Below are 288,358 nucleotides of genomic sequence, written 5' to 3'. Positions count from 1 at the left end.
AGAACTGCATTTAAAAGACAACAGTGAGGTATTTAATTAATACTTATCATTAGCACATGTAGGAATGCCTAGCAGCAAATTGCAACAACAAAGCATTCACTTGGGATAAATTAATTTAAAAAATGAGTAAATAACCCATTTGCACCAGATCTGTGAACCTTTGATGCAGTGGAACCACTCTGGAGAGTAAGTGCTATGTGAGGGTAGTACGTATCTGTGGGATGGAGCCTCTAGATTGTCAACTCTTGAGGACAAGAGCCCTGTCTTCATCTGTCTATTTATCTTTCTATCTAGGCAGCTTTATTGTGTTCATCACCACCATAGCATCTGAGCACCTACTTGTCCATAAATTACCTAGTATCCTGTGGGCACTATATATAATAATTCAATTCCTAAACCTTCAGTACACAGTTTTAAAGAATTGGCCTATAATCCACCGCCATATTGCCTCCTTCTCTCCAGCCCACAAGGACAATGTTACATAATTAGGATTAGGGTCAGAAGAACATCACTCCACAGCCAGCCTAGGAAATGTTTTGCAAAAGCATCTGATGAAGTGGGTTCTAGCCCACGAAAGCTTATGCCCAAATAAATTTGTTAGTCTGTAAGGTGCCACAAGGACTCCTTTACACGTTGCCTCTCAGTATTGTACACATACACTCGTTCCACTCTAATTGATCCATGTTGCCCCAGTGTTTTCATTTGCCACTATTCTTGATAGGGGTCCATCCAGCAAGCTGCTGTGAGACCTCACCTCCCATTCAACTCAAAGGTGGTGTAAAGGCACTCAGCGCCTCTTGTGGGAAGTGATCGGTATCGTGCGGGACAGGGCTCTAGCTGCAAAGAGGATTTTCTCCTTGGAGTTTTTTTCAACCATATTTTCGGTCAAATTAATATGGTGGTTCTTGTACCATGTGAGTTATTACAGTTGTTACCAAACCCCTCCCTGCAGCATTTCAGTCTAAGAGCCAGTGGCTGAAAGTTGAAGCCAGCATAGTTCAAACTGGAAACATGATGTCATTTCAACCACAAGTTTTTGGGCTAGATGCAGAAATCACTGTGTGGGATTCTCTGGCTGTGCTATGCAGGAGGTCAGACTAGATGACCACAATGGTCCCTTCTGGCCTTAAAATCAAATAAACTAAGAATAATATTCAGGCCCATCACATCTGATTACAACACTCAACAAATACTTAAAGATGCTAATACGCCAAGGTTATTACCAAAATCTCTGGTTTCAGAGTAGCAGCCGTGTTAGTCTGTATCCGCAAAAAGAACAGGAGGACTTGTGGCACCTTAGAGACTAACCAATTTATTTGAGCATAAGCTTTTGTGAGCTACAGCTCACTTCTGTAGCTCACGAAAGCTTATGCTCAGATAAATTTGTTAGTCTCTAAGGTGCCACAGGTCCTCCTGTTCTTTTTACCAAAATCTCTAGTATTCATTTGGTGGCTCCAGCCAAACAAACGTTACAGAAGACTGCCCTCTACTGGAAGGAAATATTTCTGCCGTCATGTAGTAGTTTGAGCTTGAGGCCTTTTCATTTTCAGCCTTGGTTAAATATCTTTAAATGATTTTCTCTGCCCATTCCTGCCACAAAATGGTTGTTTCTTCAGTATCCGACATCTGGAAGGGACACTGTGACAATGCTACTTGTTTCTAGAACCGGTTGAATAATGGGGCGAAAAATAGATGTTGGAAATATATTTGTGAATAAGTGACTTGAATGATTCATTGCTCTTTGTGTGTTTGTGCTTGTGATATTTGGATGATCACTGGTATTCATGAAAATATTTGCCCTAGAAGTTTACCGTATTCATTATAATAATTCATTGTTCAATATTGATCATCATTTTTTCCAGTTAAAAAGTTTCCACAGTCTGAAAATAATTTATCCAAACTATTAGGGGAATACTTCTATGTATCTTATATATTTATATGGCCCCTGTTACCTCAGTATCTGAGCACCTCACAACACCCCTCTGAGCCAGGGCGGTGTTATTATCCTCATTTCATAGATGGAGAACTGAGGCACAGAGATGGCAAAACAACGGGGAGTACTGAAATCTGGATCCTGTTCCTGGGTGTTTTCCTGATTTGCTATGTGATCGATGACAAATGTCTTTGGCCCATGTCAAAGGTATTTAGGCTCCTAACACCCATTGATTTTTTTTTTCCAGGGGAAGTGAGCATCCTAAATGCCCTTGAGGATCTGGATCTAAATGACTCTTCCAGGATCATACAGGAAGTCTGAGACAGGACAGAGAATTGAATCCAAATCACCCAAGTTAGCATCCTAGACATTGGACCATCGTTCCTTTTCAGTAATAAAAATGATACTTATTAATAATAACAAATTCACTGGCAGAACTGAAGAATGGTTTGCTTACACATCTCAGTTTTCTTTCCACTGATATTCTCACAGCTTTATTTGTTCACCTCTGCTACTGGTCTACCTGGGTAATTAGCGATCTTCGCTGCATTTTTTTTTCTCACCGATATGGACCAGACTTGCAAACTTTGCATTTGGATGCAAACCTGGGATACATTTGATTAAATAGGGGTTTTATACCCATCATGAAATGAACAAAGATTAAGGGCTAATTGGTTACTTGAACTATGTGCTCATGCAGGACAATAATGGGGAGAAATTCACGAGGTGCTACATTAAATTCAGTGGAGCAAAACTGGTGTTTAGATGGGCATAAATGAGAGAGGAATCTGGCTATAGCGCTCAATGGAGTTACCAGTCTGTTTAATCATGAATGGGGTAGTATTCATAGTGAATGACCAGATAACACTTTTAGTGGAAAATAACAACTTAGGGGTGAACAAATTATCAATAACGGGGGAGGGCATTAAGTGGATATTTTGATGATTTAAAGAACAAAACAATCATTCATTAGCTAATTCAGCACTTTGAGGGACAGATCTAAATCACTTACTCCATCTGATACACTGGTTTATGCCAGCTGGGCATCTAGCTCTAAATTTTTATTCCAAAGGATGTGGGGCCTGCTTCTTCACGGCACCACTCCAGTTTTATGGAGTTATTCTGGCATAAAACTGCACTAACGCAGCGGTGAATTGGCCCAGCCGTGTTTGATGCCAAATGTGTTCAAAGCCCGTTTGGCAAGGAGCTGGGCTTTGATGTGATTTTTTTCAAAGGAGCGGGCCAGAGAACCGCGCGTGATTGCGAAAGGGAGCAGGCAGACTCAGCTGTCCCTGAACTCCGCTGGAATTGCAGATCCCAGCACCTCTCCATATCAGAGGGTCAGTCAACACTTAAAACACCACACCAGCTCAGCAGTAGCGCTTCTGCGTAGACCTTCACTCCAGCGACAGGAAAACCTCGCCCGTGGCCACAGTTAATCCACCGTCCAGAGAGGCAGGAGCTAGTTCAGAATTCTCTCACCGATCTATTGCTCCCTATGCCAGGATTTAGGTCTACTTCACTACGTTGCTCCGTGGTATGGATTCTTCACATCCCTGACCGACAGAGCTGGGTTTACCTAATTTTCCAGTGTAGACCTGGTCAGAGTCTTAGGCCTGGTCTACACCTTACATTAGGTCAACCGCCATATGTTGCTCAGGGGTATGAACCATTTACACCAGTGGTGGGCAACTTGTGGCCTGCGGGCCACACGTGGCCCTTCAGGGTAATCCACTGGCGGGCCGCCAGTTTGTTTACATTTTCATGGCCACCCGCAGCTCCCAGTGGCCTTGGTTCGCCATTCCTGGCCAATGGGAGCTGCGGGAAGTGGCAGCCAGCACATCCCTGCGGCCCGCACCGCTTCCCGCAGCTTCCATTGGCTGGGAACGGCGAACCATGGCCACTGGGAGCTACGGGCAGCCGTGCAAATGTAAACAAACTGTCTGGTGGCCCACCAGCGGATTACCCTGACGGGCCACAGGTTGCCCACCACTGATTTACATCCTGCAAGACATAGTTAAGCCAACGTAAGCCCAGTGTAGACAGCACTAGGTTGACAGAAGAATTTTTCCATTAACCTAGCTACTGTCTCTCAAGGATGTGGATTAACTCCAGCGATGGAAGAATCCCTTCTGTTGCTGTAGCAAGTGTGTACACTATGGTGCTGTGTGTGCACAGCTGCAGTGCCATAACTGGGCCATTGTCGCAGCTGGAGTGTAGACATATCTCGGGGAAGACAGATGGGGAAAGTTCTCTGCATGTATTAGCCAGGCAGAGGAAGTCAGTGGGAGGCGGCCAAAGAGCTAGAAAGTAGGGATTTCAGCCCAAGCAAAGTTCTCGTATTCTCTTACAGCCTAAAAAATCCCATGTGTATTCACTTCACAGCACTTACTTTTAACCTGCCAAATGCCACCAAATCTTAAAATTAATCCTCCTACTATGGAACTTATTTTGACGTTGAAAGGGGATTTTTTTCCCCCAGTGTAATTATTCCTTTTTTTTTTTCTTTTTAGTTATACACTATTCCTCAAAATCTATGACTTGTAGAGGCAGCTGCCCAGCTCACTTACACATTGTGTTACTGTACCAATATATACGTATATAAAGTGCTATTAAAAGAGCTGAAAGTGAAATCCCTAGGCAGGGGGAAATGCCCATTTCCCATTTATTTCAGTGGGAGTTTCCCTACAAAAGAGCCTGCTGGGGGATTTGGTCAAAGGTTGCAGTGCAGCTGACAATGCAAGATTGGAAACTAAGATCACTGTCACTAGGCATTGTACCACATGCCAGATCTAAAACCAGGTGAATGCTGGTTGAATATTATTTGCCTAATAATGAAGTTCCCAAGCTTTGCCATTATTAGTTGAATGCATGGTTCAACTAACTGCACTTCAGGTAGGCCAGGTGTACACCTAAAACTTAGGTCGCACTTGCTATGTCACTCAGGGGTTTGAAAAAAATTCACACTCCTGAGAGATGTAGTTAAGTTGACCTGAGCCCTAACGGAGACCCGACTAAGTCAATGGGAGAACTCTGCCTCTCGGAGGTGTGGATTAACTACAGCAACGTAAAAGCCTCTTTCAGCACTGCAGCGAGTGTCGACACTATGGAACTCCAGCAACACAGCTGCAGCGCAGACCCTGTGCCTCTGTAATGTCTGTGGCGTAGACCTAACCTCTGGCACTGATCAGAAATTCCTTGCCTTTCACTCTGCTTGGGCAAGGAAAACAGATTAATCAGTTTCACTCATTTCTAGTTATTTCACCTTCTGGGTCTCATGCACTAGCCCAAAGCTGCAATCGCTAGGCTGCAAACTCTGCCGTGAATTGTTTAAATACACACAGCCCTCTTTACCCATTCTTCCCTGTTTTCATCCGAACTTTTACAAATAATGGGAGACACAAGGTGACTGAGGTCATATCTCGTATGGGACCAACATCTGTTGATGAACCAGACAAGGTTTCAAGAGCTTGTCTCGTTCACCAACAGAAGTCAGTCGAGTAACAGATATTATTTCACCCACCTTGTCTCTCATATCTTGGGACCTCATCCTTACATTTCCTTCACACTGATCTATCTGTTTCAGGCTTTGACATGTGTGTATTTTAAAGAATAAAGCACTGAAACACCTCTTCCGAACACTCCCTTACTTCACCAGGAGAAGGGCAGAACCTCCAGGTCTTCACCAGGAGAAGGGCAGAACTCACGCTATTGCCTCATAATTGAGCTGAGGAATGCATTCACATGACACTCATCCATCCTTTTTTAACAGGCCTCAGAGCCTTGAGCATACCAAAAGGCATGGCTCAGGCTACTTCGCTAGCTCTTTGAAGAGGATGGCGTGCCCTGAGGCTGTGCATGCAGAGTGGCCTTAGGGGCAATGCATTTGGGATGTTCTACAACACTGAAGGCTCAATTCAGGAAGGCCTTCTCCATCTGCAGGAAAGCATCCAGCACATGCTTAAGACCTACTGAAGTCAATGGGAGTTAAGCACAGCACTTGCTTTCCTAAATTGGAGCCAGAGAGCTAGGAGAAAGGGAGGCCAGACAAAGGGACAGTGTTAGGGATCCCTGCAAATTTATAAGGAAACCTTGTGTCAGTCTAGGCCTGGGGAGACAGGGGTGTGACTAGAGCATTGACCATGTTGTGCATGGACACAAACTATGTTTAGAGCCAACAATGCCTCTAACTCAGAAGGTCTCAGAGAAGACTAAAAGAAAAGGAGTACTTGTGGCACCAAGGTGCCACAAGTACTCCTTTTCTTTTTGCGAATACAGACTAATACGGCTGTTCCTCTGAAACCCCTCAGAGAAGACTGTGGTTGGTGACTAGCATTGCCACAGCTACTGTATATGGAAGCCTTATGTGAAATATCTCGACTGTTGAAACAAACTGGTTTGTTTGTATATGGTTTTCTCAATGGGAGATGTCAGTCCAGCTCAGGAATATCGGACAAGGACTGATTGTGCTGCGTTAAGGCTAGAGAACTGTGTTTTGGAAGCCGATGACCCTTTGTTGTATTTTTCCCCATGATGTACATATTCAGGTAGCTGAGGACTGTGGGAACTTTGTACATTAACTGCCATGGGTTATTAGATTTCTTAAAAATAAGATGCATTAACTAATAGGAGCGTTCTCTTGCTTCTAGTTTGGATTGAGGGGAACTGCTGAAACCTCTATAAACCAGGTCAAAAGCCAAAAGATCCATTTTCTCACTAGTGCTAAAGGTCACCCAAGATTATATTTATGAGACTTCTTCCTATCAAGAAACTGCTTAAACCCTGAGAATTAGCAAATGTGCCAGAGGGGGCCCCCCCCCCATCATTATCCCAACAAAAATATCTCAGTCAGGATGTATAGTGCCTTTGGGCGATGCACAAGCCATCTATCAAGTGAGACAGGAACGCAAAGCCCCCCCAACATGCCCACGGCAGTCACAAGACCCCAAGTGCTGTGCTCGTTTGTTTACACTTGGATACGGCAGATGGGCCCAAACAAAAGGCTCCTGCTAGTGTTTTGCCATAATCCATCTCCATTAGGTGGACTGCTAGGATGACACTTCCTAAAGCAGGGCAGGATAGGAATGGTAGAGATATCTGAGAGCTTCTTTTGACTGGTCTGCCCCTGAAATATGCACAGCACTTGCTTTTAAGTCATTTATCATAGTCTAAGAGCAGTGACAATATTTCTGACACTTGTGGAGATCACATTATTCTTGAGTAGTAGCTAGTCTACATTAATCTGCCATCACCTCCCACTGAACTGTGTTCATTTCTTCACACAGAACGACAGGTCTGGACCATGATGAGCCAGTGCTGACCGTAAGCAACAGTGTTATGCTTACCCCTACACCAGCAATGCAAGTGATTGCTTGGGCCCAAAGCTTTTGGGACGCACACTTGCAACAAACAGGCTGGCCTGCTCTCCCCTTCGATGAGCATGAGCAGATGGAGCATCCCCACCTGATCCCATTCCACTGAAGTAGCGTGGGGCCCACGAAGGGTAAGGTCAGCTGTTAAATGTATCACTTTAATTCTGCCAGTATATCAGCAGCCGCTGATGGCCATCACTAGTAGACCCCACCTTACAAAGAAAGTCTTTGTTGTAAAGAGAGACTGGATCTGTGGTTTTGGTTCTGATTTAACATCTCAGAACTTGGGAGATAATTGGATCTGGCTTAAAAGTTTGAGCTGGATCCTCTCTTTTTATAGTAGACAGAACCCAACTAGGCCTTTGAATTAACAACTGAGAAGCTGGTTTCAGAGTAGCAGCCGTGTTAGTCTGTATTTGCAAAAAGAAAAGGAGTACTAGTGGCACCTTAGAGGCTAACCAATTTATTTGAGCATAAGTTGCATCCGATGAAGTGAGCTGTAGCTCACGAAAGCTTATGCTCAAATGAATTGGTTAGTCTCTAAGGTGCCACTAGTACTCCTTTTCTTTTTAAGAAGCTGGTGTAGTCCAAGGACTTGGAAGGAAGTAGTTGGGTCCAACGGTTAGGCGTGTAAATACAGCTGGTCACAATATCAAATTTCTATTCTGTGGGAAATTCCAAAATTTAAAATTTTCTTTTAATTCTCAACTGGAAAAAAACAAACACACAATTTCAACATTTCCTGCAGCACAAGATCTTGGGGAAAAAAATTATTTTTGGTCAATCAAAACATTTTGTTTCAATTAAATTGAAATGTTTCATTCCAATTTTCATCCTGATTTTTATTGGCTGTTAATGAATACATCATATATATTTCCCAGTGAAAAGTCGTTTAGAAACAAACTTTTTCCAGATTTTTTTAAACAAAACTTCACTGAAATAGATACATTCCCATGGAAAGTTTTGATTTTGACAAACCCACATTTTCTCACAAAAACTGTTGAGTTGGAAAATGTTCAACCAGCTCTAGCCCTACATTTAAGGGAATTAGCTCGACCAGTATAAACGAGTCTATACTTTGGGCTTGTGCTGCTTTAACTATACTGGTTTTAAACTGAGCTAGTTACAGTGGTGCAGACACTGTAATGCTGTGTAGACAAGCCCTCAGAAAGTCCCGGGTCAAGGGTAAAGTAACAATCATTCATATTTTTATAGTGCTTTCTAACCTAATATAGCAAAGCATTTTACAAACGTTAGTGATTTAAGGTCAACTTCCCTGTGCGTTAGGGAAATAGAGTCATCCCTGTTCTACTAATAAGGAAACTGAGGCACAAAGAGGTGAAGTTACTAGTCCAAGGTAACCCAGAGATGCTGTAGCTACAAGTTCCTCCCAGGAGAATATTGCAGCCAGCTGGTCCTAAGCCAACATGCTTGGCAGACATTTTCCAATGGGCGCTATAAAAATGAAACAAATGTTGGAGGGAAAAATGGAAAAGAAAATCAATGGGTGTTAAGACCTGCTTTCCATCCATCTCCATGGCTTAAGCAGATGCCAGAGCAGGCAATAACAAGGGTCTATGTCTTCTTTAAAGCGTATAAAAAACAGAAAATGTGGGTGCCGAGGTGCCACCCCAAAGGGAAAAGGGAGAAACGTCCAGCGTCCCCATCCCTGATGACGTTAGACAACAGGGACAGGCTGAATCTTTTCTGTAACCGGCTCCAAGTTAAAGTCAGCACAGGTGGCAAACCCAGGGAAAGGTGGGACTAGCCGACAGTCTTCCCAGGCTCCTCTCCAGTATTTTCATTTCAAAGTTAAATAGGTGCCGAGTCCAGCTACTGACACACTGAGAAACAGTCTTCCGCAGCACAAGGCGGACCAGGCCTGGCCTGTCTTGCATTGGCGCTAACTTGGAGCAATTACAAAAACCCTAGCAGTGCACACCCTTAGTAGAGCACTTACACCAACTGAACACTAAGCTAAATCAACGTGAGCACGATTCAGCCCAGTTTAGGTGGATCTCTGTTCAGGCCAGTGGTGAGCTGGAGCCGGTTCGCGCGAACCGGTTGTTAAATTTTGAAGCCGGTTTAGAACCGGTTGTTAAAGGGGTTCTGCAAACTCCAGCCCGCAGGCCACACACGGACCACAGGACCATCCTGTCCATCCCACCTGAGCTCTCAGCTGGGGAGGCTCCCCTGAGAATTTCTACTCACCCGGCAGCCCTGCGGTCCTTCGGCGGCGGGTCCTTCAGTTGCTCTGGGTCTTCAGCGGCACTTCAGCAGCGGGCCCTTCGGTGGTGCCGAAGACCCGGAGCGACTGAAGGACGTGCCACTGAAGTGCCGCCGAAGACCCGGAGTGACTGAAGGAACCGGTTCTTCAGCTTCTGGCAGCTCATCACTGGTTAGGGCCTGGCACCAGTTTAACTAGATCAATTTTAAAATCAGCTTACTTACACTGGGGCAGGTTTTCTAGCCCTCAGGTTACCCAGTTAGCCATCAGTTGCTGCCCTTTACCATCAGTATTAGGCATCTAAATGTTTGCACTAGGCTTTGAAAAATGGAAACGATTTTAAGAGTGAAATATTAGTATTGTCTCCCAGGTGTAAAGAGGTTCTTTGTGATCCAACATGTACCTGGTAAACAGGATCCAGTGTAGAAAGGCACAATGCCAAGAGGCCGAGTGTCCATCACTTAGACCAATTTATAGATACAATCTGCTTTAAGAAACGTCATTTAAATCAAGACCAGCTGCCTTTCTCAAATACATGCTGTGTATTTGTTGGGGGGGAATTCTGTGGCCGGTGCTATACAGGAGGTCAGACTAGATGATCAGAATGGTCCCTTCTGATCTTAAATCTATGAATCAGGCCTGGGCATTGTCACCTGGAGAGAAGGTCCTTCGTTTTCAGTGTTTTTACTGATTTTTTCCAAAAGAGTCCTGAGTTTTACCAAAGCTGCTATTTGGTTTTTACAGATTTTTCTCCTGAATTTTGGACCACTCACGTACATGAAAATACTGATTCTATTAAGAAATCCCCAATACATTACAACAGACAGCCTTGCATTTACACTTACATGTGTGTGTCAATAATCAGTTAGGCTGTCTGTTACAGTAAGGCCATGTAGTAGAAGATACACATAAATGCACGTGTACGTACTGTGAATGTAGACGTCATTAAATATAACACAGCGTTAAACTGCTTTTACTTTCAATCGTCTTTGTTTTCTGTTTGTTGCTTTTACTCTGCCCTCCTGTCCTACAGTATTAACCCTGATATTTACCCAGAAAATGGTGATGTTAATTTTTTTGCACCAATTTTCACCCATTTTTAAATGTTTGTAATAAATACTGGTCAATTCCTGGGAAATGTTTAAAAAAATAAAAACGGAAAACAAAGAGCCTCGTTTGTAAATGACAAAGTCCTGCTAAAAATGGTCACGTTAGTAAATAATGGCTCTGTTAGTGACTGGGAAAATGCACTTCTAGCACCGTGGTTCAGTGACAGTGGTGCTTTTAACGGTAAAGGATTCATAGGTAATTCACCTTGACTGATTGACGCTCAGACTCCATCGCCACCAAAGAGCTCATTCTGGTGTAAATAATGCCTGGCTGCTGCTTGATCCCTGCCCACTCCAGCATCACAACTGTCTCAATTGTTGTTTACAGGAATGCCAGGGCCAGTTACGTGCATATTCGGCATTAAGTACTAGACTCTGCCCTCAGTTATGCCCATGCAGCGAGTCAGAATCAGCTGAATTGAGCAGATGTAAATCAAGAGAGTTTGGCCCCGAGAGCATGGCACTGAAGTAAAATTGCAAGTGTGTAGTAGTATAAAATGTCGAGAAGTCATTTATCTGTTAGTCTTTAAAGGGCCACTGGCCTTCTCGTTGTTTTTGTGGATACAGACTAACATGGCTACCCCTCTGATACTTAGCATAAAATGTATCCATCTCCTTCCTCCACGGCAGTTAAAATGTTCAACCTTTCCTCCCATCCCAACAGCTAAAACACTTGGCCATGCCCTGCTCAACACCTCTCTGGATTATTCTAACCTTCTCCTCTCACATGTTCCTGGCATGCCCCCCGCAACTCAAAATGCACCCTTGCATGATTTACAACGGCCCCCACAGTGGATTTTCCAACTCCAAAATGGTTTCCCACTGACTGGTAGCAATCTGGAAAGTCAATTTTCCACCACGTGATCAGGTGCCAACTCCGTGGGTGCTCCAAAATGGCGGGTGCTGAGCCACGTCAGCAGCCCCCCATCAGCTCCTCCCCAGCACACCCTGCTCTCCGGTGGGCCCTGTGGATCAGCACCTCCCCCTCCCTCCCCGCGCCTCCTGCCCGCCACGATCAGCTGTTTTGCAGCATTCAGGAGGCTCTGGGGGGAGGAGCGAGCGCATGACGCCCAGGGAGGGAGCGGAACTGGGCGGGAAGGGGCAGGGCCTTGGGGGAAGGGGTGGAGTGGGGGCAGGGCCTGAGGCACAGCCAGGGGTTGAGCACCTCCCGGCACTTTGGAAAGTCGGCACCGATGCAGCACATGCTTCTCCACTGTCAGGGCAGCTCTTATGCGGGTGTCCCTGCTCTGGAGGGCTGAGGAGAGCTCGGCACACAGAGCCAGGAACGTAGCCTGGCACATCCCAGAGTTCTGCAACCCCTGCTCGTCATCCCAAGCCTGCATTACGATGCGGTCGCCGGTCATTACCCCGGTCGTCGGCAGGCAGGATCAAACCTGGGCCTTATGGAGCTTAGTGCAAAAGCCAACTGGCCCTTAGCTCAGGCTGCAGAACAGACTCATTAATCTCTGAGTGGTCTCGGTGCCGCTAGAGGGGACAGAACACCACACTCAGGAGGTGTGTGTGTGTTACAATCTCCCCAGTCGATGCTGGTTTCTCAGGCTCCACTGTTTGCAGCTGTTATGCGAATGTCACCACCAGCCGTGACTTGGTTCTTGCTACATCCCACAGCAGACTGACCTCCAGGAAATCGTCACGTTCCTCACAGGTCTTCCAGCGGCTCTGCAAATAGCATAAGGCGTCCCGTGCCCGCAACGCTCCTGACAATAGTGCAGAGCTGGGCAGGCTCCATGCTTCTGTCAGAGATAGTGGCCCGTGACAAATCCTGCACGGGTTCATGGGATTTTCGAAATAGGAGTGAAAATTATGGGCTAGAGGTGGCATTATGGGGGCGCAGAAAGTTACAGGACGGGAACTTGACCCTGCAGTCCCAGTCACCCCTGTGCGACTCGTTTCTGCCCCACCATGCATTGCCAAAGCTTCCCAAATGTCAGTGCACTGGATGGCGGTGAGTTGCACCCTGGGATACCTACCCCATGGTGCACCATACTGTGCATCAGTACAAGCACTTCTGATGAGTACGCACTGTGCCATGCAAGGAGCCAAGTACATACACGCACAAGCGATATACTAACTGAGGGGGCTTTATGCCCATGCGACTGGCATGGGCAAAAGGTTGTCGTGTAGACATGCCCTATGTTATTCTCTTATTACTGTAATTCAGAACAAAACACTCAAATTACCGAAAGGACTAATTTTTCAATTAATTTTAACTCAAGCTAATTAATGGATTTATTTGTAAATTCCCGTACAATTAAGTAGAGTAGGGCTCTGAATCAAGAAAGCACTTCACATGTGCGGAAAGCGAAGCGTACGCTTCTAAGTGCTTTCCGGAATTGGGGTCCAAGTGCAGTAAATTGGGGGAGAATACACTATTAACAGAGAATCCCGGTTTTAGCTGCAAAACTCAACTAAATCTCATCTGGAGCCAAGACCAGGACCTCCCTAGTTCTAATCCCAAACCAATTTCACATACTCCCATGCTGACCAAAAAAAAAAATAAAATAAAATAAATCTGTCCAGCTGCCAAAGCTTCCAGCTTCCAACCTTCCAGCTTCCAATCTACAATGCACTAATACATTGTTCCTGTGAGGAGGGAGCTGGCTGATGTGATTGCAAAGCCATTGGCCATTACCTTTGAAAACTCGTGGCGATCGGGGGAGGTCCTGGACAATTGGAAAAAGGCAAATATAGTGCCCATCTTTAAAAAAGGGAAGAAGGAGAATCCGGGGAACTACAGACTCACCTCAGTCCCTGGAAAAATCATGGAGCAGGTCCTCAGGGAATCCATTTTGAAACACCTGGAGGAGAGGAAGGTGATCAGGAACAGTCAACATAGATTCACCAAGGACAAGTCATGCCTGACCAACCTGATTACCTTCTATAATGAGATAACTGGCTCTGTGGATATGGGGAAAGCAGTGGACATGATATACCTTGACTTTAGCAAAGCTTTTGATACGGTCTCCCACAGTATTCTTGCCAGCAAGTTAAAAAAGTATGGATTGGATGAAGGTGGATAGAAAGCTGGCTAGATCATCGGGCTCAATGGGAAGTGATCAATGGCTTGATGTCTAGTTGGCAGCTGGTATCAAGCAGAGTGCCCAAGGGGTTGGTCCTGGAGCCGGTTTTGTTCAACATCTTAATTTAATGATCTGGATGATGATCATTTGTCTTCCACATGGACACACACAAAACTGTAATTCCCATCATCAGGCTATGGTGACATCAAACCATGCTTGAGTTCATGAAGTTACTACAAGCCTTGGGTGCTCCATAAATTAAAATTTACCTTTTGGAGGTTGGGTTCGGCTTTTTGTTTTGTTCTGGTCATGCACGCATCCACATTTTAAGACAAAAAACCTCTCCCCAGCATCTACAGCACCTACCTTTCCTTAACGGAAACAGCTTCTCCTCTTTGGACACAGAATGGCAAGTTTCATTGTTTGGCTACCCCCTGTTATTTTCAAAGATGTGACTTATACCGCATTTGAAAGTTAGTTGCCCACATTCACGAGTGCCAAATTGCCTGCCTACCCTGTGAGCCCTTGTAATGGGGCAACTGCCCCACTCCAGTAGAACAAGGGTTAAAAGCAGCCCTGGAGAGGGCTGGGGCTGTGAAAGGCTAGGCTGATTGGGGAAGCAGCCACAGTGGGGCCACACCCCAATCAGGCCACAGCTGGCCCTATAAAAGGGCTGTAAGCCAGGTGCTGAGGAAGTCTCTCTCTAACTCTGTAGAGAGAAGAATCTAGCTGCCAGAGTGAAAAGGGCACTTGGAGCAGAGCAGAGCAGGGTTGGGGAAAGACCAGAGGAGCTGGGGAGCTCTAGCCTGGCAACTCCCCAGGCTGAGGCAAGGTGGGTTTAGAGGGTTGGAGGTTCCCCTGGAAGGGGAGACCCAGAGCGTGGGGGTACTGCTCGGGCAGAACCCTGAGGAAAAGGGCACTGGGGTCCGGGAGGGAGATGGGGCCAGCGGCAGGCAAGACACCGGCCAGAAGAAGGCGCTCCAGAACTGAAAAAGAGCTAATTCCCAAACGACCAGCAGGAGGTGCCGCACTGGTGAGTCATCACTTCGCTACAGCCCTATTACCCCAACTGCCCGTTCAGCTCCATTATTTGTGCATGCAAATGGCCAGTTAGCTGCATTACCAACTGTGACAGGTTTCAGAGGGGTAGCCGTGTTAGTCTGTGTCAGCAAAAACAAGGAGGAGTCCTTGTTGCACCTTAGAGACGAACAAATTTATTTGGGCTAAGCTTTCATGGGCTAAAACCAGTTAAATGTATTACCGACTCTGCAAGTACCCCATCTGCAGGCATTGAATGTCTGTGCATGCAAATAAGGCATGGAATTGCCTGTGGAAAAATTCACATCCTGAATTGTGACGATTAGTCCCTGGAAGTATTGTTGAAGCATCATCTGGCATCTTTTGTTCACCTAAATGGAGATCCAAGTCTCCAAAGACTCTCTATGGCTCCTTGAGCAATCTACAGGTGACAACTGGTGAGCCCTCTTTCAATTTATGATCTATTTTAAAATATGAAAAAAAAATTAGATTGCAGTGCCCTCTGGTGGACAGTTAAAGAAACTGATAAAATTCAGCATTATCAAGATATCAAAAAATGGATACAGTAGCCAGAATGCAGCAGTGATTTTACTCAGTGTACTTTGGACAACAGTTCATTTGTATTACTTATTCAAATTACAACATAACTTTTTAGGGGAAAAAAATCATTACAGCAATTTGTATTCTATCCCTTTAGGGATTTTTTTCTAGGGAAGGAAAGATACAGGATTGTAATAATTGTGTAAAGCCTTAGTTAGATAATGATTCACGTTTGTAAGGCACTTTGAAGATAAATGTGAAAGAACTTTTCCAGAAGTATTAACAGGGATAAAAGCAATATGAGTCCAGAGACTTTAAACAGGATTCTATCGAAGTTACTCTAAAAACCCTATAGAATTTGACAGACAGATCTTTTCTATAATTTTTTAAACCATTCCATAGAATTTGATAGAGAATTATATTCCAGTTACAGAATTCTATCGCTTCAGTTACAAGTTATATGGAGACGTTATATTCCTCTATTGAGTTCATTAGGACTTTCTTAGGAAGGGAAATTATCAGACAGCTTAAGCATCATTAAGTCAGCCTTGTCTTTTATATGGAACTGCCCAGGCATGGCACTATTCAGGATCAGACGAACTCTACCTATGTGTGTCTGCGCATGGCGATGGCTTCTATTCTGTCTCTTAGGGTTTTTGCCCAGTCATCTTCTCTCCTCAGTGTCGTGGACCTGGTCTCCATCGCTTTTAAAGCTTGTATATCGGGTGGAACTTCAGGAACAAGCTTCACTCGGAGCACGGCATCTGGGAACTTTGCTGCTGAGGCAGGTGCTAAGCAGCACCTGGGTCTGCTGTGAAAAGAGAGAGACCGACCTAGGATGTCGTGTACTATTAGTAGTTCTGGGGTCAGTTGGGTGTAGACCCACCCAAAATAAAGGGCCCGTCCCCTCAGCTAAAGGGGCAGAACCACCTAGCCTAGGCTCTTAGTGATTTCTGGGGACAATTAAAGAGAAAACAGGAGTGGGGTCAAAGGTTAATAATGAGGGAGCCAGAGGGGCACACTGAGGAGAGAACTCCAGACAGCGCCCACGACTCCTCAAAGGTGTCTAAGGAGTCAATGGACACTGCCCAGAGGAACTCTGGCTGGAGGTCTGATCTGAGAAGGGAACGGAAATAGGCCCCGATGTCGCAGAGCACTCCCTGGTCCAGCTTCCTCCTCCCAGTGTGGTGGATGGTCGACCTGGCCAGTGCCAGGAGGAGGTTGACAAGAAGGTCCAGCAACCCTGTGGGGCACAAATGGGGTGTGATTGGATCAGGAGGTGCAGCCACAACCTCAGTAAGAGGTTATGAAGGAGCTGGAAGAGAGGCTGCAACCTGAGGCACCCATGCAGATGTGAGCCAGGATCTCCCTCTTGCCGCAGAAAGAAGCACAAATGCTGCTCTCATAAGATCACCCGGGATGTTAGCCACTTCCTGAAAGGAATCTGGCCTTCCATTAGTAGCTTCTTACTTGCTGACATGGCAGTCCATCTGCTGATAATGGTAGTGAACAGCCACAGCTGAGTGGGGACACAACAGGTAGTGATTATCTTCCCAACAGCGTCTCATTGCTTGAACAATGTCTTCGTCAGATGCTGAACATGAGCTCAGCGCTTCAGAAAGCTGGAGAACCAAGGAGAGGGAAAAAAACAGAAACAAAACCCCCAAAAATCATAGACAAAAACCACACTAGAATTTACAGATCAATGTCAAATCATTTTTAAAAATGTATTAAAAGTTCATTCTGTGATATTACCACTTGTATGTAAAACCTTCTTATTTGTTAGTATCTTGAATGCAAGAGAGACAGGTACTTCTGTCAGACACATTGATATCATCACCAGAGTCAGTCCAGCTATATCAGTTAATAACTGCCCTTTGTTGGCGGACACAATGCAACTGACGCCGGTATTTGAGGATATAGATCCCAAACCCTGATGTTTGTGATGGGTGAAATAATACATATCTTCTACGATTTAACAAGGGCATTGCTAGTGTTTCTTTCCCATGGAGTTAAGAAACACTGAAACCATTAGTTTACTTTTCACCTTTGATTTTTCTCCCTTTCAGCCTGATGCCTGATTCACCAAAGCTCTTGCTTAAAAGGTTAAGCATGCATGTAGTCCCACAGAAATCCATACAACCACTCACAAATTTAAAGTTATGCACTTGGTTAAAAGCTTTGCTGGCTCAGGGTGTTGGACAGTGAAACTACATTGTCGGGGAGTGTTTTGGTCCTATATACAAATAATGCACACGCTACTGGAATGGGGTTTCTAGGACTACAGGGGAATGTTTAAATCCCAACAAAATGATTGCAATTTTAAAAGATACCTATGCACACAGGTTTTGTAAACACCTGTCTTCCACCACCCTACCTACAGATACCTACATTTTAGGTTTGAGATGACGTGGCATGATCCCTTCAATACACTTGCAATATTAATATTTATTCTGAAAACAGTTGATTTAAAAAAATTGTGATGGAAAAGTATTTACTGAACACACATGAAGGGACTGACCTTTCTCTGCACTTCTTCTGGGAGTGTAAGGTTTTTCGACGTGTAAAACTGTTCCATCAGAGTTTTAATCAAGCTGCCATCACAGTCCGAAAGCAGCCACAAGATTCTCTCCATATTGTAAGGTTCCTAAAAAACACACACTACACACATGAACCTCCATCCACAAAGAATCAAATTCAGAATCTGGAGCACCGGTGATCTCTAGTTGGATACTTAGTGCGGTAGATACTACTGTACCGCAAGGCTGAGTACCTCTTGTGTGCTCAATGAGAATTGGAGATACTCAGCTTCTTGCAGGATCAGGCCTTGTATATTTGTGTCAAAATAAATAGGGCTGGAAACACCCAGCTACCTGGCTCTATTCCAGGCCATTTATAAAGGTACGTCAGCACATTTGGGAGCTTTTACTGGCCTGTACATTGCTGTCACTATTGTCCTGGAATTTCTCCTCCTAGGAAACAATTCACAGCTCATTTCACATTGAGAGGGGTTGCCTGCATGAGACACTTTTCTGGTATAGCTTCAGTTTTGTCAGCCTTCACTCTCACCCCCCACAGGATTCCAGCCTCATTCCATGGCAAACAATGGAGGGTGCTCGCTGAATGAGTAGACATTCGATATTTCTCTTAATCTTCATTTGTACATGGAGAAACATAATGAAGTAGAAATAATGAGGAGTCCGTGTGGCACCTTAGAGACTAACGAATTTATTGAAAGCAACCTGCATCCTTTCATGTATTTATACCTGCTCCTGTATTTTCGCTCCATGCATCTGATGAAGTGGGTTCTAACCCACGAAAGCTTATGCCCAAATAAATTGGTTAGTCTCTAAGGTGCCACAAGGACTCCTCGTTATTTTTGCGGATACAGACTAACACGGCTGCCCCTCTGAAACCTGTCATAATGAAGTAGCCATCCAGTGGCTTATGTGGAAGAAATTCTTTAAGGGACTGGTCTCAGTCTAGTTGCTAATCAAAACCTATAAACCACACCACGAAAACCACCAGTGCCATGGGAAGTTCAAGATTAGGGCCCCCTTGTGCTCGGCGTTGTCTGGACAAAGAAAGAAGATAGTCCTGACCCGAGCGAGCTCAGAGTCTAGGGGTTTGTCTACACTTGAAACACCTCAGTGGCACAGCTGCAGCTGCGCTGCTGTAGCACTTCAGGGTAGATACTACCAATGCCGAGGGGAAGATTCTCTCCTCGGCCTCGTTAATCCACCTCCCCAAGAACTGGTAAGTAGGCTGATGAAGAATTTACTGCTGTCTACACCGAGGGCTTAGAGCTGCTTAAGTCCATTGCTCAGGGGTGTGGATTTCCACACCTCTGAGCAATGTAGCTGGGTCAACCTAATGTTTTAGAGTTAGCAGGAGGACAAAAAAGAGGAAGAGGACCCCATTATATGGCCCAGTGATGGGGTGTGCATCCTAATAGGCCCTGAAGGGGTTAATGTGGGCCTGAGAGGCAAAAGACTCAGGTGTAGCTGATCATGAAGCCTGCTGGGTAGGGGCTGGCTGGATAGTATAAAGCCAGGAAGTTGAGAGCAGAAGACAGCTGCAGGGAGATCTGCAGTCACTCCCTAGAGCGAAAGGGTGTTGGCCATGGACAAGGAGGAGATCCAGCGGGAGAGTAAACCTGGGACCCTGCCCGAGACTGGGGATTCAGGCAAGAAAGGCAAAGTAGCCATGGGGAGCAAAGGAACCGCCGGTGGTAAACCAGAGGTAGGGAGGTGGAGTAGGAGCCCTAGGAAACAGCAACAGGGTCTGAGAGCAAGAAGCCCTAGGTTGTTAGTCACAGGGTCCCTGGGCTGGAACCCAGAGTAGCAGGTGGACCAGGGCTCCCCTACCAGCCACTGGCAAAATGGCACAGGACCTGCAATTGGAAGAGAAGTTTGCCTGAGACAACATATGAACAGCTTGTCCAGCGTGACATTGTTACCCCAGAACAGGGGGATAATATAGTGACCTGGCTAGAGGTCAGGAAGAAGATTAGCAGAATTACTGACATCTTGGCAGAGACCCAGGATTTTTTCATTGCGCTCCTGGATGAAGAACATGGTCAACAACTCCACTTCTCAGGCACAATGGAACTTTCTACCACAGGGGAAAAGCTCGTCTATACAGGAGACAGAGCTGTCTCAAAGGCAGTCTGAGACTGTGGAATGACCTATCTGGAACTACCGACCATCACAAACCTCCCCATTTTCTCCAAATGCCAGGGAAACGTCTTCAGTCTGCTGTTGGTAGTATAAACACAGAGCAACACGTTAACAAAACAAAAAAATCCATAACAAAACACCACACTGCACACAGAATTCTCCCACTAGGGAGACAATCAGAGGGAGAATGAACCACACATGACATGTTAGTTACATCACTTCATGCACTACTGGAAGGCACTCAGACTCTGCAGTGACGAGTGTGGTGTAAGAACCAATGTAGAACAGAATCTGGAGAGCAAAATAATTTTAGTAGATTCATCATTCAACATAGTATATATGATCTCTCCTTCTTAAGCAGACACGTACCTGAATATCCATTGCAGAAGCTAAAGTTGGCTTAACGCTCCCCAAGAACGAGAAATCTCCATGCTGAATTGCCCTGTGCATAATGTCGTTATTATTCACCACAGCGACGAGTCGGATTGGAAGTCCCATTTTCTGGGCGATATATCCAGCTGGGAAAGAAAGCAATTACACCTGGGCTTCAACCCCGTGATGAAACGCTCAGAAAGCGCATTAACCAATGAAATCATTGCTCCTCCATTTGTGCAAATTTATCAGGAGAGGCCAAAAATTATGTTCCATAATGCAGCTCTATCTTTAATATACAAGTATAGCCCAAAGAAACTACAGCTCCCTGTATACAATGCTCCATTTGAGCAGCCTCACAGCAAGAGAGAGCACCGCATGGTTGGTCCTGGACTCTGCGGCCCCCACCATCATATTAAGAGATGTTGTGAAAAGAGGGGCCTCTGGAAGATGCTTTTCATTCAAATAGGATGTGACTTTTGAACTCTTGGCAACATGCTAATGCAGCTTCATGCAGATGCTCCTGAAATATCATGAATGCAACTTTTTACATCACCCCTTATATTGCTTTTCCAGTAGATATGATTCCCCTAAAGTTAAAAAGGTCAGAACTGTAAAGTTAGGAGAGAGCTGTTACCATGATTGCCCCTCCTGCAAAATAGTATAGAGTTCATGTGCAAATGGACATATAATAAGCCACAAGTACACACAGGCCAGATTAGTTGTACTACTACAAATGTATTCACGTCTAATTTAGAAAAATTAGATCCGCAGTATTTTCTCTCTTCAGTTTCCAACTCATTCTGTTCACGTGTATTTCTAACATGCTCATCCCCATATTATCTATATATGGCACCATAGCACTATTTGGGATTATCTGTATCACGTATGGCACCAACAATGCTGTTTGTTCTTAAATATTACTAATCATGATTTAAGTGGTTCAGAAAAAAAATACAACCTCCCTCTTTATCACAAACCAGTGTTTGGTTTTAAGACCCAAAGAATGTCTTCCCCCCCCCCCCCCCCCCACCTAACCTGTGAGGTTTCCTCCAGCCCCTGTTGGCACAACAATTTTCACAGCCGGAAGTGGAGTCATGTCCATGGATGGGGTGCATTGAAAATAAGCATAGAAGTAGTGAGCGATCTGCACCATAATCCTAGACCAGTTGATTGAGTTCAAACTCATCAGATTGTGTTGTCTGGCAAAATCTGCATCAGCGAACAATTCTTTGATCGACTCGTCAATTTCATCACTATTTCCATCAGCTGTGGAAAAAGAGGAAGGAACAATCAGGAGTATTAACTGAAGTGTTGCTGAAATTAGTGAATTAGGCATAAAATAGTTGTTTTCGCCTACCAAATAGGATTCAAGATCGATAGGTTATTCTAGCCATCGAACTGGAGCTGGGGTTTTGGTTCAGCCATCACACATATAGAGGGTCCAACAGCAATATTTGGATCCAGATGTGGGTTCCAATTCTAAATTACTCAGCATTCCCAACTTTTAAGAGTGTTTGGATCTGGGACTTTGGTTTGAGCTCATCTCTAGGTTATTCCAAGGTCATAACATGAACCATCAGCAGAGTCAAGACTTGAATGCATGTCTTATGGCTCCCAGAGTGCTGCCTGGGCCAAAGTGAGTCATGAAAGATCCTTCTAAGAAGAAAACTGACCAGAACAACTCAAACTATTTACAAGGGAGGGGAAGACTGAGCACCAAGGAGGATAAATTACCTTGGAGGGAAGGTCTCATTCTTTTAGTGCAAACCAATTATCTGTGTAAATACTATTCAGACACTGGGGAATAGTTTTAAACCTATGACTAGAAAAGAAGGAAACCTGAGCAGCTCTGAGTCAACTGGTGAACAAGTCAAGAGAGTAAAGCAACTCCAACTAGCCTCCAATTAGTCAGAGGCCTGGTGTTCTGAAAAGTGAAACATTGAAGTAACAGTCATGCTGAATAGAGAGAAGCGGGAGAGGGTAATATATTTTATTGGACCAACTTCTGTTGGTGAGAGCGACAAGCTTACAAAGAGCTCTTCTTCAGGTCTGGGAAACATACTCAGACCTGAAGAAAAGCTCTGTGTAAAAGCGAAAGCTTTTCTCTCTCACCAGCAGAGGTTGGTCCTATAAAAGGTATAACCTCACCCACCTTGTCTTTCTAATTTCTAGGGACCCACATGGCTACAAAATACTGCATACAAGTCATGGTGATTGATGGCCCAAAATGGTACATCCACAGTGGGAGCAGCGTGTAACACAATTCCCCCGAGGCTTTCTAGAATTAATGGCCTGTTCACATTGGGACTGACTTTAACATCAACCCAGCAATAGTATAAAATAGATAATCTAACAACATGCAAACCAATAAACACATGGACGTTCTCTTCGATCACCGTCGTCATCTGCAGTTCTTGTACCTGGCTGCAGAGACCTTTGGGTAATAGAACAAAGATATCCATGTTGTTTTCCCCTCGCACACTTTCAATTGCCGCACTACCGGTGTCTCCCGCAGTTCCTGTTTCACATGAAAATAATCAAGGAGAAAATAATTATATCTACTAATTAAGAGTTAATTAAAGACTGAAAGATCAGCCACATTTGTGTTTTCACACAGAAGAAGGGTGCAGTTCTCAGTCTGGGATACTTTTGGTTAGTGCCGGCTGTGTGGCATTTAATACTGGAAAATGAACACCTCCCAATAGGCAAATGTCTGCATCACAAACCACTACCACCAGTGGCACCAAAGAATGAATGGGAGGCTGAACCAGTAAAGATGCCTTCTAGGTCAAGTGAGGCATCCTGGCTGCCCTGTTCCGGAGATAACCCTGGAGACTTACATACTAGTTATCAATCCAGTTCCACTTATAAGCACTAATATGAGGCTAGAGTATATGGACCTTTGCACCATTTTGGTAGCCTCTGCACTGGCATAAATTCCAAGTACATTGCTTGCACCCATCTGTTTAGCTGTAACCTACTGTAGGGAGCCAGGGTGGCTCCCCTCTGAACCAGAGGGTAAAGAGCCACCCTCTCAGCCTGATCCCCAGAAGGGGATCAAGCTTCCGCCAATCCCCGGAAGGGGAAGGGTGGGACAGGAAGTATAAAGGGCGGGGCCCTCTGCCCAGTGAAGAGAGCATCAGGGAGGGAGACAGACACAGGCTGCTGGCTGCTCCCTCGCGATCCTGCTGCTGACCCAGGCAAAGCCCTGGGCAAGGAGGAGCCTGACCGGGAGGAAGGCCTGTGGCAACCAGGGCTGCCAGCCGCGAATACCCAGAGGACCTGGAGGGGCCTGACTGCAGCCCGGGCCAGCATGAGTCCGATACCGAGGGGGAGCGGGAGTGGCCCGCAGCGGAATACCCAGGGGAGATGGAGGGACCGGAGCTGCCCGCAGCGGAATACCCGGAGGAGATGGAGGGACCGGAGCTGCCCGCAGCGGAATACCCGGACGAGATGGAGGGACCAGAGCGGCCCGCAGCAGAATACTCGGACGAGATGGAGGGACCGGAGCTGCCCGCAGCGGAATACTCGGACGAGATGGAGGGACCGGAGCTGCCCGCAGCGGAATACCCGGAGGAGATGGAGGGACCGGAGCTGCCCGCAGCGGAATACCCGGAGGAGATGGAGGGACCGGAGCTGCCCGCAGCGGAATACTCGGACGAGATGGAGGGACCGGAGCTGCCCGCAGCGGAATACCCGGACGAGATGGAGGGACCGGAGCTGCCCGCAGCGGAATACCCGGAGGAGATGGAGGGACCGGAGCTGCCCGCAGCGGAATACCCGGACGAGATGGAGGGACCGGAGCTGCCCGCAGCGGAATACCCGGACGAGATGGAGGGACCGGAGCTGCCCGCAGCGGAAAGCCAGAGAAGATGGAGGGACAGGAGCTGCCCGCAGCGGAATACCCAGAGGAGATGGAGGGACAGGAGCTGCCCGCAGCGGAATACCCGGAGGAGATGGAGGGACCGGAGCGGCCCGCAGCGGAATACCCGGACGAGATGGAGGGACCGGAGCTGCCCGCAGCGGAATACCCGGACGAGATGGAGGGACAGGAGCTGCCCGCAGCGGAATACCCAGAGGAGATGGAGGGACAGGAGCTGCCCGCAGCGGAATACCCGGAGGAGATGGAGGGACCGGAGCGGCCCGCAGCGGAATACCCGGACGAGATGGAGGGACCGGAGCTGCCCGCAGCGGAATACCCGGACGAGATGGAGGGACCGGAGCTGCCCGCAGCGGAATACCCGGACGAGATGGAGGGACCGGAGCTGCCCGCAGCGGAAAGCCAGAGAAGATGGAGGGACAGGAGCTGCCCGCAGCGGAATACCCAGAGGAGATGGAGGGACAGGAGCTGCCCGCAGCGGAATACCCGGAGGAGATGGAGGGACCGGAGCGGCCCGCAGCGGAATACCCGGACGAGATGGAGGGACCGGAGCTGCCCGCAGCGGAATACCCGGACGAGATGGAGGGACCGGAGCTGCCCGCAGCGGAATACCCGGACGAGATGGAGGGACAGGAGCTGCCCGCAGCGGAATACCCAGAGGAGATGGAGGGACAGGAGCTGCCCGCAGCGGAATACCCGGAGGAGATGGAGGGACCGGAGCGGCCCGCAGCGGAATACCCGGACGAGATGGAGGGACAGGAGCTGCCCGCAGCGGAATACCCAGAGGAGATGGAGGGACAGGAGCTGCCCGCAGCGGAATACCCAGAGGAGATGGAGGGACAGGAGCTGCCCGCAGCGGAATACCCAGAGGAGATGGAGGGACAGGAGCTGCCCGCAGCGGAATACCCGGACGAGATGGAGGGACCGGAGCTGCCCGCAGCGGAATACCCGGACGAGATGGAGGGACCGGAGCTGCCCGCAGCGGAATACCCGGACGAGATGGAGGGACAGGAGCTGCCCGCAGCGGAATACCCAGAGGAGATGGAGGGACAGGAGCTGCCCGCAGCGGAATACCCGGACGAGATGGAGGGACAGGAGCTGCCCGCAGCGGAATACCCAGAGGAGATGGAGGGACAGGAGCTGCCCGCAGCGGAATACCCAGAGGAGATGGAGGGACAGGAGCTGCCCGCAGCGGAATACCCGGACGAGATGGAGGGACCGGAGCTGCCCGCAGCGGAATACCCGGACGAGATGGAGGGACCGGAGCTGCCCACAGCGGAATACCCGGAGGAGATGGAGGCACCGGAGCGACCCGCCAGAGAGACCGGGTAGGAAGTAGCCCAGGGGCCGAACTACACCGTGGGGTGGGTGTGTTTGGTCAGCGGGCGCGGACGGCCCCACTGACCCAGCGGTGGGACTTTCGCCTCCCGCCACTGTCAGGGCCCTGGGCTGGAACGCAGTGGAGTTGGGTGGGCCTGCGTTCCCCTACCCCGGCGCTCCCCAGCCTGAGGGGCGCGCTACTGACTCCGGCCAGCACACCTTCCCCGCTAATTCCCCAGCGCCCGGAAGGTGTGGCTGAGGCCTGCCAGGGAGACCATAGCTCTCCGTCGCCCCTAGGGGCTTGGAGGACCGACCGACACCTGTCACACCTACCAACTAGAATAGTGATGTGCTTCTTCCTTTTCTTCAGGAAGTACTGTAAAAACTGCCCTGTGCAGGACAAGGACAAGTCCTTAAAGGCATAAGTTACACCATGCCAGAGCTCCAAAACATTCAGCCCATCCTTCAGCCTGGCCAGATGCACAACGTTGTTGTGCCGGAACCTCCGGAAGGCGCTGTCAATCAGATCTGGAGGGAAGCAGTTGAAGGGGACTGTTAGAACAGGTACCAGGAACAAACCTCCAACACATCACCTGCATGATCATGGTTTGCCAAGCTCATGAGAATCTTTACTGAAAAACCAAAGACTCTCCAGTACCGCAGAGCTGAGGAAGTGATAGACAGAAGCCCAACACATTATTCTCTTACAAATTAAGAGTCTGCTCCTCAGTGTAAATTGGACAGGACCACTGACCTTAACAGAACCGTGCTGATTTATACCAACTGAGGATCTGACCCAATCAGAACTATTTGAACAATTAAAATTAAAATTAAATTAAAACAAGAATCAACCAATGTTGCAGTGAACCAGCTCAGGTGGATGGTCCCCACTGCTCTCTAATGGATGCAGTGAGGCTTTGGATAGGTGCTATAATAAAATCTAACTGTATAAACAAAACTGCGCAACTGTCTGTCAGAGGCCGTTTACAGCTGACAGCTAAGGAGATGCTGCTTTTACAGCAGGAGAATCCAAACTCTTTTCCCACTGTCGGAGAGAAATTTGAGCTTCCATGGAGTGCACCACAGTGACATTTCTGAAGCACCAAAAGGCCACTGATTTGTTACAAGTTTTCTTTACCAAAACCTACACCTGGCTTCATGTTACATGCTTGTTTTGTGATCCATTTTGCCAAGGGAAAATATAGAACCAGGAATTTCTGGTAGAAGAAGGAATCGATTTTCTACATTTGCTTTTACATCTGTTTTCAAATATGTGTTACTTAAAACAGTCTGGGCCAAATTCTGACAGGGTGCTACCCAAAGGCAGAGAAAAACCACACACACAGCAAGAGAGGAAATTTCCTCCTTAATCCTGTCTACACCAATCAAAAACCACTTAGGAATCCACAGGTCTTCTATGATAGGAGCCACAAAGGTGACAGAGCCTGCTTGTTTATCTTTTCCATGCACACCCTGGGATACACCAAAGGTCTCATCTGATACGATCCCATGTTCCTAGGAGTTTTCTACATGGAACAGCAGTGTGTGGCTGGCACTGCTGCAGCCAGCATAAAGGTGCCCAAAAGCACTGATTTTGCAGCTTTATACACACTGTATTTGCACCCACTTGCAGCAGAGATCTGCCTTCCTACAGCAACCTGGGAAACTGTATTAGCCATTTAAGAGAATGATTTTTATAGACAGAGACAGAATTTGGCCCTGTGTTTGTTTAAAGAGACTCTTCTGCTAGTCTTCAGAATAGAAGCAGATTTCCAACAATCTAGTTCAATGACAAGTGGATGTAACAATTGGGGGAGAGAAAGGACAGGGTAACATTAAAAACATTGTGCTGGAAATGGCCACCTTGATTATCATACACATTGTAAGGAGAGTGATCACTTTAGATAAGCTATTACCAGCAGGAGAGTGGGGTGGGGGGAGAGAAAACCTTTTGTAGTGGTAAACACCCATTTTTTCATGGTTTGTGTGTACAAAAACATCTTCTGTATTTTCCACAGTATGCATCCGATGAAGTGAGCTGTAGCTCACGAAAGCTTATGCTCAAATAAATTGGTTAGTCTCTAAGGGGGCACAAGTCCTCCTTTTCTTTTTATTAAAATAACTATTGAGATTCTGGCCAGTAAGGGCCTCCATAGGTCAATTGAGGATCAGGGTTATTAGACTGATGGATTAATACAGGGTCACAGTGATTCTCAAACTTTTTGTATTGGCGACCCCTTTTACACAGTAAGCCTCTGAGTGCAGCCCCTCCCCTTATAAATTAAAAACATTTTTAATATTTAACATTATTTTAAATGGTAACTTTATAACCCTGTTCTTCAAAATGGATTTACCTTTTCTCATCACTTTCACATTAAGACTAACACACATTTTTATTGAATTATTGTTATAAGCAGAAAAGAATTTTTTAAATCATTACTGTTTAGTACTGGGGTGTGAAGAAACTTTGCCAATATCACTTTTCACAGCAGATTTAGCGCCCCATCGCCACCCTTACGGCACTGCCTTCAGAGCTGGGCAGCTCATGACTCCCACATCATAACCTCACAACCCCCTGATAGGATGCGACCCCCATTTCGAGAACCGCTGTGGTAAAATAATAGTCTCATCTAAGAGCTTTGATACAAATAGTGTGACCCCTACAGCATGTTTCTGGTTTGCATTTACCATTCAGCTCTTTCCGTGGGATTAGTTCAGATGAGATGAAGAGTGAACTCAGCTCTTTCACCAGCTCTGGATAGGAGAAGGCACTCCATGTTCGCAGAGTGTTATAGTCCAGGGTAGGGATTTCCTGGGGCACAAAAAGGCCACCATCCGGTGCATAGCCAGAAAAGAGGGCTCCTTCAAAGTCAACGCTCCTGGCTTCTCCTCGAGTGCTGACGTACCTCATGTTTCCGGCGTCACTGCAAGAGACGTGACAGTTACACCGGGGGAGAAGTCTGGGGTATCGCAAGACAGGGAGACAGACTGACAGGTATTCTGTGGCTGCTGCTGTTATGCCCTTTACTGATCTGTGTCATGGAAACAAGGAACAGGACTAATTCACCAAGGCAACTAGTTCTGTGGAAGTAAAAAGGAGTATTCTCAGGCCAGGACTCTCTGAGGAGATTAGAGGTACTCTGCATATTCCATGGGGCCTGGGAAATTTATTTGGGGAAGAAGAGAATTCAATGGCTTCCGAATGCAGGGCCTGATTCCAAGAAGCGCTCAGCACCCACACCTCAGAATGAGACCCAGAGTGCAGACAGGAACTCCAAGCCCCAGTGTGTCCTGAGCCAACAAGGCAGGGGGAGCCTTACACACTTAACACTGGGAAACCAAAATTCCAGAGGATTCTCCTCTTACAACATTTAGTTCTCTGCAGCTTGAACCCCCTCCCCTCCGTACATGCCCCAAATATATTTAAATTCACTTATTTTCAAATCAGAAAAATAAACGTCTCCCCGTCTTTAAAAGGACCCAGGCAACAACAGGGCCCAGGCAACCTGCCTGGGCCAGACCCATCTCTCCACTCTCTTCCAAGACGTGCCTCTGGCAGCCACAGCTGCAGTGCAGCCTAAAGACGTACAGTTTTGGAAGCAGTACAGGACAGCCTGAGTAATGGCCCCCAAGCCTCTGGTTAGACTCTCCCTCCTGGCTGACGCAATGCTCCCAGCAACTCCCATCCAAAACATTCCCTCCCTCCCCACAGCAAATGCTTTGCAATTCAGTTTCCTTCTGTGTCCAGTTCTAAGCAGCCTCTTGGAGTCCCCTTCACAGCAGTAGGATCCCAGTTGCTGGTCGTTCTTTGAGAGGTGGCCGAGCAGTATTATTTGCTGTGCATTGGCTGTGTATTTCTGACGCTGTCAAGGCAGAAGTGGATTCAGCATCTAGCGGGCATTAGAAACACCAGGCGATTGGCTGCACGAAGGCGGCATGATTATTACTGCCACAGTCGTGTTACGCAGGAGGGCAGGGTAGATAATCATAGTGTTCCCTTCTGGCCTTGTAATCTATGTAAAAGAGCTGCATTTTCTGCACCCGTTCACTGAGCCTTTCTAGCATAACCTGAAGGGACTTTTCATTGCAAACAAAATCCCAAATTGATACAAGGGACATGATGGCCCCACCCAGAGAACTATTGACCCTGCAAGTCAGAAAACTATTTACAGGAGTTACAGTATTTCAGAATTCAGAAGAACAGCCATGTTAGTCTGTATTCGCAAAAAGAAAAGGAGTACTTGTGGCACCTTAGAGACTAACCAATTTATTTGAGCATGAGCTTTCGTGAGCCACAGCTCACTTCATCAGATGTGTACCGTGGAAACTGCAGCAGACTTTATATACACACAGAGAATATGAAACAATACCTCCTCCCACCCCACTGTCCTGCTGGTAATAGCTTATCTAAAGTGATCAGCAGGTGGGCCATTTCCAGCACAAATCCAGGTTTTCTCACCCTCCACCCCCCCACACAAATTCACTCTCCTGCTGGTGCTAGCCCATCCAAAGTGACAACTCTTTACATAATCAAGTCGGGCTATTTCCTGCATAGATCCAGGTTTTCTCACTTCCCCCCCACCCCCAAACACACACAAACTCACTCTCCTGCTGGTAATAGCTCATCTAAACTGACCACTCTCCAAGTTTAAATCCAAGTTAAACCAGAAGATCTGGGGGGGGGGGGGGGGGGTAGGAAAAAACAAGAGGAAACAGGCTACCTTGCATAATGACTTAGCCACTCCCAGTCTCTATTTAAGCCTAAATTAATAGTATCCAATTTGCAAATGAATTCCAATTCAGCAGTTTCTCGCTGGAGTCTGGATTTGAAGTTTTTTTGTTTTAAGATAGCGACCTTCATGTCTGTGATTGCGTGACCAGAGAGATTGAAGTGTTCTCCGACTGGTTTATGAATGTTAGAATTCTTGACATCTGATTTGTGTCCATTTATTCTTTTACGTAGAGACTGTCCAGTTTGACCAATGTACATGGCAGAGGGGCATTGCTGGCACATGATGGCATATGTCACATTGGTGGATGTGCAGGTGAATGAGCCTCTGATAGTGTGGCTGATGTTATTAGGCCCTGTGATGGTGTCCCCTGAATAGATATGTGGGCACAATTGGCAACGGGCTTTGTTGCAAGGATAAGTTCCTGGGTTAGTGGTTCTGTTGTGTGGTATGTGGTTGTTGGTGAGTATTTGCTTCAGGTTGCGGGGCTGTCTGTAGGCAAGGACTGGCCTGTCTCCCAAGACTTGTGAGAGTGTTGGGTCATCCTTTAGGATAGGTTGTAGATCCTTAATAATGCGTTGGAGGGGTTTTAGTTGGGGGCTGAAGGTGACCGCTAGTGGCGTTCTGTTATTTTCTTTGTTAGGCCTGTCCTGTAGTAGGTAACTTCTGGGAACTCTTCTGGCTCTATCAATCTGTTTCTTTATTTCAGAACTTCAGCAGTGCTGTTTAAAGCCAGGAATTTGTTTGGTTTTGCAGCTGTGGGAGTGATAAGAGACAGAACCTTGCTCTAGTCCTCCCTCAAGCACAGCATAAGAGCGGCTACAATGTTTGACCCATATGAGAGGCCTGGACCTGGAACATGGGCTTTGTGCCTGTCAGTTGTATGGGAAAATTCTGAGCCTGCCTCCACTGAGCCAGGCTAAAATCAATGTGTTCATCTATCAGACTTCTGGCTGAGTCACATGCGGTGTCTGTAGGTAGAACAGAATAAACCCCTTCCGGGGTACTCAGTCTTTAACTTTTCCTGGCCCTGGTATAGGGCCATAACCAAGAGCTTCCTCCCTGTCTTCCTGCAGCTCTCCCTGGGCTCAGTCCTTGCTCAGTCCCAGCAGCCAGCCCGGAGCTCCTTCCTAGCTCCCCCCCGGTCCCTGCCCACACTGGGCTGTCCAGGGATCTGCTGCTCTTTCAGCCAGGCAGGAACTCAGGCCCCTCTCTTCCAGCTCTGGGCAGCAACTGACGGACTCTGTCCCTCCTGCTCCTTTTTAAATGGCCGATTGCCAGCTCCTGCAGCTCCTCTGATTGGCTGCTTCCCCTGCAGCCACTCTAGGCTGCTTGGAGGACTTCTCTTCTGCTCCTCCCTGGGACAGGGGGTAGCAAGACCCTGAGGCCTCCAGCAGGAAGCCAAGGACTGGATGGGACTGGAGATTGAACTACTCTCTTAGGCCTATAGGGATCGCTCTAGTGCTATACCTGCTTCTCCCAAAATATAGGGCTGTCCACACCGTCACTTAGGTCGGTGTAAGTTACTTCACTTGGAGGGTGGCTTATTCACTCCCTGAGTAACATAACTTATTCTGACATGAGCAATAGTGTGTTTTAAAATTTAAAAGTGGGACAAGTTCACCTCTAGAATGTAACTTAATCTGCTTCAATGGATTACACCAAGGATTAATTTGACCCAGGGCATGTCTACACTTGGACCCCCAAGTTAAGCACCCCCCCGAGTAAAGCCCCCCACCCCAGTTAAGCATGCCACCCCTGCACTCCCCAAAGCCCTGCCCCGAGCCGTAAGCCCACTCCCACACACCCAAACTGCTGCTGCTCGTCTGGGGCTGCCCAGCTCAGGCAGTCCCTGAGCCAGCACCAGCCGCTGCAGAAGTCACGGAGGTCATGGAAAGTCACGGAATCCGTGACCTCCGTGACAGACTCTCAGCCTTAATGATAACATAATTCCACTAATGCCTCAGGAGGATGTTAAACAGCAGCTACTAAAGTTAGACATTTTAAAATCAGTGGATCCAGATAACTTTCATCCAAGAGTATAAAAGAGCTGCCTGACAAGATCACTGGCCCATGAATGTTGATTTTCGATAACTCCTAGTGCCTGGGGGAGTTCCAGAAGACTGAAAGAAAGCTAATGTTGTGCCAGTATTTAAACAAAGTAAACAGAATGACCCGGGTAATTATAGGCCTGTCAGTCTCTGACATCATCCCAGGCAAGATAATGGAGCAGCTGACACAGAAGTTAATTAATAAAGAATTGAAGAAAAGTAATATTTCTAGTGGGGTTGTGGGGTTTGACAGGGATCTGTTCTTGGCCCTACTTTATTTAATGTTTTAAACAATGGAAGAAAACATAAAATCATCATGGATAAAGTTTGCAGATGACACAAAAATGGGGAAGTGGTGAATAATAAATAGGACTGGTCACTGATCTAGAGCAATCAGGATCGCTTGGTAAACTGGGCACAAGCAAACACTATGCGTTTTATTATAGCTAACTGTAAATATATACATCTAGGAACAAAGAATGGAGGCCATACTTCCAGGATGGGGGACTCTATCCTGGGCAGCAGTGACTGAAAAAGATTTGGGGGTTGTGGTGGATAATCTGCTGAACATGATTATCATGTCATACCAGGGTGACCCTGTGGCCAAAAGAGCTAATGCGATCCTGGGATGCATAAACAGAGGAATCTAAAACAGGAGTAGAGAGGTTATTTTACCAATATATTTGACATTGGGGTGACAGCTGCTGGAATACTGTGTCCAGTTCTATGCCCACAATTCAAGAAAGATGTTGATAAATTGGAAAGGGTTCAGAAAAGAGCCACAAGTATGATTAAAGGATACAAAACATGCCTCATCAGTGATAGACTCAGAGCTCAAACTATTTAGTTTAACAAAGAGAAGATTAAGGGGTGACTTGATTTTGGCCTGTAAGTACCTTCATGGGGAACAAATATTTAATAATGGGCTCTTCTATCTAGGAGAGAACGGTGTAACACGATCCAGTGGATGGTAGCTGAAGTTAGAAAAATTCAGACAGGAAATAAGGCATACATTTTAAACAGTGAGAGTAATTAACCATGGGAACAATTTACCAAGGGTTGTGGTGGATTCTCCATCACTGGCAATTTTGAAATCAAGATTGGATGTTTTTTTCCCTAAAACCGCTGCTCTACGAATGATTTTGAGGAAGTTCTCTGGCCTGTGCTATGCAGGAGGTCAGACCAGATGAGCATAATGGTCCTTTCTGGCCTTGGAAAGTACAAATGCCTCAGAATCTCAGCTTTCATTGCAAAAATCAGATTTGAAGCCATCATGTTTGTGGATCAAAACTGGAAAATCTGAACACTAAAGGCTTAAAAACAGCAAAGAAAAAGAGCCTAAACTTATTATTTTTTTAAATCTCATGATTTTTCAGAGGCCTGAATAATGATTTTTCAATTTGGGGGGGTTACACACAGTATTAGACTGTAAGCAATTTGGTGCAGGGACCATCTTTTTGTTCCACGTCTGTACAGCACCTAACACAATGGGTTCATGACTGGGGCTCCTAGGCACACCACTGCAATACAAATAATAAATCATCATACAGCGTAGGCAAACCGTTGGCTTTCCGATTCAGGCATGCAGCATTGGAAGCAGGAGGTGTCCCCGCACCACCCAGAAAGCTCTCAGACAGAGCAGGGTGAGATTTTTCAGTTAAACTCCCCCTCCCCCACAGAAATACAGATTTGGGTTGACCAGAATGTTTCCAAATTTGTGTTGAATTCACCAGATTGGTTCAATCGGGGGAAAAAATGGACATTTTCAAAAACAAAACTATTCAATTTTTTAATTCAAAATTACATTTTATTTCAAAATCTCCTTTAATTTCATTTGAAAAAACTCTTCAAACAGCTGGAGAATACAACATGCTGCAGGGCCCCAGAATGAGCCTGGTCAGAGAGCCGAACAATCAATGAGCAACCCAGCACTTTTACGCCAGCAGGGGTCGCGCTCGCCCTTGCCATGTTTATTTGCAGCTTTGGGGCAGCGTTTTGCACCCTGTCCAAGCCAGAAGCAGCAGCCCCGCACAATCCAAAGCTTCTGCCAAGGGTAGCGTCTGCTGGCCCCAGCCACGGAAATCACACTGGCCTTCAAATCAGAGCTAGTCACCACCCGGCAACAGGGCGCTCTGCAGACACTCAAGCGCTGAGAGCCGCTGGCCCCAGGGCCCAGCAGGAGGCGGGCTGTGGGGTGCAGGAGCCCAGGCAAATACCGCCCTAGTCAGTTACCGGCTTCAGCCTCTTGGAGCTTTGGAAACTGGCAGCTGATCCAGCCCATCCCACAGAGTGTGAGTGGGGAAGGAGAGCCCAGCCCCAGCCAGTGGGCTGCAAGGATGCCCCAGCAGAAGAAAGCAATGCCCGCTCACCTCCGAGCAGGGCTCAAAGCAGCCCCATACAGCCAGCCTTGCCCTGCCCGAAGCAGCTGGGGTTTACTTGCTAATCAGCAAGGCATGAGGCATCAGCCACCCAATGCACAAGCCGACTAGACTCCGAGGTGGAAAGAAATCAGGAGTCCCCAGTCAGTGAGCTCTGCTAAGCTTTATTTACTAGCCAGTAGCAAACTGCTCTCAGCCTTTGCCTGTGTGTGAAAACAGCCCCCCACTTCAACTCAAATGTGGACTGCAGACTCCATCCGGTTGTAAGCCAAAAATCTGCATAAAGATATTTGCACTTCCATCCGTCCACGAATCTCAGGATGTTTCACAAACAATAATGAATAAAACTACACACTCCCACTGGGAGGTAGGTAAGCAACTAAAATCCATGTTATACAGATGAGGAAACTAAGGCACCGAGCAGTTATGTGACTTGCCCAAAGTCTGACAACAAGCTAGTGGCAGAGTCACTAAAACCCAACTTTCCTAGAGCCCATTCCTCTGCCTTAACCACAAGCCAATCCTTCCTCTCTTCTAGCTTCTTTTTCTTGCATCAGTTTATATAAGTTTGGTTTTACATGGCTGTATTTGGGGGAGGATGAAGAACTGGGACCTTTATTGGCTCACAGCTGGGCAAAATTTACTCCTAATGCCCCTTCTCTACTTTTGCTACATTGATGACATCTTTGTCATCTGGACACATGGAAAAGAAGCCCTTGAGGAATTCCACCATGATTTCAACAATTTCCATCCCATCATCAACCTCAGCCTGGACCAGTCCACACAAGAGATCCACTTCCTGGACACTACAGTGCTAATAAGCGATGGTCACATAAACACCACCCAATACCGGAAACCTACTGACCGCTATTCCTACCTACATGCCTCCAGCTTTCCTCCAGACCACACCACACGATCCATTGTCTACAGCCAAGCTCTACGATACAACCACATTTGCTCCAACCCCTCAGACAGAGACAAACACCTACAAGATCTCTATCAAGCATTCTTACAACTACAATACCCACCTGCTGAAGTGAAGAAACAGATTGACAGAGCCAGAAGAGTACCCAGAAGTCACCTACACCAGGACAGGCCCAACAAAGAAAATAACAGAATGCCACTAGCCATCACCTTCAGCCCCCAACTAAAACCTCTCCAACGTATCATCAAGGATCTACAACCTATCCTGAAGGATGACCCATCCCTCTCACAGATCTTGGGAGACAGGCCAGTCCTTGCTTACAAACATCCCTCTAACCTGAAGCAAATACTCACCAGCAACCACACACCGCACAACAGAACCACTAACCCAGGAACCTATCTTTGCAACAAAGCCCGTTGCCAACTGTGCCCACATATCTGTGCAGGGGACACCATCATAGGGCCTAATCACATCAGCCACACTATCAGAGACTCATTCACCTGCACATCTACCAATGTGATATATGCCATCATGTGCCAGCAATGCCCCTCTGCCATGTACATTGGCCAAACCGGACAGTCTCTATGTAAAAGAATAAATGGACACAAATCAGATGTCAAGAATTATAACATTCAAAAACCAGTCGGAGAACACTCCGGTCTCTCTATTACAGACCTAAAAGTGGCAATATTACAACAAAAAAACTTCAAAAACAGACTCCAGCGAGAGACTGCTGAATTGGAATTAATTTGCAAACTGGACACCATTAAATTAGGCTTCAATAAAGACTGGGAGTGGATGTGTCATTACACAAAGTAAAACTATTTCCCCATGTTTATTTTTTCCCCCTACTGTTCCTCAGACGTTCTTGTCAACTGCTGGAAATGGCCTACCTTGATTATCACTACAAAAGGCTTTCCCGCCCCCCCCCCCCCCATGGTGGTAGTAGCTCACCTTACCTGATCACTCTTGTTACAGTGTGTATGGTAACACCCATTGTTTCATGTTCTCTGTGTATATAAAAGCTCCCCACTGTATTTTTCACTGTATGCATCCGATGAAGTGAGCTGTAGCTCAATAAATTTGTTAGTCTCTAATGTGCCACAAGCACTCCTGTTCTTTTTGCGGATACAGACTAACACGGCTGCTACTCTGAAACCAGTAAAAACCTGGATTCAGTTTTCTTGAATGCAAAGCTATTTATTTGAAAGAATCACAAACAGGCAGCAAAATGGCTATACAATGCCTCTTCCTAATAAGTCCCCAAGCATTAACCCCGAGTAACTATGTTGGCCCTACACAGTATCCTCATTAGCAAACAAACCAAGCATAGCTACCAGTCCTAGATGAAGGCCTTTCTTTCTTCTCTTCCTCTCAAGCACTTGGTCTGTTAAATATCCCTTGGAGCAGGGTGCTGGCTACCCTGAAACCCTCTGGCTCAAAAGTCCCCACAAGTCCCTTGTAGCAGGGTGTTGGCTACCCTGTGTCCTTCATCTTACAGCATCACGGGCCTCTTCAAATGTTAATTGGGGTGAGAACTGAGCAGATGATATTCCCCGGTATTTATACCCCTTTTTCGGAGGAGTCACATGTCCCCAAAATATGCTACGTTGGCATGACATAACCTGTGTTTTCTAATGAATGTTTTCAGAAGGGACACTATGGACAGACTGAAGGCCAGCTGACATTTACTCTCTCATCAATCATTAACTCAGTAATCAATCGCTCTTTGAGGCAGCTTTGTGGTTGTGCAGGTCTTACACAGTCAGTTGACCAACGTCAGTCCGTTTTAAGTTTACCATCTATATGTGGTTTTTAGGGCTGTCGATTAATCATAGTTAACTTACGTGATTAATTCAAAAAAATTAATCGCAATTTAAAAAATTAGTCGTGATTAATCGCAGTTTTAATAGCACTATTAAACAATAGAATACCAATTGAAATTTATTAAATACTGTATTTTTGGATGTTTTTCTACATTTTCAAATATATTGATTTAAATTGTAACACAGAATACAAAGTGTACAGTGCTCACTTCATATTAGTTTTTATTACAAATATTTGCACTGTAAAAATAACAAACAAAAGAAATAGTATTTTCAGTTCACCCTATACAAGTACTGTAGTGCAATCTCTTTATTGTGAAAGTGCAACTTACAAATATAGATTTTTTTGGTTACATAACTGCACTCAAAAACAAAACAATGTAAAACAGAATCTACAAGTCCACTCAGTCCTACTTCTTGTTCAGCCAATCGCTAAGACAAACAAGTTTATTTACATTTACGGGAGCTAATGCTGCCTGCTTCTTATTTACAATGTCACCAGAAAGTGAGAACAGGTGTTCACATGGCACTTTTGTAGCCGGCGTTGCAAGGTACTTAAATGCCAGATATGCTAAACATTCATATGCCCCTTCATGTTTCAGCCACCATTCCAGAGGATATGCTTCCATGCTGATGACGCTCGTTAAAAAAAAAATTTGTTAATTCAATTTGGGACTGAACTCCTTGGGAGAGAATTGTGTCTCCTGCTCTGTTTTACCCGCATTCTGGAATATACATTTCATGTTACAGCAGTCTCAGGTGATTACCCAGCACATATGGTTCATTTTAAGAACACTGTCACTGCAGATTTGACAAAGAAGGTATCAATGTGAGATTTCTAAAGATAGCTAAAGCACTCGACCCAAGGTTTAAGAATCTGAAGTGTTTTCCAAAATCTAGGCAGGACAAGGTGTGGAGCATGCTTTCAGAAGTCTTAAAGGAGCAACACTGCAATGCGGAAACCACAGAACCCAAACTACCAAAAAAGAAAATCAACCTTATGCTGGTGGCATCTGACTCAGATGATGGAAATGAACATGCATCAATCGTTTGGATTGTTATTGAGCAGAACCTGTCATCAGCATGGACACATTCCTCTGGAATGGTGGTTGAAGCATGAAGGGACATATGAATCTTCAACGTATCTGTCATGAAAATATCTTGCGATGCCCAGCTACAACAGTGCCATGTGAACGCCTGTACTCACTTTCAGGTGATATTGTAAACAAGAAGCGGGCAGCATTATCTCCTGCAAATGTACACAAACTTGTTTGTCTGAGCAATTGGCTGAACAAGAAGTAGGATTGAGTGGACCTGTAGGCTCTAAAGTTTTACACTGTTTTATTTTTGAATGCTGAGCCCTTTGGCATTCGAGTCTGGGTCCCCTCTCAGACTGTGAGGCTGTGAAAAGCTGCAGACTGCTCCCAGTCCTGCACTCACACAGACATTTACACAGGCAGGGCGCACCCAGCTGCAGTTACATGAATGCTTCTCCTCAACCACTCATGACCTAACAATAGAAAGACTTCAGCCAATTCCCTGAAGCTCCCTAGACTTGCACTGTACCGTCCTGCCCTGGTCAAAAGCCTGACCAGTATAAGATTAATGCCTAGTCCTCAATGTGAAGAGGATATGCACCAGTTTTTGTTCACTTCAAGCAACACACTGTTTTAGGTAAAAAATGTCAAACAAATTTATTAACTACAGTAAGATAGATTTTAAGTGACTATAAGTAATAGTGTACAGATCAAAGTTAGTTGCCTAAGAAATAAACAAAATCACAATGAAAGTTCTATACCGGGGTGGCCAACCTGTGGCTCCAGAGCCACAGGCGGCTCTTCAGAAGTTAATAGGCAGCTCCTTGTATAGGCACCGACTCCAGGGCTGGAGCTACAGGTGCCAACTTTCCAGTGTGCCGGGGGGTGGGGGGGGAGTGGTGCTCACTGCTCAACTCCTGGCTCTGCCCCAGGCCCTGCCCCCACTCCACCCCTTCCCACCCCCTCCCCTGAGCCTACCATGCCCTCGCACCTTCGTCCTCCCCCTCAGAGCCTTCTGCATGCCACGAAACAGCTGATCAGGAGGGAGGGGGAGGCGCTGATTGGCGGGGCTGCCGGTGGGCAGGAGGCGCTAGAAGCAGGATGGGGGAGCTGATGGGGGGCTGCTGACATATTACTGTGGCTCTGTGGCAATGTACATTGGTAAATTCTGGTTCCTTCTCAGGCTCAGGTTGGGCACCCCGTTCTATACATTAGACATGATTTGTATTAAGCAGTGTCTCACTCTGATGGTACAAACAGTCCACCAATCTTCCATACGCATGTAGGGCTTTCTTCTTTCTTGCCTGGGACCCTCTTCCCCTGTTCAGTCATTGTTCCTAAGGTGTTTCCAGGTGCTGAGTTGCGAGGGGGCGAGAGTGAGGCCCAGTGATGATGTCACTTCCCCCTTTTATAGCTTCATGTGGAGGGAACTTCATTGTTCCAAGCAAAGTTCCCAGCACAATTTATGGAAAAATACAGAAACTAGATGGCCTCTAGAATCACATTATCTGGTCACCTGCCTTTGCATGCTTCGATGAGTCATAGCAGCCATTACCCATATATGGGCTGAAGCGTCCACAGGAAAGCTCCTCAGATGAGGATAAGCTTTTTCCATGGCCCACTGTTTTTGTTGATGGGCCCTTACCATGAATAGAACATTCACAATGTGCTGGCTAGACTGGATGTAAACTAACTTGTGGGAGTTACCTAGGAGCAAGTACATTTGAGATACCGATGCATAATCAATATTCATAACTCCAGATACCAAAATGATACATGCATACAAATAGGATAATCATACTAAGCAAACCCTAACTTTTCCATTGACACCTCACATGACATATTTTGTAAAAGGTACATCATCATAGTCATATCACTGTGGTGAATATGGGGCACAGAGTATCACATCGAGTCAACGTCCAAGTGCAATGTCAGCACTCTCAGGAAATTTCCGCATGGCATGTCTGACGATGAGAATCCTGCTCCCAGAATCCTCTAGCAAATTCAAAACTTATCAAGCTTACCACACTCATGTCAACCACAATAATTCATAATAATTCAGCACCATCCCAACAAAGGAGGTGAATTGAGAAGGGATGCCTCAGTGTTACAAAGTGAGCTGCACACTGGATATTTGGAAAAATGCACTCCCAAGCCTTACAGGACTTTTCCTATGTATGTATACACATGCAATTGAGCACCAGAAAGACACACAGAGAGGTAATTATTGACTTGCAAATTGTTCCGATTAGAGAGGAAATTATTCCACAATCTCCATCTAAAGTGCTCAGATACTACAGCAAGGTGCATGGTGCAAACATCTCCATAGATAAACCGATGTGTATAATCACCTCTCCCAGTGAACTATGTATGTGCCTGATGCAAATAGTGTGGGGCTAACTTGGCCACTGCTATCAGAAGTCCTTATACCTTAGCTGTTACCTCAGGCATCATTAGATGATAAGTACTTAGGGGCGGGGATCTTGTCTGTTTGGTCAAGTGCTCTGAACAACAATATACTTGTAACTAGGGAAATCCATGTCTTGAACAGGTAGATCATAAACTCTGCATAAGGAAATGAGTTGTGCTACACACTCTATTTATTTAGCTTATGTTCAGCTGTCATACAGGAATAACTGAGACTGGGACATCCTTCATACTTACAAAGGCAGCCCTGGATCACCCAAGATTTCACCGGAGAGACTCTCATATAGTCTATTCACAAGAGTTCATATAGTTGACTGTAGAAACCATTTTACATATAGTTGATCTTTTAGACTAAGATTATCCATTTAACATGTTATATGGCCTGTCTATGACTCTGTGCTTCCCTGATTGGTCTTCACAGATTGAATAATAGAAATTAGAGACAGAAACTAAGTTTTTCTGAGAAAAACACTGACTCTTTTCTATAGGACCAGGAATCTTTTCTCACCGTGGATAATGCCACCTTGTTGTGAGCACATCCATAGCACCTACCTTCCCTTAACTGAAACAGCTTCTCCTCTTTGGACACAGAATGGCTTCATCCTCCACATGCGGAGAGTCTTATTATTTGGCTACCCTCTGTTATTTTCAGAGATGTGACTTATTCCGCATTTAAAAGTTAGTTGCCCACATTCACAAGTGCCAAACTGCCTGCCTAGCCCGTGGGCCCTATTACCCCCAACTGCCCGTGCAGTTCCACTATTTGTGTATGCAAATGGCCAGTTAGCTGCATTACCGACTGTGCAAGTACCCCATCTGCAGGCATTGAATGTCTGTGCATGCAAATAAGGCATGGAATTGCCAGGGGAAAAATTCACATCTTGAATTGTGAAGATTAGTCCCTGGAAGTATTGTTGAAGCATCATCTGGCATTTTTTGTTCACCTAAATGGAGATCCAAGTCTCCAAAGACCCTCTAAGGCTGCTTGAACAGTATACAGGTGACAACTCCTCCTCACTCTTTCAATTTATGATCTATTTTAAAATACAGAAAAAAATTAGAAGTGCCCTCTGGTGGGCAGGTAAAGAAACTGATAAAATTCAGCATTATCAAGATATCAAAAAATGGATACAGAAGACAGAATGCAGCACTGATTTTACTTAGTGTACTTTAGACAACAGTTCATTTGTAGTACTTATTCAAATTACAACATAACTTTTTAGGGAAAAAAATCATTACAGCAATTTTGTATTATATTCCTCTACAGATTTTTTACTAGGGAAGAAAAGATATGGGCTTATAATAATTGTGTAAAGCCTTAGTCAGTTAATGATTCATGTTTGTAAGGCACTTTGAAGATAAATTTAAAAGAATTTTTCCATAAGGGTTAACAGGGATAAAATATGGGTCCAGAGACTTTAATAGGATTCTATCAAACTTACTCTAAAAACCCTATAGAATTTGACAGACAGATCCTTTCTATAATTTTTTTAGACTGTTCTATAGAATTTGATTGAGAATTATATTCCTGTTACAGAATTCTATCACTTAGGTTACACGCTATGTGGAGACGTTATAATCCTCTATTGAGTTCATTAGGACTTTCTTAGGAGGGAAATCACCAGAAAGCTTAAGCATCATTAAGTCAGCCTTGTCTTTTATATGGAACTGCCCAGGCATGGCATTATTCAGGATCAGACGAACTATGTGTGTCTGCGCATGGCGATGGCTTCTATTCTGTCTCTTAGGGTTTTTGCCCAATCATCTTCTCTCCTCAATGTTGTGGATCTGGTCTCCATTGTGTTTAAAGCTTGGATCTCAGGTGGAACTTCAGGAACAAGGTTTGCTCTGAGCACGGCATCCAGGAACTTTGCAGCTGAGGCGGGTGCTAAGCAGCACCTGGGTCTGCTGCGACAGACAGACAGACAGAGGATGTCAGTTCTGGGGTCAGTTGGGTGTAGACCCACCCAAATAAAAGGCCCGTCCCCTCAGCTAAAGGGGAAGAACCACCAAGCCTAGGCTACTAGTGATTTCTGGGGACAATTAAAGAGACACTGAGCAGAGAACTCCAGACAGCGCCCATGGCTCCTCAAAGGTGTGTAAGGAGTCAATGGACACTGCCCAGAGGAACTCTGCCTGGAGGTTTGATCTGAGAAGGGACCGGAAATAGGCCCTGGAAATAGGCCCCATGGTCACAGATCACCCCCTTGTCCAGCTTCCTCCTCCCACTGTGATGGATGGTTGACCTGGCCATTGAGGTTGACAAGAAGGTCCCGCAACCCTGTGGGGCACAGATGGGGTGTGATTGGATCAGGAGGTGCAGGCACAACCTCAGTAAGAGGTTATGAAGAAGCTGGAAGAGAGGCTGCAACCTGATGCACCCATACTGATGTGAGCCAGGATCTCCCTCTTGCCGCAGAAGGAACAGAGGGCAGGGGAGCTCATGAACCACACCAGGTACATGTCCATGCTCATGGCTCCATGAAGGAGCCGCCAGCTTCTATCCCTGGAGGGCCGTGGGAATAGAGTGGAGGTCCTGGAGTTCCTTGCCTCTTCAGGTGGCAATACGTCCCACCAGTTGGTGTCAGGGCGGGACACGAGGGCGAGGAAATAAACAGGATGGAGCACGAGTGCGTACAGATGTTTCCTGGACGCAGTTCAGAGGCAGACCAGCTGGATGCCATGCAGCCAATGAGGTTAGCCTACCCTGAGTTTTAGCAACATACACACAAGTGAGCAGCATCAATGAGGATACAGTAACTCGGCCCTGGTTTTAGAGTGTAGTTGTCCTCATGGGTGCTGCCTTCTTACATGTGTGTTGCTAAAACTCCCCTGGTTCCTTGTGCTGAAGTAAACCAAACCACTCTAGGATTCTCTCTCAGTTAATGGTGGGAGAACTTCTTTGTTAATCTGGGCACGCGGGGTGGGAGGGACTGAGGGGACGCTTTGAGGACTATCAGCACTCGAGTGGTTTAGCCTGCATCCTCACTACAAACTGTGTGGGATACCAGCCTGAGTGAAAGCAACAGCAGACTCTAGCCCATAATTCCAGCCAGGCCAGCTGGCTGAGCTCCAGCCTCAAACATGTGTGTTACACCTCTCCTTAAATACTGCCTCTCATTGAACAATTATAACCAAAATTATCCTACTGCCAACTACATGTGCATCATCAGTGTCAAACAGCCTCCTCTAAGAATTGGAAAGACTTGAGCAAAAGCAGAATGCCAAAATCTCCTACTAAAAATTAGGGCCCTTTAAGGATGCTTCTCCGCCCCCACCCCCCGGCGCCATAAAAAGCACATGTTAGCCATTTCCTGAAAGAAATCTGGCCTTCCATTAGTAGCTTCTTACCTGCTGACATGGCCGTCCAACTGCTGATAATGGTAGTGAACAGCCACAGCTGAGTGGGGACACAACAGGTAGTGATTATCTTCCCAACAGCGTCTCATTGCTTGAACAATGTCTTCGTCAGATGCTGAACATGAGCTCAGCACTTCAGAAAGCTGGAGAACCAAGAAAGGGGGGGGAGGGGAAATGGAAACAAATCCCCAAAAATCATAGACAAAAACCACACTAGAATTTACAGATCAATGTTAAATCATTTTTAAAAATGTATTAAAAGTTCATTCTGTGATGCTACCACTTGTACATAAGACCTTCTTATTTGTTAGTATCTTGAATGCAAGAGAGACGGGTACTTCTGTCAATCACATTAATATCATCACCAGAGTCAGTCCAGCTATCAGTTAATAACTGCCCTTTGTTGGTGGACACAATGTAACTGACGCTGGTATTTGAGGATATCGATCTCAAACTGTCTAAAGAACCCCCTGATGTATGTGATGGACGCATTAATACATAACTTTTATGATTTAACAAGGACTTTGCTAGTGTTTCTTTCCCATGGAGATAAACATTGAAACCATTAGTTTACTTTTCACCTTTAATTTTTCTCCTTTTTGTATTTCTCCAGCCTGGTGCCTGATTCACCAAAGCTCTTGCTTAAAAGGTTAAGCATGCATGCAGTTCCACAGAAATCCATACCACCACTCACATATTTAAAGTTACGGACTTGATTAAAAGCTTTGCTGGCTCAGGGTGTTGGACAGTGAAATTACATTGTCGGGGAGCATTTTGGTCCTATGTACAAATAATGCACATGCTACTGGACTGGGGTTTCTAGGACTGCAGGGGAATGTTTAAATCCCAACAAAATACTGTAATTGTAATTTTAAAATAAAGGCTTATTTGATAAGATACCTATGCACATAGGTTTTGTAAACACCTGTCTTCCACCAACCGACCTAAGATACCTTCATTTTAGGTTTGAGATGACGTGGCATGATCCCTTCAATGCACTTGCAATATTAATATTTATTCTGAAAACAGCTGATTTAAAAAAAATTGTGATGGAAAAGTATTTACTAAACACACATGAAGGGACTGACCTTTCTCTGCACTTCTTCTGGGAGTGTAAGGTTTTTCGACGTGTAAAACTGTTCCATCAGTGTTTTAATCAAGCTGCCATCACAGTCCGAAAGCAGCCACAAGATTCTCTCCATATTGTAAGGTTCCTATAAAAACACACACTACACACATGAACCTCCATCCACAAAGGATCAAATTCAGAATCTGGAGCACCGGTGATCTCTAGTTGGATACTTAGTGCGGTAGATACTACTGTACCGCACGGCTCAGCGCCTCTTGTGTGCTCAATGGGATTTGGAGATGCTCAGCTGCTTGCAGGATCAGGCCTTGTATATTTGTGTCAAAATAAATAGGGCTGGAAAAAGAAAGGAGGAGATACAGGTGGAGAGTAAGCCTGGGGTCCTACCCTAGACTGGGGGTTCCAGCAAGAGCCCAAGAAAGGTAAATTAGCTATAGAGAGCACAGGAACTTCCGGAGGTAAACCAGAGATAGGCAAGGAAATAGAGAGGTGGAGTAGGAACCCTGGGAAACAGCAACAGAGTCCTAGATTGAACAGATCTAGGTTGCTAGTCACAGGGTCCCTGGGCTGGAGCTAAGGAGTAGGTGAGCCGGGGCTCCCCTACCAGCCACTGGCAAAGTGACACACGTCCTGCAATTGGAAGAGAAGACTGCCTGAGGCAACATACGAACAGCTTGTCTGGGTGACGTTGTTACCCCAGAACAGGGGGATGATGTAGTGGTGACCTGGCTAGAGGTCAGGAAGAAGATTCGCAGAATTACTGACATCTTGGCAGAGACCCAGGATTTTTTAATTGCGCTCCCGGATGAAGAACATGGTTGACAACGCCACTTCTCAGGCACAATGGGACTTTCTACCAGAGGGGAAAAGCTCATCTATACAGGAGACAGAGCTGTCTCCAAGATGGTCTGAGACTGTGGAATGACCTATCTGGAACTACAGACCATCACAAACCTCTCCACCTTCTCCAAATGCCAGGGACACTTCTCCAGCCTGCCGTTGGTAGTATAAACACAGAGCAACAACACATAAACCAAACAAAAAAATCCGTAACAAAACACCACACTGCACACAGAATTCTCCCACTAGGGAGAATGAACCACACGTGGCACGTTACTCACATCACTTCATGCACTACTGGAAGGCACTCAGACTCTGCAGTAATGAGGATGGTGTCAGAACACTGTAGAACAGAATACGGACAGCAAAATAATTTTAGTAGCTGTATCAGTCCATATAGTATACGTGATCTCTCCTTCTTAAGCAGACACGTACCTGAATATCCATTGCAGAAGCTAAAGTTGGCTTAACGCTCCCAGAGAATGAGAAATCTCCATGCTGAATTGCTCTGTGGATAATGTCGTTATTATTCACCACAGCGACGAGTCGGATTGGAAGTCCCATTTTCTGGGCGATATATCCAGCTGGGAAAGAAAGCAATTACACCTGGGCTTCAGCCCTGCGATGAAACACTCATAAAACAGATTTACCAGATTTATCTGTTTAGTCAGATTTACCAATGAAATCATTGCTCCTCCATTTGTGCAAATTTATCAGGAAGGGTCAAAAATTATGTTTCATAATACGGGTATAGTGCAAAGAAACTACAGCTCCCTGTATACAATGCTCCATTTGAGCAGCCTCACAGCCAGAGAGACCACCGCATGGTTGCTCCTGGACTCTCTGCAGCCCCCACCATCCTATTAAGAGATGTTGTGAAGAGAGGGGCCTCTGGAAGATGCTTTTCATTCAAATAGGATGTGACTTTTGAACTCTTGGCAACATGCTAATGCAGCTTCAGGCAGATGCTCCTGAAATACCATGAATGCAACTTTTTACATCACCCCTTGTATTGCTTTTCCAGTAGATATGATTCCCCTAAAGTTAAAAAGGCCAGAATTGTAAAGTTAGGAGAGAGCTGTTACCATGTTTGCCCTCCCCCGCCCTCCCAAATAGGATAACGTTCATGTGCAAATGGATGTATAATGAGCCATGGGTACACACAGGCCAGATTAGTTGTACTACTACTGGTCTGAAGTAAATAGGATGAAATTCAATAAGGACAAATGCAAAATACTCCACTTAGGAAGGAACAATCAGTTGCACACATACAAAATGGGAAATGACTGCCTAGGAAGGAGTATTGCAGAAAGGGATCTGGGGATCATAGTGGATCATAAGCTAAATACAAGTCAACAGTGTAATGCTGTGGCAAAAAAAGCAAACAACATTCTGGAATGTATTAGGAGTGTTGTAAGTAAGACACGAGAAGTAATTCCTCCTCTCTACTCCATGCTGATTAGGACTGAACTGGAGTCATGTGTCCAGTTCTGGGCACCACATTTCAGGAAAGATGTGGACAAATTGGAGAAAGTCCAGAGAAGAGCAACAAAAATGATTAAAGGTCTAGAAAACATGACCGATGAGGGAAGATTGAAAAAAAAAAATGGGTTTGTTTTGGAAAAGTCTGGAAAAGAGAAGACTGAGGGGGGACGTGATAACAGTTTTCACATATGTAAAGGGTTGTTACAAGGAGGAGGGAAAAAAATTGTTCTTCTTAACCTCTGAGGATAGCACAAGAAACAAAGGGCTTAAATTGCAGCAAGGGAGGTTTAGGTTGGACATTAGGAAAAACTTCCTAACTGTCAGGGTGGTTAAGCACTGGAATAAATTGCCTAGGGAGGTTGTAGAATCTCCATCTTTGGAGATTTTTTTAAGAGCAGGTTAGACAAACACCTGTCAGAGGCGCTCTAGATAATACTTCATCCTGCCATGAGTGCAGGGGACTGGACTAGATGACCTCTTGACGTCCCTTCCAGTCCTATGAGTCTATGATTCTGTATTCGTGTCTAATTTAAATAATCAGATCCTCAGTATTTTCTCTCTTCAGTTTCCGACTCATTCTGTTCACGTGTATTTCTAACATGCTCATCCCCGTATTATCTACACATGGCACCATAGCACTGTTCTGTGTTTTGTATGGCACCAACGATGCTGTTCGTACTTAAATATTACTAATCATGATATAAGTGGTTCAGAAAAAAAAATACAACCTCCCTCTTTATCACAAACCAGTGTTTGGTTTTTTAGACCCAAAGAATGTCTTTCCCTTCCCACCTAACCTGTGATATTTCCTCCAGCCCCTGTTGGCACAACAATTTCCACAGCCGGAAGTGGAGTCATGTCCATGGATGGGGTGCATTGAAAGTAAGCATAGAAGTAGTGAGCGATCTGCACCATAATCCTAGACCAGTTGATTGAGTTCAGACTCATCAGATTGTGTTGTCTGGCAAAATCTGCATCAGCGAACAATTCTTTGATCGGCTTGTCAATTTCATCACTATTTCCATCAGCTGTGGAAAAGAGGAAGGAACAATCAGGAGTATTAACTGAAGTGTTGCTGAAATTAGTGAATTAGGCATAAAATAGTTGTTTTCGCCTACCAAAGAGGATTCAAAACTGACGGGTTATTCTAGCCATCCAACTGGAGTTGTGGGAGCTGGGGTTTTGGTTCAGCCATCGCACATACAGAGGGTCCAACAGCAATATTTGGATCCAGATGTGGGTTTCAATTCTGAATTACTCAGAATTCCCAACTTTTAAGGATGTTTGGATCTGGGATTTTGGTTTGGGCCCATCTACAGGTTATTCCAAGGTCATAAAATGAACCAGCAGCACAGTCAGTCTTGAACCAATGTCTTATGGCTCCCAGTTCTGTTCAGTAACTCAGAGCGCTGACTGGTCCAAAGTGAGTCATGGTAGGGCCCGACAAAATTCCGGGTCCATTCTGGTCAATTTCACAGATATGAAAATTGGTCAATTTCATGTTTTCAGATGTTTATATCTGTAATTTCACAGTGTTGTAACCCTGGGGATCCCGACCCAAAAGGGGTTTGTGGGAGGGTCACAAAGCTGTTGTAGGAGGGTTACGGAATTGCCACCCTCACTTCTGTGCTGCCTTCAGAGCTGGACTCTGAAGGCAGCAGCCCCAGAGCTTCCTGCAGCCACAGGAGGTCCCTGGAGGTGGACGTGGGTCTGATCTCCCACCGAGAGCAGCTGTTCAGGGGGAGAGTAAATGCCATTCCTCTCCAACCTGGCTGGGACTAGCAGCCGGATCCTGGGAAAAACCCTCAGCCCTTCCCTTCCCCCATCCCCTCCAATAGCTAGATTTCAGGGGGGAGGGCTCATTTCACAGTCCATGACATGTTATTTACAACCATGAATTTGGTAGGGCCCCTGTCACGAGAGACCCTTCGAAGAAGAAACTCATCAGAACAACTCAAACCACTTACAAGGGAGGGAAAAACTGAGCAGAAAGGAGGATAAATTCTCATTCTTTTAGTGCAAACCAACAGTCTGTGTAGCACAGCTAAATACCCATTCAGCTGCAGGGGAATGGCTTTAAAACTATCACTAGAAGAGAAGGAATCCTGGGCAGTTCTGAGTCAGCTGGTGAACAAGTCAAGAGAGTAAAGCAACTCCAACTAGCCTCCCATTAGTCAGAGGCCTGGGGTGCTGAAAAGTCAAACACTGAAGTAACAGTCATGCTGATCAGAGAGACGGGGTGGAGAGTGGGGTAATACCTTTTATTGGACCAACTTCTGTTGGTGAGAGAGACCAGCTTTCGAGCTTATGCAGAGCTCTCCTTCAGGTCTGGGAAACCTACTCAGACCTGAAGAAAAGCTCTGTGCAAACAAAAAAGCTTTTTTCTCTCCCATCAACTGAAGTTGGTCCAATAAAAAGTATTACTTCACTCACCTTGTCTCTTTAATATCCTGGGGCCCACATGGCTACAACAATACTGCACACAAGTCATGGTGATTGATGGCCCAACATGGTACACCCACAGTGGGAGCAGCGCGTAACACAATCCCCCCCAAGGCTTTCTAGAATTAATGGCCAATTCACATTGGGATTGACATTAACATCAACCCAGCAATAGTATAAAGTAGATCATTCAACAAAACGCAAACCAATAAAGACATGGACGTTCTCTTCGATCACCGTCGTCATCTGCAGTTCTTGTATCTGGCTGCAGAGACCTTTGGGTAACAGGACAAAGATGTCCATGTTGTTTTCCCCTCGCACACTTTCAATTGCCGCGCTACCGGTGTCTCCCGAAGTTCCTGTTTCACATGAAAATAATCAAAGAGAAAATAATTATATCTACTAATTAAGAGTTAATTAAAGACTGAAAGATCAGCCACATTTGTGTTTTCACACAGAAGAAGGGTGTAGTTCTCAGTCCGGGATATTTTTGGTTAGTGCTGTGTGTGTGGCATTTAATACTGGAAAATGAACACCTTCCAGTAGGCAAGTGTCTGCATCACAAACCACTACCACCAGTGGCACCAAGGAATGAATGGGAGGCTGAACCAGTAAAGATGCCCTCTAGGTCAAGTGAGGAATACTGGCTGCCCTGTTCCGGAGATATCTAGGATGTAAGCCTCCAGGGTTATCAATCCAGTTCCACTCATAAGCACGAATAGGATGGTATTATGTGTGTATATATATACATACACACACACACAACCTCTCACTGGCATAAATTCCAAGTACATTGCTTGCACCCATCTGTTTAGCTGTAACCTACCGACTAGAATAGTGATGTGCTGCTTCCTTTTCTTCAGGAAGTACTGTAAAAACTGCCCTGTGCAGGACAAGGACAAGTCCTTAAAGGCATAAGTTACACCATGCCAGAGCTCCAAAACATTCAGCCCATCCTTCAGCCTGGCCAGATGCACAACGTTGTTGTGCCGGAACCTCCGGAAGGCGCTGTCAATCAGATCTGGAGGGAAGCAGTTGAAGGGGACTGTTAGAACAGGTACCAGGAACAAACCTCCAACACATCACCTGCATGATCATGGTTTGCCAAGCTCATGAGAATCTTTACTGAAAAACCAAAGACTCTCCAGTACCGCAGAGCTGAGGAAGTGATAGACAGAAGCCCAACACATTATTCTCTTACAAATTAAGAGTCTGCTCCTCAGTGTAAATTGGACAGGACCACTGACCTTAACAGAGCCGTGCTGATTTATACCAACTGAGGATCTGACCCAATCAGAACTATTTGAACAATTAAAACAAGAATCAACCAATGTTGCAGTGAACCAGCTCAGGTGGATGGTCCCCACTGCTCTCTAATGGACGCAGTGAGGCTTTGGATAGGTGCTATAATAAAATCTAACTGTATAAACAGAACTGCGCAACTGTCTGTCAGAGGCCGTTTACAACTGACAGCTAAGGAGATGCTGCTTTTACAGCAGGAGAATCCAAACTCTTTTCCCACTGTCGGAGAGAAATTTGGGCATCCATGGAGTGCACCACAGTGACAGCTCTGAAGCACCAAGAGGCCACCGATTTGTTACAAGTTTTCTTTACCAAAACCTACACCTGGCTTCATGTTACATGCTTGTTTTGTAATCCATTTTGCAAAGGGAAAATATAGAACCAGGAACACCTGGCAGAAGGAGCAATCAATTTGCCACATTTGCTTTTACTTCTGTTTACAAATATGTGTTACTTAAAACAGTGTGGGCCAAATTCTGACAGGGTGCTACCCAAAGGCAGAGAAAAACTACACACACAGGAAGAGAGGAAATTTCCTCCTTAATCCTGTCTACACCAATCAAAAACCACTTAGGGCTTCACAGGTCTTCTATGATAGAAGCCACAAAGGTGACAGAGCCTGCTTATCTTTCCCATGTACACCCTGGGATACACCAAAGGTCTCATCTGATATGCTCCCATGTTCTACATGGAACAGCCATGTGGGCAGGGACTGCTGCAGCCAGCACAAAATAGCAACGATTCTGAAACGTTATACACACTGTATTTGCACCCACTTGCAGCAGAGATCTGCCTTCGTACAGCAACCTTGGAAACTGCATTAGCCCTCTACGAGAATGACATTTATAGACATAGACAGAATTTGGCCCTGTGTTCATTTAAAGAGAATCTTCTGCTAGTCTTCAGAAGAGAAGCAGATCTCCAACAATCTAGTTTAACAACAAGACACATCCAGTGGATGAAACAATTGGAGGAGAGAAAGAACAAGCTAACATTATAATAACCATGGAGATTCTGGCCACTAAGGGCCTTCAGAGGTCCAGTGAGGATCAGGGTTATTAGGCTGATGGGTTAATACAGGATAAAATAATAGTCATCTAAAAGCTTTGATACAAATAGAGTGAACCCTACAGCACACTGCTTGAATTGCTGTCTGGTTTGTGTTTACCATTCAGCTCTTTCCGTGGGATTAGTTCAGACGAGATGAAGAGTGAACTCAGCTCTTTCACCAGCTCTGGATAGGAGAAGGCACTCCATGTTCGCAGAGTGTTATAGTCCAGGGTAGGGATTTCCTGGGGCATGAAAAGGCCACCATCCGGTGCATAGCCAGAAAAGAGGGCTCCTTCAAAGTCAACGCTCCTGGCTTCTCCTCGAGTGCTGACGTACCTCATGTTTCCGGCGTCACTGCAAGAGATGTGACAGTTACACCAGGGTGCCCTGGGGGAGAAGTCTGGGGTATCACATGACAGGGAGACAGACAGACAGGTATTTTGTGGATGCTGCTGTTGTGCCCTTTACTGATCAGTGTCATGGAAACTGGGAACAAGATTGGCTTCAAGACTGATTCACCAAGGCAACTAGTTATCTGGAAGTGCAATGGGGTATTCTCAGGCCAGGACTCTCTGAGGTCATTAGTGGGACTCTGCACGTTCCATGGGGACTGGGAGATTTATTTGGGGAAGGAGAGAACTTATTTCACTATGGAAACACTTCTCTTGGTATTACTCCTGTCCACAGAGCACCACTCCAGCTCCTACTGAAGCCAGAGGGAGCTGTGGGGGGGGGGGGGTGTGTGTGTCAGCATTTTGAGAATTAGGCCGCTAACTTTATCCTGAGAATTTAGGCCTATATAACTTTAGCACAGCCAAAACAGAAGATGACACCACACCAGAGACCCGGCAAGGGGACTGCCCAGTAAGTAAAGTTCACAAGCCGTGGAAACCAACTGGATCAGAGAGACCCTGCTTACAGCATCCCAGGGGACCACATTAGCACTCCCAGACACTGACACACAGCTCCTTCTAAAAATGATCCTAGCACAAGGCCTAGGCCCACTGTCTGAAGTCAATGGCCAGATTCCCACTGAATGCAATAGGAAGAGAATTCAATAGCTTTTCTAAAAGATCTGCTGTAGGAATTATTTTGGGCAAGTTCCCTGACATGAGCTATGCAGGAGGTCAGACTAGATCATCACAATGGTCCCTTCTGGCCTTGGAATGTATTAGGGATGTAAAATATTAGCCGGTAAGCATTAGGCCCGCCGTCTCCAGCAGCTCCATGCCAACCGGCCAACCCCAGCCCCAGGTGCACCAGCCAGAGCAGCCCCAGTCTCGCTGGCTGAACTGAACTCCAACCCCAGCCGTGCCGGCGGGAGCAACCCCAGCCCCAGCCCTGGGCTGGCCAGAGCAGCCCCAGCCCCTCTCCCTTTAATTGGTTAACCATTTAAACAATATAATTTTAATTGTTTAAACGGTTAACTTTTTAAATGATATTTTACATCCCCTAGAATGTACAAATGCCTCGGAATCTCAGCTTTTATTGCACGCTCAAAGTTTTTAGCCCTCATGTTTGTGGAGTAACGCTGGAAAATGTGAACACTAAAGACTTTAAAAACACAGCAGATAAAAAGAGCCTAAACTCATTATTTTTTAAAAGCTCATGATTTTTCAAGAGGCCTGGATCATGATATTTCAGTGTTGGGGAGGACAACATTGCACACACACTATTAGACTGGAAGCAATTTGGTGCAGGGACCATCTTTTTGTTCCGCGTCTGTACAGAGCCTAACACAATGGGTTCATGACTGGGGCCTCTAGGCACGCCACTTCAATACAAATAATAAATCAGCATACAGCGTAGGCAAACCGATGGCTTTCCGATTCAGGCATGCAGCCTTGGAAGGAGGAGGCGTCCCCGCACCACCCGGAAAGCTCTCAGGCAGAGCGGGGTGAGATTTTTCAGTTAAACAGCCTCTCCCCCCAAAAAATACAGATTTGGGTCGACCAGAACACTTCCAAAACTGTGTTAAATTCACCAGATTGGTTCAGTCGGGGGGGGGGGGGAATACTGGCATTCGATTTTTTAATTCAAAATTACGTTTTATTTCAAAATCTCCTTCAATCTGATCTGAAAAAAACACTTCAAACAGCTGGAGAATACAACACGCTGGAGGGCCCCAGAATGAGCCTGGCCGGGGAACCGAACCATGAAAGCGCAGCCCAGCGCTGTTACGCCAGCAGGGGGCGCGCTCGCCCGTGCCATGTTTATCTGCAGCTGGGGGGGGGGGGGGGGGCGGCGTTTTGCAGCCTCTCCGAGCCAGGAGCAGGAGCCCCGCACAATCCAAAGCGGCTGCCGGCCCCAGCCGCGGAAATCAGAGCCAGTCACCACCCGGCAACAGGGCGCCCTGCAGACACCCAAGCCCTGAGAGCCGCTGGCCCCAGCAGGAGGCGGGCTGTGGGGTGCAGGGGCCCAGGCAAATACCCCCCTGGTCAGTTACCGGCTTCAGCCCCCTGGAGCTTTGGAAGCTGGCAGCTGATCCAGCCCATCCCGCGGAGTGTGAGCGGGGAAGGCGAGGCGAGCCCAGCCCCAGCCCCAGCCCCAGCCCCAGCCAGCGGGCTGCAAGGACGCCCCGGCAGCAGAAAGCAATGCCCGCTCACCTCCGAGCAGCCCCAGAGAGCCGCCCTGGCCCTGCCCAAAGCGGCTGGGCTTTACCTACTGATTAGCAAGGCGTCAGCCACCTAATGCACAAGCCGGCTAGACTCCGGAACAGAGCAAATACCAGGCGCCCCCAGCCAGCCACGGGAGCTTTGCTTTATTTACCAGCCAGTACCAACCCGCCGTCCAGGCAGCAAGCCAGGCTTTGCCTGCGTGTGCTCCCTGAAAACGCTCCCCGCGCCAACTCACACGGGGACGGCAGGTTCCGCTGTGAACAGGACTCCAGTTGTAAGTCAAAAATCTGCATAAGGAACCTTTGCACTTCGATCCGTCCGTAGATCTCTGGACTCGTTGCAGACAATAATGAATAAAGCTACACATTCCCCCGGGAGGTAGGTAAGCAATTAAAATCGACATTGTACAGATGGGGAAACCGAGGCACAGAGCGGTGATGTGACTTGCCCAAAGTCTGACAACAAGCTAGTGGCAGCGGCAGGGCTAAAACCCAGCTTTCCTAGAGCCTTAACCACAAGACAATCCTTCCTCTCTATTCTATCTTCTTTTTCTTGCATCAGTTTAAATAAGTTTGTTTTTACATGGCTTTATTTTGGGGAGAAGGTGAGTACAGAATGGATGCTTCAAAGTGAGCTTCACACTGGATATTTGGAAAAATGCACTCCCAAGTCTTCCAGGACGTTTGCTCTGTGTGTATGTATGCATGCACAGGGACCAGAGAGAGACACAGAGAAATAATTATTGACTTGCAAATTGTTACGATTACCCCAGGGAAAGTAGAGAGGAAATTATTCCACAATCTCCATGTAAAGTGCTCAGATACTACAGCAAGGTGCATGGCATAAAAATCTCCATAGATAAATAACTGTGTATAATCACATCTCCCAGTGAGTTATGAATGTGCCTGGTGCAAATAGTGTGGGACTTACTTGGCCACTGCTATCAGAAGTCCTTATACCTTAGCTGTTACCTCAGGCATCACTAGATGATCAGTACTTAGGGGCAGGGTTCTTGTCTATGTTTGGTCAAGTACTCTGAACAATAATATATTTGTAACTAAGGGAATCCATATGTCTTGAACAGGTAGATCATAAACTCTGCATAAGGAAATGAGTTGTGCTACACACACTGTTTATTTAGATTATGTTCAGCTGTCATACAGGAATAACTGAGACAGGGACATCCTTGGTACATAGACAGCTCTGGATCAACCAAGATTTCACCTGAGAGTCTCATACAGTCTATTTGCAAGAGTTCATAGAGTTGACTGTAGAAACCATTTTACGTATAGTTGACCTTTTAGGCTAAGATTCAGTTTAGGTGGCTGTGAACTCCCCCCTCCCTGAAACAGACAGCCAATTGCGACCAGACATTGTCATCACCAATGAGAACCAAAAGAAGATCGTCACGGTAGACGTCACAGTGCCCTTTGAGAACAGGACCTTGGCTTTCTCCAAAGCTCAAGCTCAAAAGGTGGAGAAATACACTCCTCTGGCTGACACTTTAAGAGCTAGGGGTTACCAGGTTGAAACTCATGCTCTGATCATTGGAGCCCTGAGCAAATAGGACCCCAGCAACAAGCGAGTGTTGCAGGAATGCAGAATTGGTCAGCGTTACACTCGGCTGATGCGGCCAATCATGTGTCGGATGCTATCAGGTAGTGAAGGGATATCTACCTAGAACACATCACCGGACATCAGCAATACCATCGGAGATGAGCTGGAGAGCTGATGAGAAGCTGAATCGGGAAAGTAACTGGAATACTTTCCTGATGGACTGTATTTTCTAGCAGACAACCTATCCTAAATTCTCAATTACCAAGAGACAATCTTCACTCATTGCTATATTTGCTTTCCACAACCAACTCTCTGTATAACTTTTCATGAGTGATGTACCCGGATATTTGTATGCTAATATCTAAATTGTATTGTTAAATTTATTAACCTTAATTTGGAATATTGCAGATTATGTACAATAAGTGTTCTATGACTTTTAAGCCAAACTTTGTACTTTTGGATAATATAAGCACTATACCCAGATGTACAGACATGCTTTCCTTAACCTGTGTGTTATATAATTTTAGCATTAGCTTTAATACAAAATTTTAAATCAGTTTAGCATGTTATATGTCCTCTGTCTGTGACTCTGTGCTTCCCTGATTGGTCTTAACAGATAGTTTCCACCTCTAATTTTATGTTTTTGAGAAAAATACTCATTCTTTTCTATAGGATCAAGAATCAGGATAATGCCACATTGCTGTGAGCAGCACATGGCTGATCAGTGTCACCATATATCAGCCCAAGCACTGCTATGGCACCTAACGGGACTTCGACCCAGAAAAATCAGATCCAAAGGTACAGAGCAATGCTGATAACAACTGCAATTGAGTCTAAAGCCTCAGTCCTGCAAACACCTATGCAAGTACTTCATTTATGCACATGAGTAAAGTCCAGCACATGCACAAAAGTTTGCAGGATTAGAGCCTAAAAGAGCATCAGGGTTCATCTAGCTGCCTTGGTCATTAGTTCTGTGATGTCACAGAATAATTAGAACTGCAAGAAAGTTCTGCTCTAACGGGTTGTCTCGTCTTTCCCCGGTACATTGTGGTAGAAATGGTTTCCTAGCTGTCATAGATCTTAAGGCCAGAGGAGCCCACTTTGATCAGCTAGCCTTGCATAACACAGAGAGAGAATTTCACCCAGGAATTCCTGCATGGTGCCCAACAATTTGTGGTTGAATGAGAGCTTCTCTTTTAGAAAGACATCAAATCCTGATTGAAAGACTCCCAAGATGTAGAGAATTTACTACATCCCTTGGTAACCCTTCCAATGATTAATTGCCCTTGATGTTAAAAACGTGTGTCTCATTTCATTATTCCTGAACCATTGTTTGGAGACGGATGTCAAGCTCAGCTTTGAATTAGTTTTATTTAGATTTATAATGCACCAAAAAGAGGCACAGTTCGCAAACTCTAGATGCTTTTGACCATCACTTAAAAGAACAGCTAAACTGTCCGGCTTAGATATGCATGTGGGCATTTTCAAGTCTACGCAGCTCCTTTAGCAGACACAACAAGCAAACATCAAGAAGCGACGAATGGGCCGCCCAGCAATGGCTGGCAAAAACCTGAGCGCACCAAGTGGGAATATCGATACTGCGTTTGTATGGGACCTTTCATCCAGCTGGATATCAATATGCTCCAGTGTAACTAAGGGCTCGTCTTCACTGCAGCGTTAGCTCAAGTTATCTCCACTTGAGTTAATTCTCCCTGAGTTAGCCAGCTCCAGTGAAAGCACTCACACGGCAAAACAACACTCCGAGCTGCACAGACTGATCCGATTCGCAGCAGAGTGTTTGCATTAGCAGCACAGAGGCGCTGCATCCCCACTGCATTCTTAGCTGGAACAGCCCCACTTGAATTCCAGCTCGTACCCCCTCACAGGCCAGCTAGCTTGAGTTTAAAGCACCACCGAACTTTTGTGTGCACACCAGAGTCAGGTGAGGGGTAACGCTTGAGCTACACCTGGATCAAACGCTGAAGGGAAGGCAAGCCTGAGCGACTGTGCAAATGATCAGCCAAATTCGACTCGTGTGTAACGCTTCTGCCAGTGAGAGTTGGTTGGCAGCAACATAGGCCGGGTGCTTATCCCCCTGCAGCCGTACTGACAACAGACCACAGGCTATTGAATGCAAAACCTGTGACAGTGCAACACTACGGGCTGGTCAACACACAGCTGTGTTGCTGCTTTAACTATAGACACCGCTATAGTTAAAGCAGAACCTCCTAGTGTGGGGATGGTTATACCTGTATAACTTACTCCCCTAAATTTTGGGAAATAAAGTTATCCTGGTCTAAACACCTTTACACTGGTGTCCCTGCATTCACAGCAGGTGTTGTACTGTTTTCACTAGTATAAAAGCAGCCCCCCTAACCGAAGTAGCTAAATCAGTACAAACACTGTGTGCAGACCAGGCCTAAAGTTGCACAATTCAGCATGCAAAAGCGAGGAACTGCAGAAGCAAGGGCTGTTCCAGGAGCTCCTCTGTGACTGTCCTTGCGCCTTTACATGATGACGGAGGTCTCTGACTATGTGATTACATACGGTTTCTCTGATAACTGTGAATAATTCACCATTCGCTACAGCCTCACATACTCCCCAAGTAATTCATATAATCAGTGTTCATGTCTTTAAAGGGTGTATCATAAAGCCTGTGCACAAAAGGAAGTGGTTTGTGCACCCAGTCATAACTTTTGCCTTTCCTGACCGTTTAGTGCTTAACCCTTCATGTTGGATTAATGTATTTGTGCACTTAATTTCCTAGGTTGTTAGGTGTTTTTCTTGATTACAAAAAAAAGTGTGGGCACATGGGTTGAGGTCGGGGGGGAAGTGCTCAGTTCTCCAGGTGTATTACCAGGCTCCCTACCAACCTCGTTAGTAAATTACAAGCTTGAACACTTAACAGCAAGATATTAGAATCGTAGAATCATAGGACTGGAAGGCACCTCGAGAGGTCATCTAGTCCAGTCCCCTGCTCTCATGGCAGGACTAAGTATTATCTAGACCGTTCCTGACAGGTGTTTGTCTAACCTGCTCTTAAAAATCTCCAGTGATGGATTCCACAATGTTGGCTAGTGTCCCAGTATTTCAGGTAGGGTTGCCAAGTTTCTAATTGCACAAAACCAACACCCTAGCCCTGCTCCTTCTCCGAGGCCCCGCCCCCTGCTCATAACATTCCCCCTCCCTCGGTGGCTCACTCTCCCCCACCCTCACTCACTTTCACTGGGCTGGGATAGGGGGTTGGGATACGGGAGGCGGTTAGGGCTTTAACTGGGGTGCAGGCTCCGAGGTGGGGCCAGAAATGAGGGGTTTGGGCTGCAGGAGGGGGTTCTGGGCTGGGGCAGGAGGTTGGAGTGGGGGGGGGTGAGGGCTCCATCTGGGGGTGCAGGCTTTGGGGTAGGCCCGGGGATGAGGGGTTTGGTGGGAGAACTCAGGGCTGGGGCAGGGGTTTGGGGCATGGGCATGGGCTTACTTCGGGTGGCTCCCAGTCAGCGGTGCAGTGGGGGTAAGGCAGGATCCCGGCCAATGGGAGTGCAGAACCAGTGCTTGGGGTGGGGATAGCACACAGAGCCCCATGCCCCCCCCCCCCCACCTAAGAGCCAGACCTGCTGGCTGCTTTTGGGGTGCAGCAAGGTGCCAGGACAGATAGGGACTAGCCTGCCTTAGACCTGCAGCGCCACTGACTGGACTTTTAACGGCCCGGTCAGTGGTGCAGCCCAGAGCCACCAGGGTCGTCGAAAACCGGACACCCGGCAACCCTGATTTCAGGCTGAGTTTGCATTTCTATTCTGGTGCCAAGTACCTGGTGCTTGCCATTAAGAGTACACAGGAGTTAAATCGATTGCAGTGCTTGCTGATTACAATCTTCTGTATGTACAGAGCACCAGTCGCAGTAGCATCTAGTCGCTGTTAGGCATCCATAGCATTTTAAATACTGCATTGGCTTTCATTAAGATGGATTTGATTTGTTCGGTCCCTCCATCCTCCAGAATCATCTAAAGGCAAAGTTAGGAAGGAAGGAGCAAGGGTGGGGAGGGCTAATGCCTGGGGACTTTCCCCTTGGAGATTTAGGGTGAGTTGAACCATAAACGCCAAGCAAACCAAAAGTGTGTCAACCCCAAAGAAAAGATGCTGCAGGGATCAAATAATGTAACCCACAAGAACCAAACCCAGCAGGACTCCATATGCTTTATTCTACCAGAGCAACATGTACTGTTCTTATTAAAGAGTAGGTGACAGCAACCTCTACTTCCACACATAGTGCCATGAGGCTCTAGCATTTTGCTATCCTGTACCTATTTTACAAATTGCAAACAATGAAATGCAAGTGCAGGGGTCCGGCCAGCTGTTCATTGTACATTGTCCCTCTAATCCTTTTGTCCCCCTGTGAGAATTATGCAGGGCGTTTCCTTGGGCAGAGGTGGTTTATTCGCCACCCTGTAAATGATAAAATTTTGGGGAGCAGGGCATGATTCTGCCCAGATTTCTCCCCCTTCCCTTTTAATTCTCTTATACCTTCAAGTTCTCTGTATTGTGCTGACCCTACCAATGATTGTTCTGTCTTTTGTATCATTTACAGAGCGCACTGGGGGTGTACAGCACTTACAGAACATGGGTGCCTGCATACACATTTAATGATCCTGCTGAGTTCTTACATAGCATTTTAGAAAGGAGGTAAGTATCATTAACCTCATTTTTACAGCTAGGGAAACTGAGGCACAGGGCAGTCACACAGCAGCACCTGCAATAAAACTAAGCTTTCCTCTTAGTCTAGGTTCCTAGCCACTAGGCCACACTGTACCAGCTTTCAACCACACACTCGGGCTTCTCAGAGATTTCTCAGGCCGGCCTCCAAATTCCCAGGCCTTTCAGAGCTCCCTGAGAGGAAGGTGAGTGGAGAAGAAGAGCACAGGAATGGATTATGAGGGCTTGATCACTAGCAGCCTGAACTTTACAGGTGGCAATGAGTTGCCTTCAGTGGGAGCTGCGAGTGCTTACCCCTCAGAATCAGGCTCGAAGCCGTGCTTTCGATGAGCCCCAAGTCCACCACCGCCGGCAGCCACACTCTCCAAACGTGCTTTGACTCTGTGCTCGGATACCATAGGCCAGATCCCCAGCTGGTGTAGTTCGTCAACAAGACTCTACTGAAGTCAGTGGAACAACACCAGTGTATGCCATCTGCAGAGCTGGCCCATGGTGTAACTCTTCACCATGCCTTATGACTGGGATTTCCCTCCTCAGGAGCTAGTTAGTTTGAAGAGAACAATCAGAACTCCTTGTTCTCTGCCTGGGTTGGAATATGCGGGTCTAGTTAGCTTTAATCTCACTTCTGAGCATGACATGGAAGGCTCCTGCACCCCCTGCTAGAGAAAGGGACATCCTGTGTGCTAACATGGGCAGGCTGATGTTTGCACACACAAGCACCTGTTGCCAGATAATGACTGCACCATCTCCGAGCTGGTCTTATGAGCGCCTCCACCCAAACTGGTTCTGGTCAAACCATTCCCAAGTTAGAGAGGCTGGGAAGGTGTCACAGCTGCACTGTGGCCATTTTCTGGCACAATCCCTCACTACTCTTGCCTCACCCTGCAGGAACCTGCCTGAACTTTGTGGGCCCCTTCCCAGGTCATTACGTGCAGTAAATGAAATGCCTTGTACCTGTCCATAATGCCCTGCAGTCATCTACAGCTGCCCTAGTGCATCCAGTGGGGGCTGGAGGGAGGTTGTAGGATGTTCACCCTATTTCTCAGAATACGCTTCTGCTCCTACAGTGATTTGCAGGTTCTCCCACAACCCCTTGTTGGGGAGCCGTGCTGGGAACTGTGGAATGGGAAACCCGCTACAGCATAGGAGTGCTGTGTACTATTTGCAGATATTAGGACAGTCGGGTCCAGGCCCACACAAAACTGAAGGCCCGCCCCCTCAACTATGGGGTAGGAACCACTAAGCCCAGGCCACAGAGTGCTGAGTGTGGACACACTGAACTGATTTACAGAGCCAGGCTAGTAATGCAAGTCCAATGGGTGCTAGAAACCCTTACTTGTAACACTTAGCCTTGGATCAGAGCCATTTTTGAGTATGGACAGGGCTGGAAGGAGCTGATGGATAGGCAAGCAGGATCCCAACAGCGGTGTCCGTCTAGGCATAACCAGCGTTACCAACTCCCCTAGGTGGGATAATTCAGACACTGACTTTTCCCCTGCTTCGATTCCTCACTCCAGTAGAGTCTGGAGACCACAAGAACTGAGAATGCAGGAGACCACTCCGCAGTGGCTTTACATACACTTGTGACTTTGCTTTAACCCAGCCTTTGTTGTCCTGTTCCTCTTTCTTGTAGCTAAGACATAAATCCAGGTCCTGACCTCCTGTGGTATTCAAGTTCCCACGGCACTTTTTCTAAAATAAGGGGTGTCACCTCCGTTATTCTGGCTAAACTCAGGTAACTACATTTTCCCTACCTCAGCTCCCTCATCGGTTTTGACTGGGAAAAGATATTCTCCACCTCCTGTCCTAATTGCTGGTGTAGTGTTGCTGGGAGGTGCAGAGCTGCTTTATTCCCTCCCCTCCCCAGAGGTGGCTGCATTTCATGGGTGGGAGAAAGCAATCCCACCAAATCCAATACCCTTTCCTGTTGTGAGATCTAACTTGGTGTTGTTTAAAACCTTCAGTTAAAGTTTCTGTAGACGTGTAAAATCAGAGGGGCCTGATTTTCAATGACGATGAGCACCTACCGCGATTCCAGCAGAAACTGCAGATCTGAGAAAATTGGGCCCATTCTTAACACAGAAGATGACAAGGTCCCTGGCCTAAAAAGCTTGCAATGTTTTCCCCTTTGTAGAGTAAAACAACTAATAACTCATCCATCAGGAGCAGAGTTAAACACAAGGCCACAGACAGAACAAGGAGTAATGGTCTCAAGTTGCAGTGGGGGAGGTTTAGGTTGGGTATTAGGAAAAAAATTTTCACTAGGAGGGTGGTGAAGCACTGGAATGGGTTACCTAGGGAGGCGGTAAATCTCCTTCCTTTGGGGATTTTAAGGTCAGGCTTGACCAAGCCCTGGCTGGGATAATTTAGTTGGGGATTGGTCCTGCTTTGAGCAGGGGGTTGGACTAGATTACCTCCTGAGGTCCCTTCCAACCCTGATATTCTATGATTCTAAGATCTTGTAGGTTAAATACTAATTTTCTGTGCAGTCATCCATCAACATAACATATTCAACTCAAGTGTCATTAGAAATCCACTTGATGGATATGTCAGAATATCCATCCATGTCAGAAACATATTTTAAGTTCTTCTACAGTTCACACATCATAAAGAAATTTGACAGGTATGCCTCAGCACAGGGACTACAAACCCCAGCCTTCCCCTCAGGTAAGTACTAGCTAGCTAGATGTTAAACCCCCAAACTAAAATCAAACAAATCTAAACAGTACATAAATAAATAGATGATTCACTGGTCTAATCCAGTATGGTATTTCCTCTGGTTCTGTCTGAGAAATAGACAGCACTGGAAGGTTCTGTGCATTTGTATCTACGTCTATAGGGAAACATTGTGTGTACAATGCCTGCCCAGGACATTAGGTAATTACTTGGACTATCTGGATTAAAGTTAGCTCAGGGATGTCTCTATGAGATGCAATCACATCCTGTGATTGCAGTGTAGATATATCCTCTGGATCATGTCACTGTGCACCTTTAATCTTCTTTTAATGCCTTTTTATTGATATATTTATATGGTGTGACAGGGTCAGGCCAGATGGCTACAGGAGAGTGATCGAAGGCAGATATATTAGCCCCAGGTTAAGCAGGTCCCCTTTCCCTGGGTAAGGTAACAGGGGCAGATCCAGAACAATCAGGAACTTGCTGGAACCAATTAAGGCAGACAAGCTAATTAGGACACCTGGAGCCAATTAAGAAGCTGCTAGAATCAATTAAGGCAGGCTAATCAGGGCACCTGGTTTAAAAAGGACCTCACTTCAGTCAGTGCGGAGCGCGCAAGGAGCTGAGAGGGAGAGGGTGTGCTGCTGGAGGACTGAGAAGTACAAATGCTATCTGGCATCAGGAGGAAGGTCCTGTGGTGAGGATACAGAAGCTGTTGGGTGGAGGCCATGGGGAAGTAGCCCAGGGAGTTGTAGCTGTCACACAGGTGTTACACGAAACACTGTGGACAGCTGTGATCCACAGGGCCCTGGGCTGGAACCCGGAGTAGAGGGCAGGCCTGGGTTCCCCCCATCCCCCCAACTCCCTATTGGATACAGGAGGAGTTGACCTGGACTGTGGGTCCCACCAGAGGGGAAGGTCCCTGGCCTGTCCCCCAACCCACTAGGTGGACCAGCAGAGACTGTGGGGATTGTTCTCCTTCCTTTTCCCCATGCTGGCCAGGGATGAGGTTAGCTAAGTGAATGGCAGGTTTAGCCACTAGCAAAAATGGCCAAACTGAGGGCTGCCGTGTATCTCTGAGGCAAGCATATCCGCCAATAAGTGCAGGACCCGCCAAGGCAGAGGAGGAACTTTGTCACAATGGATATATTAATAAATCTGCAAACAAATCAAAGTGCACAAAATTGCCCTTTTGGCATGACAAATATACATCCCCTCTTCCAGATACAGTGTGTGTTAAAGAATGACTATCATCTGACATGGGCTCAGAGATAACATTTCCACGTGGGTGATTTTTTCCCACTTCCTCCACAGTTATTCTGTATTTTGGAGGGCAATACTTAATCAGGCCAAAGATCACTGTGTGGAAAAAGACAAGCTGGCAGAATTTGAAAGAGGATTCTAGTCCTTTCATCTCAGCTTCTCACTGTAGACTCTCAATGCAGAAATGAGTTTCACAATGGGTTCCAAGGCACCACTGCATCCGATTGTGTTCAGTAGAGCAAAGTGCAAGACAGAGCTGTGGAGACAGAGGTCACAGGAAGCTTGAGGGAGAAATTGTGCAACTCTTACTCCCATCTATGGGACTATTTGAGTGGGTAAGGGTTCACCAAAGGAAGGGTTGTACAACCCAGCCCTAAAAGTCTGGCAATTACATTAAATCCAAGGGCTAAATTTTATCTCAAGAGCTGTTTTTGCATGTGAATGAAAATGAGTGAGGAATGCCTGTTGGGCCCTGTGCTCCAAACCAGAGAGAAAGGAGAGTCCAGTGGCTAGCCCAATAATCTAACACTTGGGAGACCCCAGTGCAATTCCTTGCTTTGCCACAGACTTCCCTTATGACCTTGGGCAAGTTACTTCATCTCTGTGTGTGTCATTTCCCTCCCTACAAAATGGGGACAGTAGCACTTTCCTACCTCAGAGAGGTGTTTTGAGGAGAAATAGGTTAAATAGTGTGAGGTGCTCAGATCCTAGTGATGGGGTCCACAGAGCATGGTTTGGGGTAGGAAATGAGGTGTTCCAATGCAAAGAGAGGACATGTACAAGTCATCTTTATCCATACAGCATCTTTTAGATCATGCTGTCTCCCAACTGACATCCAGAAGGAAAATAATTTGATTACTAACACTTGTACATTTAATTATAGTGATTAATAACAGTAACCACTTAATAGTAGTTAATGACTATACATATGCAAGCCTTAAAAGGGAAACTTTACATATATAGGCCCTGATTCAGGTCTGACTTGCATCAGTGCAAATGAGGAGTGACTCTGCTGCAGTTACTGTAGTTGCATTGGAGTCAAACTGGTGTAAGGGAGGTTACAATCAAGCTCATGACTTGGACTGGGCGCAGAGCTGACCCTCCTGAATTAGGGGGCAGATATAAATCAGAACCTATTATTATTTATTATATTGTGTTGTGGTAGCACCCAGGAGCCCCAGATATGGACCAGGACCCCATGGTGCTAGGTACTGTACAAACAGACAAAAAAGACGGTCCATGCTCCAAATCCAGATGCAAATGGTGGGGCTTGAGAAGATCCCTACTGATGACAGCAGTGATGCTCCCAGCACGTGAAGTCCTGGAATCACCAAGTTTCACTGAATATCAAGTAGTGCACGAGACCGTAACAGCACAGTTATCCAAGTGACATAGCAGGGAAGAGGATAAATTAGGGCTAGATCGTACATTTAGATGCACAGAGTGAGCAGGTTCTATGCTCCCCAAAGGGCAGAGATTGCACTTGTCCCTGATCCCTGCTCATAGAATTCAAGGGGTGGCAAGTCTCCTCATTCCCACACACCCTTCTGCACCCCCATTAAGGACCAGGGACAATCTGGCTCTTACTGACTGCCCATGCATCATGGTGATTCATTAACACTAATATGTTCCAGCTTCTCCAAGATCCTCTGGTGAGGGTGCTTCACAGATAAGAACTTCTCAAAAGGAAAATGCCATTGTGCCCTGTAAAATGGGCCCAGGATGATTCCACATAGAGTGTAACTCCAGATGTCAGTTCAGATTCCGCATTCGGATTAAGGCAACCCCAACAAGGGCAGGTTTTGGGGGAGCCCATCTTACTCAAACATGAGACCGTAGAATGTTTCAGTGCCTTTCCCATTGATTGGTGGAACAAAACAAGCATGCGAAGGAGTGCCACCACAAAATCATGATCTTCTCCTCCTGCAATCAGGAAAGAGCCTCCCTACGCAGTGACATCACGTCATGTCACTGCACCACAGCCCCAGCACTCCCGAAATAAAGGAAGGACTCCAACTGCAGAATAAGGGACAGCCCCAGGGAATTCAGAACTGTTCTGTGAATTTCAGGACGCCAGGCATCTCCATCCCAACAGTCAGTGACATCTCACCAGTGCAGATGCTAAAACGAGCAAGGCAAATCTACAGGACACTGGAGGGTACAAGAGAATACCCAACAACTTTGAATGCACACATCGCTCCATTGTTGTATGCAGTGCTGTTGGAGCTGTGTCGGCCCCAGGATATGAGAGGGACAAGGTGGGTGAGGGAATATCTTTTATTGGACCAACTTCTGTTGGTGAGAGAGCCCAGCTTTGGAGCTAACACAGAGCTCCTCTTCAGGTCTGGGAAATGTACTTAATGTCACAGTTCATGGGCCACTTCACCTTGAATGGTCCCTTGAAATATGTGTTAACTACTCACTCCAAACAATCTGCTCCACCTTGTGTTTAGCTGTGACACTCGGAGTACGTCTCCCAGACCTGAAGAAGAGCTCTGGGTAAGCTCGAAAGCTTGTTTCTCTCACCAACAGCAGTTGGTCCAATGACAGATATTACTTCACCCACCTTGTCACATTCATCCATTGTAAGAGGAGAGAAGATTCTCGAGGAGAACCTGCTGTTTGAGGCCACTGACTCTATACGTTCTGCTTTCAAATATGAGTGCTGGGTAAACAGAAGCTAAGAAAATAAGTTAAGATTTGGTGTGTCACACTGTTTGGGTGAAATTCAGCCCTGTTCACCGTGAGCCAGCACAACGGCTACACCCTGCATAAATCCCCTTTAAGCCTTCAAAATAGGGACCTACATGGTATGTAGGCCTGGGACTGGCCTTTTGCACAGGGGTGAAGTTTATCCCTTATGAGCATTAATCACTGAAGTAAATCATGTTGCAGCCTTCTGAACAAGCTTCTGCGCTTGCAAGGACTTATCAGGCAGCTGATAATGATGTAATCTAATCTAGGAAATATACATCAGGGACAGGCATTCGGTAATTAACATAGGGTGAAATCAAAGAAGATAGTGATACAAGAAACCCCATATTAAGAGCTTGTCTATTCCTGAATAACACCATGTGGGGAAGCCTTTTCTTACAGAATCAGACTGTTCACGCATGGAGTAATTCAGGAATACCTATTCTGCTTTAAATTCATACTCTACCTTCTTCTGGAATAACTTCCATGTGTAGTTTCAGAGTAGCAGCCATGTTAGTCTGTATCCACAAAAAAAAAAGGAGGACTTGTGGCACCGTAGAGACTAACAAATTTATTTGAGCATAAGCTTTCGTGAGCTACAGCTTACTTCATCGGATGCATGTAGTGGAAAATACAGTGGGGAGATTTTATTTACACAGAGAACATGAAACAATGGGTGTTACCATACACACTGTAACAAGAGTGATCAGGTAAGGTGAGCTATTACCAGCAGGAGAGCGGGGTGGGGACGGAAACTTTTGTAGTGATAATCAAGGTGGGCCATTGACAAGAATGTGTGAGGAACAGTTTGGGGGGGGGGGGAAGCGGGAAGAGGAAAATAAACATGGGGAAATAGTTTTACTTTGTGTAATGACACATCCACTCCCAGTCTTTATTCAAGCCTAAGTTAATTGTGTCCAGTTTGCAAATCAATTCCAATTCAGCAGTCTCTCATTGGAGTCTGTTTTTGAAGTTTTTCTGTTGAAGAATTACCACTTTTAGGTATAAAGAAAAGGAGTACTTGTGGCACCTTAGAGAGTAATCAAGTGACCAAAGAGATTGAAGTGTTCTCCGACTGGTTTTTGAATGTTATAATTACACAACAAAAACACTAAACCAGGAACCTATCCTTGCAACAAAGCCCGTTGCCAACTGTGTCCACGTATCTATTCAGGGGACACCATCACAGGGCCTAATCACATCAACCACACTATCAGAGGCTCGTTCACCTGCACATCTTCCAGTGTGATATATGCCATCATGTGCCAGCAATGCCCCTCTGCCATGTACATTGGTCAAACTGGACAGTCCCTACGTAAAAGAATAAATGGACACAAATCAGATGTCAAGAATTATAACATTCAAAAACCAGTTGGAGAACACTTCAATCTCTTTGGTCACTCGATTACAGACCTAAAAGTGGCAATTCTTCAGCAAAAAAACTTCAAAAACAGACTCCAATGAGAGACTGCTGAATTGGAATTAATTTGCAAACTGGATACAATTAACTTAGGCTTGAATAAAGACTGGGAGTGGTTGTGTCATTATGCAAAGTAAAACTATTTCCCCATGTTTATTCCCCCTTTCCGCCCCTCCCCCCTGCCCCATACTGTTCCTCTCATGTGCTTGTCAACTGCTGGAAATGGCCCACCTTGTTTATCACTACAATAAGTTTCCACACACACACCCCGCTGCTCTCCTGCTGGTAATAGCTCACCTTACCTGATTTCACCAGGTTTGGGGCTCTGCCCTTTAAATTTCTCACAAATCCACTGGTGACATCCTCTAAAACATGGGAAGGCAGTATGATCTAGTGGCCAGAGCACTGGCCTGAGACTCAGAAGCTTTGGGTTGTAATACTGGGTTTGCCACTGGCCTACTGGATAATCTTGGGCAAGTCGCTTTGCCACTCTCTGCCTCAGGTTCCCCATCTATAAAGTGGGGGAAATCATAGAAATGTAAGGCTGGAAGGGACCTTGGGAAGTCATCTTGTTCATCCCCCTGTGTTGAGTCAGGATAAAATAAACCTAGACCATCCCTGACAGGAGTTTGGCTAACCTGGTCTGCCAAAGTGCTTGCAACCTCCCCTTTCCCTAAGCCTGGTGTCATCCATTGACCCCGTAGGACCCCTCTTAACACATCCTCCCCGTGTGACAGCACACCATTGATAACTACTCTTTGAGTATGGTTTTGCAATCAGTTGTGCACCCACCTTATAGAAATTTCATCTAGACCATATTTCTTCATTTGTTTATAAGAATGTCACTAGAGACAGTATCAAAAGCCTTACTAAAGTTCAGGCATCCACTGCTTCCCCCCCATCCATTAGGCTGGTTACCCTATCAAAGAAGTAAATTAGAATGGTTTGGCATGATTTGTTCTTGACACATCCAGTGTGGTTATTACTTATCACCTTACTATCCTCCTTGTGTGAACAAACTGATGGTTTAGAACATAAGAACGACCATACTGGGTCAGACCAATGGTTCATCTAGCCCAGTATCCTGTGTTCTGACCAATGCCAGGTGCTTCAGAGGGAATAAACAAAACAAGGCACGTATCGAGTGATCCATCCCCTGTCATCCATTCCCAGCTTCTGGCAGTTAGAGGCTTGGGACACCTAGAGAATAGGGTTGCATCCCTGTTCATCTTGGCTAATAGCCATTGATGGACCTATCCTCCATGAACTTTTCAATTCTTTTTTGAACACAGTTATAATTCTGGCCTTCACAACATCCCCTGGCAGTGAGTTCCACAGGTTGACTGTGCATTGTATGAAGTAATACTTCCTTTTCTTTGTTTTAAACGTGCTGCCTATTAATTTCAATGGGTGACTCCTGATTCTTGTGTTATGTGAAGGAATGAATAACACTTCATTTTCACTTTCTTCACACCCGTCATGATTTTCTAGACCTCTACCATAGCCCTTTTAGTTGATTCTTTTTCAAGCTGAAAACTCCCATTATTTTTAAATGCTCCTCATGTGGAAGCTGTTCCATACCCTCATCATTTTTGTTGCCCTCCACTGTACCTTTTCCAATTCCAACATATCTTTTTTGAGATGGGACAATCAGAACGGAATGCAATATTCAAGGTTTGGGTGTACCAGAGATTTATATAGAGCCATTCTGATATTTTCTGTCTTATCCCTATCCCTTTCCTAATGGTTCCCAACATTCTGTTCACTCTTTTGACTACCCCTGCACACTGAGTGGATGTTTTCAGAGAACTATCCACAATGACTCCAAGATCTCTTTCTTGAGTGGTAACAGCTAATTTAAACCCCACCATTTTGTATGTATGGTTAGGATTATATTTTCTAAAGTGCGTTACTTTACATTTATCAACATTGAATTTCATCGGCCATTTTGTTTCCCAATTACCCAGTTTAGTGAGATCCCTTTGGTCTGTTTTGGACTCAGCTATCTTGAATAATTTTGTATCATCTGCAAATTTTGCTACCTCACCCTTTTTCCAGATCATTTACGAATATGTTGACCAAACTTATGGCCAAGACTTCTGTTGGTGAGAGAGACAAGCTTTCGAGCTTACTCAGAGTTCTTCTCTGGGTGACCTGAAGAAGAGCTTTGTGTGGCTCCAAAGTTTGTCTCTCTCACCACAGAAGTTGGTCCAATAAAAGATATGCCCTCACCCACCTTGTCTCTCTAATATCCTGTGACTATGTGGCTACAACTACAATATGTACAGTATTAGGTACTTTTGAAAATTTTAATCATCATCTTCAGAAAGGGGTGAGTACCCACTTTCTGAAGATCAGACCACTTTAAAGTGTCCCAAGGTGGGCACCCAAAAATGGACACTCCCAAGATCACTAGCCACTCTTGACAATCTTGGCCTATCCCTCTCTCTCTTTCTCTCTCCCCATCCCTTTCCCCACCCCTCACCCAAACTGGGAACCTGACCTTGAGATTTCAAGCTTAGGGAGGACTGAATTAATTTTAACCCAACAATCAATTATGGATCCCATAATAATGCAGCTCAGGACACCCTTTCTTGGGCTAGAGAGGTTAAACTGACCTCATTTTTTAAAATAACCCACATTGCAACAAGGAGAAGTTGGCTGACCTTTGCTATTGAGATTAAGTTTATCTCACTTGTCAGCAAGCCTATCTAGATAATAATTACCCAAGTCAAAATTCATTCAGTCAAGTCTTCTTTCTTTTCTAAAGAATGTTCTTCTGTATGGTATAACTGAGTATAATAAAAGAACCTAAAGCCCCCAAAGGATTTGCAGACAAAGGATGTAAACACTCAATAGTGGTGTTAGCATTGTGATCAATCAATTATTGTAAACCACTTACAACAAATATGAATAGGGGCTTGGGTTTGGTTTTCCAGACTCATGAACAGCAATTTATTTGAACAGCCTTGAGATAATCAGGTTAGAGTGAAATCCACTGTAGTAAATACCAAGATGAGACAAAAATGCTTCTCTAAAGCCTGGTCTACACTAGGAAAACTACCAGTTGCTGATGATGGGGCCTACACTGGGGAAATTTCCCCCAAATTCTAACTGCTTTAAATCTGGTTCAACTCACCTGATTTTACACTGCCCTGCACTGGAGGTGCTTGTAGAGTATGTCAAGCTACATACCGCAGTGAAAAGCCTGCTGCGTCCACACTATGGAGTGTAGCTACACGGGGCAGTGAAAGGCTCTGGCAGGGGAAGACAGCAAGGAAAAGCTTCAGCAGCTCCCTGCTGCCGGAGTCTTTTCCTACTGCCGGAGTCTTTCCCTGCAGCGGGCAAGGGTCCAGGAAAAGACTCTGGCAATAGGGAGAGGGTGGGGAAAAGCTGAGCCATGCCACCACATCTTCACAGCTATTGCTGGATTAAAGTTAACACAGGTATGCGTACCCAGCCCCCACATGACAATCACCACTTAACTTTGCAGTGAAGACACACTCATAAGCAGGCCTTGGGTGTCAGGGCTGAATGAAATTGAAATGGGGATGGACACATCGTAGTTCAAGCAGAGGCGCTGGAAGACTTTTTACAGTGGGGGTGCTGAAAGCCAGGGATCCCCAAATGTTTTACTTCACACCCACCCCTACCCCTGTCTGTGCCCTCTCCCCAGAGCTGGGGCCAAGACCAGGCCATGGCTCCGGGGGTTGGGGAGGACATGGACAGGGGTAAAGGGGCTGAGGCTGGGACCACAGCTGGGATGGGAGCAGAACTCTGGGCGTGGGTCCTGCAGCCGGGACTCCGGGTGCAGGGCCAGGAACAGAGCCCCAGGCGTGGGGCCGGCAGCCAGGACCCCGCACAAAACCTGCACACCTAGTTCCCACGCCTATGAGTGCAAGACTAGAGCAGGCTTTAACCATGGTTTCAGAAATCTGTCCTAGTCTACACTTGAAGTTCGACTGATTCACTAGGATTTGTACCTGTCACAATTTAAAACACTATCTGTCAGATCCTGGTGTTTTTACATGGCCCTTTCTCAAGCAGAAAAGGTTTGGGCCATTGGCTTCATTTGGCCCCGCTCTGCTGTCTCACTGGGATCTGCCCATTGGGTAATGAAGCCAAATCTCCCAGGGAGTGGCACACGCATGCAAGGTCCCTGAGTGCAGGATGTTGTAAATGGATCTCAAATTGGCTGAGAGGCTCGTTAAAACTCCTGCGGCCTGGCAAAGCCCTGGTGACTCAAAATCCACATTTTGTCCTCCACCGACGGGCAGAAGTGGGTGGGAGTTTGGTGTCAAAATCAGAGGCCGGGCCTAGTCAAACACCATAGGTCCTGGAATACTAGTCTTTCCACCAAGAGTGAGTAATAAATTACACCCAGGAGACAGCCTGTTTCTGATAACAGTCTACCAACAACACATGCAGGCAGGGCTGCAACCTCTTGCTTCAGAGTCCATTTGGGGGATCCTCTCTCACAAAGAAGACAGGCATGCATAAATATTAGCAGCATTTCTTATCTACCAAGCACTCTTGGTGTTCTCACCCCTGCTCAGTGCAACATGTCCCCTGCCCAGAGGGGCTCATTACTTGAATTACGCAGAGGGCCAGATGCCCTGAAGCTGGCTGGAGGAGGTGAAATGGGTCCTGGTCATGAGTGGGTGGGATCGAACCTGAGACCTCTGAAGCTAAATCCATGAGCCTCTACTGCGTGAGCTAAAAACCATGCAGCTCTTAGCTAAGGCTGTAGAGCAGACTCATTAATGTCTCTGTAAGTGGTCTCGGTCGCACTAGATGGGACAGAACACAAACAAAGGCACCCGTGAGAGAAGCGGGTTCTGTGGCTATTGTTTTGTGCAGGTTTGTGTGTGTGAGAGAAAAAGAAGAAAGACCAGAGAAGCTGAGAGAGAAGGCAGCAAGGAAGCAACAGACAAAGCCTGAACAAGAACTGGGAGCATGGGCTTGAGAAAAGCCGAGAGAGACCGAGCTTTTGGGGCTGAGAGCTGGCTGAAAGAGGTTTGGAGCTGTGAGAAAAACAGCTGGTTCCCGTGGTTTGATTCGTCCTGTGTTCAGGGAAACAGGACTTTGTACATAAATAGGATTGCATCAAAGATACCTGTCCCCATCATCAATTTCCTATTGTAACTGGAACAGCCTGCAAGAGTCCAGGTTTTTAACTAACTGCTTGGGTCAAAAGGGCTAACACAAAGTTTACCCCAGCAGATGCTAACTGGATTAATATAGCCCAGACAATGCCGCTCAGACACACGCTGTGATAAACCAGCTGAACAAAGAAAGGTCTTGTCGCAGACAGTGAAGAGTTATGGATTTATTTAGCAGGTCATCCCTGAAAGGCTTAATGGAAGCTGTGAGGTTTAAGGAGGGGTTCAGATGAAGCGAATTTGGTCAGTAGGGCTGGTTGGAAAATGGGGTTGTTTTCTGTGCAAATGTGTGACTTTTCATTGAAAAATTGAAAATTTTTGGCTGAAAATCACAAAATTGGGGTTTTTGTTTTTTTGATTTTCGGACAAAAAAAATTAGAGGGAAGCAAAAACTTACTGCACAAATGTACATTGAGTCAACCCTTCAATTTTCCATAGAGAAAAGTTTTGATAGAAAATTTTTCCTAGCCCTAATGGTCATCTAGTAAACAAGGAGACTCTTCTCAGCGTAAGGAGCAACAGGGGTGAGAATGGAAGATGGAAAAAGCAGAGAGTAATTAGGCTGGTGGCTTAGGGAGAATGACAGAAATCCTCAGGGGCCATAGGAAGAGATGAGATCAGAGATGGAGTAAGGAGCAGAGCTGGGCAGAGCTCTAAGGGTGACAAATGGAAGCCTGGATTTGATGCACAAACCAGGCAGAGACCAGCCAAGGGAGGATGATTCCAAGCAGTGAGGAGGATTTTGACAGCAGCATTTTGGATGGATGGATCATGCAACAGTTCAGCATGGAGGTTGCTGCTCATCTCACAAATTATGCAGCTTTTTAGAGAGACTAATATGCAGATCTGGCAGTGGAAGGGGGCAGGGGGCGGGGAGAGAAGGGGGAGTCTACGGATGGCTTGTTCCTGTTTCTTTCCCCTTGCATGTAGGTAGCACATGGCATTATCACCTCCGCTGCCATCACTGTTTTAGTGGCAACTAGCTCTTTTGTTCATAAGCTCAGCCTGGATATGGAGACAAAGGCCAGTGATCAAGCTTGGATCTGAAACAACATTTTTCCAAGTTGGATCTGGGGTGTTGGTTCAGACTCATCTGTATCTTCGTTGACCTATTGGAGGACGGTCACATTTTTTTAATACTATTGTGAGATCCAGGGATAGCCCTGGATTGCAACACAAGTTGCAGTTACACTGATGCTGCCAAGCATTACAACCGGGTGATATGTGTAGCTGCTGGACCACAACCATTGCTCTTTGTGCCAATATGTTGGGAAGAAGAAATGAAAATCCCAGCGTCTCACACAGCACCACACTCAGGTGTCAAAATATCTTCCCAGCTGCCCTACTCTCTCTAACGTGTTTCCAGAGCTCTAGTCCAGGGGTTCTCAAACTTCATTGCACTGCGAACCCCTTCTGGCAACAAAAATTACTGCATGACCCCAGAGGGGACTGGAGCCTGAGCCCACCCAAGCCCTGCCGTCCCGGGTGGGGGGGCCAAAGCCAAAGCCTGAACCCCGCCACCCTGGGTGGGAGGGGTCAAGTTGAAGCCAAAGGGCTTCAGCCCCAGGTGGGGGGGGGCCTATAGCCTGAGTCCCTGGGTGGGAGGGGCCAAAGCTGAAGCCAAAGGGCTTCAGCCCCAGGTCGGGGGGCCTGTAGCCTGAGCCTTGCTGCTCAGGGCCGAAGCCAAAGCCAGAGCCCTGCCACCCAGGGCTGAAGCCCTTGGGTTTCAGCCCCGGGCAGTGGGACTTGGGCTTCAGCTTTGGTACCGGGCGGTGGGGCTCGGGCTTTGGCCCCAGGCCCCAGCAAGTCTAAAGCCAGCCCTGGTGACCCCATTAAAATGGGCTCATGACCCACTTTAGGGTCCTGATCTGCAGTTTGAGAACCACTGCTCTAGCTGGTTTGAATCATTTGGGTTTTTTTTCTGACAATCAGCAGGCAAGATCTCTCTGCATTTTTTTTCATTTCTTTGGTTTACAGATGCTGCTTTGTATTTTGTTACATCTGTAATTCTGTGTCTTTATCAAAAATAACCTACCTCCACTTTGTAAACCTAGGTCAGCAGCTGAGGGCAGTTTATCACTGACCATTGCTCAGTCATATGTTAATGTTTGAGCAAGGCCATAAAAGAATTACATCATATTACCTCTGACCAACTTTCAAGGCAATGAATCTTTACAAAGCCCAAGTGCTGGTTATTGACAAGCTACATTCTCTGCTGACAGGGCCACAGAGAACATCTCCATCATGAGCTTCAATGGAAAGTTTGAACTCCAGTCCCATGAAAATTTTGAGCCTTTCATGAAAGCCCTTGGTAAGTATTAGATAAATGTAACTACGTTTAGTGTGTGTTGCCTCTGTCTATATGTAGTGTCCAACATTGGTTAAAATTAGTCTATTGCTTGCAGGCATTCAGGATTTAGATGAAAATAATTTTAATTTCTAATATTGAATGTTACTGTCCTTAATTTTTACACATTAATATGTTTTAAAAATACATAATAGTATACATGTGATCTTGTGCATTCGTGAAAAGAACACATAATAGAATGAGTCTCTCTCTATGATTGATATGTAGGAAACACTGCATAAAATTCTCTGCCCTGTATTATGCAGGAGATCAGTCTAAAATACCATAATGGTCCCTTCTGCCCTAAGAGTCTGCGGGCCAGATCCTCCTCTACTGCAGACCGGTGTGAATTTCCCCCTAAGTCAGTGGAGGTATGCCAATTTACACTGGCTGAGGAGCTGGTCCTAGGAATCTATTAAATGAATCTCTGTTGATTTTGCCTTGACTCTGCTAATCTGTCACTGTGTTCGTTTTGTATGGAAGCTCTGATTCAATTGCTTGCCAAGAACTAGATAAAATGGGCCACTTATTTAGGTGCCTGAAGGTAGATTTAGGTGCCTACTTTTAGACACTCAAGTTTGAAAAATGTTGGCTTACATTTTCAATCACTTTCTAACCAGGGATTGTATTTTCTCCAGTCTCATTAGGTATTCATCAGTGATTTGCTGTATCATTTCTTCCGTGTATTTTGATATTCTTTTTACCTTTCATATGTACAATTGGCTTAAGGATTTTGAGGGATCCCAACCAGGATATTCTTGGGGTCCCTATTCCTCCCACATCTCCCACAAAAACTCCTGTCTTCTCCTCTCCTCCATCCACTTTCTTCTGCTTGATCTTTTCTTTCCCCTTAGATTTTCAAGGTGGGGGCGGGGATTGCATTTCTTCTCTTTCTAACCAGCCATGTAGGACAGGGGACAAATCCTTGGGTTGGAAACTTTCCCCAGACTCGACTATGAATGACATTGTTCATTGCACTCAAACAGCAGCCAACCGCATGGTCCTATGTTAATGTAGGAAGTGTTCCTCAGAGTGTGTACCAGTCAAGGAGCCCTCTCAGCCGTGGATTTAACAGCCCTGAAAGCTGGCTTTGTTTGTGTGGCTTCCCCATCTGCCCCAGAAATAGCGCTTCTCAGAACGCTCGCTAAGCCTAGTCTTTTATTTTTGGCCAGGTCTTTCTGATGAATTGATCGAAAAGGGCAAGGACCTCAAGAGCATCTCAGAAATTGTGCAGAATGGCAAAAAGTTCAAGGTCACCGTGACAACTGGCAGCAAAGTGCTGACCAATGAGTTCACTATTGGAGAGGAGGCCGAGCTGGAGACCCCCACTGGAGAGAAGGTCAAGGTAGATGCCTGGTCCTCCCTTCGTGTAGGGCTGTGGGTTGCTGAGCATCTCCTGTGGGGTGCTGAGTGCCCTGAGAGTGCTCAGTCCCTTGGAAGGGGCCTTCCACAACTTGCAGGATCCTGCCCTGACGCCGCATCCCAGCTACACTATCCCACAGAAAGGGCTGAACTGACATTGCTCCCAGTACACGGCAGTTGATTTCTAGTGGACTTGTAGCACTTTCTTTCCCTTTCATCTAACCCAGAGGTGCCCCAGATTTGCTCAACTAATAGCCACACCATCAGCTTGCCTGCAGATCTGCAAGATGCATCAAAGCCCATAACTGCTGCTGGGCTACATTCTCTGCTCATGTAAACGGGGGCAGCTCTTCTAACTTCAGTGGGATTGCACCCATTTACACTGGCAAAGAATTTGGCCCCTGGTGTGTAATAGGGATGAGTGGCCCTCAACGATTAGAGCTCCCAGCATACACATGGATCAAAATGGAGCACTGCATGCTGGGAGCTGTAATTGCTGTGGCTTGAGTCCCAGATAGTAAAGTTTAGGTGGCCATGGATTGTAGTGTGTAACTTCATGGCTTGATCCTGGCTCACAGCTTGGCCATGTGTGATTTATTGTAGTGGAGGGGAAGTAAAGCTCCACACAGTAGCCGAGGGAAGCATTGCACAATGGAGAGGACGTCTGGCCACTTGGGGGCCATGCCGTGCTCTGCTTTAGACAGGACGTCAGCAAGTCTCTTACGCAGCCCGTGGCAGTGAGCCTCTGAGCCCAGGTCACCACACTCAGGCTCACTTGGCTCAGTCACACCAAAGCGCTAAAACCAGCTGTGTAGACGATGCAGCTCGGGCTGGTGCTCAGGCTCTGAAACCTAGGGATGGGTTGGGCTTTAGAACCCAAACTGCAGCTTAAGGGCGCCATCTACCACAGCTATTTTTAGCTCTGTGGCATGAGCCCGAGTCTGTCGTCCTGGGTACGGCGCTCACTGCCGCGGGCTGCCATTGGCTGTGTGTCAGCAAAGTTTCAAAAGTGACCTCGAATGTTGGGTGCCTCTGTTTCTAGTGCCCTATTTTAGAGCCCCAGGGCTTAATTCTCAGAGGTGCTAAGCACTTTCTATTGACTTCAGTTGGATGTGTGGCTGCTCACTGTTACTAGATTCCGACTTAAACTCATCACTTGGCACCTCTGAGAATCAGGCCTTGGAGTTCTAAAGTTAGATGCCCAAAACTATAGGCCGCCCCTGAAAATGCGGGCGGTAGCCTCTCTTTGCCTCAGTTTCCCCGTGTAACATGTTCGAGAGCCACAGATGAACAATTCTGTAAAAGTGCTAAATACTGTACTTTCAGACTAGCCAGCTGAATCGGGTTTGACTTCATGTGGTCTGTTGCATTACAAAAGAGACATGGAGTTCTGTTTTATTTTTAAAAAAGGGGATGATGAAATGTGGGAGGAGATGTACAGTCATAAAACAAAAACCTTCCCTCTTAAAGAAGGAACATGCACAGGCTCTTTGGCAGCTCTGACTGCTCCTTCCTCTGCCCTTGTTTGCATTTGGTGGGTGATTGTGGAATTGGGGTTCATAGCTCTTAAAACTGGATGGTTCCTGTTCCTGGAAGGAAAGGGACAGATCCAGTGGTTCATTTAAAACCCCAGTATTGGCAAATCCTGCCCCTCACCTTATTTATCTCATCAGCAGGTAGCTTTCTAGATCTTCTGAAGACTGGAGGAATTTCTCTGTCACCTGAAATAGCACTGCAAGGCTACACACCTAGAGGTCACTGATATCCCACACGTGTTGCACTAGGGATAGCATCATGAACTTCTGGAGCAAACCACAGGCCACCAGCACTTGAGCTAAAGGAGAATTCTCTGCAAGTGTGGCTATAAGAGTTTTACCTTCTATATAATAGCCACTAGGGAGCATGTAGGTTGATACTATTTGTATTATCATACTGCCTAGGAGCCACAGCCATGGACCAGGACCCCACTGTGCTAGGCACTATACAAACGTGGAACAAAAGGTCATTCCCTGCCCCAAAGAGTACAAATCTAAGGAGGTAGACAGATAAATAATGTTTTCCTATTGAAGGGGTTTACTTGTGTAATTTCAGTTAGCAGTAATGTTAAACCACTTAGGACTTGTCTACACGGGGACACCTGGGAAAGTTAGTCTGCAAGAACTAAAGGTGTGAATTTGAAATGGATTAGTTACACCGCATTAAACCCCCATGTGAACACCCTCATTCAAAATGATAGTGGCCTTAACTTGATTTAGTTTACTTCCAAAGTGAATTAAACTAAATGGAATTAAGGCCACTTTTAATTCTGAATAACAGCATCCACACAGGGATTTAATGTGATTTAACTAATCCACTTCAAATTCACACCTTTAGTTAATTTGGAGTCTTACACTTGCCTAATGTATCTAGTAATTAGACACGTGAGCGTGCAAACTGGTCTTTATTCCACAGGCAATAATGTTCATGTCTCTCTTCCCCCCGCACCCCCTCTCTTTAAGGCTGTTGTTCAAATGGACGGTGACAATAAACTGGTCACGAACTTGAGCAAAATCAAATCTGTCACTGAAATAAAGGGAGACATAGTCACCAATGTAAGTACATGAGGTTCTATATAACATTAGAAAAATGTCATCACTTATAGCATGAGACCACAGTGGGAGTTTTTAATGGAGACCAGCAAGAGCAAGTAGCTATCAGCATAGACCCACTGACCCAAAGTACTGATTTATACATTGGGCCAGAACCTCTGCAGGTATCAGTCAGCATAGTTCTACTGATTTCAGTTGAGCTATGCCGAATCACACCAGCTAAGGATCTGGCCTATTATGTAGTAATCTGTGAGAATCAGTTATTTTAAATATATCCTGTACAAGCATGTGCGTAATTTGGCCTTTTGGTAATGACCAACGTCTACCCCAGGTGCTTAAGTTTGGCTGGTCAATCAAGTGGCCATTTAAGGCCATTTTCAATGAGAACGTGCAGTACGCTACATGCTGTACACCCTTAATTATCCAATGAAAAGTGTTAATAATTAAGATTTCAGGTAAGTGAAGAATGTTTTCACTCTCATTATAATGAAGTGAGCTGTAGCTCACGAAAGCTCGTGCTCAAATAAATTGGTTAGTCTCTAAGGTGCCACAAGTACTCCTTTTCTTTTTGCGAATACAGACTAACACGGCTGTTACTCTGAAACACTCTCATTATAGTAGAAGTTGTGGGGCATGACTCGGTGTCGGAAAAAAGGGAGGGTTAGCTGACTGGTTTCAAATAAGCAAGGTCACACTGGACGCACACGTTTTAGAGTATTTATTAATATCGTTAAAGGATTAGCAGTGCAATTTAAATGAGATAAATTTCAATTTAAATGGTTGGACTTGGGCCCCACCCTGAAGTGTGGGTCTCTGGTCTGTGGGATCAGGGCCTTGATATGTGTGATATTTGCAGACTACTTCAGTGAAAGACTTAACACTTTGTGCTTTTTGTGTGGTTTTTAGACAATGACCATGGGAGACATCAGCTACACGCGAATCAGCAAGAGAATCTAGCTAGCCTGTGCATTTCCTATACTGTGTAAAGTGTGCCCAATAAAGTACAGTTTGTATTAAAGCCCCTTTGTTGTTATGCATTATTATTATTATTATTAGCATCCTCCTTGTCATTTGGTGGCAATGCTGTGATTCGCAGATGCCTGTTGTAAGAGCGGTATTGGCCGTGGTTTCTATCCATTTTCCTAGTGAACAACTGTCCATATCACAAAAGCCACCACCACAATTGGCACAAACTGGCGAGCAAGTTCAACACAGAGGACTCAGTATGAATGGTCTATAGAGACTGAATTACCCTCTGTTCCACAGAAGTGGTTCCTCCGGGTCAGCGTTGAGGCCCATTGCTGTGGCCCAGGCTGTATTTGTTCTGTTGCTAAACACAGTCATCGCATTGTTGGTTCATATTCAATTTGTGAGCCACCAGAATCCCCAGACACTGCAGTACTACGACCTAGCCAGATAGTCCCATTCTGTAGCTGTGCTGCTGATTTATTTCCTTCCTAAGAATTTCTCTTTATTGAATTTTATCTGGTTGATTGCAGACCAATTCTCCCATTCATTTAGGTCATTTTGAATGTTAAGCCTGTCCTCCAACGTGCTTGCAAAACCGCTCCCAGCTTAGGTGTCATCTACAAATTTTATAAGTGTCCTCCCCACGGCATCAGCCAAGCCATTAAGGAAAATATTGAATAATACCAGACCCAAGCCAGACCTCCCTGTAGGACCTTCCTAGATCCATCCTCCCAGTTTGTTAGTGAACCACTGATAACTACTCTTTGACCATCTTTTTTTCAACCAGTTGTGCACCTACCTTGGAGTAATTTCCTCTAGACCTCACGGCCCTAGCTTGCTTATCAGAATGTCATGTGGGACTGTGTCAAAAGCCTTACTAAAATCAAGATATATCATGTCTGCTACGCCACCAACCCACTAGGCCAATAACCCTGTCAAAGAAGGCAGTTAGGCTGGTTTGGTATCATTTGATATGGACAAATCCATGTTGGCTATTACTTATCACGCTATTATCCTTTAGGTGCTTACAAACTAGTTGTTGAATAATTTGTTCCAGTATCTTTTCAGGTATCAAATGTCCCATTAAGATGATGTTTCCAAACATTTATACAGCTGAACACAGCTTCAGGAAGATGAAACCAATCTCACACACACACACCCTTGAACCTCACTGGGTTGTTAAAGGCCTGACCCATCTTAATGTACACATCTTCCACAACCCTCTCCCCTCACTAATCCTTTGCACCCGCCAGCGGGGCATGCCCCATACTTTGGGAAACACTACGGTAGATCTTCATAATACAATCTTCCCTCTTCCTGCCTTACATGTGATGGGCGTTCAAACAGTGAACAGTTTGGGGATTTAAAGTGTCTCCATTGGCCTCTGAGTTTACACCCATTGACATGAATTCAGCCATTCAGAACCATAGTTTCAGACTCTCTGCTGGAGAGTCCAGAATTTATTTTTAAACCTTAATTACCTTGCAGAGGAATTTTCTCCAATTTACTTGCAAGTGTCAGGTTGGGGATTCCCAGGGTTGGGGAAGGGGTCCGAGCCCCATGCACACGCGAACCCTCCCTCCTAGGTGCATCAGAGTTAAGCTTCTGGGGAAAGTACCACGCTTAATGATAGAACACCACCTTCCCTTATGCCAGGCAAACCCAGTAGCAAACCCAGGGGAAGACCTCTAGGTGGTGTTACAGACTGCTTTGCCCCCAGTATACCATAAAGAATCAGCCCAGGGACAGATCTCTGGCAGAGGTTCCACAGAGTCCCTTGCCCCGGTACACCACACAGCACACTGCCCCCAGACTTAGCTAGCGTGCACCATGCTCTCAGAACGATGAGTCCTGCTGCATGGTCTCAGCTGTCCAGGTGGCTGTTTGGTGCCTGCCTGCCCCTTCTGTGCTGCTGGTTCTGCTCCTCCAGGGACAGCTGCTCCTTCTTTCTTCTCCTCCTTCCAAATTTCCCAGGCTTGCGACCCTGCCGCCCCTTCCCCAATCTCTTATTAGCTCAAACCCTCCCAGACGGCTGCCAGATAGCAGGGGTGACAAATCAGGATAGAGGGTGGGAGGTAATAGGTGCCTACATAAGAGAGAGCCTCAAATATGAGGATTGTCCCCATAAAATCAGGACATCTGGTCATCCTAAGTGGCACACCCCCCAGCCAATCAGGTTTGAAGGGAGGGGCTCTACTCAGACAAGATTCATCTCTTCTCTGGTCCATCTTTTTGATTTCTAGTGTCCATTGTCAGCTCCTTTGTCTAACTGATTCATCTACTCCTGACACTAGCTCACCGCAGCTGTAGCTCTGATGACCCCCGCCCACAGAAGTTGGGTTGTTTTTTTCCTCTCTCTCTTTTGTTCTGTTCCTTCATAGACGACTTAGCGCTTTTAATCCTCAGCATCTTGTACAGATATTACCTGGCCAATCCTCAAGATTCCCTAATCCAGTTGTGAATATCATGTCCCTTGCACAGATAAAGCAGTGGTGAGTGATTTGACCAAGGCAGCAAACTGTGGTAGACCCAGGATTTGAAATCAGGAGTTCCTGGCCCCTAGTTTTGGGATCAGGGGTATTAGTTCATGCCTCTAGCTCAAAGCTGTGCCTGATTCATCTTTCATATGTGCTTTCAAACAAATGGAGAATCATTTCTTTCACCTCCCTTTTGCCATGGGGAAAAATCATGATGCATGTTTGATGAAATGTGAGTTTTTGCTGATTCTGCTGGTGGGCAGAATTTGTTCCCACAGCCCTCACAACAATACCAGTTAGGTTCAGAGAAATTCTTGTGATCTCCCATGCCAATTGAGACAGGTGCTTGTATCTGTCAGCCCATCAACATAAGAACACAAGAACGGTCATACTGGGTCAAATCAAAGGTCCATCTAGCCCAGTATCCTGTCTTCCAACAGTGGCCAATGCCAGAGGGAATGAACAGAGCAGGTAATCATCAAATGATCCATCCCCAGTCGCCCATTCCCAGCTTCTGGCAAACAGAGGCTAGGGACACCATCCTTACTCATCCTGACTAATAGTCTTTGATGGACCTATCCCCCATGAACTTATCTAGCTCTTTTTTGAACCCTGTTATAGTCTTGGCCTTCACAACATCCTCTGGCAAAGAGTTCCACAGGTTGAGTGTGCATTGTGTGAAAAAATACTTCCTTTTTTTTTTGTTTTAAACCTGCTGCCTATTAATTTCATTTGGCGACTTGTGTTATGAGAAGTAGTAAACAACACTTCCTTATTTACTTTCTCCACACCACTCATGATTTTATAGACTTCAATCATATCTCTCCTTCGTCATCTCTTTTCCAAGCTGAACAGTCCCAGTCTTATTAATCTTTCCTCCTACAGCCGTTCCATACCCCTCACCATTTTTGTTGCCCTTTTCTGAACCTTTTCCAATTCCAACATATCTTTTTTGAGATGTGGCAACCACATCTGCATGCAGTATTCAAGATGTGGGTGTACCATGGAGGCAGAGCAATCCCTAGGGTATGGCAAAATGGGGCGACAGCCCTGGGCCCCGTGCTTTGGAGGGCCCCGTGCTTCATGAGAAGGCTGGCGGGGAGGTGAGGCGGGGCACCAGCGGGTGAGGCGGTGCCCCTCTACCAACCTCCTCCTCCCCCCAGTGCCTTCTGCCCACCAGCTGGCCCCACCAATCAGCGCCTCCCACTCCCTCCCAGTGCTTACCACCGATCAGCTGTGTCGCAGTGTCTGGAGGCACTGGGGGGAGGAGGGAAGAGCGAGGGTGCAGCACAGTCAGGGGAGGGGGCGGAACTGGGCAGGAAAGAGGTAGGGCGGGGGCAGGAAGAGGTGGGGTGGGGGTGGGGCCTTGGGGGAAGGGGTGGGGTGGGGTCGGGGCCTGGACGGAGCCAGGGGGAGCACACAGGAAACTCAGCGCCTATGTCCTGGGCCCCCTAGGGACGACCCTGCATGGAGGTATATAGAGGCAATATGATATTATTATCTATCCCTTTATCTATCTTATTATCTATCCCTTTCTTAATGATTCCCAACATTCTGTTCATCCAGCTATGTGGGGATAAAGAATGATATGTAACGAGCAATCAGTGGAGACGTGTGCAGACAGAGACCCGGGTCATCAACCAATGGCAGGCACTAAAGAAGCGGAAAAAGTTACCACGGTCAGTCATAAAACTCGGAAGTAACACTGTCAGCTCGTCCAGTATGCTGAATACCGACGAGGTGTGATATCCAGGCCAGCAGAGGGCAGTAGAACACAGGAACACAACCTAAACCATCCCATATGGATGGGCAGCTTTGGGCTAAAAGGAAACACTTAGGCATGCCCATTACAGTTGACCATGTGCCGAACAAGATGGTTTCCAAAGTGGTAAGTTGTCCCCCTACCTCTATCCAGTATTATGGCCCCAATATGAGTGAGGTTCTCAAACTTTTATACTGGTGACCCCTTTCACAGAGGAAGCCTCTGAGCGCGACCACCCCACCCCATATACATTAAAAACACTTTTTTTTATATTTAACACTATTATAAGTGCTGGAGGTGAAACAGGGTTTAGGATGGAGGCTGACAGCTTGTGACCCCTCATGTAATAACCTCGCGACCCCCTAAGGGGTCACGACCTCCCAGTTTGAGAACCCCTGCGGTATAACTATATCTAGGGTGACCAGATGTCCCAATTTTATAGGTGCAGTCCCGACTTTTGGGTCTTTTTCTTATATAGGCTCCTATTACTCCTCACCCCCATCCCAATTTTTCACATTTGCTGTCCGATCACCCAAACTATATCGCTCGGGGTGTGAAAAATCCACACCTAATGGGTGACGTAGTTATACTGACCTAAACTATGCAGAAAGCACTGTGTTGACAGGAGAGCTTCTCCCACCAGCAGACCTACTGCTTCTTGCAGAGGTGGATTAACTATGCCGACAGGAGAGCTCTCTCCCGTCAGCTTAGAGCATCTTTACTAAAGTGCTACAACCTCGCAGCCGCGCCAGGGCAGCATTTTAAGTGTAGACTTGCTCTGTGTTTCCCAGACCTGAAGAAGAGCGCTGTGTAACGCTTGAAAGCTTGTCTCTCTCACCAGCAGAAGTTGGTCCAATAAAAGATATTAACTCACCCACCTTGTCTCCCTAAATAGTTTTATGACTTTTAATAACATCAGCAGCTGTGGACAATAGCAACAGGTAGGAAATTCTCATGCTTAAAGATGTGAAGTGTTCACTGTAGGGCTCAAGAACGAATTTCACCCCCTGAATCCTCAGGGATTGGCCAGGCTGGAGTCCAGATTCCACACACACAATGGACTAATGTAAAGTGGGCCCTATGGGACAGATTCTCATCTGCATTACACCCATTTTAATTTAGAGTAACTGCAGCAAAGTCAATGGATAATATGAGATAAGAACCTGGCCTTATTTCACTGGCCTATCTGGTCAGGAGTAATGAGAAACTTCTTGAATATGCCATTAATTTTATCTGCTACTCACCACTGAAGATTTGGAGAATTTGATTTCTGAAATACAGACAGACAGAAAACACCTTTTTGTTTAAAAATGCTGTTTCTAATGTATTTCCTTTTTAACATAAAACCGAAAGCCTCAGTGACATAACCTGCTAATGGCACTGTACAGAACCCAAACCAGTCCCAAGGATGATGTTAGCAGCATGGTCACGGTCTAGCATTCATTAACAGCGGATGAGAATTGTTTTGTAGGTGCATCTGTTGTAGAGCCTGAGTTACAGGAAGTTTTAAAGAGACACTGTGTTAATACACGCTGGGGCAAAGCTGGTTGTCAGATTGCTGTGCATCTTCCACAGCAGTGAAAATCAACACCACTTAACACCCTGCAAACATTATCTAATTGATCTTCCCAGCACTCCTGTGAGATGGGACTGGTATCCAATCAGACTCCAGGAGTTCAGTCTGTTTAGCAAAAAGAAAAGGAGTACTTGTGGCACCTTAGAGACTAACCAATTTATCTGAGCATGAGCTTTCGTGAGCTACAGCTCACTTCATCAGTTTAGCTTCATCAAGAGGAGGGTAAGTGGTGACTTGATCACAACCTGTGAGTACCTGCGTGGGCACTTCAATCTAGCAGACAAAGGTAGAACAAGGTTCACTGGCTGGAAGTTAAAGTTAGACAAATTCAGGCTATGAATTTGAGAGTAATTAACAGTTGGAACAACCAACCAAGGGTTTGGGGTGGATTCTCCATCAGTGGCAATTTTAAAATTAAGACTGGACATTTTTCTAAGAGACATGATCTAATTCAAACAGGAATTAATTCAGGGGAATCCTCTGCTTGTGCTATACAGGGGGTCAGACTAGATGAGCACAATGGTTCCTTTTGGCCTGGGAATCTATGAACCTACACTTTACAGATGGTGAACAAAAGAACATAAGAACGGCCATATTGGGTCAGTCCAATGTTCCATCTACCTCACAAGTACTCCTTGTCTTCTGATAGTGGCCAATGCCAGGTGCTTCAGAGGGAATGACCAGAACAGGGCAATCATCAAGTGATTCATCCCTTGTCGCTCATTCCCAGCTTCTGGCAGAGACTTAGGGACCCCCAGAGCATGGGGTTGCATTCCTGACTATCTTGGCTAATTGTCATTGATGGACCTATCCCCCATGAACTTATCTAATTCTCTTTTGAATCCAGTTATGGTTTTGGCCTGCACAACATCCCCTGGCAATGAGTTCCACAGGTTGACTGTGCGTTGTGTGAAGAATATTTCCTTTTGTTTGTTTTAAACCTGCTGCCTATTAAATGGTGGCACAGAAAGTCAAATACAAAGGTGAATCTAAACTGATGTAATCTAGATTTCTTTCCAGCTTCACCAGAGTTCACATTTTTTTAGCTGAAATTTAGACTCAACTCTGAACTTGGCTAGAGAGAGTAATTGACTTTACCAAAGTCAATGACAGAGGCGAGATTGGAACACAGATGATGCTGGCTCCCTTGCCCATTACACTAGACCATATTCCTTACCACCAGATAAGTCCAAGCTGAACTTGACATTTCTTGAATCAAAGCAAGTACGCAGGAAAGATATTGGCAACGACATCTGTCGTTCTCTTCCTAAAAGAATTGTCCTTCTACCCACTCCCCGCCCATCAGGGTTCAGTTCCTATGGCACATGAGCCTTAAAGCCACCCCCTGGCTATATACTACATTAGATCCATCTGTGGTACTCACTGCAGGACCCAGTTACACATACCTCATAAATTAACTTACACACCAGGCTTAAGCATGATTTAAATGCTCTTGTGTTGAAACAGGGTAAGCACGACACAGTTTGGTCGGCCAGCATGAAGGGGTCCAAAGCACATTAGAACACCGACGTTGCTCCAGCCCAGGTTGGGACTGGGAACTAAAGGAAGTAGGAGCAGTGAGGAGGACAACTCCCCATCCTCCACATCACTCCAGATGGGAGTTCCCACACTGTTGCCAAGGGAAGCAGTGTTTCCCCGCCACACCCTGCCCCATTGGTTGGTGTGATGGAAGCTCCCAATTCTCTTTCAATCTGCTTTGACCACTGGTTTGGACCAACACCAGAGCTCTATTTCTGATCAATGTTCTAACCTGCTTTAGAGACTAACCAATTTATTTGAGCGTAAGCTTTCGTGAGCTACAGCTCAGCATCCGATGAAGTGAGCTGTAGCTCACGAAAGCTTATGCTCAAATAAATTGGTTAGTCTCTAAGGTGCCACAAGTACTCCTTTTCTTTTTGCGAATACAGTCTAACACGGCTGTTACTCTGAAACCTAACCTGCTTTGACTTCATTCATGCTGAGATTTAAACCATTGTCTATGCACTTTTTACTTGGCAGGGCAATGTCAGCTGAGCCATTGTCACCCTAGTTTATATGGCCCTAATGGTACCTAAATTCTTCTACCGAAGGTAGGATCTCTAATTAATCTGCATACTGGTCACAGTACTGCCTAAAGTCTGCTCCATTCGGCAGGTTAGTTCCTACACTACAGAATCGTTTTTGAACTATAGAAAAATGGCAGGAAAAGTGTCTTTACTTAAAACTTCCTCAGTGCTAAATCCTAACAGCTTTCCTCAGTTTTCACTCAGTCCTCACACAGAAAAGACTCCCTTTGGGTCAAACACTGTCATCCATCCTCATTTTTACTGGGGTCTATCCCCATCCTCACTTGGGCAAGCACCTGCTGACTCCAGTGGATGTTTCGCTTGAGAAAGAACTGATTGAAAGTCTAAGTGAGGGACTTCAGGATTTGGCCTTATATGAAGAGAACTAGACCTAAAATGAATTATTGTGGAAGCGAAGCTATAATGACCTTTTTATTATTTGTGGAAACAAGATCTATTTCCTGTGAAATATTTCTTAGCTGATGCCCTGAGCTCCTGGAAGAATACTTGTCTCAGGAGATATAAGTGTTCTTAATTAGATAGCACGGTGCTTATTACAAATAACCTCTTCAGATTTGGAAGAAAAGGGTGGATGTTCTACCAGATGTGCAGGAATACAGATAACTGGAAGCTTTGGGGTTACTGTTTCGTGTGGAAGAGGCCCGATGAAGCTTCATTGGTGGGCTCAGGCATAACTTGGATCTTCTGGTTTTTCAGGGCTGCTTCTCTCATTTTGTAATACATGAACTCGTTCTGTTGGAACATGCGCAGCTCCATCTCCGACTGGACACGCATGACCTGCAGGGATGAAGGGCAGGCCAAGTGGTGAAAACTCTACAATATCTCTCAAAGTAAAGAAATAAAGTACCTTCTAAGGTAGGATAGTGGCCTCCTGCTCCCCAGTTCTGTTAGATGGCTGAACATCGGTGCCATCTAATGAGTATTCAGTGGCCCATGTGACAAGGGAGGATGACATCAGTCCAGTTCCATAACCTGTCCCTCATCCAGGAGGCCAAAGGCTGCCTAGACATAGAGACTCAGCTGCTCTCCCAAACCCAGTCATGGTCCCTCCTAGACCAGGCTGATTAGTGGTGAGGCAGTGTGGGGTAGATTGCACTGCCTGTCTGCTGTGGTTCTTCTGCAGACAAATACAGGTTCCCATTCCCAAAGTTGTCAACCCAGAGTTCTTCATGAGCACAAATTCACTGCCAGCGCTAGATTACAGGGCTGCCTCTGTGCCTGCACAGGCAGAGAAGGGGTGCTAAGGATTCCCTTTACACCCTTCTGCAGGCTAGCTGGCCTTGGATCCAGGCACACAAGGGTAAGTGGGTGCTGTGAGCCCACTGCTCTCCTCCTGGAGAAGCTCGGCAGGGAACAACAGGGAACGGGCAGAGCCTTGACTCCATCCTCCAGTACACCAGACAACTGAGCTAAGTCAGTGCGGGCAGGAAGAAAGGAGGCCTGTAATTTGCTGCTTCTGTAGGCCAGCAACAAATTACTATCCCGGGAGCAAAGGGAGAGCATATGTAACCCACACACCTCCTGGGTGTGGGGTTCTGTCCCATTGAGTGGCACCAAGACCACTTAGAGAGAGAGAGAAAATAAGCCTGCTCTACAGCCTTAGCTAAGGAGCCTATGGCTTTTGGGTCATGCAGTAGAGGTTCATGCACTAAGCTCCAGAGGTCCCAGGTTCGATCCCGCCCACCGAAGACTGGGGCCCGTCAGCGTTACAATGGAATGAAGTGGGTCACTAAAGGACAATTCTTTTCCTGGGAGAGCACAGCAACGCACTGCCCCTTATTATGGGCCGAGGAAATAAAATGCACATTTGGCAGTGGCTTTAGCCCTATACTACTGGGGCAGTTGCATAAAGACCTATGCATGTCTCTCTCTCTCTCTCACACACACACACATCCCTGACCTAGCAGTCACAGTGCCACCAGCCAAGTTCAGGTGAGGACATAGCTGGCAGGAGAACATGTCACTTCTCCAAAGGCACAGCAAAGCTTACATCCCGCTCTGTGGCTAATATAGAGGTAAGCGAAACAACTTCATCGGAAAATGTCACATTTTTCAGTTTCTCAACGCTGCATTTGGAAGTGAAACACTTTGTTTTGAATTGACAATTTTTTACTTAAAAATGTCAACTTTTAGTCCAAATGTCTGTTAGATATGAACATTTCGTTTCAAATCGACATTCCAAAATGAAATATTTCATTTCGAATCAACATCTTGTTTCAACATTTCCAATTTTTTATCGCTTTTCATTCCATGAAGGTTTTCAATACTGTATTTTGACTTATTCTCCCCATTTGGGATGAAAACCAATGTTAAAACGTTGGAATGTCCCAGAGGATAGGAATTCCATTTTCTAACCAGCTCCAGTATAATCTAATGGAAAACATATTAACATCACACTGCACGAAGCAAGCTTTATATGATCAGTTCCCAGCTTTTTAGGCATCTACTTCTACTGTTTATTTAAATTTAACTTTTCATATACAATGACAACAAACCAGATTACACAGACACATGTCAACGTAGGAACTGTCCAAGAGACGCTGGCCACCTACCTCCAGGTCTTTGGTGATTGGGTGGGTAGGTCCATGGGTCACCAGAAGAATAGCATAGGCTTTGCAGATCATGCCATGCCCTGCTTCAATGAGACTGGCATGCCAATGGGTCACTCCTGCCCGCATCACTGCCATCCCTAACTGCGCATTGTTGGGATGGTATATTTTCCTGGGAAAACATTGAGAAATTTCATTGTGGGGAGCGTCTAACTTTCCAAATAATACCTGAAAACACTGTTTACTGAGGGCCAGATTCTGTCACGCTTACTCACACTGAGCGGTACCTCAATCCATGAGTAGCCCCACTGAAATCAGTCGAACTGCTGGAAGTGGGAGCTACTACACGGTGTGGCAGAACCTGGCTGGGCAGGAACAACATGCTGACAGGGTCTGATACAGGCTCCGAAGGTTTGTAACACCACATTCCATCGATATAACTGCAATCAGGATCCGACGCTATGCCCCTAACATTGCAGTTCCAGCACAGTGAGCAATTGCTTGAAATTACGTTTAAACCTAACGCTTAGCTCTTATGTAACATTTTTCATTTGTGGATCACAAAGCACTTTGCAAAGGAAGGAAAGTATCATTGTCCCCATTTTACAGATGGGGACTCTGACTCACAGCAAGGTGAAATGACTTTCCCCATGTCACCTAGCAGATCAGCGGCAGAGACAGGACTTGAATGCAGGTTCTACTTCCAGGCTTATGACCCTTCCCCTGGACCACGCTGCCTCTCATCAAACAACAGTGGTGAAAGGCATTAAAATGAAACTGGACAAAATGGCAAACAGCACACTCCTGGGAACAATTCTTCTTTGAAGGGAGGATGAATTAGGTGATGCAATAGGCCTTTTCCACTTCTAATGTCTATGATTTTAAAACCTGTGATTTCTAAGAATCTGTGCTCACTTTATCATTTGAGCTACACTTAGCATGAGGGAGGAAAAACAGAAATTGGAGCGCCTTAGCCTGAACAGAATAAAACCCAATCCATAGCTTTCCTGGCTTTGCAGTAGAAACTTGGTTTACTCAGTAAAGAAGTAGCTACAGAGTGTGCAAAGGAGACAGCAATTTCCATCATGTATGATTGGGCTGTCCAAAAGGAGATCACATTAAAATTATCACAACATGGGGGAAGCGCCTGGATAAGATGCTGCTGGGCTGCTAAGATGGAAGGAAATTCTAGACGGTTTGAGGCTCTTTCTAGACCAACTGGGTGTTTCTGGCCAATCACCTCTTGATGGCCAACTGTTGGAAGGAAGGCAAGCAGCTTCCAGGTGGAGATGCCCCAGCAAAGCAAGAGACTATTTCACAATGGAAAATGTCAACAGCCAAAACAAAGTTGAATATATATTATTTCCAAAATGCCTGTCCCCTACCCCCGTCACTTGACTCCTTTAAAATGGGACTGGGCCAAGCCAGCTGCAGGGGGTCAGGAAGGGATTCTCCTCCTCCTCCCCCAGTGTATTCTGGGAGGGTTTTTTTTATCTTCTTCCTCTGAAGCTTCAAGGATGCCACAGGGGACACTGGGCGAGTTGGGCCAGGGCTCTGGGGTAGCATCAAGCATTTGCTCTCTCAAGTGCTTGGCTGACTGGTTCTTGCCGTCACGCACAGAGTCTAACTGATCACCATGTGTGTGGTCAGGAAGGAATTTTCTCCCAGGTTGGATTGGCAGGGACCTTGGGGATGTTGTGCCTTCCTCTGCAGCTGGGGATGCAGGTGACTTGCCAGGATTATCTGGGTGTATCTCATTTAATTATTTCCCTGCCATTGTGGGGGCCTTGGGCATGGGTGCACCTCAGTCCCTCCTGTTCTCTGCCTGTCGCACATAATACTCTAGTCTTCCATGGGTTTCATTTACTTTGGTCTGACTTCAGCTGTTGGGTTTAGTGTGCGAGTCCTGGGTGGGTGTTGGTGGTCTGTGCCATACAGGAGGTCACACTGGATGATCTAGTGGTCCCTTCTGGCCTTAAACACTGACTGTGACACTCAGGGATAAACTGCAAGGAACAGTTACTAGCAGGAGCAAGGCCTAGATGTGACCTGAAGTGTAAAGTAAAAGGGCAAGACAAAAATTTGCATTTGGGGACATCTGTGCAATCCACCAGCAGTTTTCTTATCACAGTAGCATCTCTTTACCAGTCAGAGATCACATTACAGGAGCACAGTGTGTTCTTTACATAATGATAGGTTTTCTCCATGTCTGCTTTCTCTGACACCATCTAAGCAGCTCTGGGCAGCTTCTCAGACAAAAGAGATGGGTTAATTAAACCTGTCCAGTTGCCCTCTGAAGTTATATGTAGACAAATTGAAAAATGATCCTGTTTTGGAGCTTCCCATTCACAAAGTGAGCAAAACTCTCTCTCTCTCTTTGGTGATAAAAGCAGGGCCTGATTCTGAGCTCAGTTATATAGGTTTTACACCAGTGTTGCTCCACTGACCTTAGTGGACTTACTCCTGTTTTACACCACTGTAAAGTGAGAGCAGAGTCAGGTCCAGATTCTTTGTAGAAATGTCTTAATTAAATTATTGAGTCAAAAAGAGCCACCATGAAAACGGGTGACTTGATCACATACATGTAACCATCAACCATCCTCTTCGCATAGCCTGCTGCTTCCTCGAACATCTGGAGGTAGGAGAGCACTTCCGAAGCGATGCTCAGGATCCTGAGCAGGTAGATGTTAGTGTCTCCCAGCACAGGCTCTTGTTTCTTCAGACACTCACGACAGAGCTTCACAACCTAGGCACCCATGAAAGGCAAATGAGTTCAAGAGAACGTCACAGCACCACCTGCCCTAGAATTGCACATCCGCCATGACAGAGCGCTGTATCTTGTATGGTTCACGTTTATCCTATTTGCTCAGTAGCTGCTCGCCAACTAGAGAGAGTCAGTCATAAACAAGCGAGGAAAGTAAGAGTGAAGGGTGCAAATGTAACCCACTGGTGAGTGAGTCACAGGTTTCCCCTTTGTCCCCATCTGCAAAGGACATGAGATTATTGCAGCCTCACCGAGGGAGTCTTGGCTCTTAGTTCATGCTTTTAGTTCTGGAGATCCCTAGTGTGTTGGCAAAGATGGCTGCCATCACACTAACTTCCCCACCTCACTAAAGGGCATCAGCAGAGAGATGGGACCAGATTGACACCAGCTCTGAACCTCTCACATGCTGGTGAAGGGTGGATCCAGTGTCATCCCTGGAGGTTCAGGCTCATCCTCTGTGAGATGGATCTGAGGAGAAGGACTGGATCTGATTCCCTTGGACTCTGGGGGAGTTTGGATCCACCCCAGAACCCTTGTGACTTGGTCCCATCCCTATTTTATTGCCATGGAGAGAGAAAAAGAGCACTCCAGTGAGATAGGCAGCCCCGGTGGAAGGATCACCCACTGCCAGGCTGTGGATAGAGAGGTGGAGGAGGCCAAGACGGGCAGAGGAGAATGAATGAGCCAGGGAGGAAGGAAGTGAACACTGGTGAATTAATTTCAGTGTATTCATTCGTTGTCTGCCCCATAAACACTGACATCAGCAAACTGACCCGTCAGCTTGAGTGTGCAACTAGTGCCCCTGTCTGCAGGACTGTTTCATTAATATGACAACACAAAGGCTGACTGAGTCTGCCCAGTGGCTTGGTGAGATCAGCTGCCTGCTTCCTTCCCCTGAAGTTCCACAGCAACGAGAGACCAAAGACACCGTGACTTACTTCGTGGTAGACCCCCTCGGATCGGGCCTTGCTGATCTTCTCCAGGGTGTCCTTGGAGAACTGGAGAACTTCCTTCACTACGTCTTGGGAGGGCTGGGGACAGCATTGGAAAGCTATTGAAACGAATTCACTTCTGAAGTTACACCCATGCTCCCCGGAATAAAACCAGCTGCCACACTGAGGTCCTGAAGCTTGCTACCATTGAACTCAATAGTAAAACTTCCACTGATTTCAATGGGAGCAGGATCAGCCCCTACCTGTACTAATCTACAGTGTCACTCAGTGCTGCTACTGAATAGATATGACCTGATTGTGCTCTCGCTGGGACGAGGGTGTAGCAGGGTAGGGGGACAGGAAGGGACCTGAGTGGTTTGGGTGGCTTGGTTTGGTTTGTTTGTTCCTGCAAAATGTCAGAAGTTAGTGACTGGCAATTGGGAGACTCTTGCAAACCTCACGGGGGAATGGAAGAGACTGAGCATGGGAGACAGAGAAGAGGCCGCCCTCAGTGGGGTTCCACGGAGCCAGGTACTGCATGTGCACAGCGTATGGCAGGATTGGGGCCATCGACTGAGACTTCCACAGAGTTCTACCAGGGAGGAATTTAACCCTTTATTTAATTTACATACTTGAAAAAATGTCAGCATTTGGGCCAAAACATGACTTCCCACCTGGCCTTAAAAGCTGGCCCCTTCCAGCTCTCCATGCTGGAATGACAGCTGCAAGCATTCCAAAACCACAAGTCAGGCCCCCAAAATATTGAGATTGTCATGAGATTTAAAAACTAATTAATGTTGGATTCTTTTTCTTTGCCTTCTGGTTTTTGAGTTTCTGGGGTTCCCACTTCTTTGAAATAAGAACATAAGAATGGCCATACTGGTCAGACCAAAGATGCATCTAGCCCAGTATCCTGTCTTCTGACAGTGACCAATGCCAGGTGCCCTAGAGGGGATGAACAGAACAGGGAATCATCAAGTGATCCATTCCCTGTTGTTCATTCCCAGCTTCTGGCAGACAGAGGCTCAGGACACCATCCATGCCCGTCCTGGCTAATAGCCATTGATGGACCTAGCCTCCATTAACTTATCTAGCTCTTTTTTGAACCCTGTTATAGTCTTGGCCTTCACAACATCCTCTGGCAAAGAGTTCCACAGGTTGACTGTGCGTTGTGTGAAGAAATACTTCCTTTTGTTTGTTTTAAACCTGCTGCCTATTAATTTCATTTGGTGACCCCTAGTTCTTGTGTTATTTACTCCTTCTCATAACACTTCCTTATTTACTTTCTCCACACCAGTCATGATTTTATAGACCTCTATCATATCGCTCCTTAGTCGTCTCTTTTCCAAGCTGAAAAGTGCTAGTCTTATTAATTTCTTCTCATATGGAAGCTGTTCCATACCCCTAATCATTTTTGTTGCCCTTTTCTGAACCTTTTCCAATTCCAACATATCTTTTTTGAGATGGGGAGACTACATCTGCACACATTATTCAAGATGTCGGTGTACCATGGATTTATATGGCAGCAATATAATATTTTCTGTCTTATTATTTATCCCTTTATTAAAGATTCCCAATATTCTGTTAGCTTTTTTTACTGCTGTTACACATAGAGTGGATGTTTTCAGAGAAACTATCCACAATGACTCAAAGATCTCTTTTTTGAGTGGTAAAACAGCTAATTTAGACTCCATCATTTTATACGTATAGTTGGGATTATGTTTTCCAGTGTGCATTATTTTGCATTTATCAACATTGAATTTCATCTGCCATTTTGTTGCCCAGTCACCCAGTTTTGAGAGATCCTTTTGTAGTCTTCGCAGTCTGCCTGGGACTTAACTATCTTGAGTAGTTTTGTATCATCTGAAAATTTTGCCACCTCACTGTTTACCCCTTTTCCCAGATCATTTATGAATATGTTGAATAGGACTGGGCCCAGTACAGGCCCCCTGGGGGACATGACTATTTACCTCTCTACATTCTGAAAACTGACCATTTATTCCTACCCTTTGTTTCCTATCTTTTAACCAGTTACCAGTCCATGAGAGGACCTTCCCTCTTACCCCACGACAGCTTACTCTGCTTAAGAGCCTTGTCAAAGACGGACCTTGTCAAAGGCTTTCTGAAAATCTAAGTACACTATATCCAATGGATTCCCTTTGTCCACATGCTTGTTGACCCCCTCAAAGAATTCTAGTAGATTGGTGAGGCATGATTTCCCTTTACAAAAACCATGTTGACTCTTCCTCAACAAACTATGTTCATCCATGTGTCTGACAATTTTGTACTTAATGATAGTTTCAGCCAGTTTGCCTGGTACTGAAGTCAGGCTTACTGGCCTGTAATTGCTGGGATCACCTCTGGAGCTCGTTTTAAAAATTGGCGTCACATTAGCTATCCTCCAGTCATTTGGTACAGAAGCTGATTTAAATGATAGGTTACAGACTACAGTTAGTAGTTCTGCAATTTCACATTTGAGTTCCTTGAGAACTCTTGGGTGAATACCATCTGGTCCTGGTGATTTATTACTGTTTAGTTTATCAATTTGTTCCAAAACCTCTTCTAATGACACCTCAATCTGGGACAGTTCCTCAGATCTGTCACCTAAAAAGAATGGCTCAGGTTTGGGAATCTCCCTCACATCCTCAGCCATGAAGACCGATATAAAGAATTCATTTAGTTTCTCCTCAATGGCCTTATCGTCCTTGAGTGCTCCTTTAGCATCTCGTTCATCCACTGGCCCCACTGGTTGTTTAGCAGGCTTCCTGAGTCTGATGTACTTTAAAAAAATTGCTATTACTTTTTGAGTCTTTAGCTAGCTGTTCTTCAAATTCTTTTTTGCCCTTCCTAATTATATTTTTACACTTCATTTCCCAAAGTTTATGCTCCTTTCTATTTTCCTCACTAGGATTTAACTTCCACTTTTTAAAGGATGCCTTTTTGCCTCTCACTGCTTCTTTTACTTTGTTGTTTAGCCACGGGGGCACTTTTTTGGTTCTCTTACTATGTTTTTTAATTTGGGGTATACATTTAAGTTGAGCCTCTATTATGGTGTCTTTAAAAAGTTTCCATGCACCTTGCAAGGATTTTACTTTCTGCACTGTACATTTTAATTTCTGTTTCACTTACTTCCTCATTTTTGTGTAGTCCTCCTTTCTGAAATTAAATGCTACAGTTTTCCCCACAATCACAAGGGCTAGAAATCTACTTTTTTTTTGTTTCTAAGGAAAGCTGAAGTTGTTTTATAATCACATGGTGCCCTGAGGTGGGGCTTAAAAAAAAACCAACCACCCTTTATTGTGAAATTCATGATAAAATTGACAACACTGTTATATGACCAAGAACCAAAGCAGTAATCCTGGGTTTGGACCTGAGGAATAGATTTTGATCCCTCCTGAAAGAGGAAGGGGTTTGGATTCAGTGCTCTAGGTTTGTCCTGTTGTTTGCTTTTAACATCTGGACTGTGGGAGGCTTGGGGAATCTTTGTGTTAGATTTTGCTAAATTTGTGAAGAAAGCCACCTGTGATCCTAATGACAGCCAGGCTAGAAAGGGCCCTGAAAGTTTACAATACAAGGAACAAGAATGGTCTTTTACTTGGAGCCTATATACAGAGTTATAGCTTAAAAGACTGAAATTACTGAAGGAAACCAGGTTTTAATATTTTAACCAGGGTTTAAGCCTGAATAGTGCTTTTGGGATAGGTCTACACTGCAGGTGAGAGCATGCCTCCCAGCCCAGGTAGACAGGCACATGCTAGCTCTGCTCAAACTCACACTAAAAACAACAGTATGGACATTGTGACACGGGCTAGCCACCGGAGTGTGGTCAGGGGGCCCAGGCAGGCTTGGACTCAGCCAGCCAGCTCATGCCACTACCTGTGCCTCAACAACCCACATGGCTATTTTTAGCATGCTAATTCAAGCAGAGCTAGCGTATGTCCTTTCTAGCCCAGTTGGGAATCACACCTCCCAGCTGCTGTGTAGACCTATTGGGGTCCTATCCTGTCCTGCAGACTTTGTTCAAAAAGAATTTTGATGTCAATGCAAGTTGTTTTGTCTGAGTAAGGGCACTGTCCTATATTGAGCACTTGAAATGTCACTTAAACAGTAGCAGCACATGCATGCGGGGCGGGGGGAAAGAGGGGTTATCCCATTTGCCTACATGAATTGTCAAATGAAAGCTGTTTCCTGCCTTCACTAAGAGCCTAATCCCGGTCCCACTGAAATCAATGGAAGCTTTGTCACTAATCTGAAGGGGTGAAGGATCAGAGAACGGAACGGCTGTCAAGTATGTAAACTGTCATTCCAGCATACATTCAGAGGGCATTTTCCATGCAGCTGTGAGGGCTGCTACTAACCGGGGACTGAGCCTGAATTCGGAGAATGTAGACAAGCTGGGCAGCAAGCAGGCACTGTCTCCTGTTAAGGTCAATACCAAGATTTATTACCTATGTATGGAGTGTATTTTTAATATGTAAAATCCCAGGCCTTGCATAGATACAGGGAGATTTTTCCATGAGGGCACTAAAAGATATGGAAAATATTCACCCTGAAAGTGACACACACTGACTGTGTGTACAGCAGATCCCCACTCATACACACACACAGAGACACACAAGCCCTCGCTGCTCACTAAGGCTCTGTCTACACTATGAGCAGCCGCAGAGGCCAGGCTGAGTATGAGCCCACCTGAAAACCAGTGGGTAGGTATTCAGTACAGCTAAACTGCGCCTCCACTCCTGTGTCAGTGTTTCCATGACTACAATGCTATTTTTACACATGCTACCTGGATAAGAACTAACAAGAGTATATGTACATGAGCAGGGGAATCGCATCCCCTCACTCCTTGTATCGATGTAGCCTAAAGGTTTAACAGCAGGTGCTGTAGAAAGATCTTATATTTCTGAAGACATTGCTGGAAGTGGTCCGACGCCACGGTGATAAGTGTGGTACAAGTGGCCACAGATACAGAATAAAGAGAGGTAACTTACTAGTACACGATGAATTACTATAGCAAATAATAGAAACTAAGCAACAGTTTAATTTGCAGTGGTCTCCCAGAAGTTAGTAGGAGTTACGGGCTGCATGCAGCCCTTACTCATGTGAGTAGTTCCTGTTTGTACAAGTAGTCCCTTGACTTCAATTAGGGCCTGATCCTGTAAACCTTTACTTGTGGGAGTAGTCCTAACAAAATCGAGTGCAAGACTCACATTGCAGGATCAAGCTTTTACTGATTCCAGGGATACTACTTGCATGAGTGCAAAGTTGCAGGACTAGGTCCTTAACGTAGTTCAGCTGTGATTTGATTTAGAGAGGAGCTGATCATTGTGTGAATAAAGCTAGCTCAGAAAGAGAACAGCAATCAAGGGAAAAAATTCCCACTTACATGTAATCAGGAGCTATCAGCACCGTCTCAAAGTAAAACAGCCTGTCAAGGAAAACAGCTTAATACCTACAAGACACCCCACAAAGTTGCCATGCTATCATAATCCATTCTTCCAAGAACTCGTGTGAAGCTGAATAATAAACAAATACAAGTCACTATGCTTCTGCACAAAAGATAAATAGCCTGTCGTGTGAACTCCCCACAGAGAATTGACCCAATGCGGTCACCCACAAAGACCTATCCAGAGGTTCTCACAACAATTTTTTTGGTGGCCTCAAAGTGCGGCCACCAACTCTTGCTGGTGGTCACTCAGACAATTTTTCCTAAAATACTTAATTAACTTTATGAAAAACAAATAAATATGCACATATACATGTCCAAATCATAGCAACTTATTTATTTACATTCAGAATAAGAAGCAATGGTCTCAAGTTGCAGTGGGGGAGGTCTAGGTTGGATATTAGGAAACACTATTTCACAAGGAGGGTGGTGAAGCACTGGAATGGATTACCTAGGGTGGTGGTGGAATCTCCATCCTTAGAGGTTTTTAAAGCCCAGTTTGACAGAGCCCTGGCTGGGATGATTTAGTTGGGGTTGGTCCTGCTTTGAGCAGGGGATTGGACTAGATGACCTCCTGAGGTCTCTTCCAACCCTAATATTCTATGATTCGATGTAGGGGTTTTTTGCAGACTCAATAATAAAAATAATGTAAGTTGTCTCTATTCTTTACTGGACCTAAACAGAATAGAAACACAAATATAGGGGCTTTACATGTTCTTGTTCTTTTTTTTAATTATTGTTTCTTTTGCTTATTTTGGTTGCTTTTTTTAGACTTACTAGCTAGTAAGTCTGCTTCTGTGAAAAGTGATATTTGTACGTTTGTTAATATCACTTTTCACAGCAGCAGACTTGTTAGCTAGCAGGGAGGCAGTGAAAGTGATATTGACAAATATTCAAATATCACTTTTCACAGCAGACTTACTCAGCCCTGGCAAGCTGGGGCACAAATTAAGCCTTGGATGAGGAGGTGAGTAGGGAGGCAGCAGGGGCGATGAGGGGGGTGATAAGCTTGGGGATAGAGTCTTGCAGCCGGGGGATGGAGCCCGCCGCAGTGCAGCCAAAGCCTGGAGCTCAAAGCCCCACAGTCAGAGCAAGTGGCAGGAGCCCACTGCTGCGGAGCTGGACCCTGCCATCCGCCACCCCAGCGCTGAAGCCAGAAGCCTGAGTCCCACCTCCCCCGGGAAGGTGGGGAATTCACACTGGCTGTCTGCTCCTCCAATGCTTGTGGCTCCAGAGGAGGCCAGGGCCCATCCCCTCCTGGCAGCCCCAGAGGAGGGACTGCTGCTTTGCCCCTTCCCCCAGTCACTACCCAAGAAAAGCCCCTGGCAGCCGAAACGCTGACCTAGACCCCGTGTTTGTAACCAGGGAAACTTCCTTTTAACCTGCTTGGGATAGCTCTGGCCTACCCTGTCTCCTATTGCCTGGGCGGTAGCCCCTCTTGTCTGCTGCAATACAAATAGTAAAGAAGAAGCATCGCCCCATGACTGAGAGCAGCTAACAAAGTCAGTGAAGTACCTTGTTTTCACCTTCTTTTACAGCCAGCATCAGATCATCTTTGATCCCTTTCTGGCAGTGCTCACACGTGCAGCGAAAATAGTACTGCTTCTGGAGCTGCTGCCTCCGCTCTTCGCTGACGTTGAGGAAATCAACATAGGAGACAGTCAGCTCTTCCCCCGGTGAGACTTTGCCCAGCGCACGCAGCTCGATTCTGGTGTCAGACAAGAAGAGATGTGGAATTAGACAGTGACATCTCAAGTCCAGGACACTGTTTGTAAAACTGAAAGGGACAATTTCCACTAAAGATCCTGCCTCCGGTAGGCAAACTGTTGTCTTAAAGAACCACTTGAACCCTTCGAATGCTGAAGAAAATACACAGCTGTGCAGCACTTCAGCTATTCTAACGCCCACTACAAAACGCCTCGTCCAAACCCTTCGCCACCTCTTGCCCCTCCCTCTGTCCCAACCAGAAGTTCACTTGAAAGTAGTAAATGAACTGTGATCTTCAGATCTGGATCTGCTTATATAGTTTGGGGCTGAATCTAAGATACAAACTTTTATTATGTTTAAGGGGAGCTGGATGTGGGTCTTTGGTTCCGGGCCATTGATGTGTCCCAGTTTACTGATGAATCTCCTCAGATGAAGGCACCGATGCTTGATAGTACACGGCTACCACTGAAATTAGCCTTTCTGATCCTGTCTGCCCCATGTGAATATTCACAAAGCATTGACTAAACTGCCTCCCCACCCCACCCCACCCTGGCCAAACTGGACTCAGTGTAAAACTTGGGGTGGATCCCTGAAAGGTGGGAGACTCTTTGTTTTTTCCAAAGCCCTGGATCAGGAATCTGAAAGTGACTTCTCCACGTCGCTTCACCCATCTCTACTCAAAGATTTGGCAAACCCTTCAGTGAAGATGGCCATGCTTCAAATGTACAGTGAGGCCAATCCCGCATGCGCTTCAGGTTTCCTAACAAAACTGTCCCATGTCTCTAACTGCCAGCGTGTTACTATTGTCTTCACTGACCATTCAGAAAATACCAATTGCTACTACAGTACTGTGGTGAAAGCTGTGGGATGATGCCAGACCACCCCCTTAAAGAGCCAGTACTTTGCATCATCATTTCATCCCCTACCATGTGTTTAAAAGACCCGGGATACTCAAAAGTCCACCATAGTTTGTTTCACTGGAGCAGGCCAAATTCTCTTCTGCTTTACACTGGTACAAACCCCACTGAAGTTAACAGGCTGCATTGGTGTGAGTGAGAGGAGAATTTAGCCCAGCTGTGGGGTTACTATCTAAGGTGGGGAAAGCTCCACCAAGTGACTGTAAATAAGGCCCTTGGAGATGGTTAAAAGTACTAGGTTGTTTTTATATATATATATCTCCTTTATTCTACCCTTTTTGACCCTTCTCCCCATCCACCTATTAGCAACTCTGGCCATCCTTAGCACTAGATCACTACATTTTTGGGAACAGAGCCCCAGTTAGCAAGCAAAATGTATTTGTGCATAGCTAAGCATGCTTACATATCAGCAAGATGGAGCTAGTCCAGTGACCGGATCTACAGTACATTTTACCCTGTTTTAATCTATCGCCATGCTCCCAATCCTGCTCTGACTCAGCTGGTTAGTTGCATGACCCATCAAGGGCTGCGTACCTCTCTACGAGGCCTGGGGATCTGTAGCGAATGAAGTCTATTCTTCAGCAAATCATGTCCAGAGAACCCCCAGCTGCCAGAGCAGGATAAAGCACTATCGGGAGTGTTCACTGCCTTGAGAGCAGCCGTAATTAAATTAGTTTGTAAACGGCAGAGCTAAATGGAGCAGCACACCAAACCTGAGCGGGAGGAAGGTGGGGCCGTGGGAACTGAAACAATTCAAACAATTATCCTCTTTTAGTAAAGATTTGAGCCTGCTCCTATTGAAGTCAATAGCAAAATTCCCACTGACTTCAGTAGAACAGGGTAGGTCATATGAGAACTCCTCGCTTTCATTTAAACAGTGGCACCTAAGGCAAATACAGCCAAAAGCATACCTGGAGAATTTTCAAGGGATGGAGCAAATCTACTTCAGTGATTTTCATTACTGCATTTTTCCAAGAAGATGAAGATTTGCAGAGGATAACTATGTTTGACCATAACTATGCAGGGATTGCCATCTTGAATCTCTCAGCCATAAAATTCTAGGGCTGCTACCTAAGTTACTCATCCTGTGAAGCTGGCCCTGACCACCTGTTGGCATTAGATTATATCAGCAGGCTCCTTCAGACTAGACTCACCACTGAACATGCCGTCAAAAAGGACAGCTATTAGTTATGTCACGAGAAAGTACTACATATACATAGAGTAAGATGCAACCAGCTGTGAGTCTAAGGAGAAAAATGCATCAGGTACAGTATCCATGGTGAAGGTTTACATATATGCACATCCCTTTTCAGACTTAGTGGGGCCTTATCTAGGGCCTTTCATAAACTTAGAGAAACAAAATCAAGCTTTTGAACTCTGATGGTGCTTTGGTAGCCCAAGCACAGTAGAGGTTTAGATATTTTTAACCAGCCAGCCGTACCATAGAAGGAACTGGCAACATTTTAGGGGAAAAAAGAAATACAAGGAATTGTTTGGAACTATACAGTTACAGGGACACTCTCTGCTTGATAAGGGCTCAAAACAAGGTTTTTACAAGACTTTAAGATCAACAAAACTGCTCCCATGACCTTCCCTTCTTCCGCCAAAATTCCAATGAACTTGCAGTGTTTATACCTGGAGCATTGCCCCAGTGTGCTGACACAAAACAGCCAGAAAGTGAAGTTGACCAGATATAATGTCTGTAAACAAACATGAAACTCACTAGTCTATTTTCATGGAAATACATTGAGGACACAAACAACATTAATGGTGAAAATCATTTTAAAATATTTCAGTTCTAATTTATGACAATGCATTGCCTGCTTGTTTTGCATGCAGATCCTATTGAATCCAATGGAGCTATGCTGGTTTACATATGTTGAGACTCTGGATCCTATATGTTAAGACCAAGGCTTTGGAGCAGAGCCCGCGGAGCAGCTCCAGAGCAGTGGAGCTGCAGGTTTTTGCCTGGAGCTGGAGCGGAGCCGGAGCACAGCTCCAAAGCCCTGGTTAAGACAACAGTGTCCCTTTAAACTAAACAGATTGCAATATATCAAGTGCAATGAGGTAACCAGAGAATTTAAAAAACGAAATACACCTTTAAAAATCCTTTTAAAACACCACACAGAAAAATATTTTGAACAGCTAACAGTGGCATCATAAAAAGGCATAACAAGAACAACTGTAAAGGTAAAAATGGATGACATCTAAATCTCAGTGTGTTGCCACTGTAATCAGTGCATCCAGAGGGAACTCTTTGTTACAAAGAAACACAGAGTATTTAGTTTGTCAGTAATGCAATCACTTCTCATCTCATAATAAACCAGGTTTTATTGCAATTATTTGGGGCTGGGCAAGGTTAGCGAGGCCTTGTTGGACTTTCATGCCCTTGCTGTAGTTGAGAGAACAGGAGTGAAGAGTGCAGAAGGCAAATACAGAAGGAGGGCAGGGGAAGGAAGGAATGAGGAGACAGAGAGGGCATTAACAAGTGGCAGGTCTAAGCATACTGAATAATGTCAGCTTTTATTTTAATCTACTACAAAATGCAGAGGTTACAAAGCGAGGCTTCGGGTTTAGTGGGGCTTTACACATGGGGGTGAAAAAACATTTACATTCCGACAGTGGGAAGAGTGAAACTATTCACAAACGGAGGCAACTTCAAGCCTCATCATTGTCACTTATGGCTTTTAGTTAACACAGGGTCAGAGGGGAAGGTCAAAGGGGAAGGATTATGCTTACAACACCAACCCACCTCATCTGTGTGTGGAACATTGATCTTACAGCCTCATGACTGAAAGACAAAACAAACATCTGCAGTTTACACAGGTACACGTACGACACAAGCAAAATGGAATCAGCACATACAGTATATGGCACATTCGTTGCTCACAGTCCGGGGGACATACAGAGGCCCCAGAGACAGACAGTTGCAGGGTGGAGTCTGAAGTGATGTAGCTCTCTGCTGTCACTATACAGCAGCTGTAACCAAATCGGCCATCGGTGGCCCGGGTAGGTTGACCGGACGTCAGGACTGTCCTGATTTTTAGTTCTTTGTCTCGCGTCCCGACTGATGCAAGGTCGGGACGCCATTTGTCCCGATATTGCGGCTTTGGCTGCTCCAGCTGCCTTTTTTTTTTTTTTTTTTTTTGCTCCCCCCATGCGTCTCTATATTTTGTCCATTTCATCTGGTCACCCTAGGCCCAGGGCAATTTCAGCTGGCAGCTGTCCTGGCACTGTGACTTAAGGAGCATTCTGCACAAGAGTGCATGTGAGTGTCAAGGGGAAATCAGCTCTGTTTGCAGTTAGTTTAGCCACCGACAGGTGTTATCTGCAAGGAACTGGGCATATATGGATAACCTGGATGAGAGAGACTCATGTTTTGCTACATTATGAAAAGAATGGATCTGATTTTTTTTCCATAAATCATGAATCACTCCATTGACACCAATAGATATGCACTGGCTTAAAACCACCGTGAAAGGAAAATTAGCCCCAGCTATTAGAAACATAGAAATGATCATATCTGATCAGCCTCATTAAAAATAATGGCAAAATACCCATTGACTTTCATGGGAGCAGGCCCCATTACCTATTTCGGGTTTCAGAGGAAGACAAGAAACTGCCATAATGCACCTGGCCAATTGCAAGAGGGGTGGAGAGTGTCTTTCCTGACTCCCGCAAGTGGTCAGCAGATGTCCTGAACATGATATTTGTTCACTTGTTTACCCACTTTGCAAGTCTTGGTAAATTCATTGCGGGGGGAAACTGTGCATAGAGATCTGGAGAATACCAGTGTCTGGGACATTTTCTTTGAGAGGGGATTTGGGAGAGCAGTAACTAACCAGATAATATATCATCTGGAAAGTCATGATTTAAACCATCTTAAATGTATGACTTTTCATGGAGAAAAACCCTCCACATTTTCCAGGGAAGTTAATTCTGAAACTCAGCTGAAGCTGCCAGCTGTAGTGCCCCTTGGTTTGCCATATGAACACTGGTTTCCTAAGCACTGAACTGAGACCTCCAACTCACTCCACACAGGGCCCTGGACATTTAGAACTAAAATAGTAATAGGCCTCAGGACACATGAGAAACAGCAATGTTCAAAGCAAAGGAGCAGATTCTAAGCTCAGACATGTGGTGGGCGTTGATGTGTGTGTCTATGTAACGGATTGCCAGTGTGCTCGCACATTTTGGAGCAACTCCTTCCTCAGCACAGCCCAGAGTATGGGAGCCCAGGAGACCTTGTCTGCGGCAGAACCTCACTTATGCCACAATACAGAGGGGCAGGCTCTGGTGAGCCCATGGGGCAAGTGCACTTCCCCTGTGCCTTGCAGAGGCCAGCTCCAGAAGGAGTCCTTGCCCATGGCTGCACAGTCAGCATTTTGGATCAGGGTGAGGGGATCAGTTGTCACATGAATTCTTGGGCTATCCCTCTGAATGGAGAGGGATGTATGGAAGCTGGTCCTACACCTGTGGCTGGAGTAGCAAGCGTAGAGACGCTCCACTGCCATCCTGGGGGCAGAGAGGAAAAGTTCCTGCAGCCCAGACCCTAGGTAGATCTGCAGCGTGCAGCCCAGGTCTCTGCAGCTGTGTCATGTGGCAATGGCATATAATCACAGAAGGAGTCACTTTCTTGAACAAGGACATTTATTAGGAGCAGGGAAACAGTGTTGTCCTGAAATCTACTCTTTCTTTGTTTCCCTGGAGAGTGTCTGCCTCAGAACATCCCCAGCCCTCTTCCTGCCACAGATTTAAGAAACAATGCATGTACCCTCATTCATGGGGGAGTATGTGGGGTATATGCACAATAGTGGAGTCCTAAAGAAATAAGCCAGTGTTTGCCACACATATGAGATGAGAATGCAGCTCAAAATGGTCTCCATCTTTTGAAGGCAAACACTTGACATGACAGATAGCACTGTAAGTAACCCAGGCCTGGTGTGCAGTGCCTATTGAAAGTGAACTGAAATGCCTTTTTAAAAAAATAACCAAATGGTTTAAATTCAGTAACAGAATGTGTCTACGGGCATACCAACTTAAAATAAACATACTGCCAAATAAACAAAACTATCAATAACTCCCCTACATAGCTGCCAAAGAGCCAAGATCAGATGTGAGAGCTGTTGACCTCACTACTTCACTATCTATCTAGGTTCTTATACAGTCCCATCGCCATGACATAGGTCTGATCCAAAGCCCTCTGAAATCAATTAAAAGACTCCCATTGACATGAGAGTCTTTGGATCAGGCCCTATCTCCCCAAATCTAACAGTTACAAAGCAGTTTCCTGCTCTTTTCTCATTCCCCACTGATGGGCGTAGAAGCTTGAATGGTCGGTAGATGCTGCGAGGGTTTCAATCCGATTCCTGGCACCCCTTAAGCTCCCTGTTTTGGTGCATGAGGAAGATAATTAAGAGGACACTGTTGGGTTGATTTAGGCCCAACATTTAGTTTTTGTGAGAACAAGATGTGACAAACCCTACAAACGATACAGATGTTCTGAGGTTTTCTTATTTTAATTAAAGTGACAGCAGTTTTTGCTCAGATTTATACACTGTGTACCAGATCCCCAGCTAGTGTAACTTAGCATAAGTCAGTGTAAGTCAGTGGAGCAATGCCCATTCACACCAGCTGAGGATCTGGCCTTCCTTGTATGTTAAAATCTGCGGGCATGATCCCAAGAGGTTTCTGAACACACACACACACACACCCCTTTGACTTGGCTGGACAAATGTTCTGGCAGCTGGCAACCTACCAGCCCTGTCCAACTGGTCTGCTGGTGCTGTTTTCCACTGTAACTTGCACAATCCCTTTCAGCCTCAGCTGTTATCTTTAAGTAACCTCAGGAGGAATTGTGGGTGCTCAGCACCATATTTGCATGGGGGTCTCAGCTCACATACGTCAGTCACAATTTATATTAAGGTTCCATTTATAAATGGTTTATTAAGGGTTAATAAATGATTACTAGATATTATAAGCATGCCAGCCACATGAGTATGCTGTGTTATAGATGGTTGTAAACTCATCAAGGTATTATAAGTGGTTACAAGCCACAGTTCTAAGCAACCTATTGACCTGGACTCTTATAACAATTACTTTACCATAATCATCCATTAACTGTAAATTATTTCTAAGTGGAACCTTACTCCAGCGAGAAACTGCTGAATTGGAATTCATTTGCAAATTGGATACTATTAATTTAGGCTTAAATAGAGACTGGGAGTGGCTAAGTCATTATGCAAGGTAGCCTGTTTCCTCTTGTTTTTTCCTACCCCCCCCCCCCCAGATGTTCTGGTTTAACTTAGATTTAAACTTGGAGAGTGGTCAGTTTAGATGAGCTATTACCAGCAGGAGAGTGAGTTTGTGTGTGTATGGGGGTGGGGGGGATGTGAGAAAACCTGGATCTATGCAGGAAATAGCCCGACTTGATTATGTAAAGAGTTGTCACTTTGGATGGGCTATCACCAGCAGGAGAGTGAATTTGTGTGGGGGGGTGGAGGGTGAGAAAACCTGGATTTGTGCTGGAAATGGCCCACCTGTTGATCACTTTAGATAAGCTATTACCAGCAGGACAGTGGGGTGGGAGGAGGTATTGTTTCATATTCTCTGTGTGTATATAAAGTCTGCTGCAGTTTCCACGGTATGCATCCGATGAAGTGAGCTGTAGCTCACGAAAGCTTATGCTCAAATAAATTGGTTAGTCTCTAAGGTGCCACAAGTCCTCCTTTTCTTTTTGCGAATACAGACTAACACGGCTGTTCCTCTGAAACCTGTTAATATAAAGTGTAACCCATATGTCTTGTTACTATTTTACTCCATTTGAGTGTTATGAGCCTGATCCAAAGCCCACTAAAATCAATTGAAACACTGGCTTCAATGGGTTTGGACCAAGCCTTCTAGGTGTCTTTTGCGTATTTGTTTTGTGCACCAAAAAACAATAAGAACAAGAACAACAACAACAAAAGACAGAAAAAGCAGCAGCTCGCCACTAAGGGGTTTGGCTTTCCTGCGTCTAATATTTTGTTTTCCACAAACAAGCCAGAAAAAGAGGAAACCAAGGGACTTTCTCCCTAGGTGCACAATGCGAGGCTTGGAACCAACTCTGGGAAATGAGTCAAGCATTGGGGCCGACGTCTCCCCCCTGTCCCTTAGATTGGAAATGTACTCACTTGCCGTTGTTGAATATGACAGTGCAATTAGGCCAGCAGTCATGGTTCACCAGGCAGAGATTGGGGAAGACGCCCACGCCAACAGCCTGCAGTCCCCTTTGGTCACTCAGGGTGAAGCCATTGCAGTTTATCTAGGCCGCAAAACATAGGCAAAAAAAGTGTTAGTGGAGGAGAATAATGGTGAAATCTTGGCCTTATTGAATTCAACGGGTGTTTTGCCATTGACTTCACTGAGGCCCAGATAGCACCCTAGATTTTAGAATACTTTCCACTGATTCTTCATAAAATGTATATTTTCTGTGCTCTAGGCATAGGGGCGTGGTCTTCAAATTTTGGGAACAAGGGAGAGATACACACATGGAGTGCTAGAAACAGCATCCTTTAGCCTGGACAAAGCAAGAGAAAGTTCACAATGCAGAACTCTAGCAGATAGACTGCATGATCTAATGAGCAGAGCAGAGCAAATATTGCAAAACACTGTCTGCTAACATTTATTCCCATTTTTAAATGTTGTTGCTTTGAGCGTGTTCAAGCCCCTTTTGTGTTCACTTTTTGCAAATATTCCAGCAAACAAGTCTCATGGGGAAAGGGACTTTTAAGCAATTTGTGCAGAATAGTCACAGGAAGCAAATTCCAAATTTGTGAGAGTATCTGTGTCAACCTAATTCTACATGCCACCCTCACCCAATCTGAGAACACGTGACCTATGCATCCAAATAAAAATAACACCATTTGTAATGGCTTTCGCCTATCGCATCCTGGCAACTCCCAAATGACCAACAAACTGAGAACTATTTGCAGTCATTATTCAGGGACTAATTTCAGTAACAAAAAACATAGACGTTCCTGTCAACTGCTAGAAATGGCCCACCTTGATTATCACTACAAAAGGTTTTCTTCCCCGTGTCCCCCCACTCCCCCACTCCCGCTCTCTTGCCGGTATTAGCTCATCTTAAGTGATCACTCTCCTTACAGTGTGTATGATAACACCCATTGTTTCATGTTCTCTGTGTATATAAATCTCCCCACTGTATTTTCCACTGAATGCATCTGACGAAGTGAGCTGTAGCGAATACAGACTAACACGGCCGCTACTCTGAAACCAAAAAAAACATAAGGTGTTCTCAGACAATTCAGAGACAGAAAAGGAGCGGAAATCTGTCAAATGAACTGTTCACTAGGAAATAATTCACTCAACTACAATCTGTTTTATTTCCTTTCCTGGCCTCCCTGACCCTATCCTCCAGCCAAGGACTAGCAGAGCATAGTCTAGCAGTTAGCAGAGGTGAGAGCGAGTCTGGACTCTGTAATTCCTGGCTCTGCCACTGACCCATTGGACACGTTCCCTCTGCTGGAGCAGCACAGAGGGAGCAGAGACTGGCTGCATCCCCCTAGCTGGGGATTCCCCCAGCAGGCTGAGAGTCAGCATAGCCAATTCCTATGCAACCCTCCCATCAGCCCCTGGTGCAGGGAGAAGGAATCACTGGAGCACACTCTATGCATCTAGCCTCAGCTGGCGATGGTTCTTTGGGACTGTTGCCCACTGGTGTATGTTACAGCATCCTCATGTCAACTCTCACCAGTAGCAGGGCCAGACAGAGAATCAGAGCCATAACTGGTTCACTGAGGCCCACAGGCACCGACTTTCTCATTTCCACGGGTCTGCTCGACCCCTGCTCCGCCCCAGGTCCTGCCCCCACTCCAACCCTTCCCCCAAGGCCCCACCCCGCCCCGCCTCTTCCTGTCCCTACCCCACTGCCACCCCGCCTCTTCCCACCCCTGATAGGTCCCCAGCCCACCCTGCCTCTTCCCACCCCCACTCTGCCACCACCCCACCCCCTTCTGCCTTGGAGTGCGCTCCTCCCTTGCTCTGCCCCCTCCCTCCCAGTGCCTCCTGCCCGCTGCTGAACAACTGATCCGTGGCAGGTGGGAGGTGCTGGCAGGGAGGGAGAGGAGTTGATCGACAGGGCCACCGGTGGGTGCTGAGCACCCACTGTTTTTTTTCCTTGGGTGATCCAGCCCCGGAGCACCCACAGTGTCAGCACCTATGCTGAGGCCTCCCTCTCTGCTACACCAAGCAGAGCACAGTTTACCACTGGGCAAGTCACTTGGACTCTCTGCGCCTCAATTCCCCATTTACGAATGAGGAACTGAGGCAAAGAGAGACTAAATGACTTGCTCCAGGTCACATAGGAATTCTGGTATTGGGGGAAGCTCCTCACTGTTTGTAAAGGGTCTGGAGAGCCTCTGGTAAAAAGAGCAAACTACTTTACTGGGAAATGGTGTTCTGACCACACCTAACAGCTTATGCATATGCATGAGGGTTTCAACCCTCTTTTCCTTATCTATACATCCACACCCTGTGAATACTGGGGTGGCCCGTTTTACATAGGTTGTTTCTTAGTTCCTCTTATTCTCATAGCAGCTACACATAACATGGACTCTGCAGTCAGGACAGGACATTCCATGATATTACAATCAGGTGTCTCATGATCTTGGTCAACAACTTGCAGTTTATTGCCATCTAGGTTTCCATAATGTTAACTATTGGCACATCTTTTTCAGTAATCTTGTGACCTTACTGACATAGGATTATTCCTAGGTCATCCACTCATGTCAAGTGTTCTTAAGTCTATGGCCTAGTTTGGCTAAACAAAAATCTTACAGGCCTCAACCTGTAGGCCTTGCATTCCAGCCATGCTTTACTTATGTATCTAATACACACTCATCACTCCTAAATACTTGTCAACCTTATACTTCTATAATACTACAATTTAAATCTATTTAACATACACTGATTATATATGCAATAGCATATGCATTGACCAGAGCACCACATAGCACAATGATAAATGGATGATAAAATGAACTAATTGGTTACAGGAGTCAATGGCAGAAGGCTCATTTTCAACCTTCTTTGTGAACTCAGCATAGCCCTTGTCCTTGAGCATTATAAATAGCTCTCACTTTGTTCTCCCGGGAGGCTGACATACCACTCCGAATATATGAGAGATGTACTGCATGCCAAACTGCTGACTCTGTGGGGGCCAGAAGTTGAGGAAACTCTCCACGTCGGCCCTCAGCTCTTTCTTCTCCTCTTCTCCAAAGTTCTCCACATGGTTTTGCAAGTCGTCGATGGAGACCAAGCAGCCCTCCGTAAGGCCACCTCCCTCTCTCTCTATCCTCCACATGATGCGGGCTGCCAGCCTGGCCAATACAGAAGCATGTTAGGAAACTCCAATGTGCTTGTGCAATCCACAGACAATCAAACCCAGGCCCAGCAAGGCGGCAGGAGGCATCACACTGCACTAGGGCAAAGCAGGGGTAGGATTTGGCCTTGATGATTCTCATCTGGAATTAGTTCAATCAATGGCTCCTGGCTCCCTTCGCAGGTAGCTACCAATATAACTGAACATGGCCTTCAAAGCACCGAAGGAAAACAATGCAGAGTCTTAAAGCAGAACAGTGATGAAACTTTTCTGTTATTCATGTCCTCTCTCTAGTTGTGTAAAGCACGAAACTTTTAAACCAGGGAGTTCAGTAATTTTTTCATTTTTAAAATATGGTATGAAATGTATCAACTTGTGACTATAGTTACTGTGCTCACCTGGCCCTCATCACCTGGGTATCTGAGCACCTCACACTGTTTAATGTATACATCCTCCAAGGGTAGGGAGTGGGTGCTACTACCCCCATTTTACAGATGGGGAACTGAAACAGACAAAGTGACTTGTCCAAGATCACAGAGAAAGTCCAGGGCAGAGCAAGGAATTGAACCTGGGTCGCCAGCTCTCACTCTAACCATTAGTCAATCCTTCCTCTACAGAGTCATTAAGCTGAGAAATGGCACCTTCTTATTCACCACACCCACTCTCCACTCTATGTGTATCCTCTGGGACTCCAGCACCACCCCGGCAGCATGGAAGGCCTGACAGAACTCTCACAGCTAGTGGCTGCCTAGTGGACCCCCCATGAAGGGGAATCCCCCTGTGGAGTGGAGCCATCGAAGGATAATACACCCTAAGCTCCACAGGCCCCGTGGGTGGACGATGTGCAGAGTGCAACTGTTAACAAGTTAGTTTAAAAGTGGCAATGCAGTCTCCATCCTTCCTCTGCTTGTCCTGCAGGCTGAACACCCACACTGGTGGTTGGCAACACACACTCCAATGCCAGCGCCGTCTGAGTGATTGCTAACCCCTGGAGCTATGTTTGCCACTAGCTAACAATACCTTTCAGTCTCATGTATCACAAAGGTTTATTTTTATACAGAGGCTATTAATAGCTAGCCTGATAAGTGAAGAAACTCTACAGTGAGGCAAAGACTAAACGCAGGGAAAGCAGGTGGCAATTCCATGTCCTAGCAAAAGCCAACCTGCCTTTTAACTTCATATTTTAAGGGGAGATTAACTTCCTTCATTGTAGAGATGTTTGTTATTTTCTGGATGGTGAGAGCTGTCAACTTTGCTGTTGGAAGGAACGGCTTTTAGACATACCTTCCTTAGGGCTACCAGCAGATTCCCCAATTTATTTGGAGTGGGCAAGTGAAAGGCCAAAGCTATTCCCAGATCCCCTCACCGCTCTAAGCTGTCTGTCCCCCCAGCTCCAAATATTCAGTAGCTTCCCAAGCAATGAATGGATTTTCCTCTCCTCTGCTGTGTTATTTATACAGGGCTGGAAGCATACACAGCACTGTTCAGTAGGTGTTTGGGGTTGGACAAATAACAGTTCCTTGCCCCAAAGAGCATGTATGGGTACAACAGTGTGACACAATACAAAACAAACACAGAGTGGCATACGGTCAGGGTCAGATGGTACTACAGGTCCATCTCCCAAGAGGCCCTAGGCCTCAGAGGCCCCCAAAACCCTTCCAAGCAACGGCAGATCACACGCAGAGTCCAGGGCCCAACAGAACTTCAAGCCCCAGTTCCATCGCGGGAGGCCCGACTGCTGGAGAAAAGTGAGGACAGGGATTCAGTTGGGGTCAGGCTGGACTCAGCTGCCCAGTGTTTGAATACAGTGTGCTTCTGTGACAGCCACCCTCTTAGCCAACACACCGGGGGCCTCCACAGCTTCAAGCACGAACTGATACAGTTTGAGCTAGAGCCCAGCTCCCAAGCTGGGGGCTGTAACAACTCATATCCTCCTTGAATTAGTGGGTTATACTACAGCGCTACGTTACCTGAGGCACTCTGTAAGGCCCAGCATGTTTACGTGCTGAATTCAAACACCCAGGGCAGCAAATGGCAGGTGGGCAGTGCATGGGGCAAGCCAAGAACTGAGTCACAGCAGAGGTGTTTCCAACTTCAGCGGGGAAGGGAGAAAAGGGACTCTCCCCATACTATCCCTCTGGGTGATGCAGTACACAGAGCATAACCCCTTCCCAGAGCATCTTCAGAAACCCCTTCTGGTGGTGAAACACTGGAATGCGTTACCTAGGGAGGTGGTAGAATCTCCTTCCTTAGAAGTTTTTAAGGTCAGGCTTGACAAAGCCCTGGCTGGGATGATTTAACTGGGAATTGGTCCTGCTTCGAGCAGGGGGTTGGACTAGATGACCTTCTGGGGTCCCTTCCAACCCTGATATTCTATGGTTCTGTCTCCTTTCCTTGGTGGCCCTCGCCTGCTGGCTGAAATACTGTGTGCGGTCAGTACAGCATGATGCAATGCAAAGCACACTCAGCCATGTGCATCTCTGAGGGCCCAACTCCTTCTAGGGACGAGTGAGGAAATGGTCTGAGAGGGGAAGGAGGCTGACTAATTCTTTGTTTTGCATTCTCCTCCGCTGTGTATTGTAGACGGACCTTTAGCTGCCAATGATCCTCACCATGCTGCATGCCACAGCCATTCAGACCTTCACAGAGAGAGCAGGGATGGAGATTGTAAGTCCCTTGGGGCAGGGACGGTCTATGTTTGTACAGTGCCTAGCACAATGGGGTTCTGGTCCAGGATGAGGGCTTCTAGGTGCTCGCACGATACAAATAATAAATAATAATAACTCTGATCTGCCTGCTCCAAAAATCACAGGCCCCTATCACTTGAGCTAAAAGGGAATTTCCTATTGCTCTATCTAGTGTAGAATCTAGGACACACAAGTGAGCAGTTCTGATTCCATACATTAGAGCAGTGCTCACCAACTGGTCGACTGGTCAATCCTCGAGACTCTCCCAGTAGATCGCAATCTCCAGTGGTGCAGCGGGGCTGCCCACTGCCGCTAAGGCAAGTTCCCTGCCTGCCCTGGCCCCACGCCCCCTCAGCCCCAGGGAGCAGGGGTCTCCGCACACTGTCCTGCCTGCAAGCACAGCCCCTGCAGCTCCCATTGGCGGGAATGGGGAACTGTGCAGGGGTGGTGCCTGCAGAGAGGGGCAGTGCGCAGAGCCACGTGCCCCCTGCCCGCCCGCCCGCCCACCCAGGGACTGCAGGGGCGCGTTGGCCCTTCCAGGAGCAGCATGGAGCCAAGGCAGGCATGGAGCCTGCCTTAGCCTTGCTGCACCTCCGCCCGGGAGCCACCCGAGGTAAGTGCCGCCTGGCGGGAGGCCGCACCCCAAACCCCCAGCCCTGAGCCCCCTCCCAGAGCCAGCACCCCAAACCCCCTCCTGAACCCCAACCCCCTGCCCCAGCCCTAACCCCCTTCCAGAGCCCACACCCCAAACCCCCTCCTGAACCCCAACACTCTGCCGCAGCCCAGAGCCCCCTCCTACACCCCAACTCCCTGCCCCAGGCTCTGCCCAGAGCCCCCTCCCACACTGCGAACGCCTCGGCCACAGCCCAGAGCTCACACCCCCTCCTGAACCCCAACCCTCTGCCCCAGCCCGGTGAAAGTGAGTGAGGGTGGTGGAGAGTGAGAGATGGGGTGGGGGGTGGAGTGAGCGGGGTGCAGCTTTGGGGAAGGGGTGGAACCTCAGGGAAGGGAGCAGGGTAGATCCTGGGTTACCCTTAAATTCAAAAAGTGATCTTGGGTAAAAAGGTTGGAGACCACTGCTCTAAAGGGCAGTGGTGCACACACTCACCAATTCACAGCCATATTTTATATACTACATTACGCTATTTCCCCTAGTCTTTGAAACGTTCTTGTGGCTTCCCGTCACCCAGGACTTTCACAAATAAATCACTGACCTTGGGATTTGGCCTCCAGGATTCAGACAGGAATCAAAATCAGTGTGTCCAGTTGGACACAAGTGAAATTTCTGCTTGGATCTCTCTCCACATTTCCTCACCTGACCAAACCATTCAGGCTGGGTTTGGCTTGGTAGGCTCTGCTAAGAGAGATGCTTTGGGAGCAGATGCAGCCTATCCTGCTGACCAATCTTGTCTCACTGTTTCCTTGCGCTCTCCAGTTGGTCTGCCTGTATCTCCCTGTTGTTCCTTGCCTCATACTTCGATTGTAAGCTCTTAGGGGTGGGGTCCTGGTCCGTGACTAAGGGTGCTAGGAACCACAGTGATACAAATAATAGCAAGACACAGAAAGGTAGGGACTTGGTAGGCAGAGGATGGAGTGACACCCTGTAAGTCTGTTTTAACCTTTTGTGGGCTTGGCACCAAACATATTTGAGGGCCCCCATGGAGTGGGAAGGGGCTCAGTCCCTTTAGTGAGGCAGGGGCTGGGAGCAAGCACTGTGGGACAGAAGGAGGGGTCTGTCCCCAGAATGAGGAAGGGGCCGGGGACATGCATAGCAGGGCTGGGAGGGGGGGAGAGACAGGATCCCCCCAGAGTGGCGCAGAGCCGGTACCGACTTCTCTCCACCAGAGCCGGGTTCTTGGGAGCCAATTCTCTCTCTCCAGCTGAGCTGCAGCTCCTCCAAGCAGCAGCAGCTGCTCTTCCTGCCCTCCTGGCGGGGAGGCTGATTGAGGCTGATTGTGGTTACTCCTGTAACCGAACTTTTAGTGTCCAGTCAGCACTGCTGACTGGACGCTACCAGGTCTGCTTTTTGACTGGACTTTCCAGTCGAAAACCGGACACCTGGCAACAGGGGCGCTGGAACAGGGGCATCAGGGGTCACCTTTAAAAGTGGGAAGCAATGCCCTCCCACTTTTTCCCTACCTTAAGGGCAAGCGACAGATAGGGAAGGGTGGAGAGGAGCGAGCGGCAAGCAGGGCCTCGGGGAAGAGGCAGAATGGGAGTGGGAAGAGGCGGAGCAAAGGCAGGGCCTTGGGAAGAGGCTGAATGGGGATGAGGCCTTGGAGCGAAGCACAGGCAGGGCCTTGGGGGGAAGGGTGGAGCCGGTGGGGGGGCAGGGTCACAGTCCAGGCACCGGTGCCCCCACACACACACACTTCTAGGGAGCTTCCAGCACTGCTGCCTGGCAAACATATGAGTGTGGGCCCAGCACGATGGAGCCATTGTTGCCATTGTAAACCTGGTACTGGTTTTGGCCTAGGGCTATGATCCTTGGGCTCTTCCTAGCTCTTTGTCACCAGCTCTTTGTGGAGGCATCACTCCTGCCTAGATCTGATTTAGGCTCTATCTTGATTTCCAAACCATAGAAGGGAAGGCCCCTCTCAAGCCTACATTCTTCAGGCCTACTCAAGAACCAGACCAAAATCAACACTCTCGCCCTCTCACCTGATGTTTTCATTGGGCGCTTTCCCATGCGCCTTGATGGCAGAGCACTCATGTTTGTGGTTCAGCCACGCATCCCTCTGGCAGGTTCGATCACAGTAGTGGGCAAACTTACACTGACCACAGCGGTGGAGCTTCTCCTGCCTTTTAAAGCAGGTGTGGCAGACCAGGTGAGTAAGGCTAAAAAGACAAAAGGAGATGGCAGTCAGCACCCAGGAAAAGTCCATCGGATCCCAATCCAAACTTCCCAGCTGGTCCCTGGCTCCATGAAGATGTTCCCTGGGAGGATAGCCTAGGTCCCAACTGTGACGTTGCAGTCCATATGTTTTATGGAAATATGCTTATGAGTGTGAATATGATGTAACTGGAATATGCTTTATGCAAAAGGTCTCTTTTAAGGTATAATTATAAAGCTTATAACCTACTGAATATATTCATCCTATTTGTATGAATGTATCATTCTTGTATCTGAAACTAGGAATATGAAATATAACTCTGAGGTCCTATTGTAATTATGCAAAGGGTGGACCATTAATGGTGGTTTAGAATCTTGATGGCTCCCATTGACTAGGACAATTGGTTGTAAATGGTTTATTTACCTGCAAGCCTTCCTGTGTATGTGTGGGCCAGCCCATGGGTAATGAAGAATGAGGTTTTACAGTGACATGTGACCATGTCACATGACACCGGAATCCATCTTAAATCTGGTACTTTTCCATTTAGAAGGAGGGGTGGGGACCGAGAGAGACAAAAGATTCCCGCCTTGTGCCAAAGCTATTAAAGGGGGTGGAGCAGGACAAAGAATCCCAGTCATTAGAAAACCCCTGTTTACCACCTAAGATGTCTGCTGGAACTAACAAGTACTGGGGAAAGGATTGGGCCCTGACTAGGAAGGAGTCTAGTCTGTGAAATAAGCTTATTGGAACATCTCTGAGGGTGAGATATTACCTGAAATCAGTTTCTTAATGTATTAGGCTTAGACTTGCATGTTTTGTTTTATTTTGCTTGGTGACTTACTTTGTTCTGTCTGTTATTACTTGAAACCACTTAAATCCTACTTTTTATACTTAATAAAATCACTTTTGTTTATTAATATACCCAGAGTAATATTATATATATATATATATATATATATATATAAAATATACAGTATATAATACCTGAGGAAGCAAAAAACTGTGCATCTCTCTCTATCAGTGTTATAGAGGGCGGACAATTTATGAGTCTACCCTGTATAAGCTTTATACAGAGTAAAACAGATTTATTTGGGTTTTGGATCCCACTGGGAGCTGGGTGTCCGGGTGCTGGAGGTAGGTAACATGAGGAGCTGATTTTAGTTAAAGTCTGCAGCTTTGGGAGCATGGTCCAGACCCTGAGTCTGTGCTGCAGCAGGTTTGCATGTCTGGCTCAACAAGGCAGGGCTCTGGAGTCCCAAGCTGGCAGGGAAAACGGGCTCAGAGTAATTTCAGCACATCAGGTGACAGTTCCAAGGGGGTCTCTGTGACCGAACCCATCACACCAACCCCATGAGGTCATCACACCCAATAAACTGAATAATACTGAGCAATATATTCCACATGCCTATCGGGAAGGAAGGATAAACATTTCAAGCAAAGTGCAGTTATTATCAATGTCTTTGCCAAGTGCTGTTGCCTCTTTCCTGGGCTATAAGTATGAAAGAGCTTTTTGTTTAAAAGAGGGAACAAATGGATGCATTCCCCAGTCCTCCAATCTTCCTGTCTTCAGCATATGCACTCCTGGTTCGTATCATCATTGCTAAAGGGACACTGTTTTCCCGGTAGGCTCTTGTTAAAACATTAGCTGCCTGTCCACTGAGAATTTCCTTCTAAAAATTCATTTAGTGAGTCTTTAGAGGGGTAGCCATGTTAGTCTGTATCAGCAAAAACAACGAGGAGTCCTTGTGGCACTTTAGAGATTAACAAATTTATTTGGGCATCGGCTATAGTCCATGAAAGCTTATGCCCAAATAAATTTGTTAATCTCTAAAGTGCCACAAGGACTCCTCGTTGTTTTAGTGAGTCTGTCACTCAGCAGAACCTCTTTACACTGGTGTAACTCAAGAGTAACTCCTTTGAATTCAACAGATTACACTGATTTCAAACCTGCGTGAGAACCCAGGTGCCAAGCTCTCTGTGGCTCCATGGGGGACATTTCTCACAGGCAAGAGAGAAGCCCTAATTTTCACCCCCTCTAGCCCCCATGCAATGGCAGGGGTGGGACAGGCAGGCCTAAATCCCTCAGTGCACTGGGAACAAAGAGGAGTGGGAGGCAGGAGGTGAGAACTCCCCCCTTCACCCTCTCCAACTCTCTCTGGAAGCAGGTAAAGACACTCACACACTCACCAATGTTCCCAAATTATTTTCCCCTGTGTGTCGAATGAAAAGCAGCCAAGCTGAGGGTTTAAAACCTAGGAGTGCTGCCCCAGCCAGTCCCCACCCCCCACTTATTTTCTCTCTCTTATTCCCTCTCCTTCCTCCCTCCCCACTGATTCACCCTCCCTCAGCCATGAATTCATGAAAGTGATTACTATGATTCTACAAGTCTCCCATAAGGGGCTGCTGCTAGCAAATCCATCTTGATAGACAGGAGTGCTTGCTCTGTCCACTGGGACATTTCTGCCACCTTCACACACCCCAGCAATACGTATCATGGGGCTCCCTGGCTCCCTCTCCAAAAGATAGTACCCAAAGGCCCCAGCCAGAGCTGTTCTGTCTCCCACAATAGTTGGGAGGGTCCTGATTTTCAGCACCCCCTTGGGGATACCAGTTTCTATCTCCCATTTTAATTGAGAGGTACGGTTGCCACCTCCAGTGCCTAATTTCTAATGAAAGAGGTACCTGGGCTCAAGCAGTTTTTTTACTTTCATAACTGACACGGGAAGCGCAGAGGAGCCAGGACTATGAGCTGCCAAGCCTAGAGGTGCCAGGGCTCAGCCCTGGCAAGCCCCAGCATAAATTAAGAACTGGTCACCTCTGAGGTACAAAAAAGGGGGACATCTGGGATGATCCTGGGACCATAAAATGGGACAGTGTTTACTGAGCATCCTCACAGATTTCTGAGGAGAGCTACCTCCAAAAAGGGGACAATACTGGGAAAAACCTGAACAGGTGGCAACTCTACTGGATGGGCTGAGACAGAGAACTTGCCTAGGGCATAAGCCGTCCGTAACCCACCCACCACCATAGACACATGGCAACAGCACTGGATAGCAATAAATCACCTAGAGATATTTGTAACTAGACGGCTAGTGTTGATATGCGCCACTGCCTTCTAATGGATGGCTACAGCTCTGCTTCACTGGTTAGGTATGTAAGCTGTCTCACAGAAATCAAAGGGGCCACTCATATGCTTAAAGTTAGCTCATGTACCTTGCTGAATTGGGGCCTGTCCGAGTAAAGTGCACACTCTTAGGACAATCCATGGGAACGGTACAGCTTGTTACCATATGACTGACTACCATTGTTTACAAAGCATTTACCATGTTCTCTCTGCAATTAATCCTTGTCACAATTGTAGCTCCCTCCATCTACCTGGCTAATGTTTACCGCGTCAATTTCCTTTCCCCTAAGAGCCTGTCTAACTCCTGGAAAAACAGGTTTGTGACTGTTAGGGTGCATTGCAGACATGATCCTTTGCATAAAGAAATATTAGGAGCCTGAGAGTTTCCAGCACACAGGTCGGATTGGGAAACAAGGAAAATGTCATAGAAACCTTACCGACTGTTCCACCTGAAACACAGCATATAACTTATGGTGTAGGAATAAGAAAAACAAATGCACTTTTTTAATCCAGTTCACCCTCGGTCTGGCAGGAACTGAAAACATGAAAGCACTAATTAAAAAAAAGTCTGTAATGTGAAGTAGGTATGGCACCAAATGGGTAAAACAGTAATGGCCTCTCTGCCATGATGCTGACAATAGGTAGAAATAGACATTGACCACAAGCTTAGGGACAGCTGGAGGAATGATCCAGTGGTTCAGGTCCTAGCCTGGGACTTTAGAGTTATGGGTTCAGTTCTCTGTCCTACGTGACCCTGGGTGAATCATCTAGGGTACATCTACGCTGCAGCCAGGTGCGTGATGGGCAATTACCTGCACTAGCTTCCATCTCGCTAGCTTGCTAAAAATAGCAGTGAGCATGCTGCAGCGTGAGCTGCACAAGCGAGCACATGTCTGGAGGAAGAGGAGGAGGGGGAGGATCAGCAGCTCACACCGCTGTGTCCTCACTACTACTTTCAGTGAGCTACTAGATTAAAGAAGTGTGGGTACCTGTATCCAAGCTGCTATTCACTGCCCTGGCTGCAGTGTAGATGTACCCTAAGAAGAGGTCTACACGGTAATCAGAGCACGCATGAACCGACCTGAGCTTGTTTTGATCTAGCTGCCAAACGACAATAGCAGGGAAGCTGCGGGTGTAGTGCCCTGCATCAAAGAGGTACTGTGAGGACAAATAAAGATATTAAAGGTTGTGAGGCACTCTCATTCTCCCACCCAGACAAAGAGGACTTTATGATGAAAAGTCACTTACACCAAAAATCACACCACATCAGGTTGCTCCCAGTCCCAAGAGATTGGTTACTTACCCTAGATCAATTGGTACTCCAGATTTTACACCAAAGATCTTACACTGGCAGCCAATTCTATAGTAAAACTAACTAAAGGTCTATTAGCTAAGGAAGTGAGAGTTATTGAGAGGTTATATTCACAGGTGAGTCATGGTTTGTCATTTCAAATGGTGGCAGTGATGTAATAAACTGCCAGTTTCCCAAATGTCTTTCGGGGTACCCCGATTATCTGTGGGGATCTCCAGTTTGCATCTAGTACATTTCTCTGTAAGAGTCTGAACAGTCCAGAGATCCTGCTTTGAATCCATACTTATAGTGTCTTCTCACAGAAAACAAGCTGACAGTGTCACTACCCACATGGGCTTTTCCTTTGAGGACAGAGAGTGAGGAACTCATTTAGAGTCTTTGACCTCCGATCAGGGCCGGTGCAACCACTAGGTGAACTAGGTGGTCGCCTAGGGCGCCAAGTGGTTGGGGGCGGCCAAAAGCACGCTCTGGGGAGGCGGTGGAGCAGAGGTGAGCTGGGGCAGGGGGGCGCAGGGAGGGCCACCTGCAGGAAGTAATGGGGGGGGGCGGCGCACAGGAGAACCGCTCCCGCCCCAGCTCACCTCTGCTCTGCCTCCTCCCCTGCGCACACCGCCCCGCTCTGCTTCTCTCCCTCCCAGGCTTGCGTGCCAAACAGCTGATTGGCGCCGCAAGCCTGGGAGACAGGAGAAGCGACGGTGTGCTCGGGGAGGAGGCGGAGCAGAGGTGAGCTGGGGCAGGGAGTTGCTGCACACGGCTCCCCGGGCCGAGGGAGGGGGCGGCAAGGAGCTGCCGCACGGCTCCCTGGGCCAAGGGGAGGGAGGGAGAGAGGGGGCAGCAGGGAGTTGCCATACGGCTCCCTGGGCCGAGGGGAGGGAGGCAGGGAGGGGGCGGCGGGGAGCTGCTGCAGGGGGGGTGCCTCAAGGCGGGGGCGGGGCAGGGAGCTGCCGCAGGGCTGGGGGGCGGCGGGCGCAAGGTCGAAGTTTCACCTAGGGCACAAAAGATCCTTACACCGGTCCTGCCTCCGATCATTACACACAATGACCTCTTGCTTTGAAATTAGCACTTTTCTGTTAAATTTCACCATTTGTATTCCACAAGGCCTCTTCCTGTTTGATGGGTTATTTCGTTATGGGATATGCACAATGTAAACGTTTGCTAGTATAGTGTAACAGGATACAGATAAGTGAAAACAACGCAACTAACATCCCATTAGTTTTCATGAAGTTTAAACACCAAATGCACTCTTCTACATTTAACAGTTACTTTGATCTATACTAACACACAAGTGAATTAACCCAGGGCTTCGGCATGAGCTGGCACCTGGTCCTCCATCATCACAAGTGGTACTCAGGGTAAGGATAGGCAGGATCAGGTCCTACATATGTAATGATTGAAATGTTGCCTCACACTGACTTGACTGTGCTCCCAGTGAAATCACTGGAAGTTTGTCCATTGGTTCAATGGCAGCAAAATCAGGCACTAAAAAAGGAGCTAACTTTGCTTTCTCCTGAATAAAACCATATATACACATAGGAATCTGTTTACCTATCACTGAAGTGGGATCCAATGTGTCAGCTGTCTAGCAGTATACACGCAACATTAAATCATAGCTGAGGCCAGGAAATAAAGACAGGTTTCAGAGTAACAGCCGTGTTAGTCTGTATTCGCAAAAAGAAAAGGAGTACTTGTGGCACCTTAGAGACTAACCAATTTACTGTATGCATCCGATGAAGTGAGCTGTAGCTCACGAAAGCTTATGCTCAAATAAATTGGTTAGTCTCTAAGGTGCAACAAGTACTCCTTTTCTTTTAGGAAATAAAGAAGAATTCTAAAAAACTGCAAAATTACTGACCGCAGGTAGGATTTTAGGTGACAGACTGTAATATTAGCCAAATGCAGCCAGGCGATTAGCATTAACAACCATGATAGGATGTTAGTAATGAATCAAGTGCACTTTGGCAAATTGAAAGGTTAGCAATTTAGAACTTGACACTGATGTCTTCATAGGCTCATCACCAGCCTACTATTAAACCTACAAGGTAACGAGTAACCTCTCTAGGTTATGTGCCACACATTTCAAGAGGATTTTATACCCTTGTGTTTGCTCTTTAGAACACCTTCCTCTTTCATGCAGACTGGCTGGCGATGGCAGGTTTCTCAGAAGAACCAGCTGTCCCCAGAAAGTTCACTTGAAATGCAAGGGACATTTATATCCAGAGGACACAACAGGTGCAGCCAGCTGGCTCTGTAGTTTACTAGCTTACAGTTTACACTTCAAAGGGTGAGATTTAGACTTTCCTCTCCAAGTGCATAAGGGCTTCACTTGTGTCTCTCATAAAACACATTGGAAGTGCCAGTAGCACACTATCCTTTCTTTGATTGTGCCCAATGTCAGATACTTCAGAGGGAGGCAGAAGCCCACCCATAATGCACCTAACTCTACAACTTTCATCCATATAGCTGCCTCTCCTGGTCACTTGCTTTGTTTGGAAAAAAGGGGAAGCCACTTCTCTCCTCTGCCGTAAGCCCCAGAACCTTCAGGATCCTTCCACCCCAGTCTCTGATACAGTTATACCATGAATGAACTGGAAACTTAGGATATGTCTATGTGCACAGGCTAGCCTGCCTATGCTAGCTTGAACCTGGTTAGCACTGGTAACAAAGGCAATGAATACAGCACAGCCTTGGCTAGCAAACTGAGTACGTTTGGAGCAGCAGGAGAGTGAGTTTGTGTGTGTGTGTGTGTGTGTGTCCGGGGGCGGGGGGAAGGGGGGGAGTGAGAGAGCCTGGATTTGTGCTGGACATGGCCCACCTTGATTACCATGCACATTGTAGGGAGAGTGGTCACTTTGGATGAGCTATTACCAGCAGGAGAGTGAGTTTATGTGTGTATGAGGGTGTGGGGGTGAGAAAACCTGGATTTGTGCTGGAAATGGCCCACCTTGATTATCATGCACATTGTAGGGAGAGTGGTCACTTTGGATGAGCTTTTACCAGCAGGAGAGTGAGTTTGTGTGTGTGGTTTTTGGAGGGGGGTGAGGGGGTGAGAGAACCTGGATTTGTGCAGGAAATGGCCCACCTTGATTATCATGCACATTGTGAAGGGAGTTGTCACTTTGGATGGGCTATTACCAGCAGGAGAGTGAGTTTGTGTGTAGGGGGGTGGAGGGTGAGAAAACCTGGATTTGTGCTGGAAATGGCCCAACTTGATGATCACTTTAGATAAGCTATTACCAGCAGGACAATTACCAGCAGGGAGGAGGTATTGTTTCATGATCTCTGTGTGTATATAAAGTCTGCTGCAGTTTCCACGGTATGCATCTGATGAAGTGAGCTGTAGCTCACGAAAGCTCATGCTCAAATAAATTGGTTAGTCTCTAAGGTGCCAAGTCCTCCTTTTCTTTTTGCGAATACAGACTAACACGGCTGTTACTCTGAAACCTGAGTACGTACTGACGGGCCATGTCGAGCTTGTACTGCTCACACTGAAGCTCACACTGAGCCTTCTTCAATGCTGTTGTTACCTGCACCAGCTGGGTTCAAACTAGTTCAGGTAGGCTAGCCTGTGCACAGATTTTGCTTAGACAGTGGTCAGTGGGTGTAAAGAAGTCTAAGAGTGTCTTATTGAGTACAAGAGAATCCAAATAAGCGTAACAAGGTCTAACCTACCAGCCAAAGGCCTCAAGCAATGCATTATTGTGCTAGGTAGGCACAGCGATGCACCTAGAAGGGAGAATCCTTGCTCCAAAGAGCTCACAATCTAAATAGACAGGACAGGCAAAGGAGGCATTATTTATTAGTGCCGCCATGAGTGCAGGGCTCTAGACTAGATGACCTCTCCAGGTCCCTTCCAGTCCTATGATTATCACCTACCTTTTGCAAATGGAAAACCGAGGCTGAGAGAAACTATGCATGGGAGGTTTCAGAGTAACAGCCGTGTTAATCTGTATTTGCAAAAAGAAAAGGAGTACTTGTGGCACCTTAGAGACTAACCAATTTATCCAATGAAGTGAGCTGTAGCTCACGAAAGCTTATGCTCAAATAAATTGGTTAGTCTCTAAGGTGCCATATGCATGGGAGCTCTGTGCCAGAGATGGGACTTCAACCCAGAGCTTCAGAGGCCTCGTCCAGTGCCCACACAGCCATCCTTCCTCGCTACTTAAAAGGGAAAGGCCAGCCCAGTTCTAATTCGTCTAGCATTGCTACCTGCGCTGCTAACGACATACGCCTTGCTCCCTCCCTTCACCCAAGGTTTTGCAACACAAACAGAGCTTTATTAAGCGACAATTACAAACAAGATTATAGGCAGAGTGTAAAGTCCCATGTTAAACTGTGGCTTGTAGGATGACAATGATCAGGCATGCTGGAATGCTAACAATAGGCAGGCTGGCCAGCAGGTTCCATGCTAATAGCAGGAGCAGTGGCCTGCTCTCTTGAGTCAAACGGCAGAACTGGGTGCTGGTCAGAAATGCAAGACTGTGTTCTGTCAGCTGTCAAGTCATGGGGGCAGAAAGGTGCAGCAGAGATTACGCTCCTTGTAAGGCAGCAAAGAGCCACAGGACTGATAAAAACACACAAGTGTACTGTACTGGGAAGCAAGGAGAAAGATAATGCCTGGGAATGGAGGAGTCCTCCCCACTGTCGTTAAGGGGAGCCATCTTGCTGCACACATGTAGACAGCAGCTGAAAAAGGTTTGTAAACAATGTACCCGTCAAAGCAAAGGAAGGTTTTCTGGAGGATGTGCTGCAGCAGAACCGCTGACCCCCCCCCCATGAGAGCAGGAAGAAAGAGGAAGTTACTCACCTTGTGCAGTAACGATGGTTCTTCGAGATGTGTGTCCCTATGGGTGCTCCACTTTAGGTATCTGTATGCCCCTGCACCTCTAATCGGAGACTTTCGGTAGCAGTGTCCCATTGAGCCCTCACATGTGCTCTCCCTCCCTTGTGGTCTGCCTTGAGTCTATTTAGCACTGCATGGGTGAACCCCCCTCACTTCCTTCTCTACCACAGAGCCCTATAGAGAACTCCGAAGTAGAGGGGAGGAGGGTGGGTTGTGGAGCACCCATAGGGACACACATCTCGAAGAACCATTGTTACTGCACAAGGTGAGTAACTTCCTCTTCTTCTTCGAGTAGTGTCCCTATGGGTGCTCCACTTTAGGTGACTCCAGAGTAGTACGTACCACTGAAGGCTGGGACTTCGGAGCGGAGTCTTTCACTACAGAGAGTACTGTGGAATCGAAGATGGTGTCAGCGGCCAAATCTGCAGTGATCGCATAATGTTCTGTGAAAGTATGGACAGAGGCCCCAATCATTGCTCTATAGATTGGGGAGATAGGGGTATCCCTATGGAATGTGACTGAGGTAGGAACTGATCTCATGGAGTGCATATGGACGGAAGCAAGCTGTGCCCTTGCTAAGTGATTAATGCAACTAAAGTCCCGTTTGGATAGTCTTTGAGGAGATATCAAGAGCTTTTGGATCTTTCTGTGGACGAAAGGAAGAGTTTAGGGGATTTCCTGAAGTCCTTAGTCCTGTCCAAGTAGAATGCTAATGTCCTTCTAATATCTTTTATATGCACAATTGTCTCCCAGTTGTCACAATGTGGTTTTGGGGAAAAACAGGGAGATGGATCTGTTGATTCATATGGAAAGTGCAAAAAAGTAGGGAGAAACTTGGGATATGGCCTTAGAGTTGTTATTTTTTATTTTATTTATTTATTTATTTTAAAGACAAAGGCCATGAATGATGGGTGTGCCATCAGGGCCGCTATTTCTCCTATGAGCCTAGCTGAGGTGATGGGCAATTAGAAATGCTGTCGTCATGGACAGGTGTAAGAGAGAAAAAGTTGCCCTGGATTCAAAGGGAGGTCTATTCCAAGCCCTGAGAACTAGATTAAAGTCCCAGGCTGGAGCGGGTGGTGTCACATGAGGGAAGAGAGTCCCAATGCCCTTAAAGAGTCTACGCATTAGTTGTTGAGCAAACTCCAAGTGGGAAGCCATGTTTGCCATGAGATGTACCTTAAGGGAGCTGAGTGAGAGTTTAAAATGTAATGCAAAATCACAGGGAGGAAAGATGAGGTTGGGTCTGTCCGTTGGGAATGGTACAAACTTGGGAGTCGTTCCCATTTTGAAGATAGGTATGTGGAGGGGTCAACTTGTGGTTGTGTTGCAACATTTGTTTCAGCTTGTCAGAGCATTCTGCTTCTAAGCCTTGGAACAAAGAAAGATCCATGCCTGGAGGCAGAGGACCCATGGGTTGGGGTGAAGGGTCAGCCCATTGTTTTGAGAGAGCGGGTGAGGAATGGGCTGATGTCAGAGGAACAGGAGGGCATATTGCCATCTGCATCAGGTAAGGGAGCCAGACTTGTCATAGTCAAGAGGGGCAATCACAATAACTCTTGCTTTGTTTCATTGAATTTTCAACAGAATCTTGGATAGGGTAGGAAACTGGGAAAAGACATACAAGTGGGCCCTGTCCGCTGAGAAGATGAGGGCAACTGCCAGTGAATGTTTCCCCAAAGGGTGGCTATATCTTGAAGCACCTGTGAATTCAGTATACACTCATTGTCGTGAGAAAATTCCAACTGAGACTGTTGGTTATTCCGTTCTGTATCCCTTGTAGACAAACAGCTGAGATGAGCACATTGTGATGAGTGCATCAATTCCAAAGTTTGAATGCTGTCTTGCAGAGGGAGGGAGATCTGGCAGCTCCTTGGCAGTTTATACAAAACATACAGGTCACATTAAGTCCATCATAACCTTTGTGTGTTGTTTTTGATGAAAGGCAGAGTTTGTGCACAGGCACTCCTGACAGCCCCTAACCTCAGAAGAGTGATATGGAAGGTCATTTCTGTGGAAGGCCATCTGTCCTGAACCTTGTTGTTGTGCATGTGAGCTCCCCAGCATATTAGAGAGACATGTGTCTCCGGGTGGTGAATGTGAGCAGTGAGAGGAGTGATCTCACTTGTACTGCATCAGGTTGGTGCTGATAAAGTCCAGTCACTGTACCGGGGTTAGTATGCCTCTACAATAAAGTGAACCTTGGAGACTACCCTGTGTGGAGCAGTCTGTACCTATATGATCCTGCCTCAAAGGTAAGCAGTAGGAAATCTCCTGTACGATGGTTGTATTGAGATATGGAAATAGGCACCCTGTAAGTTCAGGGCTAGAAATCAATCTCTTTGCTCTAGAGCTGGTCCTAACTGCTGTGAAGTAAGGTAAGGTGACTTTTGAGTGCCGTGACAGGTGTATAGATGGCAGCTGATGCTGTACAGTATCATTGTTCAGGCCCCCGACCAGCTCATCAAAGTGCTTATAAGAGGCAGTTTGAGAGGTCATGGACTGGGGTGCAGACTGTTCTCACTTTTGAGCCCTGGGCCTCTTACACTGTGGCTCATAACAGCACAGAGACGGTGAGTATTGAGAAGATTGTGATCTGTGGTGTGGTTGAGAGGTATATCTTCTCTTCTGTTCCACAGTGTAGATTCCTAAGGAATGTGGTGCAGTCTGAGAATCCTTCAGGATGTGGAGAGAAAAATCTGTCTTCTCCGCAAAGAGTTTGATCCTTCAAATTGGAAGTCTGTAGCTCTTTGGGCAATCTAGAGAGGTGTAGAAAACAAAAAAAAAAACACCACAACCCACCTCAGTACCACTGTCATGGAGACTTGGCGGGCAGCTGTAACAGCTACATCCAGTGGTGTCTCTAGGACCGGTCTGGCTATTAACTGACCTTCTCTAAGAATGGTCTGAATCTGTTCTTTTTGTGTTTCCAGTAATGTTTCAGAAACATCCTGGGTTTCCCAAGATTAACAAAATTGTTTTGGCCATGACAGTTTGGTAATTTATGACTCTAAACAGTAAAGTTGTTGATGAATACGCCATCCTGTGAAGCCTGATCATATGGAGTTGACTTGGCATTATGTTGCTTGCTTCATGCATTAACCACATCCACTATGAGGGAGTTGGGTTGCGGATTTTGAAAACAAAGTCTGCCTCTTTGGGTAGAGATGTAGGGTTGTTTTTGTTTACACTCTGTTGCTGGTTGGTGCGATAGAGGCTGACTCTGCCAGATGATTTTGGTAGGATCTAGAATTAGCTCATTAATTGGGAGGACAGTTCTAGATGAGAAGGTAGTGTGCAGAATTTCCACCAACTTGTGATGTGTATCTGCCACCTCCTGTAAGGGAATCTGCAGCTCGTCTGCCACCCTCTTGGTAAGATCCAGAAAGTTCTTAAATCTTCACCTAGTGATGAGGGGTGGGCAGCACAGTCTCATCTGGGAGAGATGAGGAGAAGTGTGCTGAAGAGGTAGCTTCCTCTTCAGGTGTGGTTTTTTTGTTTTTGTTTGTTTGTTTGTTTTTCCCCTTCCCCCTTCTTTCCTGTTCTCAAAAAGCTTTCTCCTGCCCTGGCTCAGGTGCCAGGCTGTAGCAAACCATCTGGTGGACTCTCCCTGAGAGACACCGGAGACTGTCACACCATGTGTGTGTATCTACCCGAAGAGTTACAATATGGCCTTGGGAGGGAGAGGTAGGAAGACAGGCACAGGTGGTTGGCGTGATGGAATTGGGGATGACCCTTGTAGTGTGGTGGTGGGCCACCTTGAGGGGCCAGGGAATGATATTCTCTTGGCCAGCGTCAGATTGGTCAGTGGGTAACGGTGCCGCTGACTGGGGTATTGGCAGTATACAGTCCAGTGCTAAGAGCGATTCTGGGTGCTGGGATGTGCTCGATACCGGGGTCCTGGTACCAAGTAATGGGGATTGTGGTTCTTCCTCAATCATCAAGCTTCCAGGGTACCAGAGCTAATGCAGTACCATGGGTTCATTTGGTACCACAGAGGAGGGTCCATGGTACGTTGTCAGTACCAATATTTGGGCAGAGCACTCCCTAAATGAGAGTCGGTATCAATGGTTGGGAAGGTGCAGAACACTTCCTAGATGGGAGTTTTGTTGCACCTGGTACCAAAGGGTTTCTCTATGCCGCTCTTTTAGAGATGGGTTTCAGAGTAACAGCCATGTTAGTCTGTATTCGCAAAAAGAAAAGGAGTACTTGTGGCACCTTAGAGACTAACCAATTTATTTGAGCATAAGCTTTCATGAGCTACAGCTCACTTCATTGGATGCATACTGTGGAAAGTACAGAAGATCTTTTTATACACACAAACCATGAAAAAATGGGTGTTTACCACTACAAAAGGTTTTCTCTCCCCCCACCCCACTCTCCTGCTGGTAATAGCTTATCTAAAGTGATCACTCTCCTTACAATGTGTATGATAATCAAGGTGGGCCATTTCCAGCACAAATCCAGGGTTTAACAAGAACGTCTGAGGAGGGGATGAGAGATGGTACGGTAACTGTCCCCTCTCCTTAGGGGACGAGAGATGGTACGGTAACTGTCCCCTCTCCTTAGGGGACGGTACCAGTACCGTTGCCTCAGAGCATGACGGTGGAAGCCTCTGGTGTCTCAGTGCGAAGCAGAACTGACAGCAGGGCTTCTCTGTGGCACTCTTTTAGAGATGGTACGGTAACTGTGCCCTCTCAGTGCAGTAGTTGACCAGAATAGAGCTCAGAGCAGCACAGAGCTCACAGAAGCCCCATGTCGGTACAGAGAGCAGAGCTCAGAGCAGGGCAGAGTTCACGGCAGGAAGCCCCTTCTCAGGTTTCAGCTTCCAGAGCTTGGGTGCCGAACAAGCTCACAGCAGGAGGTTCCTCTGCTGGTATTGGCTGCACTGGGGAACACCCCTCTGGCTGGCCAGTTGCTTGGGGGTCGGTGCCGAGATGGCCGCACTGGGGAACACCCCTCTGGCTGGCCAGTTGCTCCAGGATCAGTGCCGAGATGGCACAGCCTCCCCTAACCGGCCCTCCATACAATTTCAGAAACCGGATGCGGCCCTCAGGCCAAAAAGTTTGCCCGCCCCCGCCTTACACGCTGCTTCCACACATAAGCCTGCAAAGCTCCGTATATTGGTCCCGATCCCCAGCTGGCATACACAGACATAGGTTATGGCAATTTACACCATGTGGGGATGTGGCTTGCTGTGTTCAGTAGACAGAACAATGTAGAATAAATGGACCATTGATAGGATAATACCTACCTTGACAAGGCGCTGCGCAAATTAATGAGGGCTTGTGAAGATCTTTGAGATCCTTAGCTGTAAAGAGACCAAGCAGCCTTTTCTTGTCAAAGAACACAATCTAAGGGCCTGACCTCAGCCGGTGTAAAGTGGAGTATCTCTGCTGTAGTCAAAGGGGCTCATCATAGAGATAAGGATCTGTATGCAAAGAGCCGACTGAAGAAGATCTAGGCCTTTAACATGAGCATAACTGGCTCCCAAGAACAGTACTCCAAGAACAGTGTATAATCATAACCATCCATTTCTAGAGGAGTCTGCAAGGCAGCTACAATCTTTAAGACTCGTCTCAATGGGCAGTGTCCATTTACTAGGAACATATTTTAAAAAAAAAAAACCCTAACTAAATAAAACCATTTTATTTTAAAGATATTTTAAAGATAGAACATTCTGTGCAAGCTACTGCTGTCTCTGCCTGAGACAAAACATTCTTCCAGATATTTTAATTAGCCTGCTGCTTATTTTTTTTAAAAAAGTTCATTATAAGGATCCATCAGATCCAGCCTAGTTCAGCTTTGGCTAGAATGATTAACTGGCATCAAACGACCATGCTTAGGAACAAATCACTATAAAATCACCTCTTAATCCTATCTTGCTTCCATTTTTCCACTGAGTTCAATAGGCCAGATACTGCCACCCCAACTCTTAGTGAGTACTACCTGTCCCACAATTAGATCCACTGATTCCAGTGGGACTAATTGCAGAGTAAGTTACTCAATGGGCCTGGCCGAGCGCCCACTGAAGTCAGTGGAAAGAGCCCTATTGACTTTGATGGGATCTGGATCAGGGCCAATGTAACGGGGGGCAGAATCTGGCCTAGTCACAGGAGCAGAATTTGGGCCCATAGTCTGTCAGTCTAATCTATTTGGGCATTTATATAGCACTACCCACTGTGGTATTTAGGCATAATTCAAGTACAGTTGTGTTTGTGTAACCCACACACCGCCTGGGTGTGGTGTTCTGTCCCATCTACTGGCACCGAGACCACTTAGAGAGAGATTAATGAGTCTGCTCTACAGCCTTAGCTAAGGGCTATGTAGCTTTTAGCTCATGCAGTAGAGGCTCATGCATTTAGCTTCAGAGGTCCCAGGTTCGCTCTCACCCGCCGACAGCCGGGGTCTGTCGGTGTTACATTTGCAGTTACATTTTAAAACAGCAGCTCTTGCAATGACATGTTAAAATGCAAAATAAAACCTAGGGACTAAATCCACAAAGGGATACGGTATCGCAATGCGCAGTGTTGCGGCATCTAACTTTGAGACGTCTTGCCACCCAGTGGAATCCACAGTCCTGAGTTAGACTCCCAGACTTTCTATACAATGAATGGGGAGAGATAGGTGCGTAAGAATGAAATCCACAACAACCAGCATGCTGAGCAGAGCTAACCAATAGCAGATGCCAAGGAGAGGGTATGGCCTAAGCCCCGCCTCTCTCAGGGAATTAGCGCCTAAATCCTTTTGTGGATCTGGGCCTCAACCTCTACGTTGTCGTTGTGCTAGGTTCACAGACATGTTCTCCCCCTGATACTGCAAAGGCAGGGAAAGAAGGAGTGAAAAGATGCAAACACAAACAACTCCACACATTTCTTTTCTACTCTTTCCATTCAATACCTAATTTTCATGTCAGGTGACATGAAGCTGCCAAGCAAATTCACTTCAAGTGAGTGATTTAAAATATCCCAGATGACGAGAGTTAAAAAGCACAGTGAAAGGTTAGATGCTACCCGTGACCTCATTCAAAGAAACCATTTGTTCGTGGAAGGCTTTAATAGGAAAGATCACATCCTACCTTTATTTCATGTGCAGAACCCCCACTGAAATGAATGGCAGTTTTGAGCAAAATTCAATCCCAGAATTCATTTTTGTGCTGCATTTAAGGAAAGTTTAGACTCTTCCTAAGTGCAGAATGAAAAACAGCAGCTGAAGGTTAGTTTCATATTTAAGAACTTTGGGCCAAATGCTGCTCTCAGTTACACCAATACAAATGTGGAGTAATTTCACTGATGTCAAATCCAGAGTAACTCTATTATCTCATATTCATGGGGCCAGAGAAAGAGTGAGAATGACTCTGCTGGCCAGTGTTTAGGGCACTCACCTGGGAGAACCAGCTTCCAGTTCCTGCCCTGCTGAGTATTTAAGGATTTCATAGTGGAACAGCTTCACCAGGAGAGACTGAGAAACCCCCAGGCCAGAATGACCTTTAGCCCAAGGCTTACGGCACTCACATGGGAATTGGAGACATGGGTGCAAGTCCTTGCAAAGGGGATTTGAACCTAAGCCTCCCACATCTCAACTAACCCCTGGCCCACTGCATCTGATCTGCTGTGCTCTTAGGCAGCATCTGAAAATGCCCATGGACCAGACCCCACAGGCCACATAGGCAGGAGAAATGCCTAGTTTGAGGATCCCACTGGGGCTTAAGCACCAGCTAGACACTTGGTGCCAGGAATCAGGAAGCTTTTTGCATGGCCACTGGTGGGAATGTAGGTGCCTAAGGGACTTTAGCAGCAAAAATTGGAACCTACTGTGGGAGGCGGCATCTGAGCAGTGGTTGTGAGGATCTACATTTTGGACTTAGGTGCCTAACATGGCAGTTAGGTGCCTATATCCCTTTGCAGATCTAGCCCTCAATGTCCACATCCGCAAGAGAAGTTGATCAAATATTATTCATGTAAAAATAAGAAGCGCACGACAAGTGACATCACTGGAAAATGCATCTTCATCAGGATTCACTTTCGGGTTTCATCAATATCACAGGAAAGTTACAGAAATCTGATCTCTTCTCTCAAAGATGACTGCACCAGCCCAGCCCATTAATTCATCCACTGACAGGTATAACACCATTTTAAAGCAGACCAAATGCTGCCAAATTCCATGTATTAGGCTATTTGTTTGGGGGCAATGGGTTTTAAAGGGGCACAGGATAAAGGAATCTCAAGTTACCACAAACTATCAGTGGCATGAATGTATCTACTGACTTTCAGCATTAGTGCCCTCTCTATGTATATAGTCAAAGGGGTTATACGTGAAAACAAAGCACAATGGCATATTGTACCCGCATCATATAGTATATAGTGGAAGCCTCCTATAGCAAAGTCAGTTAGAGGCTCATTGTAACTAGAATCGCAGCTTGCACACTGCAATCCACTTGAATAATTCGCTGGGGACCAATCTTGAGAGGCGCTGAGCTCCCTCCACTCCCTCTGCTCTCAATGGAAGCTAAAGGTGCTGAGCACCTTCCAAGATCATGTCCCAGAAGCAGGCACACTGTATTTAAAACAGGCAAGCAGACTGACTATCCCATCATAGCAAGAGGACAGCCGCTGTGAGCTGCATCTCCACAGAATGACTCACAGTGGAGCGCTGCTGACTGCGATTCTCAGCCTTTCTTGATGCTATCCAGACTCTAAGGAAGCCTTCACCGACCGCAGCCAGATCAGGCTTCACAAGAAGCACAGATTGGCTTTTTGCTGTGTAATAACTTCTCTCTTACCTGTCAAAAACTACTGCGGCGTAGGCTGGCTCCGCAAAGATGACATCTCCAGCCCAGAATTCCTTGGCTGCCTTCAACCCCCTGCCTTTGCCTTCCGAAGTGAACACTTCCACCATCTCCATCTCCCTAGGTGTCATGTCAGGGAAACTGGGCTTGCAACGCAGGTGTCCCACTGTGAGCCAGGTCCCTTGTCACTCCTGCTTTTTCAGCACCTTTGGGTTGCCACAGGACCAATCCTAGAAATAGATGGTCCCCATCACACCCACCTACATGAGGCTGTACTATTTTCCACTTGTGGGGGGAGCTTTTTACTTAATATAGTTGTAAGCCCGGAAATCAAAGGGGCTGGTCCCGTGTGACCAGCACTGTTTGCTTCATTAGGATACGCCTGTCTGAAAAACACGTTGGAATTATTTCCCCAAGCTGAAAGCATTTGTATATGTTATGGCCACAGCGTCTAATTAACCCTCTCCCATTGGAAAGAGCACATATTTTCTTTAGGAGGGTATTTTTAGAAACCACATGCTTCTGTCTGTCAGGAGCCAACAGCTGAGACAGTGGTAAGTGGTGGGCTGGTGTGTATCCTTTGCGCTGTCATCTGGTCTCTTTCAGTAAGGAAACAATGCTGCTTTCTTTTCCCCCCTCAGTGAGATTTACAGTAGGAGAGAGGAGGCCATAGTCAAATACTTGCCCCGAGTGCTGCTGGAGAAGACAGGCCTGGAAAAGACGCTTTTCAAATGCCAGCCAAGTGGCTTGTAGAAGCATGGGGAATATGCTGGAAGGACTGCAGAAACCTGGCATCTCTTTCAGCGCAGGCTTGCCATGTCAGCTATTCCCTCTGGTGTTTAATAGGCTAAGCTCAATGAAGTAACATGTCAGAGGATTAAATTCACCCAAGTTCCTCTCCACTGAATTGGATGGATGAATTGGGGCCACAGAGCACAAGAGAAAGAGAATATTACCTGTGAGTTCAATTAAATTGCAAAAATGGGGACCAGTTTCTGCTCTCCCCTTACAGCAACTGTAGTAACACGGTCATCAAGGGGTTAATTGGGTTACTCAGAGTTTTAGGGGGTGGAGCCATGCTCAACCCCTACCCATCATTGGTTAGTTAGTGGGAGTTTTCCCCAGCTGTGTTAGGGGGCGTGTATTTAATAAAGCAGCAAGTTCCTAGCCTGCAGTCCTGAGAGTAGGCTTGTTTTTGCTGCATTGAGTGGTGCCTTTACAAACCCAGTCAGTGTAAATCCAGAACAACTTCACTGAGGTTGGTGGGGTTGCTCCACATTCACACTGCTGTAGCTGAGGTGAAGAATGTGGCCCTGGACTCTCAATCAACTAAATATTGCTATTTAGCATCTTATAGTTCTTCAATGAGACTTTGCACTTTTAAAGTTCATGGTAACCTCACATGCCCATCACACTGGTATCTGACCCCATTTCATCCCAGGGTCTCAAAGTGCTTTATAAACACTCATGAATTTAGCTTCCCCGTTTCCCTCAGAGGCAAGTAAGGATTATACACTTTAACTGATGGGGAAACAAAGGCAACTTCATGAAAAAACTCATACAGATACAGACAGACATCATCTTCCTTTCCAAATGCAAACAGATGGACATCGCACCAAAAGGACTGAAGGTAAAAAATCCATTACAATCTACATACCATACAGACTATGCTGACAGCTTGTGCCACATGCTCTCAGAGAAACTGTGGAACCACCTGATCAACATCCTCTACAGCAAACAGGGAAAGATTAGGAATGAGCTCTCAAAACTGGATACTCACATAAAAAACCAACCTTCCACACAAACTTCCTCGTGGCTGGACTTTACAAAAACTAGACAAGCCATTTACAACACACACTTTGCTTCTCTACAAAAGAAAAAGGACACTAAACTATCTAAACTACTACATGCCACAAAAGGCCATAGCAATGGTTCCCTTAACCCACCCAGCAATATTGTTAATCTATCCAACTATACTCTTAGCCCAGCAGAAGAATCTGTCCTATCTCGGGGCCTCTCCTTCTGCCCCTCCACCCCCACGAACATGATACTGTGCTGTGGTGACCTAGAATCCTATTTTCGACGTCTCCGACTCAAGGAATATTTCCAACACGCCTCTGAACAACATACTAATCCACAGAGACCTTCCTACCAACACTACAAAAAGAATAATTCTAGGCGGACTCCTCCTGGAGGTCGAAACAACAGACTGGACTTCTACATAGAGTGCTTCCGCTGACGTGCACGGGCTGAAATTGTGGAAAAGCAGCATCACTTGCCCCATAACCTCAGCCATGCAGAACACAATGCCATCCACAGCCTCAGAAACAACTCTGACATCATAATCAAAAAGGCTGACAAAGGAGGTGCTGTCGTCATCATGAATAGGTCGGAATATGAACAAGAGGCTGCTAGGCAGCTCTCCAACACCACTTTCTACAAGCCATTACCCTCTGATCCCACTGAGGGTTACCAAAAAAACTACAGCATTTGCTCAAGAAACTCCCTGAAAAAGCACAAGAACAAATCCGCACAGACACACCCCTGGAACCCCGACCTGGGGCATTCTATCTACTACCCAAGATCCATAAACCTGGAAATCCTGGGCGCCCCATCATCTCAGGCATTGGCACCCTGACAGCAGGATTGTCTGGCTATGTAGACTCCCTCCTCAGGCCCTACGCTACCAGCACTCCCAGCTATCTTCGAGACACCACTGACTTCCTGAGGAAACTACAATCCATCGATGATCTTTCTGAAAACACCATCCTGGCCACTATGGATGTAGAAGCCCTCTACACCAACATTCCACACAAAGATGGACTACAAGCCATCAGGAACAATATCCCCGATAATGTAACATCAAACCTGGTGGCTGAACTTTGTGACTGTCCTCACCCATAACTATTTCACATTTGGGGACAATGTATACCTTCAAATCAGTGGCACCTCTATGGGTACCCGCATGGCCCCACAGTATGCCAACATTTTTATGGCTGACTTAGAACAACGCTTCCTCAGCTCTTGTCCCCTAATGCCCCTACTCTACTTGCACTACACTGATGACATCTTCATCATCTGGACCCGTGGAAAAGAAGCCGTTGAGGAATTCCACCATGATTTCAACAATTTCCATCCCAATATCAACCTCAGCCTGGTCCAGTCCACACAAGAGATCCACTTCCTGGACACTACAGTGCTAATAAGCGATGGTCACATAAACACCACCCTATACCGGAAACCTACTGACCATTATTCCTACCTACATACCTCCAGCTTTCACCCAGACCACACCACACGATCCATCGTCTACAACCAAGCTCTACGATACAACCGCATTTGCTCCAACCCCTCAGACAGAGACAAACACCTACAAGATCTCTATCAAGCATTCTTACAACTACAATACCCACCTGCTGAAGTGAAGAAACAGATTGACAGAGCCAGGAGAGTACCCAGAAGTCACCTGCTACAGGACAGGCCCAACAAAGATAATAACAGAACGCCACTAGCCATCACCTTCAGCCCCCAACTAAAACCTCTCCAACGCATCATCAAGGATCTACAACCTATCCTGAAGGACGACCCATCACTCTCACAAATCTTGGGAGACAGGCCAGTCCTTGCCTACAGACAGCCCCCTAACCTGAAGCAAATACTCACCAGCAACAACACACCACACAACAGAACCACTAACCCAGGAACCTATCCTTGCAACAAAGCCCATTGCCAACTATGCCCACATATCTATGCAGGGGACACCATCATAGGGCCTAATCACGTCAGCCACACTATCAGAGGCTCGTTTACCTGCACATCTACCAATGTGATATATGCCATCATGTGCCAGCAATGCCCCTCTGCCATGTACATTGGTCAAACTGGACAGTCTCTACGTAAAAGAATAAATGGACACAAATCAGATGTCAAGAATTATAACATTCATAAACCAGTCGGAGAACACTTCAATCTCACTGGTCACTCGATTTCAGACCTAAAGGTTGCAATATTAGAACAAAAAGACTTCAAAAACAGACTCCAACGAGAGACTGCTGAATTGGAATTAATTTGCAGACTGAATACAATTAACTTAGGCTTGAATAGAGACTGGGAGTGGATGTGTCATTACACAAAGTAAAACTATTTCCCCATGTTTATTTCCCCCACCGCTCCTCGGACATTCCTGTTAACTGCTGGAAATGGCCCACCTTGATTATCACTACAAAAGGTTTTCTCTCCCCCCTCGCCCCTGCTCTCCTGCTGGTAATAGTTCATCTTAAGTGATCACTCTCCTTACAGTGTGTACGATAACACCCATTTTTTCATGTTCTGTGTGTATATAAATCTCCTCACTGTATTTTCCACTGAATGCATTCGATGAAGTGAGCTGTAGCTCACGAAAGCTTATGCTCAAATAAATTGGTTAGTCTCTAAGGTGCCACTAGTACTCCTTTTCTTTCTGCGAATACAGACTAACACGGCTGCTACTCTGAAGAAAGGCACAGAGAGATGACGTGGTTAATTCCTTTGAGTAGAGTGACCAGATGTCCCGATTTTATAGGGACAGTCCCGATTTTTGGGTCTTTTTCTTATCTAGGCTCCTATTACCCCCACCCCCGTCCCGATTTTTCACATTTGCTGTCTGGTCACCCTACCGCTGAGTGACCCCCAGCCACTTGAGGATGAACTCTGTCTAACTAGGGTTGTATGAGCCAGGGAGAGAGAGCGTATGTACACACCCCTGCCATCTTCTGGACAATCCCAGAACTGCTCAGTTGTGCATCATAGGCTCAGGCCCAAGTCTAGAGACCTGCATGTGCCCAGTGTTCCTATTCTGCATTGACATGTGAGTGTATCCATCTCCAAGTAGTTCTTGGGGAGGTTCCTGTGGTGATCTGGATTTGTGTGAGGGACCTGCCAAAACCACTCAACTCCCCACCACACTCCTAACCTCTGCTTACAGTAGAAATCCTGCCCTTGGGAAGCAATGAATGGAAACAATTCTTTAATAGACAAAAATCACTTTATTTCTCATATTTTTTAATATGGTATCAACACATCAATAAAACTTGGGGTTTTATCAGTAACTATCTACCTGAGGCAGTAGGGCACACAAGAGCTTGGCTGGATTGAAAAATAAATAACTTCCCTTTGGAATGCAGACAGGAGCTGCTACATGAAGGACCCACTTACTAGCTAGGGAGTTATGAAGATCTCTGCTGGACAGTGTGCGGCACTTCTTGTGTCATCCCACCATCTTGTGCACCTATGAAAGGACCGGGCACAATATGACCCTTCTGTTTTGCTATTGCAATGCATAATATGGGGGCCTTTGTCTGCTAGTGCCCCCTTGTAGCACGATAGAGACCTACTGTGACACTCTATTCCTTGGGGGACTGCTCTGTAACCCCCATATTCCTCATTTATATATAATTGTGATCTTGCGTATAAAGCATGCCATGTAAAGTATCAGGAAAGATTAGGATCTGCTGAAAGTCACTGTTCTATCTAAATATGTATATCATTAGTGCATATGAAGTTATGAAATTGTGTTGTATGGTTGGGTGACTGGGCAACAAAATGGCAGATGAAATTCAATGTTGATAAATGCAAAGTAATGCACATTGGAAAACATAATCCCAACTATACATATAAAATGATGGGGTCTAAATTAGCTATTACCACTCAAGAAAGAGATCTTGGAGTCATTGTGGATAGTTCTCTGAAAACATCCACTCAATGTATAGCGGCAATCAAAAAAGCGAATAAAATGTTGGGAATCATTATGAAAGGAATAGACAATAACACAGAAAATATTATATTGCCTCTACATAAATCCATGGTACACCCACATCTTGAATACTGTGTGTAGTTCTGGTCGCCCCATCTCAAAAAAGATATATTGGAATTGGAAAAGATTGAGAAAAGGGCAACAAAAATGGTTAGGGATATGGAACGGCTTCCATATGAGGAGAGATTAATAAGCCTGGGACTTTTCAGCTTGGAAAAGAGACAACTAAGGGGGGATATGATCGAAGTCTATAAAAGCATGACTGGTGTGGAGAAAGTAAATAAGGAAGTGTTATTTACTCCTTCTCAGAACATAAGAACTAAGGATCACCAAATGAAATTAATGGGCAGCAGGTTTAAAACAAACAAAAGGAAGTATTTTTTCACATAACGCACAGTCAACCTGTGGAACTCTTTGCCAGAAGACGTTGTGAAGGCTGTGTTGCGGAGGCTGGGGGGGATTTGGGGTCTAAAAGCCAGTCAGGCAGCTCAATCTGGAGCTGGTGAGCCAGGAAGCAGGACATACCTGGGAGCTCTCAGGAGGGACCAGAGTCGAGCCAGTATCGAGACGGTAAGCGAAGGGAGCCACAGCACCCATTGGAGGAGACAAGGACCAAAAGCCTGAAGGCGACATCCTCCAGAGTCCGGAAGCAGCCAGATGGGAGGTGGACTGGAGCACAAAGTGACCCAGGGAAGCTGACAGGAAGCTGCACATCACACGAACACAGGTGAGCAGCTGAGTCAGCCTCACAGGGCCATGGATTGGAATCCGGTGGAGAAAGGCAGGCCTGGGCTCCCCTGCTCCCACCCAAACGGCAGCCACAAGGCGGGACTGCCACCACCTTGAACTAGTGCCACTAGGCGGGACTGATGCCTCCTTGGACTACCGCTACTAGGCATAACGGCCACTGTAGTGAACTGTGACCACTAGGCAGGAGAACCCTGCAGCACCCCCAATCACACTTCTATTCATGTTCTTATACCATGCCCATCACTGTGGTTTCAGAGGGCCTGGGAGAAACACAAGTTTGTAGTAACGGAGCCACATTTTGCTTTCACTTAAGACACATGCAACCCCTCTGACTCCATTTCAAAAGCATCCTCTACTTGGTCACTGCATGACTTATTATATCAATCAGTAATAAACTACAATATTCATTAACACATGAAAAAGAGTGACTCGGGAACCAAGCAAGGACTTGCCAGGATTTACAGAAAGCATAAGACCTGATCCTGTGTGAAACTGAACATCCTCCATTCCCATTGCAGTTAATGGAGATAAAGACAGAAAACCCCCTCACTTTAGGATTCCTTGAAAGTTTTTCTCTCTCTCTCTAGAAGTGCTGTAAAAGTTCTTTAGAAATTGTACTGGGTCATCTACTTCAGACATACTGATAAAAGCCCAAATGAGGTGGGAAGCCTACTGTGATTACTCAGGTTCACTAATAGCTTGTGTAAGAGCTACTGCCAAGTTACTATTATAACATACAAAAAGATACTGGAGATTTTTTAAGTAACAGTAAACAATTTACTTACCTAGTCAAACCATACAGCTACCTGCCTGGCTCCAAGTGCCTTAGCCACATGCTTCTGCTAATAATGCTCACTACGATTCCGCCCCCAACAACACTGTGGGTAACTTTGGTTCCTACTCCAAAGTTCCTAATATCGTTACATCTTCCTTTATTTTTAAATAAAAACATACAATTTAACTGAACTTCAACTTTTTTACTTAAATATATCAATTTAATTTAGCATCCATAACTCTACTCTGAATCCTTAAAGAGTCTGCTGCAGTTTCCACGGTATGCATCCGAAGAAGTGAGCTGTAGCTCACGAAAGCTCATGCTCAAATAAATTGGTTAGTCTCTAAGGTGCCACAAGTACTCCTTTTCTTTTTGCGAATACAGACTAACACGGCTGTTACTCTGAAATTTATCTAGCAGGTTTTCCTATCACTCTGCATTTAGAGATAATAGTATCAGTGTGTTTCCTCCCCCCCTTTTTTTTCTTCTTCCTGAATTTGATCTGACCACTTGAGACTCAGAGATTCAGTAAACTGGTCTGGCATTCCTTGCATTTCTGAGTTGGATGTTGACACAGTTTCTATTTGTTCCATGTTTCCATTCCCTTTCTGCACGTTTCTTTTATTTCTTTTAGTGCTCATCAAATCCTTTCTGTTTTTCCTACAGAGATCTCCTTCCTTTGTCTCAACAAGATCTTGGAGCAGTGTGTTGGTCTGTCACCTTTGCTGGTTTCCATGCTCCTTTATGCCAAATACAAACAGTCTCTGGATTTTCCACTGGTGATAAAGGCTTTGCACCTTTATCAAAGAAATAGCTTTGCTTGTCTCAATTTTAGGCTAGTTTGTGTGTCTCCTTGAATCCGCTTAGGTTGCAACAACTATGATGAAGTCTGCAATCTGGCTTTTAGACATCTTCTCATGAGGAGTTGGGCAGATGATAGCATATCTCCCATCAGTGTATTCCGATAGTCCAACAGGCTAAAATAGGCATCTGTGTTATCCAAACTAGATTTTTTAAGACTCCTTTTAAAGAGAACCCAGTGTAGCTGTTATTGGGTTAAAGCTTTCGCAGAGCACAGATAATCTAGAGTTTTGTGATCAGTGAACACCTGAACTGGGTGGCCGGCTCCTTCAAGATAATACCTCCAGGTCTCAAAAGCCACTTTGATGGCAAGTAGCTCCTTGTCTGAAATTTCATAATTGTACTTGGCAGGAGTGAGCTTGCGGGAATATGCACAGGGATGAACTTCTTTGTTGAGGCCCTGATTTTGGGACTGCACTACCCTAATGGCGATGGTGGAAGTATTGGTTTCCAGGATAAACAGCTGACTTGGGTCAGGATGCGTGAGGATGGGCGTGAAGGCGAACCCTGCCTTTAGATGAGTGAAGGCTTCTTGTGTCCAAGAGACTTGGGCGGGTTTTCCCACAGAGAAGTTATAAGGGCCAGGATTTGGGGGTAGTCTCATATACAGAGTTTATAGAAATTCGCAAACCCAATGAAGCGCTGAATTTCCCAACTGCTTCATGGTGTTGCCCACTTTCAAACCGCTTCTACCTTCTGCAGATTCATAAAGACTCCCTCGGCAGAGAGAATGTAACCTAAGAATTTCCACAGTGGGCTGACTGTAGATGCATTTCTCCGGCTTAGCACAGAGACTTTGTTGGCAGAGCCTTTTTGGACCTCGTGCGCATGCTGGTTGTGCATAGGCTGGTCTTCAGAGTAAATTTGGATGTCACCTAAGCAGGCAACCAGGTAGTGGTCTATCATATCTCAAAAGACATCTTTAATTACATGCTGAAAGGTCATGGGTGCATTAGTAAGTCCTAAGGCATCATAAGATATTTTAAGTGTCCCTATTGAGTGCAAAAAGCAGTTTTCTATTCATCCCCTGACCAGATTCTGATTAGGCTGAATGCCCTTCTGAGGTCTAACTTGGTAAATATCCAGCTGCTCTTACCTGATCCAGGAACTCTGGGATCAGGGTAGAGAGTATGAGTTCCACACGGTGATCTTGTTTAGAACACAATAGTCCACACAGAGTCTTAGGGAGCCATCTTTCTTTTTTACAGGGGATGTAGCCTCATGGATGTAGTCCTTAAGGGTGGCTCATTTGGGTTCTGATACGGAATATATTCCGCCAAACAGAATTGTTGCCCAGACTGTAAGTTGATCAGGCAGTCATATTCCCAGTGAGGGGACAGTGTGTCCATGTTTCACCTTTTGAATACATCTGAAAACTCTTGGTATTTTGTTGGGGGTGTGATAGCTGACCCTAGTAGCAAGGAGGCCTGCTCTGTTGCCCAGGCATTTCTCCCTATTTCCAAAGCCTGGGCAAGGCTACTGTGACTATATTTCCAAATTATACGCATAAAGCATATAAAATAGAAGAAAAGGGTAAAAGAGGAAGTGACTTCTAGAGTTGGAATTCCAGTTCTGTGGGAAATTCTAACATTTCGAAAATGATTTTGTTCCACTTCAAACTGATCTCCTCAAAACTGTGGTCTTTTTCCACTCCTGCCTCTGATGCTCGGGACCTCTCACCCTCAACACAGTGTGTACTAGAGTGTTTGTGCCACCACTTGTGGCACCATTTCCTTGGTCACGGAAAGTAAACAGCAGTCTGTTAGCCTTTTTGGGTCCTCAGATAGCAAGCATGAATTCTGAATAGCTTTAGAAAGATCTGCTCTTGAGTTTGTGGGAGCAGCGAGATTTCTCTGCTGCTCATCAGAGGTTGCACAAGTTTACCACTCAGTGAACTTGTAGGCCATGATACTGTAGTACCACAATATATAATTAAAATTCCAATATTAATAATAAGATACCTATGTAAGATTCAGCTTTTCTGAAGCTTCAGATAGCTCTGACCTTATACCTGGGAAATTGTTTCCCATTCCAAAATGAAATGAAAGCAAACATTTCATATTTCCAGTGGAAAACAAATAAAAAAAAATCATTTCAGGTTGATTGAAACATTTTGCTTTGATAAAATCAAAATGTTTCATTCCAATTTCAACTTTTTCATTTTATATTACATACTATAATTTTTTTTACAAATTGACACAAAAAGTTATTTTGAAATGGAAAATCAGAAAACATTCCATTACAAAAAGGTTGAAATGAAAGATTTGAAATGCTTTATTTCAGTTTTTCTTTCTAAATGAACTTTTGGCAAAATCAACATGTTTCCATTGAAACATTTTGCTTTCAACTAACTGGCATGTTCTGATGGAAAATTTCCTCCATCTCTTGCCCTTATAACAATAAAACAAATAGCACTATCTGCTGTCCATAATTTCATGAACTACATGCTAGTAGCTCACCAACATAACAGCTGAATCCTCAATGTTTAAGTGGCTCATAGAATTTATAATTAACTTATAATTAATTATGGAATTTGATTCTCTAATTATGAGCGAACAAATGGCAAAGAATAATCTCAGGGGCCTCATTACAACAGCCCTGAAACTCTTTGAATCTCACAGAGGCAACATGTCCTAGAGCAGGGGTTCTCAAAATGATGGTCGTGACTCTTATTCCGTCATCAGCCTCCACCCCCAATCCCCACTTTGCCTCCAGCTTTTATAATAGTGTTAAAAATTTTAAAATGTGTTTTTAATTTATAGGAAGAAAAGGAGTACTTGTGGCACCTTAGAGACTAACCAATTTATTTGAGCATGAGCTTTCGTGAGCTACAGCTCACTTCATCAGATGTTTACCGTGGAAACTGCAGCAGACTTTATATACACACAGAGAATATGAAACAATACCTCCTCCCACCCCACTGTCCTGCTGGTAATAGCTTATCTAAAGTGATCAACAGGTGGGCTATTACCAGCAGGACAGTGGGGTGGGAGGAGGTATTGTTTCATATTCTCTGTGTGTATATAAAGTCTGCTGCAGTTTCCACGGTAAACATCTGATGAAGTGAGCTGTAGCTCACGAAAGCTCATGCTCAAATAAATTGGTTAGTCTCTAAGGTGCCACAAGTACTCCTTTTCTTATTGCGAATACAGACTAACACGGCTGTTCCTCTGAAACCTTTTAATTTATAGGGAGGGTTTACCCTTAGGGGTTTGCTGTCTGAAAGAGGTCACCAACGCAAAAGTTTGACAACCACTGTCCTAGAGGAAAGCGGACAGGCTGGGAGTGAGGAATCCAAATCCGTATCCTGGTCCACATTTGAGGCTGATCACCTATCTCTGTCAGGAACCCAGCCAAAACCCTTGACCTTTGTAGTGTTCAAAATCCAGACCCAAGCATAGGTCTCCATTTTGTAGGTCAGACCCATCTCTCGTACAGACCTCACCTTAAATATAATTTAATCTGAAGCCATTTTTAATTTCCTTCATCTTCCAGAATCCTCACTGCCGGACGGGCCTGATGGCCTGTTTCAGTCAGCGGCAGTGCAACCCGGCATGCCGGTGGCACTCGTGATATTTGCGCACTTGGGGTTTGCAATACTGCAGCTCTGGCATGCACCCATCTATCAAGAGGCAAGTTGGATGGAGAGTCCTGGGGGCCCTCCATGTCACCAAGAGACCACCAAAGACCTCACAGAGCAGCCCGAGGCCACCTGTGATGCCCTGAGGCAGACCCCAGAGCTCCACAGCACGGTCTGCAACCACCACTCTCCCGTCTGCCAGCAGGGGCTGGGGGGACCCAGAGCGTGAGCTTGAGCCCAGTGGCCCGCAGGATGGCGCCGCTGCCTGGCACGCTGGGGCCTGCCGGCCCTGGGGCCAGGGTGCAGCCGCAGACGGGCTATTACGGCATGGCACCTGTAACTGCCATGTGCTCCAGGATTTAAGGAGGACCAGCCCTTTGAAGGGGACAGGGCGCTGGTTCAGGTGGCCTGGTCCCCCTTAAGGGGGCGGGGCGGGGCTGAGCGCTGGTCCAGGTGGCCCAGGCTCCCCTGGAGGGGCCCAGGCTCTGTTGAGGCGGGCGGATCCGGCTCCCGTTAAGCGGGCCGGGCGCGGGCGGAGGTTCGTTTTTTAAGGTGGCCTGGCGGGGAAGCCGCGCGAGCTCGAGGCCCCGCCCGCCGGCGGGTCTCTGGGCTTGGCGCAGGCGCGCTCGCTGTAAGATGGCCGGGCGGGGCGCCGCCATCCCTGCGCAGCTAGAGGGGAGCGCCCGCCCCACGGGCTCCCCCATGGCGGCGGCCCCCGTGGGGGGGGAGGCGGGGGGGAGGGACGGGGCCCCGCGCCCCGTGCCCAGTGTCCAGAGAGAAGGTGAGTGAGTGAGTGAGGGGCCGGGCGGGCGCCCCTCCCCCGCTCCCCACAGGGCGGGGCCGGAGCCTGGCGGGGAGCAGCCGGGCTAGGCAGAGCGGGGACGGGGAGCCGGGCCCGGGGCTGAGGCGTGGTGGGGCCCGGACGTGAGAAAGGGAGAGGGGGCGGGGTGTGGGGTTCACGGGGGGGCTGCACTGGGAGGGGGAAGAGGAGACGGGGAAGGGGCTCACTGGGAAGAGGGTGAGGAGGAAAGAGGGAGTGGGCGGCTGCAGGGGACCTGGGGGGGGCTGCACTGGGGGAAGGAAGAGGAGACGGGGGGGGCTCACTGGGGAGGGGGTGGGGGGGCCGCAGGGGAGCTGGGGGGGGCTACACTTGGGGCAGTCTATGGGGCTGACGCTCCTGGATCCTGCAGTAATACCAGGAATAAGAGGAGTAATAATGAAGTGGTGGGGGTGCTGGGCTAGGGAAGGAGCTGGCAGAGGGCAGGGGAAAGGAGGAGGGATCAACACCCCTGCCCCAGCCTCCCCTTGAACATAAGAACAGCCGGACAGGGTCCCACCAATGGTCTCTCTGGCCGTCTTCTGACAGCGGCTGGTTCCAGAGGCTTCAGAGGGAGTGAACCGAACCTGGCAGTGTACAGTGATCTGTCGTCCCCTATTGTCCACCCGGAGGCTAGGGACACCCAGCGTATGGGGTTGTGTCCCTCGGACCATCTTAGCTAAAACCCATTCGTGGACCCATCTTCCATCAACTTATCTCAATCTTTTTTTTTTTTAATCCAGTTATAGTTCTGGCCTTCACAACATGCTGTGGTGATGAGTTCCACAGGTTCGCTGTGTGTTTTCTGAAGAAGTACTTCCTTATATTTGTTTTAAACGGGCTGCCTGTTAACTTGTGTTATGTGAAGGGGTAAATAACACTTCCCTATTCACTTTCTCCACACCGGTCATGATTTTTATAGACCGCTATCATGTCCTCCCTTTAGTAGTCTCTTTTCTAAGCTGAACAGTCCCAGTCTTTTTAACCTCTCATATGGATGCTGTTCCATACCCCTCATCATTTTTGTTGCCCTCCTCTGTACTTCTTCCAATTCTAATATATCTCTTTTGAGATGGGATGACCAGAACGGCATGTAGTATTCAAAGTGTGGGCATAGCATGCATTTATTTAGTGGCATTATGATACATTGAACAGATGTTTTCAGACAACTATCTACAGTGACTCCAAGATCTCTTTTGTGAGTGGTAATAGCTAATTTACACCCATCATTTTGTAAGGATAGTTGGGGTTATGTTTTCTAATGTGCATTACTTTGCATTCATCAACATTGATTTTCATCTGCCATTTTGTTGTCCAGTCACCCAGTTTAGTGAGATCCTTTTGTAACTCTTCAGTCTGTTTTGGACTCACCATCTTGAATAATTTTGTATCATGTGCAGAGTTTGCCACATCACTGTTTACCCCTTTTGCTGGATCATTTATGGATACATTCAAGAGCACTGGTCCCAATACAGATCCTTGGAGGACCCCACTATTTACTCTCTCCACTGTGAAAACTGACTATTGTTATCCTTTGTTTCCTATCTTTTAACCAGTTACTGATCCATGAGAGGAGCTTCCCTCTTATCCCATAACTATTTATTTTGCTTAAGAATCTTGTGAGCAGCCCTGTCAAAAGTTTTCTTAATGTCCAAGTATACTATATGCACTAGCTAACCCTTGTCCACTTGTTTGTTGACACCCATTATGAGAGGCATAATTTCCCTTTATAAAAGTTGTATTGACTCTTTCCCAACATATTGTGTTCATCTGTGTGTCTGATAATTCTGTTCTTTACTGTAGTTTCAACCAATTTGCCTGGTATTGAAATTAGGCTTACTGGCCTGTAATTGCCAGGATCACCTCTGCAGTCTTTTTTTTTTAAATCAACATCACATTTGTATCCATTAGTCATCTAATACAGAGGCTGATTTAAGCAGTGTTACGTGCTGCAGTTAGTGGTTCTGCAGTTTCATATTTGAGTTCCTTCAGAACTCTTGAGTGAATCCCATCTGATTCTGGTGACTTATTACTGTTTAATTTACCAGTTTGTTCCAACACCTACTCTATTGATCTCTCAATCTGGGACAATTAATCAGATTTGTCACCTAAAATGAATGTCTCAGGTGTGGGAATCTCCCTCACATCCTCTGCAGTGAAGACCCATGCAAAGAACTCATTTGACTTGTCTTGTCCACAACAGCCTTGTCTTCCTGGAGGGCTCCTTCAGCACCTTGATTGTCCAGTGACCCCACTGATTGACAGGCTTCCTGCTTCTGATGTACTTTGCAAAAAAAAAAAAAAAAAAAAGTTGCTGTTAGTTTTTGGGTTGGGAGAGGGGCGGGGTGGAAAGGGAGAGGGAAGGTAGGGAGTGTTGTGGGAAGGAAGAGGTGGCTGGGGGTGGGAGGTGTTGGGAGCGGTAGTGGGAGAGGCTGGTGGGCAGTGTTAAAGGGAAGGTGTAGGGGTTGGAGGGAGGAAGAGGCTGGTTGGGGATGGGTGTTAGAGGGGACACGGGATAGCCATGGGAGTAGTAGCTGGAACTACTAAGCAGAGGCTGAAGGGCTGGGGGCTCTCAGACTCTCCTGTGGGGAGACAGTAACTACACCTAACAATGGTATACCAGGCCTCTTGGGCTGCGAGAATTTAAATGAGGGAGATTTCAGAAAATAATGCGTGAGATTTTAAATCTCAGTGAAACATGCACAGCAAAACCCTGTGTCACAGGAGAGAGAAATTTCAAACACCGCCTTGAAATCCATTCCTTTTAACCTGGGTGTCTCCCTCCCTCCCACGTGCGCAAGTCTTGGCAACGGGTGTGCTTTTTGGCTCTGGAGCATAGCGAACCTGTAGTGCAGCTAGTGTGTATGTAAATATATACCCTGTCAGGCCTGCCAAGTCTCATTCATTGGGGTAAGGGTGACTCTCTTCTCTGTGATGCATTTTAAGCCAGAGTTTGAAGTCTCCCTTTTGTGAGGCTGGATTTTGCTGTATGTTTCAGTGAGACATTTAAAATCTCACTCATTCAAATTCTCACAGTTCGAGACTCATATCTATATTTTATATACTTTTTGGTGATGCCTAATCTGTCTTGCAGTGAGATCTACATACTGATCCTGATGCACCCTGTGCATTTGCCTCCCTGTAGACAATTTTCCCATACATGCTATGATATCCATTGCCACACATGGGGGTGAAAAAAAATCTTACTAAGATTAAGAAAATGGCAGGAATGTGGCAGTGCAGTTCCCCCTGTGAAATAAAATGTTTTCCACCCTGACAGTGTCTAAAAGCAAGTAGCATTAAAAACCTAAGGGAGAAACTAATAACAAACAAGATGTGAACAGGAGGCTGACTTGCATATGTTTTGCTGTAAGTGGAAAGATGCTGTCCTTTCTTGAAGCAGCACTGAAGAACAGGTATGCTATGGAAAGAGATCCAAATTACTTGACCTTGAGTTCTTAAAAATGACAGAAGGGAGACTACGTACCAGGTGTAGAGAGTTAGTGACATGCGCTGCTTGACGGTCCTAAATCTTCTGGAATTTTCTTTAAATCTCAACAACAAATATGAACCAAATTTTATACATCAGACCTGTGATGTTGTGGTTGTGGCTCAGGGTGAAAACAGTAAGTGTAAAAAAAAAAAAAAATCTTCACCTCCTCTTATCATGTGATCGTGGAGAGAGTCTCCTGTAGAGAGCATCATGTGTGGTAAAATGTAGCTAATCACACATAACTTACTACCTCATCTTGCCAGAAGTTCAGTAGCAGAGATAGTAAATAAGCCTGCCATCTTAGAATTCATTTACGTATTTATCTACAAAATACTTGGTAGGACACTGAGTACTACAAATTAAAATGGAATTAAGTTAGTGGTCTATAATTGTTTTATTATTTCTGAAACTTGTATTTGTGATTAAATTAACAACGGATCACCCCATTGCTAGTGCAAATTAGTACAGGTCTGCTGCAATGATGAACAGAAATAATAGTGACAAAATGATTCCTTATGAGTAACAGAACTGCTTAAAGTATGGGTGGTAAACTGACACTAAGCCTTTTTTAACAATCAAATTCTTGAAGATGAAGTAAGTTTGGGAAAAGTGGTACAAAGTCTTGTTTTCTCACATTTTTAGATTTTTTGGTAACCACACAACTTCAATTGAAACTTGGCATTTTATAAACTCATTAACACCAAAGCTCTCAGGGTGAAACTGTGTATTGAAGGTAGTTCTCATTTGCAATAGCCTTCTGCTCCAGCTACTATAAGAAGTATTTTTAAATTGCTAGCGGTTACTTCTCTGGTGAAAGAGAACTCATTCATATGAACTAGGGAGTAGAGTGTTTAAGGGCCCTCAATTCACTAATGTCCCATTAAGATGTTAATTTTGCAAACAATACATTCTCACACCATTAAAATATCTCCGTTAGCTGGTAACAATAAGAACTAGATTCATGACATACATAACTATCTGTTCTTGTCAGCATATATAGTAGAGGCTGCTAGTTATGTGTTTGGACATGAACTAGCCTGAAGGGCGAATGTTAATAGTAGAGCTGTGAAGCGATGAAAAAAATCATACAGTTAAACAATAATAGAATACCATTTATTTCAATAGTTTTGGATGTTTTCTACATGTTCAAATATATTTTAATTAACACAATACAAAGTGTACAGTGTTCACTTTATATTTTTGATTACAAATATTTGCACTGTAAAAAAACAAAAGAAATAGTGTATTTCAATTCACCTAATGCAAGTACTATAGTGCAGTCTCTTTACCATGAAAGTTGAACTTACAAATATAGAATTATATACAAAAAACTGCATTCAAAAATAAAACAGTGTAAAATTTTACAGCCTGCAAGTCCACTCTGTCCTACTTCTTCAGCCAATCACTCAGACAAACAAGTTTGTCTACTTTTGCAGGAGATAATGCTGCTTGCTTCTTGTTTACAATGTCCCCTGAAAGTGAGAACAGGCGTTCGCATGGCACCGTTGTAGCCGGCATTGCAAGAGATTTACATGCCACATGCACTAAAAGAGTCATATGTCCCTTCATGCTTCAACCACCATTCCAGGGGACATTTGTCCATGCTGATGACGGGATCTGCTCAATAACAATCGAAAGCAATGTGGACCAACGCATGTTCATTTTAATTATCTGAGTCAGATACCACCAGCATAAGGTTAATTTTCTTTTTTGGTGGTTTGGGTTCTGTATTTTCCACATCAGAGTGTTGCTCTTTTAAGACTTCTGAAAGCATGCTCCACACCTTGTCCCTCTCAGATTTTGGAAGACACTTAGGATTCTTAAACCTTGGATCGAAAGCTATAGCTATCTTTAGAAATCTCACATTGGTACCTTCTTTGTGTTTTATCAAATCTGCAGTGAAATTGTTCTTAAAATGAACAACATGTGCCAAGACTGCTATAACATAAAATATATGGCAGAATGCAGGTAAAACAGAGCAGAGCACATACAATTCTCCCCCAAGGAGTTCAATCACAAATTTAATAAACGCATTATTTTTTTAATAAGCATCATCAACATGGAAGCATGTCCTCTGGATGGTGGCTGAAGCATGAAGGGGCATACAAATGTTTAGCATATCTGGCACATAAATACCTTGCAATGCCGGCTACAAAAGTGCCATGCAAATGCCTGTTATCACTTTCTAGTGACATTGTAAATAAGAAGAGGGCAGCATTATCGCCTGTAAATGTAAACAAACTTGTTTCTTAGCGATTGGCTGAACAAGAAGTAGGACTGAGTGGACTTGTAGGCTCTGAAGTTTTACACTGTATTGGTTTTTTTGAGTGCAGTTGTGTAACAAAAATCTACATTTCTAAATTGCACTTTCACGACAGAGATTGCACTACAGTACTTGTGTGAGGTGAATTGAAAAATACTAATTTGTTGTTTTCACAGTGCAAATATTTAGAATAAAAAATAATATACACTTTGATTGCAATTACAACACAATACATTATATATGAAAATGTAGAAAAATCCAAAATATTTAATAAATTTCAATTGGTATTCTATTGCTTATCAGTGCAATTAAAACTGAGATTAATCGTGATTAATTTTTTTAATCACAATTTTTTTGAGTTAATTGCATGAGTTAACTGTGATTAATTGACAGCCCTAATTAATAGCTATGTCAAAGTAAATGTATACAACTGTATGTATGAATGTCACTTGTGATGACACAATTTATTTGTATAGGAAAAGGGTTCTTCGTGTGTATTTTATTTATTTATTTTTAAATTAACAGCAGTTGTTAGCTTTGGGGACCTATTCTGGCATCTGTTCTTGCACAGCCTAAGCCTGAGGTCTTTCATGGCATTTTAAGGTTCCAGACCATACTGTTAGTTGCTAATTAAACAAAACATAATGAACTCTAAACAGCTTACCTTTTCTGGGATCACAACCATGACCCCTGTACAGAGAGAGAATGTGTGACTTACGTCAGTATATTAATGTCTTTTCTCTGAACAATTCATCTCCCCTCCTTCCACCAAAACATGTAATGGGCATAAAATGAGAGCTATTACGCAGTGTTTTACAAGCCAGTCTTCAAGGAGCACTGAGTATAATGCTAGTGAATACAATATCAATCATCTTACAGGAATTCTTACATGCCAGAAGAGCAGAAAACTATCTAACAACATGCACATTGACTTTCATCTTTGTTAAATGTTTGATATGAACAGGAGATACTCCATGTTTGTTTTTCTAGTATTGTCATACCTTCTTAGGATATGAGAACCACAAAGCAAAATGGTTCTGCCATCCAAAGAAAATAAAGTGACACTTTCAGCAAGAGAAGTAACATGGTCTATTATCCTGCAATTTTTTAAACACTGATCTGTGCTGTTGATTCTTTAAACCTGTTTTGGGCAGCCTCATGTGCAATGCTAGGATATAACATTTAGAGTTCAATGTTCCTTTAAGAAGTTAATTTTTGCTGGGATGAACCATGCTATATGTCCCATTTACCAGAAACTGCATAAATATTTGCTAGGCAGATGTCCAAGAGACTTTGTATGATTCCTGTGATCCTGAGCAGTGTGTTACAGTGGAAGTGGCTAGAAGCTGACAAGACCTAGAAATTTCATTGCTGTGCCAACTTCAAAAAAAAAAAAAATCTTGTTCATTTCAATTTGCTTCAGCTGTAATGCACTGATCAAGATGTCATTGGTTTCATAGAATATAATGAGCAGAGCTCACTGTGACTTGGAACAGTGTGCACAAGAGCTAGAGAAATGGAAACAAAAGAACATGGATTGAAATGATGAGACTAAGGAAAATAGAGGAAGAGAAATGGAAACTGCAGTGTCAATCAGAATAACTTTGTGGGTAAGAGTAGACTACTTCATTTTGTGGGCTTTCATCTTAATTTTCTTTAAAATCCAATATTGAACTTTTTGTGTCTAAGTTGTGCATCACTTACAAACATTTCAAAGGTGGGTATGGAGGAGAAGAGGCTTATTGATGCACACCCTGTCTAGGACAAGTCTTGCCAAAAGCCTGTCCTTTATATGTTAAGTCAAGTATAATACCTTTTCACTGCTCTGTGTATTAAGTGAACAGGTCTTAGGCCCACCTTCAGCCACGAGTTATAACAGGGTTTGTGCAGTCAAGACCAAACCATGTTATGATCTAGGTTGGCCAGCACCAATTCTAACAATCCCCACTGAACTCTTGTTTTATCAGTATATAGCGGATTTTAGGCCCTTAACCTGCAAATGCTTATACTTAACTTGTACATGTAGTCCCATTAAAGTCAACGAAACTATGCCTAGGAGTCAAGTTAAGCACATGCAAAAGTGTTTGCAGGATTGGGCCTAATTTTGTGCAGCATCCTATCTACACAACTACCACAAAAGATTTCTCTGTGGTTCACTTTGAAAATATAGAATGGGATTTTTCAGAAGCACTCTGCATTGGCCTAAGTCTGCTCCTATTGAAGTCAACTGAATCTTTACCATTGACTTCAGTGGAAGCAGACAGGCCAGTGCTGAGGTCTGTTGAAACTCTCAGCTGAATTATCTCATAGCTTTGAAAATGAAGGCAACTTACTGAAATTTCAAGTATAGCCATTTCAGTTTTATACTATGCTTTTCCAAGCGACAAAGTACAGTTGTAACATTCCACTTTTTTATAATCTCTTGGGTTTTGACAAACTTCCACTGACTACATTATTTAAGAAAACTGAAATATATTAACAGTTTCAGATTTTTCCTCATGGGGGCACATCCTTTCATCAGCCAGCTGCTGAAGCCCACATCTGTCTAGTTCTGATTTGTCTTGTCTGTGTTTTCTTTTGTCTTGTCACAGTTTTCTCTTTGACTCCACACTTGAGCTTGCAGCCATCTTTCAAATTGGTCACCAGAATGAGACCTTAAAAATTGAGGTCCTCTCTGCTCTCCATGGTTTACAAATAAATAAAATAAACCTTTGGCATTTTTCACATGAATAGGGCATTTGTCCTGATGTGCCTTTAAGAGTTCCCTTTTAACCAGCTGTGCTGTGGCTTGTGTGTATGTTTGGCTGCTCCATTGCATCCCAGTGGTGGCGGTATTTCTGTAGTGTTGTATGCCTGTAGTTTGGAATGAAAGGTGTTAAGAAAACATAATTTGATTTTTCTAGCACTTCTAGTGAATGTGTTTTTATGTATGGCTGTGATTGCTTTCCCTTCTGCCTCCCCAAAAACAATTAGCAAGAAAGAGACTGCTTGCCAAAGAGTTTGTTTTCCAGTATTTTCTACAATAGCACCTCTGCCTTTCGTTCTTGCAGTTACTATGAGGCTGCAAACAGAAAATCCTTTAAAAATGCTTGTGAAATAAGAAAATCACTTTTGGGGTCAACATCTGCTCTATATATTTGTTGAAGTCAATGTGTATATATGTTAATGTTGTGTTCCTGACTTTTAATGCTATACCTGTCTCCGTGGTATTTGAGGGAAGAATTTGATGGTATCGTGTTTTATTGGTGCCTTCAAACTGAAACCCCATTGCCCCCTCCTTCCCAAGGGCTGTATTTGGCCCAGGATTTTTCTTTGCACTCTTCTAGATTTCTGTACTCTTGCAAGTTATCCTTGAGAATCAGGGAAGAAGAGCTGTTAGAAATAGTGAGGTTGAGCACACTTCCTTTTCCTTAAAAGAAAAGGAGTACTTGTGGCACCTTAGAGACTAACACATTTATTTGAGCATAAGCTTTCGTGAGCTACAGCTCACTTCATCGGATGCATGCAGTAGAAAATACAGTAGGGGGATATTATATACACAGAGAACATGAAACAATGGGTGTTACCATACACACTGTAACGAGAGGGATCAGGTAAGGTGAGCTATTGCCAGCAGGACAGAAAAAAAACCTTTTGTAGTGATAATCAAGGTGGGCCTTTTCCTTGACCCGCTGATCAAAAAGCATCTGCATAAAACTATAGCATGTCTACAATATCACTTTTCTAATGTTTTAACAACATACTCTCCTACCACCTTTAATCTTACACTTCTTAGAGGTTGAAGACTGAGGGCAGGTCTACACTACCGCGGGGATCAATGCTCAGATCGATCCACTGGCGGTCGTTTTAGCGGGTCTAGTAAAGACCTGCCAAATTGACCCCTGTATTCTACCCTTGACGAGAAGAGTAAGGTAAGTCGATGGGAGATTTTTCTCCCTTCGACCCCCCCACGGTGTAGACCCTGTGGTAACTTGACCTAAGGTAAGACGACTCCCGCTACGTTATTCACATAGCTGGAGTTGTGTAGCGTAGGTCAGCTTACCGCAGTAGTGTAGACATAGCCTGAAGGGAGTGGAAATAGACTGTGTGCAAAGAGAAATTTTAAAATCATCTTGAAAATGCTTATTAAATGACACAATCAGAACTTTCATGGGGATCACCAAAAGTTTTCTCTAAATTTTAACCTCCAGTATCTGTCCCTACACTTTTGTAAGGACAAAGTTAAGAGAAAATGTCTGAGAACTTCTAGCATGTAGCAAAAATAAATTAGTACAGTAATATTTCATAAAGTGCTTTAATTGCTGTATCAAAGCACTGTGCCAAAGGAGGAACAGACAAATAGTTACAAAGCTAAAACAAATGCAGCAAAGCATGCTCCTACAGTGGGGTAGCTAAGAACAGAGTGTCAGGAATTGAATCCTTGTCTCTTAATTCTGTTGCAGACTTAGTGTGCAGCAATAGACTACTCAACTGGGTCCAAACTTTCAAAACTGTCCATTTGGTTTTTTGGGGGGGAAGTGGTGGAGATGCCCAATTTAAGCTTCCCTGGTCCTGATTTTAGAAGATGGTGAGGACCTCCAGCTTCCATTGTTTTCTAAAATGTCTAAATTTGGACAATGGAAAATGGAGGCACCTAAAATTACTCTGCTCATGAAAATGTGGGCCTTAACATCTCCTCACCTCTTACCCTCCCTGTATGATACAGGTGGTGATAAAGCTAAATCAAAAAGCATTGGGAGTTCTGTAGATGAAAAGCAGTATATAAATGCTGAGTCTATGAGTACATTAGTGTGAATTCCTCTTCTTCTGGATGTTGCATTCCCACCGTCATTGAGTGTCTCCATTCTGGTACTAATTGATGTTCTCCATTATGATTCCACGACGTCTCATCACTAGTAGTTGTCAGATTACTTTTTAATCCACTTCATATTAACCTTTAGAGTCTTCTGCACTGTTTCTAAATGCCCTCAAAGAGCTACAGTCAAGTGGCTTAAGCTGCCTTTAAATTGTTATAATTTACTAGGTTCTACACCAAAGCTGCTTTGTATTGCCAGTTTTGGCTGTTGAGCAGTTAACATACAGGACTCCTGCACTGCTCATGTTGAATCTACTGGGTGCAGTTTAAGAACATGAATAAAAATAGAACAAGGAAGTAAATTAAATGGTTATTTCAAGCAGTCATAACAGGATATTTGCTTAGTTGGACAAAGACGTTTATTTTAAAACTTAAGAATGCTATTTTCAGACAGTGGAAAAGTAAAAACAAATTTAAATGATAAAAATGTGTCGATTATGGCCTTATAAAGAGGCACCGGTGATATTTGTACTTGGTATTACAATCAGATAGAAAATTTCTTCTTTTTTTAACTGATCATTTTGAAAAATTAAGACACTTCTTATGGAGGTTCCCCCAAAAAGTGTTGTTTGCTCTGCTGGCTGACCGTCTGCCATTAACTAGTGTACCTCATTGATCGCCCTGGGCACAGTGCTGCTGGTGTATGTACAAGAGCTACTGCTCCCAAGAATGATTGGTTTATATGAGTATGTATCTGTTCAGGTACAATTGGGTCTCTCTTTTTCATCTGAATTTGTTTCTCACATGATGATTGATATGATATGAGTCAGCAGTGTGCCCTTGTTGCCAAGAAGGCCAATGGCATTTTGGGATGTATAAGTAGGGGCATAGCGAGCAGATCGAGGGACGTGATCGTTCCCCTCTATTCGACATTGGTGAGGCCTCATCTGGAGTACTGTGTCCAGTTTTGGGCCCCACACTACAAGAAGGATGTGGAAAAATTGGAGAGAGTCCAGCGAAGGGCAACAAAAATGATTAGGGGTCTAGAACACATGACTTATGAGGAGAGGCAGAGGGAGCTGGGATTGTTTAGTCTGCAGAAGAGAAGAATGAGGGGGGATTTGATAGCTGCTTTCAACTACCTGAAAGGGGGTTCCAAAGAGGATGGCTCTAGACTGTTCTCAATGGTAGCAGATGACAGAACGAGGAGTAATGGTCTCAAGTTGCAGTGGGGGAGGTTTAGATTGGATATTAGGAAAAACTTTTTCAGTATGAGGGTGGTGAAACACTGGAATGCGTTACCTAGGGAGGTGGTAGAATCTCCTTCCTTAGAGGTTTTTAAGGTCAGGCTTGACAAAGCCCTGGCTGGGATGATTTAACTGGGAATTGGTCCTGCTTCGAGCAGGGGGTTGGACGAGATGACCTTCTGGGGTCTCTTCCAACCCTGATATTCTATGATTCTATGATTTGTTTGTGATACCACACTTAGCTGTGGTTAATAATTATACTACCGCAAACTAAGGATAATAGATTCAAGTGGTGAATAATAGATCGTTGCTTGCTGTGGAATGGGCTTTCTATAAAGATAAAATAAACATTAGGAGATGAATGGTTATTTAAAGACTTTCATAGTGAATGTCTTTTAATAAAGAACAATGCTTAGAATTTTGGCAAATAAATTAATTACATTTATGCTGGGTCTTTAATATGGTAAAGCATAAGGATAAGATAGCAATAAATATAGTAGAGCTTTCATATAGTCATATTTTTTTAAATCCAAGCTCATCTGGGATATGGATGTGCAGTCACCTTTATAAGGATCAGAGAACAATCACTGATGTAAGCATAGGTAAAGAGTTTAGGAAGCCTGTTTTTGCTGTAAAAGGAATCTTCAAAAAGCTTCCAAAATGCTTTAGTAATTAAGTTAATAAATTTTCAGCAGCTCTGTAATGATTATCAAAGCATAAGATTTGGCTCAGAGCAAATTTAGAATGTGAATACTTTGTGTCCCAGTCCTGGGTTCAGATTATTAGACTTACCTTCTGAGCCTAACTCAGAGAGAGAAGACCATAAATGCAAATAAAGGGAAACAATAGACTCCAAGGTAGTACAGAGAGGTTCTGCACCAGAGAGCAGAAGAGCACTGAATTAGGGGGTGGTGTTTTGTTCAATAGATACAAAGAGAATGTATCTTGATATTCTTTCAAGATTACAGTTCTTGGGAAGTGGTATTAAGAAGAAGAGTGTGTGTTTTTATTTTTTCCACATTGCTCACTTCTTTTCTTTGCAAACTCCAGCCTTGTAAATTTGCTTAATTTTACCTCAGCTGCCATTCATTATCAATTATCCCTAACTGTGCATCAAGTAAAAACTATATTGACTTTGTACCTTCTGTTCTGGGAATATCTCTTTGCTAGCGAAAACTCAGACTATTTTAATTGATTTTAAGGGATGTACTAAATAAGCAAATGATCTTGCTAAGCATATGACAAGTGCTGGACATATTTCCCTGTTTTAGAGATGTGGCCCACTGAGTTTAAAAGTTCCAGCATAGGATACTGATGAGGTTCAACAAGGACAAGTGCAGAGTCCTGCACTTAGAACAGAAGAATCCCATGCACTGCTACGCACTAGGAATCAAATGGCGGGGCAGCAGTCCTGCAGAAAAGGACCGAGAGGTTACAGTGGACGAGAAGCTGGATATGAGTCAACAGTGTGCCCTTGTTGCCAACAAGGCTAACGGCATTTTGGGCTGTATAAGTAGGGGCTTTGCCAGCAGATCGAGGGACGTGTTCATTCCCCCTCTATTCGACATTGGTGAGGCCTCATCTGGACTACTGTGTCCAATTTTGGGCCCCACATTACAAGAAGGATGTGGAAAAATTGGAAAGTGTCCAGCAGAGGGCAACAAAAATGATTGGAGGAGTGGAACACATGACTTATGAGGAGATGCTGAGGGAACTGGGATTGTTTAGTCTGCGGAAGAGAAGAATGAGGGGGGATTTGATAGCTGCTTTCAACTACTTGAAAGAGGGTTCCAAAGAGGATGGATCTAGACTGTTCTCAGTGGTAGCAGATGACAGAACAAGGAGTAATGGTCTCAAGTTGCAGTGGGGGAGGTTTAGGTTCGATATTAGGACAAACTTTTTCACTAGGAGGGTGGTGAAGCACTGGAATGCGTTACCTAGGGAGGTGGTGGAATCTCCTTCCTTAGACGTTTTTAAGGTCAGGCTTGACAAAGCCCTGGCTGGGATGGTTTAGTTGGGGATTGGTCCTGCTTTGAGCAGGGGGTTGGACTAGATGACCTCCTGCGATCCCTTCCAGCCCTGATAGTCTATGATACTCCTTGTTGATCCAAGTGGCCTTTGCTTGTGTCAAACTAGAGCATTGCATGATGGAACTTGTAGTCTCCACAGGCCACAGCCCATATTAAAGATGAGGATGGCTACAATCTGCTGTATTTCATGCCAATAAATCTGCCAGTGTGGTCATCATTTGTACATGAGACACTTCATTGCCAATAGCACATCCAGCACATTTTTAAAAAATCATCTGTAATTTTAAAAAAAAAGCTGTTTTTTAAAAGTATCAAATATATAAGGGCTCATGTGGATGCTCTCTGATCTTTCTGAAAAGTTTGGTTTTAGTCCATTTCCTAGCAGAGAAGTGTCCATCTTCTCACAACCAACAGGGAAGTCAAATAGGCATCTTTATGTGTAGGTCTCTAAACCAGCTGAGTTTCATCTCATGAGTTCTTAGTCTGGAAGAAATGGAGCTTTCAGTTCTTTCACTTATGTATTGACATTCTTGAGTTGTCAAGCAGTGCTAGTATGCAACAACTGGTATGTATATTTGAATTTGGAAGAGATTACAGAACACTTCTGATCTTCAAAACACTTACTCATTGGTTTTTAAGACGAAGGCATTTAATCAGTGAGAATGTTAAGATTTGGACTAAGAATAATGCAAGGAATTTGAGTTACATTCACTCCGAAAACTAGGATAATTATTTTCTCTTAGCATTCATCTGGTTGAAGATCTCAAAGAAATCTTTCAAATTAATATGAATTAGTCTGATATCACCCTCATGAGGTAGGTAACTATTTTCCTCATAGTACAGATGAGGAAACACATTTTTAAGCTTAAAGTGAGGCACCTAAATATAGTATGAATTTAGATAAAATTAGTTGCATTTGAAAAGCTTTGCCCAGATAAAGGTGATTCACCCAAGGTAACAAGTTTCAGAGTAGCAGCTATGTTAGTCTGTATCCACAAAAAGAAAAGGAGGACTTGTGGCACCTTAGAGACTAACAAATTTATTTGAGCATAAGCTTTTGTGAGCTACAGCTCACTTCATCGGATGCTCAAATAAATTTGTTAGTCTCTAAGGTGCCACAAGTCCTCCTTTTCTTTTTCCAAGGTAACAAGCGTATTGTGGAGCTTAGACTAGAACCAAGTTGTCCTGATGAAAGTCCTGTGGTTTAACCACAAGACAATTGTTTCTCCTTTTTAAATACAACTGAGTTCTGGTTTAATTTACCCTGTTGTGTCCTCTTTTGCATATGTATTGTATAGTATATCACACTCAGGTGTGAAATCTCTTGCTTTTATTCTGTTGTCACTAATGTGCAGAACAGCATTAACACACTAAAATTTCTGTTTAAACACTATCCACTAACATATACTGATGTTTATACACACATTCAGTAATCCATTATTAATACAGTTAGTAGTCACTGTAGTAATTTGGATGGTGTGATTGGTAATGAAATCTGGAGCATTTCACCTCCAGATCATAGTTCAAAATATGGTCAGAATGGACAAAAATCTCTTCAGTTGAGGACTGTTCAGAGGCCTGTGTGAAATGAGTTGTTTATGGTCCACAATTACTCTGGTCTCAGTACCAGGAGTTTACATTGTAACAGGTACTGTTTGTTAGCATTCTCAGCAGAGAGAAGTCACGCACTAAAGAGACCTAATAGTGACTCACAGCCCACGTGCCTAATGGTGGACCCTGTAACATAAAATGGCAGGACTGTATAGGGAAATTATAGTGTCTGTGTATCTTCTGCTGATCAATAGAGGACTCTGCTTTCCTGAGCTGCCTCTTTGGTATCTATCACAAGTGCTTAAAAGTTTTCAAAATGTAAACTGCCCATAGAATATATGCTTCAAAGCAGCATACTTTTACAGCTGGCCCCGGTAAGGTCCAGTTAAACTCGCTTCACTGCAAGCTTTGTCTTAGGAAGCACAGCAGGGTTTGGCCCAATGGGTTCTCCTTATTAATGCAGAGTTGCATTTTTCAGAGTAATAAATAACTGTCTTGCATGCCAAAATTCTGAGCCTGGGACTATATATTAATTGAGCCATGGCAGCACTGTGTTTCTCTGGAATCATCACAAGTACCACTGTGGCGTGTCAGCCTTTTAAGAGCACTTTCTTGCGCTTAGCGTTAAGATGTTCATATCTACCATTATTACACTATCGGTGCAAGTCTTTTCCCATAACTGATCATAAGAGGGAAAGGTGTTGTTATTGTCTGTGGGTGTTATGGCCAAATACAATGACCTGAATTGAAACCTGATTCACACGGATGCCTGGTAAACTTCAATAATAAGGGTGTAAAAAGGCAGTAAATATTTCTGGTGAATAGGCAATGTCTATAGTTATATCTACATTAGAAGCACAGCAATGTGTGTACTCAGGAACGTTGCTGTACATAAATGGCATGCAGGGCATGATGCCAAAGGCAGTGATCAATCAAGTAGTGCTGAGGTTCAGGATGTGATTAAATTGTCCTCATTCAGGAGTTCTAATACTTTTTCATAGCGTGGAGCACAGTCACATCTTAATAGGCTTTAGGAACATGAACGCTCCCATTCCCTGTCACCTAAACCACATCCTCTCCCATTTGCAATTGCACATCATCACTGTGGCAAGTACAGCAATTAATTATATGCATAAGTAGTGTTACAAAAATATTATGTGTAACTTAGTTGCCTTTAATGTGATGTAGCACCTGGAAACTATGGAGGAAGGTTAGCAATGTGCAGTTAGCCAGTTCTCTGGGGCCCATTGCCAAGTGGTCACTGTTGGAGGACAGCTGTTCTGTTCCTTCCCTTCTCCTATGGTTCTGTTTCTCTGCTGGGCCCATTTTTAAAGGGCTTTATTAATGTATCTGTTCTGTGGATTATTCAACAATAACAGGGAAATACAGAGCAGACTTTCAGTAATAATGAATTGTAACAAGCTGGCTCGATCCTGTGCTCCTGGATTGCTTGACTTCGCTGTCCCTACTCTTTGGGGTGGTGGGGTTGCGTGCTTTTCCCCTGCTATTTCCACCTTCTGGAACAGCTTTCTCACTGCTCTGCCTCTTCTGAATCCATCTCTAGATTCAGCTCTTTTCTCTGCTTTAGGGCCCCAACCCTCTGTAATAACTTATTTGGAGGACTTGGTGTTTGAATTTATAACATTTGATTAGTTTCCGCTGTTCTGCTGAAATGCACAAATATCCAACAATTAGTCTTTACATAATTGAACCAATACTTGGATATTTTTTCTTCCTGCGTGTGAATTTCAATTCTTTTGACACAGCTATATTCATTTTGATATATAAAATAATATGAGTGAGCACCCATCTAGTGCTTTAGATCTCCTTATGATGAATTCAAATGCATAACAGCAAAAGCAGTCACTAGATAGGTTTGGGCAATCTATCTAAATCTATTTGCATAAAGCAAGAGAATCAAAACTCTCAATTATTCCCTCATTTCTCCCACCAGCCACCACTTCCAGCAAAACGGGTAGATTCTGTAATTACTGCCCAATTGAAGTGTTCTATATCAACAGAACGGGTATGGCATGGCTAAGAGCAGGGAAGGCTTCCTTCCCCCTACTGCTCTGGGCTCTGAAACCCAGCAAAGTGGGTGGTCTCAGAGCCTGGGCTCCAGTACAAGCCCAAATGTCTACAATGCTATTTTTAGCCCAGTAGCACAAGCCCAAGTCCGTTGACCCAGACTCTGAATCTCGCTGCCGGTGGGAATGTAGACCCACAGTTACCTTATGCAATCTTGTGTTCTGTAACGGTCACCTTTGTCTTCATGCCCCTTCCATTGTGTTGTACACCGTGAGGTGTGTTTTAAACAGGAGAAAGGACTATTTCTTTTGTTTGTACAGTACCCTGCACAAAGAGGCTGTAATCTTGGTTGGTGTCACTAGGATTGCTGTAATACAAATCACACACTGGATTGTTAACTCTGCCTTTGTGTGTGCACATTTATTGAGGCAGTCAAAACTTTTTCTCAGGCATTAGCCAAAGAGGCTCATCTAAACATCTTTTCTGAAGCCCCTAAATACTGTCATTCTAACCTGACACTCCAGATCCTGTGACTTCTAGTGGCAATGGTGACTGATCTTACCAGCTGTAACTGCAGTGTCAGGAAATATTTGTTCAGCTACATATTCAGGAGTTACAGTGAAGTTATACAGATATACTTCTGATTCATTTGTGAAGGGACATTATTGGAGATAGGCTGAGTTCTGTAGTGACCAAATATAGTAAGCCCTGAAATCACAGGCAAGAATTATTGCTTTGTCTCCTAAGACTACTGCACAATATCACTAAGATCAGAACAAAATCAATGGTCTGTATTTCCCAAGGGTACTGAGGATAAATTGGTTAATGACCATGAGAATCTCCAAATCTACTCATTAAATATCACATATAAACACATGGAGTGAAATTCTAGCTCCATTGAAGTCAATGGCAAAACTCCCACTGATTTCAGCAGGGTCAGGATATCACCCTGGGATAGGAAGATGATGATTGGGAGAAACTTACCCTTCTTTATTTTGTTCCTTACTCCCAATATTTCTGATCATTAATATTTCCACTTCTATAGCACTTCCTTTGTGAGCATCTCAGTGGACTTTACAAAACACTGAGTCTCACAGCCCCTGTTTGAGGGATAGATGAGTAAACATTACAATCTCCATTTTACAGATGGTGAAACCGAGGCAGAAACTTAAATGACCTATCCAAGGTCACATGACAAGTCAGTAACAGAGCAGATAGGAAGTGCTGTGCCAGATCAGGCCAACTGTCCCGCTAGCCCAGTGTCCTGCTTCTAACAATGGCGAGTGCTTCAGAGAAATGTGTAAGAAACTTTATAATGGACCATTATGGAATAACCTATCCAGAGGGAAGTTTCTTTGTAACCCCAGTCACCTACTGATTGACTTGTGCCCGAAGGTAGGAGGATTTATATCACTCCTACACTTTTTTTTCATCCTATCTAATGTAAATCTGGATGTTCTCATTATCAATATAAATGTCCAATAAATGAGGACCAATCGCTTTGCAGGAAAAAATCATTTGTCTATTTTGTGAGGGTGAATCTTCTTTAAATGATAAAATGTTAGTTCAGAGCGATCTGAGCCCATGCCCTGGAATGCTTCACAAAGTTTTTGTAGTCATGGACAAAATACTGAGTTCAAAATGGCAATCATGCAAGACTGCCACTTTGAATTCAGTATCTCTGTAATGTTTCTCCTTAACGGTGCTGTTGGATTCAAAGGTGGGCAGTTTGGGTTTTTTAAAGTATATTTAGTTGTCATAAAAGATGCTGTCTTTGAGACAGAAGTCCTCTGTGTACTCTCAGGTTCATCATAGGCAGTGGCAAGGCATGGTTCCCCATTCTGCTGCCACAGTGCGTCAGTAGCCTTCTTGCGGGATTGCTGAAAGGAGATGAGGGTAAATTCAGTCTCCAGTTCTTGCCATTTCTGCTGGGAATGCCAAAACGAATGACAGTGCATTGGCTTTGTGATGTGCACACTTGCCCACAAAGAACTGGACTCAGATTGCATAGGCCACCCTGAAGAGCCTTCGTGATGTACTGGCTGGATTAGATTTCAATAGGAGCTGCATCCATGCCTGAATTTTGGTCTGTATGTTTCTATTGCATGATCATGTTACACACTGGATAATGGGGTGTATTACTGGGTAAATATTTTGCTTTAAAATCTGTGTTGACACAAAGGTAAGATATATTTCACATGCCTAAAGCCAAAACTTTCAGATTTAAGTTCCTAAAGTCAAGCGCCAGGAAACGGCTCAATGTTTTTCCAGACGTGATGAGCATCTACAGCTCTGACTGGCTTCAGTAGGAGCTGCAGGTGCTCAGTACCTTTGAAAATCAGGCCACTTAAGGCCTTGCCTGGGTTAGGAAAAGTGGGTACGGTTATGTTGGGCTTAGCTATCACATTTCCTAATGTAGACACATGTTAATGCCTTCAACTCAATTTCAGCAGGTCAGGTTACTAAGCTAAAAGTGTTTCTGTGTATCTACAGTGTGTATGGGGGAGGGGGGGCAGTTGAGTTTGTCAGACTTAGCAAACTCATACCAGCTAAGTTGGACCTAAACTTAACCTTTCCTCTCCAGACAAAGCTTATTTAGGAGCCAAACTTTAGGCAACTAGGTTAAAAAAAAAAAAAGTTGTTGGCCTAATTCTACTAAACAGTCAAACTGTTCAGCTCTCTGGCAACATGAGCATGACAATTTGCCAGCCTGATTTGCAAACCTACTCACCCAGATTTACCATATAGATAATACTAAAAAAAATCCCATTAAAAATATTACTTGCAACTTTGCATGCTATATATCCCCCTTTCCTCGTGTTTTGTTTTTAAATTCCTGCCTTTTTGCCATGCTTCACATATCAGAAGCTTGTAGAGGGATGATGATGACTAGTGCTATTCAGTTTCTTTTTGTAACAGAATGCAAAATTGCTGATCATGGGAATTTGACAAATGCAAGGTCATGCGCATGGGAAAGCATCATTTGAACTACCTATGTACATGGCTGCGTTCTAAATTAACTATGACTAGTCAAAAACAAGACCTCTTTGTCACTGTGGGCAACTCAGTATAAATCTCTGCTCACTGTGCAGCAGCAGTCAAAAGAGTAAAGAGTAAACAAATGTTGCCAGTTCTTATGATTGTCACTCATCATATTAAGTGTCTCTCCAAAAGCCTTGGTTCCTTGTCACGTTATTAGTTGAAAATCTCAACTTCCATGGGGGGGCGAGGGGGGAGGGAGTTTCTAGCCGTCATGGTGTGAAGAATGTGAACCCTAAAGGCTCCAAAAAACAACAATCTTGAATTAATTATTTTTTTTTTTAATTAATATTTATATCAGTCTCTTTGAGCTCAACTCTTTTTTGGACTCTTGGGGTTGGCAATACTACAAATGTTAATATGTGCAAATAACAGAATAGAAAATAATGCAGAGAACATTATACCACTTCCTCAATGTATTCTCACCTGGATTCTGATTACCCTATTAGAGAAAAGATAGAGCTAAAACAGGAGATGGAGGAGATGTCTGGAGAGCAAAGACAAAATTGATCAAAAGTATGGAAGCTTCTACGGAGAGATTGGAAAGATAGGAACTACTAAGAAAGGAGGGATCTAAGATGTGACATGATAGAGGTATAGAAAATAAAAAATGGTATTGTCTAAGTGAATCATGTCCTACTATTTATCCTTTTGTATAATAAAAGAACCGGGGGACACTCATTGAAAATGAAAGGCAACATTTAAAACTAGTAAGATTTTTTCTTTTTTAATTCAAGGCAGTTAACCAGAGGAAGTCATTACCACGAGATGTCATTGAGGACAAGAGCATAGCAGGATTCAGAAAAGGATTATAAATGGTCTAAGAGAAAACATAGGAATTACAATGCCAGATCAGACCAGTGGTTTCTCTAATCCAGTATTTATTTCTGACAATGGCTGGTACTAGCTGCATTAGAGGAAGATGCAAGAAACTCTGCAATGAGCAGTTGTGGTATAACCTACCCGTATAGAAAGCTTCCTGATCTTCATTAGTTTATGGGATTTTTTTTGTCCTGAAACACACAAACCCTCGGGCTTCAGGGATAAACAAGTGACTAGAGCTAGAAAAAATCTTCTATGGTAGGTTATTTCGTAATTGGCCATTACAATGTTTCTTGCACCTTCCTCTGAGGTATCTGGTTTGGCCACTGTCAGAAACAGGGTACCAGACTAGATCGACCACTATTCTGATCTGATATGGCAATTCCTGTGTCCTAGTCATTTTTTTCTTGAAACAATATCCGAGTTTAATGAAGAGGGGAAGCTGACTAGTCCAGTCTGTGTCCTTTTGGAAGTTTGACACGGTTTGACACTGCTACAGAGAAAAACTGAGTAGGTTTAGTCAGTTTCTCTTTGCAGCATTTTAATAGCAAAGTGAAATTAACAACACATCATAATAGCACATCATTGCTTGTTGTGTGCATACAGCTGAGTGGTAGGGTGACTAGCAAGAAGCATCAGTAAATTGTGTTGACCCCTCCCAAGCCGCTCTTAAAGGGGAATGAACTAGATCAATTAATAGCCCTCCTCCACCTTTAATTTTTGTTGTTATCTGTGAGATAAGGGCTGCAAATGGACCTGTCTAAATGCTGACTTTGATTTGCAGCACTCCATTCATTCTCTAATAAATAAAAAGTACATGTGTTTAAGAATGCCATTTATAGTGCAACAGTTCTTGGCAATCACCAGAGGGAAATGTTCATCTGCTGTTCCCCAGAGTGCTTATAATGTAAAATTAAAGTTGCTTGACCCAGAGTAGCCAGCCAGCAGGTGTTAGCTGTTTGCCAGCACAAAAAGTGGGAAGCATACAGTGTACCTGATATGCAGTTACTTTTCTCAGGTGACCCTTAGGTTATGTCTACGCTACAGCAACACAGCTATCGTCTTTCCATTGGTGTAGATAATCCACCCTTGTGAGAGAAAGTAGCTAAGCTGATGGAAGAATTTTTCTGTCAGCCTAGCTGTGTCTACACCATGGCTTAGGCTGACTTAACTACATTACACGGGTATGAATTTTTCATACCCCTGAATGACGTAGCTAGGTCAACCTAAAGTTTAGGTGTAAACCTGTCTTCCGTGTGATTATTTTTAGGACCGAGAAGCTTAAAAATCATACACTCATTTCTGTGTTTAGCTGGAAAGGACAATCTAGGAATAAGCAGAGCCATAGAAATTATAAATGGAAAAATACCAATAGTTCAAACTCTAGTTTCTTGAAACATGACTACGATAGTCTTTTGCACATAAAAAAATCATACCTCACTGATCTCCAATCTTTATGATAAGGGTGGCTGTCATCTTATGCTCCCAGAGGAATGGAGAGAAAAAATCCATGTTAGTGTCATGTAATAATGTCCATTAATTTTGTGCAGCACTTAGATATCATGACTGTAGGCATACCATAAAAATCTAACAGATACATTGAGTTTGATGTACTGATAAAGACTTTTACAAGATCGTTGAATTGCTCATAAACTCTGGATTGAAGTTTAGAACTCAAGCAGAAGTCCTTTTGACTTTTTTATCCCACGGAAGTCAATTGAAGCTGCTGGGCACTCAGCGCTCTTGGAAAAACAGGCCATTTATTCTCGAATGTGGATATGGGAACTTCAGCATCCATTTTTGGAAAATTTTGGCTAGTCTTTTTTAGGTGTTCTTACTATACTAATGATGGCTCACAGTCAGACCTTGTTATGTAGTCGGTGTGCTTTGAAATGATAGGAAAAAATGAGACTCTAGAATAAGAAAAGCTATGGTAACAAAATTCTACTTTTACACAGACCCCACCCCGAATTGCATTGACAAGAAATAAAAAATGCCCACTGTACACCAGCATCTGTTCGGTTCAGGTGATGCATAGTTTAAGTACTATGGTTAAGATTTTCAAAGCAGCCTAGGGGATTTAGACAAATTTTCCACTAAAAGTTGTGGAAGATTTGTGTCCCAATCCCTTGCACTGACTTGAGAATCTAAACACATATCTTTAAGAAGTGACTGCCTATTAATAGTGCAACTTCTTGTTGGACTGGAAGTTCAGGAGACCTGCTATTCCTTATAAAACCAAATATCAAATCGGTGTCTGTTTTCTGTAGGCATACAATGATAAAACATAACTTTATGGCATCCAGTTAGTTGTTTCAACTCAGTTCCTTGAAACCACCAGATCCATATTCCCTGCTGCTAACGCTATAACTTCTTTTTGCTTTCGCATTCAATGTCAGGATTCTTAGGTGTGCTATAGAAATGTCTGACCGCCCATACTTTTTCCTCTGCTAAGAAAGCTGTGCAATGTGGATCTACGGGCAGGAGACCATATTTACAATTAATGTTCTTGGTACAGGAAAGATTGTCCGAGTTTCCCTGTTCAAAACAAAGAAATATTACAAACATTTTCCAATGGTAAATAAGGCAGCCATTGCCCATGGTAATATTATCACATGTATTCACTTACATTCCAATTCAGTTTTTTTAAAAAAGAGATCTCCTTCATGTATATTTCCCTAGTGTAGACATCCCCTTGCTGTTCAGTGCTCTTGCTAATTATGCAGGATGAGGGGCCTTCCTTTAAGCAAACTGATCCAGTTTTGTAGAAAATTCGTAACTTTTGGAAACTTAGGTAGGCTTGTACTAAAGCACAGAGCTGAGAATCATGAAATCTTGGCTCTCTTCCCAGCTCTGAGATGGACTTCTTGTGTGGCTCAGAGCAAGTCATTTTACTCTCTCCATTTGACAGGGATGAGACTAAATACATCATGAATCTCCGATTGTTTTACAGTTATTGGATGGATAGTGCTAGAGAAATGAAAAGCATGATTAGAATTAAGCATCTGGCCAATGTAACTCATGAAAAGTGTTTGAAAATAAAGTTTGCATTTGGAAATAATATTTTTGAGCCAGTGACTGGCGGTGGACATCTTGCTGAAAAACAACATTTGTCACACAATCAATGTGGGAACCCAACACAGAAGACTGTAAGGACCACATTTTTAAATGTCTCTGCTTATGAATTGCAGTTATAGATCAACCAGTAGTTATGTGCAAGTCAGGACTGTACATATGCATAGATACAATAATAAAGATTTGTGCGTCTGCAAATCCCCACGTTGTGCAAGTGCATCAAGACTGTGGTAGAAGCTTTTCTTTGGATTGTTAAACTGATATGAAAGCAACATGCAAAGTGGTTTTATAGTCCCATGCTTCAGGCTTCCATTCTGTAGGAGCCACAAATGGTGTCCCTTTTCAGTGAGATGATTGCAACTGTGTCAGTTCATTCCTAGGTTGTACTGCTTGTATTAAATGCATGCTTGATTAGTAGAAGTGTTTGAGTATGTCTAAAAACACTCCTTTATAACAGGGGTATTTTGACGTCACTGATAAGCTGATGACTGTGTTCTCCCTAGTGTTAGCAGAGGAAATATAATTCAGAGCAGGGGTGGGCAAACTTTTTGGCCTGAGGGCCACATCGGGGTTGCGAAACGGTATGGAGGGCTGGGTAGGGAAGGCTGTGCCTCCGCAAACAGCCTGGCCCCCTCCCACTTCCCGCCCCCTGACTGCCCCCCTCAGAACTCCTGACCCATCCAACCCCTCCTGCTCCTTGTCCCCTGACCGCCCCCTCCTGGGACCCCCGTCCCTAACTGCAACCCCCCGGACCCCACCCCCTATCCAACCCACCCTGCTCCCTGTCTGCCCCCCAGGACCTCCTTCCCCTTATCCAACCCCCACCCCCTCCCCTTACCTTGCCACTCAGAGCGGCAGGACAGGCTTATTGGAAAGCCTGGGAGGTGAGCGGGTGCAAGCTGCACTGCCCGTGCGGCAGCGTGGCTGCGGTGGAAGGGGAACAGCGGGAGAGGGGCTGGGGGCAAGCCTCCTCTGCAGGGAGCTCAGGGGCTGAGCAGGATGGTCCCACGGGATGGATGTGGCCCATTGGCCGTAATTTGCCCACCTCTGATTCAGAGCAATAAAACATTGGTAGCCAGGGGGTCCCAAACTTTTTCATAGTGTGGACCACCACTTAACAGAGAGCATCTCATAGACCTGACACCTCCCCTATAATTTGTGGTCATACAGGCCATCTGGCTACCCACATGGTCCTTTTCATCCCCTGTGCTCCTGGACATATTACCTGGCGCATTCCTTTCTCATGCTCCCCTGGATGTTCCTTTCCTGTTCCTGAATGGGAGCTGCAGTTCCACTGGTGAATCCAATCGCCAAGGGCCGTTTCCTCCTCCAACCTTTATAAGAGCCCCCCTTAGTGGAGACATTAAAACTTGCTCTTCTTCTTTGCTTCAGTCTCCTCACCGGGATCTTCAAGGCCCTGCCAGTTCAGTGCCTGGCTGTGTTTCCTCTCGTTTTCTCCTCTCCTCTTCCCAAACATCTCTCCTAACTACACTTCCACTTCCATGCTGCCCTTTAAGGGCTTGTTGACACAAGAAAGTTGCCTGGGTTTAAATTGAGGTGTGAATTTAAGACCATTTAGTTAAACCAATGCACACCCCTATGTGGACGCTCTTCCTTTATTTTAAGAGTGGCTTTTTTGGGGTTAGTTTAAGAATTTATCTACACTTGAAAATTAATTCGGATTAAGCGAAAGTGTGAATTTAAAGCACAGTCAACCTTGGATTAAGCTAAGTGGGAATAAAATGCTCTTATTCTGGGACAAGAGTGTCCACACATGGACCAGCTACTGTGCTTTAAATTCATACCATACCTTGATCCAAGTTTACTTTCAAGTGTAGGCCATCCTAAATCAACCAGGAGCAGAGTTAAACTAAACCAGAGCAAACCACTCTTAAACTGAAAAAAGCCTTCACATAGGGGTTTGCTCCAGTTTAAGTAAATCCATTTAAAAACCAGTTTAAGGTAAACGCGTGCAACTTTTTTTGACGAGACTTCAGTGCCTTCCTCTTAGTTGTATCTAGCAACTTTCTCATCTTCCTTCAAATCTGTCCTTTAAAACGCACTTCTTTTGCCAAGCCTTCCCACGCTCATGGTGAAATTCACTCCTATGCAGAGGACTAGCACAGGACTTGTGTACTACTTCAGTCCTATTTAAGGGCCTGTTCCCATCCCATTCCTTTCAAACAGTTTCCAATCCATCTGAACTGGACTCTAAGTCCTTGGGGCAGAATCTTTGCTGTCTCTTTATTTTTATAAGGGCCAGGTACACTTATGGTTTTCTATAACTAATACCTTGATGATTCACTAGAGCAGCAGTTTTGTGGGTGAGATGGTTTAGGTAGCTTTGCAATAGTCCTTTGAAAACATAACCAGGCTCTATGTGATTTCTTGCTTTAATACATCACAATTCAGTGAATGGACCTTTGTTTCATCCTATTGCATTGGATGTAAATATGTGAACATCAACAGCAGCTGGTATGTCTCTTAAGTAAAGAAATGAAAATCTTTCTTGTCCTAGCTACTGACTGTTCCTCTCTTTAACCTTTGATTTTAGATGGTACGTTGGACGAGGCGACGAGAAAAGATCTTTTCACAGACACCTTCTGTAAAGTGTGCGGGGCTGTGCTGCAGTTCGAGTCGCAAAGAATTTCACATTACGAGGTAAGCCATAAGGGTATGTCAGTATCCTCCTACATAATGCTACCTGTTTTTTTTTCCAATGACAATTGCATTGTATATGGGTCACTTATGGCTTTTTGTAGTGACTTATCCAAGACTCCTCATGATGGTTGGATGGTGACCAGAGTTGCATACTATGACTACCAGGATCAGTTACAGTTACCGCAGCTGAAGGGTTGTACACATGTTCTAAGTCAGTGGTTCTCAAACTTTTGTACTGGTGACCTCTTTCACATAGCAAGCCTCTGAGTGTGACCCCCCCCTTATAAATTTAAAAACACTTTTTAATATATTTAACACCATTATAAATGCTGGAGGCAAAGCGGGGTTTGGGGTGGAGGCTGACAGCTCACACCCCCTCCCCCCCACGACCCGCAAAGGGTCCCAACCCCCAGTTTGAGAATCCCTGTTCTAAGTAGATTACATAGGACACAGTGAACTATAAATCATGCTGAAGGCTTTTAGTCTTGGAACTAATAAATATCTTGGGTGAATACTTTTTTGTTAAAGTGTACTTTGCCTTTACATGGGATCCTTTGTCTGTACAGAGGTTCCCAGGCACTAGTCTTTCTTCCAGTTTCAGCCAAAGCAATATAATCTCTTCACTCTCAATCTTCACAAGTCAAAGAAGTTCAGAATGTCTACTACCTTGGGAGTTCATTATTGTTATCTACAGTAGAAACTGAGGACTTGCTCCAGCAAGGTGCTGAGTGCCCTTAACTCTTGTTCACTTCAGTTGGAGTCAAAGACACTCAGTATCTCATAGGGATCAGGCTTCAGCATGAGTTTCTCTCTTTTGGGATATGTCTTCACTGGAAAAAAAAAAAAAGGTGCGTTCTTAACTCAGGTTAGCTAACTTGGGTTAAAATAGCAATGAAGACATGGCAAGTCAGCTTTTCACTTGAGTTAGCAACTCAACTTAAAGCCTTTAGGGGAGCTTGAGGTTGAACTTGAGCTACTAACCTGAGTTAAAAACAGAGTTGCTGTGTCTTCACTGTTGTTTTAACCCAGATAGTTAACCTGAGCTAAGATCACACCATTTTGTTTTTTGCGGTGCAGACATACCCTTTGTTGAATCTGACCTCAACTGAGGATGCAGATAATATCCTAATGACTTCACCATTACAGGGGGAAAGGCTATTTTCCATACTGGTAGTGTTTTCTGAGTCAATGTTTTAGCCAGCATCAAACTCGTGTGTAGCAGGATCTCGTTCTCTTTGGTGGCTTTGTATGGGCAGCCTGGGATTGCTCCTCTGAAGCCATGGCATCTGTTTGGATAGTATCCGCTCAGAGCAGGCAAATGACATGTTGGCCAACAGGTGACTACCATATCCTGGAACATATGTGCAGCTGTGTTTTACCAGGATAGGGTGTGGTATGAGATGGCACCTCCAGAATTAAAAAGGAACTGAAAAATGTAGGATCCTTCCTACTGGGAGGCAGAATGGCCTTGTGGTTAAGGCACAAGAGTGGGAAGCAGGAGAGCTGGGTTCTCGTCTTCATTCTGCAATAGACTTTCTCTGAGATCTTGTGTATGTTTCTTAGCCTGTCCAGGCTTCAGTGTCTCCATCTGTTAGAGAGAGATGGAAGGGATGGTTGTTTCACTAAGGTGAGGATTAACTCGTGACTGTAAAGACTGCTTTTAGATCCTTGAACAGAAACCCCTATAAAAGCACTACATATTAGCATTATTGATTAACTTAACTTCTGTACCCAGAAAGATAATGGAGCAAATAATTAAGCAATCAATTTGCAAGCATCTAGAAGAAAGTAAGGTGATAAGTAACAGTCGACATGGATTTGTCAAGAATAAATAGTGTCAAACCACCCTGATAGCTCTCTTTGACAGGGTAACAAGCCTTGTGGATGGGGGGGGGAGCGGTAGATGTTGTATATCTTGAGTTTAGATACTGTCTCACATGACTTTCTCATAAACAAACTAGGGAAATGCAACCCTGATGGAGCTACTATAAGGTGGGTGCAAAACTGGTTGGAAAACTGCTCCCAGAGAGTAGTTATCAGTGGTTCACAGTCAAGCTGGAAGTGCATAACAAGTGGGGTCCCGCAGGGATCAGTTGTGGGTCTGGTTCTGTTCAATATCTTTATCAATTATTTAGATAATGGCATAGAGAGTACATTTATAAAGTTTGCGGATGATACCAAGCTGGGAGGGGTTGCAAGTAATTTGAAGGATAGGATTAAAATTCAAAATGATCTGGACAAACTGGAGACATGGTCTGAAATAAATAGGATGAAATTCAATAAGGACAAATGCAAAGTACTCCATTTAAGAAGAAACAATCAGTTGCACACATAGAAGATGGGAAATGACTGCCTAGGAAAGAGTACTGCGGAAAGGGATCTGGAGATCATAGTGGGCCATAAGCCAAATATGAGTCAACAGTGTTACACTGTGGCAAAAAAAGAAAACATCATTCTGGGATGTATTAGCAGGAGTGTTGTAAGCAAGACACGAGAAGTAATTCTTACACTCTATTCTGTGCTGATTAGGCCTCTGCTGGAGTATTGTGTCCAGTTCTGGGCACCACATTTCAGGAAAGATGTGGACAAATTGGAGAAAGTCCAGAGAAGATCAACAGAAATTATTAAAGGTCTAGAAAACATGACCTATGAGGGAGGATTGAAAAAATTGGGTTTGTTTAGTCTGAAAAAGAGAAGACTGAGAGGGGACTTGATAACAGTTTTCAAGTACCTAAAAGGTTGTTACAAGGAGGAGGAAGAAAAAATGTTCTTCTTAACCTCTGAGGATAGGACAAGAAGCAATGGGCTTTAAATTGCAGCAAGGGTGGTTTAGGTTGGACATTAGGAAAAACTTCCTAACTGTCAGGGTGGTTAAGCACTGGAATAAATTGCCTAGGGAGGTTGTGGAATCTCCATCATTGGAGATTTTTAAGAGCAGGTGTCATAAATATAAAGAGAAGGGTAAACGCCTTTAAAATCCCTCCTGGCCAGAGGAAAAACCCTTTCACCTGTAAAGGGTTAAGAAGCTAGGATAACCTCGCTGGCACCTGACCAAAATGACCAATGAGGAGACAAGATACTTTCAAAAGCTGGGGGGAGGGAGAAACAAAGCCTCCCTCTCTCTCTCTGTCTGTGTGATGCTTTTGCCGGAGACAGAACAGGAATGGAGTTTTAGAACTTAGTAAGTAGTCTAGCTAGATATGCGTTAGATTCTGATTCCTTTAAATGGCTGAGAAAATAAGCTGTGCTGAATGGAATGTAGATTCCTGTTTTTGTGTCTTTTTGTAATTTAAGGTTTTGCCTAAAGGGATTCTCTGTGTTTTGAATCTGATTACCCTGTAAGGTATTTACCATCCTGATTTTACAGAGGTGATTCTTTTTACTTCTGTTAAAATTCTTCTTTTAAGAATCTGAATGCTTTTTCATTGTTCTTAAGATCCAAGGGTTTGGGTCTGTGTTCACCTATGCAAATTGGTGAGGATTTTTATCAAGCCTTCCCCAGGAAAGGGGGTGTAAAGGTAAGGGAGGATTTTGAGGGGAAAGATGTTTCCAAATGGGCTCTTTCCCAGTAATATACCGGTTAGACGTTTGGTGGTAGCAGCGATAAAGTCCAAGGGCAAAAGGTAAAATAGTTTGTACCTTGGGGAAGTTTTAAGCTAAGCTGGTAAAAGTAAGCTTAGGAGGTTTTCGTGCAGGTCCCCACATCTGTACCCTAGAGTTCAGAGTGGGGAAGGAACCTTGACAGCAGGTTAGGCAAACACCTGTCAGGGATGGTCTAGATCAGTAGTTCTCAAAGCCAGTCCGCCGCTTATTCAGGGAAAGCCCCTGGCAGGCCGGGCCGGTTTGTTTACCGGCCACGTCAGCAGGTTCGGCCGATCGTGGCTCCCACTGGCTGTGGTTCGCCACTCTAGGCCAATGGGGGCTGTGGGAAGTGACGCGGGCCGAGGGATGTGCTGGCTGCCCTTCCCGCAGCCCCCGTTGGCCTGGAGTGGCGAACCGCTGCCAGTGGGAGCTGCAGTCAGCCAAACCTGCTGATGTGGCAGGTAAACAAACCGGCCCGGCCCGCCAGGGGCTTTCCCTGAACAAGCGGCGGACCGGCTTTGAGAACCTCTGGTCTAGATAATACTTGTTCCCTGCACTCATGGCAGGACTAGGACTACATGACCTCTTGAGGTCCCTTCCAGTCCTATGATTCTATGATTAATAAATATTATTATACAGTCTTTATACAGTTGTGGCTCTCTTGCTATATCAATACAATCTGTAAGTATGAAAGTAGCTTTTCATAGTTTCATAGAGTTTAAGGCCAGAAAGGACCATTAGATCATCTAGTCTGACTCCTATATTGAGCCCAATAACTTGGTTTAGACCAAAGCATTTCAGTCCTCAGGAGACTAAACAGTTATGTGCCCTAAGCAGAGAACAGGAGAGACTGAGGTGACATGACCAATGCAATAACGGAATTGATTAGTTGCGATATGCCCAGAAGATCCTATCAGGAGAACCAGGCCCCATGATGCAGAAGAAGGTAAAAACCCACAAAGGTCCCTGCCAGTCTACCTGGGGAAAAAATCCTTCTCAACCACAGACAGATTCATAGATTACAAAGTCTGGAGGGACCACTGTGACCATCTAGCCTGACTTCCTGTATAACACACCCCATAAACTTCCTTAAAATAATTCCTAGAGCAGATCTTTTAGAAAAACATCCAATCTTGATTTAAAAACTGCCAGTGGTGGATAATCCACCACAACTCTTGATAAATTGTTCCAATGGTTAATTACCCTCACTGTTAAAAATTTATTTTCAGTCTTAATTTGTCTAGCTTCAACTTCCAGCCAATGGATCATGTTATACTTTTCTCTGCTAGATTGAAGAGCAAATTGTCAAATATTTGTTCCCCATGTAGATACTTCTAGACAGTGATCAAGTCACCCCTTAAACTTCTCTCTGTTAGACACAAGGAGCTTATGATATTTAGCTTATCACTGTAAGGCATGTTATCTAATCCTTTAATCATTCTCATGGCTCTTCTCTGAACTCTACAATTTATCACTATTCTTCTTGAATTGTGAACCCAGCAGCAGATACAGTATTTCAGCTGTGATTGCACCCGTGCCAGTACAGAGGTAAAACAACATCTCTGCTCCTACTTTAGGGTCCCCTGTTTATGCATCCAAGGATCATGTCAGCCTTTTTGGCCACAGCATCACACTGGGACTCGCATTCATCTGATTATCCACCATGATCCCCAAGTCTTTTTCAGAGTCACTGCTTCCCAGGATAGTCCCCCATCCTATAAGTATGGCCTGCATTCTTTGTTCTTAAATGTATACATTTACATTTGTCAGATTAAAATGCATATTGTTTTCTTGCATCCACTTTACCAAGCAATCCAGATTGCTCTATTTCAGTGACCTGTTCTCTTCTTCATTCACCGCTCACCAAATCGTTGTGTCATCTGCAAATTTTATCAGCAGTTATTTTATGTTCTCTTCCGGATCATTGATAAAAATATTAAATAGCATGAATCAGCGAACCAATGCCTGTATGTTGATGCCTCACTTACAATTACATGTTGAGACCTATCAGTTAGCTAGCTTTTAACCTATTTAATAAGTGCCATGTTAATTTTATATTCTAGTTTTTTAATCAAAATGTTGTAGAAGTCTATCAACATTATTATCTTTATCAGCCAAATTTGTAATCTCATCTAAAAAAGTTAGTTAGTTTTACAGTATGTACTTTCCATAACACTATGTTGGTTGGCATTAATTATTTACCCTCTGGTAATTCTTTATTAATAGAGTCCCATATGAGTAGCTCCATTATCTTGCCAGGGATCAGTGTCAGATTGACCGGCCTGTAATTACCCAGGTTATCGCATTTTCTCTTTTTAAATATTGACCCAGTATTTGCTTTCTTCTGGAACTTCTTCCTCAGTGTTCCAAGAATTATTAAAAATCAACACTAACAGTTCAGTGAGCTCCTCAGCGAGCTCTTTTAAAACTCTTAGATGCAAGGTATCTGAGCCTGCTGATTTAAAAATGTCTGGCTTTAGAAGCTGCTGTTAGACATCCTCCTGAGATACTAGTGGAATGGAACAAGTGTTATTGTATGATATGACTACATCATCTGTTTTTTCCCAAATATGGAACCGATATTTATGGGATGTTTCAGTCTTTTCTGCATCATTATTGATAATTCTACCATTTCCATCTAGTAATGGACCAGTACGTTTATTACGATTATCTGACAGATCTGGCAACCAGTTTGATCCTGAGCGTGTGAACAAGACCTACCCGCCAAACATCTAAGGGGATTATCTGAACCACCTCAGAGTATCGGTGTCTTGTCTCCAGCTGTGGCCCATCCCTCATGCTTCAGAGGAACACAAAACAAACAAAAAAAGCCCCCAACCCAGAATACATCTGGCCAATTGTGATACAGGGATGAAGGGGAGGAGGATTCCTTCCTGACCCCTTCAGGTAACCAGCTGAAGCCTAGAAGCATGAGATTTAGATTATAGTCATTGTCTTAATGCAGAGCTGCAAGTGTTATGAGTGTGCTGAGGGCAGTGTAGAGCTTCCTGTTCTCTCTGTGTACCATGAAGGAAGGGAATGAACAGGGGGATTCTCAGATTTTGACAAAGCAAATCTTAATTTCTGGGTAAATCAACACATGGGTCCTTGTTAATGGAGTAGGAATAATTTTTCTCTTTCCAGGGCAAAAAGCATGCTCAGAAAGTTCGCCTTTATTTCCAAATGCACAGTGAACAAGATGACGGACAAGAGCCTGGCAAACAGAAGAGACCAGATCATGTGAACTTTCAGGTAACATTTCCTCTTCAGATCTCTGGCTAAGATGTTAAATGAGCTCTTTGTTGTTGAACCCTTGTAACTGAGCTTGTCTTTGGTTTCAGGTGGATGGGAGTGGAGTAGTGGACAAAAACAAATATTGCAATCTTTGCAACATGATTTTTACTTCTCCAGTTGTTGCTCAGTCTCATTACCTGGGAAAAATACATGCCAAAAAGCTGAAGCAATTATCAGGAGACCAACCTCAAGTGCCTGCACAGAACACTCAACCACAAACAGGTGAGAACTAAATGGGCTTTGTGTCCTACGTGGTGCATGTATTTTATTGTCACTTCTCTGAAACAGATAAAGTGAAGCATTGACCATCTTCCCAGCACTACTACTTCACTGTGCTTTTATTGAAGTGTGGCAGAAGGTATGACAACTCAAGATGCAACCATCAAGTGAAAGAATGAAGACACTGTTGCTTAATCAGAGTCAGCAAGTCCATAGCAAAGGACTGGGAGTCAGGGACCCTTGCGTTATAATCCCTCCTCTACCACTGACTGTGGCTGTAAGCAAATGTCTCCATTTTTCCATCTGAAATGCAACTAACACCACTTCTACTCTTGGGGTATTGTGAGGGTTGATTGCAGCCCTTAGCAGGCATGATACTAATTGCTAAATTAGTATTACTAATTATTAAGAAAATCACACAACTGAGACTAGCATCTTGTACAAGTCCTAGGGTTGAAACCTAAAGTATCTTTCGTGTTCTCGTGCCACGCACTCAGTATACCTGCAGGAGCTGGAAGAAGGTGACTTGGTGGTGACAGAAGCTCACGTGCCTGGTGAGCCCATTCTCCTCTGTGAGATGAGAGAGACTGAGGATTATTTTGTCTCTTGAACAGTGTTGTCTGGAGGCCCCAGGGTTGCCATTCTGCTGCTCTCCCTTTTCAACTCCAGTAGTTCAATACTTGGTTCTAAAGAACTGTTCCAGACTTTGCTTTGTTGTGCTGTTAACAGGTTCCCCCGCTGGGCCTTCTACATCTCTGGCACTCCAGCAGCCCTCAGCTGAGAAGCTCCCCCAGGAGCTGAATGTTGAAGAGTCCACGTCATCCTCTAGCGTTGCTTTGGATTTAAATGATCCAGACAAGTACTGCAAGCTCTGCTCAGCGCCCTTCAATAATCCACTGATGGCCCATCAACATTATGTGGGCAAGAAGCACAAAAGGAACGAAGCACGGAAGAAGATGATGGCGGAGATGGGAGAGGAAGCTGTTCCTGCGGAATCCAGTGCAAATGGTAAGTGAGCTATGGGGAATTATTCCAGGGTCTTCACTGATTATAGCTGGGTGTTGGATGGTGCCTGATTTGTGCAAGGAAGTGAGGGCTCATTCTTCTGTTTTGGACTCAGTTTGTTTTCACCTTTCCCTTTGCACTGTCACTGTTAGATTTTATGGTCTCTGAACACCTTTGCTTTGGAAAATATTTCCAGATGGCCCTGAGATCCAAATCCAGTTCTCATTGAACTTTGGCAGCAAAACTCTCATTGACTTTAATGGGAACCGGATCTGGCCCTCAGTGAACTGCCAACCCTTCCTATACTAGAACTCAAGATCTGGATCTGACTCCGTATTCAAATGTTGCTGTTTATATATTTCAGATCTCATTAGACGAATCAGGCTGTTGATCATAAATAAACTCGAGGAATACACTTTGATGCCAAACAATAGCCTGTTGGGATTGGGTGTATTTGCTGAATTTGTCTGATAGATAAGGTTGTTCGCTTTTGAGGTGGGGCATTTATTTACTGATTTTGCTATGTTTGGAAATATTGATGCTTCAGCTTCTAAAGGGCGGTGCGGGGAGGGAATGACGTGACTTAGTAAAGCACAAGCCTTTCCTTCTCAGACCTTACCATGAATTCACTTGAGGCTACATGTGTTACATCCATTATGTACCATGTTGAAATTTCTCTAGGCATCATCCAGCATTCTCTACTCAGGAGATGCCCTTGTCTAAGCTAATACTACTGTATTTAGACTGGATGGTCCGGTTTATATTGTGAATGCTTTATACTTTATCCACACTGTGTATTTACAGTAATACTTCAATTTCCAGCACAGTTATCCTTCTTGTCAGCACTTGGGTACCAAGGTAATAGACCCTCTAGAAATATCATAGACGGAGAGCTCATTATCAATGTCCATAAATAATAATCTCATTATTTAGATCATGCCCATAATATACTATATGCTTTAAGGTTTACTATCACAGACCCAAATTCTCATGTGACTAGAACAAAACAAAATCTGTTTACTGCAGAAACTTTGCATCTGTCTGTAGAAGATTTTAGGAGGACGCTGTCTCTATAAAATGGCAGTTGCTTAAGGGAGTAGACAAAATGTGCTTTGTGTTTTGCTGTTTGTTTGCAATCTCTTTAACCTGCAACTCTCTGTTCTTTCAGCAGTTGGAGTTGGTAACTACATATGTCCTATATGTAACATCACTCTTACGTCTATAGAAATGTACCAGTCCCATATGCAAGGAAATAAACATCAGATTAAGTAAGTCTTTTGTCACTGGGGCAACTTGCATTGGCCACTGTCAGAAGACAGGAGACTGGGCTAGCTGGACCTTTGGTCTGACCCAGTATGGCCGTTTTTATGTTTTTACTGTACATCTCTGGCTGCACTGCTGGTTCAAGTTTCTGTTAAAGAGTAGAAGGATTGGAGGGGGTGCCCATCTTGTGCCGCAGCCTCTGGTGGCTGCTCTGTTAATTGGCTTTGACGTTGCACGTTTATTCTGCTGACTTAAATAGACACCAACAATTTAAAAATCACACTCAGATCAAAAATGTGTCTACCACTGGATGATAACATCATCTCCCTCCCTTCCCCACTCCCCAGATCAGCTCACGGAGCTTTCTCTCTCACACACACACTCAATTCTGGATGTTCCTTGCCTGCGGAAAAGGCCTGCACAGTTTTTTTCCTTACTAATTTTGCCAGATGGAGGCAGCACCACATACTTCAGTATGGAGCCTTCTGTGCTCAATCACCGTTGGAGGGAATGGCCTGTAGGTTACCATTGCCGTGGCGATTTAGGACCTGATCCCAAACAGTGTGGAGAGCCTGCAACTCTCATTGGCCTCCATGAAAGTTGCTGCACACCCAACACCTGTTGGAAACAGACCCTGTTAATATTAAACAACCTATATAAATAATATAGTAAACTAGTTTATTTACAATCTAGATAGAGGAAAGTCTTTAAATCTCTGTGTCCAGCTAGTTTAACAGTTTGTGGCTTTAATCTCTCTCTACATTCACAAATGGTATAATACTTTACTATCTGGATTCTGTACCACAGAAAGCTGGGAAGACAGGATGTTTTTTTTCCCCCTTCTCTCCCGCCTTCCCCCCCACACACCTTTTTTTCCTTTCCTTTCCCCTAGTCGCATCTTTTTAAAAAACAAGACAAAACTGCTGGTCATAATAATACTTAGCACTTATGTGTGCTTTTCAAGGCATCTTCTCCGCTTAGGTGTAAATGTACTATGTAACATGCCACATCTAAACCAGGAAGACATAAAAGTCTTTACCTGACATTCTACCATAGTTCAAAAAGGAAACAGCCCAAAAAGTAGATTCGTTTTAGTAACTAAGATTTTATATCTGATTCTTGCAGAGAAACCATGGTTGTCAACCTCATAAAGAATTCAAAGAAAACATATGACTCCTTTCAAGATGAATTAGAAGATTACATTAAAGTGCAAAAAGCTAGAGGACTGGAACCAAAAACATATTTCAGAAAAGCAGAGGAGGAAGAGTTTGTAAACTATGAGTTAGAAGCTGTAAATGATTCTGATAATATTGTATCTGCCAATGTTACATTTGAACAAGGACAGCATTCCATCCTCTTCTCAGAAACATACATGTCATCACATGCTGTTGAAAACAGATCTCTGTGCTGGTCACCAGCTCATGAGAATAGGCTAAGACTAGAAAACATGGCTAAATGTCATGACAGCAAGGAATATTATTCAGAAATGCAAACATCTCAGGTGACCTCTTTCAAAGATGACAGCTATGGCGTATCATCTGCAGAATCCAGTGACTGCTACAAACACATCTCTTCTGATAATAGCACCCGCTCCTATAGGAAAGGCCGAAAGCTTCGAAGGAAGCATGAAGAGGGGGAAAGACACACTGGGGAAGGAGAAGAGAAACACAACAAAGAAGCCACAAAGCAGAAGAGAAAGGAAAACAGTGAAGACACAGATTCTGGAAAGGACAGAGAAATGCAAAAGCGAAGAAAGATTGATCTAGATTCAACTCATGAGAAAAAATCAAAGCACAGTAAAGACAAAAGAATTAAAGAAATACCCACTGAGAAAGAGAGTAGAAAGCACAAAAAGGATAAAAGGAAACTACAGCCTGATGGCAAAACAGAAGAAGAGATACTTTGGGATGAATCTATCCTGGGATTCTAATAGAGGTTTTGATTAACTTTATGAAGTCGGTATTTTTTGTAGTCTCTCTTAACCATGGTGTACTATGTTATGACTCAATAATTTTTGTCCCACTCTGTGGAAGCAAGAAAAAGCCTGACTTCTGAAAGTATTGGGTAGTAGGTATGAATCAGCTTTTAATAATCTCATACACACAACAGTCCTACAACAACATGAATTGAAAGCCTATAATCTGTTCTGGAATGTACTTCAAATATGGGTCAGTAGCTATACCATTCCTTTTGGAGTTTTATCACAATGAATTGTCTCTTCCAAATCATATTACTGGCATTAATGTGGAGAATTTGATTATTCTTCCATTAGTATACAGAATCTTGTAAAATAAATAAGTACACAGTATTCCCAACCCTCCCTGTTCCAGTTTCACTAAAGGCTTTTAAGGGGAATGTGAAAAATATTTAGGTTTTTTGGTTCCAATTATTTACAACTGTTATTTTTCCCTCAGTTCTGAGTGAAAAGAGAGTCTATTAAACATGTAACTGATTGTCAGACATATGTTGTCCAGTATATTTTTCTCATAGCTGTGATCCAAATTTTTAGTTTAGAAAATACTGATAAAGTACCATATGCAAAATCAATTTCAGTTGGTAATTGCCACTCTGATTCAAGATAATTTACTTAAAATCTGCAACTATCAGTGGTGGAATAGAGCTTGATTTGAAAAACAAACAAACAATGCTTGAAAAATAAAAGAACAACTTTGTTGGGGGGAGGGTTAGAAATAAAATTTTACTAGCTCTTCATTCACAATATGAAACTAGATCCTTTTGATAGAGAACTAATGTAATATTTGGTGTCCTATAGTACATGAAATGAGTTGGTGTTCTCAGGCTGCCTTTGTGCTACTCTCAGGTCCTGGGCTTAATGGGCCATTGAGACTGGAACTACCTTTGCACCCTTACAGATGGTCCTTCTATGGCAGGGTTGAGTCACATTAGCAAAGGAGTTGGGGGAATAATGCACAGTGCCTGCATATGGCAGTGGTTTTCAATCTGTGGTCCACGGACCCCTGGGGGTCTGCAGGCTATGTCTAAGATTTCCAAAGGGGTCCGCACCTTCAATTGACATTTTTAGGGATCCATACAACAACAAAGAAAGGTTGAAAACCACTGGCCTAAGGTCAGATGTCTAAGGTCTTTGGCTAAAGGAGGATAGGAGTTTCCCTTGCTGTCATTCTTTCACCTTAGGAGTGTTAAATTGACTCTAAAATGCTGTTCTACTCACCAAAAGAGTGATTGGTCTGTCATGTAAATGCTGCACATGCTATTTATCAAACGTTCTCATCCAGCATATGTGATATGGACCTCTATTTTATATTGAGAGGTTATAATTTTCTAGCCATTCATATTATATAAATAATGTGGTTCATATTTTTTTCCAAATATTTATTTGCCTGTATTTGCAAATTTGTGTCAATAGGTATTTATACGACAGTCCATTTTTAAAACACTTACCAAGCCCATTTAAAAAAAATACTTACCATGTATTGCGAGTACATGTTTACTATATATACTGTTTTTAACTGTCAACTATCATACACTTTTTTCCTCCCTAGTTGCAAAAGCATCTAGATACTGTTGATAACTAAAGGAAAGTGTGCCAATTTTAGGTTATTAATCTAATTGAAACCACAGAAGCATGGGAATTTTGAGTTGAGGCACAGATGAAGGCCCCGATTCTACAATCAGATCTGCATGGATGGACAATGACATCTGCATGGAGACCTATTCAAGTCTGTGGTGCTCCATGCAGGCTCAAGGCTCTATCTGCAAGATGCGATTGCAGAATCGGGGACTTAATCTGTAACACGTTCTTTTCTAAATTTGTATATTGTGAGGGTCTTTAAACAGACAACTGCTGTATATCAGCACAATAAGAATGAGCTATGGGCAGATTTTCAGTCTTAACTGTGAACTTCATTGTTGCATTAAGACTGCTTGAATGTAGTCTCAATGTGAGACAGGATAATCTAACGGTTAGAATGAGGGACTGGGAATCAGGACTCCTGGACTCCATTCCCAGTTCTTCCACTGGCTTGCCACATGACCTTGCCGAAGTCACTTCACCTTGTGCTTCAGTTTCTCCATCCGTAAATTAGGTATAATAATAATCTAAGAGAGGGATTGTAAGCTATACTGTTTGTAAAGAGTGTGGTGATCTTCAGCTAAAATGTGCTGTGTGAGTGCAACGAGTGTGTATCTGAAGGGAGGATTTTAGAATTTCCTGTGCCCACCTGTCTTTTTCTCCCTGGTATGTGGTATATTAAAATATCCGTTGTGATATCCATTACAGATATGTTTGAAAAAAGTTATGACTAAATAGGACCTTTCTCCTGCACTTTCAAAAGCAGGAGAAAAGTCTGGTTGACTGTGAAATAGAATATGTAGCCGAATGATGTCATCTGAAAGCTGTACAGGGTACAGTTTTTAAAGATAAATGTGAACTTCTGAATATACCCTATATGCCCCCAGCTCAGCAAGGTACATTGTGACTATTCACATCTTAAACGTAGTCATGCACTTAACCTACCTTGCTGAGTCTGGATTTAGGCCTTTAAAATCTCTCCTAGCAGCATCTCTGTAAAGTGAAGATTAAGAGGTATTCTATTTTAAATGTAGTATATGGTCTGAATACAATGCCCTTCAACTAGCTCCTGTAACTGTAGTTCAAATTTATTATAAAAGTACAATATATTATTTTTATTTCTGGGTTAGTGTAATTGCATAGGGATATTACCATAGATATAAAAATATATCAGGTGAACAAATGTTCAGAGTGTTTTAAATATTGGAATAAGACATTAATTTGATAATTAAGCATTCCTAAAATTCTTGTAAGTAGCATTTGTGCTATTACTCATGTTACTGTGGTAAAATGCTTAGCAGTATTTTTAAAAATGGGACCAAATTGCAGTGAAGTAGCTAAATGATCGTTGTCAATTAGTTTAGGGTTTTCTCTATATCTCATTTATTTTATGCCCTGTTGCTTTTTATAATACCTCTTTAGAATGGGGAGCGTATCATTCTAAATGTCCTGAACCTCTGAGTCATGAAATGGAGCCCACCATCTGTATTCGGATCCCTCTAAAAGTTAGTGACTGTTGGTTTAAAAAATGTGTTTATCCATCAGATACTGAGGTGAAAGCATCCGGCTGTGATTCAAGAGATCTGTTATCTTCCCAGCTGTTCCACAGACTTCCTGTATGACCTTGGGCAACTCTCTTAATTTCTCTGTGCCTTAGTTTCCCCATTTGTAAAAATGGGCTGATAATAGTTTCATGGTGTTGTGAGGATTAATCCATTAATTTTTGTGAGGCGTGCAGATACTATAGTGTTAGGCTTATAAAAATGCCTATAAATAAAGATATAAATGTACAGTGATGACCAAAAATGAGCATAAATGCCACAATTTTTTCACTTTCTACAGAAAGTCTTAAAAACAAACAGAACTATTCCTTCTAAAGAGGGTTCAACCTTCAAAAGAAAAATGAACTCATTTTAGCAATCACTCTTGTCAGATCAAAAGTTGGGCCTAAACACCATATGATATATTTTCAATAAATGCAGAGTGTCTTAATTTCAGAAGGCTACAGGAAAAGCACATAAGGCTGCTGTTTCATGCATGATGAGCTGCATGTGAGAAATTGGAGCAGCAATTTAGGCCTAAATTCTCGACTTGTGATTTTGGGGTGTCAAACTTAGAGATCTCCTAAAGGGCCCCCTGATTTTCAGAAAATGCTGAGGACTTGCTCTCTCAAAATTAAGCTCTGTTAAGGTGTCTCAAGTTGGCCACCCAGAATCACTACTCGCTTTTGGAAAACGTAGGGCTTCGTGCGCCAACTCTTTCACCTCTGGAGATGTGGGCTCCCCTACTTGTGTCCCAAGTCAAAGTGAACTTGCTGATCTGATCTTAGAATGTGAAATTCTCTGCTGCACAAACAGGCCGCCTTCTCTAAAGAGGGAAAAGAGGGAGTATTGCGTGTCCGGACTGAAGTAATTGCCAGACCCATGACGTGAAACTTGTACCATGCCTTTCTGCGAATGCATAGTGCTTTCCTGTGCTTGCTTAGCCCGCTTTCAACTTCAACACTATTTTTAACCATTATGCTTAACAAGTCACCTGATACACGATCCCCTCCACATACGGCCAAACTGGTTGTGGCTTCATTCACATTATCTCATTAAGGCCCCACTCCCACAAGGTGCTGAGTGACTACAATTCTGCCTGAAGTCTTCACCCGAGTACAGGACTATTCCAACGAGAGGTAAGGTTGCTCAGCACCTTGAAAGATTAGGCCCTTATACCCAACCCTGCTCCCTTTGAAGTCAATAGAAGTTTTGCTGAGTTCACCTGGATTAGGATCAGGCCCTAAATATTTAAGGGATAGGGATGCATAATCTTTGCATGTCTCTCTCTTGGTGTAATATGCCATACAAGGCCAAATCAGGAATAAAGATCCATGCATTAGTCTGTGAAATCCATATCCATTATTCACTGTCATGCAGTTTTATGAACTAGAGCATTCAGTACAGTTCTGAATTATTAGATGAAAACTCTTGGGCATGATTCTCATTTACGCTAAGGCCCCTTTATGCACTCTGGCATGGTATGTAGGTAATATGCCTTAAAGCGGGCATAGTTTACATGTATATCATTTTAAGGTGCTTTGACTCCCAGAGTGATGTAAAAGTGCTCTATTGTAAATGAGATTCAGGCTCTCAAATCTGAGGGAGAATGTCACCCTAGATCTTTAACTGGCTGCTCTATGTTTTTTGTCTCTGCCTCTCTCTTTTTTAGATTAGCAGATGAAAGAAAACAATCTCTCATCCTAAGGAAAGAGGAGAGCTCTGGGCAGACCACACACATCAACCACACTCCTCTCTCTCTGCTGTCTCAGCCGTTCATGTGGCGAAAGTGTTATGTAGGCTAACACGTGCAAAGCCATGCACACAGTGTGCAGCTTGGCTGTAAGCAGTGGGTGCTGGCACAGCATCAGGTACGTACAGTATTGGGTGCAGAAGTAGTCACGATGCCATAACCCCTCCTGCTCTTCCCTTTCACATTGTCCTGCTTCTCTTCATATGTGACAAAACAGGAAAGCTAATGTCAGTGGGGAATAAGAAATCCAGATATACTTTTGTGCTGATGTCCAGTCTCTATCTTCTTTATGATGACTGTTTGGTCTGCTGTAGCTTTTATCCTAAGCTATTATTGTACTCTAATATCTGTGATGATTTAGTAGCAGGGACTGCTTCTAGCCTTGCCCGTATCCCACTGGCAACTGGATTGAAACCACTAGTTCTGTTTTCTGGAAGGGCACAAAAGATGGCAGGATGGAGGCATATATATTTAACAATATAATATGTTCTACCAGTGGTAGCATAACTGTAACAAACATCTTTTTATAAAGCTGTATACAGTAACCCTGTTGCATACAAAGAGTAACTGTTACACAGGTAAATGACTTACATGTCTTTGCTCACATTGTGGGGGCTCTGGTGTTATCGCAGTTCCCACAAGTGCAGAGCTAGGGTAGTTCAATGTGATCACAACAGCAAGATGTATGCATCTCAAGTATGATCCAGAATGTGCCTGTGTTACATTTGATGGATCACAGGAGAAATATAACCTGAGCCCCAAATGTTCTAACCCTTGTGTTTAAATAATAATAATAAGTAAAAATTTAAGCGCCTAAATCAGTGTCTTGGTTTTCAGAAGTGCTGATCATGTGCAGCTCCAGTTGACTTCACTGGAAATTGTGGATGCTCAGCACTTCTGAAAATCAAAGGCCACCTATTTAGGTGCCTAAAAATGAATTTGAAAAAATTTGAACATTCTGATCTTAATAAAACCAAGGATAGTTGTGAAATGCTGCAAACATGACTTCTTAAACTCACTCATTCTTTCCTATGCGTGTTTATTTGTCTAGTGGGCCCACGAAAATGAGCTTCCCACCACTTGCTGTGCTATGCTAGCTGGCTTGTCTTGTCACATTCACCATTGAATAATGCTGGTGCCTGCCTACAGAGGTAAGGTAAGTCTGTTGATTTTCCCCCTCTCCTCCCACCCCATATTGTGTGGTGGTTGCAGGTCTCTGATAATGTTTGTTTTAATCTGATACACACAGAGAAGTGTATTTGTATTAGGTTTTGGTGACTAGCTGTATAAAGTACATAACTCTTCCTGTTGTTCTGATACACAGTACAAATGATGGCTCATACAGTCATATATAATCAGACTGATTCTATTACCATTCTAATCTGTATGTGTGTCCTTTGAATGCATTTACAAGGGGCTAATGCTCTGCACGAGCATTTAAAAAATAAACGCAAAAGAAACCTGTTAAATTAACATTACAGTTCTGAGTGAATATAGCCAAAGTCAAGGATATTCAGAATGAAGGCTTCCTCCCTATCTCTCCACATCCTGCTGATATCAGCCACAACCTTCATCGTGGTTGCAGAAGCAGTGCTGGAGAGGCCTTCATCCATGCTTTAATCTTAGAATGCCTGGTATATTTACAGTAGACAGATGACTCCATCCTCGATTCACACTCCTGTGAATATTGGTGACCACAGATTGGCCCCGATCCTGCAGTCTGATTCACATGGACTGATGTCCATAGGATACTGCACAAGTGTGAGATCTGCCAGCATGGATCAGATTGGCGGATCAGGGCCACTCTATGTAAGATTAGTGCCTGATCTCAAATCTCTGTGTAGGCTGGACTCAAGAGAGTAAGGTGCAAACATCACTTACCTCCCCCCAGCCCTGTTGATTTATGTTTAATCCTGTCATTATTGCAAGGAATGCTGCAAATATAAGGTAATTTAAAAAAATATTTTAAAATCTCTGTATTACCAGCCTGGTAAACTCAGTTTTCATATTGAAATCTAATTACCTTGCTACCAATTGTACTCTCTTTATGCTTCATTCAGCTTGGACAGGAAGAGTGGCTTTGTTGATTTCACTTTCTGCTTCTAGTTCATTGTGGCTTTTGTGCACCAGTAAGTTCCTGTTGGAGTTGAGTGCCCATCACTGTAGGGGGAATACCTAATATTTTTATTCAGTTTTTTAACTGAAAATAATTTTGTTCATGTTAGGCTCTGCAAGACCCTTGACTATGCGTCTAAACAACTTGGCAGTGTCCCTTTAAACACATTTTAAGGTGGTTCTAATTTTTATTTTTTCAGGGTTTAGAATAGGAAATATATGAACCCATAAGAGGTCACTGGGTCCCCATCTTAAAATATAATTCCAGTCATTCAGCTCCCCAGTAAAAACAAATGCAATGTGTTTCAATACTTTACAGAGGGAAGGGTTCTCGTTTTCTCAGTATCGACCCTGAACCCATCTACCCTTCCTCATTCTGCCCTGTGGAGTAGCTCATATGTCAACCTTCATGTTGATTCAAAAAGATTTCAGACACTTCGATGGATTTCAAAAGCCTCTCTTGTGTTTTACAGGTATACAGAGCAGAGAAACAACACAGGCGAGAGGCTATCTCAGCATCCCAGATGAGTTGCCCAACTTTCTGCCTAATTCTTCTGAGAACATTAATCCAGATGATCTCTTTGGTCCACCAAGCAACAACCCTTTTTGCAGCCCCTAGCTGAGACTCACTTCTTCAGTTGTGCCCTCAAGAAATGAGCAAACAATTATACCTACACTACTCCTGGGGGAATTCTGTGCCAAAAAACCAAAAATTCTGCAACAAAAAATTAAAAATTCTGTGCACAATATTTTAAAATTCTTCAAAATTCTGCATATTTTATTTGTCAAACTAGCACAATATAATCACACCAGTTTCAATTATTTTTGGTCATTTATTTCAAAATACCAGTCAGCAAGTATGTCTGTAACAATACAGACAACAAAAAAGATTCAGGAAATGTTTTTTGACAAATTGATTCCTAACTAGGCATATTAATACAGAATTCTGAGTAATAATTCATTTAAACTACAATACAGAACTGTATTTCCCGTACCTCCCAGAAGCAGTGCAAAGGCTTTGGGGAGTCAGGGGTAACAGCGGAGCTGAGGGAGAGTGAAGTAAATTGCTGGGAAGGAGCCTGGGTGTGAACGTGGAGGGTATGGTTGGATATGGGTGGGAAACATATGGAACCATTTTTTTGGTGGCGCATGAAGGGATTTTTAGGGAGCTTCCCCCCTGCAGACCCTGGCTGACCCCTCGCCTCTGCCATTCAGTCAAGCACTTCTGCCCCGTCCCCATGTGTTCCTGCACCCCAAAGTGTCCTTGCACCTCTCCCCCCTGTCCATGTGTGTCCCTCCACCCCCACTCAGATGCCCACTCCTCCATCCCCATGTGGCCCTGCACCCCTCCCCCATTCCTTTGTGGCTCTGTACCTCAACCCCACGTGTCTCTGTGCCCCCACCTGGCCACTCCCCTGTCCCTGTGTCCCTGTACTCCCTCCCCTGTCCCCATGTGTCTGTGTCCCCACTCAGCCACCCCCTGTCCCTATGTAGCTCAGCAGCCCCTCCCCCATCACCATGTGGCCTTGCACCTCTCTCCCCCCTGTGGCCCTGTGCCTCCACTCCCATTCAGCCCCTGCCCCAGTCTGTCCTCCCCCACTAACCTTATGAGCCCCTGTCTGACGCTCCGCAGCACTGGACGCTGTCTGTCTCCCCATACCCCATGTATCTTGATATGGCTTGACAGGCGCTGCGAAGAAGGCAGGCTCTTTCTCTTCCCTATCTGGCTGGGAGCTGCTGCTGTTCTTGTGCCACATCGCCCTCCGGTGGACAAAAGGTGGAACTGCAGCAACTTTTAGGCAGAAGCTTTTATCATCATGATTATTTATTTTATAGAATGCCTTAAATGTGCACTGCTTTACAAAATGTGTAAGGACAAAAGGTTCCTGGCTCAAGTTATAATCTAACCCAGACAAATATAAAATGCTGGGCAGTTCAGGCCTAGAAAGGCAAAGAGACCTTGTCCTTGTGGGGGTGGAAGCATAGGAAGGTCCTCACCAAAGCAATGACTTTTGGGCAGTGGAAGATTTGAAGGAGGAGATTAAGTTGTTTTGGCATGTGGGATGCAGAAGGCTGGTTCAGGCATAGGGGCCTGTTTAAAAAAAGGCATAAAGTTAAGAATGGGAGAAGTAGATAAAAGGATCCATGAGGAGAAAGGAAAGAGAAGAGCCTAAGGATCTAGAGAGGATGAAAAATGTGAGAGCTCTTGCAAAGCCTTGAAGTTTGAGGATGAGAAATTCAAACAGGAAGTGAAATCAGTCTAAAGGTTTCAAGGTGAACTGGAAGGCTGAGCTCAAAGTGATGGCAGAGAAGAAACCAAGCAACCACATCAGCAAAAGAATCCCCTATTCAAATGTTTTCTTGATACTAAAAATTATCTTCAACGATGTAGAAAATTCATTGAAATTACTTGTTTAAAATCAGTGGTGGTAGTGTTTCTGTTACTCACCTGCTGACGGACCTTGACCCAGGTTAGTTTATCCTAGTGGAGGTTAAGACTAGAGATGGCTGGAGGGTGATAATTGCATTTTGTGGCAACTTTTAAGCATTTAGAATTTATCTTTGTTCCCCATTAGAACAAAACCAAAACTTTTCGGAATGATTTCGTGAAAACAGAATTGTGTCCAAATGTCCATTTTCAATTAAAACCCTGAGCTTTTTGATCCTAGAAGGTGTGTGACACATTCTATAGCGTGGTGGGGAGGACCTGGGATGAGGGAGACTACCATTCAAGTCTCTGCTCTGATTGACAGAAGAGATTTTCATCCCAGATCTCTCTGAGTCAGGCAGGGAAGAGACTTGAACCCGGACCTCCTACATCCCAGTGACCTCACCACCGGGCTATAGAGGTGCGATAGATAGATAGAAAGATAGATAGGAGATAGATAGAAAGAAAGAATGAATCTCTCAAAATGTCATTTAAATTTCATTTAGTCCAAAATGTTCCAGTCAGCTCTAGTTAAGTGACTTGATCATGGTGTACAAGTACATATGTGGGGAAGAGATTTGTGACTGTAAACACCTCTTTAATCTAGCAGAAGGTGGCATGACAAGATCTAGTAGTTGGAAGCTGAAGTAGACAAATTTAGACTAAAAATAAGACGCAGTTTTTTAAGAGTGAGAGTAGGTCACTATTGGAACAACTTATTTAGAGGTGTGATGGATCCTCCATGACTTGAAGTCTTTAAATCAAGCCTGGTTTTCTTTCGAAAAGGTATGCTATAGCTCAGACATGCTATGGGCTTGATGCACAAACTACTGGGTGAGTTCGCTGGCCTGTTATGCGGGCGGTCAGACTAGATGATCATAACTGGTCATTTCTGTCCCCTTGAATTTTTCCAATCTGTAAAACTGAGATATGGATACGTACCTGCCTTTCGAATGCACTTTTGAGATCTACAGATGACAAGTGCTGTATAAGAGCCAAATATAACTACTAACATTCATTGTACATTAAAGTGTTAAAAAGTTGCTTAGAAACATTTGTCTGGTATCCTGAATATTTTTATTATAATGTAATGCACACTGTAAAAATCAATCCCAATTATACATACAAAATGATAGATTCTAAATTAGCTGTTACCACTCAAGAAAGATCTTGGCGATGTCATGGATAATTCTCTGAAAACATCTGCTCAGTGTGCAGCAGCCATCAAAAAAACTAACAGAATATTAGGAACCATTAGGAAAGGGATAGGTAATCAGACAGAAAATATCATAATGCCACCATATAAATACATAGTAGACTCAAATCTTTAGTACTGCGTGCAGTTCTGGTCACCCCATCTCAAAAAAGATATATTAGACTTGGCAAAGGTACAGAGAAGGGCAACAAAAATGAGTAAGGGTATGGAACAGCTTCCCTATGAGGAGAGATTAAAAATACTGGCACCGTTGATCTTAGAAAAGAGATGACCAAGGGGTGGGATATGAAGGAGGTCTATTAAATCATGCCTGGTGTGGAGAAAGTGAATGGGGAAGTGTTATCTACCCCTTCACATAACAAAAGAACCAGAGGTCACCCATTGAAATTAATAGGCACCAGGTTTAAAACAAACATAAGGAAGTATTTCTTCACACAATGCAGTCAACCTGTGGAACTCGTTGCCAGGGGATGTTGTGAAGGCCAAAAGTATAACTGGATGCAGAAAAGAATTAGATAAGTTCCTGGAGGATAGGTCCATCAATCGCTATTAGCCAAGATGGTCAGGAATGCAACCCAATGCTCTGGCTATCCCTAAACCTCCGACTGCCAGAAGCTGGGGCTGGTGGACAGGGGATGGATCACTCGATTAAATTGCCCTGTTCTGTTCATTCCCTCTGAAGCACCTGGCACTGGTCACTGTCAGAAGACAGGATACTGGGGTAGATGGACCATTGCTCTGACCCAGTATGGCTTATGTTCTTATGATTGTATCTCCTTTGAGTCTCTGTCTCTTAATTAACAATGAGTTAATTGGGCCCAGTCTTTCAAACACTTGAGAAAATTTAGTTGTGTGCAGAAGTGTTTGCAGGATTGGGCACCCTTTTTTCCTTGGCTAGACCACCATTGTAAATGAGAACTTGTTCTCCAGTGGATTTTCCTGGGTTCAGTAAAGTTTTTATTCCTGTTTTTAAACAATAATTGCAATGCTGTGGTTTTCAATATGATTGATTTTTGCCTTGTTTATTAAATTAAATCAGATTTCATAAACTTTAATAAATGTTATGATTATATTTATAGATGTTTTTAATCTACAAATAAACATTTTATTTTCTTTGGACTGTTTGGGTGCTAAGTGACTGTTTTACTGTTCCTGAAATTGGTATACAAGTCCATGTTGCATTCTGTGAAGGGGTGTACCAGGTCCTACCATACCCTGCCCCAGGAGAGGAGCAATAAAGGTGGGTCCTCCAGCACCGCCTAGAAAGGCTGCAAGGAAGCAGCCAATCAGAGCATAACAGACTCAGATAAAAGGAGCTACAGGATCTGAGCAGGTCTGTTCCTGGCTGGAACCAGAAGGGTGATGTAGGGCTGGAAGACTGAAACTCTCCTGGCAAGGAATACTGGGCGAAACCATGCTCAAGCAGGGATAGGACAGAGAAACTCTCCAGGCGTGGAAGCTTGGGAGAGACTCTGCTCAAACGGAACAGAAAGCGAGAACCCAAGGACTGTAACCCTAAGGTAATGGGTGAAGGTGATGGGACCCCTGAAAGGGGGTTCCAAAGAGGATGGATCTAGACTATACTCAGTGGTAACAGATGACAGAACGAGGAGTAATGGTCTCAAGTTGCAGTGGTGGAGGTTTAGGTTGGATATTAGGAAAAACTTTTTCACTAGGAGGGTGGTGAAGCACTGGAATGCGTTACCTAGGGAGGTGGTAGAATCTCCTTCCTTTGAAGTTTTTAAGGTCAGGCTTGACAAAGCCCTGGCTGGGATGATTTAGTTGGGGACTGGTCCTGCTTTGAGCAGGGGCTTGGACTAGATGGCCTGAGGTCCCTTCCAACCCTGATATTCTATGACCAAGAGGGAAGCAGCCCTGGGAATGCAGCAACAAATATTAAGGGAAGTAGTCCAGGGCTGCTGTTTACAAGGTTTACAAGTAGTGGAGTGGGCCAGGGTCTGCTCCGACCTGGCCAGTGAGGAGATGCCCTAAATCCCAAAGAGGTGACAAGACTCTTTACTAAAAACCCAAGAAAAGGGGCTAGATTTAAAGGAGCCCAAGAGGGGCTGAAGAGAGAAGGCACCTTCAGGCAGGAGGGGCTGAGTCCAGTTTGAGCCAGGGAATTGGAAGGTCTTTGTGTTTTGTTTTGAACTTGAGTACCCCCAGAAGGGGTTCATTCATGTCTACTGTCTGTGTGTGACTTGGACGGAGGGCTGAGCCACTGAAGACCCGCCGAGTCAGGTCGGCAGTCTATAGGTGGTGCCAGGAGAAAAAGAAGATCGCAGCACCACACCCAGCTGACAGGAGGTGCTCATGAGATGAGTGCTCTGTCACACATTCATACACTGGCAAACACCTGTGGTATTTATCATTTGTGGTGATGATGTTCATCAATAATTCAGGGCCCTTAGATACTCTAGGACCTGGACTTGAATATCCGAAGTGGAGATCTCCCCATTAAGAAGCCGGCCTAGGTTTTCATACCCTTTAAGAGTTATCCAGTGCCAAATACCATTAATTATTTATACAGTGCTATTAATGATGCCTGGCATTAGACCAAGTGTGAATGTGCTGGATAAAGAAGAGGCCCTACCCCTTATAGCGTATAGTCTGGCCCCATAAGCGGGCGTGATACAGAGCAATATGCAACTCTCTGAGTGCAGAAGGGCTTCTATAGCCTGAGTGCCTCATAGAACAAGTGGGTCTTTAGGAATCCCTTGGGAGCAGGGAGAGAAGGGGAAGCAAAGCTAGATCTATTCAATATAGCTGCTAGTTGCTCACCCGAACATTGGCAAGGAGTCATTTCCATGAAGCTTAGAACAGTATGTTAGTATCAGGCTTCTGGTGATCTAGGAGGTAGCAGAACACAGAAGATACCTCACAGGTCCCATCCAGCTGTATGAAGAATATGCAGGAACAGCCAATAAACTGCTAAGTAGTAGAGGTCTTTTTGTCTCTTTTTATGGTGATAAGGTCTTCTACACTAACTATATAAGTGAATAGCTGAATGCTGTTGTAACTAGCCAAACTAGGATCTCTTCTCCGCATGGGCTGTGCATTAAGCTCCTATTAAGTCTGATTTACGCAGGTACACTTTATATAGCATAGGCTCCCTAAGCAAAATTACTGATTTTGTAACCATTAAAAAATAAGTTTTCTGTCCCTGGCTATTTAATTCATTCAGCAGGCTATAGGAACACGGCACATGGTCCCTCTCCAAAGAGGTGCCATGGAAGCCTATTCATACATTATTCTGCCCCATTCAAACCAATGGCTCTTCACTGAAGCAGCTTAACTCCTGAATGCAAGCTACAGTTAGAGGACTTGTCTACATGCATCCAGAAAGTTAATCTGAATTAACTAAAGGTGTGAATTTGAAGCGGATTAGTGAAACCACATTAAATCTTGGTGTGAACATCCTCATTCAGAATTAAAATGGCCTTAGTTTGGTTTATCTTAATTAACTTCCAAAGTGAATTATACTAAACTGAATTATGTCCTCTTTAATTGTGAATAACAGCATCCTCACAGAGATTTAGTGCAGGTTAAATAATCCACTTCAAATTCACTCCTTTAGTTAATTTGGATTAATTTTCCTGGATTTCCCAGTGTAGACAAGACCTTTAGAATTCAAAGGGTTAATACAGAACTTTGTTTCTAAACTAATTTCTTCAATTCTTTTCCACCTACTGTAGTTTTTAGTAACTGTGGCCAGAACTAGAACAATGCATACTGCTGGGCTATGAATATTAGTGCCAAAGGGAACTAAACTTGGCCGGTTGGACCTAACTGCTTAACTACCCTGAGTATTTTCTGTGGGTATTTTACATGGTTAAATGGGGAGGGGAACTGGTGCATTGCAGACTGCTTAGGGTTTTGGTAATGGGGCCTCTTACATGCAGCCTGCTGACTTGTCTGGTCTGGCCTGGTCAGTGGTCACAGAAAGTTTTTGCCATCTGTTGGGTCTTCAGGGGCCTAAAGAAAATGGGTTGACGGGCTCACTCCAGTTCCTAGTGGGCAGATGTTCACATCACAAACCCCAACAACTGGCAGTCTTGTTTGGCTACCTTAGCAAAAAGAGCAAGGAATGTGTGTGTCAGAGGAATTGAATTATCCTCTCATCCCTACAAATAGTCCCTCTAGGTCAGGTTTGAAGCTGGAGTGAAACAATATGAGGAAAGCTTATACTTCCACTGCCTGCTTTCCAGATCAATAGAGGATTCCAACCTCCAGAGCTGTTAGCCTTCCACCTTTTGCCAGCACTAAATTCACTTAAAATACAAGCTAGTAAACTGCATACAGTCCCTTACTACGTATGATATAGCCTCATTGCTTCTATGATGACAGGTTTCAGAGTAACAGCCGTGTTAGTCTGTATTCACAAAAAGAAAAGGAGTACTTGTGGCACCTTAGAGACTAACCAATTTATTTGAGCATGAGCTTTCGTGAGCTACAGCTCACTTCATTGGATGCATACCGTGGAAACTGCAGCAGACTTTATATACATACAGAGATCATAAAACAATACCTCCTCCCACCCCGCTGTCCTGCTGGTAATAGCTTATCTAAAGTGATCATCAAGTTGGGCCATTTCCAGCACAAATCCAGGTTTTCTCACCCTCCACCCCCCCACACACAAACTCACTATCCTGCTGGTAATAGCTCATCCAAAGTGACCACTCTCCCTACAATGTGCATGATAATCACACTGTAGGGAGAGTGGTTACTTTGGATGAGCTATTACCAGCAGGATAGTGAGTTTGTATGTGTGTTTTTTGGAGGGGGGTGAGGGGGTGAGAGAACCTGGATTTGTGCAGGAAATGGCCCACCTTGATTATCATGCACATTGTGTAGAGAGTTGTCACTTTGGATGGGCTATTACCAGCAGGAGAGTGAGTTTGTGTGTGGGGGGGTGGAGGGTGAGAAAACCTGGATTTGTGCTGGAAATGGCCCAACTTGATGATCACTTTAGATAAGCTATTACCAGCAGGACAGCGGGGTGGGAGGAGGTATTGTTTTATGATCTCTGTATGTATATAAAGTCTGCTGCAGTTTCCACGGTATGCATCCAATGAAATGAGCTGTAGCTCACGAAAGCTTATGCTCAAATAAATTGGTTAGTCTCTAAGGTGCCACAAGTACTCCTTTTCTTATTGCTTCTATGGGATTTCCAAATCTATGTGCACTACTGGTTTTGACCTATAGATGGCAGCAGCCATTTGCAGTTGCAGAGCGGTGCTTTCATTGTATGCTATCTGCTAGTTAGTTTCAATAGGTTTAGCTACACCAGGAAATTATACTGATACTGTAAGTGTGATCCAAACCTTGGGATTTAGGAACTCGAGATCGCCTTCCTCTGTCTCTGCTTAGCCTAATACAAGCATAACTTTGTCACTGACTACCTGCAAGAGCTTGAGGCTGCCCATCTGTAAAATGGGAATAATAGGATGTTCTGAGGCTTAGTTTAAAGATGTAAATGCACTGCATAAAGGGATAAATATTCATAGAGTAAAAAGTTTGTAATTATATTTATGCAACAGGTTTCAGCACCGTTCAGTTTGTTTTATTATTTTCTCAAGTGAACTATAAATCAATCTACTTCAAATTACATTTAAAAACCCATCAATTAGGCCTTTTTTTCCCTGTGCATTTTATTTTCTATAGATACTATGCAATTTTTTATTATTATTTCCTTGGTTAATTTTATGTGTAATTTTTATTGCCTTAATTATTACTTCTCATGAAGTGTCATATTTCTGCTCCTTAAAGAGTAATGTATTTACTAAAAACACTATATTAAAGATTTCCATTTTTTAAAGCCTTCTGCTTGTGTACATCCTGTAAAGGTTGCACTTTATTTGTACTTCCTAGACGCATGTTAGTAAAACAAGTTATTTGAGATCATTTGAAGAAAAATAAATTTTAAAATGGAGCAAGCCTGGTAGGGGCGAACCCTTGCTTTTCAGTCACTACGGTTCATTATTCCTGTGCATTCCATCCCCCTGTCTTCTGGAGCTGTCCGGTTCAGTTGCGGTGAGGGTGTTTATACCAAAGCCAACCCCCAGCAACAATCTGGTCAGCTGTCCATCCGTGTAGCTCAAATGCCCAAGAGTTTCTTTGTCACCAAGGTGAAAATGACCAATGAAACCTTGCAAAAGAGTCATTCTGGTATCCTGTGCGTTGGTGGCAACAGTGATGGCTCGTGATGGTACCAGTGATGGATATAAAGTGAATATGCAAGCAAACGACTTTACGCACCTTGCCAGAGATTGATCCACTTGGAATTTTCTAGGATGATGCCATCACTGTCTCCTACCCAGATGAGTAACGTATTTAGAGCAGGGACCTCTTTTTCTCCGCAAGGTCCATAAAGCAGCGCATGAATTGCAGGTACTTTCCCAGGAGTAACCAGCATCATCATTATGCTTTATTTACTACTCAGATACTGCTCTAGATGTGCATGGCAGCACAAATACAGACTGATTCCCTGCCTGCGGAGTTGACGCTCTAAGGCCCCGGTCGTGCAGCTGGCTGTGCGGACAGACCCCGGTACCCACATGCACAGAAGTCATTGGGGCTTTGACCGGATGTAGGGGACTAACATAGTCTCAGCTGGGTGAACTGACGTAGCTCTGCTAAAGTTGGTGGAAATATGCCGATTTGTACCAGGTGAGGATTTGGACCACAGAGTCAATGTCTGGATCAGGGCCTAAGTTGAAACAAGAACAGCAGGTGGAGGTGATAAGATTAGAAAAACAAGAAGTAAGGCAGAGCGAATGCAGCCACATGGGAAGCTAATGCTCTGGGATAGAGGGTCACACAAACAACTTTTGTTATATTTATGGGGTTTTATTTATGGTAAATTTAATTTTAATGGGGCTGGGAGCAGTGTAGGCTTAGATGTATAGGAGTCCCTAATTAATAAGGTGCCTCAAAGTACCAATTGAAATTTGTGCCCAAAATAGCCAAGTTACTTTAAAACAGAAGGTGGAAAACAATTTTAAAACCCTTATCTTTGATCCACATGGCAGATCTCAATTCCACTGTTCCGCTCTCTCGCATCATAGAGCTCCTCAAAGTTCCACCTACTACATAACATGTCAACCCCTGGGAGTCCTGTGCAAGTAGTCAGACCCAGAACACCAGCTCTGAGATCTACTCTGTGGAATAAAATGGAGAATTTTCAGTCTTGCTGAATGCTTTGCAAAAATGCAATTGGATGACACTGACTCTTCTGAAAGCCACATCTGTCCTTGCTAGGATATTTTTTCTCTCTCTCTCTAAAGTAATTTTAAAATGGTAATTGCTTTCCCCCTGCAAGTATCAATTGCACCCTAAATAACACTAGTTGCATTATCATTTTTAAGCATACTCATTTTAACAGCTGTTCTTCAAACTAAGGTCACAGGCAGTGCACCGGATTTCATCATGCAGCTTTCTATCTCTGCAGTCCTTGCACCTGTCACCTGTAATAAACACTGAGACTCTGAAGTGCTATTGTGTAAATCCCCAGTGTGTATCTCACATGTTTGATCCTATTGGTAAAGAAATCTGCTTGCCAGTTTTCTAGTAGATCTCAGTAAATTTCACATCATTTTCACTTGTGATGCTTGTCAATTTTTGACTTGTTACATATCTTTGACACATACCAGATTTTCTGATGCTAGCCTGCATCTTTTAGGGTGCAGTTTTGACCTACGATTATCTTTGCCTGAAATTTAGCATTACTTAGCTGTGTAAGTCCTTCATGTACAATGACCTAAATTTTCAGTACAAAACTGCACCTGCATAAACAAAAACAAAAATTTGTCTCTAAAACCACATTTCAGCTCAGAGCAGCATAAAAGAAAAAGTTATTTGCTTTTTTTCCCCCTGTAAAAAAGAATCACAAATGTCATTCATAAATATATGTCATATTAAAATAGCAGCCAACAAATTTTTGATTCCTGTCCTCTTTGATAAAAAACCCTAAAGTTTTAGACACTACCTTTTATGGCAATACTTCACTTTAAAAGTAAAATGTGAAGCTTTTAAACAGAGGAATTTTCCACTGAAATATTTTTCAACAGACAATGCAGTTTCTGTAAAACGATTATTTTTTATTGTTCCTTTGGAAAAATTGAAACATTTTAGTTTGTTAAATCAAATAGAAATATTGTTTTCCAGTTCAGTTTGACATTTGCTTGAGCTGTTGTAATGCCCCATGTGAGTTGTAATTTGGATGTCTTGTGCCCCTATTGTTCTCAATGGGCTGGGCTGCCTGGCTTGACTACATCTCCCATAACGCACTTTAGTATCTCCACTGGTTGAACTGACAGTGTGCATCATGGGAGTCACGTGTCTGTTTCAGGCAATTTGGGACAAAACCAAATGTCAAAATATCAGAACGGAAATTATGGAAATTCCAGTGTTCAGCTACCTCTACTTATAAATTATTTTTAGTTATAAATAATCTAATGAAAGGGATCAGCTACTTAGACTGCGGGCTGATCGGTTTCTTTCAGGTAATGTTCATTAAAATGTAGCTTCATTTTTGGTTAAAGAATTATGTTGAACTAATCCTGATGGTTGTGAATGTGTTCATGACTCCTAAGGATTTGCTGAAGCAGTCTATAAATAACTTCCAATCTCATTGGTTCTTTTCTTTGAATGTTCTTTGAATGTTGAATGGTCACGGAGGTCACCTGGCATTTGGGATACCGTGGGGTTGCTCTTTAATAATTATTAATATTGTATCTGGGTCTGTCACTAGTGTGGTGTGTTTGTACCATATAATGAAATGATATTTCACCCAAAGGGGGTCTATTTATCCTAAGGGAAGAGCACCCAACAGCATATAGTTAAGGATCGTTAAGAGACAATGCCAGAGCAAGAAGCCTTAATGGCGTTAGCCCACTCTCATAGACTCATAGACTTCGGGCATGTCTACACTGCAATTAAAAAACAGGGGCTGGTCCAAGTCAGCTGACGTGGTCTCCTGGGGCTCAGGCTAAGGGGCTGTTTAACTGCAATGTAGACGTTTGGGCTAGACCTGGAGCCTAAGCCCTGGGACTCCACAGACGGGGGAAGGGCCCCAGAGCAGAGCCCAAACGTCTATACCACAATTAAACAGCCCGATAAGCCCAAGTCTGCTGACCCAGGCCAACCACAGGAGTCTAATTGTAGTGTAGACATACCCATAAAGGCCAGAAGGGACCATCATGATCATCTAGTCTGATCTGCTGCATATTCGGGCCAGCCACTCTCATAATAAGACCATAACCTCTGGCTGAATTATTGAAGTCCTCAGCTCTTTATTTATAGACTTCAAGTTACAGAGAATCCACCATGGACTCTAGTTCAATCCAGCAAGTGACCCATGCTGCACACTGCAGAAGAAGGTGAAAAAACCCTTAGGGGTCTCTGCCAATCTGACCTGGAAAAAAATTCCTTCCCAACCCCAGTCATGGTGATCAGTTAGACCCTGAGCATGTGGGCAAGACCTGCCAGCCAGACACCTGGCAAACCATTCACTGTACTAACTCCAAGCCCTCCCCCTCTAGGGTCTCATCTCTGGCCATGGAGCTATTTGCTAATAGCAGATGTGGATGGGTCATGTGCCATTGTAGGCAACATCATTATAACATCCCCTCCATAAACTTATCAAGCTCATAAATCAGGTTTTTTGCCCCCACTACTTCCCTGTTCCAGAACATCAGTCCTTTGATGGTTAGAAATCTTCATCTAATTTCAAGCCTAAATTTAATGATGGCCAGTTTATACCCATTTGTTCTTGTGCCAACATTGGCCCTTAACTTAAATAACTCCTCTCCCTCCGTGGTGTTTAATCCCACTGATGTCTTCCCCCTCAGCCTTCATTTTGTTAGGCTAAACAAGCCTGTAGCTTGCACCAAAACCAAACCAAACCAAACCAAACCCTGTAGCTAAGCTATTCTGTATGAGGGGGAGAAGAGCCAGCTCTTTGAGGCAAGGATTCTGCTGGCACTAAGGGCTCCTGATTGGAGTAGGGGCCTCTAGGGGTTACTGCAACACTAACAATAAATAATAGTAACACCTTCCTGCATTCAAATATGGCCTATCTGAAAAAATTGTGGGGGTGGGGGGGAGCTTAACCCTTTCACTGCTGCTTTTACATGGATATCCCAGCGGACATACCTCAGTTCAGTTTGTAGGAGAATTAATTCAGAATGTCTTCTTTGTTTAAAAGAAAAGGAAAAGCTACAGGAGATTGAAGATCTCACACAAGCAGGAGAAAGGAAAACAAATTTCACCGTAACACATGGGCTCAATCCCATTGGTGGCATCCAATGAAGTGAGCTGTAGCTCACGAAAGCTCATGCTCAAATAAATTGGTTAGTCTCTAAGGTGCCACAAGTACTCCTTTTCTTTTTGTGAATACAGACTAACACGGCTGTTACGCTGAAACCTTCTTTGTTTAAGAGATTTAACTCACTCTTCCCTTTTATTGTACCATGGCTTAGGTGTATCTAAGTCCCTTCATTGTTGCAACAGTTGCATAAGCCCCCGTGACATTATTCTGTGATTTGCATAGAAAAGGCTTTCACTTCATTGAAATTCATTCATTTTAGGGCCAGAAGGGACAAGAATGATCTAACCTGATCTCCTGCATAACACAGATGAGAGAATTTCACCCAATGATTCCTGCTTCTAGGCCAATAACTAGATTGTGTTCTTGCCTTTTAATACCATGTCTGCAATTTGCTAATGCAACTAGCCTGAACTAAGTTTAGTTTCCAAACCACCTTGGTGAACTGATCACAAGGACACTTGGAGGGGAAAAAGGGCTTCAGGATTACAAATCTCCCCAACAGTCGATGGTGGGGAAGAAGAGACCTTGGGCTTCCTCACCTGGCTCATTTCAGTACTAAAGAGCTCATTTCCATAAGTGAGGCTGACCACAGGTCTGCCCTGAGTTCTTGGAGGTGCCCACGCTGACATGGCAACTGCATGTGTAAATATAGCACGTCCCTCCCTTTCCGGGCTGTGGTGAGGTTTTGAGGTGTTCAGATACAATGGAAACGGGTGGGCCAAAATTCCCTCAGCTAGCTGTAGCTGTTCACAAGCACTGCAGCCTTTACCTCTTGTATGGGTTCCATTTGCCATGCCACCAAAAGCAAAACGTTGCCGGCAGATATTTAGTCTCAGATTCTTGTAGCCACCCTGACTGAACTGCTCAGGGGGCGGGGGCGAAGCTGCAAGAGCATGACAGGAAGTTCTGAGAGAGCTGACAGGGTTATTGTCGCTAAAGAAACCATTTCCTTCAATAGCCATGTGTTCTTTGTACCTCTCTGTTCATCGCAGGCCCTGAGAGTCATGTCACTGGTTGAATGAAAAATGGATATTGCAAATGGCAGTCATGAGACAGTGCATGCAGTTTCAGATCTCATGTCATGTCCTTCTCCCCTAACCCCCGAAATCCAGGCTGTCACTTAGTTCTGGGGCTTTTTCCTCCATAATATCATTAGACTCCATCCTTTCCTCTACTTCCCTATTATATACGTACCTTAGTCATCTTTTGCTTTAAGTATGGCAACCTCTCCGTCTCTGGCTTTCTTGTATTTCTTCTCTATAAAACCACTGTTAAGATCATCCTCTTCTTCCTTCATCCTCTAAATCGCTGGACTTTGCATCTTCTCACTTGAATCCTGTCTCCTACCAAGAAGAAAATTCTCTTGTGACAATGCACTGAACTGGGGTCCCAAGAGATTTGGGGTCAGTCAGTCCCACTATCACAGACTTGCTGTGTGACTCTGGGCGAGTCACTTGGTCTCTCTGGGCCTCAGTTCTCCATCTGTAAAATGGAGATCACATTCCTTCCCCACACACTCTCTTTGGCTGGCTGTAGACTGTAAGCTCTTTGGGGCAGAACCCATCACTTACCATATGTTTGTATGGTGCCTAGCACAATGGGGCCCAGATCTTGGTTGGGGCTTCCAGGCACTACTGTAATACAAATAATATGTAATAATCTTACTACATCAAATTCAAGGTCAATTGTGCACAATTTCACATCAACGATCATATCTACCTCTTCTCATCAGTAGATCGCATAACCCCCTTTTACAGATGGGGAAAGCAACTTACCCAAGGTCATCCAACAGCAGATCAGGGACTAGAACCCAGCTCCCGTAAGTCCCAGTCCAGTGCACTAGCCTTCCCTATCGTGCCTCTCCCTACCCACCTATTTCCTTCCCTTCCTTCATCCTAACTCTAAATTCTCCTTTCACCTGCTACTCCAACTCCCAGCTGTAGACCTTGTTTGCCTGGAAGAGCAATCCACTTGGTAAGCACCAAGAATGTTTGATTGCTAGGTTTTAAAACTACTTTTATATAACCTTTCCATGCGGATCTTACTGCCACAGCTTTCCCCTTGCCAATTAGGGCATGAATTATCTTATATATCATATTTTCTTATCTGAATTAAAGCATAAAGTCCTTGGACAAGGGATCTTGTCTTAGGTATGTTTAAAGTGCCATGTGTGATAGAGGTTAAGTAATAAATCGTCCCCAGTGTATCACTTGGAAAGGGAAAAGAGACACTCTCTCACTTACAGCAGGTTTACAATCATGTCACTGCACTGATGACAGTGGAAACGCTCTCGATTTCACAGTGTGGTAGGAGAGTCAAAAATTGGTGTCTTTGCTGCTGCTGCGATATCCCACGTAATGTCACGCCCCTCTTTAAATAAAATCTCAGATGTGCAATTGTATTAGATATTGTTACAAATATCTCTTGATAAATTCATCCCGGGGTCAATCCTGTAATGGTAATATGTTATTTGAAGCAGAGCTTAATTTGTGCCAGGACTTGCCATCACTGAGCCCCTGCACCTCTAGGCTGGGCAGTTCATAGCCCCAGCCTCGCTGGGCTTGCTGTGTCAGTTATGAAAGTAAAAAAATTGCTTGAGCCCTGGCACCTAATGGCTTGAGCACCAGCATCTCTGTCATTACACATTAAGCACTGATTCTAAGACATCCAGAGGGTGGTTGTGTGGGTAGTTGTGTGTGTGGGGGGTGGGGGTGGGGCACGTGTAAATACACTGGATAAAATTTTCAAAAATGCCTCCGTGACTTAAGACTCTACCTAAGGGTATGTCTACACTACGGAATAAGGTCGAATTTATAGAAGTCGGTTTTTTAGAAATCGGTTTTATAAATTCGAGTGTGTGTGTCCCCACAGTAAATGCTCTAAGTGCATTAAGTGCATTAACTCGGCGGAGCGCTTCCACAGTACCGAGGCAAGCGTCGACTTCCGGAGCGTTGCACTGTGGGTAGCTATCCCACAGTTCCCGCAGTCTCCGCTGCCCATTGGAATTCTGGGTTGAGATCCCAATGCCTGATGGGGCTAAAACATTGTCGCGGGTGGTTCTGGGTACATATCGTCAGCCTCCCGTTCCCTCCCTCCCCCCGTGAAAGCAAGGGCAGACAATCATTTCGCGCCTTTTTTCCTGAGTTACCTGTGCAGACGCCATACCATGGCAAGCATGGAGCCCGCTCAGGTAACCGTCACCCTATGTCTCCTGGGTGCTGGCAGACGCGGTACGGCATTGCTACACAGTAGCAGCAACCCCTTGCCTTGTGGCAGCAGACGGTACAGTACGACTGGTAGCCGTCATCGTCATGTCTGAGGTGCTCCTGGTCGCCTCTGTGAGGTCGATCAGGAGCGCCTGGGCAGACATGGGCACAGGGACTAAATTTGGAGTGACTTGACCAGGTCATTCTCTTTAGTCCTGCAGTCAGTCCTATTGAACCGTCTTATGGTGAGCGGGCAGGCGATACGGACTGCTAGCAGTCGTGCTGTACCATCTTCTGCCGAGCAGTCATGAGATGTGGATGGCATGCAGTCCGTCTGCTGCCAGCCAAAGATGTAAAAGATAGATGGAGTGGGTCAAAACAAGAAATAGACCAGATTTGTTTTGTACTCATTTGCTTCCCCCCCCTCCCCTGTCTAGGGGACTCATTCTTCTAGATCACACTGCAGTCAAGGTGCAGCGAGGTAAATCTAGCCATGTATCAATCAGAGGCCAGGCTAACCTTCTTGCTCCAATAAGGACAATAACTTAGGTGCACCATTTCTTATTGGAACCCTCTGTGAAGTCCTGCCTGAAATACTCCTTGATGTAAAGCCACCCCCTTTGTTGATTTTAGCTCCCTGAAGCCAACCCTGTAAGCGCCCCTCCCAGCGTCAGAGCAATGGCAAACAATCGGGCATCTGAGAGTGCTGTCCAGAGCAGTCACAATGGAGCGCTCTGATGGGGCTAAAACATTGTCGCGGGTGGTTCTGGGTACGTGTCGTCAGGCCCCCGTTCCCTCCCTCCCTCCGTGAAAGCAAGGGCAGACAATCATTTCGCGCCTTTTTTCCTGAGTTACCTGTGCAGACGCCATACCACAGCAAGCATGGAGCCCGCTCAGGTAACCGTCACCCTATGTCTCCTGGGTGCTGGCAGACGCGGTACGGCTTTGCTGCACAGTAGCAGCAACCCCTTGCCTTCTGGCAGCAGACGGTGCAATACGACTGGTAGTCGTCCTCATCGTGTCCGAGGTGCTCCTGGCCGCGTCGGCTGGGAGCGCCTGGGCAGACATGGGCGCAGGGACTAAATTTGGAGTGACTTGACCAGGTCATTCTCTTTAGTCCTGCAGTCAGTCCTATTGAACCGTCTTATGGTGAGCAGGCAGGCGATACGGACTGCTAGCAGTCGTACTGTACCATCTTCTGCCAGGCAGGCAAGAGATGAGGATTGCTAGCAGTCGTATTGCACCATCTTCTGCCAGGCAGGCAAGAGATGGGGATGGCTAGCAGGCGTACTGTACCATCTTCTGCCAAGCAGCCATGAGATGTGGATGGCATGCAGTCCTTCTGCACCGTCTGCTGCCAGCCAAAGATGTAAAAGATAGATGGAGTGGGTCAAAACAAGAAATAGACCAGATTTGTTTTGTACTCATTTGCCTCCTCCCCTGTCTAGGGGACTCATTCCTCTAGGTCACACTGCAGTCACTCACAGAGAAGGTGCAGCGAGGTAAATCTAGCCATGTATCAATCAGAGGCCAGGCTAACCTCCTTGTTCCAATAACAACGATAACTTAGGTGCACCATTTCTTATTGGAACCCTCCGTGCAGTCCTGCCTGAAATACTCCTTGATGTACAGGCACCCCCTTTGTTGATTTTAGCTCCCTGAAGCCAACCCTGTAAGCCGTGTCGTCAGTCGCCCCTCCCTCCGTCAGAGCAACGGCAGACAATCGTTCCGCGCCTTTTTTCTGTGCGGACGCCATACCACGGCAAGCATGGAGCCCGCTCAGCTCACTTTGGCAATTAGGAGCACATTAACCACCACACGCATTATTCAGCAGTATATGCAGCACCAGAACATGGCAACGCGATACCGGGCGAGGAGGCGACGTCAGCGCGGTCCCGTGAGTGATCAGGACATGGACACAGATTTCTCTGAAAGCATGGGCCCTGCCAATGCATGCATCATGGTGCTAATGGGGCAGGTTCATGCTGTGGAACGCCGATTCTGGGCTCGGGAAACAAGCACAGACTGGTGGGACCGCATAGTGTTGCAGGTCTGGGACGATTCCCAGTGGCTACGAAACTTTCGCATGCGTAAGGGCACTTTCATGGAACTTTGTGACTTGCTTTCCCCTGTCCTGAAGCGCATGAATACCAAGATGAGAGCAGCCCTCACAGTTGAGAAGCGAGTGGCGATAGCCCTGTGGAAGCTTGCAACGCCAGACAGCTACCGGTCAGTTGGGAATCAATTTGGAGTGGGCAAATCTACTGTGGGGGCTGCTGTGATGCAAGTAGCCCACGCAATCAAAGATCTGCTGATATCAAGGGTAGTGACCCTGGGAAATGTGCAGGTCATAGTGGATGGCTTTGCTGCAATGGGATTCCCTAACTGTGGTGGGGCTATAGACGGAACCCATATCCCTATCTTGGCACCGGAGCACCAAGCCGCCGAGTACATAAACCGCAAGGGGTACTTTTCAATAGTGCTGCAAGCTCTGGTGGATCACAAGGGACGTTTCACCAACATCAACGTGGGATGGCCGGGAAAGGTGCATGATGCTCGCATCTTCAGGAACTCTGGTCTGTTTCAAAAGCTGCAGGAAGGGACTTTATTCCCAGACCAGAAAATAACTGTTGGGGATGTTGAAATGCCTATAGTTATCCTTGGGGACCCAGCCTACCCCTTAATGCCATGGCTCATGAAGCCGTACACAGGCAGCCTGGACAGTAGTCAGGAGCTGTTCAACTACAGGCTGAGCAAGTGCAGAATGGTGGTAGAATGTGCATTTGGACGTTTAAAGGCGCGCTGGCGCAGTTTATTGACTCGCTTAGACCTCAGCGAAACCAATATTCCCACTGTTATTACTGCTTGCTGTGTGCTCCACAATATCTGTGAGAGTAAGGGGGAGACGTTTATGGCGGGGTGGGAGGTTGAGGCAAATCGCCTGGCTGCTGGTTACGCGCAGCCAGACACCAGGGCGGTTAGAAGAGCACAGGAGGGCGCGGTACGCATCAGAGAAGCTTTGAAAAACAGTTTCATGACTGGCCAGGCTACGGTGTAAAAGTTCTGTTTGTTTCTCCTTGATGAACCCCCCCGCCCCTTGGTTCACTCTACTTCCCTGTAAGCTAACCACCCTCCCCTCCTCCCTTTAATCATTGCTTGCAGAGCCAATAAAGTCATTGCTGCTTCACAGTCATGCATTCGTTATTCATTCATCACACAAATAGGGGGATGACTACCAAGGTATCCCAGGAGGGGTGGTGGAGGAGGGAAGGAAAATGCCACACAGCACTTTAAGCACAGCACTTTAAAAGTTTACAACTTTAAAATTTATTGAATGACAGCCTTCTTTTTTTTGGGCAATCCTCTGTGGGGGAGTGGCTGGTTGGCCGGAGGCCTCCCCACCGTGTTCTTGGGCGTCTGGGTGTGGAGGCTATGGAACTTGGGGAGGAGGGCGGTTGGTTACAGAGGGGCTGCAGTGGCAGTCTGTGCTCCAGCTGCCTTTGCTGCAGCTCAACCATACACTGGAGCATACTGGTTTGGTCCTGCAGCAGCCTCAGCATTGAATCCTGCCTCCTCTCATCACGCTGCCGCCACCTTTGAGCTTCAGCCCTGTCTTCAGCCCGCCACTTACTCTCTTCAGCCCGCCACTTACTCTCTTCAGCCCTCCACCTCTCCTCCCGGTCATTTTGTGCTTTCCTGCACTCTGACATTATTTGCCTCCACGCATTCGTCTGTGCTCTGTCAGTGTGGGAGGACAGCATGAGCTCGGAGAACATTTCATCGCGAGTGCGTTTTTTTTTCTTTCTAAGCTTCACTAGCCTCTGGGAAGGAGAAGATCCTGTGATCATTGAAACACATGCAGCTGGTGGAGAAAAAAAAAGGGACAGCGGTATTTAAAAAGACACATTTTATAAAACAGTGGCTACACTCTTTCAGGGTAAACCTTGAAAGTTAACATTACATACATAGCACATGTGCTTTCGTTACAAGGTCGCATTTTGCCTCCTCCCACCGCGTGAACGGATTTTGGTTGAATGCCAGCAAACATACACTGCAATGCTTTGTTCTACAGTGATTCCCCAGTACGTGTTGCTGGCCTGGAGTGGTAAAGTGTCCTACCATGAAGGACGAAATAAGGCTGCCCTCCCCAGAAACCTTTTGCAAAGGCAGAACCGCAAATGCCAGGGCAAAGTAATCCTTTCACATGCTTGCTTTTAAACCATGTATAGCATTTTAAAAGGTACACTCACCAGAGGTCCCTTCTCCGCCTGCTGAGTCCAGGAGGCAGCCTTGGGTGGGTTCGGGGGGTACTGGCTCCAGGTCTAGGGTGAGAAACAGTTCCTGGCTGTCGGGAAAACCGGTTTCTCCGCTTGCTTGCTGTGAGCTATCTACAACCTCCTCCTCATCATCTTCTTCGTCCCCAAAACCTACTTCTGTATTGCCTCCATCTCCATTGAAGGAGTCAAACAACACGGCTGGGGTAGTGGTGGCTGAACCCCCTAAAATGGCATGCAGCTCATCATAGAAGCGGCATGTTTGGGGCTCTGACCCAGAGCGGCCGTTCGCCTCTCTGGTTTTCTGGTAGGCTTGCCTCAGCTCCTTCAGTTTCACGCGGCACTGCTTCGGGTCCCTGTTATGGCCTCTGTCCTTCATGCCCTGGGAGATTTTCAGAAAGGTTTTGGCATTTCGAAAACTGGAACGGAGTTCTGATAGCACGGATTCCTCTCCCCAAACAGCGATCAGATCCCGTACCTCCCGTTCAGTCCATGCTGGAGCTCTTTTGCGATTCTGGGACTCCATCATGGTCACCTCTGCTGATGAGCTCTGCATGGTCACCTGCAGCTTGCCACGCTGGCCAAACAGGAAATGAGATTCAAAAGTTCGCGGTTCTTTTCCTGTCTACCTGGCCAGTGCATCTGAGTTGAGAGCGCTGTCCAGAGCGGTCAGAATGGAGCACTCTGGGATAGCTCCCGGAGGCCAATACCATCGAATTGTGTCCACAGTACCCCAAATTCGAGCCGGCAACGTCGATTTAAGCGCTAATCCACTTGTCAGGGGTGGAGTAAGGAAATCGATTTTAAGAGCCCTTTAAGTCGAAATAAAGGGCTTCATTGTGTGGACGGGTGCAGGTTTAAATCGATTTAACGCTGCTAAATTCGATCTAAAGTCCTAGTGTAGACCAGGGCTTAGTCCCATTGAAAACACTTAGACACTTTTGAACATTTCACCCCTTCACACAATGAAGTTCTGAATGCTTGAGTTGAGCCTGGCTAGAAAAATGCTTGGATTTCAGCTTCACAAACAAATTAAAAAATTTGGAAGGCCACCAGTCCTCTACAAGTTCTGAGAAATGCACTTATAATCAGGTGGAATCCTTCATTATAGGAATGTTATTAACGTCACCCAAATTCTGCAGAAGTGCCCAGGAGATACCATTCTTTTCAAATAAGCCTCTGTGCAGAGTGTATTCATAGGGGGAATATCCCAACGGAAGAAATACCATTCTACCATTAACAGAGAAGGGAAACAAACAAATAGAATTTTTAAAGGGCATGCTCCCCCGTACAGCTGAAATTCAGACAAAGAAACAACTTAACTCAAAAGATATTGAACTGTGTGAAAATAGCCAGACAAAGTGGGTGAGGTAATATATTTTATTGGATCAACTTCTGTTGGTGAGAGAGACAAGCTTTTGAGCTTATATAGAGCTCTTCTTCAGGTCTGGCAAATGTACTCAGTGTCGCAGCTAAATACTGTTCCACCTTAGTGTTGTAGCAACCAGGCAAGGTACTAACAAACTTCAACAGGATTTTATTTTTAAAGTGGAAACCTCTTTACCAAGCAGCTGCTGCACCCTTGGTAGCTCTCACTCCACCTCCTCAACTTCCCCCCCCCCCGCACACACACACACACTTCCTGTTTCCTGTCCTTTCAGATTCCCAAAAGCCAGGGCTCCCAATTCCAAAAATTACAAGCAGCATCTAAACACCACATTCCCTCCTCTCTTAAGAAACTCTCCCAATTAAAATAAACATTGTTGTTCTAACCACAGGAACAAATATGAAACAAGACACTATATTGTTGGCAGAAATATTACACTGAAAACACTGTAGATACTACATAACATAGTCTCTAGTCCAGACAGGTGGTCGTCTGAGTCTGACAGGCCATCTCTCAAGCCCCAGTTCCAGCGCAATGTCTTGTTGTGTTGATACTATGGTGAAGTCATCCAATGCAGACTGGGTGTTGGCATAATCTCCTCTTGGTGCATAGGCAGGTGCAAGATAAGAAGCATTCCGTACCCTCCCATCAGAAAGTCGATAGGTGTAAGGTCCCTTCTTCTCTATGATTTTAAGAGGAGCTGTGAATTTATGGTCCCCTTTGCATAAAATTCCAGGTTTTCGTATTCTAACGAAGGAACCACACTCAAACTTTGGTTCCTTAGCACCCCGACGCTTGTCTGTGAAAGCCTTCTACTTTGCTTGGTTCTGTTCAACTGTTTTTCTCACATCATCCTCGACTGGGGCATCAGGTCATGCCTTTAACAATTCAGCAATGTTCAGTTTAGTATTCATCTGTTTCCCATGCAGTAACTCTGTGGGTGATCTTTGTGTTGTGGCATGTCGTGTAGCCTGGTATGCTTGCAAGAAATCAGTAGTGAAAGTTATCCACAATCGCCCTTCCAGTTTAGCCGTTTGCAAATTCGTTTTCAAACTTCTGTTAAACCGTTCGATTTCCCCATTGGCTTGAGGGTAATATAGGGATGACCTTCTGTGTAAAATGTTCCTCTCTGCTAGAAAAGTTTCAAACTCCAGAGAAGTAAATTGACTACCATTATCTGAAACCAGTTCTTTGGGGTTACCTTCCCTGCTAAAAACTGAGGAGAGGAACTTAAGTACTGTAGCAGAAGAGATTTGCGATGTAAACGCTACCTCAGGCCATTAACTGAAATAGTCTATTACAGTGATGGCATAATGGCAGTCACTTGGAGCAGTATCAAAGAGTCCTACAATGTCAATTGCCACTTTTTCCCATGCAGATTCAGGAAGAGGAACAGGCTGTAATGGAGGGGTACATGTAACTGCTGTCTTATCATGCATTTGGCAAGTGACACAGGATTTTATGAGTGCTTCAGTTTGAGAGTCCATCCCTGGCCACCAATACAGATCCAGTAGTCGTTGTTTGGTTCTGACAGTTCCTTGATGAGTATCGTGTGCCAGGTGTATGAGTTTTGGCTGTAATTCTTCTGGCACAAGTAGCTGGTGTGTATCTCGTAGCACACAGCCATCAAGCAAAGAAAGTTCATCCCGAACTCTAAAATAAGGCAGCAAAACTGGGTCAAGATTTTTAGTGTTACCGGGCCATCTCTTTGTCAGAAATTCCCATAGTTTTTGTTGAATTGGACATGTTGAACAAGCAGCTTGAAATTGTTCTCTTGTAACTGCAGTAAGAGTGCTTGTAATAAGCGCAACCACTACATCCTCATCCTCCGGTGGACCATCTGGTGAAGGCAGAGGCAGGCGAGAAAGGCAATCAGCGACCACATTTTGGTTTCCAGGCTTATATTCCAGTTCATAATTGAAAGAGAGTAGTCTTGCAGACCATCTAGCAATACGATATCCTGCTCTTCCCAGTCCTTTTGTGGTGAGCAACGTTGTCAAAGGGCTGTGGTCTGTGTGCAACTTGAACGTGCGACCCCACAGGTAAGTTCTCCAGTTTTCAGTAGCCCAGACACAAGCAAGTGCTTCTTTTTCGACTACAGAATATTTCCTCTCAGCATTACTTAGTGTCCTTAAGCAAATGCAACAGTCCTCTCTATGTTTTCCTCATGCAGTTGTGTGAGGACAGCCCCAAGTCCATAATCAGAAGCATCAGTAGTTACAATTGTGGGCAATGCAGGACTGAATAGTGCAAGTACTGGACTATGTACAGTCAAGTCTTTCACTGTTTCAAAACTAGCTTGTGCATCCATTGTCCACACTAAGGTTGAACTTCTCCATAGTAATTCTTGTAACAGTTCAATGACAGAAGCATAACTGGGAAAGAATTTTGCATACCAGGAGGTAAGACCCAAGAAGGAACGTATGGTTTGCAAATCTGTTGGAGGAGGAGCATTTGAAATTGCCAGGATATGATCTGGATCAGGTTTTAGTCCAGCCTGTGAAATTGTATGCCCCAGAAAGGAGAGTTCAGTTTGTCTAAATTTGTATTTGGACCTATTGAGCTTGAGGCCTGCTTTGCTGATGCAGTTTAATACAGACTGCAGGTTATTGTCATGCTCCTCAGAAGTATTTCCAAACACGATAATATCATCCAGATAACACTGAACTCCATGTTGATTCTTCAGAATCAATGACACCATTTTTTGGAAGGCACTTGGGGCAGATGCAAGACCGTATGGAACACGTTTAAAACGAAATAGTCCCTCGTGTAATAAATGCTGTGAGGTCTCTGCTATCTTCATGCAACATAACCTGGTAGTATGCGGTCTGCAAATCAAGAGTAGAAAACATCTTTGCTCCATGGAGTTCTGCAAATACTTCTTCTGTGTGAGGAAGAGGATGGCTGTCAGTCACAATAGCTTTATTTGGCTCCCATAAGTCCACACAAAGGCGAATGCCTCCACCCTTCTTCTGCGTCACTGCTTTGGTGAAACCCATTCTCAGGAGTCAATCTCTTCAATAATGTCCTTTTGAACAAGTTTTCTAAGTTCCTCTGAAACAGCTTCCCTGACTGAAAATGGTAAGCGCGGTAACTTCTGTCGTACAGGCATCACATTATTCCGCATTTTAACTTTATGCAGAAACCCATAGGCACAGCCGAGTTTCTCCTCAACCTGGTGTTGGGTCCCAGCTGAAACTGGTGTGTGTACCGCAAGAGTGCTTTGCTGAGGAAGATCAATTCATCCATTAACTACCCTGAGATTTAAAGTAGCCAATAAATTTCTGCCAAGGATAGGAGTGCCTTTCTGGACAATGTAGAACTCTGCAGTTACACAGCAATCACCAAAAGTCACTAATTACTGGCAGGCAGCCACGTACTGGAATATGGTTTTTCAAATAGGACACCAAGTGAAGTTTGGGTTCAGTAAGAGGCACGTCTTTAAAGTAATGCAAATAGATGGAATCAGGTAGTATAGATACTGCTGAGCCAGTGTCCAACATTAGCTGAATAGAATGTGATTTGCCTGAGGGTATGGTGGAACCGTTTACAGTGCACTTTATCTGTTCTGGAATATGTGCAGTAGTGATTTTGTCCACACTCAGGACAGTAACATCTGGTATTGTAACTGCATGCACCCGTTGATTGAACTGGCTGCTGCGACATACTTTAGCAAAATGCCCAATCTTTTTGCAATGATTGCACTGAGCTACTTTTGCCGGACATCCTGTGTAGCTTGCAAGGTGTTGTGGGGATCCACAGTGAAAGCATGCTTTTACTGTATTTTGAAGTTGCTGATTCAGTGGTTTTTCATTAGTTTTCCTCTTGTAATCGTTTGTCTGCAGCGATAGTGAACTTTTCTGCAAAGGAGTCACAGCCTGGACTGTGCCTCCTATATCCATGCTCATTATTTTGGCTTCAGCTGTAGCTGACTCAATCTGCGTAGTAATGGTTATTGCTTTTTCTAGTGTAAGTTGTGGTTCTAGAAGTAAACGTTCTCTTACACAAAACATGGTTGTTTTCTCAATGAGCTGGTCTCTAATCATCTCATCTGCCATATTCTCAAAGTCACAAGTTACAATCAGACTCCTCAGGGAAGCAATATAGTCTCCCCTGTTTTCTGCTCATGCTGGCGAAATCTGTAACGATTAGCTACTACATTCACCTTTGGCACAAAAAAGTTCTTTAATGCAGTGAGTGCAGTCTCATATTTATCATCTGCAAGGAGAAAAGTGTAAAATATACGCTGCCCTTCTGCTCCAAGGTAATGGATTAGTAGAGCAAGCTTTCTTACTTCAGAAATCTCTGTAATTGCAATTGTAAGTGATTGCAAGCAGATAAGTCTCAAACATATGGATCCAGGCAGTAAAAGCAATTGGAGGCTCACCTGGGCTTTGCAGAAAGGGTGCAGGTGGGTTCAGAGGCAGAAGATCCATCCTCATTGCCAAAATGTTGTAGCAACCAGGCAAGATACTAACAAACTTCAACAGGACTTTATTTTTAAAGTGGAAACCTCTTTACCAAGCAGCGGCTGCACCCTCAGTAGCTCTCACTCTGCCTCCTCAACTTCCCCCCTGCCTTCCTGTTTCCTGTCCTTTCAGACTCCCAGCAGCCAGTGCTCCCAGTTCTAATAATTACAAGCAGCATCTAAACACCACACTTATATTTAACTGTGACACTCTCAATACGCTTCCCAGAGCAAAAGAAGAGCTCCATGTAAGCTCCAAAGCTTGTCTCTTACCAACAGAAGTTGGTCCAGTAAAATATATTACCTCACGCACCTTGTCTCTCTACTATCCTGGATCTGACACGGCTACAACACTGCATATAACAATGAAAATAGCCATAAGATATAGGGCCAGGTCCTCAGCTGATACAATTTAGCATAGCTACATGAAGTCAATGGAACTACACTGATTTACAGCAACTGAGAATCTGGCATTTGGTGTATTGGGAAGCAAGGCTGTTGATGTTACTCAGTGCTTTTCCTACACGTTGGCTCAGATCTCCAAGTTGGTTCTGAAAGCATATTTAGTTCTGCAGCTAGTATTTTTGCCACAAATTCGAAAAGTAACTACTTCTTAGAAAACCAAACCAGCACAAGTAGGAAAGTACTAGCATAAAAAACAGCCTTAGACTAGCTTTTTGTGATCACTGTAGGGGAACTCAAATGTTCTGTTAAGAGCACAATATACTAAAAGGATTCATTTGATAAAACTAGATCTCTCTAGCATTGCAACTGATTCAATAAAGAGTTCAGCAAAATGAGGTTGCAAGCCAAGGAAATTAATCTTTAAGAATCCTTAAATCCCCTCTATTGACTCTCCACGTACAGGCTGCAGAATCGATAACTGTATAACATTCACTCATAGATTAAACAACGTCATTGAAAACAGGTCTTGTTAATGTTTAGAGTGCTGAAATATTTCATTCAATTTTTGTTTTCATCGTAGCAAAAAACTGAGGAACTTTGTAATTCTGACACTAAATTTCTTGGGATAGCACATGTCAAGAAATCATGGCAAAGATTCCTTCTTCTCGTGTTTCCAGGTGGTTCAGGATTTCTCAAGGTGCAAAAGTAGTGTCACAGAAACCCAACTGTGACGCTGGCAGACCAGGTACCAGCTCATGCTCAGATCCCCATGTCTCCACCGAACACGGACAAATATGCGGCTGGAACCAGTCTGGCTCAGCTGTGTGTTAGTATTGTTAAAATAGGTATTAGAATTATAATTTCTGCCTTAATTTCAGTCATAAACTCTGTATCCCACACTGTAAAATCATGTTTGAGCATTTGCATTGTAAGCCTTTGTAACTGTGTAAATCACCAGACAGGAGAGAGACATTAGTTAGAGTGAAATGCTAGCGTCCAACAGAAGGTGGTATGTCCTGCCCAAAAAGGAAGACCCATTGACATCAGACAGACTAGAGTGGAAGACTGAAAGGGACCAACGACTTTGTTGTTTACTCTTCCACCCATGAAGATGAGACTTGCAAGTGAAGACTTTGTTGTTTACTAGAGTGAAACATTCACAAGCACAAAAGACATTGTTGTTTATGCTCTCTCCCACCACCACCATGAAGATGAGACTTGCACGTAAATTCCTCCCATCAGCTGAGTTTGCAACTCAAAGCAGAAGATGGGAAGGGAATAAAAACCCTTTACAAGGAGGAACTGGATCTGGATGCTGCTTGGATTCTGGAGGGCAAGGATTACTGGACATAAGCAAAAGATCCCCAGTGCTTAGCCTGGGTTAGCCCTAAAGGATGGATAGCATTTGCTTATCATAAAAGGATCTATTACTTTTGAAACTTAAGATAGGAACTTAATTGTGTGTATCTACGTTTACCTACTTTACCCTTGTAAATAACTATCATTTCCATTTCCTATATAATAAATCTTTAGATAGTTTATTATAAGGTTGGCTACAAGCATTATCTTTGGTTTGAGATCTAAAGTGCAATTGAGCTGGGGTAAGTGATTAGTCTTTTGGAACTGAGAGTAACCTGAATATTACTGTGATACTTGGTGTAAAGACCCATCATTCACAAATGCAGGCTTACTAGGTTGGTAAAACAGATTGGAATATCCAAGGGGATTGTCTGTGACTCCATGTTTAGGCTATTATAGTGCCTGAGGAGTTTACACTTGATAATTGGTTGATGAAATCTAAGTATAGAACTCACAGCCAATGTGGGGTTTGTGCCCTGATTCCTAAGGCTGGTACTTACGCTCTTGACGCACTGCAGGACAGGAGAATAATACCATTTTCATCCATCACTTCACGTTGCAGATTAGCGTGGAGGACTGTAAGACTCATTGCAGTATAGCTGGTTGAATTTTTCATACTACATTTCTTCCTCAAAAAAAATGGCATGTTTTCAATAAGCAAAACTTTTTCTGAAAAAGTGTCCACATTATAGAAACTTTCCATTATTCTTTTTATCAAAATTTTCCAATTTCCATTCATATCAAAAATTTTAAGAAAATATTTAACACAATTGTTTCAATACTTGTTAGTTACCAAAAATCCAGTTTTATTTTCAAAAATATTTCAACAAATTTTTTTTTAAATTTCATGGAAAAGGAAGTATTGGCTGAATCTATGAAAGTGAAGTATGTTTTGAACCCAGAAAATAAAAACAGCTTTGAATTTTTTTGTAAAAGCATTTCCCCATTTTGCTGCCAGCTCTAAGAAGGAGCTTTCTCAGCCCCCAGTAGAAGGGATAGAAATGGGAGTTGTACAAATAAAATTATTATGACTAGTTTTACTTTTTTGTAAACATGTGAACAGAAATTTGATGGTTACTGCTGAACTCCCCCGCCAACTCCCATGTAAAACAGTGAATTCATCTGGAGACATTTCATTATTAAAAGCATAAATATTGAATGATACAAACCTAGCAAAGCCAAAATTTCAGAGCATCTCTTATGCTTTAATATTACAGCGCATAAGCCATGGAGTGGCATGCATAGCAACACCCAGACACAGTGAGGTGAGCGTTAGCAGAATTTCCTTACTTTTGTGGGTTTGTCAGCCACTAAATGTGTTTGAGGTTTCTTGCTCTTGTTCTCAAAACTTCCTGTAATTCTTTTAATGCCTCTGGTATCTGGATAATGGAGAGTAAGCTTCACTTTCAGCATTATCCAGGTCCAGAAAAAATACCCATTGTAGAAAATTAAAAGGCTATTGTTACCTCATACCAAAGCTTGAGTAGGTAGATTCTCCTTGTGAATCATACAGCTCGTCAAATTTTTTATTCTTTTTTAAAATGAAAAATGGCAATAAATGTTTCGTTTATTTAAAAATTAAACCCTGAAAATCCAACATCTTTTGACACTGAAAACCCCAAGCTGGTTTTTCATTTATTGTTTTCTTTTCAGTGGCAAAACAGAAAAGGGGGGGGGAAAAAGAGAGAGAAAAGGGGCGGGAGAGAACCATAATTGAAAAAACAAAAACATCTCAGTTTTTGGATTTTTACTTCAAAAACTTGGATATTTTCTTAATCGAAAAAATTTGAGAAAATGGGAAATTTTTCACAAAACATTTTTTGACCCGTCCTATTGCGAGCACGAGGTTAAAAGAATGAACAGTCTATTCATACAAAGCCCAATCCAAAGCCTGCTGAAGTTGACAAGTCTCCCCCTGACTTCAATGGGCTTTGAACTGGGCCCACAGTGCTTAAGAAAAACAAGCTGTTACGGGGAAAAGATCTGTGACCAGGGCTTAATTTGTAATGAAAGAGATGCCGGGGCTCAAGGAATTTTTCTACTATCATAACTGACACGGCAAGCCCAGAGGTGCCAGGGCTATGAACTACCAAACCTAGAGGTGCCGGAGCTCAGCCCTGACAAGCCCCAGCACAAATTAAGCACTGTCTGTGACCAACAGCTCGGTAGGATTCTGTGGGATTTTCTGGAGGCATGGTTTGGTCCTTTATTGTCAGGCAAGCTCTGTGCAAGGCCTGGAGAGAGGCTCACCATCTTTCCATCTGGACCCCTCCTTTGTTCTAACTCTTCTGCCAGCCATCTGGAAGTTGCTTCTGGGGACTCACCAAGGAAGGTACCACCAGATGATTAGTCATCCGCCCCCTTCCGATTAAAACCTCTGACCAATTCTTGTCTCACAGGTATCAGAAGGTTTGCGGTGTGAAAGAGGGAGTGGGCAAGCCCAGCACTGGAGATGGAGCAGGGGCCAGAGTGCAAGAAGGATATCTCTAGCTCCATGATGCTATAACACAGAGTTTAATTCTGATCTCATTTATAGCCGTGGAATGCCACTGATGTCAGTGAGTTGCTACAGAATTCCCTGGTACGGCAAGAGACCCTACTGCCAATAGGTTGTAGTGTTAAGAGCTGGAGCACGTAAATGTGGGGAGAGGGGGCTGATGGGTGAGACACTTTGCATGCCAAAGAAAGTGCCATATATGCAAATCCATGTGGAAATAGCATTAGACTTCATGTTCCCATACTGAAGAGACATCCACTGTCCAGGTCATTGTCCAAACACAGGACGGGTGAGATGTGTCTGCTTCCCACTCCCAGGCGGGTTATATACAACTTACACGTCTTAATGGAGCGAACAAATAACTCAATTAACCATGTGTCCCTCATCATCCCCTCCCTGCTGCCTTGCTAATGAGAAGCAGCTCATACATAGGCTTTGGGTTCTGTCACACAGCCCGCCCCCACCACTCCCCCTGCTTCAGCAGACTCAGAAGCCCTCTTGTTCCAGGCTGAAACTCACAAGCTCTCAGGTGCCCTCGGGTCCGAGATGGAGTGGCCTTGGCTCTTTCTCTACCTCTCTCTACACATCACAGGTAACAGAGGAACACGGCGAAGCCTTTGTATGGTGTTAACTAGAGCTGAACCCGAAGTGCAGGAGACTGTGAGGATGCAAAGTGCTGTAGTAACTTTGTAACCTCCTCCCCTCCATCGTGTTATATCACAGCTACAGATTGGGATGTTAATAATGCAGATAAAGTACAGTAGGTTATAGATTTAATATATTTTATGTTACATATGTATATATGATATTACATATCTACTGTATAATATTCTAGACATCATTTGGGATTATTTTATTTCAGAGCTATTAGGGTTGCTATATTATAGGGTGTTATCGGTTTAGAATATAGTATATTCAAGAATCATCCGGTTAAATGCTGTAGTCAGCTAAATCAGCATATAGCTTCAGGCGTTGAGATACTGTGGTCATGGAAGGCTACATAAGATTAGATTTACACCAGTGTAACCGTTGGATTGTCCCCCTAGAATCACAGAAACTATTGATGTACGATGTCATGTTTTATTATAGATATAGCATAGGGTGTGTTGATTAAATATTCGCTATATTATAGTCATAGGATATTACAGCTACAGGATAGCATACATTTTATCAGAGAACCTCTGATATAGTCTGACCTCCAATATTACATTATAGTATTATTTATAGGTACTTTGTGTACTGCATAAAATGCTTTATTGTTGGTTTATCATAAGGATACAGATGTTGAGTACAGCATAAACTTGCAGATTATGTCACCAGTTTTTTTCAGATCAGGCATCACAAACCATTTTATTTATTCTTTCCAGGAACAGAGACAGGGCAAAATTCTCCCCTGACTTTATTCTACAGCCTCTGCGATCCCATTGATTACAATGAGGTCGCAACGGATGTAAAGCAGGACAGCATGTGGGGAGTCAATGAAAGGAATGATTAATACATTATGAGATGACAGAAACAAGTTACGAATGGAATCTGGTCACATGCGCATCTTGAGAAATTCCAAACAATCGGTGTACACATTAGAAACTGCTAAATACTTCTAACGTGGAGGAGGAAAATGGACTGGTTTTTATTATGAACTTTGACTGCAAATGAATATTTATAAAGAGAAGTGCGCCATTATAATCTACTCCAGAGGGGATTTTCAAATGCACTCAGCATTGTTCTAACTCTGCTCTCATTCAAGTCAATGTGAGTTTTACCATTGACTTCAATGGGAGCAGAGATAGGTTAATGCTAAGTGGTTTTGAAAAATCCCATCCTCAATATGAAATGGGCCTTTTCTTTTTATGAATGTTGGGGTGACCACATAACTCAGAAGGACAGAACAACCAGGAGTAGAGAAGTCTATAAGTATCTACATGGTGAAAAAATATTTAATAATGGGCTCTTCAATCTAACAGAGAAAGGTATAATATGATCCAAGGGCTGAAAGTTGAAGCTAGACAAATTCAGACTAGAAATAAGGTGTAGATTTTTAATAGGGTAATTAACCACTGGAACAATGTACCAAGGGTTGTGGTGGATTCTCCATCACTGAAATTTCTGAAATTGAGATTTGAAGTTTTTCTAAAAGCTCTGCTCTAGGAATTATTTTGGGGAAGCTCCATGGGTTGTGTTAAACAGGAGGTCAGACTATATCAGAGGTTCTCAAACTTCACTGCACTGTGTCCCCCTTCTGAGAACAAAAATTACTACATGACCCATGAGAGGGGACCAAATCTTGAGCCCCGCTGCCCCGGAGGGGCAAAGCCAAAGCCTGAACCACACCGTGCAGGGCAGGGAAGCCGAAACCCCAGGGGTTCAGCCCCAGGCAGGGGGCCTGTAACCTGAGCCCTGCCACCCAGGTTGGCTTTGGCCCTGGGCAGCGGGGCTTGGGCTTTGGCTTCGGCCCTGGGCCCCAGAAAGTCTAATGCCAGCCCTGGCATGCCCAATAAAGTAGGGTCACGACCCACTTTGGGGTCCCGACCCACAGTTTGAGAACCGCCGGACTAGATGATCACAATGGTCCTTTATGGCCTTGGAATCTATGACTGAGATGGTTACCCAGCAAGCAGTCTGTGGGACAGATCCTGAAAACCTTTATGCAAGTAGTCCCATAGACTTTGCGGCACAAGGAAGCGTCTGCCAGAATAAGGGTTTGCAAGGTTGGGCTTCAATACATGAAAATATAATAGACTGTTCACCATCATGTTCTATTTACAGCACAGCTTCCCTTCCCTTCAGTTTTATTTCATCAATGTCAGAGATTTTTGAGAGAGAGAGAGAACGGGAACCATACTACAAAGTCACAGACCACATCTTTATTATAGGCTAAATCCTGCTTGCCTTGCTCAGTGTATAGACATCAATGGGACTATTAACACGAGGAAGGCAAGAAAGATTTCCTATGCTAGTAAATATTGCCCTTACTCAGCAAGCCTTTCTCAGGTGAAATGTCCAGTGACACAATGGAAATTTTTGCTTGAATAAGAACAACCAGCTTTGGCTTTTTGTTTGTCCTAAGAATAGTTTTAGTGCTCCTCCCAGATGCATTCATAGATCAAGCAAGCATATCGCTAAGCCAATGCTGGCTTAAGACACCCAGACGATAGAGAATCGAAAATTAAAATGTTAACTACCAGCAGTCTTTACTGAGGTCAAATTCCTCAGTACAGCGTATCAAATACAGAGCTGGTTTAATGTCAATGGACTTGCAGCCACTTATACCAGTTTTAAAACTGGCTGGCTCCCAATATTTGTAAACCATTAGGAAGGTCAAAAGTCCTGTATCAAAGTCAAGACACAGATCCTGCAAGCTGACCCAAGCAGGCAGCCTGCTTCATCCGCATGGAGCCCCACATTAATGAGGTTCCACTTGGAGACCTACTGAGATCCGTCGGGCGCCATTTAGGTGCACGTGTGTGCATTAGTGTGCGGGATAGGGGCCTAAGTATTATTATTACCCAAAGTGACTGTAAATAAGCCCAGGATTTTAAAGGAACATGAGCACTTTAAAGTAAAGAGGCAAGAAATATGAGACAAGACTACAAAGGGCAGGCCCTTAGAACATGCACAGGAAATAAGTGGCTCTTGGTTGTTCAGTGTTGTTTTTACTCTGTTGCATCATCTCCAGAGTTTGTTGTTTTGTTTGCTGAAAACCTGAGTCCCTCTATTATTCTCGCCTAAGCCTGTACACACACACATCAGCACACCAAGGCAGAAAATTGTAACGGAGGTAATATTTTCCAAAGGCTGAGTTCAGTATTGCCAGCCCTAAGCATTCAAAAACCATGAGTCAAGCCCTGAAAATCGCAAAGTTGATATAAAGCTCACTAATGAGATAGTGAAAATGGCTTCCTTTTTATTTTCCTGCTTGTTTTTGAGTCTGTGGAGTGACATTTTCCAGCTTTCCTCAGCAATCATGAAGGCTAAAAACATTACTTTTGTAATGAAAGCTGAGAGTCTCACATAATCTCCTCGCTCCAGGCACCGGGGCTCTATGAAAAACACTAAATATCGTGAGACTCACAATAAAATCATGAGAGTTGGCAATGGTATGTTAACATTATTATTCAGTATCCTATCCCACTGTGGCTCATGTTTCCAGCTATGAAGATTCACGACATGGAATCATTTGTTTGTTTCAAAAATAAATTCTAAGAACAGTAAGTAAAAAGGCCAGAGTAGGATACTTTTACTCAAGGAGAGTAGCACCTTTCTCCACAAATATTCCTATTGAAGTCACTGGGCAAGCCTGCAAACCAATAATCCCACTAAGTAGCACCTTACTCCTCAAATAGTTCCACTGAGCTCAGTGGGAGTCATTGAGCCGTAAGGTACAACTCCATGTACATGAGAGTATTACTGAATCTGTCTCTAAGAGACAATTCACAGTGTACGATGCTACTCAATGTGAGTGAGGAGATCAACATCTGGCCCTTGTTTATTATCTCTTTTTATTTTAATTCTGTGACTATCCAAGCTCCAGGTACTTGCAAAACTCCAAATCCACACAGTGTATCGAATGCAAGAGGTGAGAGAATAAGCAAAATAACTGCCCCTCTCAACCACCAAGTCTCTGGTTGTATTCATCCATGATTAAATAACAGAAGCAGTCTGGAGAAATCATCAACTGGTATAAATTGGCAGAGCTCCACTCATGTCAATAGAGCTACGCTGTTTTGACACCAGCTGAGGATCTGGCCCATTGTAGGATTGTCAGTATGAGTAAATGTATATTAATGTATAAAAACCCATACGGGGTTGGATCCTCTGGGGAGCCAAGTGCCTTCAGCTCCCATTGACTTCAGTATATTATCTATTTTTATGTGTGTTGCTTGCTGCATTTATCGCTTGAGTGAGCTGTAATTCTTGTTTTGATACCTTATCTGGAGTCATCTTCAGCCTCTTTGCTGCCTTTCCAGGCAGAGAAAATCCAGCGAACAAGCTAGAAAAGAACTGTCAAAAGAAATTGAAACATGCCCAAAGAATGACAAAGCACCGAAGACAAGGAAAGGCAAAAAAAAAAAAAAAACTTTCCCTTACTAAGATGTGAAAGACCCATTGGTTGGGATTTTTAAAAGTGGGCTGGACAACATACTAGAAATAGAGCTAGCTAGCTATGATCTTTTACGGCTACCCATAGAGCCAGGTAGAGAGCACCAGCCACTGTAGTATCTAGGCACTGGTTACAAAATGTTGGGATGGCGAGAAGATTAATAGGGAACAATCCACCACTGGCATGAAATAGGAGCTAGATTTCCTAATAGGTCTGTTATACCCCTAATTTGTGTGACCCCCATAATTCCATGAACAGAAAAACTACGAAGCTCATGAAGAAATCCTTTATTTAATATGTGTAGGAAAAAAATCTTGACCACAAACATGTTATTTACTTCCTTGTAGGTTGCCAGAAAACCCCAGCTTTATTTCAGACTCCACCACGTATTGTAGCTCTGAACAACAGTACGAAGGAAATGGTCTGTGCAATGAAAAGTGAACAGTTTTCCCATTTAGGGATCTACTGGTACCGATGGAGCAAGGAGAGCCAAGAATTCCAGTATATACTATTTTCAAACGTTTTGCACAAACACACTCTGGGTGACGACATCGACAAAGAAAGGTTTAATGTGAGTAAAGGAAGCTTTCGGCAGTCGTACACGCTGAAGATCAGCAGGCTTCAGCCTTTGGACGCCGGCACATATTACTGCGCTGTCTCCCAATACTCGGAGCTGCTCTTTGGCAATGGAACAGAGCTTAGCGTGGGTAAGTGCTGTTTCAGACAACCACATGCACTCCAAAATCTCACAAGGCTTGGCCGAGATGCTGCTGCAATAGAAAGGTTAGAATAATAAAAATAACCCTGATAGAAAAGGTAACTGGGCACAAATCGGTGCCTAAATCCTGCCCGCCTTTCTCATTGCTTTCATTGAGACTATCCGCATGAGCAAGGCATGAAAGGTTTGGACCCTGGAATGTGCTGGAAGAGATCTTAGAGACTATATGAGCCAGAAAACCTGGCAGGAAAAGGTATAGCAATAACCGCTGGCTTGAATACGAGGCTAGACAAATTCAGACTGGAAGTAAGGCACGAGATTTCAAAAGGGAGGGAAATTAACCACTGGAACAACTTACCTAGGGTTGTGGTGGATTCTCCATCACTGGCAATTGTTAAATCAAGACTGGATGTTTTTCTAAAAGATCTGCTCGAGTTCACACAGGTATTATTTCAGGGAGGTTCCATGGCCTGTGTTACGCACGAGGTCAGACTAGATAATCACAGGTCCCTTCTGGCCTTAGAATCTATGACTCTGTGAAATGTAGGGAAATGGCTTCCAGTGTTATAAGGCTGCTAATAAGTTGTAATTTTTCACCACTGTCTGTTTCTCAGTCCTGATCACAGCATGAGCACTGCTGTGCTCTGATAATTGTTGTGTAAAGGAGCCTTTCAAAGGAACGCTACTAGACCTGGAAGATTCACGTTTATTATCCTTCTCTAATTCCAGTGCTGTTTTTGCTCTTAACTTGGATTATTTCCCCACTTGAGTTCACAGCTCATTCTCACGCACTGATTCTGTTTCTCACTTGGCATTTACCGATATCCTAACACCCCCATTAAATCATGGGGGGCTGATCATCTAGCTCAGAGGGTTGGTGACAGGATACTGAGCCTTTCATACCCAGTTCTCCCCTGGCAAGTCCTGACAGGCTGATAACAGCTGACAGCTCTCACCATCCAGGGACTGGTTAGGACCCTGTGTGAAATGGGTCTCAATCCAGTTCCTACTCCATCACAACTGGCACACCCTGGCAACGTGGTTGGCAATCTCGGCAGGGACAGCAGCTCAGGACTGATGAGGCCATGGAGACTGAACTACCTTCTGATTCCTAGAGCTGGTCCCGCTAGGTCAGAGCTGAGGCACATTGATGTACCTGTGTGGGGAAGCTGGCACTGCTGATTCCTGCAATCTGATCCAGCAGGACCCTGGTGCCGGGCTGATGGAATCTGGGGCACTCCTTAGAAGCACAGGGTCCACCCGCATGGCTCCGACTGCTGGTTTGGCAATGCTGCCCGTGCCTGTTCTGTGCGTAAACAGAGAATTTCAGTCCCAGGGCTGTCAGACCAAAACCTTTTGTGAGCTCTACACTGAAACCAGTGGGACTTTATGTGGGCTTAAGGATCTGAGCTATAGGATCCTATTGTAGGGCCTTAGCGAACCTCTTTGAAATTCTCAGGCATTCAGCAATACTTTCCAATCCACAGCTTCTCCACTATGTAGCAAAGGGTAGAAAAAGCACTGCACTTTGATCACAGGACATGATCATGTGCTTAAAACCCTTCCTCATGGCTTCACTTTGGAGCTATGTATGTCCTAAGGTGATAAAAACCTTCAATCTAAAGTGTATGTTTAACACAGATATAATTACAGGTTTCAGAGGAACAGCCGTGTTAGTCTGTATTCGCAAAAAGAAAAGGAGTACTTGTGGCACCTTAGAGACTAACCAATTTATTTGAGCATGAGCTTTCGTGAGCTACAGCTCACTTCATCAGATGTTTACCGTGGAAACTGCAGCAGCAGTTTCCACGGTAAACATCTGATGAAGTGAGCTGTAGCTCACGAAAGCTCATGCTCAAATAAATTGGTTAGTCTCTAAGGTGCCACAAGTACTCCTTTTCTTTTTACAGATATAATTATGGTCATTGGCTTTAAAATGTTCACAGTCTCCCTCCTTGAAGAATCCCCAGTCCTTTGTTTGTGGCAAATAAATACGCTGGCATTTACTGCCATTGTGTTGGCTAAGTGTGTCCCTTTTCAATCCTTGCTTACTTGAAAGAAAAGCTCTTTGAAGACAGAGGAGAATTATCTGAGCAGCTATTCGAAAACAGTGGTTTCGAAAACATGCTGCTGTTATCCAGTCAGAATGAAAACATTGAGATTTAAAGCTGGCCCCAATATATTGAGTTAAAGAAACAGGGGTTCCCCACTCATATGTAAGCAAAATCACGCTTCACTGGGAGTTTTTTTCTTTTTTCCTTTGGCATCCGTGACAAAATACTCTTTGATTTCATTTTTTAATGTCTGTTGTTAAGTAGTTTAACAAAAATAGGAAAGAAGTTACCCAGGTAAATCCCAATGATACAGATGTCTCATGGGACATCTGACACTTTTGGCGTGTCCGTGTCATTACAATAAATTGTGGTTTCTATATGAATTTCAGTTCCAGAGGGAAAGAAATGAATTTTGGATAGCCCAGACTTTTGGTTACCTGGTGTTTGAATGATCTGATTTTATCTGTAATTGTATAATAGAGGGGGGTTTTGTTTGGCTGATTGGTTGTTTTTTGTCATTAGAGATTTTTCTGGCCTGACTTCTTAGAGAGCTAAATATGTTAAATTATAACTCATATAGTCAATAATAAGCCACAGGCCTTATTTAATCACTGTTATAGTCAGCAAAAAAACTACTCCAAGCAAAGCTTTCTATATTCTGACAAGGGACCAGAGTCAGAGATGTTTTGATACCCCTTGGGATGTTGCTGTTGCTATCAGTTTGATGTGATATGCACGCGGATCCTACCATGATGGATATCAGGCCAAAACCTTATGATAGACATGTGGAAAATATTCAGTCTATATTAGACTGAAGACAATGTGAGCTGAAGGTAGATTAGAGAATTTTGCAGGATCAAGCCCCAATATAGGGTTTTGTGCAGAAATATCTTTCTGGTAGCCCCCCCACACTTTCTCAACTATCATGGACAATAATAACCTGTGATACTGTAAAATACAAGATATGGTTTGGAAATATAGCAGAAAATATGTTAACCCAATCTTAGGGACAGATCCTGTAAACACTTAGCCCACATCTTGTAATATGTCCAGTGGTAAGTACTATTCCTGGTAGGAAGTGTTACAGCACAGGAGATAGCTACCAATATGCTTTTTCCACCAGTACAGCGTGATATCACTGCCCTTGTTCATTCAATATACTGTAATACTGGGCATTTATTGGCTAGATCAGGGGTCTCAAACTCAAATGACCACGAGGGCCACATATGGATTAGTACATTGACCCGAGGGCCGCACCACTGACCACCGCCCCCCCCCCACTGCCCTGGCCCTGCCCCCACTCCATCCCTTCCGTGAGGCCCCTTCCCTGCCCCGCCTCTTCCTGCCCCTTCCCTGCCCCCATTCCAACCCCTTCCCTGAAAGCCGGGAAGCTCCCATTGGCCAGGAATGGGGAACCGCGGCCAATGGGAGCTTCAGGGGAGGTACCTGGAGGAGTGGCCAGAGCAACACACAGACCCCTGTGTCCCCCTCCTCCCCCCAGGTCCCAGTCGCTTCCCGGAGCAGCGCAGGGGCAGGGCAGGCAGGCAGGGAGCCTGCCCTGCCGCTGGTGTGCGCCGGGCCCGAGCCACTCTACGTAAATGCTGGGAGCGGGGGGCTGCGGGGAGCTGGCAGGCCGCAGAAAATAACCCCTCAGGCTGCGTGTTTGAGACCCCTGGGCTAGATTTTGCTTTCTTTACTAACACTGAGTAGTACCTTACTCATTGAAATCTGGGGTCCTGTATAATTACAAATTCACCTACCAGATATGGGATAATTGCTTGTATTTTGGGCAGAATTTGAGGTCATTGAAATTCTTTGGAAGCTTAATGACTAGTAATTACGGTGTTTAGAAAAATAATTGGCATGAAAGGGCCAAATTCTGCAGCCACACAGCAAAACTCCCATTGAACTGAATGGGAACAGGATCGGGACCCTTCACACTAGTTATTTTCCTAAATATTTAGAGGCTGTTTAAAAAAACCAACACCCCCCCCCCCCACACACACACACACATACATTCTAAGGCCAGGATCTTCAAAAGCACCTAGTGATTTAGGGTGCCCTACATCAAGACTCACCCCACCTTATCCCCACCCTACCTATCATCTCTCATTCAGTATTGAAAAGTCAGCTCCTGTCGCTGATCAGCCCGCATTGCCCAGCCTCTATCACCCACTTGTTAAATTTTCAAACAAATACTTTCACGTTTTCACCAGTGTTTCCTGGCAGGCTTGGGATTTGCTCCCTGTAAACTTCCACAAAACCACTTCATTAGCCTCCTTCAAAACCCTCCTTAAAACTATCTTTTGTCATGAAGCCTCCAAGAAACTTGACAAAGCTTAGATTGCTGGGGTTCTGTGACCAGAGCCTGCCAACCAGGATTGTCTCTGCTGCCTTGTACGCCTCAATCAACCTGTCTGTATCCATGTGGCGATGCTTGTTTTGGACTTACATTATAAGCTCTATGGGTCAGCAGCCGTCTTTTTCTTCTGTGTTTGTACAACCCCTAACACAACATGATCCTGGTCCGTGACTGGGGCTCCAAGGTACAAATGCTAATAGTTATCTATGAGACACATTAAAGGGCCTGGCTGTTCAGAGAGTAAATTCTTAGTATTATTTTGAAAATCAGGATCCTTTAAGGTATCTCAATCTGGACACCCAAAATCAGAGGTCACTTTTGAAAATCTTGGCCTAAATGTCAAAACTCCTTGTCCCATATTATGACCTAACCACTTGCCAAGCATCAACCTTTTCTATACAAAGTTATTTAGAGATACAAGAGTGCAACACGTCCATTCATTTGGGATTTTACAATAATTCCATTCATTGGGGGGATGGGGGGTTCTTTTTAGCCCTAAAGATTGTCAAAGATTTTTCCTCATTACTCTTAACGTGTTGTTTAAATGTCTTCCGTGCTATGTCACATTAATCCTATTTTCATCATTTCAGTCAACTCTTTGCCTTCCACTGAAAAACCTACAGAGAAAACGCTGCCCCCAAAGAAACCTTTGAGGTGCAAACCCTCCGGCATAACTCCTGCTAAAATGAAAGGTAGGGCACTGCCTTTTGCTAGGCATCTTTGCAAAATGTAGCGTGGGCCAAACTGATCCTGAGTGCAATTCAGTTTAAATCAACGGAGTCACACTAGGAATGAAGCTGCCTCAATATATTCCATTTTCTTAGCTGCCCCGATGTAACTCTGGGGTGACTCCACTGAAGTGGAGGACACTCTCTGGGCCCTGGCATAGAGTCATGAAACACTTCACTGAAACATGCAAGGTACATAAAAACACAGGGATCTGGTCTCTCCCCTTGATGCATGCACATGACGCCCACTGATGCTAATAGCAGTTATGGTCATGTCTGTACCAGAGCCTCAGTACCTGGCACTGCCCCCGGCCCTAGGGACCTGCTTCAAAGGGGGATCCTCCACCCCAGAGGGGATTCTAAGGAAAAGAGAATACAGCTCAGGGCTACCCCTACCCTGGCCTGTCCACTTCTCCGCACACCCCACCCAGTCCCTGCCCAACCCACCACCCCCAGATCCATGGAGAAGTGGAGGGGCCCCGTGGGGGTGGAGGGGAAGGGCAGGACTGTATCCCTGAGGAAGCTGAGCCCCCTTCTGCGTGAAAGGGGACAGATCTGTGTGTAGATCTGGAGACACAATGCCCCCTCCCATGCCCCAGGAGCATTTCTGTCAAAGGTATTGTGTGTAGCCGGCACAGTCTGCCAGCTGCTGTTGTTTTCTGTAATACTCACTGTATGTTTCTTTTGGTTTCTAGGTTCTTCCTGCAGCGGCTTCATCTGGGCCCCATTAGCAACATGTGCTGTTATTTTACTGCTGTCTCTGGTTATTGCCATCCGTCGCTTTCAGCGTAAGTGCTGGGCACAGCAAATGGGTTGCGCTGCTCCCGGAGCTTTTCACTCTTCTGAGGGGGATTTCTCCATGTGTGGAATTCACCTCTCCTGCTCAGAAGGGGGCACTCTCCCCTGCCCCAGCACCCTGCAGAGAGCCTCTGGTGGGTCCAAAGATCCATTTGGGAAGGAAGCAGAGGATGGGGGAGACAGGTCTCACAGGAAACCCGTCATCCACCCCAAATCCCACAGGGACCCCCCCAAAAATGCATGCAGCCTAGGGCTGTGTGCACACAAATCCCAGTGTTACAGGTGTTACAGGTCCCCTCTCTCCGCTGATCCCCGGAGGATATGCATCTGTTACAACCCCCAGCTACGGCACTTCAACTGCTCACGTTTTTAGCTCTAGAGGTCCCCAGTTCAATCCCAGGTGCATCAGCCAAGATGGCGGGCCTCACACATTTCTGCTCCTCATCCCAGCATAGAGGAGCATCCGCACCCTTCAGACAGGGCCTCAAGGAGCAGCTGCAGGCTGGGAAACCCTGGCAGGACAGCTCCAGTGGGGGAAAGGGGCGGGGGTCTTGAGGAGGCAGAGATGTCTGGGAGTGGGAGCAGGGAATATCAGGAGTTCAGGAGAGAGCTTTGTGGGGTGGGAGTGCTAGAAGCCAAGGAACTGTTCTCCTGAGTTATTGCCTGTCTCCTTTCAGGCCTGCGCAGGAGACTGCGGCTTCACTTCAGCAAACAGTAAGTGCTCTTGGTTGTGTTCTGCAGCCCTGTACACTGCAAAAAATGCAGCTTTGCTTTTCTCATGCGTGAGTTAGTGCTAACGAAAATGAATGTGGGGGAACAATCCCACGAGGTGCTGAGCACCTCCTGTATGCTGCTGCGTGTCCTCAAGTGCCCTCAGCTCCTGGTAAAGTAAGTGGGAATTGAGGACTCTCAGCACCTCGCAGGAAGCACTCAGCACCGTACAGAATTGAGTGTGTCTGTGCAACTCCTTCGACTCTGATAATGAAGGCATCCCATAGGAAAGAGAAGCAGTCTGTCTGTTTTCCCCTCCTGCAGGGTGGGGTAGTTTTCACCCCATTATTGCTAGGTCCAGAAAAGGCATTTTCTCCCCAAGTGTTGGCTGTTTCATGTGCCAAAAGCTTAAGCATGGGCCTGTTATCACACGAGATGGGCTGAAAGCAAACTCTCAGGCCAGAACTCCCTTCCCCACACCCTCGCCACAGCTTCGGGCATCTGGACAGAATATTACAGCTAGATCCTCAAATACTCCCAAGCTCGGAGGGGCTCAGATCTCAATCAGAACTTTCAACTCAGGCCCATCTGCAGATAGCACTAAATGGTTCATAGAGACATAGGACATGTCACATGACAACAGACCAGTTCCCAAGTTATGCCACTGGTAAACAAGATCCAGCCTGCACAAACTTCCTTGGATTCTCTCTATGCCTTGGCCACATTTTAAATCCTCCCCGAGCAGCTGGATATTCTGAGAGCTGCTTTGGATGTGGTTTCTTCCCCTGTATGTGACAGGAAGTGAGGAGTGGCATGCGGGCAAAACTCAGCACGGTTTATCCACCCAAAAATGATGTTAATCTACAGCTGGTCCCCTTCTCAACCAGCAAGGGATTACTGACTGCGAAGGAGGCATGTCTGGCAGCCACTGAATGAAAGTCAAAAAGGAAGAGCTGGCCTGTGTGTTCAAAGATGCCTCCTGCCTGGGAGATCAGTTAAGCTGAGGAATGGTCTCCGAAGGGAGGGGGAAAGGAAGCCCCAGAAATCTGGCCATTTAATGCTACCCTTGATAGGCCTGGAATAACGGAGAGTGGCGGGGGAGAGGGGGGAGCTAGAATGATGAACTACAGTGACAATCTTTCCGTGACAGCAGAGCTATGTGAAGATGTTCCCATGGGCCCTTGGTGAACCTTGACAGAGGTTGTTCACAGGGCAGAAAAAAATCCATGAATTTCCTCCTGAAAGTAGGACTCTCACTCCAGCTCGAAGAGCCACATCTAGCCCCACTGAGCTCCAGAGACCTGTGCACCTTCTCTGCCCTGCCCTGCTAGCCTGTCCCCTTGCCTGCTTTGCTCAAATGGCCCCCTGCCCCAGACATCAGGACTGCATTCCAGGTGGCTGCCTCCCTTCTTTCAATTCTTCCTGTCCCCCAGTCCATAGGAGTCTGCTGGGTGGACAGGGTACACATGCCATTCCAGTAGGGCAGCGACAGAAGGAACACCATCTCCCATTCCTATGACTGCTAGACTTAGCTCAGGAGCTGGTAGTGCCCCAGAACATGCTCCCCAGACCTCGCTGCTTGGGAGAATGTCCCCCCCACACACACACTCCCTCTGTTATTGGGTGGGGAGGGCTGAGTGCATTCTGCTCCACGCCCACGCTGCCACTTATGGATTGGGATGCTTGTCCATCCCTTGTTGATGTGGATCAGCACATACCATTGTTGACTGTTGTTCTGGGTCACAAATTACTTGCTAGCTTAGCACCATCATGTCTGATTTTTCATTCTTCTCAGTTTCCCCTTTGCCAGGCTGTTTTTAGTTCATTATTACTAGGACTCTAGTAATGCATAGTCTGAAAAGGGCAGTATTTTCTATTTTGTTCCTGGACTTTGGCCCAGACCCTCAAAGTATTTAGGCATGTAAATCCCACTAGAACCAATGAGAGTCAGGCACCCAAATACCTGGAGGATCTGGACCTTTGCGCTTTGCAGCATGTACTCTTTGCCAAGAGGATTAACATCTTTGTATCTCCCAATACTTTAGGGTTCTTAAGTAAGACGAATGCCTGGAGGATTTGTCTATGTTGCACGTCAGATGGCTACTGTAAATGCCACACGAGATCAACACCTGGAACACATGAACCAGGAGGAATGTTATGGAAAACAATCTGAGACTTGAAATGCAGAGTAGATGTTTGTTCTCTGGGATTTACCTGTCATGTACCACAGCTGTGTTAGTATTCTCTCACTTACTACAGCTTACAAATTGTAGGGTCAGGTCCTGCAAAGTACCAACTCCCTCCTGCTGCATGCCTTCAATTCCTTCTAAAGTCATTGGGGTTTGAGGCTGCTCAGCACCTTACAGGAATAACCGCTGATTTGCTGTATGTATTGTCATGTCAATATTGTGTAAATAGTGTTTTTGTACAATGTACTGAAAAATTCTTCTGAAGAGCTTCATGGCACTCTAGACATTCAATTCCACCTAATAAAATAATTTTTGAGTGGATTTTAGATTCTTTTTTTTTCTCTTAAAGCCAATTGATTCGAATTTTATTGAATGTACAGGTCACTTTCAGAACAGCCTTTTGAAGGATCGATAATTCACTTATCTAGGAGGTTGAGTGGCTTTCAATATATGTATAGAGCTCTGCAAAATTTTATGGATGAATAGTTTTATTCACTGAAAAATGCAGCTTCAGGTCAACCAAAACTATTCACGAATGTGGATCAAATTTGGCAAACAGTTTCAAGAGGGGAAAAAATGTTTTTTACAGTCCAAAGGTTTCATTTTGATATTTTCAAAATGAAACGTTTTGAGTTTCTGTTTGGAACGATTTCATTTAGAACGTTAGGTAGATTTATCTGAAAAAGAAAAAAACAAGAGGGTTTTAAAAAAACTGAAATATGAAACAAAATGAAAAAAAATTGCAGGTCAAACAAAAAGTTCAACCCAAAATGAAATGTAATTTTTTTCAAGGTTTTCATTTCAGCTGCCGAACTAAAAAAAAAAAAAAATTATTTGCTGAGTTCTATGTACTTCATGACCAAGAGTGTTGTTATAAAAAGTCTTTACCAATCTAGGACTAGGACCATCTTTCACCTGATGTTGCTCAGAGAATAAATTCCTATTGGTATTACTGTAGCACCACGTGCCCCAAGCGGAGATTGGGGTCCCAGGCTATTTGACACTATAAAAATATAGCAAGAGCTTGTCTAAACACAGTTTTCTACCATTTTAATTAGATAAGGTCCAAACTGGTCTAGTTAAAGTGGTCCAACCCCTTAGTGTGGACGCAATGATACTGGCAGGAAGGTGCTTATACCGGTACAGAGTACCCCTGTAAATGCAGGGTATTTACTCTCTCTGTCACAAATCACATCCCTAAATGAGAAATTTAAAGTAGAATAAAAATGGTGTAGACCAGGCTTAAGACAGAATCCCTGCCCTGAAGAGCTTACAGTCTAATAGACAAGACAGACACAGAGGGCAGGTCACACTGAAGGTTAATAGCAGAGCCCAAAATAGAACCCATGTTTTCTGCCTGCTAGTTTAGTGCCCTCCTGTTTACTAAGCTACACTGCCTCCCTCCGGAAATGGTCTCTAGTTTCACATGTGCCCGTGGATTCTACTCTCCAAACCTGTTAGCAATACTCTTCTGGCCTATTAGAACTTGGTGGTTCTCTCCTCCACACACCATCAACACCAACCGCCTCCTCAATGAAGTAAGCACAATAACTTCCATACTTACTTCTTACACATAGTGGGTGGGTTGTTTTTTTCAGGAAGTAATCCCCAGAGCTGTGCATAGGGTAATTCTTCTTCAATGCAGGCAGTAGCCTCCGATGTTTTAACTTGCATTTAGTCAAACAGAAAGTGAGCCAGTAAACCTCATTTCCACATTGTGGGTGGAAAGGAAAGACTCATACTTGTATTGTTGGTAGGGAAAAACCTACGTAAGATATTTCACTTTCTTCTGAGTGTATTGGATAGACCTAGCCATCATCTCACTAGCTCAGGGATTCCCATAGTGCTGATCACCATAGTATGTGAGCACCAGTTCTGTGTTAAATAAATGCCAATTTGCCAAAGAGCATATTTACTGAAGCTGAATAACTCATCACAGTATCGCTAAAAGCCCAATAAATGTTTGACATAATTAACTGGCATTGTATTTATTCTTCTTTTTAAAGCACCACAATAGGTTACTTTACAGCCAAGGCTTAAAAGAAAAGTCCCTGGGACTTTACAATCTAAGGGACTGATCCTGAAAACCACTAACTGCCACCTTTCCTGCTTCCTACCATGAGTTAGCCCATTGGAAATACATGCACTAGTAAACCCTGTATCCATGCTGTGTTTGGGATCAGGCCCTAATACTTCGCAATATTTTTTTATTGACTCAGAAGGGTTGCAGCTAGTTGCAGTTGTTATGGACGATATTGAAATAGGAGCCACTGCTGAGGGATTGCAGTGTCAAAGCTCTGCAATAGGTATCTTTTAGCAGGGTGACGAGCAGTATTTAAATACATTACGACAGGTTTCAGAGTAACAGCCGTGTTAGTCTGTATTCGCAAAAAGAAAAGGAGGACTTGTGGCACCTTAGAGACTAACCAATTTATTTGAGCATAAGCTTTCACGAAAGCTTATGCTCAAATAAATTGGTTAGTCTCTAAGGTGCCACAAGTACTCCTTTTTTTTAAATACATTAGTATTTAGTTAACATAAACAGTCCTACTTTTACATCCAATTTAAGGTGGAGACTTTCTAAAGAGCCCAGTGATTTTGGGTGCCCAACCTGAGACACCTTAAGGGGCCCTGATTATTATAAAGTGCAGAGAATCCACCCTCTGTAAATTAGGCTCTTTTAAGGCATTGCAAGTCAGACATCCAAAAAATTCCTAGTCACTTTGAAAAGCTTGGCCTAAATCTTTATTGACAAGCTTCATCGGAAGCACAGCAGGACGGCCGAGAAAGCCGCTGAGGCACCGGTCTCGCTAACTGACACTGCTAAAGGGTCTGTTAACGGATGGGTCTGTCCCTGGGAAGCGCTGAAGTTGAAGGAAGGCAATGTAATGCAGGTGGTGCACAGCACGTCACAGGCCCTCAACACCTGAGGCTGAGCTGGAGGGCGGTTCACGGGCAAACGGCAGCGCAGTCCCACTGCATTGTTGCAGCAGGGTCTGAGAAGAGAACTGGCTCCGACAAGCCAGCTCCCAGGCCACGTCTACACGGAGACAACTGCAGAGGAGCAGCTATACCGGTCCCGCTGTGCCACTGCAGCATGTCTACACAAACGCTTGTGTCAGTGTAACGCGTGTCACTCCGGGGGGGGGGGGGGTTAGTCACACCCCTGAGCGACATAATTTATGGCAACATAGGCTGCAGTGCCGGCATAGCCTGAGTCAAATTAGAACCTCCTGATGCTGTTTAAAATCCGACACAGTTTTTCAGCGTTTTCTCCAAGGAGACTCACTAACTACTCAGATGACTCACCACTAACCAGGCAGGGTATTTTCCCATCATTGCTACCTGGGCTGCCTGCATTCCTCAAGCACGGCTGGTAGTTTCAGGGCGAGGTCAGCAGCGCCGGCTCAGTGGCTTCTTGTTCATGCCATAAGCAAGCAGATGCTGCACAGAGTGCAGCAGCTCCTGGATCACAGCCAGGTGCATGGAGACCTCCTGTCAGGACTGCTTTTTTTTTTTTAACATAAACATTAGGCTAAATCCTGATGATGGTGCGGAGCACCTGTAGTTCCCATGGACTCGGACGCACGTTGTGACTGAGCACGTCCCAGGATCTGGCCATTTTTGCTGAATGCCAGCTTGATTTGTAGTGGCATCTACAAAATGCCTTGAAAAGTATCGTTTTCAGGTATCACTCAGAAATCGAAACACTTAGGGCCTGATCCTGCCAGGGGCTGGGCATCTCCTGGAGATTTTCTGCAGCTCACAGGACTGAGCCCTTGAATAATAAAACGAAAAGAGGAACAGCATCCATCAGTGGCATGGGAAATCAATGGGAGTTTTGCCATTGATTTCAAAGGCAGCAGAACTGCCCTGCTCCCTTTTTAAGGGAGTAAATACAAAACTTTTTATGTGAGCAGAGATTGTAGGTTCCCAAATCTGATCTGGCACCATTTAGAACAGGCCCAATTCAGTCTAGTTTCTCCTCTCTGCAACACTTCTCCTCACAAAGTGTTATCTAAAGAAGAAAGCTCAGAATCAATCTCCCTTATGCAGGAGTATCACTATTTGTCTTCCATTTGAAGCACTCCATCTTCTTGCAGCCTTTATGTTGAGGAATTGGAAGCCACAGGAGGTGATGGAGTACAGGCATGATAGGCTCCATCTGTGATTTCACACACTCCCCCTTTACCTGGCCCTTGTAATTGTTTTAGCAATAACATCCAGTAGAACGTCACTGTCCCATTTCACGCCACTGCACGCGTCCTATTCCCCAGGTGAACCCCTTCTACCTCCCAGCCATGCTTCAACAGCAGATGTTGATGTGAGGTTTCATACTACTAGGCTTTCATTATATTTATGCTACCATATGTTCAGCTAGTGCATTATGAAGAGTTATTATACTAAACTATTGTTGGGTTTGATCCAAGCCACATTGAAGCCAATGGGAGCCAGCGGATTTTAGATCAGGCCCTGAATGAACAAAGCATTTTGTGATACATTGTCCTTTTGTATTGCACATGTACACTTTAACAATAGTTTGCAACATTAAGTCATTCACAGTTGGTCTCCCCACTAACCGTGTGAATTAGTGAGTTTCTAACAATTAAGCTTGCTCTCCCCCGCTCTCTCAACATTTGCTGCATAGGAATGCACACCCACAAAAACCCACCAAGCTAAAGTGCGGGGCACAAGAAGATGCTATTACACACAGCATGTAGTTCTGACAACCGTCACTTGAAACCCAAAGAAATTGCAAAAAATATTTTGAGGAACAAAGTTCTCTGACACAGCGCAACAAAGATCTGGGTCCATGAACACCAGATGCTCCCCACATTAAAGACCATTTATTGCTTCATTCAAAATATTCTCTTCCATTTCATCTTGATGGAGAAATTCACACCTAACTATTCACAGTTGCCACTCCATAGGCCAAATGGAGTTGTTGAGGACCCCAGGGCATGGCCACTAGTTAAGTCGAGGGGATGGAAGGCCATAAGGGTCGAGGAAGTCTCCCTGCTCTAGGCCTAAGGGCTTCTTTTCAACCCCCCTTAATGGAACTCAGGCCTGGCTGGTTTGAGTAAGCTCTTTTGCTCTTAAAACAATGTTGCAGCCGCAGATAATGCCTTACAGTGTAAGGTTTGCTGACGCCATGTTAAAGATAACAGGAGAAGACATCTTTAAGGCCAGACAGAATGTGCTGGTTGTTTAAGTTGCTAGGAATGCTTGTTAGAGGTTGCAGGAAATAAACATTGTTGTAACCCATATAAAGAAGGCAAAGTATTTGTGCAAAGCTTTGATTGGCTGATGTGTAGTGCAGTAGCATTAAGGAATATAAAAGTGTGTGTAATGACCTGCTCTGATGTGCAGGATTTGAGATTTCTCTCCCTGTACCTTTCTTTGGAATTCCAAATAAACTTTTCTACTTCTCCACCCCGTTGTGATTATGGGTGACGAATACCGGGCAACGAACCCCTGCTGTTGCTCGCCTCAGGCACACTGTGCCAGCAACAGAGTGGTTCATGGGACCTTAAAATATAGGGCTCAACCCTGCCTTGAAATACACGGCCCAAGTCCTTATTTAAGCAAAACTCTCATTCGTTTCAATTGGAATTTTGCCTAAGGACTTCAGGGTCAGGTCCATACACTCTGTGTTTGCCATCCAAAGCACCACGCAATAACCGACTGAACTAGCTATGTTCTCCAGCTAAGAAAGTTACATAACTGATCCATTTGTTTTCTCCAAGTGGGGTTACAGTGTACGAAGAGCCATTCTCCTTTCCTTCAGTAACACTGGGTTTTGTTGATACTGTTGTGCTCAGTGTCTCTTGGGTTTAGAATTCACTTGACTTTCTCAAATCCTCCATTTTGCTCTGCTGCGATCACAAAGGAACCACAGTCTAACCACAGACATCTACCACGCGTGCCTGGGGCTTTTCTGACAGTTAATGGCTGCATCGGTGCAACAGGTGAGTCGTTTATACAGACAGGGACCAAATCTAAAGAATAACAAATACAATTTTTTTTTCAGCTACCGTACAGCAATACTTACCTTTGAAGGACTTGCACCGGGAAGGGCTTCTCGGGGTAAGCTGGTAACCAGTTATGCCTTTCCAGCTATTACCTACAATATCAGTGTGTGCTGCACACCTGCCTTTATATTTTAATGTGGTCAACACTATGTAGGACACACCACACAGCAGCTGCTGCTACATCTGAATCTGCCACTTCTTGCGTTCTTAGAAACTGTCTCTTCTATTATGTTGGTTCGGTGCAAGGGAGCTGCCTCCAAAATGTGTTTAAAGGCAGCTGATGAAAGGATTTTGGTTTGCTAAGCTCTATAAGAAAACAACACTAATCATGTCACTTTATCCACTGCCCAGCCCTGCCCCTGTGACTGCCCAGCCAGAGCCGTTTTATTTTTGAAATTACATTAGCAAAAGTACATTAAAATAACATTATTGAGGTTTCAAAGTTGTTAAGGAAAAGTTAGCACATGTGACTCCATTTTGGTTTGAGGCCCACCATTGTTTAAATGCCAGCACATCATACACCAGGAGGAGTAATCCTTAAATGCTGAATCCCTGTGAAAATCCTCCTCCTTGTCTCCAGCCTGCCTTGACTCCCAGTATCTGGTTTTTGTCAGTCTCTAACTCCCTGTCTCTTGGCCTTGATGTGAGGCCTCCCATCCTGATAATAAAAGTTACTGATGCATGGCTTTAGGACCATGCTGTGTAATTAACATACTGGTATAGCACGAGGCATGCACCAAGCAGGGATAGGTAGTAGCTAAGACAAGGGTTTGTTTATTGGCTAAGGTTTCCGATGCACGAGGGCAACATGCTTTGCTAAAAGGTATATAACCTTTGTATAATCTGCATTCAGGGTCCCCTCCTGGCTAGCAGGGGGGCACCACGCTCGAGCGTAATAAATTTAGTGTTTTTTGGGAACTCTGCAGTTGTGGACTTTTTTTCTGTGCCTCAGCCTAGATTCGAACTGTGTGTGTCCTACCAGGTATAATTCGCAGCATTGGTGTGCGTGTCCTATCAGGTATAATTCGCAGCACTGGTGTGCGTGTCCTACAAGGTGTAATTCGCAGCACTTGTGTGCGTGTCCTACAAGGTGTAATTCGCAGCACTTGTGTGCGTGTCCTACAAGGTGTAATTCGCAGCAGAGTCAAGCTTTAAAATGCCCAAATTAGGAAATGCCCAAATTAAGATTGGCTGCACAACCATAATTCTCTCCCCTTGGACATGTGCATGATGATACAGACATTAATTACATGATCACAATGGTTTTTCATAAGACCCCTGCCACTTTCAGTGAATGGGTCATTTTTATTATTTCTTTCTCTCTCCTCATTCAGTGTGAGGTCCAGGGCTGTCAAGGTTCCTCCCCCACTCTGAACTCTAGGGTACAGATGTGGGGACCTGCATGAAAAACCTCCTAAGCTTATCTTTACCAGCTTAGGTCAAAACTTCCCCAAGGTACAAAATATTCCACCCGTTGTCCTTGGACTGGCCGCTACCACCACCAAACTAATACTGGTTACTGGGGAAGAGCTGTTTGGACGCGTCTTTCCCCCCAAAATACTTCCCAAAACCCTGCACCCCACTTCCTGGACAAGGTTTGGTAAAAAGCCTCACCAATTTGCCTAGGTGACTACAGACCCAGACCCTTGGATCTTAAGAACAATGAACAATCCTCCCAACACTTGCACCCCCCCTTTCCTGGGAAATGTTGGATAAAAAGCCTCATCAATTTGCATAGGTGACCACAGACCCAAACCCTTGGATCTGAGAACAATGAAAAAACATTCAGTTTCTTACAAGAAGACTTTTAATAAAAATAGAAGTAAATAGAAATGAAGAAATCCCCCCTGTAAAATCAGGATGGTAGATATCTTACAGGGTAATTAGATTCAAAAACATAGAGAACCCCTCTAGGCAAAACCTTAAGTTACAAAAAAGATACACAGACAGAAATAGTTATTCTATTCAGCACAATTCTTTTCTCAGCCATTTAAAGAAATCATAATCTAACACATACCTAGCTAGATTACTTACTAAAAGTTCTAAGACTCCATTCCTGGTCTATCCCCAGCAAAGACCCAGCATACAGACAGACACAGACCCTTTGTTTCTCTCCCTCCTCCCAGCTTTTGAAAGTATCTTGTCTCCTCATTGGTCATTTTGGTCAGGTGCCAGCGAGGTTACCTTTAGCTTCTTAACCCTTTACAGGTGAGAGGAGCTTTCCCCTGGCCAGGAGGGATTTCAAAGGGGTTTACCCTTCCCTTTATATTTATGACAAGGGCTAATTGACTGCCATACCATCCGAAGGCTGCTCTGAATGCAAAATTATTAATTTGCTCCAAGGCATTTTGTTGGTGCTCTTGTCGTAGTACCTTAGTGCTTCACAAAGACTGTGAATTTTTTCCGCACCACACCCCTGTGAGCAGAGATAGTGTTATTAATTCCATTTTACAGTGGGGAAACTGGACAGGGAGCGAGTAAGGTTAAAATTGTCAAAGCCTCCACTAATTTTGGGTGCCCAATTTGAGATGACCTAAGACCTGATTTTCCAGAGTATGTAGCAATTTAATAGTACGGTACATGTTCAAAGCACAGCTCCAGTTGACTTCACTTGCAGACACGAGCACTCAGCGCGTCTGCAAATCAGATCTCCGGTGTCTCAAAGCAGGCAGCCAGAAGAACACATAATTAGTTGCCAGCTGTGAACATTTTGTTTTAAGTGGCTTGCCCAGCATCACATGGGCACTCTATTGCAGAGGCAGGGATAGAATCCAGTTCTCCAGGGCAGCATCCAACTTCCTTAATTATGAGACTATCCTTTCACTTCCTGCAGTGTCGTGCCTCATTTACTTCACACCTTCCCCCTTCTGCAATACTCAAAAATGAGGCAGGGGTCCTACAGACAACAGCCACCTTCCCTACATAACTCTGATTCATCCCCAGGTGAGGTCCATCCTGTGCATTGAATGAACCAGAGGTACTGTGGAAAAGCTAGTATGTGATCATAGAATCATAGAAGATAAGGGTTGGAAGAGACCTCAGGAGGTCATCTCATCCAATCCCCTGCTCAAAGCAGGACCAACACCAACTAAATCATCCCAGCCAGGGCTTTGATCATATACTTAAAGTCTAAAAGTATGCGACTATAAACATAAATACACAAGGGGGCTGAATTAAGGTTGCAAAGCAACTCTACATCTGGTATTTCTTAACTTTTGAGTATTTGACTCAGCAACTTGAATACATTTATTTAACATAATTTTTGGTATGTAAAATCCTTGGTTTTATTTTCAAAAGAAACAAGATCTATGGTCTGTAACTATCAGTCTCCTCATCATCAAGAGGTTTTGATCTATGGACCTTCTGCATTTCCGTTCAGACTTCTAGCACTAGAGCTACAAGACTAATTAAATAAAACAAGCTGCACACTATTAACATCCTTTCATGCCTAATGGAATTAGCCCAACTGCTATAGACATTTTCAGTTTCTTTTCTTGTAATCAGCTCTCCAAAGCAGCAGCCACAATAACAACTGCATGCTACCTCAAAGGTCAAAGATGCTCTTTTCCCAGCATGAACTGGAAAATGGGTGTCTGATCATAATGTCAAACGGAAAAAATGCCTCTCATGTAACTATGGCCTGAGATCTGTCAACGTTCAAGGAAATGGAAACCAATAACAGCCAAGAAAATGAACTATGTTGAAAATCAGTGTCCTTTAGGTCTTGGGGACTGTTGCTGAGCAACACAAGACATCCCAGAATTTCATCCTCTCCCTCTGAGTAATAAGCCAGGTGCAGAAAGCCAAAGACTTGTACATAACAGTAGGTTCTCTGCTCCTATTTTGGAGGATGGAAACCAGTTATTAAGAGAAGAAAAACCACAAGATTTACAAAACTATCAGTAGGGTCATGGGACTTTCTCAGTGGATTTCATAACACAGGTCATCAGTCCTGGATAATACAGCTTTTGCAAAGAGCTTGCCAGCATAGGATCATATCGCGGGATGCACGGATGAAACCAATACCGGTAACATCGTGGGTCAACTCAGCAAGATTGCCGTTGTTCATCCACACTGCCTTTGAGGACATGCAATACCGAGAGAAGCTGACCAGACTCATTTCCTTTGTGTTTTTTCAGTATGTTTTCTCGTGACTATTAAACCATGGCACTGTTTCCTTTTAGAACACTAACTAGTATTGGAAATTTAGGATGCCTAGCATGGACATCTATCCAAATGGAGGAACCAAAAATCAGAACAAACACAGCAGATTCTGCCCCAGTATAATCATTTGAGCTACTCTGGGTACACACCAGTGTAATTGTAATCAGAATCTGGCCCAATGCACTTTGCTTTCCAAAGCTGGTGTCAATACTACATCATTTTTAGTTGATAAGTGTGGGCATAACCTAAACTTTCACCCAGTTATGCCTGGTCACTTTCCTCTCCTCCCTCCACATTCCCAGTAGGAGTTCAGGGACTTTGCTGCTCTTTGGATCCTTGCGGGGGTCCCAGCTGGGAGAAGCCATGGAGAAGTGAGGGGGGAGAGCTGCCCATGTGGGCTCTCTGTATCTCATCCCTATTTCATGGATGTGGGGCTGAGGATAAATTTACTAATGTTTGTAAGGCTCAGGTACTATGGTGATGAGCAACATAGAAAATTTCATTATCCCTTATTCTGTCCAGAGTTTGATGGCATGCAGTAAATAAGGTCTGGGGCCACACACTGAATGAGGAGGTTAAAAAGAAATATTGGACAGTTCCTCGTCCCCTGAACATTGTCCATCCCTTGCACTGAATGAGGCGGGGGTCCCGTGGAAAAAATAATAAATGATCATGTAATTAAAGATAACTGTAACATACACACACAAGGGGGCCAGATTAAGATTCCATAGTCATCTGTATCTGTTAGATGTAAATTAAACTTGTTGAAATTTTTTGCATTAAACACCTTTTTGTCAAAAAAAAGCAGATGTTTAAAACAATATGTTTCACGGAAAACTGTCACCATTATCTACATTTTCCATTTTATGCAAAAAAATTCATTTGATTTTTAGACCAAATTTTTTATTGAAATCATTAGCCACTTTTTTTGTTTACTGACAACATGGTTTTCAACAAGACAACACAGTGTTTGGTAAATGAAATATTTTGCAGGCAAAGTATTCATACATGATTCAATTCATAAAGAGCTAAAGGATAGGAATATAATTAATGCCAGTCACCTGGTTTTATTGAAAATGGGTCTTGTCAGACAAACCCAATTTCATTCTTTGATGAGAATACAAGTTTGGTTGATAAAGGTAACTTCACAGCTGTAATATACTTAGACTTTTGTAAGGCACTTAGTACCTCTCGATATTCTGATTAAAATGTTAGCACTATACAATATTAAATGAACACGTTAAATAAGAACTGACTAAATGACAGATCTCAAAAAGTAGTCATCAGTGGGGAATCGTCACTGAAGCAGGCCTTTCACTAGGGATTGGTCCTAGGCCCAACACTATTCAACATTTCCATAAATGACATTAAAGTAAATATAAACTCACTGCTGATAAAATTTGCAGATAACACAAAGATTAGTGGAGTGGTAAATAATGATGAAGACAGGGCAACCATACAGAGGTGATCTGGACCACTTGGTAAACTGGGCACATTCAAACAAAATGCAATTTAATATATCTAGGAAGAAGAAATGCCAGGGGACCGTATCCTGGAAAGGATTCAGGGGCCAAAGTGGACACACAACTCAACATGTTTCAGAGTAACAGCCGTGTTAGTCTGTATTCGCAAAAAGAAAAGGAGTACTTGTAGCACCTTAGAGACTAACCAATTTATTTGAGCATGAGCTTTCGTGAGCTACAGCTCACTTCATCAGATGTATACCGTGGAAACTGCAGCAGACTTTATATACACACAGAGATCATGAAACAATACCTCCTCCCACCCCACTGTCCTGCTGGTAATAGCTTATCTAAAGTGATCATCAAGTTGGGCCATTTGCAGCACAAATCCAGGTTTTCTCACCCTCCACCCCCCCACACAAATTCACTCTCCTGCTGGTGCTAGCCCATCCAAAGTGACAACTCTTTACATAATCAAGTCGGGCTATTTCCTGCATAAATCCAGGTTTTCTCACATACCCCCCCACCCCCATACACACACAAACTCACTCTCCTGCTGGTAATAGCTCATCTAAACTGACCACTCTCCAAGTTTAAATCCAAGTTAAACCAGAACATCTGGGGGGGGGGGGGGGGTAGGAAAAAACAAGAGGAAACAGGCTACCTTGCATAATGACTTAGCCACTCCCAGTCTCTATTTAAGCCTAAATTAATAGTATCCAATTTGCAAATGAATTCCAATTCAGCAGTTTCTCGCTGGAGTCTGGATTTGAAGTTTTTTTGTTTTAAGATAGCGACCTTCATGTCTGTGATTGCGTGACCAGAGAGATTGAAGTGTTCTCCGACTGGTTTATGAATGTTATAATTCTTGACATCTGATCTGTGTCCATTTATTCTTTTACGTAGAGACTGTCCAGTTTGACCAATGTACATGGCAGAGGGGCATTGCTGGCACATGATGGCATATATCACATTGGTGGATGTGCAGGTGAACGAGCCTCTGATAGTGTGGCTGATGTTATTAGGCCCTGTGATGGTGTCCCCTGAATAGATATGTGGGCACAATTGGCAATGGGCTTTGTTGCAAGGATAAGTTCCTGGGTTAGTGGTTCTGTTGTGTGGTATGTGGTTGTTGGTGAGTATTTGCTTCAGGTTGCGGGGCTGTCTGTAGGCAAGGACTGGCCTGTCTCCCAAGACTTGTGAGAGTGTTGGGTCATCCTTTAGGATAGGTTGTAGATCCTTAATAATGCGTTGGAGGGGTTTTAGTCGGGGGCTGAAGGTGACCGCTAGTGGCGTTCTGTTATTTTCTTTGTTAGGCCTGTCCTGTAGTAGGTAACTTCTGGGAACTCTTCTGGCTCTATCAATCTGTTTCTTTACTTCTGCAGGTGGGTACTGTAGTTGTAAGAAAGCTTGACAGAGATCTTGTAGGTGTTTGTCTCTGTCTGAGGGGTTGGAGCAAATGCGGTTGTATCGCAGAGCTTGGCTGTAGACGATGGATCGTGTGGTGTGGTCAGGGTGAAAGCTGGAGGCATGCAGGTAGGAATAGCGGTCAGTAGGTTTCCGGTATAGGGTGGTGTTTATGTGGCCATTGTTTATTAGCACTGTAGTGTCCAGGAAGTGGATCTCTTGTGTGGACTGGACCAGGCTGAGGTTGGTGGTGGGATGGAAATTGTTGAAATCATGGTGGAATTCCTCAAGGGCTTCTTTTCCATGGGTCCAGATGATGAAGATGTCATCAATATAGCGCAAGTAGAGTAGGGGCTTTAGGGGACGAGAGCTGAGGAAGCGTTGTTCTAAATCAGCCATAAAAATGTTGGCATACTGTGGGGCCATGCGGGTACCCATAGCAGTGCCGCTGATTTGAAGGTATACATTGTCCCCAAATGTGAAACAGTTATGGGTAAGGACAAAGTCACAAAGTTCAGCCACCAGGTTAGCCGTAACATTATCGGGGATAGTGTTCTTGACGGCTTGTAGTCCATCTTTGTGTGGAATGTTGGTGTAGAGGGCTTCTACATGAGCTCTCAGTACGATGCTGTAGTGAACAGAGTCACTGTGAGCACAGAATGAAGTAGTTTCCTTACAGTGCTGAATAAATATAACATTATACAAAACAAGTGTTTGATCCTGAAAATATTACTCACATAAGTAATTGTTCTTCTCATTGACTTCATTGGAACTGCTCACGTGAGTGAGGACTATTTGTATGCACAAGATTTGCTGCAAAATCTGGGCCCAAAGCAAAAGTAACTGGCTGATCCAAACCTAAACCAAGTCGGAGCTCAAGTCAAAGACTATGAGTGTCTGAGCTAATACCAGCAGGGTGCTGTTGCAGTTTCTTATTTCCTGAACAATGAATCTCTGTAATATGTTTAACTGGTTTGGTTTTTTTTTTCTTTTTAATTCAGGAATCCAGGAGAAGATTCAAATCTAAGAAGCTGAGAACTCTGTTCTTCAACCAACTTGTTGAACAGTAAATCATATTGCATACCATAAAAGTACTTTAATTAATGCATAGGCAATAGCAACACTAAACCTGTAGTAGACATATAATACAGCTAAATATGTAATAGATAGTTTTACTGCATGTGAATTAAAACTGATGTCTTCATTACATGTATTTTTTTAAACCCAAATTTTGGAAGGCGTTATTTGTAGGGAAAGAGAAACCATGGAAGAACGGGAGAACACACACCCATCTAGATTCAAAACCATCTGAATGGATTTCATTCAAACTTTCCCATCATTCATTTTTGGGCTCAGACCAAAAACTGGGAAGTTCCCAGCCAGAAAGAATATTTCTGAGAACATTCTAAGCATTTGCAAAGCGAGTGAAAGTACCTTTTTATATATTTTTTGCAAGCTTAGAGGCCGAGGCCTTTAAAGCCTTACTCACATGACTACTCCCGTTGACCTCAATGAGAAAACTGATGCCAATAAGTAGTGTCAGGCTCAGACTCTGGACAAAACAGCTGGAGCAGTGAAAAGCTGCTCTAAAAACTCTAGATCCAGCCAGAGGAGACTTCCCCTTGCACAGGAAGTGAGGAGCTCTTTACAGGCCCCAGCATAGGGGGCATGGTGGGGTGGGGCTGGGAGCAGAGGAAGTGATATTTCCAAGGTTATGAAAGCAGGGAGTACCCTCCACTCCCACTGAGGCCAGAGGCCCCTTTATCTTTGTTAGCAATAAGGATAGTGTTAGCAGTCAGACGGCTCACCCAGCTAGCTGAGTACCCGACATGTGTGTGCAAACAGGTACTTCAATGTCTACATGGTCCAAGCTGCCCCCCGGTAGACTAAGCTTTGTAATATTGGGTCTGCAAGCAAACAGATCAGGCAAGTGTTATTACAAAGAGCAAGCCAGCAGGTGTTTGTTCTGTTTTAAATGGGTGATCTTCGTGATCTTATCCAGGTAACAAACATAAACGAAGAGCTCCCTTTCGTGTGATTCTCTTTATGTCATGGGGTTCATTCACTGCTAGGCACCGCCTCCTCCTGGCTGCTCTAGGGATTAGCTCCATTCAGGTCTGATGCCCCCTTCTGTGGTTTCTCACCCTATGGTCTCGCATTGTCTCTGGAGTCAGGTTACTCCCGCTTCATCATTCAGGCAACTCCCTCCTTATGATTCAGCCCTCTGGCTAGGTCACTACCTAGCCCGCCCCTGCTGGGGTACCAAAGTCCCACTGGACAATCTGTCTCAGGCAGACTCCCATTCCACTGCCCAGCCTGTGCCACTTTCCCAGTGACTGGAAAGGGAACCCGGGCCCACCCACTACTCTGAATTCCAGCCCAGGGACCCTACAACCAGCCACCAAGGTCTGCACTATCCAAAACCTTGCTGCTGTTTCCCTAGGCTACTTCCCACTTTGGCTCCATCTTCTCCACCCTCCTCTGGGTACACCCTTCCTTCAAGGCCAGGCTACCAAGGCTTCTATTCTCCCCCTGGTTTCTACCTGTCCCCCACTCAGCCCAGCAAGTGACTGCAGACCTTCACATATTGCCATCTCCTGCACATCACTTCCTGGTTATCTATCGGCCCAGCCTGCACCTGCCCAGCTGGGCATCATCATCAGTTGGAACTTATCAGGCCTGACTCTCCTCCAGGGGCAGCCTGCCACGGGGTTCGTTACCTGGCCATTTTGACTTCCTCAGGCTTTGTGTGAGGTAAACCCCCCATCACACTTTGACTAAACACAGGGTTTGTACCAGTTGATTTCTTATAGAAGTGACCAGAGATGACAGGGCAAGACATAACGTATTTCAGAAAATAAGGATAAAAACACAAAAGGCATCTGCAGAGCTCTCTGTGCTGACAGGCAGGGTGTGCAGCATTCAGAAAGAACCATTTAAAGGGTACGCTGCTCCTAGATCGTATCTTCTGAGGACTTTGTACAGCAACGAGCACAATGGGCCCCCAGTCTTGACTGCAGCCTTTGCGCACGACTGTAACATAATAATATCTATTCTCAAGTATTTGCACTGAGAGAGAGAAAGCATCTGTGATCAAACACCTACTAGGGCAGATCTCTGAACTACTATCTACTCTACTGCTGGCCCGAGAAAAGAATATTGAGCCTTTATTTCACTAGCAAATGTTCAGAGCACTTTGCAAATGTCAATGACTTCTCAGAGCACCCTGGGTGAGGGGTAAATCAATATCATTAGCGCCATTTTATAGATGGAGAAAATAACGCCGAGTTTAAAAAATGTGTCCAAGGCCACAGAGAACATTTGTCAACAAACGGTTTCGAACGCAGATGCCTAGCTCCCAGCACTCTTGCTGTTAAGAAGTTCCATATGTTCGTGGCATACAGATCTGTATTCATCTCAGCTCGATCCTGTAAATATGTACTACTGGGGTAGTGGATGCTACCGTGGTTCCTCTGACTTCAGCTCCTGAAAGGAGCTGAGCATCCTCAGTTCCCATTGACTTTGATGCCAGTAGTATGGCCTGTAGTCAGAGTTTACAGGATTGGGCCCTATTACCGTTATTCCATTCCCTAACAACGATAAAGGGGCTTGATCCTGCAAGGTGCTGAGTGCCCCTGGTTTCAATGAGAGTTGAGGGTGCTCATCGCCTTCCAGGAGGTGGTCAGCACAGGATCACACCCTTTGTACCAACCAGGGCATTGTCATTGTGCCAAATCTTGACAGGGGCTGAGCACCGGCAGGTTGCATTGAGCCAAGTCTAGAGTTCCTGTCTTAAGCCAAGGAAATTTACTTCTGTGTTGACTGAAGGAAAGCTGAGTTGGTACCTCAGGGTTTGACTTATTGACCTTTGTGAGAGTTTCAGGTGCTCAGCACCTCTGTTGGCCCAATACTGTGAAGTCATGATTCTCCTCATCTCTCAGTGACTTCCACAGGAGCTAAGTGCACTCAACAGTTCCCTTCAGGATCAGGCCATACTACAGGTATATTACTTCTGAAAAGTTGCTACACTTGTCAATCACTCCCATAAAAACACGTCCTCCCTCATTCCTCTGGGTGGGGAAAGTCTGTAGGGTAGGGATATTAAATGATATTTCATTGAAGTCTTCATCGAGCAACTGCCTTGATGTCAGAAGATTACGGGTCGGTTTTAAAATGAAGTTGATTTGTTAAATGAAAAGGGCAAACACCAGCAGGGACACTTGGTATTTTCCTTTTAGGGAACACTATAGTTCTTGCTGCTTCATCCTTTAGTCTATTCAGGTTCTTATGCTGTGCCCATCACCATGGTATCTGAATATTGAAGCAACCATTTGACTTGGCACGGCCTCACATTTCGAGCTTTCAATCACTGGAACATCGACTAGTCCAGAATGCAGTTATTTAAGGGCTGAATTGCCATGCATTTACTTCTCTGCCATCTTCCAAACTGATGCCGATCTAGTGTAGTAACAAGGGGCACTATGTTAACAAACTTGCCCGAATAATATAATGTTGCTTCGTTGTGATTTTTAGAAAAAGGGTTTTCATCTCCGTTCAGTACAATGGCCGTAGTGCTGGCTGAGCTGGACAACAAAACTCCAGAACCCTACATCTAGTCTGGAGACACGCGTGTATGTATCTTAGTAGCAATTACGAATGTTTGAGTGCTGATAACACGCGTAACCGTTACTTTTTATCAATGCAGCGCATTGTCTTTAAATATTGCAAACATCTGGACTTTGGCAGCAAGTTTCACCTTCTTTCTCATAGACTCTTCCTGGGAAACACACAAATAAGGAAACCACCCACACAGGACGTTTGATGAAACTAGCCTTGTGCCCAGATATTTTCCGTTTCTTTTCTCAGACCCAGCTCAAAGTAGCAACCTCAAGAACCATCCCATTGAAAGTCCGAGGTGTCATGTTTCCAGTACGAACAGGAAAAGGGTACTTTGCTCACATAGTCTAATGGAACACCTGTCATGGGACTCTGCTGGGAGTACTATGCACATAGTAAATATCAAAATAAGATAGATGGCTAAGAGTGACGACGTCACTAGACCTCATGCCATGCTGCACATGACATTGTGTTGGATGTGATGTTGTATCCTAAACCCTTTGCCTTCTTCAGCATGACATACCCCCTTCCACCAGCTGATCATTAATAGTAAGATTCCCCTTATCTAGGGAGGGAAGCTAATGGGTTTGGGTGGATAGCCCAGAACTCTTAAAGCAATGACTAATAAGTAGCAGCACCCTTAGAAGTGATAAAAAACCACAGCTAAAAGTATAAAAAAATATCAAATAGAATATTGAGAGAGCAGTGTTTAAAAAATGTGCAGAGAGAATTGTTGAGGAAAAACGGACATTCATAAATTTATATATGAACTAAAATACCCCACTGCATTTTCGCACGTGAATCTGGAGAGAAAAGTCGCAGGTATTTATAGTGATATGGCATAATAATCTGAGTTATATATTTGTTATGAGGTGTATATTTTTATTAAACATTTTTGTTAGAAAATTTAATTTTAATTTAAAAACAAACTGAATTGCTGATAGCACATGTAATTTCCTTAAAAAGTATTAAAAGAGAGGAAAAAGAAAAGGAGTCCTTGTGGCACCTTAGAGACTAACCAATTTATTTGAGCATAAGCTTTCATAAATGCATCCGATGAAGTGAGCTGTAGTTCACGAAAGCTCATGCTCAAATAAATTGGTTAGTCTCTAAGGTGCCACAAGTCCTCCTTTTCTTTTTGCAAATACAGACTAACACGGCTGCTACTCTGAAAAGAGAGGAAGTAAGTGTAAAAGGCAAGGAAATACAGCAGAGCAGAGACATTATAAATTATATTTGCAGCAGGTATTTATATTGTTTTTGTAAAGTGCTTAAAAAAATCAGTTCATCCCTTTTGGCCCATATTCCCCCCCAAATAGCTCAACTGTTAATCTAATACAGGCAGTAAATCGCTCCATTTTTCTTAATTCTTTTATTCATATTCATTATTCAATCCCATTTCCATGGATGATTTTTTTATTTTTGCAACCAAAGAGACAAGATGCAGTCACAAACATTCCAAACTGGCATCTCTCCTTACTTACCATCCACACAGCAGGATGTGTGCCTAGCACCATGGCCGCAGGTACTGCGGGATGTGGCCCTTCAAATAACTCTTACGTGTATTTTCTAATGTCCTCACAGAAGCCATATCTGATTTTAAAGCCACGCAGAAAATATGTGCAAGCTCATAAACGTATGCCTTTTTGGTAGATTAGTAAAAGTGAATGGGAAAAGCACTTGTAATGTTCCTAGAACTTACATTATTAAAACTGATAGTCAAGCAAGTGGGACAAAAATTGAGAAAAAAAAATCTATTCTCAAGGTAGATGGAATTGGGTAAAATGTCCACGTTTTCACATAGTGCAGTCTAACTTACTTATAAACCCATGAACACACGCAGAGAGGCAAACACTCTGACATATATTCAAGTTTCTTTTAAAATTCTTTCAGCAGCAAAGCATATAACACAAACAACCCCGCAACACCTCATCTGTAGCACACACCCAACGGAACCAGTTTATAGATGCTATTTTATAGATAAACTTCTTTAAGCCTACTTACAAACTAACTTGTATATTTACAGCTGTGTCACCAACAGACACATACATTGAAAAATTAGAAAAACATCATCTTGGTTGTGCTGCCTAACAAATTAACAATAGAACTGCAAGCAGCAGATGTTAAGCCGTCCCAAACTCCTAAGAAAAGTTCCTTGACGAAAAAGTTGGTTTCTGTCTGACCTTCAGGGCAGCAGTGTTGGTTCACAAGGCTCCAGCCCTCTTCATAACACAGGAACCTAGTTTGTATAAAACACAAAGGAAAGGTGCTAATTACACTCTGCAGCCAGACCTGCAAGGACTCGCTACTCCATCATGGTCACTTTCCTTCTCCCCGTCTCTGACAGGCTTAATGCTTCGCAGTAATGGGGAACAGTGCAGGGCAGTCTCTGTGCAAAAGTTAATGTGTATACAGATTTTACATAACAGACAGGCTTTACCAATTTTAGCTCCCCTCCAACACAGTAATATTTCAGTATTTTAGAAAAATATATCCACACGGGCTACATCTGAACGCCAAATGCAATCAGTACAGATACACATAAATAGAAACAACATACACATGTAAAAAGAAAAGGAGTACTTGTGGCACCTTAGAGACTAACCAATTTATTTGAGCATGAGCTTTCGTGAGCTACAGCTCACTTCATCGCCTGCATACCGTGGAAACTGCAGAAGATATTATATACACACAGAGACCATGAAACAATACCTCCTCCCACCCCACTCTCCTGCTGGTAATAGCTTATCTAAAGTGATCATCAAGTTGGGCCATTTCCAGCACAAATCCAGGTTTTCTCACCCTCCGCCCCCCCACACACAAACTCACTCTCCTGCTGGTAATAGCCCATCCAAAGTGACCACTCTCTTCACAATGTGTATGGGCCATTTCCTGCACAAATCCAGGTTCTCTCACTCCCTCACCCCCCTCCAAAAACCACATGTAGAGGAACACTGTCAGACACCCAGGGCACTGCCTATACCCAGGGATTGATAACAATTTCAGAGAAAACCAGGCTCTCTCACATACAAAGGCTATATAGATTATCCTGTGTGAATCCAGTACCTGCATAGCTCAACCCCAAAGTACACAAACTCAGTCATCCTTTTTTAGCAATATTTTATAGAAAACACACAGCCTAGTTTAAAAGAAATGTGTGTTAGAAATATACAAAACCACATTTGTATTATCTGGTAAGTTGCTATCAAAGCTACAAATGATCTAACCTTTGAGTAAAGTTAACTACTACATTAGTTGTTCTCTCTTGGTCAGACTATTCTATGTAAAGGAGTTGAGCACATTTTTGATTTTCTTGCCACAGATTATGCCCTTTTGGTACATTAAACCTGTAACTCTTTCAGAATTTAAGGTACACAGGAGTATAGGCAGGTACTCTATTTTCTGTGCTTTTAAATAATGGAATGTCAATGTATGAAAATGGTCACCTTTTTATTTAATAAATAAAATGTAAATTGCCTTGAAACATTAGGCAAAGCTACAGCTGTGCTTTACAGTAATCAAAACCAAATTGTTTTCCTTACGATTCACCATATCTTAAGTGCTTTAGCAGTAAACATTTAGCAAAATACAGATCTGTATACATATCTATATCATGCAACCCACACACAGACACACACAAAGAAAATACAGTGGCTGATGGTTAACCTAAAAAGAAGACCTGCAAATACCAGATGGTAAAATGCTCCCAAGCTGTCACTTCAGAAAGAGCTGGTTGTCCATCTCTCTTCCTCTGTGTTGTCACACGACCTGAGAGTAAAAACTGCCTCTAGTTTTTGTGATACTTTTTGCCTACTGACAATGAGTCAGAGAGACAGTTTTGGCGCCCAAGCTGTCAGCAAGGTACACATGTTTTGCAGCGCAATCTTCCTTCCCTCCCCCGCTTCTCTTTACACAAACTCTGACAGGATTAACACTTCACAAACCAAAGGGGAAACAAGAGGGCAGGCTTACTGTCAAAGTTATTGCATATACAGTGTTGTGTATTGAGGCCTGTGGGAACTGGAAGCTACCACTACTTACAGGTGTTGGGACTCTGTACCAACGTGTGGGAGTCCATCTGGAAAGAGCCAGCTAAAAGCAAGGTGGGGTGAGTTGTGCCTCACTGCCTTAGGGAGCAGTCTGCTTTTCCTCTCTCTGTTTTGGGGCTCTTGTGTGTTACTGTTCAGAATTGTAAGAAATGAAGTTACACTGCAGCCTTCCAGCAAGAGTACTTGATGTTTCTATCTAACTCTTGGTGTGTATGCCATGAATGTAATATATAGATTATAGGTAAAATACAGATTTTACCAGACAAAGACTTTTGCAACCTCCAACAAAATAAAGTTTCAGTGTATAGAAAACAACACGCACAGGGTACATATGGACACCCAATTGTTAACAAGGGCTCCCCAAACCTATAGTAGCAGGATCCTTCAAGCTGGACCCAATTAAAGTAGCAGGCCCTAACCGATGGGGTGATCTTCTCTTAGCATAAGCAGGTGGTGAAAATGTTCCTTGGGGAGACTGAGCCCACCCCACACTCACCCTGCAGGAGCAGCTCCTGTCCCACAGGGCTGGGCCTGACTCCCCGCTCTAGCCCGTTGGTTCTCACTGCTGGCAGATTGGGAGGAGCCTGCCACAGAATCACTTGATGCACAGGTCCATGCATAGGTGACACCCTCCCACCACCCTCTTCCTGGCCCTGGATCCCCCCCTCTCCACCTGCGACTCCTGCCCCCACCCAACCCTTCAAGATCACCCTTCTCTCCCCAGGGCTCTGCTTCCCCCCCAATCCTCTCAACATCTCCTCCCCTCCCCGCAATCTCTTCAAGATCCTTCCCCCCAGGACTCCTCCCCTTCCCAGTCCTCTGTGGATCTCCCCCTTCCCCTAGGACCCTCTCCAGTCCCAGACATCCTCCCCTGGTAGCACCACTCAGGAGCCAGCACCTCCCTGTATGGACTGAAGAATCTAGTTCTATCTACAGGAAATCCAGTGCGCAGGCAGGGCCTTCCCCCAGTGACACCCTGACCCCATTCCTGCTCCGGCGCCACCAAACATGGAGCTCTGCTTGCTGACCTGGCCATGCGCAAAGTGTGATGGGGGGCTCCCAAAATAGACTGGGGTGGTCTGTCCCCACTCTCGCCCTAGCCACCCACCGCCCATGTCTTTTAGTGAAACCTCCAGTAAATGAATCACTCATGTCTCCTTTAAAAAACACCTGCCATAAACCAATAATATCCAGCACACTTCACATGGTCCCAGATGGGGAACTGTCCATATATCTACAAGAGCCAACCCTACAGACACACACACAGACGGACAGACCCTGTACTTTTGTTTTGTTCAAATGTCCCTCCACCCAATCCCCACCAGGTCTATCATGGAACATAAATATAAAACTAGCTGTGCAAATGTCTTGTTGGAAAGAATCCTACTCCTTAAACATGCTGACTCCACGGGTGCCCACATCAGGCAAGAAAGGGAAAAAAACCAACCAATGGCCTGAGAGCCAACAAACTAGGAGGTGCAATGTACACAGCCTGAGAATCCTGTGCAGACAAATGGAGAATTATTATTATTATAAATGGAGAATTATTAGACCTCGCTTTGCTTGACCAATTAGTTGTATCTAATGAACAATTAAAGACCTGAACACAAAAAGGAAAACATCTTGGTTTTGTATGGTATCGCCACCCTTACTTCTGTGCTGCTGATGGCGGGATGCTGCCTTTGGAGCTGGGCGTCCGACCAACAGCCGCCACTCTCCAGCCACCCCACTCTGAAGTCAGCACAGATGTAAGGGTGGCAATACTGCAACCCCCCTAAAATAACCTTGTGATGCCCCTGCAACTCCCGTTTGGGTCAATTTAAGAAATGCTGGTCTCCCCCATGAAATCTGCATAGTATAGGGTAAAAGCACAAAAAAGACCAGATTTGACGGTTTGTGATGCATTTTTCATGGCCATGAATTTGGTAGGGTCCTAAATTATGGTGCATTGGTAGCATCACCAGATTTCAGTCACATTACACAGTTCAGTTTAACAGGAGCTTTAAATCTTTCTTTTGTAAAGATCTCAATGAAACAGCAAGAACCAAACCACAGTATATAAACTGAGCCCAGTGTGAATTTCTCAGGGTGATTGTTGAAAAATGAATTGACACAGAGAGAATAAGAGTTCAGAAAATCAGCCCTTTTGGTCATTTCTCACTGGACTGTCTCACGTTTCTTTGTACCGCTTTTGCAAGAAATCTACAACACTCTGGGATCAGCCCTTTGGCCAAACTGTTGCTGCTCATAAACTGATTCCTAAGATATTAGTGATACATCAGGAATGTTTGTCGATAGAGCGTTTCCTACTATTTTAGACATAAAAGAAAACATGTGCACCAAGGTAAACCCACCAAATAATCAGCTGCGGCACAACTGCCATCACCCACTTCTGGGACAGGGAAACAACTCATCAAATACCTGTTCCTCAGGGAAAGTTCCCTCCGCTGGGAAAAAGGAGACCTTAACAGTGACCTCAGAAGGGGTAAGGCAGAATAATTTCCCAGAGACATGGAATGTGTGACAAGAGGCTGTGCTGATCTGTAGATATAATTGATATAAAAGCATACGAGCTCACTGTTAACGTCTGCAGTAGAGTGCAACTTCTAAGCAGCTTCCTACCCAAATACACTTCACCCAGTAATGCTGAATCTGAACAGCGATGGCCTCCAGCCAAGAAAGTTACATAACTGATCCATTTTTTCCAAGTGGGGTTACAGTGTACGAAGAGCCGTTCTCCTTTCCGTCAGTAACACTGGGTTTTGTTGATACCGTTGTGCCGAGTGTCTCCTGGGTTTAGAATTCACTTGACTTTCTCAAATCCTCCATTTTGCTCTGCTGCGATCACAGAGGAACCACAATCTAACCACAGACATCTACCACGCGTGCCTGGGGCTTTTGTGACAGTTAATGGCTGCATCGGTGCAACAGATGAGACTATTATACAGCCAAGGACCAAAACTAAACAATAATGAATTAAAAAAGGAAATTTCAGCTGCATTACAGAAGTTCTTAGCTTTGAAGGACTTGCACCAGAAAGGGCTCCTGGGGGTTACTTATAACTTGACCAGTTATGCCTTGCCAGCTATTACCTACGATATCAGTGTGCACTGTTCACCTGACTGCATGCTTTAATGTGGTCAACATTATGTAGGACACACCGCACAGCAGCTGCTGCTACATCTGAATCTGCCACTTCTTGGGTTCTTAGAAACTGACTCTTCTATTATCTTGGTTCGGTGCAAGCGAGCTGTCTCCAAAATGTGTTTAAAGGCAGCTGATGAAAGGATTTGGTTTGCTAAGCTCTGTAGAAAAACAACAATAATCATGTCACTTTATCCACTGCATGTCCCTGCCCCTGTGACTGCCCAGCCAGAGCCGTTTTATTTTAATAAGAGACAAAATAAATGCATTTTTCATCACAGATTGTCATTCATCCCAGTGAGTGAAAATATCCCATACAGCCCACAGCATTGTACTCAGCTATTCAAATTCCACTGTATAGTAACTGTGTTTGTCATAGAAAACATCCCTGCTAGGGCTAAGTGGTATCATTGGTCTGGCAAGTACCGCAACGATTTAAGAATAACAAAAGGTAAGGATTATTCGGTTATTTTATGTTAGTAGTAGCACCATAGCACCTAGGATTCCTAAGCATAGCCCGGGACCCCCAAGTGCTAGACGCTGTACAAACACAAAACAGTCCCTACCCCAAGGCGCCTACAATCTGTGCATAAAACAAGAGACAACAGACAGAGCTGGACAGACGGGGAGTACAAAGGAGACAACACTGGTCAGCATGACGGGCAGTGATCTCAGCACACCAGCTGCCTAACTGTACTCCCTGGACTACAAAGGATGGGAACATTGTTCATGGCAAACAGAAGCAGAGGAATTGTTCCCAGTACGCCGGTGTCCACCGCACAATAGCTACCACTGTCACGACAATAGCTATCGCCACAGCTGGTCAGATAATGCCGAACAAATTTTCGCAGAAATGTTTCAACATTTTCCATGAACGTTTCTCTTCCTGATTTTGAATTTTTGAAGAACGTTGGCCACATCATACACCGGTCAGGACACGGCGAACCTTATCTGCAGGGGGAAAAATCTAAACTGTGAGAAGCATTCAGAGCCAGCTCTGATAATAACTAATAATGGGAACCAGATTTTCCCTCACCCTTACACTGTTGCATAGCTTGGACAGTGAATAAGGAGCCTTCCTTTTCTCATATGACTGCTCCGAATCACAGCCCCAGCAGACCAGGGACTGCTATTGCGATGCTCCCACCAGACAGGGAGAAGGAACTAGGGGAGGTTGCTTGGCAAGTGAAGCCCTGGGCTTATCCCGGGAGTAAATTACAAGTCAGCAGGAGTAACGGTGGCAGAATCTAGCGCTAGCTAATCAATTTCCTGCCCTGTGCATTAGGAAAGTAAATATCAGTATCCCCACTGTGCAAATGGATTCCGAGAGGTGAAGTGCCTTCCCCAAGGCCACAACAGAAGTTAGCACCAGAGCCAGAATTAGAACAGAGAAGTTCCTGGTTCCCAAGCTTGTGCAATAGACAGGCATTTCCACACACATTGGTGGGATGAGCACAGAAGACAAGGACTGCGTGGGACACAGACACTGCCCCTGTTATCGTAGGGCTGGTGCATCCAGGTCAGAGTCAGTCGTGGATTAGCCACTCAGCCAACAGGGCCCATGCCCAGGGGCCCCAGGCAACTGGGGGGCCCTGGAAAAAATCTGCCACTGGGCAGCAGAAGCCCAGAGCCCCTGGCAGGGGGAGCCCCCATGGCCCGACCCCACTCCCCGGCAGCAGCTGTGGGGCAGTGCGGGAAGCCCCTGCACCCCGTGACTCCATTCCCGGCAGAAGTCATGGAGCAGTGGGGGAAGCCCCCAGCATCCCGACCCTGTCAGAAGAGCCAGGAGGTGGGGCGGGAGAAGCCCTAGTGACCCGACCCTGGTCCCCCACAGAAGCACAGGGGGTGGGAGGGGAAGCCCCAGCACCCAGATCCCTGCTGCAGCCCCAGGCCTAAAGGAGCTCTCACTACCTGCCACGGCCTCAGGGCTGGGGGAGTTCTCACTCCCTGCAGGCTGTGGTCCCGGGGCAGGGGCTGTGGTCCCGGGGTAGGGGGAGAGAGCTTCTCTGGTCCTGGGGCATCAGTGGGGTGGGGGGAGAAAGCAAGCAGGTTGCGAGGCCACAGTGTGGGAGTGGAATGGGGGAGACCCTGTGGGGAACAGGGGCGGGCCCCAGGAAAGGGGCAGAAAGGTGTGGGGCTAAGGGCGGGGCCACAGGCAAAAGGATCAGGGAGGGGCCCAGGGCCCCAGGAAACCTTAATCTGCCTCTGATCAGAGTTGAAGCACGCTGGCAGGGCTATGGGGGGAAGCTTGTACTGCCAGTTCCCATGCTGGACCCTTTCTGTAAATAGGCAAGACTTCAGTCTCCCTGGCTCTCTGTATAGCTCCTTGCCCAGGCACTAAAAATTCATACCTTTTTTTAAAAGTCAGACTAGAAGGTCCAAGGCACGGCCTAGCACACGCTGACCACTCGCCCAATGGATGGATTAGCTTTCCCCAGCCACTCTTCTTTCCTAAGAACTAAATTCTGTGAGCCTCCTGGATGCTACGGAAAAATGCAAACCAGAAGTGCTGTAGGTCTGCTCTGCTACAAGGAAACAAGTAGGACCCGAAGGCTACCCCTCTGGGTGTGATCCCCAGCGAAGGAGCCATAGGACATACAAAATTAAATCAGTTTAATGTTTAAATAAAAGAGGTTTGAAGGAAGGAATCAAGCTGGATAAAATATGTCACCAGCCAGCAGCCAAGTAGGCTGGTGCTGATGATGTGCTGTGTCCAGTAGGAGTCTTGAGTCTTATCATGACTCTTTGGGCGAGTAAGGACTGCAAGCTCTGCAGCCAGCTCACTCTGCTCTGAGGAAGGAGAGCTAGCAGAACAGAGTTGCTTCCAGTTAGGGAAGGGGCAGCACACATAGACTTTGAGGGGAGTCTTGCCCAATTTCCCTCCTTCTGCTGAAAGGATGGTGGCTGTGACATAGGGCCTTAAGGGTATGTCTACACTGCACTCTAAGCCCAGGCTCTGACTGAGGTTTGAGCCCAAGCCCCCCTTCCGTCCACACACAAATCAGTTGGACTCTGGTCAGCAAGCAGAGGCCCCATCCCAGGACTCTCTTTTCATTTCATTGAAATGAAACAAAACCCAAATTTTTTTCAACATTTCAATTTACCAAAAACTTTGAAAATTTGTTTTCGGTCCAACCCAATGCAAATATTTTTCAACATTTCAAAGTAGCCAGCAAACTGAGCAGTCCATTGTTCACCTAGCTCCAGCCTATACCACCAGATGGGCCAGGTCCTGAAGCAGCTTCCAATAGCCAACCTTGAAAAACATTCAGGTTACACATACAGACAGTCCAGAGAATCCAAACACCCTTGTGCTTTGCTGAGAGTTCAAAATCCAGACCCAAACCTAGACCCAAATTTTGCATCTCAGTTATATCTTGAGTAACATGGACCCACCAGCCGGTGCCAGCCTGGTGGGTCCATTTTGTAATGGTTATTGCTGCTCATTCCTGAATCTAGCAGGTTCCAGAATGAACTTCAACAACTGTTGTTAAAATGCCATGTCCCACAAGACAGCACCGTGCAGCACAATCACATTGCTGAATGGTTTTCAAAACCCTCCCTTTACCTTGTTTTTGCCCTATCAGGAACTGGCTAGAATGTTGTTGGGGACTCAGCATAGTCCCTGCTTTTGGACAACACCTTCACCGGCGTTATACGCTGGAAGGGAACTAGAAAGGTTGGGATTATAGCCTGCAAAAAATGCTGGACAGAGAATGTAAAACATGCTCCAGCCACAATGCAGCCCTGGCAGACTCCCTTGGCACTCCCAAAGTTGACCTGTAACCCCAGAACTTGACCAAACTCCAGTCAGCCATTTTGTGTGTCCAGCTACAGCTAGCTGAAAGCCAAATACCACAGAGCTAGAAATAATCATTAGGGCTTTGAGAGGCAAGGCCAAACAGCTGCATGATTGAAGTTTTGCTAATCAGAATGGGAGGATGGGACAGAGAGTGAATGTACCATGAGAACGGAAGAAATGTTTGGACCACCAGATGGGTTTAAGTGCCCCTGACGTATAAGTTTTATTGTTGTTATGACTAGAAATACTAGAAATGCTCTGATGATAAGAGATCATAAGCAATTTGTTGAAACTAGAAGAATTGTAGACCAAGCAGGAGTTGTAGACCAAGCTGGATGAGCAAGCATCTCAGAGAGGTGATTAAGAAAAAGCAGAAAGCATACAGGGAGTGGAAGATGGGAGGGATCAGCAAGGAAAGCTACCTTATTGAGGTCAGAACATGTAGGGATAAAGTGAGACAGGCTAAAAGTCAAGTACAGTTGGACCTTGCAAAGGGAATTAAAACCAATAGTAAAAGGTTCTATAGCCATATAAATAAGAAGAAAACAAAGAAAGAAGAAGTGGGACTGCTAAACACTGAGGATGGAGTGGAGGTTAAGGATAATCTAGGCATGGCCCAATATCTAAACAAATACTTTGCCTCAGTCTTTAATAAGGCTAAAGAGGATCTTAGGGATAATGGTAGCATGACAAATGGGAATGAGGATATGGAGGTAGATATTACCATATCTGAGGTAGAAGCGAAACTCAGACAGCTTAATGGGACTAAATTGGGGGGCCCAGATAATCTTCATCCAAGAATATTAAAGGAATTGGCGTCCGAAATTGCAAGCCCATTAGCAAGAATTTTTAATGAATCTGTAAATTCAGGAGTTGTACCGTATGATTGGAGAATTGCTAACATAGTTCCTATTTTTAAGAAAGGGAAAAAAAGTGATCCGGGTAACTACAGGCCTGTTAGTTTGACATCTGTAGTATGCAAGGTCTTGGAAAAAATTTTGAAGGAGAAAGTAGTTAAGGACATTGAAGTCAATGGTAATGGGACAAAATACAACATGGTTTTACAAAAGGTAGATCGTGCCAAACCAACCTGATCTCCTTCTTTGAGAAAGTAACAGATTTTTTAGACAAAGGAAACGCAGTGGATCTAATTTACCTAGATTTCAGTAAGGCGTTTGATACCGTGCCACATGGGGAATTATTAGCTAAATTGGAAAAGATGGGGATCAATATGAACACTGAAAGGTGGATAAGGAATTGCTTAAAGGGAAGACTACAACGGGTCCTACTGAAAGGTGAACTGTCAGGCTGGAGGGAGGTTACCAGAGGAGTTCCTCAAGGATCAGTTTTGGGACCAATCTTATTTAATCTTTTTATTACTGACCTCGGCACAAAAAGTGGGAGTGTGCTAATAAAGTTTGCAGATGATACAAAGCTGGGAGGTATTGCCAGTTTAGAGAAGGACCGGGATATCATACAGGAGGATCTGGATGACCTTGTATACTGGAGTAATAGTAATAGGATGAAATTTAATAGTGAGAAGTGTAAGGTTATGACAGGTTAAGATTAATAACAAGAATTTTAGTTATAAGCTGGGGATGCATCAATTAGAAGTAACGGAGGAGGAGAAGGACCTTGGAGTATTGGTTGATTATAGGATGACTATGAGCCGCCAATGTGATATGGCCGTGAAAAAAGCTAATGTGGTCTTGGGATGCATCAGGAGAAGTATTTCCAGTAGGGATAAGGAAGTTTTAGTACCATTATACAAGGCGCTGGTGAGACCTCACCTGGAATACTGTGTGCAGTTCTGGTCTCCCATGTTTAAGAAGGATGAATTCAAACTGGAACAGGTACAGAGAAGGGCTACTAGGATGATCCGAGGAATGGAAAACTTGTCTTATGAAAGGAGACTCAAGGAGCTTGGCTTGTTTAGCCTAACTAAAAGAAGGTTGAGGGGAGATATGATTGCTCTCTATAAATATATCAGAGGGATAAATACTGCAGAGGGAGAGGAATTATTTAAGCTCAGTACCAATGTGGACACAAGAACAAATGGATATAAACTGGCCACTGGGAAGTTTAGATTTGAAATTAGACGAAGGTTTCTAACCATCAGAGGAGTGAAGTTTTGGAATAGCCTTCCAAGGGAAACAGTGGGGGCAAAAGATCTATCTGGCTTTAAGATTAAACTCGATAAGTTTATGGAGGAGATGGTACAATGGGATAACATGATTTTGGTAATTAATTGATCTTTAAATATTCATGGTAAATAGGCCTAATGGCCTGTGATGGGATGTTAGATGGGGTGGAATCTGAGTTACCCAGGAAAGAATTTTCTGTAGTATCTGACTGGTGAATCTTGCCCATATGCTCAGGGTTTAGCTGATCGCCATATTTGGGGTCGGGAAGGAATTTTCCTCCAGGGCAGATTGGAAGAGGCCCTGGAGGTTTTTCACCTTCTTCTGTAGCATGGGGCACGGGTCACTTGCAGGAGGATTCTCTGCTCCTTGAAGTCTTTAAACCATGATTTGAGGACTTCAATACCTCAGGCATAGGTGAGAGGTTTTTCGCAGGAGTGGGTGGGTGAGATTCTGTGGCCTGTGTTGTGCAGGAGGTCAGACTAGATGATCATAATGGTCCCTTCTGACCTTAGTGTCTATGAATCTATGGTGACCCACTAGGCGTCACTATGAGTTATGTGCTTTGTTTAAGTTAGCTATAAAGATAAAGCAAAAGAATACATTTTGGAGCCGTCAGCAGGAGCTTTTCTTTGGGCAAGGAGCTGACACCTAATCTCACCTTGAAGCCCAGCTGGTGATCACTTGAAACCATCTCAGACTTTGGGTAACTATAATGTTTGGGGTGCTCTGACCCCATTGCTACAGCATGTGTGTGTGTGTGTGCTTGAGACCTAATAAAAGAGTAGTTTTAGGTACAGGCACTCTGGTTTGTATCAATCATTTATCAGACGGAGGAGCTGGGTCCCCACTGGTTTCTTCCTGACACCACCTGGAGAAAACCAGTTGTTACTGCTGCTTAGCATTCTGAAAACCCCAGGTAACAGCCCAAGGCAGACTCTTTCCCTAAGTTTTCCTATAATACAGCTGCATCTTCCACTGGCAGGTTTTCAGGGCAGGAAAGAGTAGATAGTGTCCACTTCTCAATCAGGTACTTCATGATCCTTACCTGCTGCTGCCAACTGGCTTTGATAATTCACTTTCACATGTCAACATCACTTACCCTGTTTTAGAGACCACCAGACTCAGTGTTTTGGCAGAAGTGATCTGGAGGATTCCATTGCGGGAGACCATAAAAGCAGTTGCAATGAACAGTGGGTCAGACTCATGGCTGATGTAATGCTATCGACTGTAATGCAGTAAGCAAAACCAGGAATTACTTTGGCCCTGAATCTCCCACCATCAGAAACAAATCAAAATTGCAAGAGATTCCTTGCTAAAATAGAACATTTCCTCACCCAGTTCCCAAAAGTATCCTGGGGTGCTGGAAATTCTATATTCCACCAGCAATAACAGGAGACAGAAAGAAACTGAGGAAAAATCCATTGAAATAGAGAGAGAAGTTGCAAAGCTATTGAGAACATTTATCCTTCATCAGATAAAGCATTTCTTAAATATCTGATTAGTACCTCTTGTCTGGCCTGTTGTCAGGAGAAAATAGTTTTGTGCCTTCAAAAATAATTTCCCTGGACACTGATCTGTCTTCTCCCCGCATTTTGTTTTCTGATTCCATGACCAACAATTCAGGTTTGAAAACCGCATACCATCCAAGTGATGCTAAGCAGGTACTGCATACAGAACATGTAAAGACCCAGGAAGTGGTTTCTTTCTCTAAGCAACAGAAACCACATTAAAGGATTAGGAACATTTCCTTTCTCTGTCATTTTTTGTTCAGCTTTTGTGGTTCGGAGGATGGAGAATCAGATGGTGGAGTAACCTGGAAAGATTTCAAGATTAATTCTGTGACAGGGATATTTCTTTGTGTCCAATCAACAACCAGAGTTTCATTGCAGTACATTATAGCGAGATGTAATCTGAACATGTCAACTCAAAAATAAATAGTCTTTCAAAATATTCTCACTTACTATAGAGAATGGAAGTGGAGTTTTTCAATGAACTGTTTGTTCAAGATTATCATTGTAATAAAAATCTTACGTTATGTATCATCTTTTAAGCTGGGTGATCTCAAAGCAATTCTGAATGTCTGAGGGTCTGCATGTATTTATATATATTAGACAATGTTTGTAAGAATCTTTTAAAATATAAAGCACTATACAAGTACTATGTGTGATGATATTGATGACTATGATGCTCATAGTTATTATAGGTGGAGGGATATCAAAAATAGTAGTAATCAAACTTTTCTCTAAAACATTGCCATGGGGGGCACACAGAATATATGATGGGGTGGTATAAAGATTTTAGTGTGTGTGTGTGTGTGTGTGTGTGTGTGTGTGTGAAAGAAAGAGAGAGAGAGAGAGGAATGGAGGGGGAGAAGCATGCAGGTCATCACAAACTAATATTAATAAATTTCATCCTAATGCCATGTATTTTCGGGGGACAATATTTTAGAAATTTCTCAGAGTTTTCAATGTTCAATTTGTACTAGTCCCCAATTCCCACCACCTGCCCTGATATCATGAGTTCAACAGTACAGGTCTCAGAGAAAGAAAAAAATAACTAAAATATTTTATAAACCTCTAAAACTTATGTATAATAATTTTTCCATGCATAATGTTCTTGTTATTGAAAGGTTTGGTAACCTTTGGACACCCCAGATTTAGAAGTACCTGCTGGGTATCCCATTGGAAAACTAGGAATCTCTCCTTTGCAATGATATCAACCTCACGTTTGTAGCCGAGCAGCATTATACAACTTGTCACTAGTAGTGATCATCCTCGGCCTTGGGCCAATGTAATTTCAAGGGAGATATTCCGCATTTGAGGCAAAGAAGCAAATGTTTTACTGGCTGGTTGGGGGTTTGTCTGATTTTTTTCTTGTTTTTGAATAGCAGCTTTCTGTGTGCGCATCTTCACTGGAGACTTAACTCCGGTTCAACTAGATGTTTTTCTCCTTAACACACTCTGTGTCCCTACCTCCACATGCCTCAGCCGTGTCGTAGTGACGCCATACAGTGATGCAGCCACCATGCTTTCTGAATGAGCTTATCCTGCACGTTGCTAACTGCAATGAAAACACATGACCACAGCCAAATCACAGCAATAGATAGAGGTTGGTCCACCAATCCCTTCCCACAAGCGTCCTGGTTATGCCTTCCTGTGTGCTATCTTGCCATTTACATGTGCTCTGATCTCTAACCAGACATGGCCTACCTTTATAGGCCTCCGCTCAGCATCCTCAGTCCCATACTGCTTGTAGTTTCTCTAATTTTGGTCATCTCCAATCTTCAATACAGCAGCAAGAAGAATATCCGGGAAGACCCAGACCTCATGGAGACCTGAGGACAGGAGAGACCATGCCCCCAGAACTCACCATCCAAGGACACCAAGAGACGCTGCAGTTTGGCATGATCCAGTCCCTGAATTTCCCCCTGATTCTCAGTGTCACCTGACTGGTTCTCCACAACCCCCATATCATCTGGCAGGAACAAAAAAATCAGTTTCCCTCTGAATTTCTGCCAGCAGAGCTACCTGCAGCGACCAGCAGCCGGTCTTCAGACCCGGCAGACCCTTCCAGTATAAGGCAACACCAACCTTAAAGGTATCCTGATGTAAGCAGAGTCAGGATGAGCTCCACCCTGACATCTGGTGGTGAGTTGTGGCAAGTTGTGGAAAAGAACTTCAGGGGCTGATCTCATTTGCCTAGGCACACCCACCCCACCTAGCATGAGCCCATAGCTGCCCAAATCACCACTTCGGCTGCTGTGGGATCCCCAGTGTCTCTGTTATTGGAGCAGGAAGAATAAATTGTTATGATCCTGATTATGTGAATCAAGGACAGTGGAACTGTACTTGGCCTTTTGTTATGATGGAGGGACTCGCCATCAACTAAGTAGCACTCGCTAGGCAAGGGACATGGGTTCCAAAACTCAGTGAATGGAGAGAAAACTTTTTGTAGGTATAGAGTGCTGGCTGGAAAGGTACTTTTGGAACAACAACAACAACAACGCGGCGGCGGCGGCGGCGGCGGCGGCGGCGGCGGCGGCGGCGGCGGCGGCGGCGGCGGAAAAGTCTCCTGCTGATTTATTCCTACTGTATTCAGGCAAACAGGACTTTATGGACATCCTTTATAAATATACAAGATTACATTAAATACCTAGCTCTGTCATCAATTTCTCCTTCTAGAGGAAACAACCCTCGAGGTCCCAAACTTTGACTAGTCACTCAGGTCAAAAAGGGAAACAATAGATGTGTGTTTGTGGGTGTAGAGATTACTCCCATAGTATTCTTGCCAGCAAGTTAAAGAAGTACGGGCTGGATGAATGAACTATAAGGTGGGTAGAAAGTTGGCTAGATTGTCGGGCTCAACGAGCAGTGATCAATGGCTCCATGTCTAGTTGGCAGCCGGTATCAAGTGGAGTGCCCCAAAGGTCGGTCCTCGGACCGGTTTTGTTCAATATCTTCATAAATGATCTGGAGGATGGTGTGGATTGCACCTTCAGCAAGTTTGCAGATGACACTAAACAGGGAGGAGAGGTAGATACACTGGAGGGGAGGGATAGGATACAGAGGGACCTAGACAAATTGGAGGATTGGGCCAAAAGAAATCTGATGAGGTTCAACAAGGACAAGTGCAGAGTCCTGCACTTAGGATGGAAGAATCCCATGCACCGTTACAGACTAGGGACTGAATGGCTCGGCAGCAGTTCTGCAGAAGAGGACCTAGGGGTTACAGTGGACGAGAAGCTGGATATGAGTCAGCAGTGTGCCCTTGTTGCCAAGAAGGCCAATGGCATTTTGGGATGTATAGGTAGGGGCATTGCCAGCAGATCGAGGGACGTGATCGTTCCGCTCTATTCGACATTGGTGAGGCCTCATCTGGAGTACTGTGTCCAGTTTTGGGCCCCACACTACAAGAAGAATGTGGAAAAATTGGAAAGAGTCCAGCGGAGGGCAACAAAAATGATTACGGGACTGGAACAGATGACTTATGAGGAGAGGCTGAGGGAAGTGGGATTGTTTAGTCTGCGGAAGAGAAGAATGAGGGGGGATTTGATAGCTGCTTTCAACTACCTGAAAGGGGGTTTCAAAGAGGATGGATCTAGACTGTTCTCAGTGGTAGCTGATGACAGAACAAGGAGTAATGGTCTCAAGTTGCAGTGGGGGAGGTTTAGGTTGGATATTAGGAAAAACTTTTTCACTAGGAGGGTGGTGAAACACTGGAATGCGTTACCTATGGAGGTGGTGGAATCTCCTTCCTTAGAGATTGTTAAGGTCAGGCTTGACAAAGCCCTGGCTGGGATGATTTAGCTGGGGATTGGTCCTGCTTTGAGCAGGGGGTTGGACTAGATGACCTCCTGAGGTCCCTTCCAACCCTGATAGTCTATGATTCTATGATTCCACTAGATTTAGGTCTTTATTCAGCTGAGGTTTTCTTACCTTTAAGGATTGAGATTCCACCACCTCCCTAGGTAACCCATTCCATTGCTTCACCGCACTCCTTGTGAAACAGTTTTTCCTAATATCCAACCTAGACCTCCCCCACTGCAATTTGAGACCATTGCTCCTTGTTCTGTCATCTGCCATCACTGAGAACAGCCTAGCTCCATCCTCTTTGAAACCCCCCTTCAGATAGTTGAAGGCTGCTCAAATCCCCCCTCATTCTTCTCTTCTGCAGACTTAATAAGCTCAGTTCCCTCAGCCTCTCCTCATAAGTCATGTGCCCCAGCCCCCTAATCATTTTCGTTGCCCTCTGCTGGATTCTCTCCAATTTGTCCACATCCTTTCTGTAGTGGGAGCCCAAGACTGGATGCAATTCTTCAGATGTGGCCTCACCAGTGCCGAATACAGGGGAATAACCACTTCCCTCCATCTGCTGGAAATGCTCCTACTAATGCAGACCAATATGGTGTTAGCCTTCTTGGCAACAAGGGCACATGGTTGACTCATATCCAGCTTCTCATCCACTGTAATCCCCAGGTCCTTTTCTGCAGAACGGCTGCTTAGCCAATCAGTCTCCAGCCTGTAGCAGTGCCTGGGATTCCTCCATCCTAAGTGTAGGACTCTGCACTTGTCCTTGTTGAACCTCATCCGATTTCTTTCGGCCCAATCCTCCAATTTGTCTAAGTCACTCTGGACCCTATCCCTACCCTTCAGTGTATCTACCTGTCCCCCCAGCTTAGTGTCGTCCACAAACTTGCTGGGGGTGCAGCCCATCCCATCATCCAGATCATTAATGAAGATGTTGAACAAAACCGGCCCCAGAAGAATATTATTATTATTGAGATAATTCTAAACGTTTTCTTCATGAGAATGTGAAAAGAGGATGGAATAGCACAATTCCACAAGTCAGTCTGAAGTCACTAATAATACTGGAAAAGAGATGGGTCTAGTGATACAGAGCAGCACACTGGTATAAGTACTGGAAACACATTAGCAATTACTTAGTTCAAGCTCCTGCATGCACTTTTTTATCTTTCATACCAGTTCCCCTAGAAATCATGAACCTGTCTAAACTCAAAGCAGCCTCTCAAATCCTCACTAACAATAGTTGAAGGTCATATCAACCCCTCTCCCCTCATGGAAAAATAAACACACCCAATCCACAAAGGGATCCAAAAACTCCATAGGGTCACCTTCCAGAGTTTCCTTCTAAAGCTCTTTGAGGTAAAATTTATGGGATCCATCAAGGGAATGTGGGACTCCAAACCTGTAGAGACTGAAGAACTCAGCTCCTAACTCTGTGAGGATAATGTGCACTGTTTCTTTAAATCTGTCACAATGAGCCAGGCTTAAGGGGGCTGGGGAAGGTTCTATGTGAAAGCTTTACAGGGCACTAGAGAGTAGATTGACAGATAATGCTTTTTCCCTTCTTCTAAATAAGGTCCTTGTTCAGTGTGAGAAGAAAGTCACTCTTCAGGTGATTCTTTACAGAGTCCAAAGTAACCAATGCCCCCTAGAGGATGAAGGCTGAAAAGCATCTACCTTCACATTGCGTCACTCCATCTCTGCTGGCAGTCCCTTGCTTTCAGTATTAAAAACCCACCACTGCCAAAAAGACTGGCTAGTTAGCAAATCGCTACGCAGTCTGCTGATTTTCAGCTCTGCCATATTGATAATTAAGGGTGAAATTCACCTCTGCGCAGAGAGCCAGCAGGAAGCCTGTGCACAGGGATGAATTTCACCTTTACTGCATATCTTTCTCCTCACTGAAATTAACCAGCTGGGCTAGCTAGATGCATTAGGACAAATGAGCTGTGATCTAGTGATCAGGTGACAGGACTAAGCAGTGGGTGGGAGAGTGGGAGTGTTTGTGGTTAGTAACCCGTGTCATAATATTACAGAAATCTATAGGGTACTTTACTGGACACGTGAAGTTACAATGGAAGGAGACTCCCTGGGAGTCTCCATCTCACCGAATCACTTTCAGTGCTTCCCGGGAGACAGAATATTTTCTTCTGATGTATTTTAAAGATCAACAGAAGGACAATAAGCACTGGACCTTAACCATATGTCATTCCAAAGAAAACCTTACCTTATCGAGTGATCAAAGCAAGGGAGCAGTGTCCAGTTCCCAGCCTGTTCTGATAGTGACTACTGTGTGACCTTGGACAAGTCACTTAGCACAAACGTTTCAAACTCGGCTGCCTAGAGGTAGGCACCTAAATAAAAGTGACCTACTTTTCAGAGCTGCTGAGTACAACGAAGACAAAGGAAGCTGCAGGTGCCTAACGTTAGACACGCAAGTTTTAAAGTTTTAGCTGAAGGGCTATGTTCAGAAAGGAAACTTGGGCACGCTAACTCCTAGGAGTCCTGCCACCCAGTGGAATCTGCAGCTCTATGCATTGGATAGGGCAAGTTAGGCACCTAAGAAAGGGAGTCTCAGTAGCCAGCATGCTGATCAGGGAGCCACCTATGCTAGCCAGCCGTGAAATGCAGAGGAAACAAGGCATGGGACCGAGATCCACAAAACAAGGCATGGGACCCAGATCCATTGTTCTGGTCCATAGGCACATTCTGGCATGGGGATCTCTCAGACTCTCCTGTTGAAGCTGTTCCACTTTGTACTAAATAATTAAATATGCATTGGGCCAGAGAGAGAGAAACAATGGGAGTCTGAGTCTATAGCCTGCTGATGCAGCCACTCGCCTGGGATGTGGGACACCCAAATTCAATCCCTGCTCCAAATCAGGCAGAGGAGGGATTTAAATCTGGGTCTGTCCCATAGGTGAGTGCCATAATCACTGGCCTACTGGGTATGGTGGGACACACACAAATTTCTGGCTGCCTTTGTGCAGGTTAGGCATGCTCAGCACCTGCCTACCAGACTGGGCCCTATGGGCAAGACAAGACCTAGATTGAGAATCCCACAGGGGTTAGCTGTGAACAAGGGCTCCAAGCAGCTCGCTACCTGTAGGGTGGGGTCAGGACTGAGGTGGCTTCATGCTCGCCCACTTGGGGTTAGGTGACAGATGAGGAGTGGCTGTATGAATGTCAAGGCACCTAAATGTTGGACTTATTATTTCTATTACTGTATACCTAGGAGCCCTACTCACAGACCACGACCCCATTGCGCTAGGCCCTATACAAACAACCTAAGTCCCTTTGTGAATCCAGCCCGACGTTCCTTGTCCAAGACAAGTCAGTAACACATTGTAAGCTTAGAACTCAAGAGTCTTTGGCTCCTGGGCTAGTGATTAGCAGTTCAGACCACACAGCTTCCTTTGGCAATGACAACTGTAGAAGTCCCAAATAAAAAATAACTCAGAAAAACACACCATGTCCACATTATTAATAGCAAAAGACAAGTGCTACTGAAGAGGAAAAGTTAATAGGAGCCCACTCATCAGAAAGAGAAGCCTGATGAGAAGAGGTTGTCATAAAGAAATGACTTGCCTGTTACAGATTAAAGTAAAGAGCTAGTGAGATAGTGGCACATTTGACGTTCTCAAGACCTCTTTAGTGCCGCAGTTTGCAAAGGAAAGGGAGCAGCAAGCTAGCACATAAACCACAGGTTTATTACATTTGGCACCGGAAAAGTCAAACAATTGTGTTCTTAGCAATTGAGTTTGTTTTTCTCTGTTCGAAACATAAAGCTTGTGGTCTGAGACTTCACTAAATTTGGAAATAATGTATCAAAATCTTCAATTTCTTTTTAATCGCTGAGTTCCTGATGGGTGATTTTAATGACCAACAATAGCAATAGTTAGGAGTGCTGAAATAAGGACAATCATGTCTCATGCTGCAGGGCATAAGATGATCATTTAGAGGGGTCAGGAAGGAATTCTTACTCACGTTCAACATTTTACAGTTGACTAGACAGAGGAGAGGGAATCTCCTTCTTCAAAATCCTTAGGTTGGGGCACTGTCAGTGGCAGGATGCTACGAGACAAGATGAACCAAACAGTCTGATTTAGTCTGGTAATACTGACCATCAAAACTATAGCTACCATGGGATAACACCCAAGATAGTTTGCAGTGTATCCGAGATGCCGATAGTGGAGGGGCAGAGTGAGTGCAGCTGGCCTCAGCAGTGTTCACGTGAGCATGCTCAGTACAAGCCAAGCAGCAAATTGTGGGGGGGGGACATGACCCCGCACACGCTCCGCCACACGTCACCTCTGTGGTATACATAGCTTGACAGTGTGATGCCTTGTGTTTGCTGCATACTGACCCCACAAGCCGATGGTCATTAGAGGAGGCTGGGGCTATGCGCCACTGATAAGGCCCCAGCTGCCAACCACACCACACTGTGCAATGTCTACAGCATGTGCTTCGCACTGCAGGGTGTAATACCACCTACTCCCCTTGGGAGGCAGGTGTTCATCCATCTAGCCAGGTGCTAATATGGCTCCCATGGCCGTAATAGGAATATGATACTTGACGTTTCCAGAGACAGACGAAACAACACAATCGCTTTCTGAGTGATTTCACTGCTCTGGCCTCCCCAGGAATCTCTGCAGAAAACTAGCTTCAGGCAGCTAGCACGGGGGAGTGAGGTCAGGACTCAAAAGGATTAATTCAGATTAGCTCCCTTTCAGCAGAGTCTGTGGCTCTGGATATGGGATTTTCTTACAAACAAAACCTTATTTTTTCAGATAACACTGCAGCACAGAATGTCAATAAAACAATAATTTTGCTTAAAAAAAAAGGCTAAGACACAAATCTTGCAAAGCTTTAACACAATTCTAACCGGAGGCCGCACTCATCTCTCTGTCCCTCTCCCTCTCTCTCTGTTTCTGCATCTGTAAAATGGAGATAATACTGTGTAATAATAATAATTTACTCATATTCCTAAAGCCTCACAAGACTATAAGAACTGGAGAGAGCCTGTTATATGCGTATACAGACAATATATACATGCCAACATCTGCAGGCAAAAACACCCAGCAGATTTTCAATTTGCACCAATCTATATAAATTTGGATAAATGTGCATAAATTTGACCAGACCTCATCTAAACCGGGAATTTGCCCATGTTACAGCTGTCGGTGTAGCTGTATCAGCGTGACCCTTAGTGCAGCCAGGCAAAGGTTGAGCTAAAGAGCCAGGCTGTCACAAACAGACAGAGAGAGGACATGTAATCCACACTCACCAATGGGCTATACCAGCATTTTACAAAAGGCACTGACTGTCATTACTCTCACTTTATCCATGTGGAAAGTTAGGCCCACAGATGCTCAGTAATTTGACCAACATCACAATGTGAGCCAGCAGCAGAGCTAAGCACAGAATCCAGGCCTCCCCAGCCAGTGCCTTCACTAAGGGACCACCCTACCTTCACCCACTCCAATTTCCTCTGCAAGTTCTGAAGACATCTGTTTTATTATTAATTACTTTGCAAGCCAATGTGAGGGAAATTGTTCCGCTTTGCACTGTGCTTCGGAGTATGGGGCTGACCCAACTCCCATCCAAGTAAATGAAAGGAGTCCATCCATGAATATGCTGCCTCGACAGCAGATTTCCCTTTCCCCACAACTCAGAATTCCTCCCAGCACACAAAGGATGACTGCATTTGGAGCTAATTTGGGACATGCTGTAAGCTGCTTCATAAATGTAAACCACATATATGCTTCCCATTTAGATATGTTTGGACTATCAAACTAGGTTTTCACTTTGTCTGTATACAGTGGGGGTGTACCAAAATTAGGACAGGGTAAGCAATGAGTAAAAGTAAGACTCTTACTCAGAATTTGGCTCATTGGTCCAGAGTCTGAGCTCAGAGTTGTTGGTGTGAATCCTCAGTGACACCATTGACTGCAGTCGAGATACAGCAGATTGACACCAATACAACTGAAATACGAATCTGGACCATTGGGTTTCAGTATTGCTGTTTACATATTATTTATCTTGTTTGTTTACATTGGATCTGATTTGAAGCCAAGTCTGTTCTAGTCCACACTTTTTCCTGCTGGCATTTTTTCAGAAGGAAATAACTACAAGTACAGTTTTTGCATCCACAAATTTCTGCAGGAACTGAACAAATTAGGTCATTTAACTCTCTAAGTACCACCTATGTGGCGACAATCCAAGTAGTTAAATGTCTGATGGGAGAGATGGCACCCAAGAAGGCTAGGTTTTCAGGTCCATCATGAATAAATTAAGGGCACTCTTATTATAAACATTGTTACGAATTATACCTGAAAGGACACGCACACAACTGCTGCGAATTACGGCAGGCTGGAGACAAGGAGGAGGATTTTCACAGGGATGCAGTATCTAAGGAACACTCCTCCTGGTGCATGATGTGCTTGCGTTTAGACAATGGTGGGCCCCAAACCAAAATGGAGTCACATGTGCTAACTTTTCCTTAACACATTAAGAATGTGTTAGTTTGGCCAACCCGAACTAGGGATATTTTCGCGATCTCATTGCTGCAGCAAACATAAATGAACAGCACCCTCTAATGTCGTTCTCTTTGAAGCAGCATAGTATTTGTACAAGTTACAAACCCACCTGCATCGCAAAGAAGTGAATAAAGATGAGTGGGGTTGATACTGTTTTCCTTACAAACATGAGTCACAAAGTATTTCAGCAAATAAAACCATGAAAATAAAATGCACTGTAGAGTCTTAGGAGCTTATACAGTTCTGCTGGAACTAGCAGTGATTCATGGAAACCCATTTAGATTTCTTCAAGGCATAGACCTTGTCTTCCTATGGCCTGGTATAATACTTAGCCCAGCATGCGACCTTTGGGCATTGCTATAATATAAATGATAAATCATAATAAAGATTCAGGAAACTGCCTTCATGTCAGGAAATTTGTAGGCATCTTTACAATGAAGATTATCTTTCCTTGTTAATTGGAAAAAGGGAGAATTGGTATGTCCTTTTTAGGCAATGCTATAGTCTTTACTGCTTTATCCTATTCTATACAGGCTTCTATAACATGCCCATCATTAGGGCCCTACCAAATCCATGGCCATGAAAAGTGCATCATGGACCATGAAATCTGGAGTCCCCCTGTGAAATCTGATCTTTTGTGTGCTTTTACCCTATACAGATTTCATGGGGGAGACCAGTGTGAGTGAGGGGGGAATTTGATAGCAGCCTTCAACTACCTGAAGGGGGGTTCCACAGAGGATGGAGCTCGGCTGTTCTCAGTGGTGGCAGATGACAGAACAAGGAGCAATGGTCTCAAGGTGCAGTGGGGAAGGTCTAGGTTGGATATTAGGAAAATCTATTTCACTGGGAGGGTGGTGAAGCACTGGAATGGGTTACCTAGGGAGGTGGTGGAATCTCCATCCCTAAAGGTTTTTAAGGCCCGGCTTGGCAAAGCCCTGGCTGGGATGATTTAGTGGGTATTGGTCCTGCTCTCAGCAGGGGATTGGACTAGATGACCTCCTGAGGTCTTTTCCAACCCTAGTCTTCTATGATTCTCAAATTGGGGGTCCTGATTCAAAAGAAAGTTGCAGAGGGGTCACAAGGTTATTTTAGGAGCATCGCGGTATTGCCACCCTTACTTCTGCGCTGCCTTCAGAGCTGGGCAACCAGAGAGCGGTGGTGGCTGACTGAAGGCCCAGCTCTGCAGGCAGCAGCGCAGAAGTAAGGGTGGCAAGACCACACCATGCCATTTTTACTTCTGCGCTGCTGCTGGCAGCAGCTCTGCCTTCAGAGCTGGGCTCCCAACCAGCAGCTGCCGCAGTCCTGCCGCCCAGCTCGGAAGGCAGCGCCAGCAGCACAATAGTAAGGGTAGCAGTATCCCACCACCCCTATAATGCCCTTTTGGTACACACACACACACACACAACTGCTTTTTGGGTCAGACCCCTTCAATTATAACACTGTGAAATTTCAGATTTAAATAGCTGAAATCATGAAATTTACTATTTTTAAAATCCTAAGACTGTGAAATTGACCAAAATGGACCATGAATTTGGTTGGGCCCTACCCATCATCATGGTATGTGAGCATCTGCAGTATTAAAGTAACCATTTGACATGGCACAATTAGAACCTAGTTTTAATATACATTTGGTATCCCTTTTATGGATTGTACAGAATACTCCAGAATACTGAAGAACTGGATTTCCCTCTGCTTCCAGCTACACCAGAGGTTCCCCAACTGGGGGGGACGTGCCCTCCGTGGGGGGCACGGAAGGTATTCTGATGGGGGCGTGGGAAGCTTTAGGGGAAAAAAACCTTACCTCACACATTCAGAACTGGGTGGCAGGAAAACAGCAGCTGCTGGCCAGGCCCCGGGGTGTGTGTGTGTAAACTAATACAGACGCAAAGAAGGGGGACGTGATGAAATAAGTTTGAGACCCACTGACCTATATGATGCTAAACTATTGCAATGATATTGGAAGCATGTAAAGAACTCACATGAATTCACATGAATTTAGTTTTGAGGTTCAGACATAGATGTTTGCTTGATGGAAATTAAGAACATTTCTTTTTTAACCAGAAACACGGCATTGCTGTGTTATTTTTATCAAAGTAGCACATTCTTTCTTAATATTGCAAATGTCTGGTATATTCGGGCAGACTTCAGCAGCCATTTTCACCGTTTCAAGGATGTTTGCTCAGCGAGACTTGATGGAAAATCACCTGCGTTCTCATTGTATGTTCCTGGAAAAGACACAAATTAAAAACACACACACACATACACTCAAGATCCTTCCATGTCTGCTTAAATTAGCCCAGATTCTGTCAGTTTTTTGTTTCTTTTCTCATAACCATCTCATCAAAGTAGCAGCCAAAATAACAATTCTATCAAAGGTCAGAGGTGCAAGGTTTCCAACATGAACGGGAAAAGGGTGCTTTGATCACAGAGTCTAATGCAAAAACGCCATGCATGGGACTCTGCTCCAAGATCCATCAGTTTTCAAAGACATGGAAGGCAGAAACAGCCAAGAGAAGAAACAAGAGTTGGCGCAACAAAAGTCAATGCCCTCCTGTCTTGTGGAGCTGCTTTCTGTGCTGCAAAGACCCTGTGGCGTTTCATCCCCTCCACCTGCTGTCTGCAGTAGCCCTGGTGCAGAGAGCAAAGGCCTTGTACATAACAGAATTTGTTCCTCTTCTGCAGGGCGGAAGTCACAGTGGTTAAGAGAATAAAACCACAAGATCTGAAAAAATACCATGAGGGTCGTGGGCCGCTCTTGGTGGGTTTTACACAGCACAGACCCTCAGCACTGCACAAAGTTGTTTTTGCAAAGCGTTTGCAAGCATAGTAACACCTGACTGAAGGCATGGGTGCAACTAACCTAGATCCCAACTCTGTGTTTTTTTCATAGAATTTACTGTAAACACAGGTATATCTGATTGTGTGCTATATCCTGCTTAGTATATAAATAAAATAGTGTGTTTTGAAATCCACATTATAACATTATAGCATTATGGCATTTCACTAAGACTCTGGCTTGGTGTACACTAAAAACTGACGTTGATATAACTGCATCACTTGGGATATGGAAAATTCACATCCCTGCCACAGTTATACTGACCTAACTCCCAGTGTAGACAGTACTATGTCGATAGGAGAGCTTCTCCCATTGACATAGCTACTGCCTCTCGGGGAGGTGGATTACCTGTGCCGATGGGAGAAGCCCTCCCGTTGGCATAGGTAATATCGTCACTGAAGCAGGCCTTCAGTGTAGTAAGCCCTCGGTGTAATGCAATGAACTTTTCCATCAGGAAATAGGAGATATGGGATTTGAACACTGAGATCTAAACCATGGGTTCTTAACCTCGGGTCACAACCACCTTGTACTTCCCATATATCTCAATGGGAAGAGGGTTGCGACTAGATCCCAGTTAGATGGGAAGAGAGTTTGAGAGTGGATCCCAATATGGAAAAAACTGAGAGCCACCCATCTAAAGGATCCAATGCTGCTCCAATCAACATTCATTTTAGTGAATGGTAAAGGAAAAGTACAGTCACTGGCAAGAAGATAGATACATGAC

At 44.7% G+C, this 288,358-nt stretch overlaps 6 protein-coding genes and 3 long non-coding RNA genes across 31 annotated transcripts; 3 read left to right on the top strand and 6 right to left on the bottom strand.

The window, feature by feature from the left end:
* Positions 1 to 15,290: 15,290 nt before the first annotated feature.
* On the bottom strand, positions 15,291 to 28,590 carry LOC125636292 (threonine synthase-like 2). 2 transcript variants are annotated; one of them, XM_048849219.2, is made up of 8 exons: positions 28,203 to 28,590; positions 25,848 to 26,042; positions 22,680 to 22,832; positions 21,350 to 21,580; positions 20,309 to 20,457; positions 17,782 to 17,907; positions 16,731 to 16,882; positions 15,291 to 16,071 (listed from the first exon to the last, which is right to left on the bottom strand). In XM_048849219.2, exons 1-8 carry the CDS (start codon positions 28,423 to 28,425, stop codon positions 15,867 to 15,869), a joined length of 1,434 nt encoding a protein of 477 aa, XP_048705176.2. In that variant the 5' UTR covers positions 28,426 to 28,590; the 3' UTR covers positions 15,291 to 15,866. The 2 variants fall into 2 exon arrangements, with proteins under 2 accessions (XP_048705176.2, XP_074984230.1); XM_075128129.1 differs by lacking the exon at positions 22,680 to 22,832 and having other exon boundaries at positions 28,203 to 28,554.
* A 13,436-nt stretch (positions 28,591 to 42,026) lies between these two features.
* THNSL2 (threonine synthase like 2) lies at positions 42,027 to 55,412 on the bottom strand. Of its 10 annotated transcripts, XR_012668234.1 has the most exons (10): positions 55,238 to 55,412; positions 52,573 to 52,808; positions 50,929 to 51,123; positions 50,309 to 50,461; positions 48,458 to 48,688; positions 46,611 to 46,759; positions 46,457 to 46,518; positions 45,337 to 45,462; positions 44,240 to 44,288; positions 42,708 to 42,796 (listed from the first exon to the last, which is right to left on the bottom strand). XR_012668234.1 is itself a non-coding variant. In XM_048849214.2 (9 exons), exons 2-9 carry the CDS (start codon positions 52,793 to 52,795, stop codon positions 42,592 to 42,594), a joined length of 1,434 nt encoding a protein of 477 aa, XP_048705171.2. In that variant the 5' UTR covers positions 52,796 to 52,808; positions 55,238 to 55,307; the 3' UTR covers positions 42,027 to 42,591. The 10 variants fall into 10 exon arrangements, 8 of the variants coding, with proteins under 8 accessions (XP_048705171.2, XP_074984225.1, XP_048705170.2 ...); XM_048849214.2 differs by lacking the exon at positions 46,457 to 46,518 and having other exon boundaries at positions 42,027 to 42,796; positions 44,240 to 44,391; positions 55,238 to 55,307; XM_075128124.1 differs by lacking the exon at positions 46,457 to 46,518 and having other exon boundaries at positions 42,027 to 42,793; positions 44,240 to 44,391; positions 55,238 to 55,307.
* FABP1 (fatty acid binding protein 1) lies at positions 55,341 to 81,866 on the top strand. 6 transcript variants are annotated; one of them, XM_075128127.1, is made up of 8 exons: positions 55,341 to 55,454; positions 57,302 to 57,427; positions 61,212 to 61,306; positions 62,970 to 63,071; positions 76,774 to 76,862; positions 78,071 to 78,243; positions 80,759 to 80,851; positions 81,755 to 81,866. In XM_075128127.1, the coding sequence occupies exons 5-8, from the start codon at positions 76,796 to 76,798 to the stop codon at positions 81,803 to 81,805; spliced, it is 384 nt and encodes a 127-aa protein (XP_074984228.1). In that variant the 5' UTR covers positions 55,341 to 55,454; positions 57,302 to 57,427; positions 61,212 to 61,306; positions 62,970 to 63,071; positions 76,774 to 76,795; the 3' UTR covers positions 81,806 to 81,866. The 6 variants fall into 6 exon arrangements, with proteins under 6 accessions (XP_074984228.1, XP_048705180.1, XP_048705179.1 ...); XM_048849221.2 differs by having other exon boundaries at positions 55,347 to 55,450; XM_048849223.2 differs by lacking the exon at positions 57,302 to 57,427 and having other exon boundaries at positions 55,341 to 55,450.
* Positions 81,867 to 87,353: 5,487 nt separating this feature from the next.
* SMYD1 (SET and MYND domain containing 1) lies at positions 87,354 to 138,418 on the bottom strand. 2 transcript variants are annotated; one of them, XM_048849208.2, is made up of 10 exons: positions 137,995 to 138,418; positions 119,764 to 119,940; positions 114,200 to 114,413; positions 111,207 to 111,337; positions 106,787 to 106,825; positions 102,926 to 103,118; positions 95,971 to 96,063; positions 94,851 to 95,014; positions 92,272 to 92,440; positions 87,354 to 90,496 (listed from the first exon to the last, which is right to left on the bottom strand). In XM_048849208.2, exons 1-10 carry the CDS (start codon positions 138,129 to 138,131, stop codon positions 90,338 to 90,340), a joined length of 1,476 nt encoding a protein of 491 aa, XP_048705165.1. In that variant the 5' UTR covers positions 138,132 to 138,418; the 3' UTR covers positions 87,354 to 90,337. The 2 variants fall into 2 exon arrangements, with proteins under 2 accessions (XP_048705165.1, XP_048705166.1); XM_048849209.2 differs by lacking the exon at positions 106,787 to 106,825.
* An 11,956-nt stretch (positions 138,419 to 150,374) lies between these two features.
* Positions 150,375 to 200,666, top strand: KRCC1 (lysine rich coiled-coil 1). 4 transcript variants are annotated; one of them, XR_007356542.2, is made up of 10 exons: positions 150,375 to 150,538; positions 177,472 to 177,578; positions 184,305 to 184,412; positions 184,502 to 184,676; positions 185,403 to 185,681; positions 186,847 to 186,946; positions 188,067 to 189,012; positions 193,708 to 193,906; positions 194,840 to 194,939; positions 196,377 to 200,666. XR_007356542.2 is itself a non-coding variant. In XM_048849207.2 (7 exons), exons 1-7 carry the CDS (start codon positions 150,394 to 150,396, stop codon positions 188,869 to 188,871), a joined length of 1,719 nt encoding a protein of 572 aa, XP_048705164.2. In that variant the 5' UTR covers positions 150,375 to 150,393; the 3' UTR covers positions 188,872 to 189,401. The 4 variants fall into 4 exon arrangements, 1 of the variants encoding a protein (XP_048705164.2); XR_007356540.2 differs by having other exon boundaries at positions 194,840 to 194,944; XR_007356541.2 differs by having other exon boundaries at positions 188,067 to 189,109; positions 194,840 to 194,944.
* Positions 200,667 to 205,978: 5,312 nt separating this feature from the next.
* Positions 205,979 to 211,512, bottom strand: LOC142071792 (uncharacterized). Its single transcript, XR_012667985.1, has 3 exons — positions 211,449 to 211,512; positions 211,072 to 211,220; positions 205,979 to 206,256 (listed from the first exon to the last, which is right to left on the bottom strand). It is a non-coding gene; the product is annotated as an uncharacterized LOC142071792 (long non-coding RNA).
* Positions 211,513 to 227,940: 16,428 nt separating this feature from the next.
* CD8B (CD8 subunit beta) lies at positions 227,941 to 242,455 on the top strand. Of its 2 annotated transcripts, none has more exons than XM_048848573.2 (6): positions 227,941 to 228,065; positions 232,922 to 233,281; positions 238,299 to 238,400; positions 239,132 to 239,224; positions 239,912 to 239,948; positions 241,991 to 242,455. In XM_048848573.2, exons 1-6 carry the CDS (start codon positions 228,020 to 228,022, stop codon positions 242,001 to 242,003), a joined length of 651 nt encoding a protein of 216 aa, XP_048704530.2. In that variant the 5' UTR covers positions 227,941 to 228,019; the 3' UTR covers positions 242,004 to 242,455. The 2 variants fall into 2 exon arrangements, with proteins under 2 accessions (XP_048704530.2, XP_074984224.1); XM_075128123.1 differs by lacking the exon at positions 227,941 to 228,065 and adding an exon at positions 228,110 to 228,233.
* Positions 233,126 to 239,188, bottom strand: LOC142071957 (uncharacterized). 2 transcript variants are annotated; one of them, XR_012668232.1, is made up of 4 exons: positions 239,109 to 239,188; positions 234,449 to 234,598; positions 233,651 to 233,826; positions 233,126 to 233,344 (listed from the first exon to the last, which is right to left on the bottom strand). It is a non-coding gene; the product is annotated as an uncharacterized LOC142071957 (long non-coding RNA). The 2 variants fall into 2 exon arrangements; XR_012668231.1 differs by having other exon boundaries at positions 233,651 to 234,598.
* An 18,592-nt stretch (positions 242,456 to 261,047) lies between the features above and the next one.
* On the bottom strand, positions 261,048 to 263,845 carry LOC142071955 (uncharacterized). Of its 2 annotated transcripts, none has more exons than XR_012668229.1 (2): positions 263,484 to 263,845; positions 261,048 to 262,056 (listed from the first exon to the last, which is right to left on the bottom strand). It is a non-coding gene; the product is annotated as an uncharacterized LOC142071955 (long non-coding RNA). The 2 variants fall into 2 exon arrangements; XR_012668228.1 differs by having other exon boundaries at positions 263,507 to 263,845.
* Positions 263,846 to 288,358: the final 24,513 nt, after the last annotated feature.

This window comes from Caretta caretta, chromosome 4 (assembly GCF_965140235.1).
Source record: "Caretta caretta isolate rCarCar2 chromosome 4, rCarCar1.hap1, whole genome shotgun sequence".
Classification (NCBI taxonomy): domain Eukaryota; kingdom Metazoa; phylum Chordata; order Testudines; family Cheloniidae; genus Caretta; species Caretta caretta.
Note: the sequence above shows the minus strand (reverse complement) of the source record. Positions and strands in the feature narration are given on the sequence as shown.

Bases quoted from the DNA above. Each gene is read 5' to 3' on its own strand.
- FABP1 (XM_048849220.2), top strand. From the start codon at position 55,422: ATGAATAAAGCTACACATTCCCCCGGGAG. The intron at 55,451-76,773 runs GTAGGTAAGCAA...CTCTGCTGACAG, and splicing joins GCTACACATTCCCCCGGGAG to GGCCACAGAGAACATCTCCA. The intron at 78,244-80,758 runs GTAGATGCCTGG...CCTCTCTTTAAG, and splicing joins CCACTGGAGAGAAGGTCAAG to GCTGTTGTTCAAATGGACGG.
- CD8B (XM_048848573.2), top strand. From the start codon at position 228,020: ATGGAGTGGCCTTGGCTCTTTCTCTACCTCTCTCTACACATCACAG. The intron at 228,066-232,921 runs GTAACAGAGGAA...ACTTCCTTGTAG, and splicing joins CCTCTCTCTACACATCACAG to GTTGCCAGAAAACCCCAGCT. The intron at 238,401-239,131 runs GTAGGGCACTGC...TTTGGTTTCTAG, and splicing joins AACTCCTGCTAAAATGAAAG to GTTCTTCCTGCAGCGGCTTC.
- SMYD1 (XM_048849208.2), bottom strand. From the start codon at position 138,131: ATGACACCTAGGGAGATGGAGATGGTGGAAGTGTTCACTTCGGAAGGC. The intron at 114,414-119,763 runs GTGAGAGGGCGA...TGTATTGGCCAG, and splicing joins GCGCCCAATGAAAACATCAG to GCTGGCAGCCCGCATCATGT. The intron at 96,064-102,925 runs GTACTTCACTGA...TGCTGTCCCCAG, and splicing joins TAAAAGAAGGTGAAAACAAG to CCCTCCCAAGACGTAGTGAA.
- KRCC1 (XM_048849207.2), top strand. From the start codon at position 150,394: ATGGCCGGGCGGGGCGCCGCCATCCCTGCGCAGCTAGAGGGGAGCGCC. The intron at 184,413-184,501 runs GTAACATTTCCT...CTTTGGTTTCAG, and splicing joins CAGATCATGTGAACTTTCAG to GTGGATGGGAGTGGAGTAGT. The intron at 185,682-186,846 runs GTAAGTGAGCTA...CTGTTCTTTCAG, and splicing joins TGCGGAATCCAGTGCAAATG to CAGTTGGAGTTGGTAACTAC.
- LOC125636292 (XM_048849219.2), bottom strand. From the start codon at position 28,425: ATGAGGTACGTCAGCACTCGAGGAGAAGCCAGGAGCGTTGACTTTGAA. The intron at 21,581-22,679 runs GTTTGCATGTTG...CTTTTTCCACAG, and splicing joins GAACGTCCATGTGTTTATTG to CTGATGGAAATAGTGATGAA. The intron at 17,908-20,308 runs GTACGTGTCTGC...TGTGTTTTTTAG, and splicing joins CTTCTGCAATGGATATTCAG to GAACCTTACAATATGGAGAG.
- THNSL2 (XM_048849214.2), bottom strand. From the start codon at position 52,795: ATGAGGTACGTCAGCACTCGAGGAGAAGCCAGGAGCGTTGACTTTGAA. The intron at 50,462-50,928 runs GTAGGTTACAGC...CATGTGAAACAG, and splicing joins GCACATCACTATTCTAGTCG to GAACTTCGGGAGACACCGGT. The intron at 42,797-44,239 runs GTAAGAAGCTAC...TGTCTGTCGCAG, and splicing joins TTGGACGGCCATGTCAGCAG to CAGACCCAGGTGCTGCTTAG.